General features: G+C 32.9%; 7 protein-coding genes across 9 annotated transcripts; 3 read left to right on the forward strand and 4 right to left on the reverse strand.

The window, feature by feature from the left end:
• Positions 1-1,268: 1,268 nt before the first annotated feature.
• Positions 1,269-35,038, reverse strand: LOC124366657 (zinc finger RNA-binding protein). Its single transcript, XM_046823259.1, has 19 exons — positions 35,032-35,038; positions 33,554-33,714; positions 32,895-33,069; positions 30,710-30,957; positions 30,280-30,453; positions 29,860-30,043; positions 26,901-27,044; positions 24,773-24,850; positions 22,623-22,764; positions 21,424-21,625; positions 18,658-18,868; positions 15,141-15,372; positions 13,542-13,725; positions 11,580-11,730; positions 8,066-8,163; positions 6,623-6,718; positions 4,911-5,120; positions 4,028-4,181; positions 1,269-1,838 (listed from the first exon to the last, which is right to left on the reverse strand). Exons 1-19 carry the CDS (start codon positions 35,036-35,038, stop codon positions 1,771-1,773), a joined length of 2,919 nt encoding a protein of 972 aa, XP_046679215.1. The 3' UTR covers positions 1,269-1,770.
• A 2,957-nt stretch (positions 35,039-37,995) lies between these two features.
• LOC124365730 (tyrosine-protein phosphatase non-receptor type 9-like) lies at positions 37,996-212,303 on the reverse strand. The gene is given in 11 exon segments (XM_046821714.1): positions 37,996-38,188; positions 38,191-38,255; positions 43,467-43,674; positions 44,224-44,453; positions 47,308-47,468; positions 48,636-48,834; positions 59,327-59,453; positions 60,190-60,336; positions 62,236-62,370; positions 211,018-211,158; positions 212,209-212,303. Coding segments are annotated over 10 exon segments (1,503 nt in total). The 5' UTR covers positions 211,084-211,158; positions 212,209-212,303; the 3' UTR covers positions 37,996-38,023.
• Positions 84,552-95,351, reverse strand: LOC124365733. Its single transcript, XM_046821719.1, has 3 exons — positions 94,974-95,351; positions 92,538-92,710; positions 84,552-85,059 (listed from the first exon to the last, which is right to left on the reverse strand). Exons 1-3 carry the CDS (start codon positions 94,988-94,990, stop codon positions 84,806-84,808), a joined length of 444 nt encoding a protein of 147 aa, XP_046677675.1. The 5' UTR covers positions 94,991-95,351; the 3' UTR covers positions 84,552-84,805.
• Positions 96,008-117,932, forward strand: LOC124365731 (leucine-rich repeat-containing protein 28-like). The gene is made up of 6 exons (XM_046821715.1): positions 96,008-96,269; positions 99,489-99,702; positions 105,190-105,332; positions 106,138-106,313; positions 111,070-111,259; positions 117,605-117,932. Exons 1-5 carry the CDS (start codon positions 96,123-96,125, stop codon positions 111,203-111,205), a joined length of 816 nt encoding a protein of 271 aa, XP_046677671.1. The 5' UTR covers positions 96,008-96,122; the 3' UTR covers positions 111,206-111,259; positions 117,605-117,932.
• Positions 123,765-161,228, forward strand: LOC124365732 (tyrosine-protein phosphatase non-receptor type 9-like). Of its 2 annotated transcripts, none has more exons than XM_046821718.1 (4): positions 123,765-123,855; positions 154,302-154,535; positions 159,557-159,646; positions 160,692-161,211. In XM_046821718.1, the coding sequence occupies exons 1-4, from the start codon at positions 123,823-123,825 to the stop codon at positions 160,836-160,838; spliced, it is 504 nt and encodes a 167-aa protein (XP_046677674.1). In that variant the 5' UTR covers positions 123,765-123,822; the 3' UTR covers positions 160,839-161,211. The 2 variants fall into 2 exon arrangements, with proteins under 2 accessions (XP_046677674.1, XP_046677672.1); XM_046821716.1 differs by lacking the exon at positions 123,765-123,855 and adding an exon at positions 133,054-133,184 and having other exon boundaries at positions 160,692-161,228.
• A 36,000-nt stretch (positions 212,304-248,303) lies between the features above and the next one.
• LOC124365734 (leucine-rich repeat-containing protein 28-like) lies at positions 248,304-264,875 on the reverse strand. Of its 2 annotated transcripts, none has more exons than XM_046821720.1 (6): positions 264,459-264,825; positions 260,971-261,184; positions 257,365-257,507; positions 256,384-256,559; positions 251,616-251,804; positions 248,304-248,631 (listed from the first exon to the last, which is right to left on the reverse strand). In XM_046821720.1, the coding sequence occupies exons 1-6, from the start codon at positions 264,603-264,605 to the stop codon at positions 248,358-248,360; spliced, it is 1,143 nt and encodes a 380-aa protein (XP_046677676.1). In that variant the 5' UTR covers positions 264,606-264,825; the 3' UTR covers positions 248,304-248,357. The 2 variants fall into 2 exon arrangements, with proteins under 2 accessions (XP_046677676.1, XP_046677677.1); XM_046821721.1 differs by having other exon boundaries at positions 248,488-248,631; positions 251,609-251,804; positions 264,459-264,875.
• Positions 264,876-265,384: 509 nt separating this feature from the next.
• LOC124365735 lies at positions 265,385-284,465 on the forward strand. Its single transcript, XM_046821722.1, has 6 exons — positions 265,385-265,752; positions 268,030-268,202; positions 275,087-275,338; positions 277,255-277,308; positions 279,707-281,621; positions 283,827-284,465. Exons 1-6 carry the CDS (start codon positions 265,736-265,738, stop codon positions 284,041-284,043), a joined length of 2,628 nt encoding a protein of 875 aa, XP_046677678.1. The 5' UTR covers positions 265,385-265,735; the 3' UTR covers positions 284,044-284,465.
• The last annotated feature ends 3,893 nt before the right edge of the window (positions 284,466-288,358 follow it).

Genomic DNA, 288,358 nt, shown 5'->3' on the forward strand with positions numbered 1-288,358 from the left:
AACGTTATGCATAAACCATTAAAAAAAATTAATACAAAATTCTTTTTAAGTGTGGTACTGCACCTAATAAGTGTGACAATATAATAATTAGAAACTGATATAGCCAATTTGTTAATTTATCTAGTTTCGTAAAATATATAATGGTATCCAGATAAAAAAAAAAATCACAAATAGTACACAAAAGGCTAAATTTGTTACTATGGCTACGATTATATAAATATAGGGTAAATTAATAACAAATTTCTAAATCTTTTAAAAGTGGCAAGACACGTCTAGATTTGTTCCTATGGGTACAATAATTAAAATAATAAATGTTTATATGGAAATATTTGAATGATTATATTAATGTTGCAATAAATAAATACTAGTTTTGATCTATTGCTGAAATATTGGCTTACTTTGGGGTTCCCAAAAGCATAAAGGAAAACCTAGATGTCACTGTCAAGGTATAGGTTGTATGAATCTAACAGATTGAAGTTATCTATGTAAAAAATCAGCAAAATGTTAGGACATTGTTGAAATGAGAGCGTAAACAAAGCTACAACAAACTATAAACCAACATAAAAACATACCCATAATATATCAAATATGGTAACTGCCAAACATTTTCACCGCACTGCACAATAGCTTAGATTGACCTACGATTACTAATTACACAACATATCACATCACATGTAGTTAACAATTACAAAAGTTTAAAATTTCCACGTAGACCATGTTTTGAGATGAAAGAAATGCTTTCTATAACACATCCTAAGCTTTGAGATTTTGCTTTAAACTAATTCATTACAATGTTAAAGGATGTATTAAATACTTTGATGGCGTCTGTACGCAACTCGTCTGTACGCAACTGCAACATAAAAACACTTTTTGACTTTTTTTGCTTTCCATATTACAAGGTATGTTTCAAGACAGCAATCTGCTTTGTTTGTTAAAAATTCAGAAGAGTTTCATCTCAAATCTTTTGCCACTGTTCATATAACCCATCTTTCTCATGTAGGCAGGTGTACAATTATAAAACCAAAATAATCTATATCTATCTGTGTTTTATAATCTATATTATAAAACCGTTTGAACTTCAGAAATATGTGAAACAAAACCAGCTGTGCAATCCCCTTTTGTATAAAAACAGTGAGTGTAGGTGTAAGACACCTATAATAGATTTCTTATGGATTTGTTTGGGAGTGATGGAATCATCATTTGGGGTTCAAAGGGCTAAATCTGGAAAGAATTAATATTTCGGGGAGTCTTCCAATAAAAATCACATCTAATTCATATTAATTTATTCAGAAATTATACAAGTTTTACAAATTAACAAATAGGAATATTATCTGTGAGTGATAATAAAACTAAATTAATACTCCTCACTAAATAACATTAACTTAATCTAAAAGAAAAACAGGTCTAGTAAACATAAAACACAAAATTTGCAAAATCTTTAAAAAAAGCAAGTCGGAAGTGAAATTGTTTAACCTATCAGTTTATTCACTTCAATGTAAAATAATTTAATTTGATCATAACCTACTTAATATTATAGTATGTAGTAGGTGGCCCAGAGGAGACCATGTTGTCTAGGAAGCAGTATTTATTGAAAGTGCTGTTGACTTCATCAAAATAAAACTAATTGCAATACTGCACACTGAAAATATACAATAACATTGATTGACTAATCTGTATTATCCTTATAAACATTGAAGAGTTTAACACTAGCTGGGTGGACTGACACTGATTCTTAGTTAATATTGATAAAGTTTACTCCAAATATCAGAATTACTTCTTATCCGTCTCCATTTTTACAACAGCGTCACCATCCTTCTTGTCCTTCTTTCCATCTCCAGCTGTAATAAATCATTTATTTCATTAGTATTTGGCAGAGATAACAGACTCATACTTAGAAAATGATCTTTCTCATTCCATAAAATTCTATAACATTTAACCCTTTGCGATTGGAAGACCATAAATGTGGCCTCGACTTATTTCTAGCTCAGTTCGAATTTAGCCTCAAGTGGTTATCTTCTCAGCTCGCCAAGCCATGCAGTGGCCAGCTGTGTTCTACATCACCACTAGGAACTTGCGTAACTATGTACATCACACTCTTACTCACATTAAAAAATCAGTATTTGAACGTCAGTTCTTTAAATTACACTCTCAAATAATTTACAAAGTTTATTAACTTCAATTTAAGGTTGAAATTTTACCAATAGGTTATTTATTTATTATTTGCTTTCAAGCAAACCAAGTAATATGCAATTTAAGTTATAGGTTAATCTGTTTTAAAAGTAATTTTATTTGTAGATTAAAAATGTAATCTGTGTCAATGAGGTCTCCAGTATCAACAGAATACTATCTCGTTTCCATATTTTGAGCTTCGTCTCCACCGAATGCACTAGGGTAAAAAATCATTCTGAACGATGTGTACTACAGTATGTGCTGCAAATGGAGAAATATTAATTTAGTTCATTATTTGGCCTAGAGGTCACAGCACTTTCCAGCCACAACTATACATGGATTGAATTTAAAACTTGTGCAATATAGTGGGCTACGCTTAGTGGCCTGACAAACTGAGGGACAGGACATGGTCATTTATAACCGACCTGAGGCAGAGAACATCCCATAACCACGGATGTGGCCAGAATTAATTTTTCTGTTCATAAACACAAAGACCCTTCTTACAATTATAAATTCAAGTTGTTCAAAGTAAGCCCAGAAATGCTTCTCATGTTAACAATTAAAATCTTTTGGACTCAAATCATAGACTTTTAGGTGTTATTGAAATGGTAAAATGTATCAATGGCATCTCTAGCAATTTGTATTGGTATATCTAATTAATTACATAATAAATGCCCCGCACAAAAACAAAATGTTATCAATTATACATAGTTACAATATAAGCAAATTTTATCACAGAAAATTAATCAAATTAATTTTACAACTATAATTAGGCTATAGTATATTAAATATGTCAACCATAGATTAAATATTAAATATCAGTGCAGTCAACCATAGATTGCATCATCAACCACACAATACATTTGTGTCTCAATAAATACCAATTTAGAGACAACACTAATATTATAGATCTTTAATCATGGTCTCAAGGATACAATGTAATGGATAGACCAGCTCCAATTCAAAAGGTTATTAAAATAATTTTTTGCTATGTTACTAAAAACCTTTATTTATGAGATTTACAGCTTATCCTTCACTTTCTATCAGGTGGCCACTCAGAATAAATAATGGGATTTCAAACAACTCTGTAATGAATATAACCTGCATAAGGTGTTAAAATCCAAACAAAAACACTATTTTTACCACATTTTGAATTGTTGAGCATGTCAATCCTGACAACGGAACTCACAAAATACGTTATTTTCAACCAATCACAGCTATTTGACGGTATTTGATTGGTAAACTGTCTTAATTTGCAGTAGGAAAATGTTTCTTCTAGGATGTCTGCAATTTTAATTGGGGGGGGGGGGGGGGTTCTTTTATTTACAATAAATGTTTCTGTAAGCCAATACAAAACTAGAGGTAGTTTATAAAGCAGTATCTAATTCAAGTGTTGCTAATATATAAATGAAGCTTCATGAAAAGTATCAAGTGTACAGGTAAATTAGTTTTCGAGACAGGATGACTGATAGAAACAAAATTTCTCCAACTCTTCTAATAATACTGTTAAAACAAGTAAAATTTAGACAATCTATAAATCAACTTGACTATAAGAAAGTTTTGAATGTGGAATATTTTAATTTTAACCCATGCTAGTTTATACTATTATTTTCCATGGATTGTTTCCTTTAAAAGACAAATTTATTAACCAATATAATATCTTCGTTACATATTAGTTGAAAACAACTCAGAACTTCACACAGAAAAGTTTTGAAAAGTAGGCCCCAAAATGACACAAGAATTATATGGTCTTATCAAAATAAATTGAATCATTAACAATTGAAATTTTGTTCCTATATATTGTAACATCCCTGTGTGGCAGAAAACAGTGAAAATCATCTAAATGGCCACTGCTCACCTTCAGAATCATTACCTTCCCCGTTGCTATTGTCACGTCTCCGCTTGCGGCCGAACCGGTAGTTGTTGTACTTTGGTATGAACTTGGTCTGCGGCAGCATCTCCATGCCTAGCACCTTGTGGATTTGGCGGAACGCAAACAATCGCAAGGCATGCTGTAATAAAACACAGACAGTACTTAGTCTAGAGAAAATCAGTAATTTTTAACATAAATAAGATAACTCTCATCTTTGAAAATTATGTTTACTAAAATTGCGCTTTGCAACCAAGTACTACTTTTATTTAGTGATGTAAGACATAATAACTATATTTGCATTTCATCTTTTATTACTTGATATAACTCATTGTGCATAAATTTATTGGGGATGGGTCAATACCAATATTCTGTACCTGAATACCACAATAATCAGAATACTGCAGCTCTTTTCACAGCAGTCCAATACTAATATTTTCAAAATATTTGATTACAAAATAAATAATGCAATTATTTTATTAAAATATTATTATTTACATTATGTTATTTTGCAAAGCATAACTGGAATTTTCCTAAAGAGACCCAATGATAGGAGTTATAATTTCTAGCATATCAGGTAAACTATCTTAGCTAAAGAGCTAATAACCTATAGCTTAAAAAATGAATATAAAGCCATAGATAAGCTCTTATTTGGGTTGTAAACCTTTAAAGCTAAATTCAATTTTACTCCAGAATCCCAAAACTTCATTTTCACCAAATATATACAAATACAATTTCCTGCCCAAGACAGAGACAAATTTCAAAATTTGAAATTCTATATAAACAGTTACGTCATTATTTTATTGGTTTTGATATTCAACATTAATTTATAGACTAACTTTACCAAATTCTACACTAACTGTATACACACCTGAGCACTGGCCGTGAGATCCTCTCTTTGCTGTGGTGTTAGACCTGCGCTGGCATCAACAGGCTCCTTCTCGCACGGGTCCAGTAGTCCAGGTCCATGTGGAAGCAACACTCCTGACGACAACGCCTCTAAGATTCTGCGCAGCGCCTCACCAGGTGGCATGGGACCACCGGCAGAACTCACCACCTTCTCGGTGAGGAGCTCCATTGCCTATAGTAGAGAGAAGAGGCAAATTAGAACACACACTGGATACATATTTCAACATTTACACACAGTAAAGACTAAATACTTCTCATACTCACTGGTCTTATTAAACATCTTTATGTATTTAAAAGTAAAAAACAACCACATAGCTTATTTTTTATTGAAATTGTTTATTATTGTATTGAACACATTCAATATATTGTGATCTAGACCAGCACTGCAGCCAGTGCATGAGTCTATGGCAGAGTTTATGGTTGTGCTAAGTTTCTAGATTTTAGATCATTCTGGCTGTACTGAGATTCCTACTGGGTGGCACATTGTAATGTGGATACTAGTTTTCCTACATTTATGTTATTTTATCAGACAACCATGTCCAATACTGTGACACTAGCACCTACAGACCTACAATTATTTTTCTTCTTTAATGTCTTGGGAGGGTTAAATATCCTATAAAAATTGAAAAATATGCTCTTAAAAAAATAGAAAACTAGAACATCTTTAATCTGAACTAATGGGTTCTAAGTAATCTGAATTAAATAAACCCATTTAAGGAGTACATAATTTGTTATACAGCCTTTATACAAAAACTGAGAGTAAAATGTATTTTAAATTTATTAAATGGAAAAGTAACATAATCAAGTTGTAAGTTACATAAATAAAGTAAAAAGTTTTTGCAAACTACATTCTTCAGTGATGGGTATTAGGACCAACAGCAGCCAACAGAAAACAAAATTGTGAAAGTACTTAATGTATTAAATCCTACACATGTACAAGGAATCTTGCCAAACCCAAATATAAACCGTGCCATAGATCCATGGATATGTGCCTGTGAAAGAGGAGGTGAGAGAAGAAAACGAGTCCAAGATCGAATTAGGTTGTTAAGACCAAACAGTTTTGGATGAATTTCAAGATTTGTCCTGATTGAGGGTAAAATTTGCCTTGACAATTTTTCGTGCATGAGACAACACCAAGCAAATATTGAGTTTTTAGTTCTGAAGTATTGTTTGCTCCAATAACCAGAGCAGATTTGTAGTGGGAGTTATTTTGACACCCTATTTAAACCCTGGAAGACAGAAGTTTATTATATTATTCAATATTGTCAAGATAACCAAGTATCTTCAGCAAGTAGGTTTACTGATCTTAAGTAATCCAAATCTGATTACGTAAATACTAGTTAAGTATGTTAGGCTACTCTAAAATGATTCTAATTGAAAATAAGCATCATTTTCAGGCAATGCACCCACTCACTTGGATCAAGCATGCCAAAAAGTATTATCTTTCTGTTCGGTTATTTTCATTTTTGGTTATATTTATTCAATAAAGTTTAATTTCAAAACTTTTGGGGTTGGTACATTTTTGATAACCAAACGTTAATCATGCATTTAACAATAGACCTAAAAATAGAATTTTTCTTTACTTTTAAAGTAAATTCTAAGAAATCATAAAAAATTTGTCTATATTTCGAGTGTCACACACACTCTATCGCTGGTTCAAGTAGTTCTACTCACCCAGGGGTTGAGGGGTGCCCAGGTGGGGTTCCTGCGGCAGAGATCCCTAAGGATCCTGATGATCATGACACAACTCTGGAGTCCCGTAGCCCTAGCCTAAACAACAAACACCTTTAATACTTATACTCCCTACTGTTTACCATACTAAACATCCATACAAAAAAAAAAACAAATGGAAAAATTAAATTTTTAAACATTTAATTTGGAAAACATGGCTTTTCTTTAATATAACTTTCCAGCCTTGTAGAATAAAGTAATTTAAAATTAACGTCAAAATTAAAATTGAGAACAGAATTCTAAATAAAATACTTGAAGTACTCATACTTCCCTTAGTATAAACATTCAAATTTAACGAAGAAAATGTTAAAATAAAACAAAATTTACCTTATTTATAGCTTAACCTAACTAGACAGTAGTGTCTAAATATCTTCACTTTTACTGACAATGAAAAAAGCCCTTATTATTTCATAGGAATATTTTGTCAAATAAAAAAGCCAAACTAAAAACCCAGCGAATTCACATACAAAGTTAAAAGTTATAAACAAAGTTTGTTCTTTCAGTTATATTTAAAACTAGTAAGATAGCAATGGGTGGTTAGGCATTCATGTATAAATTATCCTTATTTATCTTCATTTACAGGTCAAGAGGTACATGAGTGTTAGGATTTTCAAAAGTTTAAAATTGTTTTACAGCAAATTTGTTTAGTGATCAGATCAAAGTAGACTAAATAAAGTACAGATTTTTCATGTGATACTAAAAGATAACTAAAAAAAGTTCAAAATACCCAAATTTTCTAAAACAGAAGCACCTTAAAAAAATTTGAAGTGTGCAGAGATTTTTGATAGATTATTATTTGTATAGTGTACATATCTTCTAGAGTATGGAACAGCTGATGATTCAATAGGAAACAAGATGCTTTGTATTATGCTTTACATGTGAAAAAGTGTTTAAACACGTTCATACCGTGTTTATATTATTATCTATTATTTAACGTAACTTAAAACAAAACGAATGGGTGAACTGTTACAGAATTTGCCAGGTGTAGAAAAAGATGGGACTACAGCGCATGATATATTCTGGATTTGTGATGCCAGAACAGTAAGCAAAGGCAAAATATGTAATAGATTTAGGTGAAAATCTAGAATAAATTTGTTCAAAGATACTCTACTGTATTGTATTTGTAATATATATTTTATTCTTATGCAACAAAGTACAAAAACATTGTTTAGTTGAATTAAACTAGTTTTGAGGTGCTCGGTCCCATTCACTTCAAATAAACAGACTGTACTTTATAATGTCAATGTTTGAACTGGCTAAACTACTTGTGTACAATTAATTTTTGTTGTCAACTCTCAAGTGAGTAGAAATAAGAAGGGCTTGACGGGAGTGGCACTACTAAGGCAAGGCTGCAAAGTGTAACTGTAAGAAATAAGTGATGCCAACCTGGAACCATTTGGCATGCCTGAGAGCAGCCAACGCGTCCAAACATTTCTGCTTGCTGAGTACATCGGGCGGGTCCTTAGCGGGCGCTGACACACCATCTGCAGACAAGGGTGTTTGACCATGAAGCAAGTGAATTGCGTTCAAACATTTGCGTTCCAACGCCATTCAGCTGTGAGGCTACGCCATTTCACTGCCACTCTGTGACTATGTGGGTGGGCCTAACCTTCCTATTACTCATCGTTCACCACATTCATTTAGTAATAATAAAAACAAAAACAAAAAATGTACTATTTTCTATTTCGAGTAAAAAGTTTGAATAGCATGATTTGGAAATATTGATAAAAAAAATCTTACAAAATAACTTAATAACACTAGCCATTTGCTTTCCACATCTTACCATCTCAAGAGTTGTCAACATAAAGGTTCTGGCATATAAAAATTAACACAAGTGGATTGTCTAATACAATTATTCATGTCATACTGGCCATGCTTAATCAATTAGGATCCTAACGTAGGTAGGTTTCACCCACAGGTATGCTGATTTCATATCTTACAAAAACCATGAAAAAACAAAAATAAACAATTGTATTCCAAAGACATTAACACTCTACGGAATGGAAATTTGAACAATTTTATAAACACAAAATTTTCCTACCACCTGCACTCAATGGGTTCGCCTCACACACTTATGGTCAAAAATCCTTGGTTTCTCAACCAAACCAGACCCTGATTGGAACACCTGGAATCTCAAGAGTTGCAAGAGTAAGTTACAAGTTATTAGTGAAAATGGCAAGTTACAAGGGTTCCTTCTCTGAATCTGGTGAGGCCAATTCTTCTTCGTTCCTCCATGGGCCAAACACTCTTCATCTTGAGCCTGACAAACTATAATCTGCAATTAACTGTAAAGGTTGTTCGGCCCTTGGACGATTTAACTCTATCGTTTCAGGGTTTTCTGTTTTCTTTGTATTATGATTCGACAGATTTTTTTTAGTTTAGTATAGATTGTAAACACTCTACACAAATCCAATACTAGGTTCTCATCATAACCCATCTCGCTTAAACACCACTAAACTTAACTCCTTCAAAAAAATTTTTAGCTCATGTCAAATATGTTTTATTTTCGTAATTTTATGCAGTTTTATGTTCTATTAAAGATACAATTTTAAATACATTAAAAATAATTATGTTTTACTAGGGATGAGTTGATACAAAAAAATTGATTAAGATACTGATAACGATACTAAAATTGTGGTCCCAATTCCCGATTTTGAATTCGATAGCGAATCCTGTATTCCTTGTAATATGCAAAATGGTTTAGCTTTGTTACTGCTAAAGCCCGTTAGGCCTTTTAAACCACACTTAACCATGATAAAAAAATTGAAAGATATGAACATACATATATGTCACACAAATATAAACAAATAGAAATTAGCGATCACCTATTTGTTTTCCGCACAGCAATTCCCAAACAGACATAGGAAATAGGAATGCAAGATAAATATTATTTACAAAATTATGATAATTTCTCATAAACAAAATGAGATAAAAATGAGCGATCAGTAATTTGCTTACTACTGCTTAGACGTCATCCACAATAGACACAGCAGACTCAAAGTAATGTACGAACATAAGTATAGAGAATGTGAACTAAAATCAAAGTATTATTTATAAAACAATAATTATTAATCATTTATCTATGCCTTTCATAAACAAGATAAAACAAAAACAAGTTTTACGAGTCAGTGATTTGCGTAATGCTGAAAGAGATCCGCAGTATTTACAATTGTTAATACCACTAAGGGTGTCCAATAGTATCATAATCAACACATCCCTAGTTTACCTTATATTATGGTGATTGTCTCTTTTAATCGCAAAATTTTTGCCCGTAATTTTGCCTGTAATTGTAAACAGCTAACTACAAAGGTTATATACAATGTAGCAGACTTTCATAAGACAAAGAACCACTTCAGAGATTAAATGGTTGATAAATTTTTAATCAATACATAAAATTAATAATAAATAATAATTACAACGTAAAAGAACTTAACCAAGTTGAAGAATTCTCAAGCGAAATAAAACGTAATATAATAAAATATTGTCTACATAAAAAAAACCTCCTCTGCCAACTGTGCTACATGTGAGTTAGCATTATGACATGATTTATGAAAATAAAATTACATTTTATCATATTTATAAAAGCCAACAATATTAATAACTGGCCATTAAAAACACAAAAAATGTATTTGTCAGAAAAGTAAGTAAAATCTTTATTGCTGAACATTTTGTTTCATTAATATAGTTTTGAAATAGTATAAAAATATTAAAGTAGAAAAAATTACTAATATGTGAATAGTGTTTATAATTTACAATTTAGAATACACAATTTTGTCTCTATCATTTAGCCCGACTTCACAGTTAATTTATTATTAAAGAATAACATAATTAGTAAAGATTTGATTCATCAAAACATGGATCACAATTTCTCAAAGGTTAAATTATTTTTATTCAATGAACTGTCTCATGTAGTGGTCTCAGCACTTAATGTACAAACTGATCTACCTTATCATATAGCAATCTTCTCAAAAGGGGTGAAATAGTTATTTAAGAACTCTTACAACATGGGTAAGTTCATTAGCATTTCCCCACCAAACCTTCAAACAAATAAGGTCTAAAACCAACCTAACCTAAGGTGTATTCATTTGAACAGTTTTACTGGTTACACAACCAAATGAATTAATACTTATTACTTTTGCAGAGCAGTACTTCCAGCTTTCCTAAGTGCCGTGAGATAAATGATGTGAAAATTAATAATGAAGATAATACAGAAGGTGTATATCAGCAGAATAATGCTGCAAAATACATTAAAATCATTTTACAAAGAAAACAATGAAGACCGTGAAAAGTATTAATTTTAGCCTACATGTACACTAGACGATATTCACTTGGCTTTATATCCTTTAGGAAATAAAAACTGCATATTCGATCTTGTTACTAATTTGTCTTAAAGTCCTTTAATAAGAATTAATTCTTGTTTTCTTTAATCCTACAGAATATTTTGGAATCTGAACAGAAACTTTTTATACCTAAAAACAATTACAGTTTGAATTGAAAACTAGTGTGAATTAAATCAAACCCTGTTGAGTTGTTAGTAAATCAGCAGTTTGATTGAGAATAACAACATACTGATCATATTTTAATTTTATAAAGCCAGAAATCACAGTTTACATATAAATTGCAAGGATAAGCATTGTAATCGGATATTAGAGCTCTTTAAAACACTAAACTTAGAAACCAATAGTTCAAAGGCAATTACAAAATCTTGGTTATATTCATTATGACCGATAGCTAACACAAGTTTTTGAGATGGAGATTGTAACATCAGTTAAATTTGTTCAAGGTCAACACAAAATAGTACAAAACCAATCCATTTGTTCAGTACACAAGTAGATAGAATAGTTGCCAGTGAAATCGCCTAGTGTGACGACTAAGCAGAGTGTCACTGAATGACACTTACCTCCGGTGGACTCTAACAGGACAGGTTCCCTCATTAGTGGAGAGGTAAGAGACACAGTCACCACGATCTTGGGCTCGGTCGAGGCACTTACAGTCACAGCGCCTTGGTCAGCCTTCATCTCCACAGTGTATGAGTCCTCGGGAGCCACAGCCTGCAGCAGCACATAACATTCCATTAGATGACAAGGCTTTGATAGATATTTTTAATATTCAGTATTTGTAAAAAATCTAAGGTGTTTCATATTTTTTTTATACAAAGACAAGAGGAAGATCAAGAAAGTTGTGTCTTTTTCCCTCACAACTCGTATGGCCAGTACAGATGGCTGCGCTATTTTCATTGACAGCTTGGTGGCCATATTTGTTGGTTGCCTCCCCAGATCAGAAGAATTTTTCAATATCATCTGCATTATTTGCATAGTAATTTAAAATGTTTAAAGAAGAAACGAGAACTAATTTAAAATTGATTTTCAATGAATCTTTCTAATACAAAGATAAACATACATTTGTGAAACTTAACTCTTATATGTATATTGTTAAAAAATATATAAAATATTATAAAGTAGGCATTTACTATTACGTAAAACTCAGACATGAACAATTTTACATTTTTTTAATGAATAAAACTCTAAAAAGTACACACCTATGTGTAGTCAAGAGTAGTTAGCACACGTCTTCTAGTACAATTTTGTACGTTTCTGTCACTTTAGGCCCACTATGCGTCATTCGTCTTAACCTTTCCAGCGTTATTGACACGGATCCGCGGAGGGCCACTACAAGCTCAAAACGTTATTACCGTGGATCTGCGTTTTTGCTTTCTTTATTTTCTTACTGCTATGTTAGTTGAATATTTTGCTGCTAGATGGTTCTAGTAGTCATGCGACATGCAGACGGGTTGCCCTGCCTCGAATTCTGTTACAATGGGAGTGGCAGTTGCTTCTAATTGGCCTAACACTGTCTAGCGGGCGTGGCCCGCGCCTTTCACAAAGTCATTGACGGGAGCTCCCGTCAAGGTATCTAGCCAGTTAGTTAGTGAGAAGTGTCCGGTACACGCATATGTATTTCGGTTATCGCTAATTTTCTGTTGTGTCCTATTCTTTTTAAAGTAAATTATTCATATTATATACAGTAGTTTCCAGTATTAATTTAGTGGTTTTTACCATTATTTGTGTGAATGGCGAATCCAAACGATTCGTAATTTGAAGATTTGGTAATTCTGAGCAATTTACTTGGTCAACCCCAAACTTTTTCATATTTTACTACGGTCATAAGGATGTTATCAGAAAGCAAGAAACATAATTCCCGCAAGGCTGTCCAACAGGTTGCCGAGCGATAAGAAGGTTCAAAGTCCACGCGATAACAGTGGTTTGCGGGAGACGCGCGGAATGTCAGTTGTGACAGCCCGCCACCAAATAAACACTCTTTGTCTACTTTTGTATTTTTATAATTTTATTGATTTGTAATATAGTATATGTTTATCTATAAAACTGTGTTTCATTCCCATACTTACTGAATAAATGATAAAAATATTAGTGACAACTACACTGCTATTCTACGATATTCTCAAAAGTTTAAAAATTAGCCTAGGAAATCCAAAAAGGGCTAAACAAATTTTATTTACCGTTAAATAACTCTATTTTGACATACAGAAACGAAAATAAATTTAACTTTACACATTGGAAATTTATGGACGTATTATATCTTGGCCAGTACGAGCAGAGATAACATTACAGCAAAAATTAATCGACGCTTCCGACAAAATGGCAGCGACCATACAAGCTCCAAGGACAAAATATAAATACTGCCTTTGAGTGCATAGGGTTAAACATTATACCTCAGTTCTCAGAATAGTTCAATACAAACTTCCAACTAATTTAGTTTTGTTTACTAAATAAATAAAAAGATTAGTTAGTTGGACTTCCAACACATACAGTTTGCACATGTGTGGCTGTAATGCTGTGATTACCTTGAGCTGTTGAGGAAGGTTGGCAGCCACCTTGCCGAGTAGTGTCCGGGTAGGTTTCTCAGTACAGAGCACCACAAGCCGCACCTGGGAGTCACCGCTGAGTAACAAGCCCTTGGCCAGCACTCCCACCCTCATCACTCCCTTCAATACCCTCCCATCTTCCTTCTCCTTCTGGAACGAGAACCTGCACACAACACAACATCTAACAATGCAGTCCTGTTTTGATAAACATTTATATCTAGCGTATTAGAGCTAGTAATAATGTATAACCTATTTAATTAAATTATTAGATTTTAAACTATTAATGTCGTTTTATTTATAGACTATATTTTTAAATGTATCATTGTTATATCATTCTGTTGTAATTTTTGAGACTGTTTCACTTTTTGCATTTTTTTTTGTTATATTCCTGTTATTTATTTAATATAATAAAATATTTGCTTTTTAGCATAACTGATTTGGCTTGGTTATGTGTCGAATCTGTGTCACAGGTTTTGTAAATTTGATAACAATAAATAAACTTGTTGTTATTAAACACTGGTAATTTTTTCTTGTATGTTCCAAGATCAAAGATTTGTCTTCAAATATATACATTACTAGCGGACCCCGGCGCGCTTCGCTGCGCATTTCAATAAGTTTCCCGCGGCTTCGCACGCAATTTCCCGTTGAAAACAGTACACTATATTCACTTATTCATTTTCTATCACATTCTAAACATTGCTGAGATAATTGATAGTCGTTCCTTCGTGAGCTTCTTGGGCGCATTATGAAGGTATGTACCACATTCCTGATACTTCTGTCAAAAAAAAAACAACTAAGGTTGATTTTAAAACATTCTTTATATTTGTAGCCAACGTAAGATAGTAATTATGATATCTGCATTGCTCTTCTGATCAAGCATGAGCATGGTTTATATTAAATAAATATTGCAGTTAAAGGTGAATTTTTACGTCAAATTTGAATTGTATTATCTGGATAGTAAAGTCTATGTTTAACAGTGATTGCAGAAACAGTTTAAACAAAATTTGTCGTTTCTCTTAAGCTTACTCTATGCTTTAAAACTATAAGTGTAGTAATTAAATTATATATAAATATATTTTTTGTCGCATTATATATGTTTACAAAGAACAGCTGATTAAAAATTTGAAAAGACTCTTTCACTTAATAACATATGTTTGCTGCAATGCATTTCTTACGGGTATTTCTGTAACCAGTGGGGCGGAATCCTGAATCGGGAAAGGGATAAAAAAGTATCCTATAACCTTCTACAGATCAAGACGAACAAATTAAAAAAAAAATTAGGCGAATCCGTCCAGCCGTTTGTGAGTGATGCTGTTACACACGAACAGTTTCATTTTTATATAATAGATCAAAAAGCAAGTTATCATTCTGAGCATATTTTTCATCCCTATAAACCAAATAATGTTTAGACACTTAACGAGTTATGTAAGAACAAGTAGAATAATTTTCTGCAAAAGTAATCGTGGTTGTTTCCAAAACAGAGTTGTTTTTGTCTTATTTGATTATGTATTGTGACAAATAATAGTTATTAAAAATAGAGTTTAGTTTGTAAGGAATACAAAAATCGTTTACACTCACAGACTGCCATCACGGCCGTCCTCCTTCTTAGGCGGATCTTCTTTCTTTACCGATGCCGGTGGTGTGGTGGGTTCCTTCTTGATGGTAGGGGGTGTGGGGGTCGGACCTCTGACAGGGGTCTGGCCAGGCCTGGGTGGGGCCCCTGGCCTTACTCCTTGAGTAGGGGTAGGGGGCCTCACCACTGCACCTGGTTTGTTACCTGCTGCTGCAACCCCAGCAGGTTTCACTGCGCCTGTAAATGACTCTTAATAACCAAGGTGGTATAACACTTCATAACTGTTTTAATGGTTGAAATATGGTTTTAATGCACATAAATAACTAAACACGTGACTTCATTGTTTCAGTAACAGATTTTCAGAAAAAGCTAACTAATACCAGAAGTTTTAAACAACCTACATTAAAATTTTCATAGATCAACAATAAAGATTGAGTTGACTAACTCAATGTAAGTACGTTCGTCTCTTTCCATTCCTTGGTAGAGAAAAATCAGAGTGATCACAACAAACTTAGGAAATACGACTGGACATTTCGTCCAGCAATCCAAAATCTTTTTTGCAAATACCACCATAAACAATGTATAATCCATTGGTATGGATCACACTGTTAAACAGAAACTGCCAATAACATAAATCTGCCTGTTCAGGCGAGTAAATAAAAACCAGACAATTACCATCTTGACAAGATAGACAAAATTTCTTTGTTTGAAGGTTATTTTTGATGATAGAAGGATTGTGAAGGAAACAGGATTTTCCCGGACATTTGCCATTGTTCAGTGAAACAAGAAATCAGTAACACTACGTTTTGAGATCTGCAATCTGATCTCTTCTTCAGGTAAATGACTAACCTAATACATAATTACAAACTAGGTTAAAATAAAAAAATCATACCAAAGCATTGAGACACGCCTGTCAGGAATCACAACCACCATGTTGTTTGTCAACTTCACTAACTAAAAACATGCACTTCATAAAAAACTATACACAACACCAATCATTAAAACTGAGCTACAGAATACAGGTCACAATACGTCTACTTTCGTCTACTAACCATCTACAACTGTCCAGAGGGTGAGTTTTTTATTAAGTGCATGTTATTAGTTAGTTAAGTTGACAGGTTGTGATTCCTGACTTAGGCGTGCCACAACGCTTTGGTATGATTTGTTTATTTTAACCTAGTTTGTAATTATGTATTAGGGGTAGTCATTTATCTGAAGAAGAGATCAGATTGCAGATCTCAAAACGTAGTGTTACTGATTTCTTGTTTCACTGAACGATGGCAAATGTCCGGAAAAATCCTGTTTCTTTCACAGACATAATTTACACAACTGATGAAGAAACAGTTGGGCCTACAACTTCTTTACTCCAGAAATGTCTGAATTTTTCCCTTGGCTCCAAAGATAATTGTATTGGAAGAAATAATTTACTAGGCAGAAACTGTTGTTAAAAGAATTTGTACTCATGTGGAAGTAGAAGAGATGAAGCAGGATGTTACAACTGATCCATTTAAGTTAAACCTATCCAAAGATTAAAATAAATGCCCTGTATGCTTAAAAAAAAAAAACTATTCTAAAATAATTATACAAGTGAAGAGGCAATGTGACAGTAGCTATGAGGACAATTATAAGGAAAAAATAAAAAAAACATGCTTAAACCAGGGTGTTCACAAAAGGGTGCCACAAACTTACGTGGGTGATAATACACATAATTGAAACAAAAGTCACATTTAACCGCTAGCTGCCATTTTGTATTTTTATACAAAAATTTAATTCTATAGCTCAGTCTAAAATGGAGAAATAAAACATTTACACATACATTAGTCAGTGAACACATTAAGCATACAAAATGCCATTTAGAAAAATTGGCCATAGTGGGACACAGCTGCACAATGAAACATGCATAGAATAAATTTAAAAAAAATTGTTTCTGTGAGGAATATTTTGACACTGTGGAAACTGAAAAATTTAGATGTTAGTTTAATAATAACTGATACATCATACTATAATTTTATTCATAAACCTGAATGTATATTTCAATACATATATAAGTACTTAGAATAAATAAGACTAACTTAAATAATCTTACTATGAAAACAATGAATCTTAGAAAATAACTCCTTTATACCTAATTCCAGTCTTGTAACTAGAATTGGAAAAAAATCATCATATAAATTACATAAGGAGTATCATGAATTAACTCAAAAATAAAGCACCCTGTTTGCTAAGTAGATACACTAGACTATTGATTATCAAAGTACTGTCCAGAACAAAACTGTAAACAAATTCATTACTGGAATGCCTAAAAAGCTTCCTCTGTAAAATGATTTGTTGTTGATGTATGCCAAGCGTATAACTGACAAGCTATCGTGCAGCAAGCAGCAAAATATTGGCAAAATCCAAGTATAACTTGAAATTTATAACATTATTTTAATGAACATACATACAGAACTTTTAGAAGTACAGTGAACTTTAACCTTGGCCTCTCTTATCTTCCTTGCCTTGTGCCTGTCCTGAATTCCTCTTTTAATTCTTGCTCACAAGAGACCAAGCTCTAGAAAATGAGCAACTTAAGTACACCTCTGCCGTACTTTTTTGCATTTAATAAAGGAAACACTGTGGTATTATTTACAAAATACTAATTATCTTAATACAATGAGTGAATTACTATTAGTAATGCGTAGAAGCAGATTTATATCCGAAGATTCTGAATCAAAAATCAATCGACAGGATTCAACAATTGAATCTTTGCAGATCCACCACCTCATCAATTATATGCAACTTTTGTGGATTCTTTCCTTACATCCCACAATAAGATAAGCACGTGAGGCTCAATAAATTGCTTGACAACACAAATAGCTGAAACCACCTCTTAATGACATCATCCAATGATGAAGTTGGAGATCCTGATGGTACTTTGGAAAAGAGTAGAACAGAACAATCCGTTCACCTTTTCCAGAATCGTTAAAAAGTACAAACTTTCAAGTGTGACAATATCTTCCAAAAAAATCTTGGACTCAACAAGATTACCCAATTCAACTTGAAATCATGGATCAGCACAGCATGTTAAAACATTTATATTTTTTCCCTTAATGTAATAAGGGAAAGCAGTTACTACGGCAAGATTTTAGTTGTTCCCAGTTTTACTCACATGAATCTGGAGCATGAATGAGTCTGGCAAATGTGAAGCAGTACTATACTTTGGTAGGATTTTCATTTTTATTCACTTCAAACTAAGTAATTGCTTGAAAATTAGCATAACAGCTAAGTACTACTTTTAAACCATCTCTACTTTATTACTTGATCTTGTGATTATCACAGAACAGTTGAGAATAAAACTGTAAACAAACTTGTTACTGGAAAGCCTAAAGGTTTCCTTTGTAAGACGATTTGTTGTTGATGTATGCCAAGCGTATAACTGACAAGCTATCGTGCAGCAAGCAGCAAAATATTGGCAAAATACGAAAATAACTTAAAATTTAATTTACAAAAAAAAATTACAAATTAAACACAAGACAAACTAACCTGCAGCAATAGTGCTTTTCTTCTCTGCATCGGAAAGTAAGTGGTCAGAGACAAACTTGAGAGCTTTCTCAGTGTGTGATACTATTTTCTGCACAGCTTGCAGCTCTGCTTCCTTAGGGTAGATGGCAGCATGTCTGGCAATGATGTGTTTGTCATCAAAGCTCTCTGGTCGTCGCATCACTCCCTGTGGAGGTCCAGGTGGGAAAAAATTCTGGAAATTATAACATCATCATTCGACGAATGATAAACATGTCCTCTTAAATTCAACTCAGAAATATATATTTGAACTTTCCTGGGAATTATCACATTAAATTACCCAACTAATAGTATATTTGACGAAACAACTCAAACTTATCATTAACCCTTTGAATGCCACAAGGCAAAAAATTTAGTACAAAAGAAATGCACTAGCAACTATATTGCAAGTCATATGCGAAAAATGCCAGGGAATAATAAGAAGTATTACCGGGCTTCCGGAAAAAGAATATATTTTTTTTATTTTTCATACTATTTTTATGAAAGAGGTATCAAAATGTTTGTAAAAAATTGTATTACAATAAAATGTTACAAAACAAATGAAACAACATAAAATAATATTAGTTTTGGCATGTCAAAACCAAAAAATGTATAAAGCAATTTTTATTTTTTAGTTTTTATTTTTTTTTGACAAATTAATAAGAAACAATTTTACTATGGGAAGAATTTTTTTAATATTCTTTATAACATTGTTAATGTGAAAAAAAATAATGGTTGACTTTTTTATATAATTACTATAGTTACATAACAATGCTTGAAATTATGTACATAATGAAAAAATCATTTTTCAGTACCAGTAACACAACACTAAAACAAAAATAATTAATGCATTACTTACATTTATCCTTTGGTTCTAAAGTATATCTAATATATGGTCTTCATATTTTCCAAAAAAATATGTACACACACACACACACACACACACACACACACACACACACACACACACACACACACACACACACGCTCGCGTGCGCATGCGCACGCACGGGAGATATCAATTTAAAAAAAATCATTTTAGAGATCCTAACCTCAAAACGATGTATACACAACCATGTGACCGAACGTATTATTTTAGATATTACGCATACTATACGTAGCGAGTTGTTTACGCGCCAACGATGTTACGCGCCCGGTTGATCACCGCCAGCTGTTGTTGCTTCTATTATTCTGTGTTTTTTTATCTTCACTAATATAAAGTATTATGTGAACTATTATTTATCTATTGCAGGATAGTTAACAAATAAAACAATATTGGTCGTGAAAAGAATTCATGAAAAATAAAGCGTTAAAAATTACGATAACAGACGGCGACGACGGATCGTCGCCTGGCACTTTTCGCACAGTAAGTCGGCGACGATCTATCGTCGCCGTGGCACTTTTAGCAAGGGTTTTTGGCGACGATGTATCGTCGCCGTGGCACGCAAAGGGTTAAATCATTTTTGTCATGGCAGTTTTAATTATCCCTCTATAACATAAAGACATCCCTGTGACAAAAAAGACTTATTTAGTGAGACATAAACTCAGCCATTTTGGAGTTAACAATTTTCAATGTAAAGAAAGTCAACGTAATATTAATATTTTTAAATGAATTTAAATTACTGGATAACTTATCTGATGCTAATAATAGAATTTTAGATCTGATCCCTTTTTTGGTTTCTTGTCAATACAATCAATCACTCCCAAAAACTCATTGCTCTTGTGAAATTTATAAATGTTGTTATCAATTTAAATAGTTTTTGTCTACTTGTAATTTTAATCCTTTATCATAGCATTAACTTCAATGCTTTTTCTTCAACAAAAAAGTTCACAAACTGCCACTAAAAACTCTATCCATAATTACAGTTTGAGGACTTTAGCTGCGCCCGTGACCTTGAGTGCGTGGTGATAGATGGGAGGGGTAGCATTATGCGCTCAGTCCCGAAAACATTTCCTGTGACTCACGGGTAAAACCCTCCTTTCAGGTATCGTATTGGCCCAAATAACTCATCACACTCGCTAAAATCAGTCTGTTTTGTGACAGTGCTGATTGTGGTGGAATTAAATAATAAGAGAATACCAAATAATAGCAATAATAGGACCTATCCTTGTTTTTCAGTTGTTAAAGTGTGTATAACGTATTTTTGAAAATAACGTATTTGTCAATACTAATCTGCAAATCGAAATCATGAGTTTAAAGTTGTTAAAGAGATTGTTGCACCTTCATCTCAGCAGCTAGCACGTAAACGCAACCCACCACACAGATAGCGTTTATTTTTTGAAAGGGTAGTATTTGGGCCCTACGAGCACAGCTAAATTCCTCCAAGTATACTTGTCAAGAAACAAAAAAACTTGGTATTAACTCACCACAAAACAAACAATTAGAAAACAGTTAATATTATTGCATCCATCAAAACTCAACCTTGCCTTATTTGAAAACTGTTGCCGACTATAGAAATTTCTGGGAGAGCTTAAAAATGTCTTTCTGAAAGAATACTAAGGAGGAATATAAAGAGGATCAAAATACGTAGACTAGTATGATTATTTCAATTTTAACTGCAAATAGTGATTTCTGTTTAGATTAAATAATTATGTAACTATACAAATAGTGTGTAGACTAATATTATCTCAACGAATTGCCAAGTTAATTATTGGCAATAAGCAATTAAGTATTGAGCACACATGCTTACAAAAGCCTACTTTTATAAGACTCCCAAACCTAATTTAGACAAGCAGCAATGATATACTCACAGATGGTGGTGGGGGCATCATGGGAGGTCCGGGAGGACCGAAGGGGTGACCAGGAGGCGGAGGAGGGGGTGGCATACCCCTTGGATGAGGCACAGACCTCCTGTACCACTCGTAATAGTCCATTTCTTCCTCGTACCTCCTCCTCTCTTCCCAGTACATTCGCTCTTCTGCCTCCATCATCCTGTCAGTCCAGAAGTTAGCCCTATAAAACACATCTGGTGATAAAATCAGAGCCATTTTTGACATTGAGTAACTAAATTGCGTAAAACTAAATAATACTACAAAAACAAGTCCATATCCTCTACCTTCTGTTTATAACAATATCACTTACAGTTACTAAGATAGGCTTCAAAAATATATTCCATTTATATAAAAATGTTTGTATATATTTGAAAAAATAAAAACATATTTATTTACAATTATAAAAAATGTGAGATGTTTTGAAAAGGGTGTCAAAAACTTCTGCAGCTGACAGTACTAATCATTTCAAAAAATGTCCTCTAAACATGAGTCATGAAATGTTTCATTTAGCCGCTGGCCGCCATTATGTACTTTTAATTAAAAAATTTATCTCTAGAACTAATACAGCTACAGATACCAAATTTTGCATGATAATAAAGAAAAGATGCCTATTTTACGAGGTGAAGTTAGAGATAAGAAGCCCTCTCTAAAACTTAACCTGGGGACCAACGGCTGGGCAGGCAGGCTGCTTGTAAGGACAGTATCGCTTAGCGGTCACCAATCCTAGCAGCAGCCACGCTCGACAAAACAAGAAGAGAAATAAGAGATTTACTTCAATACTAAAAAATGGCGTCTATCAAAAATGTTTGAGTGAAATGACAAAAAACCAGTATTATAAAAAAATTACAAGATACCAACTATCTTGCAGTTTTTGTTAAAACTCCAATGGTACTTTTTTCAACAAAATCCGTCAACGTGTATGTGACCATTTTAAAGCTATGCTTGGTTGAACCAGGAGTAGGACAAATATCATAACAGCTAATGCCTTTTAACTGGCAAAATGTTTGTAGCTCTAATTCCATGCAGTAATTTGTATCTCATCTTACGGAAAAGTAATTTCTCTCCAATTTCTTAAAATTCTCATCATATTTACTTCAATACCTACAACAAGAACTAAAACTAAACAAAGAAACAATTAACTACTATTTTAAATACTGAAGTATGAATGATGAATTTACCTTTCTTCCTCTCGTTTCCTCATCATGGCTAATCTGGCACGAAGTCTGTCCTCGTGAATTTTCCGATTACGATTATTATTCTTGATATCTACAACCAGCTCTGGATTCACTTTCTTCTTAAACTGCAATCTATGTCGGCGACCTGAAACCAGAATCGTTTCACTACTAGGAACAACAAATAGATATAATACTCACAGGAATTTAATACCTATTATAAATTTGATGTATTCTAAACATCGGGCTTGTTCAAAAGTTCCCTTTGGAGGTGTATTAAAGTTGTTTAGGAGTCATTGTTTTATCTGGTAGATTTGAAATTGCACTCTTAGCTTAATCATTCAACGTGGAAGTTTCTTTGAACTGAACTATTGTTTGCTACAGAGATTTTTTTGTACTAACAATAGTAGAAAAGCATTTTAAAAGGTATATACATGATCATTACTTTAAAAACTATTCAAGAAAACTTAAAAAAAAAAAACTAACTCGAAGTAGAAATAACTAAGTTTTGTTTTTCATGTAGTATGGGAGGTGTTGACCTTCGCATGCACAGTACAGCTGCATGGTGTCAGTCATGAGCAATGTTTATGGCACAACAGAAGGAACAGTGTGTTCAGTTGTATGCAGAATTGAAATCGATAGTTACTGTGCAGCACTGGTTCTGAGTTACACATTGAGGTCAAAATTCGCTACATGACAAAAACAATTCGTCGCTTATTCAACCAGTTTCGTTACACAGGAAATGTGCTAAAAGAACATTCAACTGGCCGGCCATAAAGAAATGATGACAAGATTTACATTTCACACAAGTGGTGTTGTTAATGTCACTATTGTCGGATATGAGTTTACAATGTAGATTTTGACAGACGTTCAAAATCCCGGCATTCTTTTTTGGAGACATGGTATACAGTATAATAACCTGTAATTATTAACAAATAAAATTTAACATTAATACGAATGTAAAGTTAAGTTTCTTTATTGAGTTAATATTTGGTCAGAAATAGAATATTGTAATAGTAGTCCTTGAAGCAAATCTCAATACAAATTAAATCCTAAAACATTATAAATGTAGTACTTTAATAAAATGTGAAAAACTTACATAACACAATGTATAACTTGTTGGACATCATGCACTCTTGAATATCATATTCTTTATGGACTTATTGCTTGAAAAATATCATCTACAGTCTATTCGAGTGTTTAAAGAGTGATGACCTGTCCACAGTAAACTACTGGTGTTATGACCTATGCCTATCAGGGAGATAAACCTAGGAAAATCCAAGTAGATCTCACGAGTTCACAGAATATTGACAAGCTAAGTTCACAAGTAGCACTAGCGATTTGTTGTTTGTCAACAACTGCAAGAAAATATACAGGAACTGACGTTTAGAGCTAAATGTGAGAGGTGATACTGCATATAGACCAAGAAATATTGTAATGAAGATCGGACACTCATGGCTCTGACACCAGGCACGCCTAGAGATACTACATGACTTCACATTACAGCGCATTTTTTGAGAATAAACCCTCATATATATAGGCTGTAAGATGCAAAAACTACTTCCAGAGATGATCTTGGAGCAAAACCTAAAGAACGCTCTAAGTGAATGACTTATACTCATATTGCTCCATCCATTGTATCACTGGGCGAATTCTATCAATGAAGGAATACTTAATCTTAAATAAAACAAAATCAACAGCAATAAATTCTAATTGTTCCTTTTGTTTTGCTTTTCAAATGGCGCTGTGTAACGGGTACAACGGTTATCGCAAGATAACTGGATCAAACAACGTTGAGTGTGGCTGCTGGTTGGATGTGACTGCTGAGCAATCCTGTCCTTACAAGCAGCCTACCTGCCCGGCCATTGGTAGAGGGCTTCTTAACCCTAACTTCGCCTGGTAAAATCAGACATCTTGACTTTACTTTTTAACATCATTACTTTTTTAGGATTCTGTAAATAAAAAATTACTTGAATTCTAACTCATTGACAAGGATGGCAAAACTCCTGCACGAGGTTGATGAAGGGCTTATGAAAATCTATATGTTGAAGGATTAAATTTCATTGTATGTTTGTAAAACACAAGTTGATTTCACAAGTTTATAATTACTATTATAGGTCTACTTATTTTTTATTTAAAAATTCAATCATATTTACCTTTCATGTGCATTTCTTTGGCATTAGGATCATTGAATCGGCACTCACACAATTTGCAGTTGAATGTCACCACTTTTCCTAGAACATAAAAATGACCTATGTAAGTAATCTTTATTAATTAATTATTGAATTAAACAATATAGCATTTAAGATTGACAACAAAATTTAGTAAATAAAGTTAGAAAGTTCAGATTCTTATCTATTAGTGTGATCACTTCCATGCAAGTCTGAAATCAATTGTCTGTCTATTCGATACGGACAACTAGTTTTTAAATTACTTTCATAAATATCCAAAAAACCGTACTTGTACATGAATACTGAGGAATCACTGTTAATTTTCTCTCTGCTATGTGGCACTACTGATTTATTATTTTACTCAACTTTAATAGAATAATAATCATATTTTATCGTATTTACACGTCATCTGCGGTTTGAAATATTAAAAATTTGATATCATCTGAATTGGATCGATACTATGTCGGTAAAAAAATGACGCAAGTAGCTTTTAAGTTAGCATGATAGACTTGGAAAAACAGACGTACATATTGCTTAGATACAGGCTAGAAAATACCCCAGTTATTGTTATTGCTTCATCAAAGCCGAGTCCGCTATATTTAGACTACAACACTACTGACTATTGCCTGTTATCGCTTCTGATTGCTAGTATTCCAGAAGGCAATTATAATTATATATAAGAAAATACAGTGGAACTTGGATAATTCGAATCTCAAGGGACCAATAAAAAAATTCGAATTATACAAAAAATTCGAATTAAAAAAGTTAAGAATTAAATAATGGCACTTCACATCTTTGCTGAAAACCTTTATGAAATAAACATGAATGGTTGTAAATGTATGTTTTTCTGTGCATTCCTACCAAGCAAAGTATGGTAAAATAGTACAGAATTGAATCATGAATTATCTAAAAAATACACAATTGCATTATTTGTTTTTGATAAAAGAAAATAAGTTGAATGGTGATAAGGAACATTATACAGTACACTATTCAATTTTTTCGAAATAAGTCGGAAATCTTCACTTGTTTTCTAAAGTTAAGTCTTTCGGAAGTGACAGAAGATTCTGCCATATTCAATGAATTGAAAATAGACTCACTTATTAATTTTTACTTTCAAAAATACGTCTAAGTTCCATGATGTGGTGTGCTTCTTCGGCCGCACTCGGAACGTTTATTTCCGCCCCAACTGATGACTCGCCGTCTTCGTCACCCGATGCCATGTCGCCATCTTGTTTATTGTTGAGCACTTAAGCGACGATCTCCGCGTCTGTTATCTCACCACATACTGCAACATCTTCATCCACGTTGACAAAATCTTCAAACGAGATGGCAGGGTCAGTAATGACGTCCTCCCAGCCGTCAACTGAAGGTACCGCTTCCGCTATAATGTCGTTGGCTCTTTCGCAGCCGTCCTCATTTTTTTACGAAAACCAGCTTTTTTAAAGCAATGTTTGATCGTTTTCGGGCGTTACTTTGTCCCAAGCTTTCTTGCACATGCGAGAGGCTTGAAGAATGTCTAACTTGATTTTTTAGGGCGTCGCTATCTTCAGTCAGTATGTACTCAACCAATAAACGTCTGTAAAACTGTTTTAGATTTTTTATGATCCCCTGGTCCATAGGCTGGACAACCGAAGTCACGTCTACAAAACAATAGGCGCGGAAGGATAGGGCCGAGCCGACCGGCCGGACGGGAGGGTGGCTAGATCTGTGTCCAATGGCCTTGCGATTAGAAAGAGTGCAGAGTCTTTTCGTTGGTTCGAATAAAAAGTTCGAATTATCCAAAATAAACTTCGAATTAACCACAATATTTTTGCATTACTTATATAGAAAATGCTAGGGACCAATATAAATATTCGAATTAAAGAAGATTTCGAATTATAGAAGTTCGAATTAGCCAGGTTCCACTGTATATATATATATAAACAGCAGGTGGTTTGATGTGGTGCACCTTTACTGTTTTCCTACTAAAGCACAAATTATTCCTTGAATGCTGGAGCAAACAACTTAAACAAGTGTCATTGTCTTCAACAAAATGGACTAAAGAGTCCTGACAATTTTTAGCATCATTAAATTTCTTTCGCTCTTCAACAATTCAAATGTACAATCCACTTACCGTCCTCATTTGTGATCTCCTCTATGTATTCCTGTCCGACAGGTGTCACCTCAGGCTCTGGCAACATCTCCACATCTGAAGTCTCTGACTTTTCCTCCTTGACGTCTGCCGCACCCTCAACCTTCACTGTCCCCAATGACCCGGCTGAAATCATCAGTTAGTCACTTATCTTCCTACATTTCAGTTATCAACTAATTTTACATCTAAAGAGGACCCACCTTGTGAAATTTAATTGTTCTTCAATAAACAGGTTTACAGGAAACACTAATTTCACGATTAAGTTTTCTTCAGTTCAATCACGCTACATTAAATTATTACAACTTGAGTCATACAGTTCACAATATATTAAAGCACCTATATGTTTGTGATCGCAAAACCAGAAAAGGATAAAACGGATTGACTTGAAACCTCTACACAATAATGCACATCTATCAGTGTTTTATATATTTTTAAAAAGACAAAGATTAAAAGAATTTAGAAATAGAACATTCTAAGCGTTTCATGAGGTAGTGGTGTACTAGAAATAACAATGAGATGCGTAATACCCAACTTTTACTAAAGATGGTGTCAATGATGAATTCAAACAATTCAGTGCTTTCTGGTTATTACTTAAACATTGATATAAATTTAATTTAATTAACAAATTTGTGAATGTGTACAGGTAAGTTACATCAGACTGGATTGCTTTGAAATTGTGGCACTGCATATTAACAATAGTTGAAGAACACTAACATGACTCATTGTGGCATTCACTCCAAACTACAGTTTGAGGATTTTCGTGCAATAATCTAGTTTTATATATAACCAAGTTTCATTTGTCCCTTAATTTTTTTCTGCTACTTTCCAATAGTAAAACACAACTGCCTGATGATTTTTGAGATTCTTGGACCAAATATACTCGCACATAATACAACAACTATATGAGTATGATCAGTTACAAGATTTGTGGCTCATTTAATAAAAGATGCAAGTTACTAGTTTCATACATGTCTGAGTTTCATACATGTCTGTAAAATGCGTATACATTTATTGGGCAATCACTTGCTGAACATATCCCTTTTATAAACAGTAGTAGTTTTTAAATGTAAAAATTAGGAAAGTTTATGACGGAACCTCATTGTGCCTCATCCTCAACACTTCAGAACAGAAATGGAATAATCGCAAGGTTGACTGAAATTTGGAAATCAATAGCTGATAATTATAAACAATTTTAACTAGTACCAAAATTGTAGCAAGAGTTTTCAAAATTTGTTATACATAGTATTTATTGTATTAAATTGTTTATAATATTATTAGTACATTTTATTAATAATAGCAACTATATATATTAGTTTACCATGCAGCTAAAAAAGCTAGATATAGTAGAAAAATAGGATGAAGTAGAAATTGTCCACAACCGCATTAATAAATACTTTTTCTAGACTGGGCCTAAAATGAAACTAACTATGAGGCACTGTGCATTTTTTAAATTATTATTTCTGTTGTATTTTAATATTAAATTAACAAAGAAAGAAGCATTAACACAATAATAACACTAGAGAGGGGTTATCTTGATTATATAACATTCTTTATTAAATCAAGAAGATAGATTTTTTAACTGATGTAACAAAATTAACTTACAACTTAGTTGTTGTTAATAGAACAGGCTTAAAAACAAACCGTGATTATTTAAGCCTACACTTACATTTTGTATTTTTTCCCTTGCTCAACAAGATTGGACACATTTTTAGAACTTTTTACATCTTTAAAAGGATGAAAAGTTCACTACAACATTTTAATCTGTTAGTTTCTGCACTCTTATCAAAGCAAAAGGAAGCAAGGAAAACAGCATCAAACTACAGTTTGCTCACTAGTTTCAAACTACTAGTTTTTGCTCTACTGATAGCATGACAGAAAAGAACAAGGACTGGGAGACACAGAACGGTAGTTTATGAACGCCTACCCTCGCAAGCGGGTGTGCAGTTCCTCAACAGACTGCCCAATTCAATTAAACATGCCCCAACGCCTAAGGCGTTAAAAGACTCGCCTCAAACGCTTCTTGGTGTCTCAGGCATTCTATAATGCGGGTAAGTTTTTGGCATTTGACTGGGAGACCGCCCAATTAGAAGACTGACTCTGCTGTGCCAAGTGGGCTGCATTGGCGGCGAAGAATGAAAGAGGCGTGATTGTAAAATTGTAAGTATGAATGTGTATTGTGTGTATGAATGCTTGGAATTTTAGAAACCCCGTATTGACGTTTGCCATACAATGTATATACAATGTCGCTGCAATAAAAAGATTTTGATTTTGATTTGATTTTGAAGGTATTTAACAGTTACTACAATTTAACAGATCACTGTATTTTTATCTTTCTTTTGGAATATGATATGATTACTTAAAATATATATATATATATATGTATATTTTTTCCAAGTAGGACTAAACTGAAATCTTATTAATTATTCCTAACAGTAGTAATATTTAATTATAATTGGGACATTAAAAGTATTGTTACATCACTGACAACTTGTGAATACAAATGCATTGAATGATAAAGCAGCAACAATAACAGAATTGACTACGAGGATAAGCTGGTAATACACCATTACAGAATTTGTTAAATATACTGCAAGTTTTAATCCAACACCACAAATTACTTGCGTTTATTGGCCCGTTAATTATGCTCAACAAACAATATCTACGAGCAAAAAAACCCCCTTTCTGTAAACGCTGTATTGTACTTTAATATATCTATTGCTCAAAACACAAATTAAAAACTGCACCATAGTATCCATTGTGGTTTGTCCAGCATTCAAAGAAATTAAAAAAGTGATTGGAAATTCAAACACAAAATTTTATATTGTAAGCAAAGACCGTGTTAGATTAAGAAAATAATTTTGAACCAGTTTTTGCTGAATTGCAATGTAGGATTCAGACGGTGCAGTTTTACGGGCACATTAGAGAAAGAGTCGCAACTCACATGCTACAAAATTAATTTTAGATGTGGATATGTCAGTTTTCTTGACACCTGCGCCAGAGGATGTAGTGGTAGTGGCGGTGGTGGCTGTTTTGGAGGCCGTGGTTCCAGTAGTCGCTGCCTTGGCCAGTCCTGTCGGATTTGTCTGTGGGATCGGTTTCCCTAATTTGGTGTGCAGTTTTACTACCTGAAAGACAAAACATTATATTCAATTATGCTAATTTGAGAAATGTAGTCTCAACAAGATTTTTCAACAGTTGAAACTACTTGTTGACAATTTGAAACCCAGTTCTCTGAATCTGATGTATTTATACTATAGGCCTACATATACGTGAATTGGTTCTGAGCAATTGTATGGCAATAGCTAGTAGGTTAAGATACTTAAAACTATAATGATCAAATAGAGTAAAAATAAAGTGAGACCTTTTGGTGCTTAGCGCCTCGCAGGTGAGCATTGTACGCATCTGTGCCTGTGCAAGTGATGTCACACAGCTCACATCGCAATGAGGTGCCACCTCTAGGAGGCGCTGGACCACTGCCTGCCAGACTGCTTTCCTTCTTTTTGTGCTTCTGGCCCTCCAGATGTTCCCGGTAAGTCTGTAAAAGTAGACATTTATTTCTGTACTGCAGTTGAAGTTTCAATAAACATTTTAAGTTTTCTACTTGTTAAGACATTCCTTTATTAAAACTATCAATAACGAACTCGGTAACCATATTATACCAATTTACTCAATATTCAAAAGCCTCAAATAATTTGCTTGATAGAAATATATATATATATATATATATATATAACAAAATGTTTACTTTTTAGCCATTTAAATATTTTTAGTGACTTTGTAATTAGACGTACCTGGGGGCCAGCACAGCTGATCTTGCAGGTCTCGCAATAGTGAAGCTGCTGTGGCTTGGCAGGTCCCTTGGGCCTGTTCAGCTTGAACCCAAAACCCAAAGGCTTCTTAAAATTCTGCCACGTGTTGGTGGCCGCCTTCTGTGGCCCGACAGTGGACACTGTAGTGGTGTTGGGCTGGCTCTGTTGGGCCACGTACATCGTGGCAGCACTATACAGAGCAGCGTCGTAACCTGAGTACGTGGTTGTTGCTATTAAACAGACACATCCATAATATAACTAATTAGTTACTAACTCAACTAGTTGTGCATCATTTGTAAACTAACACTTTATTTAATCTTCTTTTGGTGAAATTACTCCACCTTTTTAGCACTAATGGGCTAAATTACAACTGCCACTGCACCATGGGAGAATACATATTCGCATTTAAAATTTGTAAACACAGAGTTGGTAAAATAATAATTTTATTAATTGATTTAACCTTAGCATTGCAGCCAAGCTAGATGGAGTCCGGTTTTTGTGCATGTAGTAAGCATTTTTTAAACAATCCGTAACAAATATTAAAGCTGTTTAATAAATACATTGTAGCAGATAATTTTTTCTCATGATATATAGTTTTAGAAACAGTCACCATAATTAATAAATTTTATGTTTTTACTATGTTTTGTCATAAGAATAATAAGAACTGGAATTTTTTTTCAACAAAATATGTAGAATATCATGCAGAAAAAGACTTAGTTAGTTTTTCAATAGAAATAAAATAAGAATTTCTTCAATATGTTAAAAAAACGCACAAGTGACAAAAATTGTAATTTCTGCATATAGTGACATTTGGCAATGGTGTCAGACACGTCATATAAGTCCCGCAATTTTAAAAAAATGATGTATTTGGTAGTTTCTTCAGACTGCTGGTGGGAGCTTTCAAAATTATATTTTTACATAGTGTTTACCAAACTCGTTACATTACAGATAAAGACCTATAATGTACATCGATATGTAGTTTAGATTGTCTGAATACATTGGTATGAATATCATCCAGACATCTTGCCAATAAATAGTACTTTTATAAAAAAATGCTTAAGCACTTCAATGGTGCACTTCACATACACTGCTAGAGTTAAAGTTTTTTTTTATTTTGATGCGAATGGAATATTTTATGTTTTGTATAACACATAAAAATTACAAATTGAAAATGTAATTAAATTCATTTTTGTGTTAACACAGAAAATATGTTAACCCTAGAAAAGTCAACTGACCTAACCGCGAAGAAAAGTGCGCTAGACAATATAAATGTTGATTTGTATTTTACGAATAAAAAGTATTATTACCAGTCACAGGCCTTAAAAATTATACATCAATCGGAAGCCTATGGATTGTTTTTAATGTTTACTGTTCTTTAACTTTCATAAATCCTGTTTCTAGTTGCCAACCTATGTGATTTTCTTAGATATGAATTTGTTGTTAAACTTCTGTGCAGTACAGATTGTAATTTGAAAGGAAATAATTTTGTTCTTTATTCAGAAGATAATTAAGTCAATTTGTGGAAAGTTTTAATAATACATCGCTGATTACAATACTTCAGAATGGGTGATCCTTGTAGATCATATATTAAATAATAAATCTCCCAACTGATATTGGATATGAGGAACAAACATAAGCTTTGAATCTCATTCAGTGAATTAGTGTTTAGTCAGTAGTTTTTGCAAGGAATGAGTTAACGGTTCCCAGTATTCCTGACTTAATGTAACTAGAGTTACCAATCGCTTTCTTTCAGCCACATAGCACTGCATATCTATCTATATACATAGTATAAATTTATAGAACATGGATTTACTATAATAAAATGTAAGTACATAATACATTATTCCAAAGTTAACCAATTTTCATCTAGTGCGCCTAGGACGTCTACAGAAATTTCATGAGGGATTTAAATCTCTAATTTTCCAGATTAAACATTAGTTTGCAACTTTTCAAAACAATTATTGCGATATCCAATAATATCTCTTTTTTGTATAACTAACCTAGATAAAATTAAATTGTAAGTACGAATCTAAAGTAAATAAACTACAAAGAAAATCAAGAATAGTTTACTTCATTTTCATCTACTATAGCTTTGCCAAATGGCTTTGAAAATGTTTAAAATAGAAGGAAATGTTTCATTTATGAGTGAGATCTTCCTTGGACTAACCAGGCTTGGGTTTGGCCGCAGGTTGACTCGGGGTAGAAGTGGGGGTGGAGTAACTCTGGCTGTAGTTGCCAGACACTGATACGTTGCTCGTCTGTGAGCTGTACGTCTGGCCCACGTAAGATCCTGTGTTGGTGTTGCTGTTGGTGCTTTGTTGTGGGTGGAATGTCTTCTTCACCTGTCATTGCACAACACATTATCACTAACAATATTCAATTTTGTTTCAAGGGATGAACAATAATAATATACTGCCTAAGTGCATAATTTATTTATTAAATGGTTTAAACTATTTTTTAATCAGAGTGCGGTTTGTAAATTAAAATTTTACTAATTTTTAATACAAATAAAAATCTCTTAAAGATAACATATTTATGTTGTAATGCTGTGAACTCAAAGAGCATTATTATAAGGGAAAGGTAGTATGTTACACGACACGAAAAACAATTAAAAAGAAAACAAGGCAAGTATTGCAAAGGACTGGGGTAACTATTACGTTTGTCTTGTGTACGAGTTCCTATATCAAGTAAGTTAATATATTACCAAGATCAAGATAAATCACCAATGAATGTAAAAGATAAGAATGGTCTAGGATTTGAAGACTTGCACAGAAATTGTAGACACACATTCTTTAATCTTAATTGTGAGTTACAATGGTTACTAACCTGAGACTGTTGTGACGGATAGGTTGAGCTGTAGGAGGGGACAATGGGTGTTGTGGCCGTCAGTATCTTGACTGGTGTAGCCTGCGTACCCGGGCGAGTTGTCTGTGTTGTATACGTCGCACTGTACGCTGGCTTGGGTCCAGCCGGTGTCGCACCGATCACTGCACATCAGAACAGAACAATTTATAAAAACTTTACGTACTTGACTTAACCAGGCTAGTTCCAACATCCTGTAGTAAGTGTGAACATTTTAAACATGAATCATATACATCAAAAAGAAAAAATTATTTGTTAAGTTTTATTTTACACAATGATGTCTCTTAAATGCAACTCAAGAACATTTTTTGCATTATACTGATGATCCAGTTTTCAGAAAGGTGGGATATCAGCGTTCTACAATCGATTGGGATATTGTCAGCAAACTGAAGGCAAACACTTTGAACATTTGTTATAACTGTTTTGGTAAGTGATTTGAAGTAAAAGAAGTAAAATAAAAGATTAAGTGTCTCAGTTTTCTCTAACAACCAGAATGTTTGCATTTGAAAAATTCTGTATTTTATAATCTTTGAGTGTCCGCCATTTTGTAATGCGTCGACTGTTTTACGTCAGATTTTCGCCAAAATGTTTCTAATTAAAAGAGCTTTAATTTGATGTACGACTCGACCTATGCTTCTATTTAAGAATTTTCACCAACCCCTAGCGGGATATCCCCCTTAAGCAGGATATCATGGTGAAATACATAAAATAATAGTTTTATATGAGCAAAAGCTTGATGTAAATTTTGGTTCTTATATTGTAATTAGTTCAAAAGTTATTAGACCGTCCCGGGACTTTTCAGCACCCCTGTATATATAGGAGAATTGCTGTATGGGGAATCTCTAAAAGTAGAGACGTTGCTTGATTGCTGGTGATTCTGATTAAAGTAATCTCCATGGTGGATCATACCCCTCTTCAAGTCACCCCAAAACAATATTTAGCGATTAAAATCAAGCTAAAGAAAGGGTATCGGACAACTAAAAAAAAAGTATTATTGAAGGTAGTACTAAAACAAGTTGCTAATAATATTAAAAGACCTTCTTAATTTCTAGTATTTGGGTGAAAGTGGGGATGAATATCCATTTGATGAGGAGGATGTTGGTGGAGATTTACGAGAACAATGCAACAAAGAAGCACAGCGAACAGGAACTAAATGATATATGTTACTTTTTATTTTGATACTAGTTTCACAATTAGTGTACCTGACACAGTAATAAGTCGTCAATAGGTACTTTGAGCTGTTATATATTTTAGTGAAATGAAGTATTATTTTTTTTAAAAGTACAATTAAGTTAAATATTTTAGTAATCGTAGAAATCAGTTGAAAATGAAAAATTTTCTCTCTTTAAAGAGAACAAATTATTTCCCTCTCAATCTCCTTCTTCCAAAATATATGATATACAACATGGGTGCTTAAGACCATATGGTTAACTACTTTTTACGGTTCATGGCAGATATAACTAAAGAGTATTTTCTATTGTTTAATCACTCCGATCTGAGATAAAGCTATAATTACAGCACAGTGTCTATTGTGCAGTTATTACGTTTTAATCACTTCACTGCATCTTATTCAAGCCTAATACTTTTGAGTAAAAAAAATCATACTTCAGACATTAAAATGATATTAAAAGTAAATTGTTAAAAAAAAAAACTATTAAGATAACTCATGATTGTGGCATTTTAATTGAATCCATTTATAGGTGGTTCAGTGCAAAAAAATTATACAAGTTTGTTAAATCTTTTAGTAAACAAAAACTCCTTTACATCTAGTGAAAGAAATAAAACTTTCCTTCCTTGAAAAAATTATACCAATACAAATGTTTATAGATATATATCCCTACTTGTCCATAAAAAAGCTATAAAACGTATTTAAATAAGATATGTATTAACATTGTTTTGTGTTAATTATTTATTCATTGCTTAATTTGCAATATTAGTTAATTTGTTTAATTATAGAAAAATATATAATTTCACAGAACCCCCACCCCCCCCCCCCCCCACCCCCCCCCCCCCCCACCCCCCCCCCCCCCCACCCCCCCCCCCCCCCACCCCCCCCCCCCCCCACCCCCCCCCCCCCCAGACAAAACTCAAACCACATGGAACCACAATTAATCAATCTGTTATCGAGTAGAAAAATAACTCAAGTACGAATACTTAAGTTCCAAACTTCTGTACTTTGTTTAGTTTACTGTACCTTCTGTCTAATATGAATTATTAGCAATTGTTTATTGTTAGAAGCTTATTCACTATAAATATTTCCTTTTGCTGTTGTTGACATTTATGGATGATACAAAAGTTACAATTTGAAAAAACCACTTTAAATAAACGGATTGTATCAATAAGTATTGGTATAGTATTAATACTAACAATGCAATATTATTAGGTTTTCTTCGGCTATTCACCAAAACTAACAAAGTTTTCAAAACAATTGTGTGTTTACGTTTTAAAAGCTATTGTTCCGCATGTACATATTACACTTTGATATAAAATGTATGGTAAACCAACATCCTACCGAAAGTTAAATAGTTTAATAACAAACACCTATGAGAACAACTTCTGATTTGATTCATTTAAAAAATAGCCTCGCTGTAATTTGATACACAATAAGGCTTCTCAAAGAGCATCAATTTATAAGAACTGAATTGATTTTATTTAATCTACAGGAACTTGCAGTTAGTAACTTTTCCAGCAATGCAATACTGCCGAAACTGTTAAATTTTTTAAGAAAGTTCAAAAATGACCATTGGAACAGAGCACACAGCAAGAGAGGACTTATGAAAATATTAGTTTTGACCAAGATTATTTAGAAGAGCATAAGTATAAGTTAATTCCAACGATACAGCAACATAGATTGACACTCAAACTTCTCACATTTATGAAATATAAAAATATGTACTGGCAAACAAAATTATCCAAAATCAATAATTGTTCTACAACAAATCAACTTTGGTCTGATCTCTAGTTACTGAACTATCGTTAACAATAGTTTTCGTCAGACATTAGAATCACCAATTGCATCGTGTTTTGTATAAAAAGAACTAACTGTAAAATAGAGTATCTACATCTCTACTACGGAAGGAATAAAACATATAAAATCTAATAAAACCATCATCAAACATTTAAGGAAACTAATTGGTTCTGATATAATTATAAAATGCATTTTACAAACTAGCCAAGATGTCGGATTTTCAATTGATCGGGTTAATACAAAATCTATGTAAACATGAATATACTAGTATGTAAAGGGCGTTTTAAACTAAAATACATATAAAATCCAAGGAACATGTGATTCTATTCGTAAAAAATGAAAATACAAATTAAAGCTGAAAAATTATTAATATATGACAAGCATCATTTTGTTCCTTAACCCTATTAATATATTATTCTTTATAAATTAGTTAAAAACAAACAATAAATAAAACATATCACATATAATATGAGACAATACACTGTACAGTTTATTAGTTTACTGGCGATAAATTTGTCAGATTAGAGAACAGTTTGTGTTTTTTACTGACTTCGACCAACGCACACAACACTAGAAAAGTTCAGGGTCTTCCACTAACGTACGCTCAATACGACTATCTGGGACTTACATAAAGTACAAAATGATTTTTAAGCCCATCACGGATCCTTCTGCCATATAAGTGGTAAATCAATGATTTGCCACTTATAAGGTTTTATCATTTTCAAATAAAAGGAAAATGTCACTAAATTTGATACTCCATTGAATTACTAGGAGTTGCCGTAAGTAGTAGAGTTTTCACTTGTTGACCATAAAAATTAACATGATTTGTCATCTAGTAGAAACTCGGTGTATGAATTTTAAGTTGATCTCACATTAACATGACAAGATTAATTCAGTTTTAATTGAAACTGTAGATTCACTCTGGCTACACAAAGTGGTAATTACCTCAAAAAATACTTCACTCGGATGTGATCTACTAATTTTAGTGTTATTAATGACAAACACTAAAAAATATCTCAAGGGTTACGAGTTTAGTTAAGGTCAAATTTTAATACTCTTTAATGTTCCGATGAATCTGAAAATTTTTATTAATTTAGCTTCTTATCAACATCATTCAATCATGCTAATGAGATGTTAAGTGGCAGAGAAGACTTAGTCCTAATTTCGAGTTTATAATAAATATATTTTTCATTTGTTTTAACCAGCTGATTGCAAGACCAAGACAGATATCTACAGTCATCATACACATCAAAAGTAGATTTGAGGAGTCCAATAAGATATCAATAAGACGCACTTTATATTAACTCTTAAGTGTTCTTAATCTGGCCCGATTACCATTTAGTACTTTACGTACGGTCCCATCATCATAATGAAACAAATTTTTAAAGGAATATTTTATCGACAGAACAGTTTTAGACACTGTGTGCAGGTCGGGAGGGCAGTGTAGAGCGCGATATGGCAAGTCTCTACTCCGAGTCCTCGCTGGGACCGTTGTCAAAACCTGCCAGATCGGGTGCGGGTATCAGTCCCTTACTCAGAGCGTACTCTATGAGGGCCATGTGGCAGAAGATGTACTGATCTGGCATCTGGATTGAGAAGGCACGCTGGGACCGGATCCGTTCCACTGTTTCCCCTCACATCCACCGTTTCCCGTCTCCTCCAGTCGTGAGATGGAGATGTCCAGTGTACAGAACGTTCCTGGTCGGACAGATTGAAACATATTGAAATCAACAACATACTCATCATGATTTTAAATTATACTCGCTACAATAAAAATATACTTTTGTACTGTTTCTTTATTTTTATGTATATTTGACACAACCCTTATCCTCATTACTGGCTATCAATATTTTTCCGAAGGTTTTGGAACGAAATTCTTGGTGAAATGATAACCTAAATAGCACATGTAGTAATAGCTTCTTTATTAAACTCGTATCTGACCATCTGCCAATAGCAAGAACCTCTCGCACTTTGTCTGTAAGTAAAATAAATATTTTTCGTATCATAAATTAGCCCTTTCACATGAGACTTCTATTTCAATGTATTATAATACATTATATACATAGTATAATTGTACATAAATTACCTATTATTTGCCAGATTTCAAAAAATTAAACTTGTGGTGTCCAAACGAGACCACGTTGTAGTAAACGTAATATTTGTCTCCACAAATGTCTAATCTGTCATGAATGTGTGTTAGATCCTTCTCACTTCGAGTTCACCACAATTCTTTTGGACTACAAACTGTTTGAGATCTGATGTCTAAAATTAGTGTCGAGCTAAGTCCACCAATTATGTGGTTCGTCAGTCAACATCTTCATTTAAGGAAAGTCAATTTTAGCATGACAATTAAGTTTCTTAAGAAATATTTTAAACCATTTAATGTTCATTTTTTATTCTACTTTGGCAGCAAGGTGACAAGGTTATATTTTTATTAAGGCCAAGAAGTATTGCGTGTAAGTTTTCTTGTCACAATTAACTTGCATGTAAATATTGCTATTTTTAGTATTATTACTATGACTGCAGATATGTTTAGTCCATTATGTACACTATGTGAAAAAGAACTTGCGATGGAATTCCTCTACATATATATATCTAAAGCAAAAGTGATAGTTTTAAAACTTTTGTGACTTCAAATTTTTAACAATTTAATTTAATAATTTTTTTCAAATAATTCTGAGATTTGAAAATAGCATTCTCAAAAACATTACACCTGTACCTATTTTACCTATTTTTTAATAAAATTTGGTCTTAATGGATTCACTATAGTTTCTGTGTTATAAAGTTTCAAAATTGCAATTTGGTGGAATATTTTTTATTGCTTATTCTTTCAAAAATAGATTGTGACTTTGCAGCAGATACAACCCTGTGATAGATATTTTTTCATTTTCTGTAATATTTAAGGTTTGTTTCAGAAGGATTTGTGAACTTTTTGGGTAGTTTCTTTAATGTTTTATTTGATATTATAATACCAGGCATTATCCAAAATTTGTCTTTTAGAGAGTCAGATCTATTGTTTTACTTTTGATAATAGACGAGAATTGTTAAAATATTACAAAAAATACATTAAAAATGTAATGAATTTTTCTGTAAGAAAACTAAATGTGTTCAGAACTATATCTCCAGTCCTCTTTACATAAATAGTAGTTTAAAAAAAATCAGCATTTTTGTACTTGAATTTTTTTTGATTTGGTATAGTTCTGTGTCGACTGAGAAAGAGGTAGCAGTGTCCGCAACGATTAACTAAGCACTAAGCATAGTGGTCTGACATGCCGGTGCCGAATACTTCACACGACACCCTGCTGGATGGCAGACTGGATGGAACACTAAGTCATTAAATTTGTGGTAGATTGTGGTAGTCATCCTAGTTGAAGAGTTTACTATCTCTGTCATATCATAACTTGCAAACAGATAAGATAACAACAAGAACATTTCATGATTACCCTCAAGCCAGTTCACATTCATACCTCCTAAAACTATGGTATTTCCCTAAGAACACTTTATATTTTTCACAGCCTTTTAGGAAAGCGCTCAAATTTGAGTTTAGAGAACGATATGTACCAATAATGATAAACGTGCCCTTTTTTTTTCCAGTGTTACTTTTAATACTCTCTACTTTAAAATCCCTTTCAGCACTTAACCTTGAAATAAAAGTGGGACTGAATTTCTTGCCAATATTAAGACACAGTTGTTTCTAAAAGAATAGAATATATTTTATTGCGTAGACAATATATATTACATTGTATTGCAATAGTCAATAATACCAATTTTTTACAGTATTTATCTTAAAAACTAAATCCATTCACTCGACTTTCCATACAGTTGCACGCAGGCTCACATTCATACACATACAAAAAAAAAAAAAAAAAAACAAAATTCTAATTCGTGGGATTAACCCCCAGGATTGCAACACCGCCGCGAATATCAATCCCAAGTGTGCTCCATGAACTCGCCAACTGAGTAAAAAGCACAAGACACCAGGTAGTGTTTTAATTGGGTTTTTAATTTTTTTGGATTTGTTTCTAAACTTAGTATTTCAGGGAGATTATTAATGAATTTGAATCCCAGCTTGAGAAGGGAGGCGTTCAAATGCTGCTGTTCTATGCTGTCAGGCTCGAAAGTGCCCCCGAGCTCTTGTCTCGTATTTGTGTATATCACTGCCCTGCGTCAATATACACTGAAATTGACAGTAAAATGAAGTCTCTAAAAATATATAAGCTGGGCAGAGTTAGCAAGTTGAGCTCCCTGAAGGCACTTCGACATGACTCTCTGTTGTTCAATTTTGCGATGATTCGAACAGCTTTTTTTTGCAGTCTGAATACTTTTTCCAAGTTTTATATGGCACAACTGCCCCACAGAGAAATTCCGTACGACAGGTATGGAAATATTAATCCATAGTAAGACATCAGACGTACAAAACTTTGATAAATTTCGAAGGACAAAAATTCAGTTGCCAATTTAGCGCATACACTTTCAATGTGAACTTTCCAGGTCAACCCTTTATCTAGGTGTATTCCTAGATATTTAGCAGAATCAGTTTCTTCCAGAACAATGTTATCCATCATTACTGTTGGGGTTTCATTAAGTATTCAACCCACATACATAGAAGTTGATGTAATTTGTCTTTTCATGATTAGTTTTGAGATTATTTACCAGAAAATTTTGAATGCAAGAATTAAGATCAATGAAGGTTTGAATCTCCAAAGAAGTCAGAGAATCAGCCCGGAAACAGAGAGTCGTGTCATCTGCGTATTGAATGATTTTCCCATAAAAGATAGTCGGCAATTGTGTGAAGCAAACATATATCCCTGTATAATAAAAGAAACAATTTTGTAAGATTGTAGGCCATGTTCTGTCAACACCGTCATATCAGGGTTCTCCAAATGTGGTACTGGACTTGAAGAGAACCATGATTTTTTTTATCTTTTTTAACAAAAAGATTCTTATTTTTCACAAAATTTCTTAGGTTACATTGTCTTTATTGAGAAGTCTTTCTAAAAAAAAAGGCTGTTTGCCACTGATAACTTCCGTGATTCCATTTTCACTACCACCGCTCTGCTTTAACATGTTAACCACACCACCACGATCAGTCATCAGCATCTCTGTCGTCAACACCATATTGAGCGGAGTACCATCAAGGATGTCAGGGTTGTCATACGTTGAATTCAAGGAGATCGGAGATCTTGGCTTCTTGACTGGGCCCAGTTGTCCTTACTCCTGCGTCTTGCTCAGAACGTGCTTTCAACATCTTCCTCCCTTTAGACCGGTTGGTGTTTTGTTCTGAGTTTGATCTATTTGCTCTTTTTAGGTGCATTTGATTGCATTAACTTTTGCATACATGTGTTAATTTGGTCCTAAATTGTTTTTATCTATTCTGGAGTGTACAATTGAGTTGATAAAGAATGGTGGTTACAATCTTCCTCTAACTAATTTTGTTATAGTGTAGTCCATATGGTTTGTAAAATCCCTTTGACGAAGTATTTTGTTAACATCCACGTGTTATGTTGAATTGTGTCTTTGTATATTGGACTAATGTGGAAATGTGCTTATTAATTTTTACTATAGCTTTATTTAATCTCTCACTGTCAAAATGGAAAGGTACAGAAAACATGATAGCATTTGTTTTTTCTGCAATTGACTTTTATTACTTCTGTTGAAGTACGCTCAAAAGAGTTATTCAAACTGTCTACCTGTGTTAGAATTTCAGGGTCATTATGTTTAAGGGAGATTCCCGTTACCGACATCCATTGTACGTTCACACTGCTATAATCTGTCTACCAGGTAAGACTGGGAATACTTCACTAATTCATCGTCTGTCTGTGTAGACTGATCGCGCATTGATGGATTGTGAAAGAGTAATGAGACTCCAGGTCAAAAGAGATTTGAGACATCACTGTCGGAATCCCAACACGAGACATATGAGTTAGCATTGTTTTCGGATGGTCTCCAGTATGCTTACTATTGATGACAGTTATCTCCGCTTTATCACTATTATCACATGCAAATAGATGACGTGCATGTTCTACCCAAGATATGTCTTCACCATTCAGCACCCATGGCTCCATGGTTTGCCGGTTTTGGTTGCTTCAATATTAAAATTCATTATGTAAAATGAAATAATTTTTTGTACATTAAAATTGACTTTTCCTCTACATATAAGCAAATAAATCCGTCAAAGCACAACGCTAGTTAGACATCAAAGATCTCAATTAAACATTAAGAACAGAACGATACATACTCCGTCATTAAGGATCTGTTGAAAATATATAATTGTGTACAAAAATGTTCATCTAACATTTGTAAGAGTTGCCTTTAAGTGTTCAACAGTAAGGATCTGCGTTATCTACATGGTTGATAAGCCCCTGATAACAGCGCCTCTGTAGCAGACAAATAGAATCAGTTAAAGTTGATTCTCCTAATTCCGTGGTTTATTGAGACAGTTGGCAATTACTTGCACTAATATGTTGCGCAACGGAATAAGGAGTTGAATGAGGATTATTGACGATAACCTGTACTAGTGTTCTAACCTAAGTTATTGACAGCTAATTTTATTCCTTTTAGTTAAAAGAAACTCACATTTATCTTCCAGCAAACACTATTTTATAACAAAAGTTATATAATTTAGAATAAAGTTTAGTTAGGACTCAATAGATACACCGAACTGCAATAGAAGTATATAGATACATATAGCAATACTGCACTATTTTTTTCTCGTTAAGCTCACACACAAAATACCCATGACTTACACCAGCAGTCAGGTTAGCCATCCCTGATATATTTGTCAGTCTAAACATTACAACTTCTCTTTATTCAAATTACTTGCTTTTCAATATTTACACTGTAAGACTCACATTTAGAATCACTTGACTAAAACATTACAACTAATATATCTAATAGGAGGGGAATTACCAGTGCGTCCAATGCCAGCACTGCAGTGGACGACAATGGGTGGGCCACGTGGATGACCCGCCCAGGTGTCGCCCAGTGCTGCCAACATGGCAGCCTGACTGAGCCGCACACGCTGGAGGAAGTCCAACATCGCCAAGGCAGACAGTGGCACACCGTAGTCTGGCCATGATGTGAACTGGTAGTGGCTTACCTCTCGGCTCTCATCCGTCTGTGATCACATACTCAGAAAATTAGACATAAGAAACTAAAGAGAAATTATACAACAACAAAAAAAGAGATAGGTAGTGGCACACCGTAGTCTGGCCATGTTGTAACTTGGTAGTAGTTTTCACTTGTAATTCACCTGGTAATAGCTTTTATTCACATTAAACTAGCTAAAAAGGTATTGGGATTAGAAATTCAAGAATCATAAATTGAATTTTTTTAGTCATGAGAATTGTATTTACAGTTAAAAAATAAAACTTTTAGTTGAATTCCAGCACTTCTTACTGAAGCAATGAACAAGTATAATAAGATCTAAGTGGTATTTGGCATCTGAAGTCTATAAATATATCTAGTCTATTTTTGAAAGTTTTTACCTCATATATTATATATTGAAGGTTTATTATTAAATCTAATTTCAAACATTGATTACATATAACGTTGTGTTAATAACATTTTCAGTTTTAAATGGAAATAATTAATAGGCTATAAATTTTGTAATTGAAAGTCTGACAAAAGAACAAAGTGCTATAGCTTAGAGTAGCACAGAACGTACCACAGTGTTGTGCAGAAGCAGCGAACTGATGACATAGTCAGGGTGTTGCTCGACCGCCTGTGTGGTGACAACAAACAATCCGTGGGTTTGCGTGCCGCCTTCCGTCTCGGCCCAGTACTGTGCACATTTAACGCGGCCACGCTCCACCGCACGTGTCGTCATGACCACCACCAGCGTCTGCTGCTCCCACACCATGCGCCAGAAATCACCTGTCGTCCTTGGCAGCGGCCCTGAAAAAAAAAAATCAAACCCATTCATAAAGATCTCAGAATACTGCAATGTCTAAAAGTAATTGTGAATAATTGGTCATTATTTATAATGTTTGGCTATTCTGCATAAGTACCAAATTCACAAACCAAAGTTATAAATACTTTACTTTATCGGCCATTATAGATAATAGCTAACGCGATTTAGCTAAGTAGTATTAAATAGTCCTAGGAAAATGATCACATAACCAGACAAATTTGAAGAACAGGTAACTCAAGTTGGTCAAAGTAACAATATCAGGACGGTGGAAGAAGTTATGTGACTAAAAGGCCATGTGAAGTGACCTAACCTAACTATGACTGAATAAAGGAAGAAATAAAGCATGATTAATCACTTTGACCAAAATCACTATCTATTATACATACTGACTGAATATTGATTATAATTACTGAATTAAATACTCTCACTGTAAAGTATATACTATTTTGGTTTTAGTACGCTTTAGGAATGAATTTGTGATTGTTAAATTCTAATATGGAAAAGAACTTGAAAGATACAAGAATATTGACTTAACCCTTTGAGTGCCACGGGTATTTTCCGAAGGCATATGCATAAAGTGCCACGCTGTTTTTCGCATATTTGTAAGCTTTTGGGAAAAAGGCTGTTGTAAAATAACTATCAAACAGATTTCCATCATTTTGTTGTTGTTTTTTTTTTCTTATTAAATGCAGAATATGATACATATCGTTACAAATAAAATTTGATTTATAAAAATATAAAAATTTTAGTATTTATAAAAAAAAGTTTTTTTACTTTTGTATAAAAAGTTAAGTTTTGATCTAATTTGTGTGTATACGGTATTTATAAGATTTTTTAATCTTTATATACCATTATAAAGGCCATATGATTCTAAATAAAACCCATGTGTAATATCTTATTCTAGAATTTTAAAAACATGGCATTATATGTATTTAAAAAATGCTGCCCGGTACTGACATTTTATAAACTGTACTTCATTTGTCAGAGTTTACAAATTACTTAGTAATGATGAAGTTTTCCCAATAAATCTAATAAAACATTAATACAACATAAATAAATATGATTAGTAAGATTTAGAAACAAATACTTGCTAACATATTTACATAAAAGTTTACATTTACTAAATAATAACCCTAATAATATTTACACTGAAAATTCACGTTTTTCGCTTGAACACAAATCAAATCATACATTACTTTTGTAAATAAATACAGTAAAATACTGTATAAGTTACTATTTTATTTTGTATTTACTCAAATGCTTGGTTATCGGCACATAAACAACAAGAAAGGCCGTTACGCAACACGGTACTCGTCCGCTACGTCGCGTGACTGGAAGACAGCATCATCGTACAGGTACTTATCACAGCCCACTATTTTTGGACGAGTTTTCCCTATCAGAGATAAAAATAAACTTCATTATATGTTCCTTCTTCCATAATGAATCGACAAATACTCGATGAGTCATATTTCCTATCTCCAAATAGACACACGAATGACCTGACATTTTCGAATAATGAAACGTTGTTCTTATAGTTTTAATTTAATTGATTGTCGTAATAACTTGTAAATTCCAAAATAGGTTAAATAAAGTCAGTTGTTTTTAATACTGTAATTTATTTTGTCCCCGATAAGGAAAACTCGTCCAAAAATAGTGGCTTCTTGATAAGTACCCAAACAACGTAAGTTTCACAGATAAAATAGTAGAGAAAGAACATAAAACTCGTATTTATTGATAGTTTTGAACCTATTGAATACAGCCGTCTGATTATTTGGCCAAAATAATCTTGTACTATATAAAATATTATCAAAATACGAAACGTCAAAATTGGCGACGCTGGCACTTTATGCACTTTTCGTACCGTCAAAATTAGCGATGCTGTGGCACTCAAAGGGTTAAATCTGTACTATTGAAAATCAAACAAAGTAATTCAAACTTACTGTATAAATATTGAAAATTACAATTTTGCAACATATTATTTTAGAAAATGAAAACTTTATGAATGCCCTAAAAAATTTATAATATAAATATTATAACATATTTTTATATAATATAAATTTATAAAGCCACAAAAGAATCACCTTAATGATGTATTAAATGAAAAAATAAATTAAATAAAAATATTCTATTTGATGGAATTAAATCTCTCCATGGTGTTGAAAGTTCAGAAAATAGACATAGCTCTTCAAGGTCAAGTGTTATCAAGTGCAACAGTGTAATGAATGCTGACAGCATTTTATTCAATGTCCATCAAGATAAACACAATACAATGTATGTGTATTTACCATTATTAGTATATCACCTGTATATTTTCAGACATGGATTAAAAACGTATCATCACTAAATTTGATCACCATTATAATAATACCATATCTCTATTAGATTACAAATGTTTTATTTATTAAAAATAATAAATAAAACCCAACACATCGGTAAACATTAAAAAGTAATGAAATATGTTAGTAGTTCGGAAAGCAAGAATGATCCAATCGGGAGAATCGTTTAACTGATCACACATTTGTGGTTGGGGCTATATCTTGCAATGGCAGTAAAACCGTGAAGTACCATGTCGGTTACGCACGGTGACACGTAACAAACCACGTAAATAACTAATGGCACACAACAGGAGCACATCTCAGTCATCAGTCAACACCCAGTTAGTTCACTTGCCAGTCAGTTTTCATTAAACAGTCAGTCAGCACCCAGGTACTTCGCAGGCTCAGATCTTATAATTTGAATCAGCAATTGATCTTGAACCTCTCCATCTCCTCAACATGAAAAGTCGTTATTGATAGTGTCAGTCACAGTGTTAATAATTAGAGAAACAGTTTAGATCACCTTGTGTGGAAATGAAGGCATTTTTCTGGCGGTAGCCGTCGACGAAGTTGGCGTTGATGTAGTCCGTGGTGGGGTCACCGTCCAGCTGAGAGAGGAGTACTCGACTGTGGTCATAGCACAACACGTCCGTGTACCTGTTCTTGGGCAGGTTTGGTCTCAGCCTGTCACATTACATACAACACTTAAAATCATGATTCATATGCTCTCTTATCCACTTACATTAATCCATCAAAATTAATAGCAAAAACACAAGGGTTGCATTTTATTTAATGATTAACATTTTTACGACGTTGGTATACCAAAATATGGTTAGTCCAACAGAAACGATTAACTAGTCTTAAAGTCAACTACAAATATTTGTGAACCGACTTTGTCAGGTTTCAAAGTTTAAATGTCCTCAACAACTACTACCATCTCTGATTGACTAATATTACTCTATAGCTGAGCCACTTTGAAAGCAACCTGCGCAAAGATTTCTTGCACATAAGGAGAGGAAGGAGAAGGAGCTCGACCACGCCTACCACCACCCCCTCTTTCACTTCTCGATCTATTTCCTTTACAAGACACAAGTGGGAACCGAGTGCTTTGTTTCCCTGCGTTGGTGTTTTGGAGCATCACGCTATGTTTTGTTATTCTCGTTGTTATGGAATAACAAATACTATTATTTATGTTAAAAATAGTCTATTGCATCTATTTAATATGTTAGTATAATTAAGAAGTATTATTATATAACCAGGTAGAAGTAACAGCTGTTGTTATTATTACTGGGTTTGTAAAACAGCTGTCATGTAACACATACCCTACTAGTGGTAAAGTGACAACTGAGGGAGTGGTTGGTAAGGAATGTGGAGAGGGAAATGACTCTGTGCTTCTTCTCCCTCTCCACATCTCTCTCTCTCTCTCTCTCACCTCCCCCCCCCAGCACTGTTCACTTAACAGGTCGCTTTCAAAGCGGCTCATCTACAGTTGTGCAAGTATTGAGTTTTAAATTGCTATTTGAGAATAAAAAAAAGTTAAAGGAAGAAAAGTTTTCATTTACAAGCGCTACTGAAGGTTTGATACCAAAACTGGTGTCATACACATATTGGTCAATCCAAACATATATGTGACGGTTAAGATCATATACATACCAAAGGAAAATAAGACGTCCAAGGACTGAACCCTGAGTATTGGTTGTAGTTTTTGCAGAATTAGTTTTATGCATTTTGAATGTGTCTATATAACAATATATAAGCTAAGAAACAAAATAATGTCACACGTGAAATAGTTGTATACTTCTTTGGTAATGTAAATACTGTCCCTAGAGTGAGAGGGCTCGAGTGTCACACCTGGCGTGGTTGAAGGAGCCGTCAGGCGGCCTAGCCTTGATCTCACTGTACTCTGCTACCAGCCCACTGCGGCCTTTGGTCTGTACTGCGGCAACTAGCTGTTCCACAGACAGGCCCTGTGTCGTGTCACAGTGTAGCGAGTCGTCGTCCGAAAACCCGCTGCTGGCACTGCTCGGCGGGGGAAGTGGTGATGCAGCACCTGCAGCACATTCCACTTGTTTTGTCAATTGTGAATACATGAGTGATGGAGTTTGTGCTACCCACTATTGCTAAATTGATACAGATAAATCAAAACCATGTTACAGCCCCCTCTCACGCATCTAGCTTAAATTGTAATAAAGAAATGAAAATTCAAATACAGAATTTCCAGCTTTTGTTAACTAATGCGAGTTTTGACTTGATGCTAGAAACTTTTTTCGTGAATTTCAAAATAATGCTAGCTGTCAATACTTTTACATGGAAATTCCCACCCTTTCCATGTGACACATTATTTTAAAGCATACCAAATATCTCATTGGGTTTCTAAGATTTGGGATTCAATTAGCATATTAGTTTTAAGTCTGAGTAATAAATGTCAACTGGATAAAGTTTTGGCATATGTTGAGACAAAAGGATAGAACAAATGATAACCACGGATAGGTGTAACCAACTTTGGAGCCAAAAAAGCACAGCTTCCTGAACAAAACGGTGTTCTAACACAACAACAACTGATGCCTTTGTGGTTGGATGGATTTTAACCAAATTTGTATAAACACTCTTCTATGGAATGGTCTAGTACGTTATTTACACCGATTGGACATAAGATGGTGAAGCTTTGGGTTCCAAAACCAAAAACACCTTGAGGTTGGATACAATTTTAACAAAATTTGCATGAATTTTATATGTGATGGATATTAACCAGGATAATTTTTCAACCCTTTGCAACAAGGAGGAGGAAATCTAGGATCAAAATCATATTTTACATCAATTAGTCTTATTGTACCATGTGGTTCGATTCATTTTAATAAATCTTTTTATGAAAAAAAATGTTTACTTAAGATATTTTTTCTTTAACCTTTGGGCCAAAACCTCTAGAGCCAAGAGGGATTCCACATATAAACCTTTCTATACACTTAATACTAGTTTTAAAGGCAGGAGCCTTCCATAAGTCAAAATCTACTGGCTTTTATAGCTGATAGGTCAGAGCTCTAGAGTCCTAGCAAGTTATAAGGTCTCAGTGGGCGAGAATTATCAGTGCTTGAGAACTCTCTGAGCGCAGAAGAGGCTAGAAGCTTCCCAAAACTGAAGGCTTCCAGAGATTGGGAACTCCCAAAAGCTACAAACTACTAGAGAATGAGAGCTTCTAGAGTATAAGATCTCTCAGAGTCCAGGAGCTTCCAAAGATCATAAGTGGCCAGAGATCAAGAAGTTCCACAGATTGGGAATTCCCAAAAGCTACAAACTACCAGAGAATGGGAACTCCTAGAATAGAAGATCTCTCAAGAGACTAGGAGCTCCCAAAGAGCATAAGTGGCCAGAGATCAAGAAGTTCCAGAGACTGAGAACTCCTAAAAGCTACAAAATACTAGAAAGTGGGAGCTCCTAGCATCCAGGAGCTCCCAAGAACACAAGTTGCCAGAGACCGGGAGCTCCCAAGAGCCACCTGCCAGAGAATGGGAGTCCCAAGACGCTAAGATTTCTCAGGGTCCGGGAGCTCCCAAAAGCCGGTAGTTCAGGGCATTTTAATGGTAGAGAAGATACATTCTAACAACTTTCAGTGATAAAAAATATCTGGTCCTTGTTTGTAAAACGCTCAATGAAATAAACTGAATAACCTTAGATATAAAATTAAGATATAAATTTTTCCAATTTCTGTCTAAGAAATACTGAAGAAATATTGATATTACTCATGAAGAAATATTTATATTGATATACGTAACAAAAACATTTAGCACAAAAGTGTTCAAATAAAACTTTACTTTATAAAATAAAACGTAATTTAAAGATATACTTACGTATGCAATTACACAGAGCTCCTATTCAATGAATAATTCAAATTTTGAAATTACAAACCAAATTGACTTCCCAGATTTACTCATAATTTATGTTTATTTAAACATATTTATCATTTACCTACTGAATTCTCAATATTATTATTTTATTTTTTGGTTTCAATTGATTTTTATTATGGCCAAGCGAGATGAATGTAATTTTCAAGGTAACAAATACATTGATTAATCAATTGACTTATTACAAAAACATGTGTATTACAATGAACCCAAAAATCACAACATCCGTACCCATTCACTGTTGATACAATCTCTTCACTTAATGATCTAGTCCAAAAAATTTAAAATAACTACAAATAAATAATTAAAATTTTCTCATGCTACATAGTATTCATGGCAACCAATTAAATCTAAATATTGTTTCATCGTAACGAAACAAACTTGAACTATACTAAAAAAATACATTCTCCTAATAAAGTTGAGGACTACATTTAACACTTTTACCGTATCACCGGTCTGTGAGACTGGAGGGGTATTTCATGTTTCTGAAATTGGCACTACTGGTGTTTGGTTGCTCCCTCCACGCTCAGTAGCTGTCAACCGGTCTCTCCTGAGCCGTTTTTGATTGGTTTTAGTTTGTCTAGGGTGTTTGACCTTGAATCAGTCCAGTTATTTTGTGAGCGCTACGGTCTACTGTACCGGACGATACGGTTACTGTAACTATTCTACCGGTCTGTCATACCGGGTGATACGGTTAAAGTGTGAATAGTTATTACGTGTTTGTATATATTAGTTTTTGTGTTTTATTATAACTTGTTATAATTATGAGTGACTCGGAAATTTTAAGAGTGAACGATGGAAGATTTAACGAGTGACTTTTACAACTCCTACATAACGTTGAAGGGGATGATAGTGACGATGAACCTGTTGACGATTCGGATGAAGATCCAAACTATGTAGTGTCTGATAACGAACTAAATCAAAGTGAAAGTGATGATAGGTAGTTTTGCTGTTGATGAACCCCAACTGGAAGATGAAGATGACATCCACTATAGTGTCAAAAATTATTTGGTTCAGGAATCTGAAGATGACTTTTATGGGGGAAAGATGGTAGCGTATGGTGCAGAAAGGAGCCACCCAAGCAGCGCAGAACACCTCAACATAACATTTTGAGGGGACCATTACCCGGGCCTACTGCAAGAGCAAGAGCCTTAGGTAACAATCCACTCATTACAAGATTTGAATTCATAAAACGACTGACCTTAAAACTTATAAAGCCTCACATGACAAGACGCCTAGAAATTCAAAATTAGCCAAGAGACATTAGACGTGTCATCACGGAGTATGTTGGAGAAACAGAAGCTGCAAATCCTAATGAATGTTCCTAGTGACAAACTGGAAAAACGAAAGACATGTTCCAAGTGCCCAGCTGCTAAGGAAAGAAAAACCAATTACAAATGTATCAAATGCAGACAACCCATCTGTTTGGAGTGCAGCAGAAAGTTGTGTGCATTTCATGTGTTCAGAATATCTAAAATCTGTGGATACTTTTTTTGTATTTACTTATGCCTTTTTTAAGTTTTAATTGCTTTGGTAAAAATGTATGTGTATTTCTTATACTATTGTAAATAGAGCTTTATACTATACCAGTATTCTACAATATTATTTTCCATCCTAAATTTCCCAAATTATTAAATTTTAAAATTTTTTGTAATTATAAAAATTTAAAAAATATTAATTGTAGTTTTGTTATCAACAGGGAATAATTGTAAATATATTTTGTGTTTAAATCTGAACTAAAAAACAAGAATAGCCCAAAAACAGCAAAAAACCTCCCTCAGGTCTGTGAGACCGGATGATACTGTAAGTGATTGTAATTTCATGATACGGTAAAAGTGTTAACACAATATTTTATAAATGCTATACATGTAATATAGTTGGCGTCAAATTGCAATACTTCTATGTATAGACCAGCTGTTAAGAACAACTAACTACACAGTTTATTGTTGAGTGAGCACTGTATTATTGTTTGACTTATTTCAGTTATTTTTAGCATTATACTTTATAATATGTTTATATTTCTTTATTTCAATGTTAGCGTATTTAGGTTGATTTCTACTGGTAACCCTATAATGTTCAATTCTTGAAAAACGTACAAATGAAAAAATCCATATTTTATTTATTTCCTGAGACAAATTAATGAAATTTGGTATAGTTGCTCACTTTTAACTGCAAATTAGTATACAATGATCATGTAAGTGCTTACTATTTTTTATATGCACCTCTCATAAATAATGTCATATAGTGTATGAAAAGTCTTAAGCATGCCATTTTTAGTACAACATATTGCAAAAGAATAATTTATTTTATACACTCACTACTGTAAAATTTAAACTATTTCATACTGATCTAAAAGAAATTTAAATCTTGAAAGCAAAACATATACACAACATAACATAACACAATAGTGCTGGAATGTTAGCATATAAAACAGTAGTAAAAATAGAAATAATTTGCAAAAGAAAAAGGCTGGGATCGAAAAGGTTAACCACATGCAAAAGGAACTTTTACTATGAAAGTAGAATATTAATGACTGATTATGATAATGCGCTAATAGATGACATTTCTAGTAAGCTTCAGCAAGGCCAGATCAACACAGAGGCACAAGGAACTGCCACACTATGGCCAACGGTAATTAGTAGGTGAGATTTTGATAACCAGAACATGTTTAAAGTGTCATAAAAATATGAACTCTAGTAGACATGTATTATGTTACTATGTTGCCATTGTTAGAAGAAAAATTCCCTGTTCTGAAGCAACATTTGTTCTGGTTTATTTTCATATTTTATTAGCTAGTTAGCAACTGAAGTATCAGAATATAGACTGAACTCTTCTACTAACAATGTTATCTGGTAAGATAAAAATATTATGATATTTGTAACAAGGCTCAACAGTACATGAGACACCGCAATGCTCAGCCTCTTGTTAAAATATAGACCTGATTTAAAAAAATAATATAAGTACACTGCCATCTAATTGTATAACCATTTGCCTTTACACGTTAAGAGTATTCCTGTGAAAAATTTTATATTAAGTTTTTAACGGTTTATTTGTTTTTCCTCTACTGACGAATACTTAGCTTAGGCTAAAGTTTGTTCTTTTGATATCGGATTCTGCATGTATAATTTGTGTAACTGTTAATTTTAAACCTGTAATAGTTGGTGTGTTTTTTAAGAATACCCCTTAGACTTGTTCTGTGACGTGTTCTGTACGATTTATTATTGTCAGTTGAATAAACGAATTCTGATTCTGAATATAAAATAGAATAGATTTTATACAGCAATAATAAAATATAGAGGGTAGCAAGTAATAATGATGTAACAGTTTTTAGATATGATTTCCACTTTTAAAGGTTATTTAAAAGAAATGTTTCAATCCAGAATTACAATTACGTTTAAGAGAATTCTCCGTACTTAAACGGTCAAAAAAATGCTAGTATTTTTTTTTGTTACTATGTATGTGTTTTAGTTGACAAAAATAGAAAAAATCATAAGCTGTACTTAATATGTTTTTAATTCGCTGTATCAACCATAAGTAATTGATATAATCAGGCAGAATAACACAAGTCTTGGGCATTTATTTGTACAAACGTTGTAAGAAGCAATTAATATTATTTATTAGGTGACCATATTCTGAGAGGAAAAACTACTAATAAAATATTGAAAATATCTAACCAAAATTACTTAATCAATTATATGTTATTTGGTTGAATAGCATACATTTATTTGTTTCAACTGAAGAAAAAGACAAGATAAGAAATATTGAGACAAATTGAATTAAAAAAATAATGTCATATTGGAGAGAAACAGTTTTATACAAAAAATAATCTAATATTGTAGTATTACTTGATCTCAATACAAGCCTCATCAATTTTTAAGTCATTATACTGAAAAAAAAATTAAAAATTAAAAAACGTAGACACAAAAAAATTAACCTACTTTCAAAGGACTCGACAGAATGTAATGAAAGTCTAATTAAACAATCCAAGAAAATAACTTCAAAACGTGTTCACTAATGTGATGAGTTTAAAGTTTGTAAGTGGCAATGAAAGATTTGTTACTATGTTACATATGTTAATATGTCACATTATTATTTTACTCTTTGTACAAATTTGTGATTTGCAATTTTCTCTTTGCTATTATGGTTACCCATATAAGCAATGTAAAAGTGATAGAACTCAATTTTACCTTTTATTTTTACCTTTTGACCCCAACAAAATCAATATATTTCTTCACGGACCAAGAGAAACTTATGCACTCAGTTACACATCTCTAAGATCTTTCTATCTAGTGTTTTCACAGACAACATGACATAAAGAAGGCACACTGTCAAGTCCATAATAGGACAAAAATGGATGAAAAGTGTACAGTTAAATCGACAGTTAATTATTATAAGTTGAACAACTATTATTTAAATATTAATGATTTCGTACAACAGAAACAATAAAACATTACACAATTTAACAGAACAAAACAATCCTTGACAACTAAACTGTTCAATAAAATTAGATAATAGCACAACTTACAGCAAGTTTTCAGCAAATACACATTGAAATGAAAATTTCTTGTGTGGTAATAAACATAACCAAGGTTCAACAGAACCAAACTCAATAATACGAGATAAAAACAGCGAGACATAGGATTGCATCACCGCATTACTCTGCTGGGAATGAATAGACAATGTTGATAATGACAATTAAATTATTGACACAATCATTTCATCAGCTGTTGTTAATGTAACAGCTCAGCCTCACTTTGAGCTTTAAAATCAGATCAGAATAATTTAACTGAATTCTCTCAAAGAACTTCAACTTATTTTTAAACTAAAACCACTAACTATTAAAAAATGTATTATAAAACAAAAAATTAAGAAAATGTTTATTGTATTAAAACTTACTATTATTACATTAATGTTAAGAAAGGCAAAATTAAAGCGTTTTTATGCGAGTGGTTTCCCACTGGAAAATCACTTACATTAGTTTTTTCTAAATAAATGTTGCATTTGTAAAATTACAATTACAATATTGCAATTTAAAATGACAATTTATTGTGATTCATGTTGAAAACTATTATGATTATGGTTATTTAAGTATCTAAAGAATTTCATGTAATACAAGCAAAAGAAATAACATTTTTGTGCAGTTACCAAGTCTAATTTAGTCCTGCCACAAAACTTTAGAAAACTGTTGTCTGGTGACACTATAAAAAGTTCAATTCTTGATAAAGAAAAACAATTTCTACCATGATAAAAATGAAAATACTATAATTTGATGATACGAGTATTTTTAAACAGTTTGAAGAAAAGTCGAAGAAGTTACACCTTTCTAAAACGGAAAATTATAATTACCAGTTCAAGTGTTCAAAAGTGGATCACAAACGATATGAACTCAATAAAAAAGCAAGATTAAATTGTGTTCAACATTAGCCAACAGTATAGAGAAAAATGCTAAGATTTAGAAAAAACTGTGAGTGACATTACTGTAAACGTGGCTTAATGTAATAACACCTTTTAAGTTTCATATTTCATATGTAGATGATGATAAATTGGTTAAAAGATATTCAATGCCTCCAGGTGAGTTCACTAAGGTAAATTATGCTAAAAAATAAATTATTTGGTCAGCACAACATTCAGAGAGTGAAACAAACATTCTATGATTTGAAGCTTTTGTATCAAACATCAAAATTTTTAAAATTAAAAACCACACAAATGGTACGTACCAAGAACTTTAGAACATTTCTCAACTTTCATATGAAAAATAGCACTTGAAAAATATTTCCCCAAAACAACACATACTACTTTGTACAACTAAAATTGCACACATACACAAACAATTATTTAATTATTCCAAAAAAGCTGTAAAGATAACACTACTTTTTCTGTAAACATACATTTCACTTTTTTTGTAGGCCTTAATTTAAACTCATCAAATTCCTAAACACAGTTTATAAAATACACAGGCTATCACTGAGTTCTGACTAAGTGAACACAAATTGAAAAAAATGTATTTAGTAACAAAAAACTGTTAAGTACAATAGAAAATAATCAACAAATCTTATATTTAAATGTAATTTAATTAAAAAAAAGAAAGAAATTGACTTAAGAGTCTATATTTTTCAAGTTCACACGAGAAATAGCACTTTGAAAAAATTATTCTTTTATAAAAAATAATATAAATTGAAAGAGTAAATTAAACTAAATACAAAAATAAAAAGTTTTAATTCAATTTTTTTAAACTGTAAAAGTTACGTAGTTTTTAGAAAACCATTTTCACTTTTTGTGTTGTTTTACAATAAATTTTAAACTAAATATCTAATTAATTTAAAAAATTGCTATAAATATTTTTTTTGTAATTTGGTTCATACAAATTGTTAATAGGCCTATACTAACAACTTTATGATACGTAAAACATTATCGCGGTAGAATTAGTACTGTGTACATCCGTATGTTGGCATTCTTCAGTAATTTTCACAATGTACGTATATGGCACTAATAGGTTTAATTAAAATACAAGATGTTTTCTAGCCGCCATAAATATTTATTATTAGTTATACCATACAGTAGTGTAAAAGAAAATTAGATGACACTATATCTTTTTAAAATAGCGAAGCACTTATTTTTATGTTACAAGTTTGTAACTAATGTAAAATATATTTTGATAGTGAAGACTGAATTGCACAAAAAAATTAAAATTATTATAAAATTATATATTTGCCCTTCTGATGTCAGTTACTCAAAATAATTACAATTCCATCAAAACTACATCTAAACATCTGATTTTTGAATTTTCTATCAACCTTGACAATAAAGCTTTGTGTTTTAAAATGATAAGTTATAAACGTAAGCAACAATTTTGGCATATAAAAATTACCTAGATCATAATCTGCTACTTTGAGGACCTTTTTCGAAAACAAGTCCCAAAATGATTTTTTCTTCTTTGTTGGACTGTGTTGTGCCTTGCCTTTGAAGCTTGAAAGAGCATTGTGGTCCACTTTACTCATAAATTACACCACCATTTCGATCACTGTTTAAACTTCAGTAACGGTAACACATCAGAAATGGAGGGAGACGATAACACCGTAACTACAGGTTTACTTTGTTTGGTTGTTAAATTGTATTTTGTACACTGAAAGCGGAAACCTCAGTTTTCAAGTTAATTAACTCTAGTGCACAGTCAACTTTATGGAGATCCAAAAGATACGCATATCACCATATGATTAAAAATTATCTTATGACACGCTGGCATGATGAATATATAAGCTAGCTGAAGTGTTAGTATTAATTTTCAAAATTATATATTACAGAATACCAATAAGATCTGGTTACATAGCTGTAGTATGGTTTCACATTTAGTACACTCCTAGACACAACTAAACCGTCTATACTTCACGCCAAACGACAGACACGGTAATACAAACGTTCCAATGCCACCTGAACACATAACAGAACACGACAATAACAGCAAACTGATAAGGTCGAAATTTGCTCATGAATAGTAGAGAGGGAGTGAGTGTACAGATAAGATATCTCTTATCACCTGTATATTTTGTAATATTTATTACCAACGCAACTTTTCACTTCAAGATAAATTCCAATCAGGTCCGTTAATGAATCAACATATGGTGCTTATGGAGACAAACTAGCTGATTAATAGGACACTAGACTAATGGCAGTTATCTGTAGTTTACTACACGTTTTTATGACTAATATAAAATAATCTGTCAGAAGAGCTGACATGGTAAGTCGAATGCCTCTCAAACATAAAACAATATACACGTAATAAGCCATATGAGCTCCCACTGTGAATTGGAACAGCTATTCAAAAGGTGATCAAATGAATTCATCATTTGCACGGTACCTGTATTTTGTTCAGAGCTAATTGCACAAATTCCTATGCCATTTCAATACACTGTGGTTGTATTTAGACAGATGGTAACTAGTGTGAGTCTCTCAAATGTGCTGCAACGGTTAGAATGTCTCAACCATTTGAACACACTTTAATTGCAAATTAAATCTTAGAAACTGAAATGAGCGTTGTCTTTGGTTACATGGTAAACACTTATCATGCCAAACAATTACCTACTCACAATGACTCATTGTTAACCTCCAATTATTGCAGTATTGTTAAATTTTCAGTTTACCTGCTATACATTTCACTCTTACTTAATAGTAAATAATTCTTCATGTAACAAGCTATTTTTATATTTCTTAAAATTTTGTCTTATCTAATACGGTTTTCATGAAATTTTGGATAACATTTGTTAAACGGCCACCATTTTAACACTAGTAAAGATATTTTATTTAAAGTGTTACATCTAAAATAGATGAATAGTCATGCAAAATTACAATCCACTAGCTTATAAATATTCATGCCAAATTACAATCCACTAGCTTATGGAACTTTTGAGCTAGGTGGTTTTACATAAAAAACACAGACAGACATACAGACTGAAAACTAAGCATTTTAGAACATATTTCTAGGAACTGGGTTGTTAAATGTCAAAAAATTATTTAAAATAATAAAAATTCACAAAAAGTTTTTTCCGTCTTCAGAAAAGGTAATTAAAAGGTTGTAACTAGATTAAAATAAAATTAGAAATATCAATTAACAAAAAAAAACCAATGACACCATCCATTTTCTAGTACCTGAATCGTTGGCCCCACGTTGCCAAATCTCCGCAGTGTTGTTAGTCCGTGCTGTTATCTCCAACTCCTCCTCATCCTCTTCTGAAGCGGCCGGTGATGCTCCCGCCTTGACATCCCCACACTCCCCCTGCCACACAATACAATTTACAGAGCTATCCCACAATTATTGTCTGTACTTTTACTAGAATTTCTTTAGCAAACGTTTTGATTTTCTCTAACTATTTTGGGCGTGGAGGAATATTAGACCTGTGATAAAAATATTTTACAAGTTTTATGAGTAAACAACTTTGACAACAGTCTCCTCTCTGTTTGCACTGATGCATTTTAAGTTATAAAAAAATGTTAAGTGGTTAAACAATGTTTTTCTGCCTCTCATAGAGTTATAACGAAGTATATACTTATGAAATATAAACAAATTATCTGTCAACATCAAAAGTTTAAGAAGTACCATGCATTTCAATATTCTTATCCAACTTACCACATACACACAGGTCTTACGATATTATATGTTCTGAAAATCTTGCGAACCATTGCAAGCATTTATGAAATGATTTCAGTCCTGGTTAGGTCTTTTAAATAATAAGACTGAAATACATAAATTTCATAGTGGAATAAAAAACTGGCTTAATTCAATTAGGTTTATGATTACTACTACTACTACTACTACTACTACTGACAGAACCATTCTTTAGCCTATTTCTGAAAGGGAGGTAATGTGAGGTACCAAAATCACAGACTAAATTGTATGCTAAGTTAAATGTCAGTTAAGTAAAATCAGCAAATTACAGAATCATTTTCTTTTAAATTTAGATTTTTAAGAAAGTGGTTACATGTCTGTACCAAATTTAACTAGGTAGACTCACCAGTTGTGTGTCGCCGTCCGTCAGGCCGTTGCGTTGTTGCACGTTGGCCATCGACTTAAGGCAGTGTAGCAGCCACACATGGTGCGTTACCGCCACAGTGCCGCCGAGCCAGGTGGGCAGAGCTTGCCGCGGCACGTGTGAACTCAGCTGGAAATAATGATTTCATTCAAGAAGTGTTTCGTTAGGTTTACAAGTTTATTACAGAACAACCTAACCTCCTAACCTAACCTAACCTAACCTAACATAATCTAACATAAAACCTTCTTACGATTACTTTAAAAGATACATAAATTTTCAAAATATATAACAGCGAAAAATTATTCCACATGAAACACACTTGTGTAATGTAAACCAGCGTTTTGAGCAGTACCCTGGGAAAGTTCATATTAATTTATCCTCAGAGGGGTGTATATTATAAATTCACATTCCGGATTATCCAGATCTGTATAACAGAGTGGGAGGAGTCCAATGTTTTTAAGAATAACCCATTTTTGTTGAATTTCCAATGTGATTTGTTTTCCATACAGGAATGTTTAGTGATTAAAGTAATGTGTACAATATAAAATCTAACATTCAATTTTGTTGCAGACCTACAAAAAGTTGTTAATTTAGATGATGGAAATGACTGGCTTCAGACCAACAATGGCATTAGTGCGATGACAACGCAGAAACTTTAATTTTATTATCAACATGTTTTTCAGCAGTAAAGGATGACAGTGATGAGTGAAAACAATTCTGATAATTAACAACAGAAGATATCTCGACTCATTCTGATACCACGGTACAACTAAACCAGGTGATAGTTTATTTGAGCGAAAATCTGACATTTCGTCAGCGGGAATGATGGTCTTGAAATAGGTGTCATTGTACTTTCCTGAACCATTGTACCAAAGTTAAACAAAAGAAGTTGACTGATTGTTTTACAAAATTGTAAACGTTCTATTATATTGGTTTTCCCTACAATTAATCTCCGTAAAATTAAATAATAAATTGGAGCTCTTTACATTTATAACAAATTCTGCATTTTGTAATAAGTAATCCGTTATCTATTCTGTTTTTTCTGTATTTCTGGTACATCTAGATCCCTTCCAATTTTAATTAAACTGAATAAATAAAGCCATATTGAAATATTTAAATTATTATTCAGTTTCTTTACTGCCAAAGTTGTTTAAAATATTTATTAATATAAATTAATTAATTTTAATAACTCATGATTAATTAGCATACTTCCAAAAAATGATTATAACGTGGGTTTGAAACGAACATTTTGGTTTTAGAGCTAGACAAAGTACAGTGAAATTTCTAATTTTATTGTAAACATTGCAAGAAGCTTAAATTACTCTGACAGGTCAGGTTTTCAATTATCTGCCCAAAGTGTGAATTAATACTTTAATTAAGTTTTTCATCATATTACTGTCATTGAAAAAATCCATTTTCAAAGCTTTTTAGATACACCGTTACAATTTATAAAATCACACTTGCTAACCCATCAACGAACTATATTGATAAAAGATAGCATAACAAGCACACACAAAATATTTAGGTCCAAACTAAAAGATTTATTTGCTAAATCTGTGAGTTTATTCCTTGGAAGACTTAGAAGAGAATTTTAAAACTTAAAGCAAGATCCACAACAGAATAAATAGTTACTATGATTTGGCAATTAATATATTTAATTGTATGTTTGTAAATAATTAAAACGTTTATCTCATATCTTAGCTGAAAACACATTCAAAAATATAGATTCAAGAACATTTTCCATATCCAAATTACTTCTATAAAGTGAATAAAAATTTTTGAATTACATTGAATTAAAAAGAGTAAGTAATTATAAGTTATATCCTGACTGATTGTTTGGCAAATCTTCTCTTTCCTTTTATACATATTTCTGATTTACCCTTTTTTCTAAACTGCTTTACTTTTCTTTTCTGCTTGAAGTTGATTTATATCAAGTTAGCGGTACATTTCTATTTCTTGCATACTAATTTCAATATTTATAAACAGGATAGGAAATTTAAAAACAAGGAAAGAGGATTAATTTTGTACCTGTGGAACACTGACAGTGTAAACTCTGTCTCTGAGCTTCTCTCGCACAAACAGTCTCAGGATCTTGAAGGGTGCTTTGAACCAAAGCGGCGCAGTTACTATCAGCACCTTCTTCAGCTTGGCTGGATATCCTCCCTGTAACACAACATTGACACTGTTACCTCACTCTAATACTATCAGTAGACACTCTCTGAGGTTATTTCACAAAAGCAGTCTCAGGATCTTGAAGGGTGCTTTGAACCACTGTGGTGAAGTCACTACCAGCACCTTTTTCAGTTTGACTGGGTATCCTCCTTGCAACATAACACTGAAAGTGTTACCTCCCTCTGATACCATCAGTTGACACTTTCTGGGGTCATTTCACACAAACAGTCTTAGGATTTTAAAGTTTGCCTTGAACCAGAGACGCACTGTCACTATTAACACCTTCTGCTTGGTTGGGTACCCAGTCTCACAATGGAACACAACACTCATAGTGTTACTTTACTCTACTAGGATCAGAAGAAACTCTCTGAAATTCTCTTGCACAACCAGTCTCAGAAACTTGAAGGGTGCCTTGAACTACAGAAGTGCTGTGTACTATAAGTAATTTCTTAAGCTTGACTGGGTATTCTCTTGCAACACAACACTCATAGTGTTACTTTACTCTACTAGGATCAAAAGAAACTCTCTGAAATTCTATCACACAAGCAGACTCAGGATCTTGAAGGATACCTTGAACTACAGCAACTGATCAGGGGATACAGGAGGCATTTGACTTCTGTTATAAACATTTATATACAAAGTTTAGCCTGGTGAAACCTGAATATCTTGTTTTAGGTGCTATGTATTCTGTACTACAAATTTGGTTACTATTAATTATTATTATTCAGCAAGATTTACTAAGAAAATATTTATCTTGCTAGTAATAAGCTAAATCTCTTTTATATCCCTCACGTTCATTCATCATTTACATTTTAACACATAAAACACCAATTAAAGCATTTCCTCCAATTTAAAAGCAATACAAGACTCATGAGAGTCCACTGTTAGTCATTAGTCAATTAAAATGTCATCAAATTCTTTCTAGGATTTATCCACAAATAATAGTTTAAAAATTATTAATATTAGTATTTGGCGGTTTGAAAAACTTTGCGTCTATGACATAGAATGTTTGAGAAGCACAAATAAGCAACTAAATGCAATGTTTTGATGAAGGAAACGTAATACAAAAGTATTATAATAATATAAAGTAGAATAAGTTAATAATTATACAAATGTTTTAAGTACATTAAAGTAATTCGGATTGTTACAGAACATTAATTACTTGAAATACAGTTTTAATCGTTACACTTGCAACCTTTGGCAGTGTTGTACGTTGAAAAAATTTCATCATTTTTCTGTGTAATTGTGTTGTAACAGCATGATCTTATAGACATTCATCCATACTCGACACATCTCTCTTATATTTAAAATAAAGACGCTTTATACATTCAACTAGTCACAATGTAACATTTGTAAAGAATTCTAAATTGGATTTTTGTATAACACTGAAATTTTCAACCATATACATGTTTTGGATCTAAAGGCTAAATTTATATATAGTAATTTGGACTTTGTTCTACTCTAAATACCTTGACTTAATATAAATAACAATTCAAATGTTTATATGAACTTTTAATTCAATTCAAATAACTTCAAAATTTCAATAAATTGTGTGTGTATTCATTGATGTCTTATAATTTACCAAATCAGTCCCGAGATAAAATGTTAATTAGTAACTAATTATAAAAATAATATCTTTTTATACACAAATAGTGAAATAGCTCATTATATCATGTACTTACTTATAAGCCTACATAGATGGTACAAGAACGGTAAGACTTGTATATAAATGACACTACCAACTTTGAGCAGCTAGATTTAAAATTGTATTCAAACGTTTTCATAAATATTGCACCAAGAACGATAACAATAATACTTTTGAGACTATTTAATGAACATTAAATTCACCCCACTGCAGAGAAAAGGTCTGAATTAACATCACAGATAAATATTACATTGTGATAAACACTAAGTACCAAAACCTAAGTAATTGAGAATCTATGAAAAAAATTTAAGATTCCTGAGAAATTTGTAATCACTAATAATTAAGTTTGCAATGGTGAGTTGCAAATAAATAAGCCAATGAATTATTCATGATAAAATGAATTTTATTAAACTGCTGTATTCTTTCAGTGGTTTTATTTTATTAAGATAAATCCCCTTAATTAATGTAATAATTAAGGTTCAGAAGAGCACAGCTGCGTAAGGCGTTTCCAAGGCCGCTGTTGAATAAAGCTAGATGAAAAGACTCCCAACAAATTTCTTCCACTTCATTAAGAACAAAAGTTGTCAGGGAAACAAACCGCCTGACTTGGTATACAAAGTTCTCTCAAAGTACACTCATTAATAATTGACCATTGTTCTTGAAAAACTTCCAAGCTTCGGCAGACAAAGTATAGATTAGCCAAATCGAGTGGAAAGTCAACTTTTGACCCGTTTCATACGGTGCTGACTTATTTTGTAGTAAGAGTGTATTAAATTATCCCACTATAAAATATTTTTTCTTTATATAGCCTTGAAGTGTAATGCCAATTTCAGATTTTGTCCAACTGACATATGTAAAATCTTTTTTAATAAAAGGATAGGGTGATCCTCTTTAAACCTTATAATGTCCTTCCTCATGGACCACTGCTCTGTGCGAGGATAATAATAATAATAATAGCTTTATTGCTGTAGACAATTACAATATTGTATGGCGCGCATCATATCAATTAAAATATATACGAATATAAGTAAACGTAACAAAACAATAGAAATAACAAACAAGTACCCTTAAAAATAAAAAAATCAATTGTTTAATGCTTATAATAATTATAAGAATTAGAATTATTCTAAACAAAGAATGCAAAAAGTTTGTAAGTCAAAAAGCTAAAGTGCTACACATAATGGCACCCCCAACCCAACAGAATTGATTAATCCTCATGATCTGCAAACTCGCCAACAGAGTAGTAGGCTCCTTGCACCAGTAGGTGCCTTAGCTTCCTCTTAAACAGTGGTTTCCCATTTTCTACACAGGATCTTATCAGGGAGAGAATTGGTACAGTACGAGATTGATGGTACTGATAAAGAGTGCTACATGACAGGGAGGATTGTCTTATTTACTTGTAAGAAGGATAAAAAAAAGTAAAAAATATCTGTGTGTTTGAGGATAGATACATAATTTATACAACTTAATGTGGAAATATTCACAGTATGATTTACTAGAGTTTACTGAAAATTCCGGACCTACAAATAAAATAAAATCAAGACCAGTTAAAAAAGAAACACAGCAGATGGTACTAGTCTGTGAAATGTATAGATGCTTTTAATAAAACATCAAAGTATGCGTTACTGAAACGTAAAAGTTTTTAATTGCTCATGTATTGAAAAAGATTGTTATTTTAAATCCATTTTATATAACATTTCTGAAGAAAATATGTGTGATTTTTCATACGGTTGTTAATTGTTGTACATATTTAGCAGTGTATTAGCTTCTCAGTACTGTGTGAGCGAACTGAGAATGACTACATTCTTATTATTGAATAAAATTGGCTAACATGGTTTTACAAGAGATATGACTTGTAATTATTATTCTTATATTACGTCATACGTGATAGAATCAGTTAGGAGTTATGGAAGTTATCTTAGGCACTTATATTCTGGTTATGTTATTGTAAACATCTCAATGTTTTACCTAACACCTTCTCCAATAAGCTTACAATATATAAAAAAATGTATAAATACAAGTGTTGTAAAAAATTAAATACAAACGTAATCCTTTAAAAACAAGTAGTCATTGTTTTGAATACTTAAAATATATTGAAATACTTGTTGATTAATGAAGTTGTTTTACATTTTGATTTATAAAAAAAATGTTGGTGAAGAAATTTCAACACATTTAACCCTCCAGCTGGTATGAAACGAATTTTCGTCACCAAAGGTCTGTCCGATTTGGCAAGGACGAATATTCGTCGCCAAAGTAGACATGTACAGTTATTGAAATTTTAGGCAATTAAGTTCATAAAAATTGATTTTTATTTTATATATTCTGGAAGAGTATAAGTGTAGTACCAATTTACTGTTCTTACTTCGATTATTGTCTTCTTTGTTTACCGTAAAACATCGTTCTCTATGGACAGCTGACGTGAAACTCTAAACAAGTGCCGGGTTTTGTGTTTGAGGTTACGAAACCAATAGTATTTTGTGGAAATTTTATTTTATAGTGTATTACTGTTATTATTGTTTTTTTAGCTTTCTTAGGTTATAGTTTTAGTTGTTCAGTATAGGTGAAAACTTTAGAGACCGATCAAATGATCTTAGAGAGCTCGTAGGGCGGGATCTAGTGACACTGAGTGAAAAATGAAACTTTGTATATATTGTACATATGTAAATAATGTAAGATTACAATTTATTATTTTATTTTATTTTTGTTTTATATGTCATACTTATATAAGTATAAATGCAGTCATGAGATTATGTTTACCCACGAACAATAATATTTATTTGGAAATCTACGCATTTTTGAATATAAGTAAATACGCATGCTTTTTCATACAAAGCCCTGTAACACGTACGTTTTGAGGTAAAAGTTACAATAATTATATATTTTTGGATTCGGACAAAATTTTGAATAAGTTATACATTTACAGTTTTGATGTAAAACTTATTGCTAAGCAGTTACACAACGGATTATTTACAAAAATAATGTCGAAAAAAACATTTTCCTTACATTTTGTAAAAAAAAAACAAAAATATGTTTCCATAGAAACAATAAGATATTGTTATTATAATGCTCCATATAGTTGTGAATACATTGACATAATATAATAGTTTATATTATTGGAGTAACAGTTACGAAATGTGATATATTATAAGAAACGTCTGCGAGGCTGTTAAAATAGAGCCGCCAGTACAGAGTGACACCATTGCCAGTTCTAGGGTTAAGAACATAAGTTGTTTTAAATTGCTTAAACATTGTAAAATGTACAAAATAATCATTGTATACAAACTTTAATAGCCTTCTTTATAGAAAATGATTATTAGAAATAAATTATAAGCAGAAACCCCACGTTTTTCACACTTACGAACAAAAATTGCCAGCATGGCAAAAGATAAAGATGCGTTTGGTGTTTGGTAAGGTATAAACACAGAATAGTTAGTAGTGCAATAGTTGAGTGCACACCAGCTTTTTGAAGCAGGGCTGGCAAGCTGCCCCGCACCGTGGGACAAGTTGTGCCAAACTGCAGCACTGAAAATACCCACATTAATGTCCCAGTAATCAAGTCACAAACACTGGATGCAATCCCTGTCACTTGTAATGAACTGTATTTAAACCTGTAATGAATTTAAATAAATGGAGCCCAATGACTTGGAGACCAAATATTTTCTTATACAGATAAATACAAGATACAAACAAGGGGAGTTTCTGCCAGTGTCTGTTTTGGAGTGTATTGCTCCATTATCATCTGTTTGCTGTCCATACGGTTGAGTTAATCATATCCATATCATAACACATTTTGGCTCGTAACGTGTTCATATTAAACAAATTACTCTTTCACATATACTTAAATTTACTCATTTATTTTGCTTACTCTTTTTGACATAATTATAGACAACTCATGCCTATGTACAAGCTATACTGCCTATGCACGCACTTCTTCTAATATAAGTTTTGTCAATAACAATAATTCACATTAAATAGCATTAAGTTTTTTTGTTAATAATTATTCTGCTATTCAGGGTGGTGATGAATCGAACAAATCAGAGCTCATTATAATCAGTACAGCCATTCTTAAATAAATAAATAAAATAACTGGTGTAAATAGCCCGATTACGTTTAAGGTATACCTGTAGATTAATTCCAAAATGCAGTGTATAATATTTATACAATCTGTTAATTATATACTTATTTTCTCGCCAGCCCATGTATTACTATGTAATAAAAATAGCATATATGTAAACTAGTTCGTTTAAAAAATTATATTCATTGACACACTCCAACAAGCCTAAAGTCACTAATAATTTTGGAGGTGAACTATGGTGCACCTAAATTATAAGTACATGGGATACACACAAAAAATAAGCATGTATAAATTGTATACACATAGGAATGAGAGAATGTTACAAATCAATCAGTTCTAGTCACTCTCTTCCATCGCAAAAGTTTTTACAAGTACAGTAATCGCAAAGAGTTTTGCCAATTTCTATTGAACTTCCAACAGTCCACTGGAGCGCTCAGTGTATTAGCTAAAGGTATTGATTGCCCTCACATCAAAGAAAGGTCACTCCGGCTAACAACCTGACCTTTCACACCTTGTTACCCTTCAGCCCTCTGACAGCTGAGATCCCTGAACAGCGTTCCACGCTGAATTGTGGTGCAGATTTATAGTTTTTGTAATAATGTAAAAAAATTTTAGTTGATGTTTACTTCATACAAACAAATTTAATAGTAGTTGTAATATGTGTTGTGAAGTGCTTGATAACTTATACAATATTGTTAAAAAACTAATCTGACTAGCTTTACTCCTCCAAAAACTAAGCATTGATTTCATTTTCTATACTATTGCTGTCAGACTTTTTTCATCCTCAAATATACTTTGTGAATAATGTTTCATTTCGTTTTATTCAGTTATCAATCAATTCCTAAAACATTATGAAACGATGTGTATAAAAGACTTGAGAACCTGAAACATCCAGAGTACACATTTTGGTATGAATATAGATGGTATACTGAGTGACCAGCTAGAATTGAGTGTTTATTAGTAACTGAAACTAGTGAAAAACCAATGGCACCCCAGCTGGTCCTACAGGAATTCCAGAATCATCTACTTTGTTAGATTGCTCAGTTGTTTGGTAATTGCCAAATTACATCTTATATCATACAAAGGTGATCGGAACAACTTAAACATTGCTTAATGTCGTCCCACAAATTCTATCTTTAACAGCTGACCTAAAAAAAAGAGCCAATTTAAACTCAATATCATAATTTTCATTTACTTTTCATAATTTCAAAGAGTTACGGTCAATACTTAGACGGATGTGATATTCTGGATAAAAATAGTGGAAACACGTTAACTTAATTTAAAACAGAAAATTAGGTATAAGTGTTGACATTTTATAATTTAACTGTAATGGTAAAATTAAGTAAAATTCTTACCCCATTTCAAATTACCCTTACTTGAAAATACAGTACCTATAGTATCAATCATATAATTTTGCCATTCCTTACATGAAATGAAAATAAAATAACGAAATTAAAATAATGGGGGGAAGACTCATGTCCGACAACGTCGCAAATGTAGGTGGTAAGTTAGTTCTTCACGTCCTGAACGAAACAGAAAGGTGGCCAAGGGGTCCATGTACAGCTGTCACTGTTTGTATTGATCTGGACTGTTGCCATGGTGACGTCTCGCTGCGCCACGGCTACAATTGTTGGCAAAGTTTCCTTGCTCCACTAACCGAGTTTCTTGGATCTGCTGTTCATCCCGCTCAATTATTGATTACCTTACATCATTTTTATTTTGAAAGTGCTGTCAGAATATCTACCAATGAAATTGTTCAAAAACTGTTCATTACATTAAATTAAATATTTCTTAAAAATTATATTACTGATATAATTATACTATTGATAAATTATCGCAGGAAGACCTGGACAGCTTAAACTGTAAACTGCTGGGGCAATAGTTGATATTTCTGGGGTGCACAAAATGCTCAAGTGCCTCGGAATAAAAGCCACCTTTTAAAAGGAGAAAAAGTATGACTAAATTATTTTTTATTAATCCAACCAAAAGTTAATTGTACCATTCTAAAATTTTATAATCAAGTCCAAGCTCACTCTTTGCAAATAAATATTTTTTGTTATAAGGAATAGCCAAGAGTATTCTTTGATCTCCACTGCAACAGAAAGTTAATATACCTGTATGTCTGTTTTGCTGGATTATATTTCTTTGGTGAAAACATCAACCTTGTAGAGGAAAATGTTATAATTCACCAACCTTTGACTTTTGGTCTAGAAGTAAAACTTTATTAAACGTACCTGTACTTTATTGCATACCAATACTTGACTTGATTTGTATTATACTTTATTTAAAATTTCTCTGAACTCTGAAATTCTTAATTGGCTGAGCATTAGCAAAGCATATTACTCGTGGGCAACAAAAAATGTATTTATGTCTGTCCATCTGCCTGTCTGTCTACACAAACAAAGGTTGTTTCTCAAAAACAAACTTTAAACTTTAGAAAACTTTAGACTTAACTTTTACATGAAGTTGCATGAGTTCAATGATGTTGCATGCCACTCCAAGAGAATTAGGAAGAGTGTTAGCAAATATTTTAAAATTAGTCTTATGAGTAGCTGTGATGACAATGAGAACACAGCAGAATAAATACTTTTATAAACAAACTAAGTACATTCATATGAGCTTTTAGCTTGTGACATATTAACACGTATATAGATTATTCATACAATAAAGTGCCTTCTCTGCCCCAATTAAACTTTTATTAATTAAACAATAAGAAACCTAACTCGATGAGTAAAAATGTGAATATATCTTAATTTTGACTCATAATTTTGTGTCTGTACACTCAACTGTCACGAGAGGATGAGACCTAACCTCACACAAAATCCCTCAAGTTCATGTTCATTCTGTGACGGCTTGAATATGTGTTTTAGGGTATGTCTATGTAGGGCGAGGCAAACCACCCTTCCATTATGTATAGCGGTTGAAATAAAGAAACTTACATTCATTTTAATGAAAATCTCCATAGTTCAACTCCAAGAAAATAATTTTTAACATTGAAAAATACACTAAAATTGCACTTTTGGAATATAGGGGTAATTTTTAAAAGACTTAAATGTCAAGTTAGGCAGAGCCGTACATAATTTTAAAGGTCATTTTGAAAACAAGTTTTAATTCATTTTATTTCTTGTATAAAGAGGGTGGTCCAAAACTTGTACGGTTTTACTTTTTCTTACTGTTACCTCATTAAAAATTGTAGCAAATCCAAATTTATCGAACACTATCAAAGAGGTACTCTTACTAATAATAATATGTGACAGTTGTCACTTTTACAGGACATTCCCAATTTTTTTAAATAGTTCAAATTAAGGATATTTCAACATGAAAAACCTACAAAATTCAAATAGCAAGGTATTACTTTCGTTCAATAGCTCTCTTATCTATTACATTTATTGTTGTATTTCAAGTTTGGCTTAATCTTGGCTGGTTGGAAAATGACAATAAAAATACTAATTTTCACAATGTTGTTTTCAAAACGACCAGTGAATATAAAATTTGACATATATAGAGACCTTTAAAATGAGGTATAACTTGACTTACAAGTAGATTATAAAATCTTTCAAAAATGACCCCTAATACCTCAAAAGTTCCATTTTGGGGTAGTAAAATATATTATTTTCACAATTTTTTTGGGGTTGAAATATACCGGGTTTTGTTAAAGCGAAAAAAGTAGGTTTCTCACTTCAGCCACTAAACATTACGGACAGTTAGTCTGCCTCATTCTATGGACTTCCTTGTCACAACACACAATAGTATATAGCAAAACAATTAATGTAGTTTTTATTATATAAATCACATACTGCTGATAAACGTTTTGCTATTTAGCATTGATTTACTCAAATTCGCTAAAAATCTTTCCTGGCTATGTTCTCTTGTTCTCTGTCCAGACTCTCACACAATCTATCGAAATCAAACACAACTATTGCAAAATTCTAAAGAAAACAGTTCCCACCAATCTTTACTGTATCATACACAGTAAAGTGTGTGTGTGATTTCTTATCTTTTTAATGTATTTATATTTTTTTATTGTATGTCTAAATTGACCTACACATTTCTAGCTGTTACTAATCAGGAAAAGAACTTTAATACCAACTGACTGTATCAAACAAAAAGTACAGTAATAGTACCTGAACTATTTATTGATTTTCTATGGAATTTTATAGTATATTTCACAAAATGCTTTTATGAAAATTAAATTTATTACGTACTAGATGTTTCCCGTGGTTTCGCACGCTTTTCGTAAGCTTTGCCCGTGTATGAGCATTTCTGGTTCACGTGAATTATACATTCAAAGCCGATGTGGAGTTTGCCTTGATATCACGATAAAGAAAATCTGTCAAAGGTGCATTGTACACGTACATGAATGTACTATATTATAAAGTTGTCTAACAGTTAACCTTTAAGTTCAACCAGAAATTAAAAAATGAAGACAAATATACATAATAACTTAGCGCCTTCAAATAACGTTTGGCTATTTAATATACGTAACTGTCTTGTAATTGCAGTTTATAATGTGCAGGCACTTTGAAAACTTTTATATTTTGCAGTGCCACCTGGTGGTGAGTTCCATCAATGGGCATAGCATATCAACTTTCTCCGTGAAAAAATACATATACATACAAAATTTTCATAATGATCAGTCAAATAGTTTACCATTCAATAAAGGACACACAGACAAACATTCATATGTTTTTGTAACAAAATTTGCTATTTCTCTTAAGCTTACTCATGCTTTCAAACTATAAATGTAAAGAAATTTAAAATGGTAATTAAATGATATAAACATATATTTCTTTTGTTGCATTATATATGTTTACAAAGAACAGCTGATTAAATTTGAACAGGCTCTTTCACTTAATAACATATGTTTGCTGCAATGCATTTTTTATGGGTATCTCCGTAACTTTTAGAGACAAGTGGGGCGGAATCCTGTGAACTTTTATGATATTTTAATATTTATTATCCTATTCCCGACAAAGACAATTCCAAACACACAAAAATCATCAAAATCGGGCCAACCGTTCTCGAGTTATAAATAGTGTAACTAACACAACTTCTTTTATATATATAAATAAGATGTTTTCTCCAAAAATTACTTGATTCATTGGCTGAGTGTTAGCGAAGCATATCACTCAAGGGGATGGAATTTTTATTTTTGTCTGTCTGAATGAAGCTTTATCTCTACATAAGCAATATCCAGTTAGATGATTGTGCATGTCACTCCAAGAGATTGGGTTGACCATTAGTGCACATTTTTATATCAGTCTTATAGGTGATGACAAAAAAATTGCATAACAAATAAATGTTTAAGCAATCTGACTACAGCCATATGTCATTATAACATATTACATAGTAACATGTGTAGCCTAATGAAATGAGCTTGAAGTTTTTTTTTAATTAAAACAATTTTTTAGAGTGTGTTAGATTATTTTCTGCTTTGTATTCTTGATGGAAGTGAGTAGGTTTTAATGGAAGACATTTTTCATACTTCCACATTTAATTTATTTAAAAAGCGCTTTCGCCGGTAAGGCATCATCAGTTATATATTGTTTACAGAAAAAGCAATATCTAACTATTTTTTCTGTAAACAATAACTAACTGATGATGCCTTAACCGGCGAAAGCGCTTTTTAAATCAATTAAATGTGGAAGTATGAAAAATGTCTTTTCCATTGTGTTAGATTAGTTTCCTGAAGAAGAAATCAGATTGCAGATCTTGAAACGTAGTGTACTGATTTTTTTTATCACTGAACAATGGCAAATGTCCGGAAAAGTCCTGTTTCCTTCACATGGTATTTTCTATTTGCATACTCCCACTCTTATCCTTCCAGCTACACAGCATTCATTTTTAAACTTACATCACGCTTTCTTACATCACTGACCTACATCCTACCCATTACAAATCTAATGCAATATAGTATTGTAATATACTATATGTTTATATAATATGATATAAAAATATATGATATTATAAAAACATAGGCTCATCATATTAAATAATGTGAAGGTTTCACTTGTGTGTTGGACACAGTGCATTCATTTAAATAATTTCAATTATATTAATTATAACTCTGAGCAAAATAACCATAAACATTAACATTTTCAAAAATATGTTCCAAATATTACGGCCTTGTGTATTAAAAATTAAATACATCTGTGTATTTTTTACACAACATTAAAAATCAACGCCTTATAAATGTTGCTAAATTTTATAGAAATAATTTTTTATGTCAAATTGAGTATAAATGGTGATAATTTATTTAAGACTATGAAGGGTACAATATTATTTTAAAACAAATAAAAACAAATATGTCTAACACATTTACAAATTAAACACACGTGCATAAAAATTGGAAGATCCACGTAGCCTTTGAGGGCTAGTGATCAGACAAGCCTTGTCGGGCAAACAATATAAAAGGGAATTTGTTTAAAATAAAATCTAAATCATCTCACAATAATTTATTACAAATACTATTATTGTACGTAAAACTTAAATGGGCAATAATTTATGAAGGGTGCAAGGAGGAAGAAAGAAAAACCCAAACTTAGTCCAAAAAAATCGATTTACAGATTATGATGCCATTCGAGTAGTCTGTGGTCCATATTTTAAACATGCCAAAAGCTGCTGGAGAATAACTAACTGAGTTACAAGGGGGGGGGGGGATTACAGCCATTTAAAATGTTGTACGCAGGGGGAAAAAACTAACTCAGTCCATCTGTGGTTCAGGGGGGAAACTGCAACGTGAGTCCACAGTCAGCCTGACCTTAGCGCATGCGCAAACAATCCATTACTCTGTGGTTCGCTTGTGCAGACTAAACAAACACTCCCTTATTGTCTCTGTTTGTGTTAGTTTGTACTGTTGAAGGAAGTTTTAGGTATTAGTGTTTATTGGTAGCTGGTATTTGATATTTAGCGTTGGTATATTGTGTTTAGATGCCCAATTCACTGGAAAAATGATTGGGGGGGGGACGGTGAGCTGCCAAAGTGAAAGTTGATGAGGAAGCCATAGGGTAAGTGAAGTAAAAACTACGAAAAACGAAAAATAATGGGAGAGTTAGGGTTGTAGCCAAAAAGCTACGGCTTGCTCATATGAAAGGGTGAGATTGCCGTTGTAAACGATACGAAATGTTCTTCAACAAGTTACCAACCAGAAGAGAGACAATTCCTTAATTAATCAAATTCAAATGACATAGGGCGTGAAGGAGGTACCAATGGCTCAAAACAGTACTTGGGTGGACTAATTGCGTTGCATCCTGTTTGCTCGGAGGAGACCTCGTGCTAGACGAAACCAAGCTAGATTGAACGAAGGTTCTTTTTTCATACATGTTAGAGTTGTGAGAGATGAGTCTGCGTGAGATCCCTGTTTGTTTTAAGGACTTACAGATTCTCTTTTTGGTGTTAATGTTAATCCTTTTAGGCTACACAGAAGCAAGCAGTCAATAATGACCACTGTAAATCTCCCGTAGATAACAGAGGAAACCCCCCAATTTTAATCGGACATCGTAACGTTCCCAGGTGGGGGGGGGTGGGGTGGAGGCCTAGTGGGGTGGGGTGGGGGGGGTGGCGGTAGGGGTGGTGGGCGGGCAGAGGGGGCGTTGGGGGGTCGCTGGGGGGTAGGGGCGGGGTGAGGTGGGGGGGGGGGGGGGGTGGAGGTGGTGGGCGGGGGGGTCTTGGGTGTGCGAGGGTTGGGGCGGGGGGGAGGGGTCGGGGGTAGGGGCGGGTGGGGGAGGGGGGGGCGGGACCGGAGGGGTGGGGGGGTTGAGGGTGTGTGTGAGCGTGGGTGAGGGGGGGGGGGTGGGGCTGACCGTGCTCAGGGGGGCGGTGGGGGTGAGTTGGCGGGGGGGGAGGGGGGGAGAGGTAGGTAGTGGGGGGTGCGGGGTGTGGGGGGGCTACACGCGAAGCTATGATGAGCTTTTTTTGTCCTTTAAAAGGTAGACGGGTCATTTACAGCCTTTCATGACAGTACCCAAAAAGTGTACTTACCTGAAATATTTAAATGTCAGGAGCTTCTGTCAATGTTTTTAAATAAGAACCCAGGCATACTGGAGGAAATTTCATTACGAGGACATTTCTGACACACCTTTGTCACTGAGTTCAATATGGGTTTGGATACCCAAAGAAAACTGATACCACATGTTGTTTTTGTGACGAAAATAATTGCAAAGGGTTTGTTAGGAATTTGAAAAGGAAAGATTGGCTGCAGTGTCAGTTGAAGAAAAAGAATCCTATTGAAGAAAAGAAAATAACTGGAGGAAGAGCAAAAACGTGGCATATACTAAGGCAGATTGGTTTTACAAGTTTGAAACGTAAAGCCAAAAAAATCCATGCAAAACTACGCAATGAGTGGAGGCTATTGCGATTGATTTCGGGAAGAATCTCCGACCCAACATCTCCACTAGTGAAAGTTTATTTTAGGTCGACAGTTTGACTTTGTACATCGTCAATGTACACATCTTGTCACACTGGGGAATCCAGCATGTAACTATGACGAGACTGTTGGTAAGAAGGGATCTGATGATGTTGCCTCTTTTTTGTACGATTTTGTCCAAAATTACCTGTCAATGGAAGTGAAAACCCTCTCATCTTAGCTGATTTCATGCGGAGGTCAAAAATAAGAACCACACTGTAAAGAAGATGTTGCACTACCTACAAACATGATGAGAAACGGTTTGACAAAAGTTATAGTGACTTTCCCAGTAAGGGGAGGACATCCTTTATTGGTAAAATGACAAAAATATGGGGATTAATCCCTAAAAACAGCCAAAAGCTGAAACACCTGACGGTTGGAGATCTGTGTTGGAGATCGCTCGAGTAAAACCCATCACCCTTCCATCAGTGGTTTATTGCCAAACAGAAAATGTTCAAAATATGGGGGGAGAGTTTTTGGCATCCAAAGACTACAAAAATAGTTTCTCTTTGCCGTCAGACCGGTAAAATCAACCTGAGATTTTTCCAAGATAAATGTCTCAGCTGTAGAATATGGAACGGATACTATGGGGCGTTTTTTCACATCATCATAAAGAAGAATGTTAGAGAGAAAGAATAAAGAGAAGAAAAAACAAAGAAAAAAAGAGAACTTGCCTAGGCCTGAGCATATGGCTGAGCCTGAACAAATCCTACCATGCACCTTAGCACTGTCAAAGGAAAAAGTGCAACGATCCTAAAAAGTCCTTCTAAAGTTTTTGCGAAGAAGAAGGTTCAAAAGGAAAATTACATGAACCTTTTTGTGGGAAATGAAACAAGCGATTGAGGTTCCAGCCGTTGATGTAGCCGTCATGAGACTGCAGAAGCTAACTTTTAGGTACGTTTTGAAATCTATATCTTATTCAACTGGTTTTACTATTTTTTCCAATAAACTTTCAACGTTAGCAGTGATAATGAAATAGTTATGTTCCTACTAAACATTCTAACACAAAATTATTTGTGGAAAAATAACATAACCTAACGATACTTTGTCTTTTCAAATATTGAATTATTCACTCTTTTCTTTTTGTTAGTATTTACAGTTGTGAGGATTAAAACTATATCCTATTAGTTGGATATTATTTGGTTTTTTCATTGTGTTCTTAGGGAGAAGGAAAACCTCAAGTGAAAATGTAACCAAAGTGGAGGTAACCAAAAAGTGTGTGGAGCTAACTAAAAGGAAAGGACGTTGGACCATATCCAATGAAAATGACAGACTTTCACAGTTTTCAAATATTTACGTTTTATTAAGTTTTGTGTTTTGTCCTTTTTCAAATCAAAATGTGATAATAAACCAGAATAGAAGTTAAAAAAATATTGACTAGTTTGTTTCTTTTTTACAGGGGAAAACCCAATTGAGTCCATCGTGTGCAGGGGGAAAAACCAACTAAGTCCATGGCGTTGTTACCGGGGACCCAATTTTTAAAAATAAACTAATTGTTGCAATGGGCTATTTTTTTTATTATTTTATAAAAAAAACAGTTATACTAAACCTAGATTCCAGTTGTTTAAGGTCAAAAGTTATGTACTTTTTTTACAGATCCGTTTGAAACTTTGTTTTTGCCTCTCCTGAAAAATTTTAGTTTTGTGACTAAGTTGGTTTTTCTCTGCACCTTCATTATTATATCGCGTGGAAAATTATTAAAACGCAACGAAGTGTCCATACTATAGCGCGGCGAGTAGCGTCTGTAGCGTTTGCGTAACGTAACCGCGGAAGTACGAAACTGTTGTACAATACAAATACTAAAATAAAATGATCAACTTCGTGTAATTCACCAAAAGCAAGGTATAATCTTAGTTACTAAAAATAGTAACTACACAAGCAGTAATCTACATTGACGTTATCAATTCCAGGGGTACGTGTTCGGAAACTTTGCCAAATCTAACAGGATTTCAGATGTTAAAACGTCATTGCCGTTGGAATAACAGTTTGATTTTCAATTAAATTAATACACCAATTTTAACCAACCAAACAAATTACCAATGTCAGAAACATATTGGGTTATACTAAACTGCGAAGTTTGCTAGTAAGCCAAGTCAGACAATCTACGTGCATTGCTTTTAACATTTTATAAACTGCAAGGCATTGTTAATAAGAAGTTATTGAATTATAAGTATTAATTTTATAATCTTCTCCTTCACATCTAAACGACTTAATTAATTTTGCATCGCTGTTTGTTTTCTTTCGTTTGTTTCAACACCTCCGTGTAATCCAAAAACGTTAAGAATTTTTCTAAAGAACGTAAACCAAAATTGTCCGTATAGCTAGCACAAAAACTAAATTGCATACAACAATGATAATTAGATCAAGCTCATTACTTGAGTACTCCCTTTGGAGACTATCTACATCAATAAAAAAACTGTTTCAAAATTTGGGAACCACATATTAATTAATATTTTAGTGTATAAACAAACAAAATAAAACACTGTATAGTTTATTCAGAGTTACAAAAATACAACCGTGCACACTACTCATGCTTCTTTTACATAGACGAGCATATAAAAAAATCAAAATATATAAAAACCTTCTCAGACGTTATATTGTTTTTAAATTTACAAGTCATTGTCAAGTTGCATTGTATAGGTCGGACAGAAAGAAAACACAAATTCCTGCAAATTGATAAAATCAATAATTCAAACACTTTCTGAGAAAATTATTATTGGCCTAACGATTTTATATATTTTTTTCAAACGATAAAAATTTAAATATTATCATCAATCGTGCATCCATGCATGAACAAAGTCATTCTTTATTTAAATTTAACTGGCATTGCTTTTAACACGTAATTATTAAACTGCTGCCATTAAATGAACCGAACTGATTTGAGCGAAAGACAACCTTGCGATAAACGCTGCTTAATGATACTAGGAACTACCACAACCAAAATCACACAAATTGACGTACATGGACAGAAGCGTAATCATGGTAGTACGGTCGGAACGTGCAGTCGTCGAGTTTAACACTCGGCCGAGAAAAACTCGCTAGCAGAGGACGTCGACGTCGAGGTGGCCACAGTACAGAAGGACACGCTATGGCGTCGGCACCGGGACGCTACGCGCAGGCGTCGCGAGCCAATCAATGCGTCGCGTAGTTTCGGGTAGGGTCGTCGCCTATCGGTCCTTTGATGATCAACAGAACACGTTCGAGACAAACAATCGGCAGAGCGATGACTACAATCGATGTCGCAAGGGAAAGTTCGAATCGACCACTTTTGACATCGCCAACTAAATTAGAAAGCGACGAAAAGATATACCAAAAGGGAAGAAAAGTGAAAGGATAGGAGCTGAAAAAATTAAAAATAAACTACCTACTCATTGAAACAGCCGAACTCCGCATTTTTAGATTCCGCGTTAAGTGATCGTGCACGATGTCTTCTATCTGGAATCTTCTTATACATCAAACTTAAATCAACCAGCGTGTTAGGTTAGGTAAATACATATATACAACATTTATTTAAGAAAAAACGTTCTTAAATAACCGATCTAAAACGACCGATGGACCAATGGCCACCGCGTCGAGTACGGCACGCAACTTAAAATCGGTAAACTCTAGAAAATAAATCTATAAACTCACTCACGAAGAACACAATATTATTTGACTTAAAATCTTGACATTTCCTCCCACATTTGACCATTAATGGAACAAAAATGGGGACAACGAAGTTTGCTGATGTACGGATGGAGTTGTATAATAAGGAACGCGTAACAAAAACGGCCCGAGAGTGCAACCCTGATGCATCCCACGTTACTATTTATACGCGCCCCTCCACCCTACCTATGTGCTTTATTATACCGTCAGGAAATTACTTTCTAAATATAATTCTTTCCGAGACGATCTGGCAGATGATTAGAGTTTCCCGCTATAACATCAGATAAAGAGCATTGCAAGCGTTAGCAATGATCGCAGCGTCATCGATTCAACTGGCATTAAAAAATTGAACGTGGAATTACAATTCCCAAACCATTCAAGGAACCAAATCCAAAGTGCTGTTAATAGAAAACAATATTGTTTCCGATTAAAGTGGGATTTAAAATGTTTTCTCTGAAATTGAACTTGGAATTACAATTCCAAAACAAGTCAAAGAACCACGCCAAAGTACCGTTAATAGACAGTAATGTTGTTCATCATGTTATCTGCAGCAAACTTCTTAAGGTAGCAGTAGTCACTGACTAGTGATTAGGTCGTAATGAAGATATCACTGTAATAGACAACAATGAGCTATTGTATAGTTTACGGGCTATAAACCCCTGTTTTCATTTTTAGTACTGTTGTTAAACAAGAAGAGTTACAATTTAGCGTTGTTATTATTACACTGAAAATGGCAGTTACATAAAGCTTCCCATGCAATTTACTTCTGAAAAACATGGACACCAGGGGCAAATTATTTTTAAATTACATTCTATACACTTCTGAGATACGTGATAGTTACTGAAAGATAATCCAATCTCCTGACCCATTTTAGATTTAATTTTAGTGAACAGTGCTTTAGAGCTCTGATGTCAGAAAGTGAAACAGTTTTTATAAGTACCTACGAAATAACTCGGATTACTTGCCAATATTTTATGAAATTTGATTGAATAGCTCTATTCCAGTAACAAATTGAAATATTTTAGGTATGGATGAATCCTATAGTCGAAGTACTTAGCTTTTCAGTACTAATAACCTTTTTACTAGAAACGAAAGTACTGAAAGTAGCATCAAAAAGTAAGCATATTTGAGGTACATATTATTTTATGTTTTGCACGTATATGAGTACTTCTTTTTTCAAAAACATTCTGATGCTTTGGCTCAGTTTGCCTTATTGCCCTGATCTACAGAATATATACATAACTTGGCGCCACAGTTGAGTTTGTCTTGTTTTCTTGATCAACAAAATAGATATGCATAAGCAGGTATAAAAAGCCTACTTGTATCATAAAACCTCCACTTTTTACTTCCAGTCTAAGATATTTTTTGTACCACAGAATGATGATAAGAAGGTTGTTACTTTTTGGCTTACTCTATGTTTTCAAGACTATAAATGTAAAGCCATAGAATGGTACTTGAGTGGATTCGGCACTCCCGTCAAAAACATTATATAAACTTTTTTCCATATTATTATTCTCTGTTTAGTTCTGAACAAGAATAATGTAAGAAAATGTTTGTTTCAGACATATTTCAGCAGGTTATTGGCAATTTTATAAAAGTTCTGCACAGTTTGATTTCTACAGGCTTCTTTTAAATATTGCTGTACTACAGATATTATGTCATGTTCCCACACAACCAGATTTCTAGGTGGATCCCCATTAGCATTTTTATATGAAATCTTTCTGACATTATGTTAATGCATATATATATATATTAATATGTTATCTACTATGTTAAAATCTATAGGGTCTATCTAAAGTTATAAATGGTGGAAATTTAATAAAAAAAAACACAACTTCTGAATAATTTTTATATCCAAACAAAAAGCATAACTTAAAAAACATTAGATAAAAAAAAATTAAAATTACAATGTGCTCTAAAAATATTTGACATTTGTGAATTTCATACATAAAATCTACGAACACTTTTGGGATTGTTAAATACACCCAGCATGTACATTGGTGGGAAATTTGTTTTTAAGCATTCAATACTTCTACTTTTGGAGAAAGAATATCATTAGTGTTTGTATTGCTCAAATGCTATTTTTTCTTGTTGGAGTTTTTTCATGTGCCTGCAAGTTAACCTCCTTGATTAAAAAAAAATGGCATTTAGTAAAACAGTGATCAAACATTAAATTCTGTGTTCATGCTTATGGAAATGAGATGATGAAGAGGGAGCAAATTTATGAGAGGCACAAATGTTTTCGTGAAGGTCACGTAAACATTGAAGATGTGCAAGCAGTGATGAAAACATTGAGCAAATACTGGCAAGTTGTACAAGCAAACAGGAGACTAAAAATTACCAAAAATTGCATAACCCTACGTGACCCTCAAAACAAAATGTTAAGATAGTTCTCTGAATGGAAATCGAAAAACACCTCTAAGGAAAGAAAAATTTCACCTGGAGACATGAGGTTGTTTTTTTGACTACAAAGGCTTAATTCACTATGGGCTCATTCCAGAGGGACAAACAGTGACCAAAGAACTACAGTATATGTAGAAATTCTTACATGCTTAAGAGATACCATCATAAGGAAATGTCATGAAAAATGGACAGGAAACAATTGGATTTTGCTTTATAACAATGTCCCTGCACATCAGTCTTTGTTAGTGCTTAATTATCTAGCAAAGAACAGTGTTACCACAGTAGAATATCCACCCTACTAACTTTGCTCCGCTTACGTTCTTGAGATGATCATGTCCAAGGGGCGCCTGATTTATTCTGATTATACTGCACAATTTGTGGTTCATTACATGAAGCAGTCTTGCAGCAATAAAGGTCACCTAATTTTTTTTAAAAGGTCTCAAGAGCTGATGTGGGACTGTCCCCCCCCCCCCCCCACCCCCCCCCCCCCCCACCCCCCCCCCCCCCCACCCCCCCCCCCCCCCACCCCCCCCCCCCCCCACCCCCCCCCCCCCCCACCCCATTTCTTAAAGTTCCTTTTAGGATGTTCTGCCACACATAAGTAATTTGTTTTCAGTGTGTTATACTTTATTGTTGTTTTTATAAAGAATTTAGATCACTTCAGTGTTGAAATAAGCATTATTTTGACAAATTTCATGGAACTTATTTACAAAATAAGAATAAATTCTATTCTACGTTAAATAGCAAAAAAAAAAAAAAAAAAGATTAGGTGATTCTACTGGCATACAAATATTATTTGTGATATGAAACTATAAGGCATGCCTACTACTTCAGTTGAGTTTGAATTACAATTTTGGTGATAAATACAAATCATAAATACACCGAGCGTTGGCCAGTGGCAGTGCGGCCAAGTCACAACTTCTACTAACAACTTATGAAGAAGCCACAAGTAGAGGTTAGTGGTGGCAGAAAGTAATTTAACTGAATTGAATGCTCAGGAGAAAATTAACACATAGACAATAATATGAAGGGATAATAACCAGAAGGGAAGAAAACAATCAATGCTAAGTAGATATTTAAAACAAAGGAAGTTGAAACTAAGAAAGTTCAATTTGTCCCAAGAGTTTATCAATAGACAGTTAAAAAAAATGAAAAATCAAAGTGGGATGTTAAATTTAATAACTTAGCTACATGCTTTTAATCATGTGTTGTAACTCTTTATTATTATTACTATTATCATGTGCAAATACTCTGAATTGTTTACAATGTTGTAGGTTTATTAAAAAGTGTGTTATAAGAATGTTTATAAGTTTTACTAATATAATTTTACAGTTATGAACATGTACATAAGTGTATACTCAAGAATCATTTCATTTCCTACATTATAAAATAATAATACGAAAATGACATTGGTTTCAAGAAATTAATCCTCAAAGTAGTTTTTGTTGTTTGTAATTTGAAACTCAGCTGCTAATGATCAGAGTGCAACTCAGATTCCCAACTTAATCTGTTACTGTTATTTAAGTTTACTTAATATTACCTTCAGTCGGTACAGCTAGAAATTCAATACTGTTTGTTTGTTTTGTTTCTTCTGTGAGCTCATTAAAATGAAGAAATCATGTCATATCAGACAATGTTACAGGAAAATAAATGTTTACCATACAACTACTGATTGTGACAGGAAGCCTTTTGTTGAGACCTTACCACACAAGATTAGAGAGAAGGTCTGAATCTAACATAAATAAAGATAACTGACAACTGTTACAAGGACTGGACATTGGACCCAGCCAAGCATGTAGCTGTCAAAACTGTGTTACCACATTTCAAAAAATTATGTTAGTTTGTTATTGTTATTTGCTGTGGGGATAAAAAAAAAAACAAATACTTATTTGGGTCAGAGATACAGTAAGCATTTTGAGTATTCCTCAGCATGTTTATGCTTTAAACACATTCATTCCCAGAGCTTAAACATATTGACTTTCTCTGAGCAATTCATAACTAGACCGTTGTGCCACTTGGGAGCAAAAGCCTTAAAGAATAAGATCTGGCTTTCATGTTGTCAACTAACCAACCCTAACAGGGAGCCTGTAGAAGTAAATTTTATAAGAATAACCCACACATGCTTCCAGGGACATCATTTTTCTATTTAAATTAGTTAGATTGTAAGAGAAAACAATTTCTATTGTAAAAAAATACAGCATGGAAGTTTGTATTGTGTATGGAATCGGGAAGAGAACGTAAACAAGGTTACTTACTATCGGTGGCCATGTATGCCAGATTGGAGACAAGTACTGCAGAAGTGGCAAAGAATAGGAACCAACGGAAAGAAGGAGTCGAACATCTCTTCCCGTCCGGCCTCTACAACTCTGGTGGGGACTGAGGGCTCAGTCCCACTGGTACCGGCTGCCCCCACCTCCTCCTGGCTGACTTGCACCACTGGAGTCTCAGGTTTGGATACCAGTTGACTTGCAGCCTCTGGAGCATCTGGTTCTCCATCTGGTTCTATGCCTTTATAGATAAATAAAGTTCACTTGAGTTGCGTGTTTATACAAACTACTTTAGCAGAACGATTCACTGTTTTTGTATTTGTATTTATTTGAATTATCCTGTAAAAATACCAGGAATCGCAAGACAAAGCATTAGGGTTTTGAAATTAAAATATAATTAAATTACACCCTTGAGCATTAATTATATACTGCCCCCATAAGTTTAAAAGGCCCTAACTCCAAAATTTTTTAAATTGACTTTTTTTGTTGTTTTCGATTTACTGGGATAAAATACGTCTTTTTATGACATAAAAAGGCCCTAAATTCAACTCCATGGTCACTATTACTACAATTTATATTGGCCCTAACTCCGAAATATCGTGGTTTTTGACATAAGATGGCCCTATGTAACAATTAAATGTTTAAAACACCCTAAGTGCATAGGCAGTTGCAATTAGGGCCTTTAGACTTATGGTTCCATAGTCCACCCGAGAGCATCATGGAACTTGGGGCCTTCTCTCATAAGACTAAGTAGGAGATTTCCTGGAATTAGGGCCTTCTTTCATCAAACATAGCAGCATGACTAGGCTAGAGTTTTTGTTGTTGCAGCTGCTCTCACTTAGTAACTCAACAACCTATCAAGTTATTGTGTCATGAACGTGTGTTTTGGTTATAATTAGTTATTCGGTTTCAGTGTTTTAAATTATATTGTGTCAGATAGCCTGATTTTCTTTCTACTGCACTTCAGGTAATTTATTTTTTAAGTTATAATTGTAAAAGTTGATTTGCAAAAATGGAACATTGCTACAGACAGAAACCTAACCTCAAAATTTACAAATCGATACCTTAATGGCCGGTAAAATAATATAAAACTCGTATACTAAAATGTCCTCAAGGGGTGCTTTTAATGCTGTCAATGCTGACCAAAACAAAAAAACGATACAGTTGTTCCTAGCATTAAAAAGTGTCCTCTAAACAATGCTTCATCCAAAGTAGAAAAAGAAAATAAATGTAGTTCCCCAAAAGCGGTAACCTCGGAGGCCCTTGAATCCTTAAATGGTAATGAAAATATCGGAACCTAAAAGTACACTGGGATTTGTGGTTCCTTTCAACTATGAAGAGCAACCCTTAAGTATCACTGTTTCCTCAAGAAGAGAAAATAGATGAAGATATCGTCTCTTTACGTTATCCCAATGAGCTGATTGGGCCTGATAATTCGCTGGAAGTTCTTGAACCTGTGAAGTTTGAAGAGCTCCTTCTACCCCAAGATCAAGTTACTTCAAGTTATTGGGTTCCATCATCAGAAAAAAGAGCAAGAGATCTTGAATGTGTCCCAAAAATGTCAACTTTGGAGGCTGTTGTTCCCGTAAATGTCAATGATCTACCAGACCCTGAAAATACACTGATACTTCTCGTTCCTTTAAACTCGTTCCTTATCAAACATCATATTGAGAGTTACAATCCCAGTATCTCTCACTATAGAAGGGAGCATGCTCCAAATCGGCGGTATCTCCTCCCAAACGACGTGACCATTCAAAGAATGTATAATGATTTTATGGAATGTGAAAAGTCATGTGACTGTTCTTACGATTTATATAGAAAGGTCATAAATGAGCTTCATATATCTTTTACAAAACTTGGCCACGAGGAATGTGGCACATGCTTCAAGTTCAAAGAACATGACAATGATCACAACCAAAAAGAATTGTCTCAAGACTGTGACGTTTGTATGAACTGGAAATGTCATATTGATAAGGCCGAGAAATCTAGAGATCTTTACAAGGAGCATGAAAAGCAACAGTCTTCTTCTGATGATACCTTATATTTTTGTGCTGATCTACAAAAAGTTATCATGCTGCCAAGGATGGACAACTTCAAGGAGGTCGTTTTTACAAGAAGAATGGTAGCATTCAATGAAAGTTTTGTACCTCTTGGGACCAAATCAAAAACTAGGCTTCTACCAGTCTTATGGCACGAGGCAATAAGTGGAAGAAAAAAAGAAGACATCTTAAATGCATTTTATTCCTTTTTCTATCATTTCAGGGATATCAAGCATATTTGTATTTGGCCTGGACAATTGTGCGGGACAAAACAAAAATTGGGCTCTGTTCACCTTCCTTGTTTATCTTGTAAATTACTGCCCCGAGATTTCCGTTGATAAAATTGATGTTTTCTACTTTGAACCGTTTATGGCTGCTGACTCCTTCCACCATCAAGTTGAGTTTAGCTATGAAACACAGTGGAAAGGTCTACGATTTCCAGGACTTTGTTAAATGTGTTGAAAAAGCTAATGTAGGAAAGGTAGACCATCAAAGAACTTGGTGAAAGTGACTTGTATAAATGGAAAGACTGTTCTTCTAAACAAAAGCTTAAGTGTCGAGAAAATGTGCCTTATCTCAAAGATGTTGTGAAAGTAACTGCTGACAGAGGTAAAAGTACGCTTTTGTACTCTATGAAAATATGAAGAATCTCCTTCAAAAGAGTTGAACTTTATTCAATCCAAATATATCAAAAAGTTTCCTATGCCAGAAAAAAATAAATAAAGTTCGGGGTTTCAATAAAACCAAAAAGAAAGACATTATTGAAAAACTGTGTCCCCTTATGCCATGCAAACGGTCGGGGGGTTTGGACAAGTCTTCCAGAGTCAGGACAACGAGACTTGATTGACTGTGATGAGGTAAAAACTAATTTCCAAAAGTTAATGCCAAAAGTTAAAGTAGATAGTGATCAATTCTATAAATGGCAGAAGTGTTTTTGTTTTCAATTAATCTTATTATTATTATTACTGTTTAAAGTGTTTAAGTGGGGACTTATTTATCACCAGTATCTCTTAACTGTGTAATAGGTCTACAATTTAAACTATTCTAATGACTTTGTGCCAGAAAAACATTGTTTGTGCGTAGATTACTTCTAATTCTTTTTATTTAAGTCATGTATAAAACACAATGTATATTTAGTTTTTTTCTAGTAGTAGGCCGGCCGCCTACAATTTAACACTTTTTCTCATTTTAAGTAACTTATTTTGTTTGTAAATTGTTGAAATATTTGTATGTACTTGTTAACTTTACTGTTTTAAATTGATTAATGTCACCAAATATAACGTGATAGGTTTCTTGTTTCTATTAATTAGCTTACAAATTAAAATTGATCATTGATTAAAGGAATATATTGTTTTTAACAAGCTTTTAAATTTAAAAATAAACTTTTACTTGATAAATATTTTGTTTGTACTTGTTCAATTTGTTTTATGTGAGTAAAATTCTAAAAAATAACATTACATGTTGGTTTGTTTTCTTAAACTGCAGTTTTAACACTAAAGAAACATTTAAAAATATGATTATGCCAATTAGGTGTAGCAACTAAACAAGTCCACTTTGACGATGAAAAGCCCTAACTCCCGTAGAAGGAGTTAGGGCTTTTCAAGGGTGCGCCTCAGACCAAACAAACTGTGACATAAAAAGCCCCCAACTCCACTTTTTCTATTAAAAAAAAATTTCACATCAACATAAATATTTTGTAGGTCTATCAATAACATTTTAGCATAAACCTTTTTTTTAAAGTGCTAAAATGTTAATGCAGGTAAAAAAAATTAGTAATCCTCATTTCCTGAAAAGTTTTGTTTCTTGGAGTTAGGGCTTTTATTCTTATGGGGCAGTATAGTATTAACAAAGGAGTTGATAACGGCAAAAATCTGATTTCCTACTATAACACGTTCAAGCCTGGTAATATTTTCAAGCCACAGAGGTATAACAGACATTCTTTTAAACCATCTAAATATTTTTCTCTTTTTAAATACATCTTACTTATTGGTGTGAAATATGTTTATTTAGTTTATATAAGAATCCCAAAATTACTTTGGTTTACAAAACTTCTTCTCAAATTATTGTTTTTTTATCAATATTTTAAGCTACTAAGCGCAACCAAGTGATCTCATAAGCCAATTTCAAATTTCTATAATTTTGTGAGATAAAACAGTACACATCAGGAGATTGCTGGACTGGTCTCTATGTGTGTGCTGTGTTCTCTACTACTTTCACCTTTATTGACTTATTTGATAATCAAGAATCTTTAGTCATCATAACATCATTAAATGCATTGACATCGTCACCAAGGCTTCAATAGAATATTAGCTCACAATACATTAAATTAAATGTTAATTCAAGTGAAAACCTGACTGGCTGAGATGAAATAATAGTATGGTATCTTATGTCTAACTAAGCATGGGCAATCAACAATACATACATGTATTAATAGATTCCACAGAAAATAAATTGGTAAAATATTCAATAATAAATAAATGAATAGTACAATAACAGACAATTAAAACAGTTAAACATTTATGGAGGCTACAATACAGATAGGTTTAAAATTAAAAAGAAACATCTATCACAGACAGTGCCAGGTATTCATCTATACCATAAAAAGGTCTAGTTAACAGCCATCTACAGGGTGTTTGAAAAGTATTAAATCACTCGACCCATGCTTCAATTTAAGATTTCCATGTTTTCCTCTGTGGGCCGTCCCCCCATGGTTGGCATGTCATGGTAATAGCAAGGGAAAATAGTTTTACATAGCCATATGACACTGTGCAAAGTTTATAGATGTTATCTCCTATGGTCTTTAAAATATTAAGCCGTACCCATACTTTTCAAACACCCTGTATACATCACTGATATGAATTTACTAAGACTAATGTTATGACTGGAAAGAGGTAGTTTATTAAACAAATGGATACCGATAAAAGAATACATAGATTATGATTTACTAAATCTACAGTAGGGCTGATTTAAATATAAACTGCCTCTAGTAGGATATTGCTGAATGTCATTTCTAAGAGAAAAGTCACCAAGATTCTGTTTCACTTTAATCAGACATGAATAAATATAAAGGTTGATAACTGTTAGAATACCTTCCTCCGCAAAAATAGGTTTACATGTAGTTAAGGAGGAGACACTAGCCAAAATTCTAATAGCCTTTTTCTGTAATAGTAATACTTTTTGAATATCATGACTGTTACCCCATAGGATGATTCCATACAATATGGTGCTATGATAAAATGCATAATATGCAGATTTAAGATAACCTTTGGGAACAAGTTTCTTTAGGTGGTGCAGCAAAAAAAATTACTCTTGACAGCTTACAACAGACACTGAACATGGGGTTGCCATGTCAACTTAGAATCTAAAGTTATACCCAACAGTCTTAGACAGGACTTTAAATTTAAATTATACTTCGTTAACGTAGGATTTTTACAAAGAGAAAAGAAAATATTTTGTGAAGTTATCAATTAGTAACAGACCATTAGATGAAAACCAGTGGTTAGCTTGGTATAGGACATGAGTCATCTCTACAAACAAGGTATCTATATTGTTATTTGTACAATAAAACGAGCAGTCATCTGAGAAAACTACTGAACCGCAATCCATATTGGTAGGCAAATCATTTATTGAAAGTGGCTATATTGTTACATTCATCCGAGTACAAACTAGACCCTAATCTTCTTATATTCCACACAAATTTATGTATTCTTTAAACAAATAAATGTGTATGAAATGAAATGAAACTTGGCTTTATTAGAGGTGAAATCATTTCTTCCACACTTAACCTCAATACAATTCATCGTATTAAAGAAACGTAAAGAAAATATACTATTGTTATTTATATGACAAAAAACACAAACCTCCCAGCTTCAGTCCACATTAGATTTAGTTCGTGGGACTCTACTGTAGTACTGCAGTATATATGTCAATCAATAAAATGACATTAGTTGGCATCGTTCCGAGAAATATCACTATAGAAAACTAGCATTCTTTATTATTACCTACATACATAAAACAAGTCACCATTTATAACTCAAGAATGGTTGTGCCCATTAGACTGATCTCTAGTTTGTTGGATTCGTCTTCACCAACCTCGAATAGCAGAAAAACTATTAAAATATAACATTTTGTGGTAAAAAAAATCAGGCAAATAAAAAAAGAAAGTTTTATATAATAGTATAAATTGAAAGAGCCTGTTAAATGTATTTAACTGTTCTATGTCAACATTGTTTTTATGTTAGTACAACCATATTGTTAAATTAATTTAACCAATATGTTCAATTTGTTTACATTTACAGTCTTGAAAGCATAGAGGAAGCTTGATAGCAACAACACTTCTTATTCCTGCCTATTCTGCAATCACTCTTGAGCACAGGTTAAGAAAACATTCAGATAAGAAAATTAAAAGTTTCAGTAAAAGTAGTCTGAAATGTGTGTATTTAAATTTTTTTGTATCATAAAACACAAAAAGTCAGAAGATATTTTGAAGCTGCTGTTTATTCACTTTTGTATTGTTTGCTATTTGCTGAGAACTTTACTATGGGCTGTGTCTTGTTACAGTGAATCAACCCTAAATCAGTTATTTATTGTTTGATTAAAATATTTCTGGTGTCATTAGATCTGTGATAAAACTCTCTAAAAAAGTTTATTCCTGTAACTCTTGAGAAAACTTGCTGGTTTTTTAAAAATAATCAAAGTTAAAATGTTTTGATGAATGTCATTTTGAAAATATTTAATGATAATATCATGAAATGTCCATTAACTGGACTTGTTATCAAACATTTGAGCCAAATTTGGTATAATTTATTATTTGTTAAGATATTAATTTTTTTTATAAAAACACATACAGACAGATAGGAAACGAACCATATTCATATGGTGAAATGTGTTTGTCTTGACCTGACCAATAACGTGGTAACCCTTTGTCCAGAGACTTACGGGACACTCTGTACATATGTCGACTGAAAAATTAAATTGATCAGCAATTTGAAATCAGCCAAAACAGAAATCAGCCAACTCATTAGTAGTATATGAGGTGCGGACTCGCATTATGTAATGGTTCCTCAACTGTAAACCATAACAGAGTTCTCACTCTACATATAAAGCTATCCGAATCCTAGTCGACCTAGAACCAAGGTGCCTTCCAACATGTACTGATTGTTTTACATTGGTGTCTGGGGTAGACTAATTTTATTGTCTTATTTTAGTGTTAATTGTACAATGGAAATATGCTACACAAAAATAGATGGTTAGCTTTGTTTGCATGATGATGATACGGACATGGATAGCGTAAATGACTTAGGGATCAATATATAAAAAATTTGAAACAATACACTACAAATAAAAAAAAGTATATACCTAACCTCTACAAATCTGTCTCTGTTTCAAAGCAAAAAGAAACATTCAGCAAAAAAATGTAATTTTATGTATATAAAAGGAAACATTAGGAATTAAGTGAAGGCCTTAGAAAATCAGGAACTATTCCTGAATTTTATGTATCATTGGACTCCAAATTAATATACAAAATAACTTTTATAATATGTAACTTATTGCAGCTCTGATTTTGATGAATACACTAGTAAAGAAGTTTGTCTGTAATCTTATTTTCTACTGCATATATTAATTTTTAAGAATATACACTGTACTATGATGTAAAAATATTCTGACATATCCTACTAACCATGTTCCGGAATTTCATCCTCAGCCTCAATTACTTCCACACTCTCCCCGTCACTACTCGGGACATCTGGGTTGTTGATATCCAGCTGATCAACAAAGTTCCACCCATCGGACAGGTCAGAGTCACTGCTGCCTCCGTTACTTTCTGTCCGCTTCCGCTTTTCTCCTACGCCACTGTACAAGCATAATCCATTACTTAGGTTAACCCACTGCACTAATGACAATTTTATTTTTCAAGTACTTGTAAACAATTCTGTTTCTGTAAAAAGTAGTATTTGAGAGTAAGAGCGGTTATTGCCTTTAAAAACACCAACTTTAAAACCATGCAGTTGTAAAAAAAAATTAGTTTCACGTACATCAATTAACAAATACCACTTATTAAATATGAAGCCAAAAGATTCATATAACGTGTATTTCAAAATAAATGAAGAGGTCAGGAGGTACATTCCTATATCACGACCACCTCTGAATTAACAAAATATCAAAAGAAATAGTTTATAACAACTGTCCAATCTGTATACTCCACAAAATATTCTGTTAAATGTGTAAAATATTTCTTATGATATTTTATTACGAAATTAATGGCACACTGTACATATATGTATAAGAAAATTTATACCTTGAAAAATGAAAAACAACATGAATACTATGTATAAGTTTTATTTAATTGGTAACCATAATGAGAGGCATTAGACACCATTTTTCTGAAAGTAGGTGGTGAAGAGGGGGCATTACAATCAAGTTTTGTTTGAAGGAGAAATTTGTTAGTTTTCTTTAAAAGTAATTAAGCAGATCTGGTGAGACCAGTACAAGCTTATGGACAGACAGGCCATGGACTTGGTCTGCTGTGCAGGTCTGAGGCAGATTTAGGACTTAACAGCTGATTCCAATGTCTGCTTTGTAGAAATGTCAACACGTCCTTCTCTCTCCTGTTTGAAGCGTTTTTATAAAGAAATCTTCTATTTTCTTTTGTTTTCTTTTGACAGTGAAGTCTTGCAGCTATATCTCTCCAATGTTTCATTTTCAGACTGTTTATTGAGCTTATAGTCATTATTTTTGCTTTAAAGGCAATTTATTTTTGTAAACACAAATAATTTTCGACCATTCTAACTTAATCCAATAGATTTTGTTCATTTGCTGCTGCTGGTGCCTGTTCGGAACGCTTGAACCGACAGACCATCGAGAGCGATGTTTGCAACGATCTTGCTTGGTCCACTCACGTCCTTAAGTGCAAGAGGAAGCCGTAGTAAATTAAATATTGTTTTAATATATTGGACCATTTACCATCAGCTTTTGCATATGAGCTTTGGGCCCACAATGGCAGGTTTATCAATGAATAATTGAACTTTCAAAATTGCAATTTATTAGTAAAACACCAAAACCGGTACATTTTATCACTGTTACAGAACAAAACTTGGTTATTGCTTGTAAATATTTGCTTTATATGTCTAGGCGAGAAATAAACAAGCTTAAGTTTAATTTAACTCCCATAATTTTAACTTTATTAATTAGTTTGTGGTTAACGTTCAAACTCGGGTATCTATTCTTTTTTATCCGAGATTAGGCAGACGTTTTCCAACCAGACAGTTTGTCGACCAGTGGCACAGCACAGTGTCTATCTAATATTATATATATATATATATATACAGTATATATATGAAATTAAATGTAATGAGAAAATATACGATCTTAGTATCATTGAAAAACTAAATTTGTATCACTGTAAACGTTTTTGTCCCAATTTTTCCGAGAGCTTTTCTTAACGGTGTCACATTTTCTACGCTTGTTTCGCAAAATGCGACAAATGCATTCTCAGCTTAAACCCTGCCACCAATAGTCATTACTTATCGTTGATACATAAATTTTGCAAGATGATCAACAATGCAGTCAGTTCTGAGACCAGTTTTAAGGATTTCTTAATAGGTCTCCAATTAGAGTAGGTCACTAACCTACTCACTACATAAACGAAACAAAAAACTGACAGTGACCTCACTATCATACTCAATATCCAATGAAATAAAAACAGCAGGCAATGATTTATTATAAATTTCTATAGGTCAATGTTGTATTCGATTGTATCAATATAATCGATAATCATGATTCGATTGTGGCGGTTCCTGATTATTATACTGCAGCCTTACTTAAAGATATAAAAGTAGCTAGGCCTATAATGAAATTTAATTGAAATACCTATAACATATTCCAGGACATTTTCTGGTTATTAAGCTATTGTTTAATTGTTATATGAATAATGATGATTCAGTTATGGTGTTAGCTGCTTTATACTGCAGCCCTGATACTTAAGTATGGATTTGAGTCTCATAATTTCTTAAGTACATTATGACATTAGACTATAGTGTCATAATGCAGGAGCAAAGAACTAGGCTATGCAATTTTAAAACAAATGTTTATTTTACCAGTGATTGATTTTACTCACCTTTCTCCGGCTTCCATCTTCAATAAGCTTTATTTCACAATACGTACTTAGTTATAAAAAAGAAAAGTTGTAAACATTTTAAGGAATGTCAATGTATATAAAATTAACGCATAATAAAACCTTCTCTTTTAAACAAAAATTTAGGTTAACAACAAAGTCAGTGTTCCGAAACGACCGCAGTGTTGTTGTCTTGTCTTCAACTCGAACCCCGAACAAGTCTTTCTTTGTTGTCTGAGTCTCACCAGCTAATGACTGCCGCTGTCACTCGTCCTTTATCTGCTCCAGCTAACAACTGGCTGTTGAAACGAAAACACAATTTTCTAATACTGCGATTGAATAAACACAAACAATTGATCCAGTCAGCTGATTGTAGTTGGTATGTTGGTATTGTTGCATAATCGAAGTTAGAAGTGTATTCAATGTTGTGTAACTGAATTAATTCGCATTAAATTTATATTTCAATAAGACATTAATAAAAAATTAACCTTCATATCGTAATAAAATGTATGAATGTATTAAATTTTATTATCTTAAAACAAATAGAATATACAATGAATATAAATATCCCAGAATGTATAAATCCTTCAACGAATTACTTAATTTCTCATCATTACTAAGTTAGTTATGAATTATTATTATTATAAACAGTTTAAAAAATGTAATTTAATTTGTACAATTAAATGAATATATTTCGATCTTTGGGAATGATCCCCTTTATTTTTAACAAATATTTTAAAATAGTATTATCATGTTGGCAACAGTGATACCATTCAACAGACCGTCTGAAAAAAAAACTTATAAACAAAGTCTTCTTGCACAATTCCATTTACCCGCGACTTTCAAACAACATTTGATCCTTGAGGTTTTTAAGCGTCTATTATTTTGGTTGATTTAATGAACATTCTACCAGTTTAAAAGCAGTTCACCAGCAATAATGTACTATTATAGTTCTAATGTCGAACTCTAGCCAGATCAGAGTGTTTGGATAACTATAGAAATTGCGTTTTAAACTTTTGGCCATGGAAGTGAGCCAACGCACACTCTATTTTAAGATTTGCAGCGTTAGTAAAATGAATAGAATAGATTGGACGTTTGAGAGCTCTGTGCTCAGGACCTTAGTCAAGATGTTTCGTTTGTGAATCCACTTCTATGTGTACAGACGTGGAGGAAGAGGTTAAGTCCAAGTATATTTTACACTGGAGTTACAGACATTACACAACCTTACCTGAGGAGCTACAGAAGCATGGCAATCATGTTGAGGAGATTTATCTACGAGAGAACCACATATTACTCTTAGTAAGTTCTTTGTTTAAATATAATGATTTAATTGAATAAATTAGTAACATTTTTTGCATTTGTATACATTTTTATAGCAAAACTATGTATATAATAAGTCTTTACATTTGATTTAATGCAAAAATTGTGAACAATCTTCATTCTTCGTAAGCAACAGGATTTATCCAAACTATGAATTTTCATAAAATTGATTCCATAAGGCATATACCATTTTTCTCAGTAGAGTTTTTAGTGCCCTAGAATTATGAATGACGTTTGTTCACAACTTTCAGTAGAATATCAAACCTCAACTAAGCCTCAGAAACTGGTCGCATGATGATAAATATCCTTAAAGATTTAAAAAAGCATGAACAGTGAAGATCAATAAAAACATGACAGTGGATGGTAAAATGTGTGATATGGTGTTTTTTCAAATTATCCATGTATTGATGCTTTAAATGAAGAACAAATTTAAAACTACAACCTTTCATAAGGTCATATATCAAAATGTACTTAATGTACTTAAGGGTACAAAACATTGTTGAATTAACTGTACTACATAATAATCTGACAACCAATATTCCAACTTTAAAAATTCAATTAATCTATATTTTAACATTTTAATACACTTTCTGTATTTATTTAATCCTTTCATAACAAAGGAAACTTCTTTAATGGAGTGGAGTAAAATTGTTGAAAGAAGGAAAATAATATTAACACATTAATCAACATTGATTTGGTATTGAAAATAATGAACTTGGTATTTAAATTTATTTAGTAAAATAAACCATTTGTTTGTGTATATCTGTAAACAGGCTACAATTTTTAAATCAGGACTTATATTATTGTTTGACTACAAAGAAGTCATTTGTAATAAAAGCTCCAAATGGAGATTGCAATACTAATGCATTAGAAATAAATAAACCAAAAGTTTACAATTAATTTGTACAAGCCTTTATTATAAAACATTAACTCATTAAGATTGGTATCAGTTACACAGATGGCTTTGATTGAAAATGTTTAATTATTAATATTAAAAAATACCATGATTGTATCTATCCTGGAGACTGTTTTGTGATCATGATGCTATATTTATTATAACTGGAGATTAGTGATAGACTGACATGAGAGTTTTTATGCTCAAAAATTCAGAGGAAAGATCTAATTTAAATAATAGTTTTCCTTATACAAAAAAATCAAGTTTTAAATCATAAGAAAACCTAATTTTATTATAAATATGTTGGAGTCGTGAAAACATATAATCATGCTATATCATAAAATAATCACAACTACTAGTTTCAAAATGGTTATATCAAACTTTGACAAGTTATTAGACCAGCATGAACTAATGACATGAAAAGATTGGTCTATGGATAAGTTATAAAAATATATGCAATGATATTCAATTCCCAGTTCAACGTGCTTTCAAAAATGTCTGCTTAAATAATAAAACAACTATCACCATTACCATATAGTTAACTTGTAAGAATTTTCATTTACTTATTTGTCTTATTCTCTATTGTCACTAAATAGAAGTTCTTGTAAATTTTTTGAAATTTTAAATGTAAAAAATCATAAAATATTTACGGCATATAGTCTATGTGTGGTTTGTGAAATGCTTATGGTATTGTTTTTAACCTTTATTAAAATTGGAATTTTCAAAAGTTTTCTTAAGCATGTTAAAAGTTAAGTAATATTTATAAAAGAAAATCCAGTGATCCTACAAATCATAATCTAATAAATAATTTGGTGATATTGAGCAGTCTTTGAAAAAATGTTCCTATTGTGTTACTGTATTACCAAAAAAGAACAAGATTTGTCAAACTTCCAATGATGATTTAAAAAACAAAACTCAATATTTGATAGAGCAAAAATTGAGTACAATTTATAACAGTATATTAGAAAAACACCAATCATCATTGGAATTGTCTTGAATCTTAAGAGCTTTTGATTGTGTTGACTACACAATTCTTGAAAAAATAAATTACTCTGTAGAATTATGGTATTTGTGGACTGTCTCATATGGCTAGATTTTTTTATTACCGAAAAACCTTGAAGAATTGATTGAGTTACAATGTAAATGTATCAGATCCAGTAAAAAACAACTTTACAGTTTCATTTCATTTATTGCATCACGCTGATTTAAAAATGTTAACAATAGCTCAGTAATCATGACTTATCAGTTCAATACATCTACATTGTTAAAAATCTAATGCTACAGTAAACTTGAATAAAATACATTTCGTGTTGAAACTAAATAATAGTAAAATTGAAAATTAAATATTACGCATTTAAGAATTCATCCCAAAAAATGCCCAACTCAAGGGCTTTAGGGAAAGTTTAAACTTATTTAAACTCTTTAAAAGAATCAATTTGTTTTATTTTAAAGGGTTGGCCATTGAAAAATTTTAGAAAAGAATACTGAGCCCCTTTGTTTGTGAATGTTTAGGTGATGTATAGGATATTGCAACATAGTTTGCTTAAGGCGATAGAATTTTTGTAAACTATACAACTATCAAGAAAATTAGGATATCTTTCAAAAAAATTAAAAACTTCAAAAATATAAATACATGGAAATATCAAAAGTTTATGAGTTACAAAAGAGTTGTACAAGATCATAATTAGTCTTTTACTGTTTCTAATTTCTAATTTAGGTTAGTTGATACATTTTATAACATTTTCAGAATTTATTTTCAACACAGCCTAAGTATAAATGACTGTGTATTTATCATTGTTTAATTAATAACAAAGTTAATTCTTTAAACATTAAATTAAACTTTAATCTAATTTATGGATATTTATTTAAGTGCCAATTTTCTTCTCAGCCCAAATGTTTGTCACTCCTTCTACAAATTTCACAATTGCATTGTTTTTGGATGTTGTATTGTGTGTTTCATTTCTCAGCATTAAACTTGATTAAGAGTACATATCACCTATTTTATTTTGGTCTGTTTTAAGGAATCGGAAAAAGTATTCCTTGAATTGAGACCAAATAGAAGAAGTGCAATCTAACACAGTTTTTACACAAAGTAGTTGCTCCTGTAACTTCATATTCCAGACAAAATTGTACTATTTTTTTTCCTTTTCCATTCATAAAAAACAAGGGCTTGTTCTCCAAAGTTCGCGATTCTCAATGCAAGCTTCAATCTACACATTTGAAAACAAAATTCTCAAAACATTTTTTATTTTTGTAATTACTGGAAAAATTTCCGTAGCTATTGTGTTAACTTTATGTTGCAGCCCAAGTGGTTGACAAGTCTTGTCAACCTGACACACCTGTACCTGGCTGGAAATGATTTGGAGGAGTTTCCTGATGATGTGAACAAGCTTGCCAACCTCTGCTACCTGGAGCTGAGCCGTAACAGGCTCAAGTCACTACCTCCCTCCATCGTTCGACTTCGACGCCTCAGTCACCTCATCGTTGATTTTAATATCCTACAGATCCTTCCTAACGGTAATTGGCCTACCAGAGATTCTACTAATTGATCACTAAATTCAAGGATGGTTTTATGCATGTTAAAAACTAACTATAAAATTGGAGGCTGAAAGAAATGTGGGTCAAGTCCAAAGAATAAAGTACAAGCATAACGTCTATAGTTTTATTTTTATGTATCAATTTATTCAAACTCTCTAAATAGCAGGGCTTAATAAACATGAATCAAGTGTACTATTCAAATTACAAAAGAAAGCAATTAGCTACTTCATTTTTATTTAAAAAAATATGTTATATGAAGGGGTCAGAAGCCAAGGGGTACAAGTGACTCTTTTTGAGTTTTGAGAAAACAAGGTTTAAAGTTTAAGTTATATAATCAAATCCAGGGACAAATATGTTCAGTAATTTTAGCACATTATTTTTTACTGGTATTTCAAAATGCTAAAAAAACCTTTTTTTATATTGGTTTGAATTTCCCTCTTTATGATATGGGCTACTATCTGATAAGAGGTGCCACTTGTATCCCTTGGCTTCCAAGTGGAGTTAGGAAAAAAATTAAGAACACTGGCTTTTATGTCAAATAAAACCCACATTTTATTACAAAACCTCCTATCTTAAATATTTAGTCATAATCACTGTCAAAAAAGTTTTCTAATTCAATGTTGTCTTCTTCATGATGAGGGTTTTCCTTACAAGGTTGATCTTCTCTTGATTGGGCCTGTCTTGTTAAAGTATTCCCTTGGTAGTCTAGAGATCTGTAAATTCTGTGGTGAACCGGAGGTACACATTGCAGCAGATTAAGAAGATCCTTGTACTTAGATGCCTTTATTTTCTTTTTGTTTGTTTTTGGAGGCAAAGGTGGCAGTTGGGTAGGAATCCTTCCTGGGTTCTTAGCGATCATGCTATATTCTGGAAACGGTAAGTCTTTATTGAAAGTAGTTTTGTAGAACAAAGTCCAAGGATGATTTTTTCTAAATTGTAACCACTGCATCTTACTGATACCCTGTACAGATTTAACATAGAACTTGTGAATGGCTTCCATGGAAACAAAATCTTCATCTGACATCTTTTTTACCATGAACTTTTTACTTGCTCCGGCAATAATCTCCATCCAATCGTCAGGAACATAAACGCCCCTCTTCGTGTTCCTCTTCATATTTTCAATCTTCTCAAAGTCCCTGTCACAGTGGTTGTAAGAGTGCCCAGTAAGCAGAATCTTCAAATCAATGGTCTCAATGTTAGTTGTATTAACAACGTGAAACCAGAACTTTACTGTGATGTGACTCTTGTTCTGGCCCCCACAATTGTCGCTAAAATCTGTCAATTGGGTTACAGTTGGAGGAAATGATTTTATATACTGCAACAAACAAGAGACAATTTCTTCGCACCCTCTAGAAGCTTGTGCTTCATGCCACATGAACATGAACGCATTACCTGTTCAAACGCATGGACGTTGAAATTATAGGTCCAAAGTTGACAAGAGTAGTAAATTCTAATACAAGTTAGTAATTGCGGTTGGCAACATTTTTTGGAGGTCAAAACATATCGCAACATGGGTTGGGTCATCTTTTACCTCCTTTTTCGCATGTTCCATTTCAGTTTTAGCAGTCTCAGCTTGATGGAGGTGAAATTTTTTAGATGTAGTAGCAACTACCTTTGCTTCTTCATCTCCGTGTTCGATGGTGTTTTGCATCTTATCACACGTATTGCAAGTGTCTGTGTGTGGTCGATGGAAAGTAAGGTTGGAACAAGTGTTGAAAATGTGTCTGTAATAAGATACAGTAGTAGGTTCCATGCCCCGATCTTCACAGAAAAGCTTGTAACATTCATACATCTTTTTTATGTTAAGGTTTCTGTCAAGATATTTCCTGTTTGGATATTGATGTCGAGAATAGTGACTGGAGTATCTTGGAAACATTGCAATATGCTCCTTGACCAAGTCAGTTTTTTCCTGCACAATTTGTTGGTAGGAACTTTACACCCTCTTTTGTCTCGAGGTGGAATACCTGTTTCAGATATGTGTTTCTTAGAAGCAACATTAGTAATTCGCTTTTTGAACAATACAGTAAACAGAACACATTCCTGAACAAAATCTCTGTAGCCGTTAGAGGTCAAGGGATACAAGTGCTTGTACCCCTTGGCCTCTAACTAAAACAGCTGATGCTGAAAGTAGTTTTTCATTTTGCCACTAGATCTCAGCATTTAACAGAGTTTTACTTATACCTGTTGGCCACAAACATTTTTAATACACTCAGGATATGGCTTCTGCAGTTAACTCAGAAAAAACCATAAAGTCACTTGTACCCCTTGGCTTCTGACCCCTTCATATATACTTTAAAAAAAAAACTAAATAGAAAAAAAGAATTTTTCTTTTAAGTTGAAAATTTTGGGACAATCTTGTCTCCTATTGACTACACTGCTTATACAACCAGAGCTGCTTGTGTCAGAGTATTGTATTCCAGAATCAAGACTAAGGTGAACTACAAGGGGGTAAGATCGTATACCATTCAGAATAGGCATACCATTTTTTTACATAGACAATACAAAGTTATAAGTGGTTGTTTAAATTTTGTTATTAATGATGGATTATTTGAAAGGATAGTAGGATTTTGGACATTTTCCATCATTATATGTTACAAAAATAGAATACAGCATTTCTAGGATTGGTTATCATATCTGGCTATTGATTCTGTTTTTATTTTTATAACAAAGTTTTATGAATACCACAAAGTATACTGCCATATCAATCTAGAATTGCACTCTCTTACCTTCATTAAGACGACCAAAGAAGATGTTTCTTTTTTTCTCTTTAACAGGAAATGGAAATTTCCTGAATTTCAATATGAACAACAAAGTGTAAAAATAAATGTCTCTCATTATACTGTTACATGTTATTTTTCTACTAAAATGTTACAAAACAGAGATTTTCTATTTACATAATGTCTTTATACCTATTTTGATATACATACTGTTTTTTATACATTTGAAATTATGAATCAAGTATCAAGGTGTAAAAATGTGAAGACAACACTATATAAAAATCTCTTTGTATTCATACAACTAATTAATGCTGATTTGTCATTTGACACGAGTGCTTGTTTAAATTACTTGTAATTTTTAAGTAAGCGTTCGATTTCAGCCTAGACAATGATCATACAAGTGTAACTCTTTCTCGAATTAGAACTAACCCTGTGTATATTTTTAAAACATCTCAAAAGATATAAACCAGACAGTTTAGAAGCTCTTAAAAGACGTGGGTGGAGTTTTAAAGCCATACCAGTTGTATTATTTGAGTCTGTGCTTCCCAATTGTTCTTGGCAGCAACCCAAGTTTCTGGGATATTAACGGCAGCACGCTGACAAAACTAAAGTTAACGTCAAAACTTGACAAGGTTTAGAGTGTTCTCTTTAAATAATTCAAGGATTATAAATAACTTGAAAAACCCCAAGGTCATTACGTAACAAAGCTACATAAAAAATTATAGTTGAAAAGATTGTTGCAGGAATACAAAGAAATAGTTGATGCGGTTTTAAATATTTCACAAAATGCAACGAATAATTTTATTGAGAAAGGATGAAATTTTCTCACATAAATCCTGGCACTTAAATAAAGAATGTAAAGATTGTCAGGATGGAGTTTCCTAGTGGAGTTTCTCTTAAAATTTAAATTTAAAATTGTCAGTTAGATTGTTTTAAACATTGTTTTAAAGCATGCGTACAGAATGTTTATGGCTTTGTTAAATATTAGTACATTTTACAGAGTAGATATCAAAATAAAGATTCTGTACAAGCTTTTCCAAAACTACATACCGGTAATTTAGGTGTGGCCATATAGTGGCCAAAGTTATGAAATGTAAATTACAAATATTTTCCAGTTAGTTAAGCTAAGAATTCAGCAATAAAATAGGCAAATTTTAAAATGACAGTAAGTTTATATTCAAATTAAATTTAGATATGCCCTCAGAAAATTTGATATGAAAATAACAGTTTATTTTCTATACATAGGCGCTTATTTACAATTATAAGTATAGATATTCAAAGACCCTCCACAAATATATCTTGAATTTTAAATTTTAATTGGTAAATAAGGAAAATTAGTGTCATTAAAATTTTATGAACTTGGGATCTTATGTTGTAGTTATTAATGGAATCAATTCAAATTTAATATTACATTTTTCCTTGTTTTTGTTTGTTGAAACTGGTACTTTTACATTACTATTAGAGATTGATTATTAATTTATTTTAGGTAATAATGTTAGTTTTGTATAACAAGCATAAATAAAACAGTAAATGAACTTATTTATACTACTAGCAGGGATCACTTTTGACTGGTTTATACACTCCAGTTGAACCTACATTAGATAAAGCAAAAACCAATGTGTCACTTAAATCTAGGCAATTTTATGGATATCCGGGAGCGGCACATCACTAACAAACTTTTTGTTGCGGATATTGGGGTGCAAGGGTAGATTGATAGGTTTAGCTAATCTGCTTGAGGGATGACTGTTGGAGTTGGTGGGGTTCTCTAGGTATTAAAAGCGGTTGCTACCCTAGACATGAGAGCCTGCCAAGGACGTAGCCAGCGAAGGGGTTCAAGGGGTCAGGATCCCCCCCAAATTTTCAGTTACCTTTTTAGTAAACGATTATTATTAATTAATAATTCAGTATTACTAACATGCGCTGCTGAAAGCTCATTCACAACCAAGAAACGGGTCAAGAACTTTTTAAGAAACACAATGGGGCCTTACTCTCTGTCCACTATGGAAAAATATCAGTTGTCTGGACCCCCCCCCCCAACATTTTTTCTTGACTACGTTCTTGGGGCCCTCCACTCTGCCCGCTTTGACTAGAGAGGCTGGTACGGAGCTGGCCTTCCCTTCTTCCAAGGAGACATGACTAAGATTAATGCCCAAAATCCTTCCTCATGGAACTTAAGACAATAAGTAGTCCCAATCCCCAACCATCCAGAATATTCTGTCACTCCAGCAGCAGCGCAAAGATCTTTTTAGGACTACATGCAATTTTTCATTTTCTTGTTCTAAGAGAACAAAAAAACTTATTTCTATACATAATACATGCAATATAAAATTAGAAGCCAACAAACATAACAGGAAATAATTAATGTCAATTTAAAAAACAAAGAAAGAAAAACAACTGCATATGCTGATCAAGTCTACTTTTGATATATTGCAGAGCTGGGCAACATGAAGGCCTTATACATGCTGCATGTCAATGACCACGTTCTGCGCAGCCTGCCTGATTCAGTCTGTCAGTGTGTACATCTTGTGGATCTGTGCTTTCACAACAGTACATGCTAATCAACTCTACTATTAATGTATGACATGTTGCAGAGCTGGGCAACATGAAGGCTTTGTACATGCTGCATGTCAATGACAACGTTCTGCGCAGCCTACCTGAGTCAGTCTGTCAGTGTGTACATCTTGTGGATCTGTGCTTTCACAACAGTACATGCTAATGAACTCTACTATTTATGTATGACATGTTGCAGAGCTGGGCAACATGAAGGCCTTGTACATGCTGCATGTCAATGACAACGTTCTGCGCAGCCTGCCTGAGTCAGTCTGTCAGTGTGTCAGTCTTGCGGAGCTGTGCCTTCACAACAATCGGCTAACCAGCCTTCCTCAGCCGATTGTGAGTATAGGATTCTTGTTTTTCTTCAGTTAGTATGAACTTGGAGAATACTAGATGCTACATATTTCAAGTGTAAAAGAGTTGTGGAAGAGATAGTGCAAGTTGAAATCAGTCTAAGCGGAAGAATATTTTTAGCAGTTCACCTCAGACTGTACCATCTTTATTTATTATTCTCCTTGTTAAGTTCCATGAACAAATCTGATAGCTTTAGTGAATATTTGCAGAGTGTAAAGCTAAATGGATAAACAACTAAATGCATATAACTACTATGATAATTTACCTTATCTCTATAATCACAGCCTACTGCATATTGTAGTGTTATATTATGTACATTGGTACAACAATCTTAATTTACTACCTATTTAATAATGTTATTGATATATTGTTCATAAGGTTTTGTAATGTAATATTGGTGCATTAACGTTTCTTCTATTATCAAAGCAAATACAATTCCTTGAACTTGCTTAAATTACTTCTTTCTGTAAATGTTGGTACCAGAAAATAATATTACTAGAATAAAATTCTAGTATTTTTGTATAAAATAAATATATAATTAATCTTCTTGCATATTATTTGTTAAATACGCATATATATTTGTTGTATTTTGTATACACAAAATATTGAATTTTTCATTAGTGATTTCCTCAATCTATCCAAACTCAGTTTTTACCACCTAATTCCTCCCTATGACTTATCCGTAATACAGTTTAGCAGAGACATGGTGTTTCAGTTGTTACACAGACTTCTTTCCAAAGCTTTGTTGACAATGCTAATTTTCAATGACAAGTAAAACATTTTTCTAAAGGTATACCTGCCAAACCTAGAGACGTTGTCTGTGCATGGCAACAACCTCCTGTACCTACCCAGCATACGGTTTGTCTGCAACTGTCACCTGACGTTCTACAACAACCCCCACCTCAACTATCTGAGCTACCATCTGACGTACGGGCATGACGGGGACATGCACCACCTCATGTCTGGGTGAGAAAATATCAGATTTGCTGAGTTTTCTGAATACAAAAATTACCAAACTGGTTTTTATTTTATGAAAACTAAAAACATAACAAGTCATTTGTGGAAATTATCTAAAACAAAGTTCCTATCACCTTATTTCTCAATTCTCTAGTGGTTAACCCTCCATCAGGCGCTTAAAATTAGAAACACCATCAGGCGCTCACGGAGGTTTCCTCCAGGTTAGCGAAAAATGGATATCATAGTCGTTTAAAAAACTGTTTTTATTTGTTTAAATATTCATACTGATTTAATTACAATGTAATATATTCATTTTTAGAAATTAAATAAAAATTACTCTCTTATGTAATGAATTTTCCAAATAAGAAATTAAAAATCTTAAAAAGTGTTATCGTATAATAACAACATGATTAATTTTAAGGAATAATGCAATTAATTGTAAAAATGTTTAAGCTACTGTAATAATATATGGAAATTAACTTAGTTTTTAACTTCTTACAAAAACAACTTACTTCAAATTCTTGAGATATTATACAATTGTAATGTCAGTTATTACTCTGAAATCAACATTTATTCTTTACTAAAACTTTTTTTACCCTCTAAACAAGGTTTCAAAACATTTTCCTTCTGGTTCTTATAACGACAATGTTCACTCCATAAACAGTACTGAAATGTTCCCTAGCACACTGGTACTGTACTGACAAGTCTCTCGTCTTCATTCTCCATTTCACAAAATTCAAATAAAATATATTGTAAAACTTAAAAAGAAACTATCACAGTTCACACATTTAGGCGCACACGGATTATTACTCCATAAAAACTAAACACAATAAGGCGCTAACGGATATTTCGTCCAAGCACTACAAACACATCGGGCGCTCACGGAGGAATCGTCCAGTCTCGCACGGAAGTAGACCTCATACTGACAGATTTTGACAAAGATAAGCGCGAGGCTATTGTTTCGCTTCCCCAAAAGATGCTCGTGAAGTACACTGCGGGAAACGACTGTCAACATCAGAAAAGTAGTACTATTTCAAATAATAAAAAACACACGGAGGAAAACTCCGTTTAGCGCCCGATGTAGGGTTAAAATTAATTCTTTTAATGGTTTTCTCAGAATTTATTAAGAAGGTTTAGAGGTTAAAATTTATGAAAGTTGTGTTTGTGTTGTATCACTTGTAAACATAAAGTAGTTTATGGTATAAATCAGAGTTTCTCAACCTGAGGGGTGCGCCTTTATGGTGAGCCGTAGAAGATTTTCAAGAGAGGTCTCATTGTATTAGAATAATAGGAAAGTGTTGGTGACCACTACTTCCAAGCAATTTTCATAATGCTTACATGTCAGTTTGTTTATTGTGATTCTTGACGTTTTCATGGTTTGTTAGTAGTGTACCTACTGCAGTTTTTTTGACCAGTAAACATGAAAAGTGGGACAGACATGTTTGTTGTAGCAGGCCTAAAAATGGCCAAAACAAAATATAATACTGTAGTGTGTGATTGTATTCAATATGGATTAATTTTCATTGACAAAGCTATTGTTATTTATCTCAGTGCGTGATTTGCAATGTTGGTTTGAGAAATGATGCCATGCGGCCTAGATGTTTTTGGCCAGGACGAAACCGTATCCTACTGAAAGTTTTTGAATGGAAAAGAGTAGGTGTTAAAGATATATCTGCCGCTGTAATTAATTAACGAATTTAAAGATCTTGTTTCACGGCAATCGGTATAACTTAAAAATTAAATTGGGCACTATTTTCCAGATATTAAAACAGAGAGTTGCAAATTTAAGTTGGCAGGAGATTCATTTAAAATCGATGTAGATATACTTGCTGACCACATTCAGGAACAGGCAATCGACATAAAATGTGATTCTCAAGTATTGGCGGGATTCCAAAACAAGGGTGTTGAAGACTTTTGGTTGAGTTATATTCCTGTTTACTCACAAGCTGCTTATATTCCTGTTTACTCACAAGTTGCTTTAAAAGTTGCAAAGTTGATGATGCAATTTTCATCCACATACCTCTGTGAGTCTGGATTTTCATTCACAACTGGGATTGGGAGTCTGGGATTGGTTTATCTAAAGTAAACATTTTGAGTAATACTACACTTTGGAAGGTACCTGTGATGTACTTTGTCATAGTTACAACCGTATATTTAATTGTAAAAAAAAAACCGGTTCCAACCTTCTTACTAAGTTGATATAGTAGCATCATTAACTACCTTAATTAAAAAAAAATACTTTTTTAGTTCTGTGTTTCATTGATTTAATTAAAAATTCTTACTAGCATCAATAAGTGTAAGCAACTTCTTCTATGTTAAAAACTATTTGAGGTAATATTAAACGTTTTGTCAAAAGTGTATCAAATAATTAATTTTAAAACGTGCAAGTATAACCTATACCCTAAGCTACGAATTGAAATGTTACTACTTGTGTAGAGGGGAGGTGTAACTAAATGTCAGTGTACTAAGAGACGCACAAAACCTGAAAGGTTGAGAACCCCTGGTACACAGAACAACATGGCATATAATTATCACTTAAGAACGGTTTTAATCACAATCTAACACATAGTTTCTCATTGTCCTTCCATGCTTAGTAAATTTAAAAGTATTGTGGATGAAAAACTGAATTTTTATTTTTACGGCAAAAAATCTGCACACAATAACCAACCACACATTACTTTGTTTTTTATTGCTACCAGAGCTATTGTGACATGTACTCTTTAGTTCAGATGATAATAATTAATTGTCCGTTTATAAAGTGCATGTTTTGAATATAGTGAGCATAAGTTGATACACAGCATGTCTGTTGTGATTTCTGATTTAGATGTCATGACACTTTGTTATGAGTTTTGTTTATTTTAATCTAAATTGTAAATTGTAGTTTTCTGATAAGTTAAGTAACCCCACCTGAGGAAGAGATCACATTGTAGATCTTGATTCTTTGTAATGTTACTGATTTTTGATAATTTAGGGGGTTGTTCCTGTGCTTGTATTGTGATGGAGGGGTTGGATGGTGGCGTGTGTCTGTATGCTGATGATTCAAATGTTTTGTTTTCTGGTCAGAAGCTTGAGAATATTGAAATTTCATCATATATTGGTCTAAGTAGGATTAAGGATTTTTTTTACAAAAATAATCTTTTATTAAATTCAGATAAATCTAATTATATTTCTTTTTCTACAAAGCAATCAAATTTAAACTGTGAGATTTTTCTAGACAATGACAGACTTTAACAAGTAGACCACACAAAGTTTTTAGGACTTATAATAGATAAAAATTTAGCTTGGATAAACATGTAGATCATGTTACTAAGAAGATGTCTACTGGTCTATATGCATTGCGACAAATGGCAAAAAATTAGTAATTTACATACACTTAAATTAATATATTTCTCTTTGATCCATTCACATTTAGCTTACGAAATAAGCATTTATGGAGCAACAACAACAAGCAATTTAGATAGGCTTTTGGTCCTACAAAAAAAATCTTTGAGAATCATGAAAAAATTTAAGATATACAGATTCTGTTAAACATATTTTTTATGAACTTGGAATTCTGACACTATATGGTTTTATACATATTTGAATCAATAATTTATGTAAAACAGTTTTTTGATCCGATACTACAAACCAATAAACATACATATAATACCCGTTTTAATAGACATGTTGATGAACACAATCTTGAATTTCACAAAAAGAAAACATATTACAGAGGTGTTAGATATCTACATAATTTACCAGCAAAATTTATAATGGAAACAAATCTGTTAAAATTTAAAAAAGAAGTCAAAGATTATTTAACTAATTTGTCTCTATATTCTTTTGAGGAATATTTCAATACAAAAACCAATTAATTCATTTAAAGAAGAATTGAAGATAAATTGTTAAGATGTTACGATTGTATTTTTTTTTTTACTTATATTTTAAAATTAATATTAGTATTTAGTTTTATTGTAGTGACGCTATTCTTTGTACCTTGTACATATTACAGAATAAAGTAGTTTGACTATGACTATAATGTGAAATTTACATAATGATGAATCTATCTATACAAGAGCATTTTATTGACAAAGATTTCAACAGTTTATAGACCACATACGGTTAGAATTTATTATACATGTGAACACAATTTTAGTACACAATGATATTAACTGTGATAATACAAGGGATAAAAATTAAGTAGTTTTTCATAATCATAAGTTAGAACTTTATAAGGAAGAAACTACCATACAATGAAGATTTTTTTATTTGATTAAAAAAGAAATTAGATATCGAATTCATAATTGTTTAAGGCTATCATTAAAAGTTTTCTTGCTTAAAATTGCCTTTTATACTTAAGACATTTTTTATAATTTAAGACAATTAAATTGAAGTTACTCAACTTTAACAATGTTTCGGCTCCAAGAGTTTAATCCTAGCTAGCCAGTCTGGTGAAATTGTGAAACTATTTAGTGTAACTCAGTGTAAAAATACAAATAAATATTATTTACGTATATTGAATTAAATGTCAGTTGGTGAATGTAGTGAATAATGTTCTCACCAGATTTGTTTTTTTATTGGAAAATAGTATAAAACTGGTAAGGTTTGACTAACTGGTTTACAATTACAATGCAGGTTATTACTGGTTTACTGGTGGTACAATTCGTTGAACAAACTTGATCTGGAAATATCCTAGAATTTCATCAAATTCCAATCAAGTGTGGATTTTTCAATGAAAATTTGATAAAATGTTCTTGAGGGGATTAAATTTCCGTGTCTATTGCAGGTGTGGTAGTGGTATTGAGGACATCTCGGATTTCACCAACCTTGTGCTGACAATACCTCAACACCAGCGGCTCATTGTGCTCCCTAGTGGGCTTCATCACGTGTTCTCGCGTCCTGGTGTCCCTTCCCTGTTTTGAGCTGAGTCTACGTGCTACGTACCCGCTCATGTACAAGATTGAGGAACGCAACAGGTTAAAAGTAATAATATACAGAACTTAAGCCAACCAACCGGCTATAGTAGAAGAGACGTAAATATTTTGCAACAAGATTAAATGTCCTTTCAAGGACATAACCAGGGGGGAAGTCAAAGGGGTCTGGAACTCCCCAAACTTTAATTATTTTTTTATATCAAACGTTTATTATTATGTAAATAATTCAGTATTACTGACGTACTGCTGAAAGATCGTTCTTAACATTGAAAAGGGTCAAGAACTTTTTAAGGAACAAAATGGGGAATAAGCAGTTGACTTACTCTCTGTCCACTACAGGAAAATATCAATCGTCTGGACCCCATCCCAAATTTTTTCTAGCTACGTTCTTGTGTCCTTTACAATCGTCTTATTCTTTAAAATTATTTGTTGTAAGCATACTTAAACAAAAGATTCAAGGAGAGTAGACTGTGTATTCCATAAAAAAACAAATGAGTTTAAGTAAGTCATTCCAAACTTTTCTCTCAAAACCTATTACTGTTATCAGTGTCACATCCAAGATTCACTGGGCTGGTAATGGTAAGCAATGGGTCTCTAGAGCCCCATACCAGGTTTCAAGAAAGAGATGGTTGGGTCTCCAGAGTGCTATATCGGGTTTTAAGAAAGATTGAACCTAGATACATACCATTGGTGTATAGTTTTTGTTGGAGTCTATAGAGCCCCATATAAGGTTTTAAAAAAGAGTGAGTGGGTCTCTAGAGCCTCATATTAGGTTTTAAGAAAGAGTGGGTGGGTCTTTAGAGCTCCATACTGGGTTTTAAGAAAGAGTGGGTGGGTCTTTAGAGCTCCATACTGAGTTTTTTAAGAAAGAGTGGGTGGGTCTTTAGAGCTCCATACTGAGTTTTAAGAAAGTTGAGTCTCTAGTCCCTGATACAAGGTTTTAAGAATGAGTGGGTGGGTCTCTAGAACCCAACATTAGTGTAAACATGTTAAGAGCAGCTGTGGAGAAACAAATACCATGAATAACAAAAAAATAAAAACTAAATGGTTTGAATGTATTTTTCCTGTATCTCTAAAATACATCTCCTAATAGTTCTATGAAATAAAACAAGATTTTAGAGTGCTTGAATCCCATATTGTTATAATGGGATTACAATTAAGATGACTACCAGTACAACCAGCTCTTAATTAGAACAGCTCTTGAGACCGTTATAATATATTTCTTTAGGGTAAGGAAAGGAATAGACTGATAGACCAACCTCTTTTTATGATATTATGTAGACCATATTATATTCGGACATGTAGGGCATTTTAAAAGTGTGAGCCAAAACTTGGAGAGAAATTGCTAAATATATTAGGCTGAACAGAAAAGTATCCTTTTTTTTATTATAATACATTATATCTTACTTTCTTTATCATATATCTGAGTTGATATATGAAATTTCATATTCCAAGAACTGAATAAATTATAGTGTTTTCAATTTGCTTGCATATTTGTCTGATTGTAACAAAATGTTTAATATTTATAAAAATGTAAACTTTGTGCTCTTGACAAATGTACAAAACTAGATATATGATTATATTTGGCTCTGTTTACTGTACAGCTATTATCATATGAACATTATCTAGTATAGTTACTTTCTAGCTTTAAGAAAACATAGATACTCTAAAATAAACTCCTAGATCTGGTTCCAATAAGAATTTCATAATTTGAGTCCTCCAAGAATAAGAAGAATCTGTTCATAAATATTTAGTTCGCAACTGGCGTAAAAACTGTTCATAAAGTCAAACCAAGTTTATAAAAGTACAGTTCTGTTTATAAAGAAAAAAGCGATGTAGTACTAGGTAATAATAAGTCTTTTAGAGGTCCAGAGGATGTTCCCCAATTCAGGAACATACAACATTCGTCTATGGTATAAGATGTCTTTTCCAACAATCATAAGGTAATGCACTACCTAGTATGTCAGCCTTTCGGCCTTCGGGCAGAAGGTAGAAGAACTTGGTCTCCAAGAGAAGAGATTTTTTTCGAACCGAAGTTCAAAGCTTGTTAGGCATCTTTGCTTGCAATTACCTCTTTGTTGCTGTTGTAGAGCACTAGCACTAGTATCCTCCTCTATGATGTATAGACAAGACAAACCACTCTTGTAACCAAGGACATAGCCAGCAAAGGGGGTTCAAGGGGTCCCGACATCCCCCAAATTTTTAATTTTTTCAATTACTTTTTTATTATATGATTATATATATATATATCGTATGGGGGACAAAGGCAGCTATCCATAAATAAATAAATTAAAAATTACAATTATTAAAAAGTACGTAAGAACAAAGTTCTTGAGTCATAAATTAAAAATAATATTAAAATCTCCCGTCACAAAGCTAAATCCAAATTACTGAGCCAGTTTAGAGATCCATCCTCTAAACCACTCAGACCAGCCAGACCACCAGAAAACAATCGCAAAGGGCAGTCGTTTACAATGTGCTCAATTGTCTGAGAGTTTGCGCCACAATCACACGTCTGGTCGTCAGTAATACCCCACTTGAATTTCCAGTGATTGCTTCTCCCAACCCCAGTTCGAAAACGATTCAATAAAACCCATTCCTTTCGAGGAATTTCCAAGCCACCCGCTGCTTTCGTAGGATCGGATATCAAGAACTTGTTCCGTCCATCGAATGATTCCCAGGATGACGCCCAGTTAGCATTAGGCGTAAAGTTCTCCTCTATCAACTGGGATGCTGTTCGTAGTGATGGCTTGCGTGATTTGAGCCGGCTATCTTGCTGAGGAAGGTCGCGCGTAACGGGCAATTCGGGATTGGACACGATCTTATTGAACTCTCTCAGAAGAGCCTCTTTGCGTCTAATCTCAGGTGGTGCTATATTGCTCAGCACTGGGAGCCAAGGTGTTGGTGTTGCCATGAGAGTTCCAGTAATTGTCCTCATGGCCCTATTAAGAACGACATCGACCTCTCGCACATGTGCACTATTAAGCCACACAGGAGCACAATATTCAGCAGCGGAGTACACAAGGGACAAAGAAGTGGTACGCAGTACTTTAGCGTTAGCTCCCCAAGTTGATCCAGCAAGATGCTGTACTATATTAGCCCTTGTTTTCAGCTTTGCTGCTGTCTTTTGAAGGTGACTTTTAAAAGTGAGAGATCGGTCTAAGGTAACTCCCAGATACTGCGGATGTTCATTATGTTTCAATTTGACACCATCAAGAGTTATATTTAACTTGTAGTTCGCCAGTCTGTTATTTAGGTGGAAACATGATACTTCAGTTTTATTAGGATTTGGATTTAGCTTCCAGGCTCTAAAATAATCTGCGAGGACTGAAAGATCATCAGTGAGTGCCTGTTCTGTTTTCTTTATGTCATTATGTTGGTAGGCTAAGGCAATATCATCCGCATAAATAAACTTTCTGGATAACGTTGTTGGGATGTCGGCAGAGTACACGTTGAACAACAAAGGAGCAAGTACTGAGCCCTGTGGAAGGCCGTTTTTAAGTTGCCTGAAAGAACTTTCCTCACGGCCAAGGCATACTTTTATAAGCCTGTCGCTAATCATTGAATTAAGAAGCCGCAGAAGGAAAGGGCAAGGAATTAGATTATAGAGCTTTACTAAAAGGCCTTTTCTCCAGACAGTGTCGTAAGCTGCAGTAAGGTCTATAAAGGCTGTAAAGGTTTTTGCTCTCTTTTCAAAACCATTCTCAATAAAAGTTGTTAGCGCAAGCACCTGGTCGCAGCAGTTACGACCAGGTCTAAAGCCAGCTTGATCTATAGGAATGCTGGCATTGAGAATGGGAAATATTCTATTATAGATCAACCTCTCCAGTAGCTTATAACACACACTCAACAGGGCTATGGGCCTATAGCTCTCAATACGCTCTGGGTCTTTGTTGGGCTTCAAAACTGCGATTATTTTAGATCTTTTAAATGCTGCAGGCAGGTTACCTGTAGCCAGTATTTCGTTGAACACTGTAAGAAGCCAGTATTTAACTTTGATTCCTGAGTACTTTAGGAATTCTGGGAAGACATTATCGATACCGGCTGCCTTCCCAACTGACAGAGCGGAGATGGCCACTTCAATTTCATCAAGTTCAAATGCTCTCGATATTTCCAACGGAGCTTGCCGACTGCTTTTAAATTCGTTTAACTTGTAGTTAACCAGCTTGTCAGATGGGTGGCGAACTGACTTGGACAAAGCAACAATACGCTTTGCTATTGCACAGGGTTTCGGATGTGACAAAGAACTGTTCGTCGAAGGCTTGCCGGTGGAGAGCTTTCTCAAGAGGGACCAAGCTTTACGGCTACTATGGGTGAAGTTAAGATTTTCCATTGTGTGTACCCACTTTTCTCTTCTTGCTTTGTCAAGAGATTGTAGCAGCCGATCAGCTGTTTCTGTGTTCCCGGTGTCATTGAACTCACTGTAAAGGTCCTCACATTCTTGACTCCAACCTGGCACATAGCTCTTTCGAAATCCTCGTGGAATGCACAGTTTAGCAGTAGCCAGGACTAGCTTTGTGAACCGGTCATAGTTTCTTATCGTGGGAGGGATGAACCTGATGCCATCATCAAGTCTAGATGTAAAGGCTTTCCAATCAGCTTTGTTAAAATTCCAGCGAGGCCGAGGGAAGGATCTTACAAGAGGAATCTTGATTCCGACTGAAATAAGCACAGGCCTATGCTGAGAATGAGGAAAGGCACCAAGAACTTTCCTCCCAACTGCTAAAGGCTTAAGAGAGCGGGCACAAGAGCAAAAACATAGGTCTGGAGTATAACCACGACGCCAGCGGGCTGAATAAAAAGTGTGGGCGTCTTTGGCATCATGTATTAATATTAAGTTGTTATTTTCAGCCCAACTAGTTAAACTCGTACCATTGTCGTCATCCGATGAGTATCCCCACGAGCTGTGATGACTGTTAAAGTCCCCAATGTAAAGGACGGGGTGTCCAAATATGGGAAGTACTGTGTCAGACCATTGTCTATTAGGTGGTTTGTAGACATTTACTATAGTTGTTTCTGACACTTTCACCACCAGTACAAAAATATCGTCATCACAGCTCTTGTAAATCGGGGACACATCATCGATGCCCTGCCTAACATAAGTTGCCACTCCGTATTTTCTGTGGCCAATGGCTTCTACAAGTGTATATCCAGGGATATTGCCTCTTGCACAGGTGTTAGAATTCTCAATGTGAGTCTCCTGGAGTGCTAGGACATCAACGTTGTTTTTTATCATAATTTTGCTTAGGCACTCACATTTAGATCTGCTCAGACCCTCGGCGTTAAAATAACATATATTTAAAAGAGAGCCAATATTTAAAAAATCAGTATTAGTTTGGCCCTGAGAAGGACCGTTTGTTTGGTCTTCGATAGCTGCCATAACTGGGAGATCACAAGAGTGACGGTCCAGCTACCAAAAATTGCTGTTCGTTTAGCGTTACCCAGGGAGCACGTGTAGCAAGCTACGGACGCGAACATATACGAACATATAAACATTATAACATTATAATATTATAACGAACATTATAACATATAGCGAACAATAAATCATAAATAATAATTATATGATTATTATTATTTAAATATTTCAATATTACTGACATGTACTAAAAGATCGTTCTCAATAAAGAAACGGGTCAAAAACTGTTTAAGGAACAAAATTGGGTCTTACTCTGTGTCCACTATGGGAAAATATCAGTTGTCTGGACCCCCCAAAAACTTTTTCCTCGCTACATTCTTGCTTGTAACTTCAATTATTTAAATTTCTGATGACAGCTGTCCCTGAAGTTTAGTTCTGTAAGCACTCCAGTTTTCTTTTGGTGGACAAGTATATGCTACAGTTTCTTTGTTAATGGGTTGTATAGATATCAAAGACTGTATGCAGGTGTAATACATAGAGTGCATCATGACAAGCAATGTTTACTGTGCTGGCAATACTGTACCTATTGATTTGATCTTCAATAAAGACTGCTACTTATTTAAGCCATATGCTGTCAATATGAGGGGCCCATGCAAGTCTGCCATTAGTGGTTATTCCATGGATATGGTTATCTGAAAATTTGACCTCTTAGGATGCTTTTTTGCCTGGAAGTCTTCCAACGTGATCTCTTTGGCTGCAAAGCACTATTTGTTGGGTCCTACTTATTTTAGAACAAGGCTATAACTATGGGTATAGAAGAGTTACGGTTTTATTGAATATAGCAGGTTTTATTGAATACAGCAACTTACTTCGAATGTAAGATCTATCATAATTCTTTTGTCAATCCAAGGTTACAGATTATGATCATGTAAAATTAGATGCTGAAGATAATTAATATTTTTTATACTTGCTTATAAAAGTTAACATTGAGTTACCCATTTTTAATTATGTTATTGTCATTATTACAGGTACAGTGATAAGGATAGTTTAGAAAAGCTCCCATTAAAACTGCAGGAGATCTTGTATAACGGGCCGACCAGCAATTGTGCCGAGTGCAACCGAAACATCTTCAACGAGTCGTTCCTGTCAGTGTCTCTTAGAGGTTTGATCTCCGAGCATCGCAAGCTGTTTGCCGTCATGTTCCTCTGTTCCGCTCGCTGTCTCAGTCACTACACCCAGCGTGTCTGCGGGGCCACCGCAGAGAGGGTGCAGTGGTACCAACTCTCCGCTCATTCTTTGTGATCTTATTTACATGTTTGTTACCTTTTTATACAATAAAACCAATGAAAATATCAATGTGTTATTGTTTATTATTTCATACTAGGCAATAGGTATTTTGTTTTTGGTAAAGATTTTGAAACTGAGGTGAGCCTACATTTATTTTTTAGTTGTCCATTTTTGAATTTTACTAAACAATCTTTTCAATGTACAGTACTGCACGTGATCTTAATAAAAATGTACTATAGTGTAAATATATTCTGTATTTCAACTGTTTGCACTGTAATTTTTTTATTTTAAGGCTCTATTGTTCATCTTTATGATAAGAATTGACTACTATATTATGTAATTTAAACGTGTTTAACAATTGAGCTCCAATAATCCGGTTTTTTTTACTAATCTGGAACGATATCTAGTGTTATTATACAAGTGTACATTATTATAATATATACACAAAGAATGTGCAGGGGAGCTATATATTGAACATCAACTATCCAGATATTTACGTAACTGCAAGGTTCAGGAGCTGGTGCTCAGTGTAGGTACGATATATGGTGTTATTATACAGGTATACACTATTATAATATAATATACACAAAGAATGTGCAGGGGAGCTACATATTGAACATCAACTATCGAGATATTTACGTAACTGCGAGGTTCAGGAGCTGGTGCTCAGCGTAGGTACGATATATGGTGTTATTATACAGGTATACACTATTATAATATAATATACACAAAGAATGTGCAGGGGAGCTACATATTGAACATCAACTATCCAGATATTTACGTAACTGCGAGGTTCAGGAGCTGGTGCTCAGTTTAGGTACGATATCTGGTGTTATTATACAGGTATACACTATTATAATATAATGTACACACAAAGGATGTGCAGGAGAGCTAAACCTTGAACATCAACTATCGAGGTATTTACGTAACTGCGAGTTTCAGGAGCTGGTGCTCAGTGTAGGTACGATATATGGTGTTATTATACAGGTATACACTAGTATAATATAATATATACACAATGGATGTGCAGGAGAGCTACATATTGAACATCAACTATCGAGATATTTACGTAACTGCAAGGTTCAGGAGCTGGTGCTCAGTGTAGGTACGATATATGGTGTTATTATACAGGTATACACTAGTATAATATAATATATACACAAAGGATGTGCAGGAGAGCTAAACCTTGAACATCAACTATCGAGATATTTACGTTATTGCGAGGTTCAGGAGCTGGTGATCAGCGTAGGTACGATATATGGTGTAATTATACAGGTAGGCCTATACACTATTATAATATAATATATACACAAAGGATGTGCAGGAGAGCTACATCTTGAACATCAACTATCGAGATATTTACGTAACTGCGAGGTTCAGGAGTTGGTGATCAGCGTAGGTACGATATATGGTGTAATTATACAAGTATACACTAGTATAATATTATATATATATATATATATATATATATATATATATATATACAAAGGATGTGCAGGAGAGGTACATCTCATCTTGAACATTAACTATCGAGATATTTACGTAACTGCGAGGTTCAGGAGTTGGTGATCAGCGTAGGTACGATATATGGTGTTATTATACAGGTATACACTATTATAATATAATATACACAAAGAATGTGCAGGGGAGCTACATATTGAACATCAACTATCCAGATATTTACGTAACTGCGAGGTTCAGGAGCTGGTGCTCAGTTTAGGTACGATATCTGGTGTTATTATACAGGTATACACTATTATAATATAATGTACACACAAAGGATGTGCAGGAGAGCTACATCTTGAACATCAACTATCGAGATATTTACGTAACTGCTAGTTTTCAGGAGTTGGTGATCAGCGTAGTACGATATATGGTTTGTAATTATACAGGTATACACTAGTATAATATTATATATATACAAAGGATGTGCAGGAGAGCTACATCTCATCTTGAACATCAACTATCGAGATATTTACGTAACTGCGAGGTTCAGGAGTTGGTGATCAGCGTAGGTACGATATATGGTGTAATTATACAGGTATACAATATTATAATATAATATATACACAAAGGATATGCAGGAGAGCTACATCTCATCTTGAACATCAACTATCGAGATATTTACGTTACTGCGAGGTTCAGGAGCTGGTGACCAGCGTAGGTACGATATATGGTGTAATTATACAGGTATACACTATTATAATATAATATATACACAATGGATGTGCAGGAGAGCTACCTACATCTTGAACACCAACTACAGAGATTATTTAGGTTTACCAATTTAAAAAAACTGTAAATAGTTTTAATAGTCCTACAAGCAGAGATGACAAACTAACTCTACGAAACAATCATATTACGTAACGCGTAATACACATGCATTGAACTAAGCCTTTATGTGACATTTGTTTAAGCCCATCCTATTAATAGACTTGTAATATCCAAATTATTATAATTTTGAATTTTAAATTAAATCCTAATGTCCCTATATGGTCGATTGTGGATCTATCCCCTGAGTCCCATCATCCATCCTTTTGTCTGTCATGTGGCAACCCTGGATCAATTCCAAAATTCTGTACACTTTGCTAACATAACATTTACCACCTCTGCATCTACAGCTATTAGGACTCGGCCCAGTTACATTAATTACATGACAACTCACTCAAATATGTTATTTTTCAATTTATCTCAACCGATGGCAACAAATAAGTCTAACTAGTTGAGACTTACAAGTAAGAAGAACCAGAGTTTTCTTGCTGGTCACATATCCCATTGCATGACCTGGTGTTAAGTTTACTATACCTACAACACTGTACTATAACAAATTCATATTTACTTCTATTTTTTTTAATTATCGGTGGGTTACATTTTACTTAAGCAAAATTCATAGATACATATACTTAATAGAATTACTACGTATGGTACAATACACAGAACAAATTAACTTACAGGGTTTAGGGTTTTTGACGTGACAACGTCTTAAATTAGGTTGCGGCTCGGAGTCACTCATGAAAAAGTGTAACGCCCGGTAACGTTACGATGCCCGACCAGTGAGTCCGCCGCACGGGATCCGCACGGGATAAAGCAGATAACTGTGCGTCCGCCGCACGGGATAAAGCAGATAACTATGTTTATTCGTGAAAATGTGGAGTGCTTAGATTCGTCATTTACAACAACTACAACAATAAAGGTAAATAATTGTACACTGATATTTCATTATCGTAAACTATGATTGATTGATTAATTGTTAGATTGACACAAAAGTTGAGAAACTGAGTTTATAGGTTATGTCATACTATTGACAAATGTTGATAGTGTTAAGTAAATTATTAGTTTAAATCACTCTGCAATCAATCGTAATTCAGTCGATTGAGAAGAAACAGCGCGTATTGCTAGTCAAACATTTAAAATACAGTAACAAATTATAACCTCTAACCTGTCATAACAGTGCGACCAAACAAACGAACTAAACCTACCAATCACCACGCGCGGAGTTAGAATTTAACAACTGTGTTTAGCAAGAATTTCAAATTCCAATTTTAGTAAATGTTTTATTCAACTTTACCATTTACAATAACAAATTTTAATTAATTTCAAATTATGTACAATGTTTTAGTAAACAAAATATATTTCTATAGTTAAAATTTGTGCAATTCTTATTTTCATTTAATTCCTTGTTCCTATTGTGCAATTTAATAATATTCATATCAATAAATATTCTACCGAGAAAAAGACGTTGTCACGTAAAATCTTCGCCCGTAAAATTGACTTTACAGGCAACCATAATTTTTTTTTTAAACCACCTTATTGATATTACTGTCGATAATAAGTTAATACTTAAAACTATATCAAAGCAAGCAAAAATGTCTATGAATAAAATTACTGGTACCTACAACTGTGACACTTGATGACACTTCATTTTAACAAAGATGAGCTGCAATTAATTTAGAGGTGAGGCGGTATTTCAGTAATCAAAACTTTGTGACATTTATTTGTCTCCAGTATTTGTAACGGATACAGCGATACAATAATACTGATGACAGATACTTTGTATCCAGTACTCTATATGGTTACAAGATACAGATATTTTCTCTTACAGCTCAGTTTACTAGTTCTTAAGTACTCATATCCACACTGATATTAAAATACTGATTTATAGTTGCAGCAATTCAGTGTGTTTTATATATCTATATTACGTATTACGCTCAAACTCTTTAACGTTCAAAATGATTACTCTTTATAAATTTCAGTTCAATCGAATACTTCTGTGTAGTTACAATAATCCAGTGTGTCATATATTTTATGTTGAATATCTATAGACCTACAATATATTGTGTTGCAACTTGTAGTGTAAAATATAGTTAGATGTTTAATAATGTATTTTATTTCATGCGAGAGCTCTGACGGCCGACACCACCTTTTTGACGTTAGTATATTAAAATTCAGCATACAGAGCATCTGTGTACAAAATTTCATTGCGGGCACTTGTTTGGTTTAGTCTCAGGAATGACTTTTATTCGAAAACGCCCGTCTAACGATGCATTTAATTTAGACGATAGGACCTCTGACGACCGACACCACCCTTTTGACGTTGGTATATTAAAATTTAGGTTATTGCGCTCCTGTGTACAAAGTTTCACTGCGGGCACTTGTTTGGTTTAGTCTCAGGAGTAACTTTTATACGAGAACGCCCGTTTAACGTTGCATTTAATTTAGACGATAGGACCTCTGACGGCCGACACCACCTTTTTGACGTTAGTTTATGTAAATTAAGGTTATGGAGCACCTGTGTACAAATTTTCATTGCGGGCACTTGTTTGGTTTAGTCTCAGGAATGACTTTTATTCGAAAACGCCCGTCTAACGATGCATTTAATTTAGACGATAGGACCTCTGACGACCGACACCACCTTTTTGACGTTGGTATATTAAAATTTAGGTTATTGCGCTCTTGTATACAAAGTTTCACTGCGGGCACTTGTTTGGTTTAGTCTCATGAGTGACTTTTATACGAGAACGTCCGTCTAACGGTGCATTTAATTTAGACGATAAGACGTCTGACAGCCGACACCACCTATTTGACGTTGGTATATCAAAATACAGGTTATTGAGCACCTGTGTACAAAGTTTAATTGCGGGCACTTGTTTGGTTTATTGTTATTAATTTAATTGTGTTCCCACTTGTTATTTCCTTTTTGTTGCCTATGCTAAGTTAATGGTGTTACTAATTAATTTACTTCATGTATGTCGCTTTTTGTGATATGAGCTATGTATTGTACTGAAAATTTTAGTTAGTACGTAGTTTGTTGTTGTTGATTTCTATAGGTATTATTTAACTTTAATTTATTGCATGCTTATTGCAGTGAGTCAGCTACCAATATTGTAAAAATTTGATGTACGTTCGTTGGAAATAAAGGAAAGAGTTGTTCTCCCCTTACTTGGACTGGGATTCTTCCTGTTTTGGACGATAGTTTTTCCAATAGACAAAAATAAAACACATTTCCTCATAAAATTGTCCATTGAACTATAGAAGCCATTACATCAGAGTGGTAGTCGGCAAACTCAATATTAATGAGCAGACCTTCTAAAAGCAATAATTTTAAATTCCTTACATTTAATTAGAATTTCTCACTACTGCTGTTAGTTTTTAAATTCTTAAGTGCATTACGTCTTTTGAATTATACCATTTCTTAGTTCTAAAGTTAATTCAAAAGGATAGTAAAGAAATTAACATTTTACGATAATTAGGATATATGAAACATATGTATTTATCAAACAGAAAAGTAGGCCATCAATAATTAATATCTTCTGGTGGAAATAAAGAGCTACATTATTTTATACCATATAGACTTATTTGACATTCTTTTTATTATTTTAGTTTTGTTATTATGGTGGCTATTCTGTGCAATACAGACGGGACAGACAAGCAAGACAACAGTTTCTGTTGTCTGTTTAAAATGGCGGCTGCTCTGTCTGCTGAGCAAGAGCAGGTAAGATAACATTTAAACCAAAACATACGTTAGTTACGTAATAAAATTTAAATTCCAGTAATGTTCACTCGACAAGTACTCAGCCAATAACAAGTAATTATAAAATTACTTAATTTATATTGATATACAATAAAGATGGGAGTAGCCTACTACGTCCTGTTTTCTAGAAAAATCACTTTAAATATAAATAATTTCATATTAATTATATTCCATATACAACAATTTTATATTTATATCAGCTAACTTTTTAGTGTGAAAAATAACTTGATGACTGTGTATTTACAAGTTGTTGTCAGAGGTTTGTTTTTTGACATTTGATTCCTAACCTAACACTGAATAATAGGATTTCTACATTTTGACAATGTTTATGGTCATTAACAATTGGAAAGACTGATAATGGGTGATTCAAAATGAACAATTTTTTAAATCAACAACTAGGTTATCAATTTGTATTAATGAATTAAGGAAGTATTGAATGTCATGAAATAAAACCAAACTTTTATATTTGCGTGTTTTACTATGTAAACATTGATTATCAAAATTGTACAATACAATAGAAGCCATTCAGATATCTTAGTATACATTATCACTTATTAAAACCAGGGTCAACAATTGTTTCAGATTTATGCAGAAAGCATACGGTTTTGTACCAATATTCCCTATTGTGGTTATCTGTTAACCAGATCACAAATTTAATCTCCTTCATGTCACAGGTACAAATACTCAGACAGTTGAAGGGTAGAGTATGATATTAGACCCTGTCCTGTATTATATTCGTTGATACTTTATAGCCTACATCGAATATGTGAACTATCACTCAATATCAATGTAGCCTATATAAAATAATAAATAAAGTCATGCATTTGAAATAAAAAAAAAAAACAATATTAATATAACCCTATATTTTAAGTAATTAAAGGAATCGTATCCATGAAACAAACAATTACAGTAGGTACTAGCAAAAATAATATTTATAATAAAAAAAACTATAAAAACAAAATAAACATACTGAAACAAATTAAAACATTGTTTATTGTCAACGCTATTTTGGTTAGTTTTTTTAAAGTTAGCTATAATTTTTAAATTTATATTGTCACTAGGCAAATCCTGGTCTCTTAGGACAGGATGTAGTTGGTAAACATTAACATTACCATTGACTTATCAAATATTGTGTTTAAAATCTTTAAATGGTTTTACGCTGGTAAAGATGATTAAAGTAAAATATTCTGATTAATTAAATCAATCGGTAGGTTATATCAATGGGTGTAATTATGCAATTTATTTTAAAAACTGTCATTTTATCTTACTATACACCAGTTGAACTTTGTTTTGGGGCATTGAACCCTATAAGTGCTACAAATTACGACGCATTAAAACGTCAAAGCAATAAGTGAGTGAGCTCAGTTGAAATGAAATTATAAGTGAACTATCTGCTTACTTTAAGACATCTATAGTGCCAGCCTAGTCAGGATGGTTGGTGGTCTAAGATGCTCCTCTCGGATGCGAAAGTTGGCCTTGAAGTCACTGGTTCGATTCCCACCCCTGACTAGGGATTTTTAAGGTCCACGGTGACTTATGAGAGTCACTGGTCTGTTAAAGTTGGGGCACCTTAAATAAACGGTTGTTTTGTGTGGAATTTGCACGAATCAGTGTATTCTTATATAAGTTTAATAGACTAAAAACAGCCATTTTTGTCTTTCCAAATAAAAAACTTAAATTTGTTATTTTATGTTTTACAAGACATTTACTATTAAATTATAAGCATGATAATAGCTTTACCTAGCGATTTTGGATAAGTAACTAGCAGTTAATAGAAACTGAAAAGTAAAACAAATGTAGCCAAAATTCTTTCAGACCATTTTTTTGAAAGTCTGTACAGGTGTCATGTGAAAATCTCTAGATACAATTTCACATTTTTTTAGTGTAAGTATTAAATGAGTGAGCTAAAAATAAAAAATTCTACATAAATGATTTTTGGATAACTAAATAAAACATTTTGGTGGGGTTACTATTCAAGATAGAAAAATATTTTCAATATAAAATATGTAAGAACTTAGTAATAATAATATTTTTCTGTTTTTTTCTGATTTTATAAATTGTTTAAAGGTACGCTTATACGCTAGTTTTAGATTTAAAATATTTTTCTTTATCAACTCAGAATAAAAACTGTACGTTTTACTTTGTACATGTTTTGAATAACTATGTATGTATTATTATAAAATAATTAATGTTTCATATTAAGCAGTGTACGGTAATTATTTTAAAGAACAAAATTTTAATTAATCTTAGTAAATGTTTCATATTAAGCAGTGTAATTATTTTAAAGAACAAAATTTTTTTAATCTTGGTAAATAAGGCTTTGATTTAACGTAATCTCATACACTATACTTTACTCAAATCAAAAAATGGCCTTCAATTATTTCTAAATAAAGTAAATTAAAATATAATTAAATATATAAATAATAAATAATTAAATATTGTCCTGTTCATTTAATTTTAGTGTCATTATGCAATGGATTTGAAATATGTCCATGAATTTAATGTTTCTGACCATTAATTAATAATTCATTCAATACAAATTCGATAATCAAGTTATTGAAAAATAAAATTGATTAAGTTTTGTCTATACATAAATTATTAAAGAGTACCAAAGTCTGCCTTAACAATTTACAATTTTTGTGTTTGATAGCTTAATATGTAATATTACGAAAAATAACGATTACAGCAGTAGTAAACAAAACGGCCAAACTAGGCTATGAAATTAAGATACAGTACAAAAATATCTTAATAAACTTCAGTAGGGTAGGCTGGAAATAATAAACGATTGCTAGATTGTCAAATTCTTTTATTATTAACCATTATTGAAATCTGCATAAAAATAATACAATGAAGTATGAGACGATGTTGTCATATTGTTGCTGACCATCAGCTGTTCCTCCTGTTTGTTTGAGCTGATGATGATTGTTTATTGCATAGATGTGGAGTATAACATTAGCAAATAGAGTATAGCTGGGCCCAGGTAGTTTTACAACCACACTCACGCAGGCCTAACTCATACAATGCAGTACGGTACATTAGTACTTTGCTAAATAAACACATATTTTTATTATTCGTAATTTTATCTTAAAGCGATTAGTGTATTGAAATTGTAAACGTCATATTGAGAACGATGATACTAAACATCAGATAATACACTGAGAATACATTGTCTTGAAGTATTGTATAGTCATGAGTCTTAAAGTGTTAATAAATAATTCAGTCAGTGACAATAGGCGACTAATGAAAATCGCGAGGTGACGGTCTAGCCTCCAACCCTCTGCGTTCTCGAGGGATGCGTGTATTTGAGTCGACTAGCTGGCCCTTCAATCATATACCTTATTTAATAATACTACAGTATTAGTAGCATTCCATACATGTAAAATTGTAATATCCCATGCACGACCAAACAAAATATATGCATACTCGGTCCGAGAAGCCTATTTCATTCATAAAGTATCTGCTTTCGGCCCTTGTAACCTTCTTCTGCTCCCAGTTGTTCCCAGTGACCTAGTACTGTTTGCATTGTTTCCTTGATGAAGAAAATATAATACACACATAGATGTGGAAAGTATTCCTCAGTCAAAAAGCGTCTTCTTCCATTCATTTTAATCTACGTACTTCCAGTTTTAAAATATTTCTGGAGCAATATAGTATGAAAAGTGAATGAAAGCATGAAAGTCTACTTCAGACCTAGAGCGATTACTTTCACCCATTGCAATCTACTTCCGATGTATGGTATTTCCGGTACTAGTATTTGTTGAGGGCATAATAAACGTGTGTGAAGCGAGGAGTTAAATATATAGCTCCTTTAGGGACGTTGGGAAGTTGGAAAAATAAAAATTAGTTCTTCTACAGGCCCCAACCACATTTTAACTCGAATGGTGTTTAATCTTTAAGAAAAATCTTTTAATTGTCTTTTGAGAGCATAAGACATAAGTATTTAAATTTCATCATTCTAAGCAATCTGGAAATTAAAAACAAATGTAGTTTTTCTAGATGTAACTTGATTTAAACCAGCTATGGGTCTTAAATGAAAATGCTTTTGTTTTTATACTTATATTACAAGAAATATGTGTGTGTGTGTGAGTGAAATTTCACATTTCCAGGACAGCGGAAAATAAAAAAACTAAATAGTTATAATCTATTTCAGCTCTATTTAATTATTCTAAAGCATCGAGAAGATTAATAACAAACCATAAATCTTCTAGAAGTTGCAATCCCATATCATCCCCTATTGTTGTTTCATCAATACGAAAATGGTTTAGTTTTTCAGTCGTGATGCTGGTCTTTAAAATATATACCTGAGGTTATTTCTGACTATCTAAATTTTGTTTATGTAGCTTTTATCTAGATGGCAGTAATACTTGTGAAAAATTGCCAGTCTCTGCTTGGTCCTGTTTTAAGAATTTAAAGGTATTAAAAATAAGTATTTTTATAGCTATTTTTGTAACACTAAAGTTGAGCAACTGTAACAAAGATTGTCTTATCCTTTTAAAACCTTCTATCGGAAATAATACATTTTAAACCAGAGTCTGTCAAGCGGTATAAAATTCAATTTAATAGATCCAAGCAAGACATTTTCCCCCCACCATTTTGTTGTACGTTACATATATTGTTGTACTTCTCTTCAGTTGTCGTTTCTCTTTTTTTTGTGATCATAATTTTGAGTCAAAATAGCCTTATGTGTTAAAAATATTGGGCCCTTATCATGACTACATTCCGTTTTCACATATTTTTAATGGTTTCAATATGACTTATTTAAATAACTTGATCTAAGTTACAGCTAATGTTACAATTACCGTTTTAGATAGACTTATTGGTTGGACAAGGTTGTTTCATAAGGTCTCTGAAAATATCTCGCAACTTCTTTTGAAATTATCTTAATAATTAAAACTGATCGTGTAGTTTTAAACTGAGTTATGTTGGATGACCATAGTTTGTTCATTAAGTAAAGTGATGTCTTATTTTACTAGACGAAGTTAGAACTAAGAAGCCATCTCTAACACTTGACTCGGGGACCAGCGGCTTAAAGGTGGCTTCCGAACCACCGCCAATGGCCGGGCAGGCGGATTGCTTGCAAGGACATGATCGCTCAGCGGTCACCCATCCAAGCAGCAGCCACGCTCGGCGTTGCTTGATTCGGTTATCTCGCGATAACAACCGTACCCGCTACAATGCGCCATTGGCAACATATAAACATAAACATTCTATTTGTTGGTAATTAAAACTAGTGTCACGTAGAAAAATAACGAGAAGTACATTAGTCTTCTAACTACCCAATAGTATTTGAAATAATCTATTATTAGGTAACTTTTTCTGTTTTCCCAATATCATGCTACAATACATATGCTATATTGGGTGAACACTTTAATTTTCAATATGTTGGTATTTAAATAACTCAAATAACATACTGTAGGTCCTTTTTACCATTTTCAGTGTTTTTAAGTTTGAAAATGATTAAACATATTTTGACTCAAATCCAAAAATAAGAGCTCTGACTATCCCAAATATTTTTTTTTATGCAGGACAAAATTGTAAAAATGTAGACCGTTCAGGAAAATCTACGTATCATCTTCCTCTTACAATTCTGTACCGATTAGATGATAAGCTTGACATGTTTAAATAACCATAAAGTCCACTTTGCGAATTTTGGAAATATCTACTATACTAAACTTAAGTTGTTACTGAACCACAATAAAGAGGAAAACAATGTTTAGTTTAGTGGCATAGAAATTATAGAATATAATTTTAAAATACAGTATTTGTTACGTTCAATTAACCAAGAGACTAAATGATGTTTTAGTTAAAGCTTCTGTACATTTTCCATAAGTAGGTAGGACATATGAGGGCTCTAACTGCAAAAAGTCACACTCTCCACTTTTTTAAAATTTTACGAAAATAGCAAAAAAACTGCTACTTGCATTATAAATAAAGTAAAACCTTGGTAACCATTATATGTTCTTAGAGTTGGCATTCCATCGAATTAGATTTACAACATTTTTTGTATATTAAAAGCACTCTAACATAGTGAAAAATGCCTTTAAACTTTGGAGAATGTGAGTTTTTGTATTCTCAAACTGGAGAATGTTAGTTTTGCAAATAATCCGATATGGAGATTGTTACTTTTGACACCAAACATTGTAGGCTTTCAAAGACAAAAAAATAGTAATAAATTAATATGCTTAGACATAATTACTGGGGATTTATAAGGTACGGTATTAAAACTCATAAAATGAAGAAATCAGAGAACCAAAGTTTTATTGCCTATTCATTTAGGACTTCTGTACAGTATTTTAAATTTGGTAACAAGGCATCTCTTCGGCTCGTTGGCAACCTTCCTCATCGTCACCAATTACTTCGACTTCAGGGTCATCTAATACATGTCTAAAAAAACTCCAGGGATTCATTCTGTCGCCATTCATTTCCATAATGTTTTAGTAGAAGAGTGTTTACATCAGCCTTTTTTTTCTTCCTTTCCAACACTGTTACCTTTAACAATAGTCACTGGTCTTATGTTGTTAAGGCTTCTCCTCTTTTTTTACTATACTTCTTGCTGCTTGTTCAGGATTTGCTTTTTAGGCGATAGGTACATTCTCCTTGTACCAAAACCGTTTCATTGTTACCATTACTCTCCTTAGTAAAGTAGACCCGCCTACAAGACTGGATACCAAAATGCCATGTACTTGTCTTGCGTATGTGTTGCTCCCACCTCAGATTTCCAATCAAGGTTCACAGTATCAACGCCAAGTTTTTTCACTGTAGCAAAATTTCCTATGATGTCAATGTACTCCTGTGGGCTTACAATTACTTTCACATCGCTTTTATCTCCTTCTCGACATTGCCAAACACCCTATCTGGGGGGATAAAACTATGACCTGTCATTGGGAAAACTAACTGTACCTCCTTGATGTTATCAGGTGCATTGACAAACCATGAGCACACCATAGTGATTAAAATTGAATTTTTATTTTGACCCCCACACCCGTCGCTAATAAGTCGAACAGTCATGTAGGGGGTCAGATCAATAGAATTCAAAGTGTCATATAAACAGGATGAAATCTCATTGGATCCCTTAGAAAACTCATTTCTCTGTCCACGTTGTAAGCTGTTACATTATCTTTGTCAAGTTTGGATTTTGAATGGCCCTTTACAACACAAAAATTAATTTAAATATAGCTGACGGTGTGTAGTAGGAGGACTGATCCGGAAGTTTAGGTAGAGTTTGATTTTTTTGGCAATCGAAAGATAATATTAGGAGATCTTCACGGTCTTCTTGTAACAAACCGTAAATGCTTGTGATCGTAGCTTGTGGAACCCGTTTCTCAACAAGAAGCATGTTTCGCTCGGCATCACTCTTTGTCGACTTTATTTTTTTCTGCCAATTCTAGGCAAGTTAGAAACATACGTCCACCCTAGGTGATCCGAATCCCAAGTTGTATTTTCTATTAAAAATATATCTAAAATAACTGTCTTTCACTTTAAGGTGATCTTCCGCATTGGTCTGATACATTCGCCAGAGCTTCTTTATATTTAGTTCTGCAGGCAAATATTTTCCGGCCACTTCTGTTTGTACAGTAATGAGTTTCACTGCACTTTAAACTATTAATAAACGTCATAATACTTTCTTTTTTAGCCACAAATCTGTTACCAGTAGTGTCACCGCCTCTCCTCTCCTTCGGCATTTCATGTTTGTAAATAAAACCGGTCAGCAATTTTTATTAATTCTAAATCTGGAAATATTTAAGGCCCTCAGAAAAGTACCCAAACACACCGGAACCATTTTCTTCTCACGGTTTGTTATGAAATATTTTGCTCTAGCTTGTTTTTTAATATTTTTTTGGTTTTTGGTCTTCTTCGCTTTATCACGTTCATTGTTATATGCTTTAGAACAAAGTTGTCTTGGTATATTTTTATCATGTTCCTTATAAAAAGCAGAATGAAATCTTCTTATGTCCTGGGCTGTCAATGATCGGCAAAGTAGGGCGCCTTTGGTGTGGTTACACGTAGGAAAATCCGGAAAACCCTTCGGAGCATATCTGAAAACAAAAAAAAAAATAAAAATAATATGCTGATTCTAACATTTTATTTCAGCAATTATTTCTATTTTCTTGTCTCAGAGAACCACAATGATATATTAGCATTTCGTGTCAAAAGTAACAAAGGCCTAAGTCCTATTTGCTAAAATTGCATACGCCTAGAGAATGACAAGCATCCAAAAAGCTATGCCTCAGACCGGGTACGTAAGTTAAATATAGTTAAATAAGTAAATATTTATGCAATAAAAAGTTTTTTATTTCTTAATTAACCCGGGTCTTTGAAACATGGCAAATAGGTTATGAACATAGAGGTTATGTATGAAGGTTTTGGTTACCTTTTCTTTTTTGCCTGGGCTCTTTTCCAGTGGTTTGGTGCTCGAACCTTCTTCCTGGGTGTTTCTCCTTTACTTTTATCACTTGGTCTTACACTAATATCCATTTTTAAGCTATTTAACGCATAAAACAGAAACAGTACACCACTACACTGACTTCCTACTTACAAAACATTAGCAAAACAGAACGATACAGGGTGCAGTGTCACGTGACTCAAACAAGCCTTCCTATTGGCTGAAATGGAGAATGTGAATTTTGCATTCAAAGACTTTGGAGAATGTGAGTTTGAAAACAAACGTAATTTTCACCGTTAAAATAAAGTGGGATACTGTTAGTTTTGCTTTAAAAACTCTTAGATCAATATGTGCAAAGCTATGAATATAATTAGAATATACCCAAAAGTCAATTTCGAAAAAAATTGGGAGAATGTGACTTTTGCAGTTAGAGCCCTCATATACTTGGGCAAAACGTTCCGTAAATGAAAACCACATTACTTTTGAATAATTGTTTATTGGTAATACTGTATCGTATATCACTGGTTAAAATTGGTTGAAACACCATAAATAATACGCCATGACTGTGTCGGTCGTTTGTTGCTCGTGAATCCTCTGAGCCTACCACACCTGTTAACAAATTTAATTAAGTTATTCAGCACAGAAGCTGTTGCTGGCCGCCTGGGAACAGATTAATGGGAACGTTTTGAAAGGCAGAAGGTCACAGAAATTCTATTAGACCATTGTGATTGATATGTGGGGCTCGTAGTCGTATATCCGCCGCTGCCCGTCGCGTGTGTGAGTGTGAGTGTGAGTGTGGGTTGTCGGATTGTCCGCCTCGCTCTTCCACGGCATCGGCATGGGTAGTTTGCATTGCTGGCCCACCGTGCTTCGCGGGGACTCCTTACTTCTCCTCCAACTTTTGGACGTAAGTCCGTAATATTACGTAACTGTCTGGAACAGTTTGTGTGTGAAGACGTTTTGCCATAGAAAGACTCAGGTGTGAACCTGTCTGTACCACTACATGGTATATGTACTATGTGATAATGAGAGTTAATTAGTTGAGTATAATTCTAAAACAAAATAAACAACTACAAACAAATGTCGATATTCTTACGGGTTGCTTTAGATAATAAATTCTAATTGAAGATCGATTGCAATATTGATTATATATATGTTTAATTAAAAGTTTAATATTTTAAAAATAAAAAAATAAAAACCACTAAAAAATTGTCTATTTAAATATGGGCAAATGTGGCATAAACACTAATGACCTACAAAATTGTCGAACATAATTTGTATTGGTAATGAATAGTATTAATAGAAATGTAAGTAGTGGAAATACACGTTTTATATAACATTCACCAATTGGTTATTATAAGCATTTAGTTTGGGCTTGCCCTATATGACCAGTAGAATTATGGTGTGTAAATATGAATATAGAAATGGAGCTTTAATACATGTTGGAAGTTAAACTACTTTGTGTTAAATCATGTCGTTTTAAACCCATCGTTTTTACGCCAATAATTCGCTTTCACTCGGCCCTAACATGATTAGTTCTCTCTTTTCATAAGATTGCAGAATATAGAATAAAAAGGTTATTGAACAATTAGTAAACTTTTGGGACGGAACTTATTCAAGGGCAATATGAGTTCATCTGTTTCGCAGTAAATCTCGTATGAGTAAATTTGACAAAACTTACACTCTGTTTTTGCAGTGTCAAATGTCACTTAATACGACGAAATTTTAAACGTAAAGATTACTGGGTGAGCAATTCAGTGAGACACAAACCCACGTAGAGTTATAAAACAACGGAACTTTGTTTGCTTCCCAAACAATAAAAAAAATAAAAATAAAATAATAAATAAATAAATAATAATGATAAATAATATAAATGAGGGCTATTCAGAAAATAGGTTACGTTTCGCTCTGTAGCTACTAGGGGTGGGACCATCGCTGCCATTTTGATGTCAGGGCGTTTCTTCGTTCAGTGGCTATTTAGCCGTGAGAGGTTTCTGTCGCCCCTTGTTGTTTTACAATAGTAGTTTATAATGTGTGATGCAATTAAAAATCCCGCGATTTGTGAAGTGCGGTCGGTAATACGGGTTTTGTTGGCTAAGCACAATAAACCAGTAGAGATATCGTCAACTGTGAAGTTCATGGGAACGATGCGATTATTGACGGTGGAGTGCGTCAGTGGTGCATTACGTTTAAAAATGACCGAACTAATATTCTTGATGACGAACGGAGTGGACGGCCAAACATTGTGACCGTGAAATTGTCTCTAAAAGTCGACGAGAAGATTAAAGAAGACCTCCGATTCACAATAACACAGCTCTCACTTAGTTTTCCTCAAATTTCAAGGAGTTTGTTACACGAAATTGTTACGCAGAACTTAGGTTACCATGCATTTTGTGCAATATGGGTACGACAACGCCCGACCACAGACGGAAAATTAGGTCCGAGAAGTCCTTCCACATCCATCTTACAGTCCGGAACTTGAACCCAGCGACTACCTCTGTTTCTAGGAATGAAGACCTGGTTTGCGACGCACCGCTTTGATGACGAAGTGGAACTGCGGTAGGGTGTAACTTATCTCGTTGAAGTCTCAGGTGGCAGAATTTTATAACGCTGGAATTTCAACATTAGTTCGCCGCTATTATAAGTGCTTGAATTTGCATGGTGACTATGTTGAAAAATAGTATTTAGTGTCAACTTTCAAATGTATCTAATACAATTTTTTTCTTGTACTTAGTTTTGTTTGTAACAAACGTAATATACTTTCTGGATAGCCCTCGTAGCTACTGTCACTGTTTATTTGGGTTGATGCATGAGTTGTTCAGTGACATACGAAACCACGTAGTGTTGTGAAATAACTGTTCAAATCGCTTTGTATGGTTACCGACTCCGAGTTTTTGAATTGACGCGCGAGTAGTTCAGTGAGATACAAAACCACGTAGTGTTGCAAAACAACGGAAGTCGGGTCACTTCCTATACTGATGTTGGGGTTATTAAATATTTGATCCGCCGGATGTATGTAATCTAATTTTACATCTGCGGTGTCCATGATCTATCTCACTGCGGTGGCTTACGTCTACTGGGCAATAAAGTCGAAAATTTTAAAAATGTCTTGAGTCTTACACTCTGCGCGCTGCATTTGAGCAAAATTCGTCCGTGGTTAAGCTGTAGGTCTATGACCACAAGAATAATGCGTGCGTGCGTGCGTCTTTCTAGAGAAATACTTTTTGCATGAACGTTATTTTCTCTTCCTAATAAACGGTCTGAAACAAAAAATAATATCACAAGTCATAGGTCTATCTATACAACTATTGGGAGATTTGAACCAGTCCCAGTCGTTGTTGGACTTTTTCACATCTCTTGTGGTCGTAGTAATATAAGATACAACTATCCTTGTCGGAGCATAACATCAGATGTGGCGGGAGGCCCTGTTGTACACAACCGACGTTAGGAAATACTCTGTGACTCACGTACACTTCGCGGAACACGGAGGAGGGACCCGGGTCAGGTGCTAGAGTCAGACTTACTGGCAACATCACGTGGAGGAACTTTACCTGGAAGTCGGCCTAGAACCTTCCGCAGTTCTACGTCAGCTCTATTAATAATTAGGTCCAAGGCGGATGTGGAACTTTCGTTGCCCCCGTGCTATCGCAAATTATCGTATATCGGATTGTACTTTTTATTGTAAGTACAACGATTTGCGGTAAGCTATTGTACCAAAGGGGAGTATGTCGACTCATTTAACCTAATGTTAATTTGTCATATTTCGGTTTCGTCAATACTTAAAACTAAGATAAAAATACCTTTATGATTTTGTAAAAAGAATGTATATACGTTTTGAATAAAAATAAGCTAAAGAAACTTAAATGTTTTAAATTATGAATTGTATAATACAGTACATTAATACTGCGTAATACAGAGTTTTATTATCCAGTAAATGTAGGTATATCATGCAAAGTAGAGTGTCAGGAATATGTGGTGAAAATTTCAAGGAAATGCAGTAAAGTTGAAATTTTGAAGTTTTCACGAAATTAAGCCAAAAGGGAAACATCGTCAATCTAGTCCCATAAAGCTCTTCTTCATCCCATGTCTTCCAGCTTCCTCTTCTTTGTTCTTGCTGCTACTCTGGTATTTTTGGTCACCTCCTCCAGCTATCTTATCGGCTTTTATTTGCCGCATTTTATCAATTGCTTCTTTCCCAAGTACTCAGTTTGGATCAGCCTCACCAAAGAGTTCTTGCAGCACCTTTGTTCCATCTAAGTAACCATAGTTGTAAGTTACTATAGAATACCAAACCCCTATTTTGAGTATTTCAAGTGAAAAAAAAACACTCGTTTTGGTGTCCTGACAGAGCATTATTGAAAGAATCATTTGGACTTTGAGTCTTTCCTTGCAGGCATTTCGGGAGTAGAGTCGTGATTGAAAACTGAACTCAGGCTTAGTTGTTTACATAACAGCAAAAGGAAGTGAAGAGCAGTATAGCCGAAATAAAATATGGGACAACATTTCAAAAGTTATATTAGTATAAGAATAAAAAATGGAAAACCCAACAATGCGCCATATGACGGAAATTTGATTTGAGTGGTCTAGTAAATTAAATATATATGTACATAATATTTTTGCCCATGCAAAAGATTGTTTTACAGTACAAATTATTTACAAATATTTTGTATTTGTTAAGCAAATTGTCCAAATAGAAAGTACACGTTAACATTGTAAATGTAAATCAATAATAAATTAGTTTATTTAAATTGCATAAAAGTTTTAGTGTACATTACTGAGAATTTTATTCAGTAATTAAATCAAGGAGGCATTATTACAATTCCGTATGTACCAAAACTGTCAACAATAGTTAGTCTGTTCAAAATAATGTAATAGAATCTAATATTTTATGTAAAAATATTCATAAAATAAGGAACAAAAATATATAAAATAAAAAAATACATTTTATTAATTTGACGTCAGATTTCCTTTAGACTATAGTCATAAAAAATATTCTATAATATTTAAACCTAAGTTGTGACCAGGAAGTTGAGCTGGTATGAGGAAAAGTTAATAAAAAACAGGAAGTGGCTTAATTTTACACAGATGTTCCTTGCATAATATCTGATACTATGACCACTATTGATTTCCAGTCACTGTTATAATGTTATTATATTTGCAAAAATAACCAATGCATATATTTATAAACAGTAATAAGCTATCGTTGATAAATATACAAATCATTGTTTTGGTGTTCCTCAAACTCTTTGGTTTTTCAAATGAAGACTTTATGCAGTGTGTTAAAAAAATCCAGCACGGGCGTGATAATTCCCGAACAATTACAGGTAAAGCAATAAAACTTGGTACATCATTACTGCACTTATAAATGTACATTTTGAAGTTTAGTGTTTGTTGTAGTTAAAATTGGTTAGCAGAAAGCATTTTATTAGTTTATATTAGATAATGAAAGTTAGTGAGAATGTAAGATGGTTTGGTGTAGGAGGAATTGTGGGCATGCTCTGCTCAGTGTTACTGTGTAACATCGACAGATCTGTCGTAAGAAGTGCTATCCAGTTGCGTAAGACCCTGGTAATATCTTTTTGGACGTTTTATGATCTCTATTTATGGCAGGGATCTACAGTTCAACGTTGATTCAAATCTACTGAGAGATTAAGTAGACTATTCATATTTGGTGATTCAACGTCTATATAGGATTTTACTAGGAAACTGTAAGTTCTCACGTGTGACAAACTTAGTTGGATGTAATTCCCATCTTTATATTCTTCCGAACACCGAAGTATCTAACCTCCTGTGGTTTACAGTACAGTATTCATTGTAAAAGTTTTTAATTTTTTTCATTAATTCACTAATATTAGCCAAATATAGAAATTACATTTTTCTCCAGAACTTTTGAGTGTAGTATTACAATACTACTTCCTCCATAGACTTGGTGGCTATCCTACTTGAAACACAGTATCCACATACTTGATCTGTGTTATAGTATCCTTGTGTAGTTGCATCATCTCGCGTGGTGTATCGTTTGCCATCGGCCTTTCTGCAGAAGAAATACCGCCCGTAAGAGCTCACCAAGTCAACGACAAAGTTAGTTCTAAGAAAACCTCTGGGTGCTAGGAACAGAGCAGCCCTGACATGAGCTGTGTAGGTATCTGTATGCTATAGTATCCTTGTGTAGTTGCATCATCTCGCATGGTGTGTCGTTTGTGTTCGGCCTTTCTGGAGAACAAATACCGCAGTAAGAGCTCACCAAGTCAGTGACAAAGTTAGTTATAAGGAAACCTCTGGGCGCTAGGAACAGAGCAGCCCTGACATATGAGCTGTGTAGGTATCTGTATGCTATAGTATCCTTGTGTAGTTGCATCATCTCGCGTGGTGTGTCGTTTGTGTTCGGCCTTTCTGGAGAACAAATACCGCAGTAAGAGCTCACCAAGTCAGCGACAAAGTTAGTTCTAAGGACATCAGGATATATTTTTAAAAACGTTTTACTTACCAGGTGCCTAAAAACTGCATTATTAGAAAGTCCAAACCTTATGTCTACTATTTGTACGTGATATATGTAGGTTTAGAAATACGGTGTGGCACCCCCCCCCCCTAAGCCCACATTAATGGCCAGGTTCATATCCGATGGGTACTTTCCCTACCTCAGATCACGACCCAGATCGTCTTAACTTTTCCGACCATATGCATGTCCAAGATCGCGCTGGACAATATGGCACGTGATCTGTAGTCGGGAAAGTACCGATCGGAAATGCCCTTGGCCATTAGAGCAAGTTTCGCTGACGCCTTGGATGGCAACCCGCACTACCTAAATTCAAGATCAGATCACGTGAGTTAACTTTGTTTATATTTACAATATGTACGGACGTATTTACCTACTAATGGCCTAATGGCAACTAGTAAATAGGGACAGCGTGACCACCTTCTCGCAGACATTGCTTTCTTTTTGTAGGTAGAAAACAAGAACCGATCGTCATAATAACATGTTAGTCAAATAGGCATAGTAAGTCAAACAAAGTTTGGTTTTTCTAATAATGTAGGTTTTTAGGACCCTGCTAAGAAACTCTCTTAAAAAAAGAATGGCTACCGAATAATACCAAAGTACCGAAAATTAGTCAATTTGTTGTTACTGCATTATGTATTTAATATGAGTTAAATTTGTTTATAGGGAGTTTTGATAGTAGGCTCTGTACCGTCCAAAGTTATTTCATATTCTGGTTTTCATCTTATTTTTTTATCGTCACAATTTATTGCAACGAAGTGTTTCTCCAAATTCCACGATTGTGAACTAACAATGAAATCAGGACAGTGACGCCTATGCTCGTTAGTTGACGGGGCTCCATAGTCGAGACCATTGTCATTGAATACTATCTGTGACCATTAATCTTTTCCGACTTCCGACATTACAATCAATATTGACAAATGGTCTCGGACCACTGCGCCGCATCGCACGTCTTTCTGGATGACTTGGTGACTGAAGGACCTGTGTACCTTGTCTCAGTGACTTTGTTGCGGTATAGAGGGCATTTAATCTTCGAATGTGGTCATTTATACACTTCAGCTGTGTCCTTCATCGCCTTATAATTTTAATGTTTTCCCAATTTGTAAAGTCTGTTACGTAACCGGTATCAACTATAATTTACTATAGCGGTTCACACGGTGGAGACATCGCATGACTGAGGATGGTTATCCAGCAATACCGAAATATCTCAAGGTTTTAATTGGCGTTAGCAGTTTTTGCACGGAAATCCTAGATGGTGGCCGATTTTATATGATAGGCCGAGCGTTGGTGAAGCCCATCACTTGAGGGGCTGAAAAATTGAATTTCTGTGTCTATCTGTCTATCTAGCTGAGTATATCCCTGATATTTTGCCTGAAGATTCATTTCTGTATGGGGAACACTGAGTTCAATGGTGTGCATGTCACCTCATGGGATTTGGCTGAGCGTTAGCGAACAGTTTTACGTTAGTACTATGAGTAACCGTGATGGCAAGGATAAAATCATAGAATAAACGAATTTTTAAAAAAGACGAGTACAATAATATGATATTTAAACATGTGCCAACAAGGTAAGCCTTTCGTTACATTCTACCAGGCTTTTTAATGAATCTCTATGCGGTGTGTTCCAAATTTAATGTACACAGAAGGGATCTTGGAAACTGTAAGAGATACAGCAAAGATTAAAATGGACAAAGATGTGCATAGTGACAAGGCTAACACATTAATGTGGTCAAGGTGTTTTTATTGGTTGAGTCGTTCACTCGTTGCACTCAAAAAACTGTTTTGGATCAAGATGTTCAAATTGTCACCGCCCTGTTATTGGTACCTATATTGAAATATTTTTTGTAGTTTTTACATATTATTATGAAAAAGTATTACAGCTAACCAAAGCAGGAGGTGCAGGGTTAAAATGGGATTGGAACTTCTAAAGAAATATGTTATTGTTTTTATACCTTCCCGCTGTCCTAGAAAAAGGTTAAATTTTATACACATGAGTGTGTATAATCTACGAGTAGCGGATATATCTACGAGGTCAGAAGTAGGTGCCGATGATTCAGCGACGACTTTCCAGATCTATGTATTTATATATTTTCTTGATCGGGTAACAATAAAAATGCTATTAAGAACACGCCTTTTCACTGAAGAAGACTTTTTAAACATGTGTGTTAGTATCATTTTGTTCATTCATAGCCAACTGATATTGTCTTAGATCGGACGTCAATTGCGATAACCTGAAGTAAACGCTTTTTGGCCAAATTACACTTTTTATATCTAGATATGTTTATATTTCCTTCATCGGGGTAACAATGCAAATGCATCTACAGCACCAGAAATACATTAAATCGGAAGTAGATTACAATGGCCGGAAGTAGTCGCTTTTTGACTGAAGTATATCGACTGACCTTTGGGATCAACCTATGTATATATTTTCTTGATCGGGCGCAGTACTGTAAGTGCGAATTTGGGGCACCGGGAATAATTTAGTCAAGAAGAAGAATACAAAGTTCAAAGGTAGAAAATGTTTAACTACAGCAGCCTTCGCAGGTCGAGGTACGTAAATATTTTTTGATCGTGGAACCAAGCAGTTTACCCTGGCATGTGAAATGTGATAGGTCCGAACCAGGTGTGCTTCTTCACGCGCTAAACCTGAAGTTAGAGCCCGTGCAAATTTTGTTTTGCTTTTGAACCTTTTAAACAAAATGTGCATTAAAATAATATATACTTTAAACATTTCTACTTCGGATTCAAAAATATTTTTATAGCACTCTTATCATATTACATCATAAGATCATCATCATTAAGGATTTAGTATTTTTCCACTCAGTTTAAATAGGTTAAGTATTCACATTGCTGTTTTAACTTTAAAACTTAAAAGTCCAATTATTCTGACATTGATGAGGCGATTGGCATATATTCGATTGATCATCACTTAATTTCAGGAGTCTCTATTATGACATTTAATTAGGTCTTGGACGTATCTATTATTCAATTGGAAATTGCTTGCTAAAACGCCGATAACTGCTAGTTAAGGTATAAATTTGAAATGTTGTATGTAGTTTGTTTTCACCTGGATATCTCAAGAATGAATTTACCTATAAACTTAAGTTTTGTATGTAATGTAATTTCTACATTGACCAAGTTGTTCTACATAGTGTTTCATGGTGGGCAGGTCCCTCTAGGAATTTAGATGAGCCTTTAAAAAAGCGATTTTGAATTCGATGATGGAACATTATGCATGAAAATCGCTGGATCGTTCCGTATGTTTGCCTGTGGGATGTAAAATTGTTTTTGTCTGATTTGTCTGTCCGCCGGACCTCTTCCCTCAGGGATCAATATTAGGGCCAGTTCCCTTCCTTATTTATGTCAACAAGTTGCGTACATCAATCCAAAACGGAAAAGTAAACAATATGCTGATGACACAACTCTCTGTATCAAATCGAAATCTAAAAATGATCTTGAAGTGGAATCATTTTATTGAATTAAATTCATGCATAGAATATTTCTCAAGATTCAATTTAAAAACAGAATAAAACAGCTCAAAATCAAATTCAATACATTTTTTCCTTTGACATCATCAAGAAGAAGAGTACCGTCCTGCGGTAATGATGGACGATGTTTTCCTGGAAGAGGTCCTTATCCGGCAAGTTCCTTGGAATGTACCTTGGTCGAGGGCTGACAGGGGGCTTTCACATTTACAGCATCTGCTCAAAGGTTGCTTCTGGCATTTATGTTTTGCGTAACCTTGCAACATTTTGTTCTATTGATGTAAAAATAGCCTACTTTGGCCTGTTACATCCACATTTGTCTTACGGCTTGGGATTGTAGGGCAGCTGTTCTAAATACAAACTAGAAAGAGTAGTTAAAACTCAAAAGAAATCTGTCTCAATCCTTTCCAAATTGAATTTTAGAGAATCGTGCATAGATGCCTTCACGGAGCTTGGATTGTTAACTTTACCCTTTCTCTATAGCCTATTCTCGACATAGCCCTATACTGTCGACTCAAATGCGAGTTGGTCCAAGGCAGTGACGTCCACACAATATGAGACTAGAGGCAGGAATAACTGTCGGATCGTACAATAGGACGACGACATTTGAAACTTGTAAAGAAGTTGCCTGAGGGAAGTAAACATCTCAGTGATTATAAACTATTCAAATCTGGATTAAAACACCTTCTGATGTCAAAAGCGTTTTACTGCGTTGAAAAGTTCATATTTGAATCACTGGGTTGAAAATGATTAAAAACTATTAAAAAAAAAACGATAAAAACTCTAGTTCTGTTATACATTTCTATAGTTAAATCAATGCAAGATGTCTATAGTAATGAATGTGAATGGTGCATGCATGCAATCTTGTAATTGTTGACGCAATAAAGATAGGTTATTGTTATTATCTTGAGAATGAAATGATAATCTTGGAACTTCAGTGAAGCCTGTTACGCGACACGTGGTATGGCGTACTCTTAATAGCTTTTTTAAAGATTGAGCCGAAATTCGATACGGAGGCGCCTAGCTAGTTTTTTCATACACAGGACGGATTTTTTTGTGCCGTTTATAGAGAAGGAGCCTCTTGTTTTACACTTCCCGAGGAGACAGAACCAGCCCCTCTTTGCAAACGGAAGCGGAAGTCCAGAATCACAGGTGTGGCCATCCCTTCAAGGCGCGTCAACCCTCATCGCTTCCCACAACTCCAGGCTTTACTGGATCCCTTTCAGCTTCAGGAAGCAATCCAGTTGCGAACTGTATGGTTTAATTTGAAGATCCGGTCGGTATTGTGGGAAAGGTGGGATTATTCAGTGTCCATCTTAAAATTTGACTTGTACCGCATGTAGAAAGAATCTGATCGTGGATCAAGAGTAGGCTATAGACGCCCTAGTTTGAAAGTTAGCCACACACTATTTAGTTAGTATAGCTTCACTAAGGAGAGTTTCATAAACATTTAGCTATTTTCTTTCTGCAATTAAAGCTCCATGACGATCACCAATGCCAAAATTTTTGAGCTAGATGTTATTTAATAACATGTGTTTTTATACAACTATAAATAATTAAAAAATACAAAATAGTAAAAAGTAGATGTCCTGACTGACTAATTCCCAACGCTAAAAAACCATGAAAGATATAGACATGAAATTTGGTATGTAGCTTTATCTTGTGCCGTAGAGGCACAATAAGAAAGCATTTTCTCTCGATGTCAGGGCTCCGCCCCACTGGCCTCTACAGTTGCGAAGTTCCCCGTAAGAAATGCATTGCAAACATATGTTATTAATTCAAAGAACCTGTTAAATATAATAAACTGTTATAATTATGTAAACATAGTAAAATGACAGCACAGTTGTAATTTAACTACAATTTTAAATTTGTTTTTATAAGTCTTGAAATAATAGAGTAAGCTCCATAGTAAAACACTCCTCGTTTCAATTTCTTTCTGAGATCGCTGATGACACAGATTTATTAAACGATACTTTGAATTTTACATTTCATCAAATATTGTCACAGTGAACTTTATTGAACTCCTTGATATTCACTGTAATGCAGATATCAGAGACAAAGTTACTGTTATAAAACCCAGACTCGCTTATGTGTATATCTTATTGATTAAGGCAACAAAACAAACTCAACTGTGGCACCAGAAATACCTCAGACGAAAGTAAATTAAAATGGCCATTAGTTAGCATTTATTGACATATTTTCTTGACCGGCCCAAGAAGGCAAACTTAACTTTTGTGTCAAAAAATTACAGTACTTTCAAATCAGAAGTGTCTATATCTAACGCGCAAAGACTAAAATAAAAGCCATTCATAATTTAACTGAATATCTGAAGTTGTTAACCATGAACACTAACATAATTCGATTCTAAAATGTGCATACTTCTAAACTTTATATACTGCAGTACTACGTATACCACTATAATTTATTACTGATGAAAGCTAAGGATTTGAAATTCTCTACAGTGGCCTAAAATAGATCAATTTTTACTGAAATCGTTGAAACTATTCAATTAAAAATCATGGATTGTTGGAGAGAAAATTCGAGTTATTGACTGATACTTATGAAAACTGTTTCCCTATTTCGGGGCCCCAAAACGCTCTTCTTTAAACATACGTATAAAATGGATCAGGAGATTAAAATACCTTTCGGTAACCTTCAGTTATCTTTGGAGTGTTTTAATACACCCATGGTGTCTCTGTTTTTAAATACTAAATTGCATGCAAAGCCGCGGGTAACTGCTAGTATTGTATAAAATGTTGTCTTAATCGGATAGCAGTTTTATTTTTTAAATTTAGAATTGTCAAAGTTGCAGTTTTGTAGCAAGCGCTGAAAACTGTACCCTTTTTCGTTGTTATTCATATTGGCATAAGAACTGTAAGTTATTGTTTGTAAATAATTTGCTTTTTATGTTAAACACGGCAATAAACAAGCTAAATTTTATTGTAACCTCCGTTATTGCAGGTATACTAGTTAGTTTTTGGTTAACTTTTATACTCGGGTAGCTATACCTTTTGATTCGAGAGTAGGAAACTTTGGGCGCGATGCAGGATTCGAACCCGAAACCCCCCAATGGCGTGTCGCAAGATGCTCAACATCGCTGAGCAGTGCCGTAAAAATTAAAATGAAAGTAAATACAGTAAAATATAGCTGACGGGTTTGTGCATATATGTGTATTGTTTTAGTTTTGGGAAAATAAATATAAAATCTTTGAAAACAAAATAGGTTGATTGGTAAATTTCTACAATTTGTTTAAACACAGAAACCAAATATAAATAAATAATAATAATACATAAAATCAAGTAGCTGGTCAGTGTAACAGACAAATAATACATAAATAAACAGTTTATAGCTTATAGCTTGCTCTCACTACAAAAAAACCTAAAAAGTCAACAGACTGACTTCCGCAACGTCTGCTCGAGACTACAAACAAACCTAAAAAGTCAGACTGACTCTGACTTCCGCAACAGACTGACTTACGTCTGCTCGAGACTACAAACAAACCTAAAAAGTCAACAGACTGCTTTCCGCGACGTCTGCTAGAGACTACAAACAAAACTACAACCAAAAGAAAGACGTATATCAGATTTTTATACAGTATAAAGTGATTATTAGAAAGTAATTAGACAATGTAAAGAATAAAAAACAGTTTTGAAAAATACATTAAGTACAATCTTATCCACTAAAGTCATAAATAATTTTTCAAAAAATGTATAAACAAATATATTAAAATGATTGAAAATTTAATTAATGTATTATATAAAATTACATACAAATATCAGAAAAATCACATACGTACTTATACGTGAATACGTTAGAACATCCACCCGTTCTAAAAAAAAACATTCACACGCACACACTACTATGAAAATACTCGTAGTAGTTTTTACAGAATCAGGTTAAAAATTGTGCAATAATGATGTAAATAATGTAATAAATGGTTGCATAAAACTTAAATTAGTGCACTCGTTAAAGAGCGATATCAGGGTTTGTAAATAGCCAGGATTTTAGCAAGGAGCAGAATTTTTTAAAGTTACTACCCGATTTGATTTCATCAGTCATTTGATTAAATCATTTTGGGCCTATGTATTGAATGGATTGTCTATAGAGTTATTTATGAACTTTGGGTAACCTGAAGGTTCTACTTTCGCTAATTCTAGTTTTATACGTCAGCTTACTTGTACCTAAATTTTCGCTTCTAATATAAAAAATTCTGAAAACTGTATAGACTACGTATAGATGTTCTATGGGCAAGATTTTCAATTGCACGTATAATGGAAAAAACATATTCATTGTGATTGAGCTGAATGAAGTTTTAAATGGTCCAATAGGAAAAGTTGCAAGTTGTAAAACACATGAGTATATTGCGTCGCGTTTGTTTAGAAAGTTTTGTTTCTGTTTCTTTCGCGTATTACAGCAACAATGTGACGCGCGGCGCGTGTGAACAGGACCGCGTCCGCTCCACTTTCAAGCCCATTTTCCGTGTTCCTCTGCGTCACTGCTGATGGCCCATTCATTATCTTTCTCGTCAATACCATCCGGTCGGTGCAGCAGGACATCGGGTCCGGTGTCGTCCGTTCGTGTCCTTGCTGCTACACTGCGCCTAGCGACGGCCCTTAGTCCATTAAGAGGAGGAATCGTTCTCTCCATAAATAATTGGCTGAGCGTCAGCGAAGCGTATCACTCGTGGAGGTGGAAAAATGTAACGTCTGTCTGTCTGTCTGTCCGCACGATATCTCGAAACCGAACTGACCTACAGTACGTGTATGGAGTTTAATTTCAGGAGGAAAACGCAAATATTTTTACATTATGGGTAACCATGACGGCAAGGAGGAAATAGCAGAATAAATAAATCTGTGAACGAACTCTGTATACTCATAAGAGATTTTAACATGCGACATATTAACACAGGTAACCTAGTTGTCACAACACATCCAACATTATTTTATGTTGATTGGTGTGTTGGCTTTTATTATTTAAACACTGATATTAAACCCAGTATAAAATATCTCGAGGTATATGTCATCTGTAGATTTAAAAATTTGTCTGAAACTTCATTTTTACGTACTTCCCACCTTGTTATTATGGAGTTAAACATGTTCTTGAACATTCTGTGGGGGTTATTTAATATTTATACTTAGGCTTAAAAAGTAAGAAGCCCTTTATTTCTAATAGTTATTACAAAACAGTATGGTTACATGCATGTACATTATAAACCACACTATGTATAAAAAGGTTTGGTGTAATTATGGACAATTTTTGTAAACGGAAAGTTTATGAAAGTGTGCCACAAACTTCTGTGGCTGTGATGAATGAGTATTCATCATTTCAAACAAAAAGTCCTGTGAACATTGGTCGAGAAATGTTTTGTTTAGCCGCTAGCCGTCATTTTGTTTGTTTTTTTTTTATAATTATTATCTCTAGAACTAGTAAAGCTATAGATACAAACATTGCTCATAATAAAAAAGTGATACAAAAATAATTGTGTGATTTGCTTTAATATTGATAAAATGGGGCGTGCTGAAAATTGTACAGTTAAATAACAAAAACTAATATTATTATAAACAAAATTACAAGGGACCAATTATGTAGCAATTTCCATTACAATTCCAACGGTACTTTTTTCAACGAAATCCGTCAACGCATAAGTGGACACGACCACTTTAAAGGTACGCACCCTTTTCTGAACACCTGTATAATAGTCTAAAGGAATATACTCTGAGAGTGTTGACTTCGCCTGGCACTGCGTCGAAGGACATTGTTTACACAATTGAATTCTTGAGATATTTCGGCTTCGCTATGTACAGCCATCTTAAGTCAACATAATGTTAAACCGAAACTGCCAATAATAAGCATTCGTCTATACAGATGAGTTGAAACTGACTGAGCTTTATCGTGATTGGCAGGAGCTTAACAATCAACGATACCCTAACTACCTTGATGTCTTCTGTATCATAAACTTCTAGATTTTCGACAATTTCACGCTGACTACTTTAGAGTACAGTATTTTCTTTTTTTTAATTATAAGGTTTTCCTTATTATCCTTGAATAATAATAGTAGTAGTTAGTGCATTTTGTCAAATTTTTTCCGTAATTTGTGTACTTCATATTCAAAATGGACATTCTGGCTGTCTCAGATCAGACAATTCGGTCACCCCGAACAATTGAAACCTCGATTTAAAAAATCGCAATCATTGAGTCAGGTCATATCTATCTATTGGAGTGTTTTTGTTCCACAGGGATGACAGTAAATCTGAATAGTATAAATTGTCTCTGCAATTTTACGTTTGATATGTCAGAATAGTTTACTGGACAGCATTATTTATTTTTATTTGATTAGACTTACGTCTTTATTAAAGAACTAGCTGTTTCCCGCGGCTTCGCACGCTTTTCGTAAGTTTTGCCCGCGTATGAGCATTTCTGGTTGAAGTAAATTATATTTCCAACCCCGATGTAGATTTTACCTTGATGTCACGATCAAGAAAATATGTCAAAGATGTATTGTACATGCATAATGTATTTTATTACAAAGTGGTCTACCACTCAACCTTTAAGTTCAACCAAAAATTTAGTTTAGACAATTATACATCATAACTTAGCGCCTTCAAATAGTGTTTCACTGTTTAATATACGTATCTATCTCGTAATTGCAGGTTATAATGTGCAGGCGCTTTGAAAACTTTTCTTCATTTTATTCGTTTATATTCACGACATAAGCGAATAATTCAGATAATAACTATCCTATCTTCTAAGTTAGACTAAATTACGGATACATGTGAAATTTGATTGAAATTGGTTCAGTCGTTTTGGAGTTTATTGGCAACATACATCGTGACTCAAGATTTTTATATATATAAGATAATCCTTGCAATACTTCTTATTATGTAGTAAATTGTTTAATGCAATATAGACGAATTTAATTTACAAATAAATATGGATTCTAAACGAACTGAAAGACTTTTGATTGCTTAAGTGAAATGACCTGGAAATGTTCAGAGAGGTCTTATCTCAAAGAGATATTTCGTTGTTTTGATTGCAGTACCCGCAAACAAAATGAGTGTATTGAATACAAATGGAATACAAAATCTATATTCGAAATCTGTAAGTAATTACCGTAAGTTTAATCTACAAATTCGATAGGTTGTTGAATTCGTTGGTGATTAAGTGGAAGTAGCTCTTTATTGTGTTCACACTTGTTTCGATTACAATTTGAATACCGGTTACTACAAGTAAATGTCATGTGGTCAGAGCTCATCACTGATTTTTTGCTAGTTTTAGCGTGTGGTTAAAAATGCAGGTTGTGCAATAGAGTCTTTTTGTTTTATTGCTATAACTGTAGGCCCCCTAATACCCCGTCTAACGCGTCCAGGTACTCATTCAAAACTAGGTAGTGTGAATTGACATACAGAGTTGTACTTAATAAAATAGTTTAACTGAAAATATTATACATCTCTTCGCTGCTCCTTAGATACTCAACATTTGTTGTTTAATTTTAATAAAAATTACGTAGGTAATTGGCTGAGCGTTAGTGAAACATATCAGACGAAGGGCTAAGAAAACTTCGTTTCTGTGTATCTGTCAGCACGATATTAACTGCCTAAAGAACTGGTATATAGACTTGCAATGTTGCACGAAGTTTCGTTTATACAAAGTTAAAAAAAGATTAATGTTTAATTAAATGAACACATGCAAAAAATAAGACATAACTTGCAATATATGTTTATTACATGAACGTTTTTCGTAATTTTTAAAACTTCGTGTTTGTTTGTTAATGGCCTATTTTTCTCTTACATCATTCTCCTCAAAATTAAATTCTGTATAAATTTTGGTTAAAAAAGGTTTGCGTCTTTCTTATTATCCATTTAATGAAGTTAGTGTACTTCAAATCTAAACAAAGCATGTTTTTTCGAGACCGAATTTTAACATTTTGTCTGATATCTCCGGTATGCATGGCCTTTAAGGTCTGGGACATATTTATTCAGTTTTTCAGTTCATTTTACATGAAATCCGATAAATTTAACACCCAGCCGCTTAACAGCCGATGTAGATCAGTTTCACTTTAGTTCAGTCCTTTTCCAGAAAATCTACTGGTGGTATCTGTCGCTCAAGTAAAACCATTCGTTTTGAAATTCCTCGACTTGGTAACCATTCACCGGACAGAGACATTGACATTGACACGCGCAGTCCTGAATGGATGGCGGATAGCGTGGCGCGGCATCAGGCGAGGAGATGACGTCACTATCACTATCAGCACCTAGACTGGAGGAGTGATAAGCGGAAGTGTACCGCCCGGCCCGCCGGAAGTGCCCCCCCCCCATCCACCCGAGCGCCCGCCGCTCTGGCAGACCGCCTGCCAGCAACGCGAGCGACAAGCGCTTCATTAATAATCGAGACGGAAACAGCGGCGAGAGTGGGTTTCTATGTCGCTATTTCTACGTGTGCACGAAATTATTGCCGGAGTACGACAATAATCTGTACGCACATTGTGCGCCAAGAAACAGACGCAATTTGTCAGAAAGGTACGCGCAGTCTGCTACTGAATTCGCGTGTTTACTCGACTAAACGGCCGAAGGAGTTAAATAGGTCAGGGTCGTATGTCACGGGTAGCGTTTCCGTCATCACTTCGTAAACGCTCTACGTCTCTTACATTTTTATTTTGAGCTCGGTTCTCGGCGTTTTTAGCTTATTAAAGGAAACGAAAGTGGTTTTTCCAGATGCTGGATTTTAAACCTGATAATAAAGCGGCATCCTTTCTGTCCTAATACTACTGTTTTGTGTCATTTCAATATAGGCTACAGTCTGCCAATTGGCTATTTTTGAACTTAGTTTTAAACTCCACTGTTTTAAAACTGATGATAGTAACGATTACTATATTTATTAATACTGCTATTTAATTAATGTCTTGAAAAATCTGCTGTTATAATCTTGCACTATGAAATGTTTTCAATTATAAATTTTAAAGTAAAAACACACTTGCATCTGCACGTCTCTTTTAACAAATTTAATATATTAATTCATGTACATCTGGGAATAATAATTTAAAAGTATTATGACAAGAGTTCAGTATATATATTCTATACATTTATTCACATTCAAGGATGAAATAATACAATCTCCCTTAACTTAATTCCGATTGGAATCGTTAGTGAAGTTCATTTCTGTCTGTCCCACAATATCTTGATATAGCTAACCTACTCCTGATGGCACTTTTTGCATAAGGTTATTTCTATACAGAATGTCCCAGAACTCTCTGGACAAAGGTATATGTTGCTGCTCAGGTCAAGACAAACATATTTCACGATATGAACCTGTTGCTTAATTTCCTATCTGTCATCTGTGTGTGTGTGTGTGTGTGTTTTATTAAAACATTAATGTATCTAAAACCAATAAATTAAATTATATTGTTAATTATATTGTAATTTATGATGTTTATGATAACAAGGCCAGTTACTAAAAATATCAAATTATCTTTAGTAATTTCAAAATGTCGGCCATAAGAACTTTTCAACTTTGAATATCTTGAAAATCAGCAGGTTTTCTCAAGAACTACAATAATAACAGTTTTTTTAGAGGATATTATCACAATTATAATGGCACCAAGATTATTTAAAAGGAACAATAAATTATTTAGAGCAGATTTAATGTGACAAGACATGGCCCCAAATGAGGAGCTGCTGTTAATTAGTTTTTGTATTGTTGGCTATTCGCTGAGAACCTCAATGGGGCCATGTCTTGTCACAGTAAATGTGCTCTAAATCAGTTCTTTAATATTCGATTTAAATAATGTTGGCGTCATTAGATTTGTGATAATACTCTTTAAAAATTGTTATTCATATAATTGTTGAGAAAAACTGCTGGTTTTTAAGATTTTCAAAGTTTAAAAGTTTTAATGGTCGCAAATTTTAAAATAGTAAAGATAATTTCATGATAATTAAAAAAAAATTTGTCTAGTTATCATATAAACATTTGAACCAAATGTGGTATAATTAAACTTATTAGTTATTTTAAGATAATTTTTTACCTAAAAAGACACATACAGACAGACATATGGGAAACTAAGCATCAAAGACCCATGTCCATATGGTGAAATATGTTTATCTTGACCTGGAGCAATAATATGGTACAGTTTTGTCCAGATAGTTACAGGACACCCTACATAAGCAACATTAAGTTTGATGGCGTTACTTGTCATTATGTGGGGTTCGGCTGAGCGTTAGTAAACATTTTTACATTTGTATTACGGGTAACCATGATGGCAACGAGGTAGAATAAATAGATTTGTAAACAAACTTAGAACAAATATGGGGCTATTTTAAAATGTGGTTTAGTGACACATGTAGCTTAATGAAATAAGTAATAGGCTTGAAATTATGCATGCAACCTCAGCCAACTTGACACACAGCGTGGGCGTGGTGTACTCCCACCTTGTTTAATACTGTCAATAAAGTCTAAAACTGTAGAGGCTAAACCAGTGACTACTCAAAGTTTGTTTATAGATATTACTCCATTTCAAACATTTTTCCAAAATGGTGAGTCAGGGGAATATTTCGGCATTTTAAAATAGATATTAAAGTTATGTACTGTGTAAAGTAATATCAGTTGAGTATCCCCTATTTTATGTAGGAGAAAAAAAAACAGATTATTAAAAATGTTGTATCGTTGTTTGACTGCTCCCTTCTTTAACTCCCCCCTCCAAATTTTGGAAAAGGAATAAAGTTTAAAAAAATAATTGAAATCGAACTTCAAGTAATGTAATAAACTACAACTACAACTTTAACTGTTGAGGAGTGAGTGCTTTACTTTATTTACACCCAGCATATCTCAATAGCAGCATTGGAAGGGGTAAGCTTTGTAATGTCAGTGCCCACTTCGTTATAAAGCTCAAGCCACATTGTGTGAGCAAGATGAATCCTTCGCTGTGTTTGTCTGTCAGTTTTTGAATACTTTCTCTGAGAATATGAACCAACTGGTTTTACAAATTAATTGTAACTTTCAACTGCTGTAATATTAATACAACAAATACCTGATAAAACCTCACTTATGCTAACAGCACTGTTTACATTGAAACAATCTGGTAAAATGGCAATCAATGTCCGTCCACCTTTTGGTGTATCAGATAAAAATAAATAAGAAGTGTCATATTAACTATAGTCCTGTCCTATAGTCTCTTTTTGTTTATTAAGGGAAAAATTATGTATTTAAATTGAATCAGGGTGTAAATTTTAAACTTACAAAATGTTTATGTTATAGAAGATTTGTTTTGACAAAAATCTTGTGAAAATTATCATATCAGGTTAGAAAATGATAGCCATACACATCTTCAAACTGTAATGACAAAAAATTGGAATACTCGATTGAAAGTGTATAATAGTGAAATTTGGGTTAGTCTTAGATCAGCATTTTGATACAAATTTATTTCACTTGCTAAATAATAACTAAGTATTAATGGATTTACTGAGTGCCATACCTCACTTAAAATATACTTATGAAATTATTAATCTTGTTTAACCCCTGTTTAATAATCAGGTGATTGTTACATTTAAAAATTGAGATTACTAGCTCATTGACCTTTTTATTTTTTATATATTCTTCATAAGGCAAATCACATTTAGTTACGTACTTGTTTTTTATGTCAATAAGTAATGTTTTAGCAACCCCTAGTTTTTAAAATTTTAGACCTCAAACCTTTACTACATCTTTTTAATTGTTTTGGTTTCTTGTAATATTTATTTATAGCTTATATGATACAGTACTTACAAAATCTTAGTTCTTAATTTTCTTGTTAATCACTTTGCCTCATATTTTTAAATCCCCCTCCCCCCCCCTCTCTCTCTCTCTCTCTCTCTCTCTCTCCCTCTCCCTCCCTCTCCCTCTCTCCCCCTCCCTCCCCCCTCTCTCCCCCCCTCTCTCTCTCTCTCTCTCTCTCTCTCGTAAAATCAACCAAAACAAAGGTTGATCTGTGTAGATTTCTAGTGAGCATACATTGAAGGTCCACTTCTATTAAATTTTTGTCATTTGATATCTGATTGTTATTTTTTGTGTTGCAGGCCACCAAGAACTTCATAGAGGTTGTGAACCGTATGCGTCGGCGGCGAAGTGGTGGGCTGGTATCGTGGGGTACAGCGGTGAAGTTCCTGGCAGCGCGTAAGTTTGACGTGGCACGAGCCGTGGCACTGTACGAGCAGCACGAGGCGACTCGTCAGCGCGAGGGCCTCGTACACTTTGACCCCACGCAGGAACCATTGAAAAGCGAACTGGACACCGGCAAGTTCACGATTCTGGTGAGAATCCACTCAATATTTACAGGGCAAACTGCTGCAAGATGTTAGATGTTAGAGTTACAGGATTAGGAGGCCCGGCATTTCGTGTGTACCTTGTTGAATAATGCACAGCTATCGGATAGAAAATTCCTTCTCAGAACGTACGAGGGTCGTCCATAAAGTAACCGCCGTTTGGGCGTGGCGCGATAAGTAGTGGGGGTAGCGCCGCCATTCTCACATCGGTGTGCGCAGCCGTTCAGTACGCTTCTAGCTGTGCAAGGGAGAGCATCGTGCGATCGCGCGTTCATTTGTTACAACGCAAAAACATGAGCGCCGTGATAGAAAATCCCGCCAAGTGTGAAGTTCGTGGTGTAATAAGTTCTGTGATCGAAAAGTTACACAGCAGCTAAAATTCATCGTGAATTGAGTGCGGTGTATGGCCCAAACACTATGAGTCCGTCAATGGGTTCGTTTTTTAAAAAATGGAAGAACGAACGTTCACAATGAAGACCGGAGTGGTAGGCCATCTCTCGTCAGTGATGACTTGGTGAACAAAGTGGATGAGAAAATTCGCAAGAACCGTCGCTTCACAATCTCGGAACTTTCGGATCATTTTCCTGAAACCTTTTACTGTAAAACCTTAAAATGGCTACGACGAGCGATTCAAAACAAGCGTCATGGTCTTCTGACATCTGGTGTTGTGTTTGTCCATGACAACCCCCTGTCTTCATACAGCTCAAAGAACAACAGAACTTTTGGAAAAGTTCAAATGGGACGTTTTTGACCCACCCCCCCTACAGCCCGGACCTGGCTCCCAGTGATTTCTATCTTTTCCCGTACATGAAGCGGTGGCTTGCATCTCAGAGGTCTGCGAGTGATGAAGAGCTTCAAAACGCTGTGAAAGGTTGGCTACGTTCTCAGGCGGCAGATTTTTTTTAAAGACGGAATTTCAAAAACTGTTAAAAGATATGATAAGTGCTTGAATTTGTATGGTGAATATGTAGAAAAAGTAGAGAAAAGCTGTAGTTTTAACATTTACATAATACACTTTTTGTATCTCAACTGGTTTATTTTTTATTTCAAAACGGAGGTTACTTTGTGGACGACCCTCGTAAATATGGTCTTAAAATTTGCCTTGAAAAAGTTTTGTTCAGCCTTCAACTTGCAAATTTACCAGACTGCTTGGACGGCGTACTTGAGAACAGGCTACATAAGGCCGTCCTTGAGAAAAACAGGAAAACAGGAGTTCCGCTTCAGCAATTTCAATGATTGCCCATGACCTTTGTTCGTGGATTCACGGAAAACCGAAAATGATTATCTAAAGGGATTGTAGGAATGTGGCGTGTAAAGATTGTGTCACCAATGCACACAGCCGGTGATTATGACAACCTTGTTCACATTTCTGTGTGTAGACTCAACTTGCAGTCGTGTGCCATTGCACAATTTAGGAGAAATGTGATGTCGTTGTATATTCATGATTAGTGAAGGTGATTCCAGGCACTAACACACGTGTTAGAGGTGCAACCGTGTGCTCTTGGTGTGTCATTGTCTCGACGTCGTCAGGTGTCTGTCCAACCATCCCCATGTGGGAATTGGATGAACAGGAATGAGTCAGAATTATAGAATTATGGGTACCAGCACCTTTCTTCTCCTGTCCAGTAACATTTTCCCCATTTTCTTGTTGAGATTGCTCTGAAAGTATGAAATATTATTTATATCATTTTCAAATACATACAAAGTTGAAAACCTGTTTGTGCAATTCTTTATAAACTACAATTTCAAAATTAATTTTGGAATCACAGAAGTTTCTCTTGTCATACTCATACACACATAAAATACACTGCACAAATATACCACATGTGGATGAGCATACATGTAGAGTGACATTATACTAATGTACACACGTATGTATGGAATTATAACTTTTCCCTCACATCATGAGAAGAAACGAGTCAGCATTGTCAGTTTCCAATAACAACTTTTTAGTGAGCTTTACAAATCCGTATCACATATTACACTTATTATCTGTAAGGGTCATACATTATGAAATCTAGCTCTAAATGACTGTTATTCTTAGATTTAGATTTTGCGTATTTTACTGCAACTTTATAGATGTGTCAATTTTTGGTACATTAATCTTAGTTCTTTTTCATGTAACACGTTGTTAGTAATCAGCTTACCCTCATAAAATTGGTTCTAAAAATATGAAAACAACAATTGCAACAAATGTAATGTTAAATTTAAAAAAAAACATAGTTTACATTAATATTTTATTTTATGTTATAAACTTTGTAACAATTTGGTCAAAATCATGGTAACAGTAATTGTGTGTCCCACAATAAAACCATTTATATAAATTCAAAAATATATCTAAGTGTTTTGTATAAAAACATGCAAATGGTATATAGATTTTAAAATAAATTTAATAAATTAATTACATGTAGTGTAATTATTGTAATTTTAATGGGGAAGTAATGTAAAAAGTGTCCTTCCAGCTCAGTTGGAAGAAGTACAATATGTAGATTTATTGACAGAAAAGAAACATTAATAATTTACTTTTTATGATGTTAACATATAATCAATATCCCAAAACCCATTTGATATACAAAAAATTGTCAGTTTCAAAAAGCTTAGGATGTGTTATAAACATTCCTATAAATGACTGATAATTCTTTAGAAGCGTTAACAGTCGCTCTATTGGAACGAAGTAGTGTATTGAGCTGGCTAATGAACTAGGTCAAAATATTTGTAAGATCGATTTTTATGTAAGCTTGAATTTGTTTGGGCTGTTAAAATTTGCACAAGCCGAGTTATTCAAAGATATGTATTCTATATATTGTATAAACTTGAAAATGAGAAGTGCTTTTGGGCTCTGGAGATCACATTGGATTAGATTATATAGAAACTTTCCATAAGTACTGTCATGAGTACAATTGCAATAGCCTGTTTTGAAAACAAAACAACATAATTCAATTTATAATATTGTGAGATGTATTTATAATAAAAAACATGTTTAAATTGTCTGAATAATTGTCGGTGCAAGTTTAAAAAGACATTGTAAAATATTCTATTAGCACGTTTTTAACTAGCTCTAAACATCTGAAATTAAAATCGTTTGAGGTAAATACAAAATAATATTTTTCAAACTGATAGTATAAGCTGCACTCTTGCCAAAAATGTAAAACATCTTGGAATATTGCATATGAGTTTTAAAATAGCATCTTGCATTTTATTTAATAACTATTTTCGTGATATCAAGAAATTTTCAGTGTGGTGGTTATCTTATCATCTGACAGCCTTGGTAGTAACCAACCTTGATAGCAGAGCACTGACTGAGACATGGGACATGTCCTGACCACGGATGAGGTCCCAGGAACTGATTGGCTGACAATTTTTTCCGTCTAACATTAATTTCCTGTGACAAGTCCTTGAGTTGAGCATGACGGTGAACTGACTGAACACGGCCACAGCAGTACCTTCGCTTAACCAAGCATTACTTTTGATCTCGAACAGTGTGCAGAGCTCGCAATAAATAATATTATTTAAATTTTAGAATGACTGCTGCAACTTAGATTTATGTTTATCTTGTCTGTTTACTGTATATGTTAAATTATTATACTTTAAAGTATACTTTGATAAAAAAATACTCCGTAACAAACCATTTTTATTTTCTAAGCATGCAAAAAAGTTCTTTAAAATTAAGTGTTTTCTTAAAAAATATTAAATTACAGAAGATATTGGTCGCTTTAGGCAACAGGCATATGCTAACAATGAAGCTTTATTAACGAAGTGTATTTGAATATAGAAATCATTGCACTGTATTAAAGACAATAACTTTAAAGTCTAAATTCATTAAAACATTTTTTTAATAAGGTGATTTACTGCACAATAGCAGGTGTACAGAGTATAGAATGTAGAAAATATATATCTCAGTATTGTAGGGGGATGTATCTCATTATGCGTCCTGGGGGGTACATCTCTAATCTTGGTAGACCTAGTAGTTACCAATCAACAAACAAAAATAAATTACTCAAACCTTGAAGTGAAAGTGAGATTTCAGTGACTAATCAACGTCACCTATATTCATTATTCATGCAAGTGACTAATGCTAGTCTGAGATTACACAATTCGATTGTTCTTTGTATGTTCATTCGTACCACTCGCACCTTTATTTGTATTCATTGGTTTAACTTCATGAGAATTATAGTAGTTGATAAATTATTAGGTGTTTTGCTCAAAACGAAAACATGTCATCTTGTAGAGTTCTGTTATTCTGTTACTTCTATCAAAGCCATGTACAGTAAGGATTACCACAAGGCTCAATCTTAGGCCCAGTATCATAATTTTTCATGAACTCTTTGGGATCGGCATTAAATTCATATGATTTGCCTCTTATGTCACTTGGCCACGGCGGTGACCATGGCTGTTCTCTCAGATTGTTGATTTATGAACACGTCTTGTTCCTCAACTTGGCAAGCCACATGTTGCGGTCCTCACCGTTTTGCGGTCCAGCTTGTCAGATCACTATGTGTGGCCCACTATATTGCGCAGTTATAAAATTAAATCCTTATCCAGTTGTGGCTGGAAAGTGCTGCAATCTCTGGATCAAATAACTAACTAAATTAATATTTTCCTAATTGCAGCACTGTGTAGTACCGTGATGACGACACACGTTATTAAATGTATTTTAAAATATTATTATGGGTTCAAATAATAAAGTTTATGTATTTAAATTAAACAAAAGAACATGTAATATAATATGTATAAATATGTATTAACAACGTTGAAGCTGCATGTAGAGCCAATGAGCAGGATTAATTTTTAACTGAATTGTAATTTAGCCTTTGTATAATTCTTAACGCCTTTTCTAATATTGTTATATAATTATAAATTGTTAATTATTGTTTATTCAGACATGTACAGAGCCATTGATGATCCCACTTGGACATTGTAATGTTCATGATTAGACAGATCTTACAAATACCTGATAGTGTAAAGTCTCAACGTGATCAGTAGACTCACAACGTTGTTATTCTGTGCAGCCGACCAGAGACGAATCAGGAGCAGCAATTGCAGTGTTCACAGCCAGGATACATTCTCCCCAGCTATCCTCGCACCAGACCACACTTCAGGTAACTTGTTCTTAACGTACTTCAAAGAGTGTTTTTGGTGAGACTAACTCGGGCTGAAGGTATATTCTGGAATGTAATTAGAAAAGGTACCTATAATTTTTTGGGGCTACTATCAATACAAATAAGGATGTTATTATGGTGGTGAATGTTGCTTTTGTCATCAGAGGTATTATGTTCAATTTCATCCATTTCAATGGACCTTCTGGATTATCCTAATAATTCAAAATAATTCCACCAAGCCGAATAAGTGCACTTCTCACAAAGGGGGATTTTATTCCAAAGTTTTAGATGGAAAACAATACTTTTTACAAAGTGAGAGCTTATTTTAAAATTTGCACTGACCTTATAATTGATTAAATCAGTCTCATATTCTGTTTATGCTGTTAGTTTTACAAATTATACTTTCTGACTCAAATGTGATTTGTATCCATCCAAACTTGCTGTGCTTCCTCCCATTACTAAATATCTTGTTAGCTTTTAAGTGAAATGAGCAACCTAGCCTAAATTAAATATTTTTGGAAAGATTATACAGATACATAAAATACTGTATATCTGTTCTGTATTTTATGTGTCTTGCACGGAAAAAAATTGTAACCTGCATGTTTGTTTTCAAAACATGTAATTTTTTTAGTAAATTGTTCCTTTATTCTGATTAATTCAATCAGTACAGAAATCAAAATCTATTATTTGTGGAGAACTCATCTAACCAATCGTATAGTGCCAACATAATGATCTTTTTTGCAAACAAAATTTTTCAAGTTCCCTTCTTGTTCCTGTACTGATATCTACTAGTAGATCGGCTGATGATCTGTAGTATTTTTCTCACCAGAAACTTCCCACAATTTTTCCCCTACCGATGCCAAATTTAATATCTCTATGTTTTGCCCCAAATATTCTCCTACTGATATTGTATTGAAATATGTTTCCACCAATGTGTTCCTTCTCAAATTTCCCTATGGACGTTTTCCACTAATATGTCTCACCTATGTTTCCCTGCCAATGATAATGTTAAGAATAAATGTGAGGGTGTGTGGTCGTGTTGCAGGGCGTGGTGTACCAGCTAGATGTTGCGCTGGAGAGCGTTGACACGCAGCACAGCGGACTAGTCTTCATCTACGACATGTCCAACTCTAAGTACTCCAACTTTGACTACGAGCTCAGTCAGAAGATACTCACCTTGCTCAAGGTATAGTTGAGTCACCAACTGATTTATTGCACTGTTTTGACAAATGATCTCATATAGTTTTGTTGTTGAAATTTTGTTATTTCTGTAATGCAGTGTGAAACTGGCCATTGTTGTGAAGCATAATGGTGCGCCTGGGGCAATCCCAACCAGTGTTAACATGTATAGGGCTTCTACAACACATAATGGTGTGCCCCAATACCCAAAAAGTGTGCACAATGGCAGTGAATAAATTACCTTAGTTTTGATGTATTTAAACTTTTTTTTTAAATCGCCCTTAAACTCAAAATGTTCTAATTGGCAACATCTCTTTATGGTACCTTTTGATGAAGGGTATAAAAAGTAATAATTCAGCTCAAACCGCATCTTACATTGGTTTTCGAAACGTTCAGGATCAACTTTAACAATTGTTTTTAAAATCCGTAAATTTTATTCATAAACATTTTGCTAAATGTAATATAAATATACGAGTAGATCAATTACATTCATCGTTAGAATCACTATTAAAAGAAAATTAGAGGACAGTTGTAATAACAACGCTAAATGATCCCTCCTACTCCTAACAATGTAAAGAAATGTAAAAATTATTCTAAAATTAAATTAATCAGAGAGAGTTTTTTACAATGACTGGATGATGATTAAAAACAAGTTTAGGATAAGACAATTTAATAAGGCTAAATTAATTAACCATTAATATTTTAGTAACAATTTCTTACTGGAAATTCTTTGGAGCTCTGCTTGAAACCCCCTCCAGTGCCAGTAGTACCGCCAGTGGATAATCTCTGCTCACACATTCCTCAACACTGCAGGTATAATCTTCCTGCTCTTTGCAGTAAACACGAAGCAGCAGATCATCCCAATTCAGGGGTCGAGTCATAAATACTTTGCTCTTTAGATGGCCCCACAGAATAAAATCGCATTGAGTGAGTTATATCAGGCAATAGCACTGACTGTTCACAGGCACCAATCCATTTTCCTGAGAGTCAAAGAGAGCTTTATATGTTGACAGCAATATGTGGGGGGTGCACAGTTAGGCGGAAAGATGGAGTTGAAGTTTTCTTCACAACCAATCATCTCAAAAATTCTCAGAACGATAGCATCTTCTAACAGTGCTCGATAATCTGGACCCGTTAAATGGAGAGTTTGAAGATTGGAAATTGCCCGCATAAACATTCATCCTTTAGGGATGTTCTACAATATTCATGCGGGTTTTCTAAACACCAGTACCGGCAGTTGTGTCTATTTAGAGCACTGTTAAAGAAGAAAGTGCATTTGTCTCTAAATCATGCCTTATTGACGTAATCAGGGTCCTGTTCATTCTTTTCAAGTACAAGAGTTATTAATGAAAGTTTTGATATACTGACAGACAGTGCATACTGCAATAATCTTATCATTCTTATCTGATTGAATGCTTATCAGTGTCTGACAGCAATTTAGGTTCATCAGTGTCTTATGTGTCTGTTTGGAAAGATAAATTTTCAAGTCATGGATTTATTGATGATAGAGCATTTTCGGACTATGATTTTTAAGTAGGTTTGTCTCATTAAGAGTGCGCCGAATGTTTTAAAGTTGCTTTTGATTCTGAAGCACTATTTTGTACTATTTTCTTTGGTGGTACTCAGAGTTTTGAAGGGGACGTAATTCGCTTCAAGATGACGAATGTTCAGGAAGACTGCATTCTGCTGTCACTCAAGAAAACATTGATCAGGTGCGCTCTATGATTCAAGAAGACAGACACTGCACTTATTTAATGATAAAGCATCCCTAAGGAATAACAGCAGTGCAAATAATATTGTATGACTTTCTAAATGACAGAAAAACCTATTCTTAATGGGCACTTTATGATTTGACATATGAGCAAAAAGTTAAGCATGTGAGAATCAGCCAGCAGACCTTCCAACTGTTTATTAGTGGTGGTCATTGCATTATTTCCAACATTGTCTCTGGCCATTTTATGACTGTCCAACTTGAGGAGAGTGTTACATATGAATGTTTGAAAACAAGTCATCCCCCACAATGTTGAAGAAACAACGATTGACAGAGAAAGTGAACATTGTTTTCTTCAGAATTACGAGACTGGTGTAGGCTATTAATATTAACTAGAGGGATAAAGGTGTGTCACAGCAAGTTAGTACGCTGAACAATGCTTGCCAGAAGTTCTTCAGGACTTAAAACGTTACTTTTGCATCACGATAATGCCTTTCGCTCACACTGCTGCAAAAACTTTGGGGATATTGGACATAAATGCATAAAAAATAGAGCATCTCACTTTTTTACCTGATCTCACTATGTGCAACTTTTATTCTTCAATCTGCAGAAACATTTGCGTAATAGTTGCTTTTCTTCTGGAGCCAAAATTGATGATAAGAATCATAAATATTTTGAATCCAAATCAAAAATTGGGTGGCTTCAACGAATGGAATATTCAACTTCCAAAGTGCATTGATGCTGAGGAGATTACTTTCAGGGTGGCCACCCGCCCAGGAGTCTGAGAATAAGCTGAGTTTTTATTCATGCACAAGTTGTATTCTATAATACTGTAATAATAAGGATACACACTTTTTTACAATATTCTGCTTAAGTTCATAGGAGACAATGGACAATAGACAATCATCTTTATTTGTACATTCTTCAAGAATTACAATAGCATCAACATTTTACAAAATACATAGTGAGTATGGTTTAAATTTAGTTATTTAGTTTGAGTCAATCTTTCAAATGTGGTTTTTAAGTTTCAAAGTTCCACTGGATCCTCCAGTTTAAGAATTCGTCAATTGTATAAAAGGGGTAGTTCAGTAACCATCTTCTCAGCTCCCTCTTGATGGCATTGCTCTCTTCTTGTGACTTGATGAATTCGGGTAGGATGTTGAAGAGCTTGGCACCCATGTATGATGGCTTCTCCGAATACAATGCGGTTCTATGTGCTGGTAAAGTGAAATTTGCAGCCCGGTAGGTGTTGTATGTGTGCAGGTCTCTTCCTCTTGTCAAGTTGTTATTGTTTGCATACATTATTACTTGTAGTATGTACAGAGATACTACAGTTAATATATTAAGTTCAATGAAAGCTTCTCGACAAGTATCTCTGGGCTGTAAACCTGCAAGAATTCGGATGCACTTTTTTTGTAGAATAAGAGGTCTTTGTGGAGATACGTGTTTTTGCGCAAGTTTTCTTATATATTGCTGTAGTAATTCTGTTACATTGAGTAAAACTTCCAGCCGTGTGTCTTCTTGTTGAGGGTTTCCGGATCTTGGAGAGTCTTTGATGGTAATGGTGATTTTGTTACATCGAGTAAAACTTCCAGCCATATGTCTTCTTCTTTTTGAGGGCAGCCGTGTGTCTTCTTGTGTCTTCGTGTAGAGTCTGATGGTAAAAGTGGCAGCTTCCACCAATTGCCACTTAGGATGAACGTTGAATAGTCACACTGTTTCATGGTAATTACTCCCTGTTTCACCAAAAAATGAAACCATCTCAACTGTATGTTAATTTGGGAGGGAATCAACAGTGATGAAGAATCAACATTAATACAGAAAAAGTGACTAGAGTTCTAAAAGAAACTCTCTTTTTCATATTCATAGGTTTAGTTCATACGTTTAAACAAAAAATGGAATAATAAATAAAATTCTATTCAAGCAATAAGCTAATCTCCCAATTTCATCAATTAATAAAAAGGGGTAAGTGAACAAAAAAATTGAACACAATTTTTCTCTGAATGATTACTTTTTAGTTGAATGTTTTCAGACTCTAGAACAAGCTTAGTGAAGCATACAATTAAAGATAATGAATTAGATTAGATGTTGCTTATTCTCTGGTGACCTAGCCAAAACTTTTATCCCATCCATTTTAATCAAACCAAGAGTGTTTAATACCACATGCTCGAGCCAGGTATCTCAATTCTCTGCACTCTTTATGTTCTTAAGATCTTGTTTCATCCTAATTCTTAGTTTTACTGGTTTTATGAAGCTAACTAACTAACAGAATATTTGGAATATTTTAGAATATTATTAGAGGAAAGAGGAAGGAATAAAATTAGAGTGTTAAGGCTTACAAATCAAGTTTAAGATCTGATTTCACATCTTAAAACATTTTTATCATGTGTTGAAACAGTTTTTCTGCACAAGTTTTACACAGAAAAATATTAATCTTTGGAGTTATCATTACAACTATCCAATATTTTTGTATTCAAAAAAATGTAATGCTTTGCATCCATAAATTAATTTTACAAAATATTTAGATGGAGTTTATAAATAAAAAAATATTAAATTTATACTTGATCCTGAATATTTCAAAAATAAATTAACGTAAAGAGTTTTTATCAAAATTTGTATATTTTTATGCTTTTTTTGAAAAAGTATAACAAAAAGGGGGGGTGGGACCCAATTTAAAAAGTTTTGTTGGGGGAACATTTTTGAAAATTTGAAATACATCAAAAAGTAAATTGTATTTGTCCAGTGGCATTTCCTGAATTTCCATTCTCTAACTTAAATTGTTAAAACATTAACAAGGGAGCGGGCTTTATGTATATGTATTCATTCTGTATGCGTTTATGCAATATAACATGATAACTCCATTAGTTTCAACTTGATCCAAACTAAGCGTGGTACAGAGATAAAAGTTACAGATGCTTTGGATCAGTTTGTAACCTAGCCTCTGCTAATACAAAATTTTTAAATTGGACGTTCGCAATTATTCTAAAAGTTTCACTATTCCACAATTAAGCGCAAAAATGTTGAACGATTGTATTAGGAATAATTCAAATTAGTTTATTTAACTCAGAAGTTAGAGAATTTAAGATGAAAATATGAGTTACTTGTTATGAAGCTTGGAGAGGTACACCATGGAAGAATTGAGATGTGATATAATCAGTTGTATAAATTAAACAAGTTATACAAAAAACTGCTTAATGTTGAAGATGGAGCTTTGTATTGGCTATTCTTAATTTAATCACTACATAGAAAACATAACAACCAATACTAGTAACTTTTTATTTTGTGAGGCCTTGCTATCACAAAAAAGGTATTAGTATAGTTGGTATAGTGATTAAATAAAACTGCTTCATTATTAAAAAATACAATTTAACCCTTTGAGTGCCGCTGCAGTGGCATATTAGACGCGGTAAAACCTTGTAAATTACCGGCATTGATTGGTTTAATGTAATGGCCTGGCATGATCTGTACATGCGTTTTAATCCGACGATATTTAATATAGCTGCATTACCATATAGCTGCATTCAATATGTTTTGATTAATACTAGATTTTTTCTTCCTCATAGGTTTTTGGAATGATAATTAAATACGATGTTGGTTATGGTCTGTCAGCCGATGAATTTGTCAGATGCATATTACCTGTTTGACTAGTAACACTGTTTACTTTCGTTTCGTAATTGTGTTTTAATGTAATAATAAATCATAAAGCAGTATACAATTTACATTTATTAGTGTTATAATATCAATACTTCCTGAATATTTGGATATTTGCGTTGCAACAAGCCTTAGTTTTTTTAATGTTTCCAGTATTGCTGCCAAATCCATAAAAGTTTGACAATAAATATAACATTCTAGATATTAACTACCAACGAAAAAAAAAAACATGTTTTATAACTAAAAATTAAAGAAAAGAAAATATGGTGAGTATGAATAAGCATGTAACAAATCAATACCTTTCTATATGCCTGAAAAATGTTTTTCTCTGAAATACAATTCTATTTGGTGAAAAACAAGACCAATTTCAAGCAAATATAATGATCTATAAAGAAGTTACAAATTATTAAGTAAAACACTGCAAAAATGTGATTTTAGCTGAACAATTTTAGGTATTATACATCTTAAAATTACCGGGACATTTGTAGAAAAATATTCGTTGTTGTAAACAGACATAGGGTTAAACACAATGGAACCTTTGTCATAATGTTGATTATTCAATTCACCCCGTAGAATTGAGTTGTTTGTTGCTTTCCCGTTACAGTGATAGTCCAGTGCACAATGACAGAGGATTGCCCAATCAGTCTCTCAATAACCCCTGGATGGGTTCCCAGTAGCGGTCATTACTGTGAGATTGTGTTTCCCAGAACACTGTGTAATGAGTCCCTACTGGGAACTTTATATCTGAGCATTGCTGTCTGATAATATCATGATCGTTTGATGTTTCTGCTTCTGGTATTTCTAAAAAAACATTTCAGATAATTTCCTTGAATTCTCAGTTTCATCATGTTCAAATACTGTAGTTTTCCTTGTAAAAACACCACTATGATTTGTAAATTTTTGTTCAAATAAAATAATTCGACATTTTACTCTTAATTATGGTGATAAATAGTTTTACAAATTTGAATTCTTTTAAATGTGTGGTACTTGTTATATAATACTTTTTTGGATCTCTGTTAAATACTGGTAGGAGTAAAACCTTTAGGGTAAAAAATAATTTAAAATCTAGAGTATATAAAATAGTTTGTCTAGTCTAGTTTTCATCTAATGTCAGATACTGTTAAACGCGTCATTAGTTAGTAGAAAAGTTTTCAGGGTGCAGCAGTTTCAACTCTAAGGAATTGTTTAACATATTTTAATGTAACATAACATAGATTACACAATTTTCACTCAAGTGTTCATGTTCCTAGGCCTTAGTAATATGTGTTGGGGTCAAATTGTAATTAAAATAATTTTACGTATTATTGCTTTTTTTAATAAATAATATTTTGTTGTGAAAATTGAGCATACATTTTTTCACAAATTAAATATTATTAGCTAGCAACATAAAAAAAATTAATCTTAAAATTGTCTTAAAAAAAGTAAAACATAGTAGAAAATTTTATAAAAGGTTCTTAAAGAGTTGGAACCTTCGTATTATGTACAAAGATACTGAAAAATCATTATAGGCTATTTCTATGATATATAAATAAGTATTTTATAAAAATTGAGTAATTAGCTAGAAGAGAATATTTTGCTGAGTAAGGAAGAATGGAATATTTATGCACCCTCCCACCCATACAAAAGAATTTTCATTTAGGGACAAGGCTAGACTTATAACTCTTGAGTATTTATAGGACCTGTTAAAGGAGTTGTACCTTTTCTTCTTAACTGAAGGTTGTGGATAAAATCTCAGTACAAAAACTAATACAGAGTTACCCTTTGTTAAGCTAAGTGAGTTTTCAAAAATTTTGGATTGTTTCTTTTCTAATGTGACCATGAGACCAGATTTGATTTCAGGCAAGTTTTCAGTAGCTGTAGGTACTAGTGATTTAGGTACTTTAGGTAATTAGGTGATTTTCATCTTAAAATTGGATTATAAAAGAAATTAGGCCCTCTCCACCATAAATCACATTTCACAAGGTCCTGATATAGAATACCTGTCTGTACTGGCAACATCACAACAGTTATCCCTAGAATGAACATGTCGCCTCTGATCAGGAGTAATTTCTTCTGGAATATCCACTACTCTGTTTATGAGAAATGTTTTTAAGTCATGAGGAGCCATCCTAAGCCAGGAATGTACAATACGTGAATCAGAGAATAGTAAGATACCATGAGACGATACTGTATCTATTAGTTCCTTAATGAACATAAAAAGTGGTGAGAGAAGTTGAGCACCATAAAGCAACTCTACTTTTAGTATTTAAGAGTTGAGTTCTTACACCATCATTATGTTCAGTGCGTGGATTCAAATTGGTTGCAGAGCCCTTTTCAGGTGCATCGGAAAACCCAATAATTTGGATCAAGTTTGCAGCGGAGATTGGGATGTGTCTTTAGATTTTAAAATTTGAGATTCGGGAGAGCTAAGATGAAATGACCCTATGTTGCACACACATCAGATGGAAAAGGATCCCAACTTTGCATATGTTTCACATAAAAAGTTTTTGTCTTTATCTACCCTATGAAGGAAGAAAATGAATAGTTATTCTTATTATAAATCGTTAACCTTACATAATTTAGGGTTACTTAATAATAAGCTTACGAAGATGAATGGTATCCACAATTTTGCATTCTAGTTGTAACACTCCCAACTACGCACTTCCCCAATTAGGTTGATGCAGCAGAGCCTCTTTGCATGCAACCAATGATCTTTAATGAATCCAGAGAAGATTGGATTCCTTTCATCACCCGGGATCCTCCGGTACACTCCCGAGCCAGATCTATGTCACCTAAACTAACATACTGTTGTTGATGGAGAGTAAGGAGAGGTGTCTCAAATGACTATTGAAAGTAAGGATATTTCAATGATTTTATAATGCTGACGGAAATTGGTAGTTCCATGAGAACAGTCTTCAAAATTTATTGTTCATAGTTAAAGACATTCTATGACTATGGCAAGTACATGGTCAGAAATATATGTTTCTCAATAGAGTTCTTGGTTAAGATGAGATTGTGAATGTGTGTCTGTAGTCAGTGAGATTGGAATGATTAAATAAAGGAAAGATTTTAATAGGAATTAAGGTTAATAAATGGTTATATATCAGGTATTATAGATTGTGCGGTAAAATAGAAACAATCTTTAGTACTCTCAGGCAGTGGCGTAGCTACCTTGGGTGGCACCCATTGTGCAAGTTGGTGGTGTCACCCCATCGAAAGTAAAAAGCAATAAATTTTATTTGATAAAGGTCATGGGTCATTTATTATTTATAATATCGCCAACAAAAACACAACACACTTCACGAAACAAATGAGAAATGTTGCAACTAAAACATCAAAGATCACGAGTATGGGACGGAGAATCCCCCACGACAGCGTCAGGCTCTTTTGCGGGAATCCCCGAATTATACAAAGAGCTGAGCTAGTGCTAGTGGAGGAATCCCCGAAAAAGAAATTTTTGTGCTAGTGATTTATTTTGTTTGTTTTTACATTGTTCTTAAAGTTGAGAGACCGGGTGGGTGTCACCTCAAAAAGGTGACACTCGGTGCGGCCCAACCCCGCCGCCCCCCTTTGCTATGCCACTGTTCTCAGGTCATTTGCAGGAAAGTTCACTCTTGAATTTTTTGAAGTTTTTACAGGGTTTCCAGATGGTTGCAGGATAATCTGTTAAGAAATTTATTATAACTCTGAATCAACACATGTGAATTTGTTAGAAACCACTAATATGCTCATATGAATTTAAACCCTTTAGGTTTCATGATTTGAAGTTTTTAAATGTTTGAAAGTATTATTTTAACATGTTAACCAATAAAGATAAACATCACATCAGTGTTATACAAATTAACCTTCAAAAATAAGAATATCTTCAATTTAATATTTTAGGATGACATTCATATACAAAATTACTGTTTTTATGGTTGTGCCAGACAGGATATTTTATTTGGTAACACTTACCAGGCATTTAATGTCTTTATGCAGCGAGAGTAAATGCTAATAGACTGTTTAACCCTTTGGCTGTTTTGCAACAATATATCTTTATTTGCTTTTTTCCAAAAATTTTTTTTGCAGTTTTTCACTATAGAATAATTATTTTTCTGTAACATTATTTTTTCGTTAAAATAGCGTATCTATACACGAAAGGTTAGAGAATTAAATTCTCTTCACAATGACAATAACGATTTACACTTTCCTATATGTTTCCATACAGGATTGTAAAAATTTGCAGTAATTTGGATGGCTTTGCGCGGGCCATCCTTTTTTATAAGTTTGACATATTTTACCCAAATGACTCCAAATTTTAAGCTCTTGTTCATGATTATATATATTTTTTAAGTATTCAATTATCAGTGTAATAAATAAAGAAGATATGTTTTATAACTACAAACTAAAAAAAGCAAATATATTATAACTATGAATAACCATGTTTTTACATCAATTTTTAATAAGCATTTGAAAAGTAGTATATACTTTTTTATATGCTTGATTTTTTTCCTCTTTAGTACAATTCTATTTGCTGAGGAACAAAACCATTTTCTACCAGATATTATGATGTATAAAAGTTACAAAAAAAAATCAATCTGAGCTGAACAGTTTTGGGTATTACACATGTTTAAAAACTGGACATTTTTTGAAAACTTTTTTTATTGTGAACAACCAGAGCGTTAATATAATGGGCCTTATTAAAAATCTAAAATTCTCTTGCTAACTTCATAGTGGTAGCAAAATATGTAAACATTTTTTTCTGACGAATGTAATATTTTATTTATTGAATTACTGATAAAAAAACTTTCAGTAGAGAAAATTGTTTTGAGCCCTTAAAAATACATACTTTTATTAAAACTAAACAGTTAAAATCAATTTTTATATCGTGTTAGAACTGGACCATAATTTAACAGGAATAACACAAGTTTTAATTGAAACAAAATAATGTTATTCAAAAGGTTGATCAATTCACCCCATAGAATTGAGTTGTTTGTTGCTTTCCCGTTACAATGATAGTCCAGTGCACAATGACAGAGGATTGCCCAATCAGTCTCTCAATAACCCCTGGATGGGTTCCCAGTAGCGGTCATTACTGTGAGATTGTGTTTCCCAGAACACTGTGTAATGAGTCCCTACTGGGAACTTTATATCTGGGCATTGCTGTCTGATAATATCGTAATAGTTTGATATTTCTGCTTCTGATATTTCTCATAAAACATTTCGGCTCATTTCCCTGAAACGTAATTCCCAATTTAGATAAATATTTTGCAGTTATCATCATGTTGAAATACTGGGAGTAGTTGTTTTCCTTGTAGAGATAACATTTGTACATTTTCTTTCAAATGAGATGAGAAGCGTTAAATCAATGTTGGGACCAGTTTTACACATTAAACACAACCATTAAAACCTCTGACTTTGTTTCTTGATTTTATTTATGCAGTTAATTATGTTCAATTCTTCCTCTATATGTGACAACATCGTTGCTATGTCTAAATAATATTGTGTTCCCACAATTTCTAATTAAAATTATATATCATATTATTGCATTTTCGGTATTATTGAAAATAATTCTATTTGTACCAAAATTGAGCATATATTTTTTCAGGAATTACATATTATTGGCTAGCAACAGTTTTTTTTAAAGAACCCAAAAACCTTTCTGGAAGAAAGTAAAACATAGTAGAAAATTCTATAAAAGTTTCTTTAAGAGTGGCATTATTGTTTTATAAACGTTCATATTATGTACAAAAATACTGACAAATCATTATACACTATTTGTATGATAATAAAGAAGTAGCAGTATTTTATATAAATAATTTAACTAACTTCATTCTAATATATATGTGAGAGAAATAAACAAAGATGATAAAAAGTACTGAAGTATCTAAATTTCTGTATGGTATACGAGGACTATTTTACAAGTAACCGCATTTGTGTACAGTACTGTTATTATTGGGGTTAGTGCCCTCTCTCTCCTACATTGACGCACGCACGTAGCCGACCAGTTAGCATCATTCATACATAAAAATCCATATAATGAAAAGGTTGTACAAGTGCTCGATTACTTTTTATAGTTTTTGCAAAATATGTGCTGCAGTCGAGTTTCCCGCCAAATGCAAAGTGTATGCTGTAATTACATTTTTTAGAGCAAAACAATATTCAACGGTAGTTATTCATTGGGTACTTTGTGCTGTTTATGGGCCAAACATTGTGGGTAGAAGGAGTGTAGGTGGATGGATTTGTTTGTTTAAAAGTTAATGAACAAACAAACATCCACGATGAAGAAAGGAGTGGCATGTCATCAGTGGTGAGTGATGAATTTGTTGTCAAAGTCAACAAAACAGTTAGAGAAGATCAACGTTTCATATGCTCTGGGCATTTGAATAAATTTCCACCAAATTCCAGACTACTGGCTTGACTTTCAGCGTTTTGATGACGATAAATCTTCGCAATTACGTATAGAAGTAAAGAAAATATGTACTTTTCAAATATATAATAAAATATGTTAATCTGATTGAGTGATTTTTTTAAAATAACCAAACGGCTGTTACTTGTGAAATAACACTCATAGTCATTTAAAAATGCTTAAACATTCAAATATGTCATTTAGTTGATGAAGAATTAAAAATTGATCTAATTTAACTTAGTATAATTAAAGGGAAACATTTTTGAATTACCTTTATGCAGTGAATTACAGTGTAATTATTCTATTTCAAAACAAGCAATCGTATTGACTATCTTCTCATTAATGTAGTGTTCTATTATTGCAATTTTCCTAGTAAGTAACTATTAAAATAAATAGTTTGAAAAATATTTATAATGTTAACCTCTTAATATTTATGAAAAATATCAGTGAAAGTGCATTCAAATTGAAAATAGCCTTAGGTGAGGGTAAAACAAGCTGATAAATCGTTGCATCCTCACACATCCCCAAAGACTAACTCTTCTAGTACCAGAAATCTAAGGCAGCTTGAGAAGAACATCAGAAAGTATCAAACAAGCTGAGAAACTTTGAATACTCACGCATCCCCAAAGACTAACCCTTGTAGTACTGGGAGTCTATGTCAGTTTTCACAGGAACATTAAAAAGTGTCAAAATATAAGCTGAGAAGCGTTGTATAAAAATTTTGACACCATTCTGTGCTTGAAGCTCATGAATAAAGTTATCTGTATCTGTATCTGTATTCCCACAAATCCCCCAAAACTAACCCTTATTGTACCGGGGATGTATGTCAGCTTAAGAGGAAAGCCCCACTTGGTTTGAGTGGCTACAGGAGTAAAGAGAGTACATCATAATTTTAATAATAAATAATATAAATACTTTTAATTTTATAATAATTTGTTAATTAACATTAATTATAATTAATGGGAAACTCTTCAACAATTTTAAAATAACTATTGAAGTACAGTATAGACAAAATGTTTTATAATTTTTTATTGATTTGAGTAATTTTAACATTTTGTTAAAACTTATTTGCATTAAATTTTTTTATTTATCAGATAAGATATCGGAACTGATACTTTACAGTAAGTTTTTCTCAACAATTAATGAATCATTGTTGAATTCATTGTAGCCCCTTCAAATTCATAATATGCAAAATGCATACAACAGTGTATTGTAAAGTACTTTGGACATTGAAGGCACCCAAGAAAGTAATTCAGTTAATGTAATTACGTTAGAACTCAGTTTCACATATAGCAGTATAAAACTTACAAATTATAAGCAAGTAGTACATTTTATCGAATCTTTTCATTTTGTAAAAAAATAATGTATAATTATTAAATCTCAAAATTCAGCAGTTTTAAATTAAAACGGATTATAATTTATGTCAAAATGTATGAAAGTGGCAGTGCTTGCATTTCTAAAATATAATCAATTAATATATGTAACAGAACTAATAATTTTAACTGTTTTATAAATCTGTTATGTAACATATAACTGATCAAACTTTGTGAAAATTGTTATTCTTTTTATTAAAATACACAATCTGTCAGGTTTTTTAATTGTGACTAAAAATCTTAAGTGATTTTTATGGATTATTATATAAGTAAAATGGTTGTGTAATATTAAAAAATTATTTTGATGTTTTCATTTGAAATACAAGGACATATCCAGCAAGGGGATCCAAGGGACCCATACCCCCAAATTTTCAATTTTTTTCAATTACTTTTTTAGTAAATGATTATTATTATTTAAATAATTCAGTATTACTGAAATGTACTGGTGAATGGTTTTTCTCAAGAAAGAAATGGGTCAAAAACTTTGGAAGGAAAAAAATGGGGCCTTACTCTCTGTCTACTACGGGAAAATATTAGTTGTCTGGACCCCCCTGCCCAAATTTTGTCTTGGTTACGTTATTGTTGAAACATACAAATTAACTTATTTGTTATGTTTTAAAGTTACTCATTTGCTTCTCATCTGCTCCCTCTCATATGTTTTTATTTAGTTATTTATTGTAAATTTGAGAACTAAATCAACTTTATAAAATGTTTTACAAGTATATCTATAAATATTTTTGCATTAATAGTATCTATTGTTTTTATTTATGCATCAGTTTTGAAATCTATACCTGATGAAATGTAAGATTACACATTTATAATGGATCTCTTAATTTGAAAATGTTTTCAAGATCGTAGTAGTAAAAGAATTTATTTCATTTCTAAGTGTTAAGGTTGAAAGTTTTAATCAATACAGACAGAAATAAGAAGCCTGATTTTGTGTATATTTCTCTAGTAAATCCATTTTAATGTTTTCTGTGGTTACAAATCAATTAAAGAGGCTAGTTAAAGATATCCACAATGAGACTGTTAGTGTGTGTAGAGAGGCGGTAGGTAGGATGCTGTGTCTTTGTTTGCGGCACACTTAATCCCTGAGTAATTAACTACTGTAGTAGCTTTGTTGTCTCCGTGTAGCTTAGTGTAGCTCTACTTATGCAGTTCAATGGCTGTGTAGAGCTTCACCGCTAATCTTTTAATAAATTATTATTATTAAAGCTCGCCTTATTGAAATATTAATATGCAAGATGTGTTATTTTTCACCGTTTCAAACCTAATTTTTGTGTGTCTGACAGTATGATACAATTTCAACAACCATTCAGTTGAACAACTGGTTCATAGGTATTCGGACATTTGCTATCGTTATATGTTACAAAATGTATAACACAACATTTCAAGAACTGAAAGTTTGTTAATAACGATGGAAGGTTTGAAGAAAGGATAATAGGAATTGGGAATATTTTTTCCATCATTATATGTTACAAAATGTATAACACACATTTCAATAACTGAAAGTTTGTTAATATTGATGGAAGGTTTGAAGAAAGGAAAATAGGAATTGGAATATTTTCCATCATTATATGTTACAAAATGTATAACACAACATTTCAAGAACTGAAAGTTTGTTAATAACAGACGGAAGGTTTGAAGAAAGGATAATAGGAATTGGAATATTTTCCATCATTATATGTTACAAAATGTATAACACATTTCAAGAACTGAAAGTTTGTTAATAACGATGGAAGTTTGAAGAAAGGATAATAGGAATTGGAAAAATTTTCCATCATTATATGTTACAAAATGTATAACACAACATTTCAAGAACTGAAAGTTTGTTAATAACGACGGAAGGTTTGAAGAAAGGATAATAGGAATTGGAAAATTTTCCATCATTATATGTTACAAAATGTATAACACATTTCAAGAACTGAAAGTTTGTTAATATTGATGGAAGGTTTGAAGAAAGGATAATAGGAATTGGAATATTTTCCATCATTATATGTTACAAAATGTGTGTAACACAACATTTGGAGGACTGAAAGTTTGTTACTGACGATGGAAGGTTTGAAGGAAGGATAATAGGAATTTTGACATTTGCCATTGTTATATCTTACAAAATTTATAACACAACATTGCGAGGATTGAAATTTATCCTCTTCATCAGGTAAGGCTATAATTAGTTCATGAAAAAGGAATTTTTCTTTTTATATGCTAACTAATTATAAGCTCAACTGATGAAGAAGATTTCAATCTTTCGAAATGTTGTGTTATACATTTTGTAACATAACAATGGTAAATGTTCGAATTCCTTTTATCCTTTCTTCAAACCTTCTATCGTCATTAGCAAACTTTAAAACAAAAATCTGATTCATGCTTTTACCAAAAATAATTCTGAAAATATACAACAGTGTAGCATATTTATTAATCTTAACTACATTTAGATTTAGGATCTTACAAAGTTTTACCAATCCAAACAAATAGTGTTTTATTCTAATATAAAGGAACAGTAATGAAGGTGAAAAAGAGTCGAGGGGTAGGAGAGGTAATGAGCTGGAAGCCATGCAAGTAGGCCACTGCTGATGGAATAGAAATGATTACTTATTCAACAGCGGTGGCTGAATCTGTCTTGACCTGACCTTTGATCCATTTTCTTACATTCAAGAGTTGGCTGTGATAAACAACTCAAGTTAGTCCTATAAGAACCAAGTTTTTAAATTTTCAGCTAATCTTCTACCAAGTATACCAGCAACATACCTTATTACAAAAATACAACTTAAAAACACCCAAAATTATAAAATATGTATAATTTTGTAATTGAGCGTTTTAGTATTCTTTTTAGTTCGAAGTTTATTTGTTAAATGCCCCCCCCCCCCCCACCCCCCCCCCCCCCCACCCCCCCCCCCCCCCACCCCCCCCCCCCCCCACCCCCCCCCCCCCCCACCCCCCCCCCCCCCCACCCCCATTCTTTCTAGGATTTTATCCACAAATAATAGTTTAAAAATTATTAATATTAGTATTTGGCGGTTTGAAAAACTTTGCGTCTATGACATAGAATGTTTGAGAAGCACAAATAAGCAACTAAATGCAATGTTTTGATGAAGGAAACGTAATACAAAAGTATTATAATAATATAAAGTAGAATAAGTTAATAATTATACAAATGTTTTAAGTACATTAAAGTAATTCGGATTGTTACAGAACATTAATTACTTGAAATACAGTTTTAATCGTTACACTTGCAACCTTTGGCAGTGTTGTACGTTGAAAAAATTTCATCATTTTTCTGTGTAATTGTGTTGTAACAGCATGATCTTATAGACATTCATCCATACTCGACACGTCTCTCTTATATTTAAAATAAAGACGCTTTATACATTCAACTAGTCACAATGTAACATTTGTAAAGAATTCTAAAATTGGATTGTTGTATAACACTGAAATTTTCAACCATATACATGTTTTTGGATCTAAAGGCTAAATTTATATATAGTAATTTGGACTTTGTTCTACTCTAAATACCTTGACTTAATATAAATAACAATTCAAATGTTTATATGAACTTTTAATTCAATTTCAACAAATAACTTCAAAATTTCAATAAATTGTGTGTGTATTCATTGATGCCTTATAATTTACCAAATCAGTCCTGAGATAAAATGTTAATTAGTAACTAATTATAAAAATAATATCTTTTTATACACAAATAATGAAATAGCTCATTATATCATGTACTTACTTATAATCCTACATAGATGGTACAAGAACGGTAAGACTTGTATATGAATGGCACTACCAACTTTGAGCAGCTAGATTTAAAATTGCATTCAAAACGTTTTCATAAATATTGCACCAAGAATGATAACAATAATATCTTTTGAGACTATTTAATGAACATTAAATTCACCCCACTGCAGAGAAAAGGTTTGAATTAACATCACAGATAAATACTACATTGTGATAAACACTAAGTAGCAAAACCTAAGTAATTGAGAATCTATGAAAAAAATTTAAGATTCCTGAGAAATTTGTAATCACTAATAATTAAGTTTGCAATGGTGAGTTGCAAATAAATAAGCCAATGAATTATTCATGATAAAATGAATTTTATTAAACTGCTGTATTCTTTCAGTGGTTTTATTTTATTAAGATAAATCCCCTTAATTAATGTAATAATTAAGGTTCAGAAGAGCACAGCTGCGTAAGGCGTTTCCAAGGCCGCTGTTGAATAAAGCTAGATGAAAAGACTCCCAACAAATTTCTTCCACTTCATTAAGAACAAAAGTTGTCAGGGAAACAAACCGCCTGACTTGGTATACAAAGTTCTCTCAAAGTACACTCATTAATAATTGACCATTGTTCTTGAAAAACTTCCAAGCTTCGGCAGACAAAGTATAGATTAGCCAAATCGAGTGGAAAGTCAACTTTTTGACCCGTTTCATACGGTGCTGACTTATTTTGTAGTAAGAGTGTATTAAATTATCCCACTATAAAATATTTTTTCTTTATATAGCTTTGAAGTGTAATGCCAATTTCAGATTTTGTCCAACTGACATATGTAAAATCTTTTTTAATAAAAGGATAGGGTGATCCTCTTTAAACCTTATAATGTCCTTCCTCATGGACCACTGCTCTGTGCGAGGATAATAATAATAATAATAATAATAGCTTTATTGCTGTAGACAATTACAATATTGTATGGCGCACATCATATCAATTAAAATATATACGAGTATAAGTAAACGTAACAAAACAATAGAAATAACAAACAAGTACCCTTAAAAATAAAAAAATCAATTGTTTAATGCTTATAAATAATTTATAAGAATTAGAATTAATCTAAACAAAGAATGCAAGAAGTTTATAAGGCAAAAAGCTAAAGTGCTACACATAATGGCACCCCCAACCCAACAGAATTGATTAATCCTCATGATCCGCAAACTCGCCAACAGAGTAGTAGGCTCCTTGCACCAGTAGGTGCCTTAGCTTCCTCTTAAACAGTGGTTTCCCATTTTCTACACAGGATCTTATCAGGGAGAGAATTGGTACAGTACGAGATTGATGGTACTGATAAAGAGTGCTACATGACAGGGAGGATTGTCTTATTTACTTGTAAGAAGGATAAAAAAAAGTAAAAAATATCTGTGTGTTTGAGGATAGATACATAATTTATACAACTTAATGTGGAAATATTCACAGTATGATTTACTTGAGTTTACTGAAAATTCCGGACCTACAAATAAAGTAAAATCAAGACCAGTTAAAAAAGAAACACAGCAGATGGTACTAGTCTGTGAAATGTATAGATGCTTTTAATAAAACATCAAAGTATGCGTTACTGAAACGTAAACGTAAAAGTTTTTAATTGCTCATGTATTGAAAAAGATTGTTATTTTAAATCCATTTTATATAACATTTCTGAAGAAAATATGTGTGATTTTTCATACGGTTGTTAATTGTTGTACATATTTAGCAGTGTATTAGCTTCTCAGTACTGTGTGTGAGCGAACTGAGAATGACTACATTCTTATTATTGAATAAAATTGGCTAACATGGTTTTACAAGAGATATGACTTGTAATTATTATTCTTATATTACGTTATATGTGATAGAATCAGTTAGGAGTTATGGAAGTTATCTTAGGCACTTATATTCTGGTTATGTTATTGTAAACATCTCAATGTTTTACCTAACACCTTCTCTAATAAGCTTACAATATATAAAAAATGTATAAATACAAGTGTTGTAAAAAATTAAATACAAACGTAATCCTTTAAAAACAAGTAGTCATTATTTTGAATACTTAAAATATATTGAAATACTTGTTGATTAATTATCGAAGTTATTTTACATTTTTATTTATAAAAAAAAATGTTGGTGAAGAAATTTCAACACATTTAAGAACATAAGTTGTTTTAAATTGCTTAAACATTGTAAAATGTACAAAATAATCATTGTATACAAACTTTAATAGCCTTCTTTATAGAAAATGATTATTAGAAATAAATTATAAGCAGAAACCCCACGTTTTTCACACTTACGAACAAAAATTGCCAGCATGACAAAAGATAAAGATGCGTTTGGTGTTTGGTAAGGTATAAACACAGAATAGTTAGTAGTGCAATAGTTGAGTGCACACCAGCTTTTTGAAGCAGGGCTGGCAAGCTGCCCCGCACCGTGGGACAAGTTGTGCCAAACTGCAGCACTGAAAATACCCACATTAATGTCCCAGTAATCAAGTCACAAACACTGGATGCAATCCCTGTCACTTGTAATGAACTGTATTTAAACCTGTAATGAATTTAAATAAATGGAGCCCAATGACTTGGAGACCAAATATTTTCTTATACAGATAAATACAAGATACAAACAAGGGGAGTTTCTGCCAGTGTCTGTTTTGGAGTGTATTGCTCCATTATCATCTGTTTGCTGTCCATACGGTTGAGTTAATCATATCCATATCATAATAAATTTTGGCTCGTAACGTGTTCATATTAAACAAATTACTCTTTCACATATACTTAAATTTACTCATTTATTTTGCTTACTCTTTTTGACATAATTATAGACAACTCATGCCTATGTACAAGCTATACTGGCTATGCACGCACTTCTTCTAATATAAGTTTTGTCAATAACAATAATTCACATTAAATAGCATTAAGTTTTTTTGTTAATAATTATTCTGCTATTCAGGGTGGTGATGAATCGAACAAATCAGAGCTCATTATAATCAGTACAGCCATTCTTAAATAAATAAATAAATAAAATAACTGGTGTAAATAGCCTGATTACGTTTAAGGTATACCTGTAGATTAATTCCAAAATGCAGTGTATAATATTTATACAATCTGTTAATTATATACTTATTTTCTCGCCAGCCCATGTATTACTATGTAATAAAAATAGCATATATGTAAACTAGTTCGTTTAAAAAAATTATATTCATTGACACACTCCAACAAGCCTAAAGTCACTAATAATTTTGGAGGTGAACTATGGTGCACCTAAATTATAAGTACATGGGATACACACAAAAAATAAGCATGTATAAATTGTATACACATAGGAATGAGAGAATGTTACAAATCAATCAGTTCTAGTCACTCTCTTCCATCGCAAAAGTTTTTACAAGTACAGTAATCGCAAAGAGTTTTGCCAATTTCTATTGAACTTCCAACAGTCCACTGGAGCGCTCAGTGTATTAGCTAAAGGTATTGATTGCCCTCACATCAAAGAAAGGTCACTCCGGCTAACAACCTGACCTTTCACACCTTGTTACCCTTCAGCCCTCTGACAGCTGAGATCCCTGAACAGCGTTCCACGCTGAATTGTGGTGCAGATTTATAGTTTTTGTAATAATGTAAAAAAATTTTAGTAGATGTTTACTTCATACAAACAAATTTAATAGTAGTTGTAATATGTGTTGTGAAGTGCTTGATAATTTATACAATATTGTTAAAAAACTAATCTGACTAGCTTTACTCCTCCAAAAACTAAGCATTGATTTCATTTTCTATACTATTGCTGTCAGACTTTTTTCATCCTCAAATATACTTTGTGAATAATGTTTCATTTCATTTTATTCAGTTATCAATCAATTCCTAAAACATTATGAAACGATGTGTATAAAAGACTTGAGACCTGAAACATCCGAGTACACATTTTGGTATGAATATAGATGGTATACTGAGTGAGCAGCTAGAATTGAGTGTTTATTAGTAACTGAAACTAGTGAAAAAACCAATGGCACCCCAGCTGGTCCTACAGGAATTCCAACATCATCTACTTTGTTAGATTGCTCAGTTGTTTGACAATTGCCAAATTACATCTTATATCATACAAAGGTGATCGGAACAACTTAAACATTGCTTAATGTCGTCCCACAAATTCTATCTTTAACAGCTGACCTAAAAAAAGAGCCAATTTAAACTCAATATCATAATTTTCATTTACTTTTCATAATTTCAAAGAGTTACGGTCAATACTTAGACGGATGTGATATTCTGGATAAAAATAGTGGAAACACATTAACTTAATTTAAAAACAGAAAATTAGGTATAAGTGTTGACATTTTATAATTTAACTGTAATGGTAAAATTAAGTAAAATTCTTACCCCATTTCAAATTACCCTTACTTGAAAATACAGTACCTATAGTATCAATCATATAATTTCGCCATTCCTTACATGAAATGAAAATAAAATAACGAAATTAAAATAATGGGGGGAAGACTCATGTCCGACAACGTCGCAAATGTAGGTGGTAAGTTAGTTCTTCACGTCCTGAACGAAACAGAAAGGTGGCCAAGGGGTCCATGTACAGCTGTCACTGTTTGTATTGATCTGGACTGTTGCCATGGTGACGTCTCGCTGCGCCACGGCTACAATTGTTGGCAAAGTTTCCTTGCTCCACTAACCGAGTTTCTTGGATCTGCTGTTCATCCCGCTCAATTATTGATTGCCTTACATCATTTTTATTTTGAAAGTGCTGTCAGAATATCTACCAATGAAATTGTTCAAAAACTGTTCTTTACATTAAATTAAATATTTCTTAAAAATTATATTACTGATATAATTATACTATTGATAAATTATCGCAGGAAGACCTGGACAGCTTAAACTGTAAACTGCTGGGGCAATAGTTGATATTTCTGGGGTGCGCAAAAGGCTCAAGTGCCTCGAAATAAAAGCCACCTTTTAAAAGGAGAAAAAATATGACTAAATTATTTTTATTAATCCAACCAAAAGTTAATTGTACCATTCTAAAATTTTATAATCAAGTCCAAGCTCACTCTTTGCAAATAAATATTTTTTTGTTATAAGGAATAGCCAAGAGTATTCTTTGATCTCCACTGCAACAGAAAGTTAATATACCTGTATGTCTGTTTTGCTGGATTATATTTCTTTGGTGAAAACATCAACCTTGTAGAGGAAAATGTTATAATTCACCAACCTTTGACTTTTGGTCTAGAAGTAAAACTTTATTAAACGTACCTGTACTTTATTGCATACCAATACTTGACTTGATTTGTATTATACTTTATTTAAAATTTCTCTGAACTCTGAAATTCTTAATTGGCTGAGCATTAGCAAAGCATATTACTCGTGGGCAACAAAAAATGTATTTATGTCTGTCCATCTGCCTGTCTGTCTGCACAAACAAAGGTTGTTTCTCAAAAACAAACTTTAAACTTTAGAAAACTTTAGACTTAACTTTTACATGAAGTTGCATGAGTTCAATGATGTTGCATGCCACTACTCCAAGAGAATTAGGATGAGTGTTAGCAAATATTTTAAAATTAGTCTTATGAGTAGCTGTGATGACAATGAGAACACAGCAGAATAAATACTTTTATAAACAAACTAAGTACATTCATATGAGCTTTTAGCTTGTGACATATTAACACGTATATAGATTATTCATACAATAAAGTGCCTTCTCTGCCCCAATTAAACTTTTATTAATTAAACAATAAGAAACCTAACTCGATGAGTAAAAATGTGAATATATCTTAATTTTGACTCATAATTTTGTGTCTGTACACTCAACTGTCACGAGAGGATGAGACCTAACCTCACACAAAATCCCTCAAGTTCATGTTCATTCTGTGACGGCTTGAATATGTGTTTTAGGGTATGTCTATGTAGGGCGAGGCAAACCACCCTTCCATTATGTATAGCGGTTGAAATAAAGAAACTTACATTCATTTTAATGAAAATCTCCATAGTTCAACTCCAAGAAAATAATTTTTAACATTGAAAAATACACTAAAATTGCACTTTTGGAATATAGGGGTAATTTTTAAAAGACTTAAATGTCAAGTTAGGCAGAGCCGTACATAATTTTAAAGGTCATTTTGAAAACAAGTTTTAATTCATTTTATTTCTTGTATAAAGAGGGTGGTCCAAAACTTGTACGGTTTTACTTTTTCTTACTGTTACCTCATTAAAAATTGTAGCAAATCCAAATTTATCGAACACTATCAAAGAGGTACTCTTACTAATAATAATATGTGACAGTTGTCACTTTACAGGACATTCCCAATTTTTTTAAATAGTTCAAATTAAGGATATTTCAACATGAAAAACCTACAAAATTCAAATAGCAAGGTATTACTTTCGTTCAATAGCTCTCTTATCTATTACATTTATTGTTGTATTTCAAGTTTGGCTTAATCTTGGCTGGTTGGAAAATGACAATAAAAATACTAATTTTCACAATGTTGTTTTCAAAACGACCAGTGAATATAAAATTTGACATATATAGAGACCTTTAAAATGAGGTATAACTTGACTTACAAGTAGATTATAAAATCTTTCAAAAATGACCCCTAATACCTCAAAAGTTCCATTTTGGGGTATTTTTGGGTAGTAAAATATATTATTTTCACAATTTTTTTTGGGGTTGAAATATACCGGGTTTTGTTAAAGCGAAAAAAGTAGGTTTCTCACTTCAGCCACTAAACATTACGGACAGTTAGTCTGCCTCATTCTATGGACTTCCTTGTCACAACACACAATAGTATATAGCAAAACAATTAATGTAGTTTTTATTTGATATTACATACTGCTGATAAACGTTTTGCTATTTAGCATTGATTTACTCAAATTCGCTAAAAATCTTTCCTGGCTATGTTCTCTTGTTCCCTGTCCAGACTCTCACACAATCTATCGAAATCAAACACAACTATTGCAAAATTCTAAAGAAAACAGTTCCCACCAATCTTTACTGTATCATACACAGTAAAGTGTGTGTGTGATTTCTTATCTTTTTAATGTATTTATATTTTTTTATTGTATGTCTAAATAGACCTACACATTTCTAGCTGTTACTAATCAGGAAAAGAACTTTAATACTGACTGTATCAAACAAAAAGTACAGTAATAGTACCTGAACTATTTATTGATTTTCTATAGAATTTTATGGTATATTTCACAAAATGCTTTTATGAAAATTAAATTTATTACGTACTAGCTGTTTCCCGTGGTTTCGCACGCTTTTCGTAAGCTTTGCCCGTGTATGAGCATTTCTGGTTCACGTGAATTATACATTCAAAGCCGATGTGGAGTTTGCCTTGATATCACGATAAAGAAAATCTGTCAAAGGTGCATTGTACACGTACATGAATGTACTATATTATAAAGTTGTCTAACAGTCAACCTTTAAGTTCAACCAGAAATTAAAAAATGAAGACAAATATACATCATAACTTAGCGCCTTCAAATAACGTTTGGCTATTTAATATACGTAACTGTCTTGTAATTGCAGTTTATAATGTGCAGGCACTTTGAAAACTTTTATATTTTGCAGTGCCACCTGGTGGTGAGTTCCATCAATGGGCATAGCATATCAACTTTCTCCGTGGAAAAATACATATACATACAAAATTTTCATAATCAGTCAAATAGTTTACCATTCAATAAAGGACACACAGACAAACATTCATATGTTTTTGTAACAAAATTTGCTGTTTCTCTTAAGCTTACTCATGCTTTCAAACTATAAATGTAAAGAAATTTAAAATGGTAATTAAATGATATAAACATATATTTCTTTTGTTGCATTATATATGTTTACAAAGAACAGCTGATTAAATTTGAACAGGCTCTTTCACTTAATAACATATGTTTGCTGCAATGCATTTTTTATGGGTATCTCCGTAACTTTTAGAGACAAGTGGGGCGGAATCCTGTGAACTTTTATGATATTTTAATATTTATTATCCTATTCCCGACAAAGACAATTCCAAACACACAAAAATCATCAAAATCGGGCCAACCGTTCTCGAGTTATAAATAGTGTAACTAACACGACTTCTTTTATATATATAAATAAGATGTTTTCTCCAAAAATTACTTGATTCATTGGCTGAGTGTTAGCGAAGCATATCACTCAAGGGGATGGAATTTTTATTTTTGTCTGTCTGAATGAAGCTTTATCTCTACATAAGCAATATCCAGTTAGATGATTGTGCATGTCACTCCAAGAGATTGGGTTGACCATTAGTGCACATTTTTATATCAGTCTTATAGGTGATGACAAAAAAATTGCATAACAAATAAATGTTTAAGCAATCTGACTACAGCCATATGTCATTATAACATATTACATAGTAACATGTGTAGCCTAATGAAATGAGCTTGAAGTTTTTTTTTAATTAAAACAATTTTTTAGAGTGTGTTAGATTATTTTCTGCTTTGTATTCTTGATGGAAGTGAGTAGGTTTTAATGGAAGACATTTTTCATACTTCCACATTTAATTTATTTAAAAAGCGCTTTCGCCGGTAAGGCATCATCAGTTATATATTGTTTACAGAAAAAGCAATATCTAACTATTTTTCTGTAAACAATATCTAACTGATGATGCCTTAACCGGCGAAAGCGCTTTTTAAATCAATTAAATGTGGAAGTATGAAAAATGTCTTTTCCATTGTGTTAGATTAGTTTCCTGAAGAAGAAATCAGATTGCAGATCTTGAAACGTAGTGTACTGATTTTTTTTATCACTGAACAATGGCAAATGTCCGGAAAAGTCCTGTTTCCTTCACATGGTATTTTCTATTTGCATACTCCCACTCTTATCCTTCCAGCTACACAGCATTCATTTTTAAACTTACATCACGCTTTCTTACATCACTGACCTACATCCTACCCATTACAAATCTAATGCAATATAGTATTGTAATATACTATATGTTTATATAATATGATATAAAAATATATGATATTATAAAAACATAGGCTCATCATATTAAATAATGTGAAGGTTTCACTTGTGTGTTGGACACAGTGCATTCATTTAAATAATTTCAATTATATTAATTATAACTCTGAGCAAAATAACCATAAACATTAACATTTTCAAAAATATGTTCCAAATATTACGGCCTTGTGTATTAAAAATTAAATACATCTGTGTATTTTTTACACAACATTAAAAATCAACGCCTTATAAATGTTGCTAAATTTTATAGAAATAATTTTTTATGTCAAATTGAGTATAAATGGTGATAATTTATTTAAGACTATGAAGGGTACAATATTATTTTAAAACAAATAAAAAAAAATATGTCTAACACATTTACAAATTAAACACACGTGCATAAAAATTGGAAGATCCACGTAGCCTTTGAGGGCTAGTGATCAGACAAGCCTTGTCGGGCAAACAATATAAAAGGGAATTTTTTTAAAATAAAATCTAAATCATCTCACAATAATTTATTACAAATACTATTATTGTACGTAAAATGGGCATTAATATATTATATCGCGTGGAAAATTATTAAAACGCAACGAAGTGTCCATACTATAGCGCGGCGAGTAGCGTCTGTAGCGTTTGCGTAACGTAACCGCGGAAGTACGAAACTGTTGTACAAGCTCCTAAATACTTGAATGAAATCATCAACTTCGTGTAATTCACCAAAAGCAAGGTACAATCTTAGTTACTAAAAATAGTAACTACACAAGCAGTAATCTACATTGACGTTATCAATTCCAGGGGTACGTGTTCGGAAACTTTGCCAAATCTAACAGGATTTCAGATGTTAAAACGTCATTGCCGTTGGAATAACAGTTTGATTTTCAATTAAATTAATACACCAATTTTAACCAACCAAACAAATTACCAATGTCAGAAACATATTGGGTTATACTAAACTGCGAAGTTTGCTAGTAAGCCAAGTCAGACAATCTACGTGCATTGCTTTTAACATTTTATAAACTGCAAGGCATTGTTAATAAGAAGTTATTGAATTATAAGTATTAATTTTATAATCTTCTCCTTCACATCTAAACGACTTAATTAATTTTGCATCGCTGTTTGTTTTCTTTCGTTTGTTTCAACACCTCCGTGTAATCCAAAAACGTTAAGAATTTTTCTAAAGAACGTAAACCAAAATTGTCCGTATAGCTAGCACAAAAAACTAAATTGCATACAACAATGATAATTAGATCAAGCTCATTACTTGAGTACTCCCTTTGGAGACTATCTACATCAATAAAAAAACTGTTTCAAAATTTGGGAACCACATATTAATTAATATTTTAGTGTATAAACAAACAAAATAAAACACTGTATAGTTTATTCAGAGTTACAAAAATACAACCGTGCACACTACTCATGCTTCTTTTACATAGACGAGCATATAAAAAAATCAAATATAAAAACCTTCTCAGACGTTATATTGTTTTAAATTTACAAGTCATTGTCAAGTTGCATTGTATAGGTCGGACAGAAAGAAAACACAAATTCCTGCAAATTGATAAAATCAATAATTCAACACTTTCTGAGAAAATTATTATTGGCCTAACGATTTTATATTTTTTTCAAACGATAAAAATTTAAAATATTATCATCAATCGTGCATCCATGCATGAACAAAGTCATTCTTTATTTAAATTTAACTGGCATTGCTTTTAACACGTAATTATTAAACTGCTGCCATTAAATGAACCGAACTGATTTGAGCGAAAGACAACCTTGCGATAAACGCTGCTTAATGATACTAGGAACTACCACAACCAAAATCACACAAATTGACGTACATGGACAGAAGCGTAATCATGGTAGTACGGTCGGAACGTGCAGTCGTCGAGTTTAACACTCGGCCGAGAAAAACTCGCTAGCAGAGGACGTCGACGTCGAGGTGGCCACAGTACAGAAGGACACGCTATGGCGTCGGCACCGGGACGCTACGCGCAGGCGTCGCGAGCCAATCAATGCGTCGCGTAGTTTCGGGTAGGGTCGTCGCCTATCGGTCCTTTGATGATCAACAGAACACGTTCGAGACAAACAATCGGCAGAGCGATGACTACAATCGATGTCGCAAGGGAAAGTTCGAATCGACCACTTTTGACATCGCCAACTAAATTAGAAAGCGACGAAAAGATATACCAAAAGGGAAGAAAAGTGAAAGGATAGGAGCTGAAAAAATTAAAAATAAACTACCTACTCATTGAAACAGCCGAACTCCGCATTTTTAGATTCCGCGTTAAGTGATCGTGCACGATGTCTTCTATCTGGAATCTTCTTATACATCAAACTTAAATCAACCAGCGTGTTAGGTTAGGTAAATACATATATACAACATTTATTTAAGAAAAAACGTTCTTAAATAACCGATCTAAAAACGACCGATGGACCAATGGCCACCGCGTCGAGTACGGCACGCAACTTAAAATCGGTAAACTCTAGAAAATAAATCTATAAACTCACTCACGAAGAACACAATATTATTTGACTTAAAATCTTGACATTTCCTCCCACATTTGACCATTAATGGAACAAAAATGGGGACAACGAAGTTTGCTGATGTACGGATGGAGTTGTATAATAAGGACGCGTAACAAAAACGGCCCGAGAGTGCAACCCTGATGCATCCCACGTTACTATTTATACGCGCCCCTCCACCCTACCTATGTGCTTTATTATACCGTCAGGAAATTACTTTCTAAATATAATTCTTTCCGAGACGATCTGGCAGATGATTAGAGTTTCCCGCTATAACATCAGATAAAGAGCATTGCAAGCGTTAGCAATGATCGCAGCGTCATCGATTCAACTGGCATTAAAAAATTGAACGTGGAATTACAATTCCCAAACCATTCAAGGAACCAAATCCAAAGTGCTGTTAATAGAAAACAATATTGTTTCCGATTAAAGTGGGATTTAAAATGTTTTCTCTGAAATTGAACTTGGAATTACAATTCCAAAACAAGTCAAAGAACCACGCCAAAGTACCGTTAATAGACAGTAATGTTGTTCATCATGTTATCTGCAGCAAACTTCTTAAGGTAGCAGTAGTCACTGACTAGTGATTAGGTCGTAATGAAGATATCACTGTAATAGACAACAATGAGCTATTGTATAGTTTACGGGCTATAAACCCCTGTTTTCATTTTTAGTACTGTTGTTAAACAAGAAGAGTTACAATTTAGTGTCGTTATTTTTACACTGAAAATGGCAGTTACATGCAGCTTCCCATGCAATTTACTTCTGAAAAACATGGACACCATGTGCAAATTATTGTTTAAATTACATTCTATATACTTCTGAGATACGTGATAGTTACTGAAAGATAATCCAATCTCCTGACCCATTTTAGATTTAATTTTAGTGAACAGTGCTTTAGAGCTCTGATGTCAGAAAGTGAAACAGTTTTTATAAGTACCTACGAAATAACTCGGATTACTTGCCAATATTTTATGAAATTTGATTGAATAGCTCTATTCCAGTAACAAATTGAAATATTTTAGGCATGGATGAATCCTATAGTCGAAGTACTTAGCTTTTCAGTACTAATAACCTTTTTACTAGAAACGAAAGTACTAAAAGTAGCATCAAAAAGTAAGCATATTTGAGGTACATATTATTTTATGTTTTGCACGTATATGAGTACTTCTTTTTTCAAAAACATTCTGATGCTTTGGCTCAGTTTGCCTTATTGCCCTGATCTACAGAATATATACATAACTTGGCGCCACAGTTGAGTTTGTCTTGTTTTCTTGATCAACAAAATAGATATGCATAAGCAGGTATAAAAAGCCTACTTGTATCATAAAACCTCCACTTTTTACTTCCAGTCTAAGATATTTTTTGTACCACAGGATGATGATAAGAAGGTTGTTACTTTTTAGCTTACTCTATGTTTTCAAGACTATAAATGTAAAGCCATAGAATGGTACTTGAGTGGATTCGGCACTCCCGTCAAAAACATTATACAAACTTTTTTCCATATTATTATTCTCTGTTTAGTTCTGAACAAGAATAATGTAAGAAAATGTTTGTTTCAGACATATTTCAGCAGGTTATTGGCAATTTTATTAAGTTCTGCACAGTTTTGATTTCTACAGGCTTCTTTTAAAATATATTGCTGTACTACAGATATTATGTCATGTTTCCACACAACCAGATAAATCTAGGTGGATCCCTATGGTCATAATTTGCATTTTTATATGAAATCTTTCTGACATTATGTTAATGCATATATATAATATGTTATCTACGATTTGAATGAATAATGTTAAAATCTATAGGGTCTATCTAAGTTATAAATGGTGGAAATTTAATAAAAACTACACAACTTCTGAATAATTTTTATATCCAAACAAAAAGCATAACTTAAAAAACATTTTAGATAAAAAAAATTAAAATTACAATGTGCTCTAAAAAATATTTGACATTTGTGAATTTCATACATAAAATCTACAAAACTTTTGGGATTGTTTCAGATGATGCAATGTCCGCAGAGCCAAAGAAAATAAAATTAAAACATTCCACAAAATGTATAAATAGACTAAAATATAATCTTAAAAAAAGGAAATACGTATGTATTATGAAGTATTACATTGACTTATGTGAGAACTATGCAATAAACATATTACAAGGAACTAGCCATCATATTTTCTTTCTGGGAAATTATCCACGTCTTCCTCCAATTATGGTTCCCAAAAGCTCATAAATAAACTTTTTATTTATAAACAAAAATAAGTGTTACTGCTTTCAGTTTTTTGCTAAAAGTAAATCTTTAACATTTTACTGTTTGCAAATTTATTAACTTTTTCATACTCAGCCAATTACGAGGTAGAGTCAAAAATTTCCTGAAATACACCCCAGCATGTACGCTGGTGGGAAATTTGTTTTCGAGCATTCAATACTTCTACTTTTGGAGACAGAATATCATTAGTGTTTGTATTGCTCAAATGCTATTTTTTCTTGTGGAGTTTTTTCATGTGCCTGCAAGTTAACCTCCTCGATTAAAAAAAATGGCATTTAGTAAACAGTGATCAAACATTAAATTCTGTGTTCATGCTTATGGAAATGAGATGATGAAGAGGGAGCAAATTTATGAGTGGCACAAATGTTTTCGTGAAGGTCACGTAAACATTGAAGATGTGCAAGCAGTGATGAAAACATTGAGCAAATACGGCAAGTTGTACAAGCAAACAGGAGACTAACAATTACCAAAATTGCATAACCCTACGTGACCCTCAAACAAAATGTTAGTTCTCTGAATGGAAATCGAAAACACCTCTAAGGAAAGAAAAATTTCACCTGGAGACATGAGGTGTTTTTTGACTACAAAGGCTTAATTCACTATGGGCTCATTCCAGAGGGACAAACAGTGACCAAAGAACTACTATATGTAGAAATTCTTACATGCTTAAGAGATACCATCATAAGGAAATGTCATGAAAAAATGGACAGGAAACAATTGGATTTTGCTTTATAACAATGTCCCTGCACATCAGTCTTTGTTAGTGCTTAATTATCTAGCAAAGAACAGTGTTACCACAGTAGAATATCCACCCTACTAACTTTGCTCCGCTTACGTTCTTGAGATGATCATGTCCAAGGTGCGCCTGATTTATTCTGATTATACTGCACAATTTGTGGTTCATTACATGAAGCAGTCTTGCAGCAATAAAGGTCACCTAATTTTTTTAAAAGGTCTCAAGAGCTGATGTGGGACTGTACCACATTGCTACACTGATGCTGAAGCAATCCAACACTGTACGCTATGAAATATCGTCATCACTGTCTTCTGCTTTAACTTCAGTCGTCAACCAAGTAAACGTGACCAAACGTGACCGTTGGTGGTCAAACCAGACAACCATCTCTGATTGGAAGAGTGGACGGCCGCTTGGTCAAAAACTGCATTTAACTTAGAGAAAGCACAAGTTCAAATCCTGTCTGTGACCACAGCACTATTTGTCAGTACCATCGACCTTGTTCTGTAATCACTCTCCCCCTTATTCTACATGATAATATCCTCACACAGACCAGTGGCCCATGGGGACAAGCAGAATAAGGCTTAAAAAGGATTTGGCTTCTCCTTAAAAAAAAAAGATTTCAGACCACATACTCCAAAGCGTGAAGAGTGACCACTGCACGAGTGATCAAATGTGGATTCCAGAACAGCTGTTTTCAAGCACAATGCTCATCACCCTCATTGGAGATGAGATACATAACAAAAACCTCAGTGACATTAATGAAAATTTCAATTAGTGAGAAATTCAAGACAGCAAGTTTTTTTTACTGAGAGTATGAAACCAAAATTTAGTGGCTATCTAGTTCTGAATAACACATTACATTTGATAATAAGTAACAGTTGAGGAAATTACATGTCAGAACTTGATTCTAAATAATGTTTGGATATTTGGTATTAAGATTATTGCATTCATTGTATGTTAAAAATTAATTGTAAATAATGGTACTATTTTCATCTGGGATGAATGATACTTTGATATTAAGGTTTATAATTATATCCAGTTAGAAGGTTATTTTTACATTGTATGGTATTAAATATCTAATAAACAGATCATGTTTATATGTTTAAAACGTGAACCAATGAACTTGTTGGGAAAGCGCTCTTACACTACTAAATCGGTTCTTAGTTTACATGGTTGGTATCATGACCACCTGTTTTTTTGCTCAAACTGCGTCAAATTTATTGACAATTTTAAATTTTACAATATTTAAATTTAACATCTGTTGACTTAAGTTGGCTTTCCGTTGCAAGGCCAAAATATTTACACAATAAAAAGGTTTTACACTATGTTACAAGACATTCCAAAGAGGTGTAAACTGGAAAACTTATATGACAAATATTGTACATATTATCAGACATAACTATGTATATATCGTATGATAAGAAAACCCCATTCGTACTACAAGACTTACATGTCCGATCAGGAGAGAAGAACCGACTGAACAGCCAACTCAGTTTGGCTCTAGACTCATTCTATAATTAGAGTGTACAGCGAGAGTGTAGCCTTAGCCAAGTACATTAGACGGAACAATAACCTGGCAACTTAGAACATTGTGCGTTCAACATCACCGGCCCTCTTGTAAACACTGGGCCTGACAATAACATTAAACATCGGAGGAAAAATTACATATACGGTTAATTTGATTTATTCAAAGTTGTAAATGTTAGCAGATTTTATAAAAATGTATCTAAAATTTGACTAACAATAAAACCCAAAACCCAATAATATGTACTTGCTTGTAATGTTTCTTTGCCTATTCAACATTTTTTAACATTACCATAATATTTAATACTATATTTTGTATTTGATCTTATCTAACTCTTACACCAATACATGGATTGGAATAACAACACATACTCGTAGAAACAATTACAAAATTATTTTACATTAAAATTACGTATTACAGTATAGCAAGTGTCAAATTTACTTACACGTGGAGGTGGAGGAGAGTTTACTTTAACATAGGTAAATGTTTGTAACTGAAATTTAAAATAAGTAATTATAACTTCTTGGTCGATTTGTCCTCGGCTGTGCTCGGTAAAAGCGGAGATCTCAAGTGATTGAATGTGGTGACAAAAATAAATAAGAACGAGCACTTTAGTTAGCATGCACCTTGATCCAATCCACCGAAATGAACTTCATGAACAAAATTTGCAAGAAATACTAAAATTTGAAATGTCAATGAGAAAAATGGCACTGTAGGAAAAATTTGAGATTATATTATCAAGTGAGGCTAAAATTATTGTCTAATTCAGAGGTCATAATTGCAACATCCAAGCACTGTAATAACATTTCAAGTTAGTTCAGGTTTGAATTAACCAAATTTATAAAACACTCCGCTTGATCGAATTTACAATGCTTGGTCACATTATGGTGATGGTGGTGCCTATCAGATCTCGTCAAGTTAATGTCTTCACCACAAAAATCAGCTAAGAGATATTTAGTGACAGTGAGGAAAGGAGGAAATTTGAATTTTTGGTCTATTTTTGAACATTTTTAATACATGCTTTTACCAAAGGAGAGAGAAGTGTCTAGAACAAGGAACAAGAAGTTGATAGAGTTTGAAAATGCAGCCTTGAAGCTTAATTAAGTCCTAAGCTTAATTCCTGAACACTTTCTTGTTATAATTGCAAACCCAAACAATTTTCTATAGAAAATATTTCCTTTTAACTTGACTCCGCTGCATGCTGAAGATCATGCAAGATTTCATCAAAATGTTAACCACTAAATGGATCCTGACATGAAATCCTTTAACATGAATGTTGACCCCACGTAGAGCTCGTGGGAATTTGGTTCTATAGCTGAGACAAGGCCAATTTGTTTAGCAATACCACCACGCTTTAAACTCAGCTACGTATAAAAAAATAAAATGTGCAGCATGAGGATTGTTGATGTTTATAAAGTTACAATTATATAATGAACATTATATTGTTTACAATTCAAGACATTTGTTAGTTTTACTTTGCTCTATTTAGATAATAAATTATGAAAATTAAGATGTTTTAAACAAAACATTAGAACAACTCTGCTGCAATGTTCTTCAGAAGATGAAACAAAATTCACTGGTCTTTTAAATATATTAAGTACAATTTATTTATAGATGTCTATAACAGCCAATGAAAACATTATTGCTCTAGTCTCCCTCCTCCCAACAAAACTAGCAAATATGCTACATATGCTCCAATGCAGTTTTGAAACATAACAAACAAAATTAGCCTTTTAAGTTTGTTGGACAGATGTCATTAAAACTAATGAAAAGCAACTAATTAAACTGAAAAAATAATTATTTGCAGAGATTTAGATAAAAACTACTGGAATTTTCACTTCAACTTCTGACATTCAATCAATAAAATGTATATTATTCTTCATTAAATCTTTGAATTTCCTTTGAAATGTCTGTTGGTCGTTGAAGGATTATAACTGACCTGGAGATCTTAGACCAATGAATGATAAACTAAACATTTCAATTACCTTTATTTGTTACTCAATAGTTGAAAAAGTCTGATTGTAAAGATGTTATTTCTATACCAGTACTTCCAAGTCTCTTAGGTTTTTCAGTAATATTATTATTCATTTAACAAATAAACTTCGAACTAAAAAAGAATACTAAAACGCTCAATAACAAAATTATACATATTTTATAATTTTTTATGTTTTTAAGTTGTATTTTCGTAATAAGATGTGTTGCTGGTATACTTGGTAGAAGATTAGCTGAAAATTTAAAAACTTGTTCTTATAGGACTAACTTGAGTTGTTTATCACAGCCAACTCTTGAATGTAAGAAATGGATCAAAGGTCAGGTCAAGACAGATTCAGCCACCGCTGTTGAATAAGTAATCATTTCTATTCCATCAGCAGTGGCCTACTTGCATGGCTTCCAGCTCATTACCTCTCCTACCCCTCGACTCTTTTTCACCTTCATTACTGTTCCTTTATATTAGAATAAAACACTATTTGTTTGGATTGGTAAAACTTTGTAAGATCCTAAATCTAAATGTAGTTAAGATTAATAAATATGCTACACTGTTGTATATTTTCAGAATTATTTTTGGTAAAAGCATGAATCAGATTTTTGTTTAAAGTTTGCTAATGACGATAGAAGGTTTGAAGAAAGGATAAAAGGAATTCGAACATTTACCATTGTTATATGTTACAAAATGTATAACACAACATTTCGAAGATTGAAATCTTCTTCATCAGTTGAGCATATAATTAGTTAGCATATAAAAAGAAAAATTCTTTTTTCATGAACTAATTATAGCCTTACCTGATGAAGAGGATAAATTTCAATCCTCGAAATGTTGTATTATAAATTTTGTAACATATAACGATGGCAAATGTCCGAATACCTATGAACCAGTTGTTCAACTGAATGGTTGTTGAAATTGTATCATACTGTTAGATACACAAAAATTAGGTTTGAAACGGTGAAAAATAACACATCTTGCATATTAATATTTCAATTAGGCGAGCTTTAATAATAATAATTATTAAAAGATTAGCGGTGAAGCTCTACACAGCCATTGAACTGCATAAGTAGAGCTACACTAAGCTACACGGAGACAACAAAGCTACTACAGTAGTTAATTACTCAGGGATTAAGTGTGCCGCAAACAAAGACACAGCATCCTACCGCCTCTCTACACAGACTAACGTCTCATTGTGGATATCTTTAACTAGCCTCTTTAATTGATTTGTAACCACAGAAAACATTAAAATGGATTTACTAGAGAAATATACACAAAATCAGGCTTCTTATTTCTGTCTGTATTGATTAAAACTTTCAACCTTAACACTTAGAAATGAAATAAATTCTTTTACTACTACGATCTTGAAAACATTTTCAAATTAAGAGATCCATTATAAGTGTGTAATCTTACATTTCATCAGGTATAGATTTTAAAACTGATGCTTAAATAAAAACAATAGATACTATTCAATGCTAAAAAAATTTATAGATATACTTGTAAAACATTTTATAAAGTTGTTTTAGTTCTCAAATTTACAATAAATAACTAAATAAAAACATACAACAGAGGGAGCAGATAAGCAAATGAGTAACTTTAAAACATAACAAATAAGTTAATTTGTATGTTTCAACAATAACGTAACCAAGACAAAATTTGGGCAGGGGGGGTCCAGACAACTAATATTTTCCCGTAGTAGACAGAGAGTAAGGCCCCATTTTTTTCCTTCAAAGTTTTTGACCCATTTCTTTCTTGAGAAAAACCATTCACCAGTACATTTCAGTAATACTGAATTATTTAAATAATAATAATCGTTTACTAAAAAAGTAATTGAAAAAATTGAAAATTTGGGGGTATGGGTCCCTTGGATCCCCTTGCTGGATATGTCCTTGTATTTCAAATGAAACATCAAAATAATTTTTTAATATTACACAACCATTTTTACTTCAATAATAATCCATAAAAATCACAAGATTTTTAGGCACATTATAAAAATCTGACAGATTGTGTATTTTAATGAAAAGAATAACAATTTTCACAAAGTTTGATCAGTTATATGTTACATAACAGATTTTTAAAAAGTTTAAATTATTAGTTCTGTTACATATATTAATTGATTATATTTTAGAAATGCATCAATTACCACTTTCATACATTTTGACATAAATTATAATCCGTTTTAATTTACACTGCAACTAGTTAAATGCTGAATTTTGAGATTTAATAATTAATTTTTATTTTTTTTCAAAATGAAAAGATTTGTTAAAATGTACTACTTGCTTATAATTTGTAAGTTTTATACTGCTATATGTGAAACTGAGTTCTAACGTAATTACATTAACTGAATTACTTTCTTGGGTGCCTTCAATGTACAAAGTACATTACAATACACTGTTGTATGCATTTTGCATATTATGAATTTGAAGGGGCTGCAATGAATTCAACAATGATTCATTAATTGTTGAGAAAAACTTACTGTAAAGTATCAGTTCCGATATCTTATCTGATAAATAAAAAAATTTAATGCAAATAAGTTTTTAAAAAATTTTTAAATTACTCAAATCAATAAAAAATTATAAAACATTTTGTCTATACTGTACTTAATAGTTGTTTTAAAATTGTTGAAGAGTTTCCCATTAATTATAATTAAGGTTAATTAACAAATTATTATACAATTAATTAATAGTATTTATATTATTTATTATTAAAATTATGATGTACTCTCTTTACTCCTGTGGCCACTCAAACCAAGTGGGGCTTTCCTCTTAAGCTGACATACATCCCCGGTACAATAAGGGTTAGTTTTGGAGGATTTGTGGGAATACAGATACAGATACAGATAACTTTATTCATGAGCTTCAAGCACAGAATGGTGTCAAAATTTTTATACAACGCTTCTCAGCTTATATTTTGACACTTTTTAATGTTCCTGTCAAACTGACATAGACTCCCAGTACTACAAGGGTTAGTCTTTGGGGATACGTGAGTATTCAAAGTTTCTCAGCTTGTTTGACACTTTCTGATGTTCTTCTCAAGCTGCCTTAGATTTCTGGTACTAGAAGAGTTAGTCTTTGGGGATGTGTGAGGATGCAACGATTTATCAGCTTGTTTTACCCTCACCTAAGGCTATTTTCAATTTGAATGCACTTTCACTGATATTTTTCATAAATATTAAGAGGTTAACATTATAAATATTTTTCAAACTATTTATTTTAATAATTACTTACTAGGAAAATTGCAATAATAGAACATTACATTAATGAGAAGATAGTCAATACGATTGCTTGTTTTGAAAGAGAATAATTACACTGTAATTCACTGCATAAAGGTAATTCAAAAATGTTTCCCTTTAATTATACCGAGTTAAATTAGATCAATTTTTAATTCTTCATCAACTACATGACATATTTGAATGTTTAAGCATTTTTAAATGACTATGAGTGTTATTTCACAAGTAACAGCTGTTTGGTTATTTTTAAAAAATCACTCAATCAGATTAACATATTTTATTATATATTTGAAAAGTACATATTTTCTTTACTTCTATACGTAATTGCGAAGATTTATCGTCATCAAAACGCTGAAAGTCAAGCCAGTAGTCTGGAATTTGGTGGAAATTTATTCAAATGCCCAGAGCATATGAAACGTTGATCTTCTCTAACTGTTTCATTGACTTTGTCAACAAATTCATCACTCACCACTGATGACATGCCACTCCTTTCTTCATCGTGGATGTTTGTTTGTTCATTAACTTTTAAACAAACAAATCCATCCACCTACACTCCTTCTACCCACAATGTTTGGCCCATATAAACAGTACAAAAGACCCAATGAATAACTACCGTTGAATATTGTTTTGCTCTAAAAAAATCTAATTACAGCATACACTTTGCATTTGGCGGGAAACTCGACTGCAGCACATATTTTGCAAAAACTATACAAAATAATCGAGCACTTATACAACCTTTTCATTATATGGCTTTTTATGTATGAATGATGCTAACTGGTCGGCTACGTGCGTGCATCAATGTAGGAGAGAGAGAGCGCTAACCCCAACAATACCAGTATTATACACGAATGCGGTTACTTGTAAAATAATCCTCGTATATCATACAGAAATTTAGATACTTCAGTACTTTTCATCATGTTTGTTTATTTCTCTCACACATATATTAGAATGAAGTTAGTTAAATTAATTATATAAAATACTGCTACTTATTCGTCACTTTATTATCATACAAATAGTGTATAATGATTTGTCAGTATTTTTGTACATAATATGAACGTTTTATAAAACAATAATGCCACTCTTAAAGAAACTTTTATAGAATTTTCCTACTATGTTTTACTTTCTTCCAGAAAGGTTTTTAGGGTTCTTTAAAAAAAAACTGTTGCTAGCCAATAATATGTAATTCCTGAAAAAAATATATGCTCAATTTTGGTATAAATAGAATTATTTTCCAACAATACCGAAAATGCAATAATATGATATATAATTTTAATTAGAAACTGTGGGAACACCATATTATTTAGACATAGCAACGATGTTGTCACAGATAGAGGAAGAATTGAACATGATTAACGGCATAAATAAAATCAAGAAACAAAGTCAGAGGTTTTAATGGTTGTGTTTTAATGTGTAAAACTGGTCCCAACATTGATTTAACACTTCTCATCTCATTTGAAAGAAAATGTGCAAGTGTTATCTCTACAAGGAAAACAACTACTCCCAGTATTTCAACATGATGATAACTGCAAAATATTTATCTAAATTGGGAATTACATTTCAGGGAAATGAGCCGAAATGTTTTATGAGAAATATCAGAAGCAGAAATATCAAACTATTACGATATTATCAGACAGCAATGCCCAGATATAAAGTTCCCAGTAGGGACTCATTACACAGTGTTCTGGGAAACACAATCTCACAGTAATGACCGCTACTGGGAACCCATCCAGGGGTTATTGAGAGACTGATTGGGCAATCCTCTGTCATTGTGCACTGGACTATCATTGTAACGGGAAAGCAACAAACAACTCAATTCTATGGGCTGAATTGATCAACCTTTTGAATAACATTATTTTGTTTCAATTAAAACTTGTGTTATTCCTGTTAAATTATGGTCTAGTTCTAACACGATATAAAAATTGATTTTAACTGTTTAGTTTTAATAAAAGTATGTATTTTTAAGGGCTCAAAACAATTTTCTCTACTGAAAGTTTTTTATCAGTAATTCAATAAATAAAATATTACATTCGTCAGAAAAAAATGTTTACATATTTTGCTACCACTATGAAGTTAGCAAGAGAATTTTAGATTTTTAATAAGGCCCATTATATTAACGCTCTGGTTGTTCACAACAAAAAAAGAGTTTCCAAAAAATGCCCAGTTTTTAAACATGTGTAATACCCAAAACTGTTCAGCTCAAATTGATTTTTTGTAACTAACACTTATACATCATAATATCTGCTAGAAAATGGTTTTGTTCCTCAGCAAATAGAATTGTACTAAAGAGGAAAAAAATCAAGCATATAAAAAAGTATATACCGGTACTTTTCAAATGCTTTTTTAAAAAATTGTGTAAAAACATGGTTATTCATATTTATAATACGGTATTTGCTTTTTTTAGTTTGTAGTTATAAAACATATCTTCTTTATTTATTACACTGATAATTGAATACTTAAAAAATATATATAATCATGAACAAGAGCTTAAAATTTGGAGTAATTTGGGTAAAATATGTCAAACTTATAAAAAAGGATGGCCCGCGCAAAGCCATCCAAATTACTGCAAAATTTTTACAATCCTGTATGGAAACATATAGGAAAGTGTAAATCGTTATTGTCATTGTGAAGAGAATTTAATTCTCTAACCTTTCGTGTATAGATACGCTATTTTAACGAAAAAATAATGTTACAAAAAAATAATTATTCTATAGTGAAAAACTGCAAAAAAATTTTTGGAAAAAAAAAGCAAATAAAGATATATTGTTGCAAAACAGCCAAAGGGTTAAACAGTCTATTAGCATTTACTCTCGCTGCATAAAGACATTAAATGCCTGGTAAGTGTTACCAAATAAAATATCCTGTCTGGCACAACCATAAAAACAGTAATTGTGTGTATGAATGTCATCCTAAAATATTAAAGTTGAAGATATTCTTATTTTTGAAGGTTAATTTGTATAACACTGATGTGATGTTTATCTTTATTGGTTAACATGTTAAAATAATACTTTCAAACATTTAAAAACTTCAAATCATGAAACCTAAAGGTTTTAAATTCCTATGAGCATATTAGTGGTTTCCAACAAATTCACATGTGTTGATTCAGAGTTATAATAAATTTCTTAACAGATTATCCTGCAACCACCTGGAAACCCTGTAAAAACTTTACAAAAATTCAAGAGTGAACTTTCCTGCAAATGACCTGAGAACAGTGGCATAGCAAAGGGGGGCGGCGGGGTTGGGCCGCACCAAGTGTCACCTTTTTGGGGTGACACCCACCCGGTCTCTCAACTTTAAGAACAATGTAACAAAGAAACAAAATAAATCACTAGCACAAAAATTTCTTTTTCGGGGATTCCTCCACTAGCACTAGCTTAGCTCTTTGTATAATTCGGGGATTCCCGCAAAAGAGCCTGACGCTGTCGTGGGGGATTCTCCGTCCCATACTCGTGATCTTTGATGTTTTAGTTGCAACATTTCTCATTTGTTTCGTGAAGTGTGTTGTGTTTTGTTGGCGATATTATAAATAATAAATGACCCATGACCTTTATCAAATAAAATTTATTGCTTTTTACTTTTGATGGGGTGACACCACCAACTTGCACAATGGGTGCCACCCAAGGTAGCTACGCCACTGCCTGAGAGTACTAAAGATTGTTTCTATTTTACCGCACAATCTATAATACCTGATATATAACCATTTATTAACCTTAATTCCTATTAAAATCTTTTCTTTATTTAATCATTCCAATCTCACTGACTACAGGCACACATTCACAATCTCATCTTAACCAAGAACTCTATTGAGAAACATATATTTCTGACCATGTACTTGCCATAGTCATAGAATGTCTTTAACTATGAACAATAAATTTTGAAGACTGTTCTCATGGAACTACCAATTTCCGTCAGCATTATAAAATCATTGAAATATCCTTACTTTCAATAGTCATTTGAGACACCTCTCCTTACTCTCCATCAACAACAGTATGTTAGTTTAGGTGACATAGATCTGGCTCGGGAGTGTACCGGAGGATCCCGGGTGATGAAAGGAATCCAATCTTCTCTGGATTCATTAAAGATCATTGCATGCAAAGAGGCTCTGCTGCATCAACCTAATCAGGGATGTGCGTAGTTGGGAGTGTTTACAACTAGAATGCAAAATTGTGGATACCATTCATCTTCATAAGCTTATTATTAAGTAACCCTAAATTATGTAAGGTTAACGATTTATAATAAGAATAACTATTCATTTTCTTCCTTCATAGGGTAGATAAAGACAAAAATTTTTTATGTAAAACATATGCAAAGTTGGGATCCTTTTCCATCTAATGTGTGTGCAACATAGGGTCATTTCATCTTAGCTCTCCCGAATCTCAAATTTTAAAATCTAAAGACACATCCCAATCTCCGCTGCAAACTTGATCCAAATTATTGGGTTTTCCGATGCACCTGAAAAGGGCTCTGCAACCAATTTGAATCCACGCACTGAACATAATGATGGTGTAAGAACTCAACTCTTAAAAACTAAAAGTAGAGTTGCTTTATGGTGCTCAACTTCTCTCACCACTTTTTATGTTCATCAAGGAACTAATAGATACAGTATCATCTCATGGTATCTTACTATTCTCTGATTCACGTATTGTACATTCCTGGCTTAGGATGGCTCCTCATGACTTAAAAACATTTCTCATAAACAGAGTAGTGGATATTCCAGAAGAAATTACTCCTGATCAGAGGCGACATGTTCATTCTAGGGATAACTGTTGTGATGTTGCCAGTACAGACAGGTATTCTATATCAGGACCTTGTGAAATGTGGTTTATGGTGGAAAGGTCCTAATTTCTTTTATAATCCAATTTTAAGATGAAAATCACCTAATTACCTAAAGTACCTAAATCACTAGTACCTAAAGCTACTGAAAACTTGCCTGAAATCAAATCTGGTCTCATGGTCACATTAGAAAAGAAACAATCCAAAATTTTTGAAAACTCACTTAGCTTAACAAAGGGTAACTCTGTATTAGTTTTTGTACTGAGATTTATCCACAACCTTCAGTTAAGAAGAAAAGGTACAACTCCTTTAACAGGTCCTATAAATACTCAAGAGTTATAAGTCTAGCCTTGTCCCTAAATGAAAATTCTTTTGTATGGGTGGGAGGGTGCATAAATATTCCATTCTTCCTTACTCAGCAAAATATTCTCTTCTAGCTAATTACTCAATTTTTATAAAATACTTATTTATATATCATAGAAATAGCCTATAATGATTTTTTCAGTATCTTTGTACATAATACGAAGGTTCCAACTCTTTAAGAACCTTTTATAAAATTTTCTACTATGTTTTACTTTTTTTTAAGACAATTTTAAGATTAATTTTTTTATGTTGCTAGCTAATAATATTTAATTTGTGAAAAAATGTATGCTCAATTTTCACAACAAAATATTATTTATTAAAAAAAGCAATAATACGTAAAATTATTTTAATTACAATTTGACCCCAACACATATTACTAAGGCCTAGGAACATGAACACTTGAGTGAAAATTGTGTAATCTATGTTATGTTACATTAAAATATGTTAAACAATTCCTTAGAGTTGAAACTGCTGCACCCTGAGAACTTTTCTACCAACTAATGACGCGTTTAACAGTATCTGACATTAGATGAAAACTAGACTAGACAAACTATTTTGATATACTCTAGATTTTTAAATTATTTTTTACCCTAAAGGTTTTACTCCTACCAGTATTTAACAGAGATCCAAAAAAGTATTATATAACAAGTACCACACATTTAAAAGAATTCAAATTTGTAAAACTATTTATCACCATAATTAAGAGTAAAATGTCGAATTATTTTATTTGAACAAAAATTTACAAATCATAGTGGTGTTTTTACAAGGAAAACTGCAGTATTTGAACATGATGAAACTGAGAATTCAAGGAAATTATCTGAAATGTTTTTTTTAGAAATACCAGAAGCAGAAACATCAAACGATCATGATATTATCAGACAGCAATGCTCAGATATAAAGTTCAGTAGGGACTCATTACACAGTGTTCTGGGAAACACAATCTCACAGTAATGACCGCTACTGGGAACCCATCCAGGGGTTATTGAGAGACTGATTGGGCAATCCTCTGTCATTGTGCACTGGACTATCACTGTAACGGGAAAGCAACAAACAACTCAATTCTATGGGGTGAATTGAATAATCAACATTATGACAAAGGTTCCATTGTGTTTAACCCTATGTCTGTTTACAACAACGAATATTTTTCTACAAATGTCCCGGTAATTTTAAGATGTATAATACCTAAAATTGTTCAGCTAAAATCACATTTTTGCAGTGTTTTACTTAATAATTTGTAACTTTCTTTATAGATCATTATATTTGCTTGAAATTGGTCTTGTTTTTCACCAAATAGAATTGTATTTCAGAGAAAAACATTTTTTCAGGCATATAGAAAGGTATTGATTTGTTACATGCTTATTCATACTCACCATATTTTCTTTTCTTTAATTTTTAGTTATAAAACATGTTTTTTTTTTTTCGTTAGTAGTTAATATCTAGAATGTTATATTTATTGTCAAACTTTTATGGATTTGGCAGCAATACTGGAAACATTAAAAAAACTAAGGCTTGTTGCAACGCAAATATCCAAATATTCAGGAAGTATTGATATTATAACACTAATAAATGTAAATTGTATACTGCTTTATGATTTATTATTACATTAAAACACAATTACGAAACGAAGTAAACAGTGTTACTAGTCAAACAGGTGATTCGCATCTGACAAATTCATCGGCTGATAGACCATAACCAACATCGTATTTAATTATCATTCCAAAAAACATATGAGGAAGAAAAAATCCTAGTATTAATCAAAACATATTGAATGCAGCTATATGGTAATGCAGCTATATTAAATATCGTCGGATTATAACGCATGTACAGATCATGCCAGGCCATTACATTAAACCAATCAATGCCAGTAATTTACAAGGTTTTACCGCGTCTAATATGCCACTGCAGCGGCACTCAAAGGGTTAAATTATATTTTTTAATAATGAAGCAGTTTTATTTAATCACTATACCAACTATACTAAGACCTTTTTTGTGATAGCAAGGCCTCACAAAATAAAAAGTTACTAGTATTGGTTGTTATGTTTTCTATGTAGTGATTAAATTAAGAATAGCCAATACAAAGCTCCATCTTCAACATTAAGCAGTTTTTTGTATAACTTGTTTAATTTATACAACTGATTATATCACATCTCAATTCTTCCATGGTGTACCTCTCCAAGCTTCATAACAAGTAACTCATATTTTCATCTTAAATTCTCTAACTTCTGAGTTAAATAAACTAATTTGAATTATTCCTAATACAATCGTTCAACATTTTTTGCGCTTAATTGTGGAATAGTGAAACTTTTAGAATAATTGCGAACGTCCAATTTAAAAATTTTGTATTAGCAGAGGCTAGGTTACAAACTGATCCAAAGCATCTGTAACTTTTATCTCTGTACCACGCTTAGTTTGGATCAAGTTGAAACTAATGGAGTTATCATGTTATATTGCATAAACGCATACAGAATGAATACATATACATAAAGCCCACTCCCTTGTTAATGTTTTAACAATTTAAGTTAGAGAATGGAAATTCAGGAAATGCCACTGGACAAATACAATTTACTTTTTGATGTATTTCAAATTTTCAAAAATGTTCCCCCAACAAAACTTTTTAAATTGGGTCCCACCCCCCCTTTTTGTTATACTTTTTCAAAAAAAGCATAAAAATATACAAATTTTGATAAAAACTCTTTACGTTAATTTATTTTTGAAATATTCAGGATCAAGTATAAATTTAATATTTTTTTATTTATAAACTCCATCTAAATATTTTGTAAAATTAATTTATGGATGCAAAGCATTACATTTTTTTGAATACAAAAATATTGGATAGTTGTAATGATAACTCCAAAGATTAATATTTTTCTGTGTAAAACTTGTGCAGAAAAACTGTTTCAACACATGATAAAAATGTTTTAAGATGTGAAATCAGATCTTAAACTTGATTTGTAAGCCTTAACACTCTAATTTTATTCCTTCCTCTTTCCTCTAATAATATTCTAAAATATTCCAAATATTCTGTTAGTTAGTTAGCTTCATAAAACCAGTAAAACTAAGAATTAGGATGAAACAAGATCTTAAGAACATAAAGAGTGCAGAGAATTGAGATACCTGGCTCGAGCATGTGGTATTAAACACTCTTGGTTTGATTAAAATGGATGGGATAAAAGTTTTGGCTAGGTCACCAGAGAATAAGCAACATCTAATCTAATTCATTATCTTTAATTGTATGCTTCACTAAGCTTGTTCTAGAGTCTGAAAAACATTCAACTAAAAAGTAATCATTCAGAGAAAAATTGTGTTCAATTTTTTTGTTCACTTACCCCTTTTTATTAATTGATGCAATTGGGAGATTAGCTTATTGATTGAATAGAATTTTATTTATTATTCCATTTTTTGTTTAAAACGTATGAACTAAACCTATGAATATGAAAAAGAGTTCTTTTAGAACTCTAGTCACTTTTTCTGTATTAATGTTGATTCTTCATCACTGTTGATTCCCTCCCAAATTAACATACAGTTGAGATGGTTTCATTTTTTGGTGAAACAGGGAGTAATTACCATGAAACAGTGTGACTATTCAACGTTCATCCTAAGTGGCAATTGGTGGAAGCTGCCACTTTTACCATCAGACTCTACAAGAAGACACACACGGCTGCCCTCAAAAAGAAGAAGACATATGGCTGGAAGTTTTACTCGATGTAACAAAATCACCATTACCATCAAAGACTCTCCAAGATCCGGGAAACCCTCAACAAGAAGACACACGGCTGGAAGTTTTACTCAATGTAACAGAATTACTACAGCAATATATAAGAAAACTTGCGCAAAAACACGTATCTCCACAAAGACCTCTTATTCTACAAAAAAAGTGCATCCGAATTCTTGCAGGTTTACAGCCCAGAGATACTTGTCGAGAAGCTTTCATTGAACTTAATATATTAACTGTAGTATCTCTGTACATACTACAAGTAATAATGTATGCAAACAATAACAACTTGACAAGAGGAAGAGACCTGCACACATACAACAACACCTACCGGGCTGCAAATTTCACTTTACCAGCACATAGAACCGCATTGTATTCGGAGAAGCCATCATACATGGGTGCCAAGCTCTTCAACATCCTACCCGAATTCATCAAGTCACAAGAAGAGAGCAATGCCATCAAGAGGGAGCTGAGAAGATGGTTACTGAACTACCCCTTTTATACAATTGACGAATTCTTAAACTGGAGGATCCAGTGGAACTTTGAAACTTAAAAACCACATTTGAAAGATTGACTCAAACTAAATAACTAAATTTAAACCATACTCACTATGTATTTTGTAAAATGTTGATGCTATTGTAATTCTTGAAGAATGTACAAATAAAGATGATTGTCTATTGTCCATTGTCTCCTATGAACTTAAGCAGAATATTGTAAAAAAGTGTGTATCCTTATTATTACAGTATTATAGAATACAACTTGTGCATGAATAAAAACTCAGCTTATTCTCAGACTCCTGGGCGGGTGGCACCCTGAAAGTAATCTCCTCAGCATCAATGCACTTTGGAAGTTGAATATTCCATTCGTTGAAGCCACCCAATTTTTGATTTGGATTCAAAATATTTATGATTCTTATCATCAATTTTGGCTCCAGAAGAAAAGCAACTATTACGCAAATGTTTCTGCAGATTGAAGAATAAAAGTTGCACATAGTGAGATCAGGTAAAAAAGTGAGATGCTCTATTTTTTATGCATTTATGTCCAATATCCCCAAAGTTTTTGCAGCAGTGTGAGCGAAAGGCATTATCGTGATGCAAAAGTAACGTTTTAAGTCCTGAAGAACTTCTGGCAAGCATTGTTCAGCGTACTAACTTGCTGTGACACACCTTTATCCCTCTAGTTAATATTAATAGCCTACACCAGTCTCGTAATTCTGAAGAAAACAATGTTCACTTTCTCTGTCAATCGTTGTTTCTTCAACATTGTGGGGGATGACTTGTTTTCAAACATTCATATGTAACACTCTCCTCAAGTTGGACAGTCATAAAATGGCCAGAGACAATGTTGGAAATAATGCAATGACCACCACTAATAAACAGTTGGAAGGTCTGCTGGCTGATTCTCACATGCTTAACTTTTTGCTCATATGTCAAATCATAAAGTGCCCATTAAGAATAGGTTTTTCTGTCATTTAGAAAGTCATACAATATTATTTGCACTGCTGTTATTCCTTAGGGATGCTTTATCATTAAATAAGTGCAGTGTCTGTCTTCTTGAATCATAGAGCGCACCTGATCAATGTTTTCTTGAGTGACAGCAGAATGCAGTCTTCCTGGACATTCGTCATCTTGAAGCGAATTACGTCCCCTTCAAAACTCTGAGTACCACCAAAGAAAATAGTACAAAATAGTGCTTCAGAATCAAAAGCAACTTTAAAACATTCGGCGCACTCTTAATGAGACAAACCTACTTAAAAAATCATAGTCGAAAATGCTCTATCATCAATAAATCCATGACTTGAAAATTTATCTTTCCAAACAGACACATAAGACACTGATGAAACCTAAATTGCTGTCAGACACTGATAAGCATTCAATCAGATAAGAATGATAAGATTATTGCAGTATGCACTGTCTGTCAGTATATCGAAAACTTTTAATAATAACTCTTGTACTTGAAAAGATGAAACAGGACCCTGATTACGTCAATAAGGCATGATTTAGAGACAAATGCACTTTCTTCTTTAACAGTGCTCTAAATAGACACAACTGCCGGTACTGGTGTTTAGAAAACCTGCATGAATATTGTAGAAACATCCTAAAGGATGAATGTTTATGCGGGCAATTTCCAATCTTCAAACTCTCCATTTAACGGGTCCAGATTATCGAGCACTGTTAGAAGATGCTATCGTTCTGAGAATTTTTGAGATGATTGGTTTGTGAAGAAAAACTTCAACCCCATCTTTCAGCTTAACTGTGCACCCCCACATATTACTGTCAACATATAAAAGCTCTCTTTGACTCTCAGGAAAATGGATTGGTGCCTGTGAACAGTCAGTGCTATTGCCTGATATAACCCCAATGCGATTTTTTTATTCTGTGGGGCCATCTAAAGAGCAAAGTATTTATGACTCGACCCCTGAATTGGGATGATCTGCTGCTTCGTGTTTACTGCAAAGAGCAGGAAGATTATACCTGCAGTGTTGAGGAATGTGTGAGCAGAGATTATCCACTGGCGGTACTACTGGCACTGGAGGGGGTTTCAAGCAGAGCTCCAAAGAATTTCCAGTAAGAAATTGTTACTAAAATATTAATGGTTAATTAATTTAGCCTTATTAAATTGTCTTATCCTAAACTTGTTTTTAATCATCATCCAGTCATTGTAAAAAACTCCCTCTAATTAATTTAATTTTAGAATAATTTTTACATTTCTTTACATTGTTAGGAGTAGGAGGGATCATTTAGCGTTGTTATTACAACTGTCCTCTAATTTTCTTTTAATAGTGATTCTAACGATGAATGTAATTGATCTACTCGTATATTTATATTACATTTAGCAAAATGTTTATGAATAAAATTTACGGATTTTAAAAACAATTGTTAAAGTTGATCCTGAACGTTTCGAAAACCAATGTAAGATGCGGTTTGAGCTGAATTATTACTTTTTATACCCTTCATCAAAAGGTACCATAAAGAGATGTTGCCCATTAGAACATTTTGAGTTTAAGGGCGATTTTAAAAAAAAGTTTAAATACATCAAAACTAAGGTAATTTATTCACTGCCATTGTGCACACTTTTTGGGTAATGGGGCACAACCATTATGTGTTGTAGAAGCCCTATACATGTTAACACTGGTTGGGATTGCCCCAGGCGCACCATTATGCTTCACAACAATGGCCAGTTTCACACTGCATTACAGAAATAACAAAACTTCAACAACAAAAAACTATATGAGATCATTTGTCAAAACAGTGCAATAAATCAGTTGGTGACTCAACTATACCTTGAGCAAGGTGAGTATCTTCTGACTGAGCTCGTAGTCAAAGTTGGAGTACTTAGAGTTGGACATGTCGTAGATGAAGACTAGTCCGCTGTGCTGCGTGTCAACGCTCTCCAGCGCAACATCTAGCTGGTACACCACGCCCTGCAACACGACCACACACCCTCACATTTATTCTTAACATTATCATTGGCAGGGAAACATAGGTGAGACATATTAGTGGAAAACGTCCATAGGGAAATTTGAGAAGGAACACATTGGTGGAAACATATTTCAATACAATATCAGTAGGAGAATATTTGGGGCAAAACATAGAGATATTAAATTTGGCATCGGTGGGGAAAAATTGTGGGAAGTTTCTGGTGAGTAAAATACTACAGATCATCAGCCGATCTACTAGTAGATATCAGTACAGGAACAAGAAGGGAACTTGAAAAATTTTGTTTGCAAAAAAGATCATTATGTTGGCACTAAACGATTGGTTAGATGAGTTCTCCACAAATAATAGATTTTGATTTCTGTACTGATTGAATTAATCAGAATAAAGGAACAATTTACTAAAAAAATTACATGTTTTGAAAACAAACATGCAGGTTACAATTTTTTTCCGTGCAAGACACATAAAATACAAAACAGATATATCTGTATTTTATGTATCTGTATAATCTTTCCAAAAAAATATTTAATTTAGGCTAGGTTGCTCATTTCACTTAAAAGCTAACAAGATATTTAGTAATGGGAGGAAGCACAGCAAGTTTGGATGGATACAAATCACATTTGAGTCAGAAAGTATAATTTGTAAAAACTAACAGCATAAACAGAATATCAGACTGACTTAATCAATTATAAGGTCAGTGCAAATTTTAAAATAAGCTCTCACTTTGTAAAAAGTATTGTTTTCCATCTAAAACTTTGGAATAAAATCCCCCTTTGTGAGAAGTGCACTTATTCGGCTTGGTGGAAATTATTTTGAATTATTAGGATAATCCAGAAGGTCCATTGAAATGGATGAAATTGAACATAATACCTCTGATGACAAAAGCAACATTCACCACCATAATAACATCCTTATTTGTATTGATAGTAGCCCCAAAAAATTATAGGTACCTTTTCTAATTACATTCCAGAATATACCTTCAGCCCGAGTTAGTCTCACCAAAAACACTCTTTGAAGTACGTTTAAGAACAAGTTACCTGAAGTGTGGTCTGGTGCGAGGATAGCTGGGGAGAATGTATCCTGGCTGTGAACACTGCAATTGCTGCTCCTGATTCGTCTCTGGTCGGCTGCACAGAATAAAACAACGTTGTGAGTCTACTGATCACGTTGAGACTTTACACTATCAGGTATTTGTAAGATCTGTCTAATCATGAACATTACAATGTCCAAGTGGGATCATCAATGGCTCTGTACATGTCTGAATAAACAATAATTAACAATTTATAATTATATAACAATATTAGAAAAGGCGTTAAGAATTATACAAAGGCTAAATTACAATTCAGTTAAAAAATTAATCCTGCTCATTGGCTCTACATGCAGCTTCAACGTTGTTATTTACAATTTATACATTATTATATTTACATTTTCTTTTGTTTAATTTAACAAAAATTTTTTTTTAAAAAATTTTTAAAAATTTTTTTTGGGGGTTTACTCTCAATGGAATAAAAAAAAATTTTTTTTATTTTTCCAGATTCGCATTTAAAAATTTTTAAGGATTTTTTTTTAAAATGGCAAATGTGGGCAAAAGGGGAGGCTGGCCCAAAAATGAGGACCCCAAATGTTTCCCCTTGGGAAAAAGGGTTTAAAATCCAATCTAGAGGAAACCATGGTACCCCTCCAATGAATAAAAAAATTTTGAATTTGCCAAAAGAGTTTTAAAAAATTTTGTTCTGGGAAGATTAGTTTGGGGAACCTTTCAATGGTTTGTGAGAAAAAATAAAAATTACAAATACTTTTTTTTAGAAAAACCCAAAATTTTTAAAAAATTTTTTTTCATGAGTTAAAAAAAGGGGAAAAAAAAAAAGGGGCAGTGGGGGAAAAAAATAAAAGAAAAAGATTGTTAATCCCCAAAATTATACTTGTTTAATAATTATTTTGGTTGTTTTAAACTTTTAACTTCAAGGTTTGAGTTTTTAGGGATTGGAAACCCCATCTAAAATTAAACCCCCCCCCCATTGTCATTTAAAACGAAAAATTTTTTTTATTTTTTTAACTTAAAAGTTTTTAAAACCCTTTTATTTAAAAATTTTTTAAAAATTTTAAAACTTTTGTTATTGTTTTTAATAAGGCAATATTTCTTATTAAAAAAAATTTTTTAAAAACATTAATTGCCTTTGCCTAAAAAAAATTTTTGAATTTTTTTTTTTTTAAAAAAATTTTTTTAAAAAACTTTTTCAAAAAAAAAAAATTTTGTTCAGATTTTTTTAAAAATTTTTTAAATATTATTTTTCATTATTTAAAAAAGGAAAAAAATAAAAAAGGGGGCGAATTTTAAATTTTTTTTATTTAGCAGCTCCCAAGTTTTGGTCAAAGAATTTGGGTTTTGGAAAAATGCGGGCCCTTTTAATTGTCTTTTCAACCCAAAACGCACGGAATTTAAGTTGGGAAAAAAATTTTCCCTTTAAAACCAACCTATCTGGTCAGGAATTTATTTATCAGGTTGCTTAAATTTTAAAAAATTTAGATGTCCCCCCTGAAAATTTTTTTTTTAGAAAATTTATTAAAAAAATAAAATTTTTTTTAAAATCATTAAATTCCCAAAAGGGGTTTTTTCTTTTAAAAAGGGCATTATATTCAGTTTTAAAAAATTTTTTTTTTTTTAAACATTTTTTTTTTTTTTTTAAATATTAAAAAAATTTTGTTTTTTTTAAAAAAATTTTTTTTAAATTTACCGGGGGAAAATTTTTAAAATTTTTTTTTTTTTATTTAAAACACCAAATTTAAAAAAATTTTTTTTTTAAAACAAAATTTATTACGGGAAAATGCTTGGGGGATTAGACCCTTTTTTTCCTTAATTTTTTCCTATTTTAAAAAACTCCATCTACTCTTAAATATTCCTTTGTTTTAAGTTTAAAAATTTAAAAATCATTTGGAGGGTTTAAAACCCAAAGGGGGGAAAATTTTTTTGTTTTTTGGGTTAAAAAAAAATTTTGTTTTTTTAGGGTTTTTTTCAAATTTTTTTTTTTTTTATTTTTAATTTATGAAGGAAAAATTAAATTCCCTTTTTAAATCTAAATTTAAAAGGTTAAAAAAATTTTTTAATTAATTAAAGTTAAAAAAAAGGGGGGGGTTTTTTTTTATTTTATTGGGAAAAATTTTTTTTGTTAAAATATTACTTGTTAAAAAGGGATACAAAAAAATTTAAAACTTTTTTTTTAAAATTTAAAATTTTTGGGAAAAATTTTTTTTTTTTTGAATTATGAATTTAAAGGGAAAAAAAAAAGTGTTTAAAATTAATTACCCTTTTTTAAAAAAGTAAATTAAAACCCTTTAAAATTAAAATAAAAAAAATTTTTTATATTAAAAAATTAAAAATAATAAAATTTAAATTTGGTTTTAAAAAAAAATTTTAAATGAAATTTTTTTTAAAATGGGTTTTTTGAGTAGGCCCGGATTTCCCCCCAATTGTTTCATAAATATTATGGAAAATTTTTTTTAACTAAAACCAATGTGTTGGCCCCGATTTATTTTAATTTAAAAAAAAAATTAAAACAAAAAAAATTTTGGAAAAAATTTAAAACCCCCCCAAAAAACAACTTATTTAAAAAAGATTAAAATATTTTACCAGATTAACAGAAAAAATTTTTTATAAGGAAAACGTTCAAAATTATCGCTTTTTGTTTTTAAAAAACCCAATTTTGAAAGAAAAAAAAAAAAGGGTTTTTTGGGTTTGTAATTTTAAAACATAAAATTTAAAAATTTTTTAAATTTTTTTTTTTGTCTAAACCAAATTTTTTATTCCCAAAAGGGGGAAAAAACCCTTTTCTTTTTCCCCTTAAAAACAATTTACACACATTAATTAATTTATTTAAAATTTTTTTTTAAAAACCAGGTTTTTTAAAAAAAAATTGAATATTTTTTAAAAAAATGGGTTTTTGTCCAAATTTTGTTTCCTGTTTTAAAAGTTCAAAGTTTTTTTAAAAAAAAAAATTTAAATAAAATTTTTTTTAAAAATTTAAACCTTTTTAAAGGGGTTTTCAAAAGAACCTTTTTGATAAAAATTTTTAAAAAAGTTAATAAAAAAAACTAAATTAATTTTCCCAAAAAAAAAAACTTATAAATTTCAAAAAATTCCCAAAACTTTAAAAATTTTAAAAAAAAAAAACTTTAGAAAATTTCCCAAAATAGACCCTTCAAAATTTTAAATTTTAATTATCGGATTTTAAAAAAAAGTTTTTTTGGAAAGAAATCACTGCTCCGTGTAAAGGGGGTTTTTCCTTCCCTTTTTTAAAAAAAACCCTTTTTGTTACAGGGGGTTTTTTGAAAAAATTTTTTTTTTTTCAAAAGAAAATTTTGATTTCCTTAATTTTAAATTTTTTTTAAAATTAAAAAGTTTTTTAATTTTTGGATTTTAAAAAAAATTTTTTCAATTTCCCCTTCAACAAGAAAAGGGGGAAAGGGTGGGGAAAAAGGGGGCCCCAAATTTATTTTTCTTTTTTACAAACCCAAGGGGAAAGGTTTGGAAAAAAACCCCACCCGAAAAAACCCGGGAACCACCCCCAAAATTTTAACCGGGAAACACCTTCCAAAATTAAAAACACGCTCAAATTTCTTAAATTTTTGGGGACACGATGCCCTTTTCACACAAAAGGAAAAAGGTTTTCAAACACCGGGGTGGATTGGGACCTTTTCCCCCTCCAACCCTTTAATAATTTATTTTTGGTTTTGGAAAAAACAAGGCTGGGCATTTTAAAAGGGTCGGGGAATCCGTTTTTCCCGTTTTTTAAACCTTTGGGTTTTTTTAATAGGTCCCACTGGAAATTTTTAATTGGGGTGCAAAACCTTTTTGGGGAAATTTTGCCCAAAGAGGGGTCCCAAGTCCTCGTTTTGTTAAAAATAAAAAAATTGGAAACAAAAATTTTAGTTTTTAAAAAAACTTTTCCCCTTTTTCAATTTCACCAAAAATTCGCAAAAATATTTTTTTTTTTTGAAATTCCTCTTTAAAAAAAAACCCTAATAAAATTTTCAGGTTTTGAAGGGCTTCAAACCAGCCCCCAGATCAACCCCGTTAGGGGGAAAAAAAAAAAAAAAACGGGAGGAGGGGTTTTAAAAGGGGGGGTGGTAAAAAGAAAATTTTTAAATTTTAAAAATTCTGTTTTCTTTGGGTTTAAAAAAGGGGGCAACAAAAAAAAAAAATTTTGAAGCCAAAATTTTTTAATGGGGGTTTCATTTTAATTTTAATAAAAAAAGGTTTAAAAAGATGGGGAAATTAAAAAAAGGTTTTGGCGAATTTTTATTTTTCCCATAAAAACGGGGGGCCCCATTTTCTTTGTTTTAAAGTTGCTTCCCTTTTTAAAAAAAACCCATTGAGGAATAATTTTCCAAAGCCCAATTGTAAATTTTTTCTTTTTACTTTTTATCCCCCTTTTTTCCCCCCTTACATTGGGGGATTTTCTATACCTCTGTTTTGGTTTCAAGAAGGGGTGCAACCCCTTTCAACTAAAGGGAATTAAAACCCCCCGCCCCCTTAATGGGGTCCCCAAAACAGGCCCCCCAAAAGGCTTTTTTTATCGATTTTTGGGGAAGGAATTTTTTTTTTTACGGATTTTCAAGGTAAACAAAGGGGGTTTTTTTTAAAAAATTTTTTGGAAACCCTGAAAATAATTTTAAAAAGTTTTCTTCCAGGTTTTCAAAATTTTTCGTTCCAAAGGACGGGTTGGGGGGCTGGCTGGTTTTTCTGGGCCTGCCCCTCAAAATTACCCCTTCCCGGCTTACGTGAAGAACCCCCCCCCTTCCCCCCCATACGGTTTAAAAAATCTTGAATTCTTTCCCAAAAAAAAAAAATTTCAAATGGAAAAAAATTTAAAGAAGGGCCTTTTAAAATTTTTATAAAATTAAAAATTTTTTTTTTTTTTTGGGAAAAAAAAAAAAAGAAAAAAAAGGGGGAAAAAGGGGGGGGAAAAGGGGGGGGAAGAGAAAGGGGAAAAAAAAAGGGGGGGGGGGGGGGTTAAAATTAGGAAAATGATTAAAAAGAAAAATTTAAAACAAAAATTTTTTTTAAATACATCTTGTTTTAAAAAAAAAAAAGAAAAAAAATTTTAAAAAAATTTTTTAAAAAATTTGGGTCTAAAATTTTAAAATAGGGGGGGGAAAATTTTTTTATTTTTAAAAAAATTTTTCTAAATTGGTTTTCCTTATGGAAAAATTTAAAAAAAAAAAAAGGTAATGGTTTTCCAATTTTTAAAAACCAAAAAATATTTTTTATAAGGGGTTTTAAATTTTAAAAGATATTTTTGTAGGTAGGATTAAACCATTAAATTAATTTTTAGCTGTTTTTTGTTTAAAAAGTGGTCTTTAAAAAAATTTATTTAAAAATTTCAATGGTTTAATTTTTTTTCATTAATTTAAGATTTTAGGGGAAATTTTTTTAATATTTTTAAAATTTTAAAATTTTTGCAAAAAAACTTTTTAAACTTTTTTAATTTTTTAAAAAAAACCCCCCCTTTTAAAATTTAAAATTTAAAATTTTTCCCCTTTAAAAACAAAAAAGAAAAAAAAATTTTAAAAATTTTTTTTTTTTTAAAAAAAAGGGGAGGATTTTTGCCTTTTCCAATTGCAATTAAAAAAACCGAGCATAATTTTGGGGGTTTTTCGGGATTTGTTTATAAATTTTAAATTTGGGTTTAAATTTAAATTTTTAAAAGTTGGTTATTTTAAGGAAAGGGTTTAAAAACTGACAGAAAAAAAGAAAGGTTATTTGCCCCAATTTTTCTTTTTTAAAAAAATGGGGATAAAAAAACTTCCCCCTTATCTTATTAAAATTTTTTTAAATAAATTAAAATATTTTAAAATTTTTTATTTAAAAACAAATTTAAAAGATTTCAAATTTTTTTTAATTTTTTTTTAAAATTTGGGGGGGAATTTTTTAAAAAAAGGGAGAATTTGGGAAAAAATATTGAAAAAAATTTTTAAAAAAAATTTAGTAATCAGGTTTGCCCACGTTTTTAATTTATTGTTTTAAAAGGGGGATAAACCCCCCGTGTGGTTAATTGGGTAGGTTTTTAATTTTTGGCTTTTTATTATTTCAACTAAAGTGTACTAAAAATTTTTTAAAAAAAAATTTTTTTCAGTTTTTTTAAAATTTTTTTTTATTTTTGAAACATTTTTGTAATTAAAAATTTAAAAATTTAACGTAAACCCCCCCAAAAGAAATAAAGCCCTCAAATAATTTTGTTTTTATTGCCCCTTTAAATATTAAAAAATTAAAAACCAAATTGGCCAAAATAAAAAACCCCCATAAATGGGCGGTTTGTTTTTTATGTTTATTTTTGGCTTTTTTGGAAAAATTTGTACTTAAAAAAAAAAGGTTTTAAAAACCCTTTTTAAATTTTTTTGTAAAAGGGAAAAAATTTTTAAAAAATTTTCTGAAATACTTTTTCTATTTTAATTTGGATTTAAAAAAAAGAATTCTTTTAAAAAAAGCGTTTTTTCCAAAAATTTCAATTTTGGGTATTTAAAAAAAATTCCCCCATTTTTTAAACAATATTTTGAAATTTTGGAATTTTTTGGGAAAAAATGGGCCCCTTTTTCTCATTAAAACCCTTTTCAGGGGTCTCTTTGGGGCCTGGGGGGTTTTTGGGGGGGTCGCTTTTTTTTTCCGTTTTAAAAAAACTTTCCCTTTTTGGGGGATATTTTTTTTATTCTTGGAAAAAATGCCCCTCGTATTCAAATTGAAAAGTTTATGGCCCCCTTTAAAAAAAAATTGAGGAATTTTTTTTAAAAATTTTTTTTTTCGACAAACAATAATTTCAAAAAAAAATTGGTTTTTTTTTTTTTATTTTTTAAAAAAAAACCCCATACAAAGGGAAATTAAGAAATTATATTCGAAATTTTTGGCTTTTCCCCAGATAAACAATTTTGTCCGAACAATTTTTAAAAATTTTTTTCAAAAATCATGGATTTTAGACCAAAAAAAAAAATGAATTTCAATCTTGGAATAAAAAAGGGATTTTAATTTTATTTAAATTTTTAAAAAATTTTAAAAAATTTTCAAATTTTAAATTTTTTTTTAAAATTTTAATTTAAAAATAATTTTTTAATTTGTTAATAAAGACGTGCAATTTTTTCTTTTTTTTTTATAAATTTTAAAAATTTAAGGGAAAAAAGAGTTTTTAGACTTTTAAAAAAGGGTTTTTTAAAATTTTGAATTACTACTATTTTTTAAAAAATTTTAAAACAAAATTAAAAAACCAAGGAGGGCTGTTTAAAAATTAAAAAAACAAAAATTATTTGGAAGAAAATCTCTTTTTATAGGTTTTTAGCTTGGAAAAAAAATTTGCCTTTATAAACAAAAACCCAAAAAACCGGGCCCAAAATAAAAAAAAGGGGAACTTTAAAGTGATGACGGAAAAATCTGACCTCCCCCCCTTTTTAATTTCGGGTTTAAAAAAAACCCAAAATTATTCAACTCCTACCTTTTAAAAATTTTTTTTCAAATTTTAAGATTTTTCTTTTTAAAAATTTTTTTTTTTTGGAATTAAAAAAATAGAAAATCTCGGGTTTCCTTCGAATTTAAACGCTTTCCTGGGGGGGTCTGCCCCGGCGGGGGGCCAAAAAAAAATTCCCGGGGGGGGGCCCCCCTTCCCTTTTAAATCCCCAGTTATTTTATAGGGGTAGTCATCTTTTGGGGCCCACCCATCCCATCCCCAATGGGGGCAATTCCAATGGTTCTGTCATGGGCAAAAAAAAAAAAATTGGTTTTCTTGAGCGAAATAACCAGGTTTATTTTCGGGGGACGGGAATGTGGGTTTTTAAGGCCGGGTGCCGGGGGGGGAAAATTTTGGATTTTTTTTAAAAATGAAAAAAAATAATAAAATATCCCCCCTTTAAGAAACTTTTTTAAAAAAAAAAAAATATGAAAAATAGGTATTAAAAATCTTTTTTTAGTTTTTAAAAACAATAATTTTTAAAAGGGTTAAAAATTAAAACCCTTTTTTTAAAAAACTTTATAAAAAATTTTTTTCTTTTAGGGAAAAATAAAAAAGGTTTTTTTTAAATAGGAATTAAAAAAAAAGAACAAAAAAAAGAACCAAAAAAAAAAAATTTTTTCATGGAATCTTTTTTTTTTTGGGTTATTTTTGAACTAAATTTTTTTTAATTTTTTAAAAAAATTTTGTAAAATTGCCGCTATATACCGGGTTTTTAAATTATTTTTGTACGTGAAGAAAAAAATTTCTTAGCCCCTTGTTATTGTTTATAATAAATTAGTAAATTTTTTTAAATAAAAAAAACAAAAATTTATATAAAAACAAAAAAACATTTTTTTTAAAATTTTTTTTCAATTCATATTTTAATTTGGGCCGGGTCCAATTTTAAAAAAAAATTTTTTCAATAAAAATGACCATTAAAAGGGTTTTTTTTAAAAGTAAAAATTAAAAATCGGAGAGTTGCCACTAAACCCTTTTGTTAAACTTTCAAATTTAACAAACTTTCCAAATTTTAGGGGCTTTTAATAACAGAAATTTAAAATTTTGAATTTTAAAAAAATTTTTTTTACAATATAATTTTTTAACCCCGATTCAAAATTTTTTTTTTGGGGGGAAAAAAAAAACCCAAAAATTTTTTAATAAGACCCCTTAATTTAGGTTTTTTAAAATCAAAAATTTTTTTTTAAACCAATTTTTTAATTAAAATGTTATTTGTTAAACAATTTTCCCCAAAAAAAAATTGCAGGATATTCTTTAATAAAGAGTTGTCAATTTAAATAAAATTTTTTTTCTTCGTAAAAATTTTTAAAAAAAAAAAATTTGGGTTTTCTTTGAATTACCTCCCGTGGAAAAAACCTCAAAATGTTTGCGCCAGAGGGTTTTTTAAAAAAAAGGTTTCTTGTTGGGGCCAATTTATGGAGGGAACCAAAAATTTCCTTTTAATTTTGCCCTTTCGGAAAAAAAAAAAGAACAACAACTTTTTTATTTTGGATAAAAAAAAAAAATAATAAAAAAAATACGTACCAAAGACAAAATTGTGAAAACAGGTTTTGTCGGAAAAACCGGGTTATTGTTGTTTTAAATCGCCAAACAAAACCCAAAATTTTAAAAAAAGATAACAAAGTTTTATTGGGTTTTTTGGTTTAAATTATTTGGGGTTAAAAGGGGGGCCCCCAAAATTGAATTCAATTTTGCCTTGACCAAATCCCAAAATCCCCAAAAATTTTTTTTTTTAGGGTTTTACGGGGGAAAAGGGGCGACCTTTTAAAGGGGTTTTCCCCGGGTTTTGGGGAATTAAAAAATTTATTGGAATTTAATGGAAATTTTTTTAATGGTTTAAAATTTTTTATAAAATTAATTTTGTTTTTTAAAATTTTTCAACCCATTTTTTAAAAAAACTAAATTTTTTTTTTTTTCATTTTTTTTTTATGAAAATTTTTACTTGTTTATGTTTAAAAAAATTAATTTTAAAAAAAAAAAAACGGGGGCTGGGTAAAAAAATTTTCACCCAAGTTAAGGGATTTTTTTTAAAAGATGAATTTTTATACACAAAATTTTCACATTTAAAAAATTTCCTTTTTAAAAAATTTTTCCTAATTAAAAACCCCTTTTTTTATTTTTTTATTTTTCATTTTCCAATTTTTTAAAAAACTTTAGAAAAAACTTTCACTTTTGGTAATTAAATTTTAACCCCCCCCGAAAGTTTGAACTTTTAAATTAAAAAAGGTGGGAGAGTAAAAATGGTTTAGAAAATTTTTAAATTTACAATTTTTACTTGAATTTTTTTTTATTTAATTATGTTTAAATAAAAGAAAAAACCCCAAACAAAAAAAATTTTTAAAATTTTAAAATATTCCTTTTTTTTTCCCTTTAAAAAGGTTTTAAATTTTACCTTATTTATTTTTTTTCCCCGCCGTTTGGGTTTCCCAAAAAAAAATTTTGGGGGTTTCTTAAAATCCTACCGACAGGTCTTCGGTTTAGATATGTCGGGAAAAGAAACCTACATTTTTTCCCCAAAGAGGATACCTTGGGTCCTTTTTTAAAAAGATTTTTAAAACTTAACCCCTTGGGGAAAATTACACAAGAAAAGAAAGGCGCCCCCCAAATTTTCCCCGCCATTTATTAAAAAAAATAATAAGGGGTTCCATTAGCAAAAAAAAATCTTGAAAATGGGGGGGGGCTTTGTTTTGGGGCACATTTTTTGGGGTTTTAAACCCCCAAAAAACGAAACAAAATTTTAAACGGGAAAAAATTTTTTATTGTTTTAAAAAGCTTTTCCATTGGATTTTTAAAATTTAAAACCCAAAAAACCCCAAATTGTTTTTTATTATTTTCAAGAAAATTTTTCCCCCTAGTTAAGATTAACAGTTTTTAAAATTTTTTTTAAATTTAAAAAGGAAAAATTTTAAAAAAAAGAATATAAAAAGAATTTGCAAATTGAATTTAATTAGAAAATTCATTTCTTTTAAAATAAAACCCTTTTAAAAATGGCCCAAAATTTTTAAAAAAATATGAAAATAAAAAGGGGTGTAATTTTTAAAAAATTTTTCCTTGCTAAAAATTGGGGGATTTTAAACCCCAATTTTTTAATACTTTTAAATTTTTGCAAAAATTTATTTTTTTTTTCTATTATTTAAATTTTTAACGATTCTGTTTTAAAAATAACTGTTTTTTGGTTTTAAGTTTTTTTAAAGGGGGGGATTTAAATTGCATTTTTGAAAGTAATTTTTTGTATTTAAATTTTTTTAATCAAAAAAATTTTAAAATTTTAAATTTTTTTGGGTTAAAAAAATTTTTAAAAAAATTTTTTAAAATTAAATTGTTTTTTTATTTTCAAAAATGTTTTTTATTTTTACATTGTTAAAAACTTTAAAAATTTTTATTATAAAATTGCTTGTTTTTTTTAAATTTTTTTTGGGGGCCGGGGGACGGCGGAATCGGGATTTTTATTTTGTTTTAGCCCCCTTCAATGTCTTTACTTTTTTTGGGTTTTTTGGCCCGGGGTTGGGAAAAACAGTCGTTCTTTTTTTTTTTTGTTTTTTATTGGAGGGTTTAAACATTGTTATTTTTTTTTTTTAGTAAAAATTTTTATCAGTTTATTTTTAAAATTTATTTTTAATTTAAAAAATTTTTTTTTTTTATTTTTATTTTTTTTTTTTTGGCTTCTTTTTAAAAAAAAATTTTAAATCAATTTTTTTTTTTTTAAATTTTAAAATTTTTTTTCCAAAAAAACAAAAATTCCCCCCAAAAATTTTTATTTCTTTTTTTAAATTTTAGGCTCTAGCGGGAGTTTTTTAAAACGGTTTGGGTTTTTGGGAATTCGCGCTTAAGTTTCCCCCCGGGGGATCCTTGTTCCCAAAAAAACCCGTTCCCGAAAAACGGGGGGAAAAAAAGGGGATTCCGTTTTTGACAAAAAAAAATTTTTTAAAACCAAAACCCTTTTTTTTTTTTCAATTAAAAACAAAAAGATACCGGACGTTTCCCAAAAAAATTTTTTTAAATTTAAAAAAAAAAATAAAACTTACCATTTAAGAAAAATTTTTCATTATTTTCAGTTCCCGGGCTTCTAATTTGATTGAAAAAAGGGGGAAATTGGGGTTTTAAAAACTAGGTAATGAATTTGAAATATTTTAACTTTTACCATTTTAATTTTTTTTAAAGAAAACGTTTTGGGGGCCCCAAAAAAAAAATTTTTAAAGTTTTTAAACCGAATTTTTTTTCCAAAATTCCTTTTTTAAAATTTTAAAAGCTTAAAGAATTAAAACATTTGGGGTTAGGAAAAAAATTAAATCAAAGTTTTTTTTTAAACCGTTTTGGTTTGAGTTTTAAAATTTCAAAATTAAATTTAAGAACCCTTTTTTTTTTATTTTTTGGTTTAAAAATTTCAAAAGATCAAATTCAATGGAAATTTTTTAGATTTTTTTAAATTTTTAGATTTCGATTTGATACAGAGAGTTGTGTCATCAGCATATTGTTTACTTTTCCGTTTTGGATTGATGTACGCAACTTGTTGACATAAATAAGGAAGGGAACTGGCCCTAATATTGATCCCTGAGGGAAGATGTCCGGCGGACAGACAAATCAGACAAAAACAATTTTACATCCCACAGGCAAACATACGGAACGATCCAGCGATTTTCATGCATAATGTTCCATCATCGAATTCAAAATCGCTTTTTTAAAGGCTCATCTAAATTCCTAGAGGGACCTGCCCACCATGAAACACTATGTAGAACAACTTGGTCAATGTAGAAATTACATTACATACAAAACTTAAGTTTATAGGTAAATTCATTCTTGAGATATCCATGTGAAATCTGACTACATACAACATTTCAAATTTATACCTTAACTAGCAGTTATCGGCGTTTTAGCAAGCAATTTCCAATTGAATAATAGATACGTCCAAGACCTATTTAAATGTCATAATAGAGACTCCTGAAATTAAGTGATGATCAATCGAATATATGCCAATCGCCACATCAATGTCAGAATAATTGGACTTTAAGTTTTAAAGTTAAAACAGCAATGTGAATACTTAAACCTATTTTAGACCTGAATGGAGATATACTAAATCATTAATGATGAAGATCTTATGGTGTAATATGATAAGAGTGCTATAAAAATATTTTTGAATCCGAAGTAGAAATGTTTAAAGTATATATTATTTTAATGCACATTTTGTTTAAAAGGTTTCAAAAGCAAAACAAAATTTGCACGGGCTCTAACTTCAGGTTTAGCGCGTGAAGAAGCACACCTGGTTCGGACCTATCACATTTCACATGCCAGGGTAAACTGCTTGGTTCCACGATCAAAAAATATTTACGTACCTCGACCTGCGAAGGCTGCTGTAGTTAAACATTTTCTACCTTTGAACTTTGTATTCTTCTTCTTGACTAAATTATTCCCGGTGCCCCAAAATTGGCACTTACAGTACTGCGCCGATCAAGAAAATATATACATAGGTTGATCTCAAAGGTCAGTCGATATACTTCAGTCAAAAAGCGACTACTTCCGGCCATTGTAATCTACTTCCGATTTAATGTATTTCTGGTGCTGAAGATGCATTTGCATTGTTACCCCGATGAAGGAAATATAAACATATCTAGATATAAAAAGTGTAATTTGGCCAAAAAGCGTTTACTTCAGGTTATCGCAATTGACGTCCGATCTAAGACAATATCAGTTGGCTATGAATGAACAAAATGATACTAACACACACATGTTTAAAAAGTCTTCTTCAGTGAAAAGGCGTCTTCTTAATAGCGATTTTATTGTTACCCCGACCAAGAAAATATATAAATACATAGATCTGGAAAGTCGTCGCTGAATCATCGGCACTACTTCTGACCTTGTAGATATATCCGCTACTCGTAGATTATACACACTCATGTGTATAAAATTTAACCTTTTTCTAGGACAGCGGGAAGGTAAAAAACAAAAACCCATTTCTTTAGAAGTTCCAATCCTATATAACCCTGCACCTCCTGTTTGGTTAGCTGTAATACTTTTTCATAATAATATGTAAAAACTACAAAAAATATTTCAATATAGGTACTAACAACAGGGCGGTGACAATTTGAACATCTTGATCCAAAACAGTTTTTTGAGTGCAACGAGTGAACGACTCAACCAATAAAAACACCTTGACCACATTAATGTGTTAGCCTTGTCACTACGCACATCTTTGTCCATTTTAATCTTTGCTGTATCTCTTACAGTTTCCAAGATCCCTTCCGTGTTTGGAACGCACCGCATAGAGATTCATTAAAAAGCCTGGTAGAATGTAACGAAAGGCTTGCCTTGTTGGCACATGTTTAAATATCATATTATTGTACTCGTCTTTTTTTAAATTCGTTTATTCTATGATTTTATCCTTGCCATCACGGTTACTCATAGTACTAACGTAAAACTGTTCGCTAACGCTCAGCCAAATCCCATGAGGTGACATGCACACCATTGAACTCAGTGTTCCCCATACAGAAATGAATCTTCAGGCAAAATATCAGGGATATACTCAGCTAGATAGACAGATAGACACAGAAATTCAATTTTTCAGCCCCTTCAAGTGATAGACTTCACCAACGCTCGGCCTATCAAATAAAATCGGCCACCATCTAGGATTTCCGTGCAAAAACTGCTAACGCCAATTAAAACCTTGAGATATTTCGGTATTGCTGGATAACCATCCTCAGTCATGCGATGTCTCCACCGTGTGAACCGCTATAGTAAATTATAGTTGATACCGGTTACGTAACAGACTTTACAAATTGGGAAAACATTAAAATTATAAGGCGATGAAGGACACAGCTGAAGTGTATAAATGACCACATTCGAAGATTAAATGCCCTCTATACCGCTACAAAGTCACTGAGACAAGGTACACAGGTCCTTCAGTCACCAAGTCATCCAGAAAGACGTGCGATGCGGCGCAGTGGTCCGAGACCATTTGTCAATATTGATTGTAATGTCGGAAGTCGGAAAAGATTAATGGTCACAGATAGTATTCAATGACAATGGTCTCGACTATGGAGCCCCGTCAACTAACGAGCATAGGCGTCACTGTCCTGATTTCATTGTTAGTTCACAATCGTGGAATTTGGAGAAACACTTCGTTGCAATAAATTGTGACGATAAAAAAATAAGATGAAAAACCAGAATATGAAATAACTTTGGACGGTACAGAGCCTACTATCAAAACTCCCTATAAACAAATTTAACTCATATTAAATACATAATGCAGTAGTAACAACAAATTGACTAATTTTCGGTACTTTGGTATTATTCGGTAGCCATTCTTTTTTTAAGAGAGTTTCTTAGCAGGGTCCTAAAAACCTACATTATTAGAAAAACCAAACTTTGTTTGACTTACTATGCCTATTTGACTAACATGTTATTATGACGATCGGTTCTTGTTTTCTACCTACAAAAAGAAAGCAATGTCTGCGAGAAGGTGGTCACGCTATCCCTATTTACTAGTTGCCATTAGGCCATTAGTAGGTAAATACGTCCGTACATATTGTAAATATAAACAAAGTTAACTCACGTGATCTGATCTTGAATTTAGGTAGTGCGGGTTGCCATCCAAGGCGTCAGCGAAGCTTGCTCTAATGGCCAAGGGCATTTCCGATCGGTACTTTCCCGACTACAGATCACGTGCCATATTGTCCAGCGCGATCTTGGACATGCATATGGTCGGAAAAGTTAAGACGATCTGGGACGTGATCTGAGGTAGGGAAAGTACCCATCGGATATGAACCTGGCCATTAATGTGGGCTTAGGGGGGGGGGGGGTGCCACACCGTATTTCTAAACCTACATATATCACGTACAAATAGTAGACATAAGGTTTGGACTTTCTAATAATGCAGTTTTTAGGCACCTGGTAAGTAAAACGTTTTTAAAAATATATCCTGATGTCCTTAGAACTAACTTTGTCGCTGACTTGGTGAGCTCTTACTGCGGTATTTCATCTGCAGAAAGGCCGATGGCAAACGACACACCACGGGAGATGATGCAACAACACAAGGATACTATAGCATACAGATACCTACACAGCTCATGTCAGGGCTGCTCTGTTCCTAGCGCCCAAGAGGTTTCCTTAGAACTAACTTTGTCGTTGACTTGGTGAGCTCTTATACTGCGGTATTTCTTCTGCAGAAAGGCCGATGAACAAACGATACACCACGCGAGATGATGCAACTACACAACGATACTATAGCATACAGAAACCCACACAGCTCATATGTCAGGGCTGCTCTGTTCCTAGCGCCCAGAGGTTTCCTTATATAACTAACTTTGTCGTTGACTTGGTGAGCTCTTACTGCGGTATTTCTTCTGCAGAAAGGCCGATGACAAACGATACACCACGCGAGATGATGCAACTACACAACGATACTATAGCATACAGAAACCCACACAGCTCATGTCAGGGCTGCTCTGTTCCTAGCGCCCAGAGGTTTCACCTTATAACTAACTTTGTCACTGACTATGGTGAGCTCTTACTGCGGTATTTGTTCTTCAGAAAGGCCGATGACAAACGATACACCACGCGAGATGATGCAACTACACAACGATACTATAGCATACAGAAACCCATACAGACTCATATGTCAGGGCTGCTCTGTTCCTAGCGCCCAGAGGTTTCCTTAGAACTAACTTGTCGTTGACTTGGTGAGCTCTTACTGCGGTATTTCTTCTGCAGAAAGGCCGATGACAAACGATACACCACGCGAGATGATGCAACTAAACACAACGATACTATAGCATACAGAAACCCACACAGCTCATGTCAGGGCTGCTCTGTTCCTAGCGCCCAGAGGTTTTCCTTATAACTAACTTTGTCACTGACTTGGTGAGCTCTTACTGCGGTATTTGTTCTTCAGAAAGGCCGATGACAAACGATACACCACGCGAGATGATGCAACTACACAACGATACTATAGCATACAGAAACCCATACAGCTCATATGTCAGGGCTGCTCTGTTCCTAGCGTCCCAGAGGTTTCCTTAGAACTAACTTTGTCGTTGACTTGGTGAGCTCTTACTGCGGTATTTCTTCTGCAGAAAGGCCGATGACAAACGATACACCACGCGAGATGATGCAACTACACAACGATACTATAGCATACAGAAAACCCACACAGCTCATATGTCAGGGCTGCTCTGTTCCTAGCGCCCAGAGGTTTCCTTAGAACTAACTTTGTCGTTGACTTGGTGAGCTCTTACTGCGGATATTTCTTCTGCAGAAAGGCCGATGACCAAACGATACACCACGCGAGATGATGCAACTACACAACGATACTATAGCATACAGAAACCCACACAGGCTCATGTCAGGGGGCTGCTCTGTTCCTAGCGCCCAGAGGTTTCCTTATAACTAAACTTTGTCACTGACTTGGTGAGCTCTTACTGCGGTATTTGTTCTTCAGAAAGGCCGATGACAAACGATACACCACGCGAGATGATGCAACTACACAACGATACTATAGCATACAGAAACCCATACAGCTCATATGTCAGGGCTGCTCTGTTCCTAGCGCCCAGAGGTTTCCTTATAACTAACTTTGTCACTGACTTGGTGAGCTCTTACTGCGGTATTTCTTCTGCAGAAAGGCCGATGACAAAACGATACACCACGCGAGATGATGCAACTACACAACGATACTATAGCATACAGAAACCCACACAGCTCATATGTCAGGGCTGCTCTGTTCCTAGCGCCCAGAGGTTTCCTTATAACTAACTTTGTCACTGACTTGGTGAGCTCTTACTGCGGTATTCTTCTGCAGAAAGGCCGATGGCAAAACGACACACCCACGGGAGATGATGCAACTACACAACGATTACTATAGCATACAGAAACCCACACAGCTCATATGTCAGGGCTGCTCTGTTCCTAGCGCCCAGAGGTTTCCTTATAACTAACTTTGTCACTGACTTTGGTGAGCTCTTACTGCGGTATTTCATCTGCCGGAAAGATGCCGATGGCAAACGACACACCACGGGAGATGATGCAACAACACAAGGATACTATAGCATACAGATACCTACACAGCTCATATGTCAGGGCTGCTCTGTTCCTAGCGCCCAGAGGTTTCCTTAGAACTAACTTTGTCGTTGACTTGGTGAGCTCTTACTGCGGTATTTCTTCTGCAGAAAGGCCGATGACAAACGATACACCACGCGAGATTGATGCAACTACACAAGGATACTATAGCATACAGATACATACACAGCTCATATGTCAGGGCTGCTCTGTTCCTAGCGCCCAGAGGTTTCCTTATAACTAACTTTGTCACTGACTTGGTGATGCTCTTACTGCGGTATTTCTTCTGCAGAAAGGCCGATGACAAACGATACACCACGCGAGATGATGCAACTACACAACGATACTATAGCATACAGAAACCCACACACACAGCTCATATGTCAGGGCTGCTCTGTTCCTAGCGCCCAGAGGTTTCCTTATAACTACCTTTGTCACTGACTTGGTGAGCTCTTACTGCGGTATTTTCTTCTGCAGAAAGGCCGATGGCAAAACGACACACCACGGGAGATGATGCAACTACACAACGATACTATAGCATACAGAAACCCATACAGCTCATATGTCAGGGCTGCTCTGTTCCTAGCGCCCAGAGGTTTCCTTATCTAACTTTGTCACTGACTTGGTGAGCTCTTACTGCGGTATTTCATCTGCAGAAAGGCCGATGGCAAACGACACACCACGGGAGATGATGCAACAACACAAGGATACTATAGCATACAGATACCCTACACAGCTCATGTCAGGGCTGCTCTGTTCCTAGCGCCCAGAGGTTTCCTTAGAACTAACTTTGGTCGTTGACTTGGTGAGCTCTTACTGCGGTATTTCTTCTCTGCAGAAAGGCCGATGACAAACGATACACCACGCGAGATGATGCAACTACACACAACGATACTATAGCATACAGAAACCCACACAGCTCATATGTCAGGGCTGCTCTGTTCCTAGCGCCCAGAGGTTTCCTTATAACTAACTTTGTCACTGACTTGGTGAGCTCTTACTGCGGTATTTCTTCTGCAGAAAGGCCGATGGCAAACGACACACCACGGGAGATGATGCAACAACACAAGGATACTATAGCATACAGATACCTACACAGCTCATGTCAGGGCTGCTCTGTTCCTAGCGCCCAGAGGTTTCCTTAGAACTAACTTTGTCGTTGACTTGGTGAGCTCTTACTGCGGTATTTCTTCTGCAGAAAGGCCGATGACAAACGATACACCACGCGAGATGATGCAACTACACAAGGATACTATAACACAGATCAAGTATGTGGATACTGTGTTTCAAGTAGGATAGCCACCAAGTCTATGGAGGAAGTAGTATTGTAATACTACACTCAAAAGTTCTGGAGAAAAATGTAATTTCTATATTTGGCTAATTTATTTGTGAATTAATGAAAAAATTAAAAACGTTTACAATGAATACTGTACTGTAAACTACAGGATGTTAGATACTTCGGTGTTCGGAAGAATATAAAGATGGGAATTACATCCAACTAAGTTTGTCACACGTGAGAACTTACAGTTCCTAGTAAAATCCTATAAAGACGTTGAATCACCAAATATAAATAGTCTACTTAATCTCTCAGTAGATTTGAATCAACGTTGAACTGTAGATCCCTGCCATAAATAGAGATCATAAAACGTCCAAAAAGATATTACCAGGGTCTTACGCAACTGGATAGCACTTCTTACGACAGATCTGTCGATGTTACACAGTAACACTTGAGCAGAGCATGTCCACAATTCCTCCTACACCAAACCATCTTACATTCACACTAACTTTCATTATCTAATATAAACTAATAAAATGCTTTCTGCTAACCAATTTTAACTACAACAAACACTAAACTTCAAAATGTACATTTATAAGTGCAGTAATGATGTACCAAGATTTATTGCTTTACCTGTAATTGTTCGGGAATTATCACGCCCGTGCTGGATTTTTTTAACACACTGCATAAAGTCTTTATTTTAAAAAACCAAAGAGTTTGAGGAACACCAAAACAATGATTTGCATATTTATCAACGATAGCTTATTACTGTTTATAAATATATGCATTGGTTATTTTTGCAAATATAATAACATTATAACAGTGACTGGAAATCAATAGTGGTCATAGTATCAGATATTATGCAAGGAACATCTGTGTAAAATTAAGCCACTTCCTGTTTTTTATTAACTTTTCCTCATACCAGCTCAACTTCCTGGTCACAACTTAGGTTTAAATATTACTAGAATATTTTTTTATGACTATAGTCTAAAGGAAATCTGACGTCAAATTAATAAAATGTATTTTTTTATTTTATATATTTTTGTTCCTTATTTTATGAATATTTTTACATAAAATATTAGATTCTATTACATTATTTTCAACAGACTAACTATTATTGACAGTTTTGGTACATACGAAATTGTAATAATGCCCCCTTGATTTAATTAATGAATAAAATTCTCAGTAATGTACACTAAAATTTTATGCAATTTAAATAAACTAATTTATTATTGATTTACATTTACAATGTTAACGTACTTTCTATTTGGACAATTTGCTTAACAAATACAAAATATTTGTAAATAGTTTGTACTGTAAAACAATCTTTTGCATGGGCAAAAATATTATGTACATATATATTTAATTTACTAGACCACTCAAATCAAATTTCCGTCATATGGCGCATTGTTGGGTTTTCCATTTTTTATTCTTATACTAATATAACTTTTGAAATGTTGTCCCATATTTTATTTCGGCTATACTGCTCTTCACTCCCTTTTGCTGTTATGTAAACAACTAAGCCTGAGTTCAGTTTTCAATCACGACTCTACTCCAGACATGTCTGCAAGGAAAGACTCAAAGTCCAAATTATTCTTTCAATAATGCTCTGCCAGGACACCAAAACGAGTGTTTTTTTCACTTGAAATACTCAAAATAGGGGTTTGGTATTCTATAGTAACTTACAACTATGGTTACTTAGATGGAACAAAGGTGCTGCAAGAACTCTTTGGTGAGGCTGATCCAAACTGATTACTTGGGATAGAAGCAATTGATAAAATGCGGCAAATAAAAGCCGATAAGATAGCTGGAGGAGGTGACCAAAAATACCAGAGTAGCAGCAAGGACAAAGAAGAGGAAGCTGGAAGACATGGGATGAAGAAGAGCTTTATGGGACTAGATTGATGCTGTTTCCCTTTTGGCTTAATTTCGTGAAAACTTCAAAATTTCAACTTTAATGCATTTCCTTGAAATTTTCACCACATATTCCTGACACTCTACTTTGCATGATATACCTACATTTACTGGATAATAACACTCTGTATTACGCAGTATTAATGTACTGTATTATACAATTCATAATTTAAAACATTTAAGTTTCTTTAGCTTATTTTTATTCAAAATGTATATGCATTCTTTTTACAAAATCATAAACGTATTCAAACTTAGTTTTAAGTATTGACGAAACCGAAATATGACAAATTAACATTAGGTTAAATGAGTGGACAGACTCCCCTTTGGTACAATAGCTTACCGCAAATCGTTGTACTTACAATAAAAAGTACAATCCGATATACGATAATTTGCGATAGCACGGGGGCAACGAAAGTTCCACATCCGCCTTGGACCTAATTATTAATAGAGCTGACGTAGAACTGCGGAAGGTTCTAGGCCGACTTCCAGGTAAAGTTCCTCCACGTGATGTTGCCAGTAAGTCTGACTCTAGCACCTGACCCGGGTCCCTCCTCCGTGTTCCGCGAAGTGTACGTGAGTCACAGAGTATTTCCTAACGTCAGTTGTGTACAACAGGGCCTCCCGCCACATCTGATGTTATGCTCCGACAAGGATAGTTGTATCTTATATTACTACGACCACAAGAGATGTGAAAAAGTCCAACAACGACTGGGACTGGTTCAACTCTCCCCATAGTTGTATAGATAGACCTATGACTTGCGATATTATTTTTTTTTTTTTCAGACCGTTTATTAGGAAGAGAAAATAACGTTCAATAAAGTATTTCTCTAGAAAGACGCACGCACGCATTATTCTTGTGGTCATAGACCTACAGCTTAACCACGGACGAATTTTGCTCAAATGCAGCGCGCAGAGTGTAAGACTCAAGACATTTTTAAAATTTTCGACTTTATTGCCCAGTAGACGTAAGCCACCGCAGTGAGATAGATCATGGACACCGCAGATGTAAAATTAGATTACATACATCCGGCGGATCAAATATTTAATAACCCCAACATCAGTATAGGAAGTGACCCGACTTCCGTTGTTTTGCTACACTACGTGGTTTTGTATCTCACTGATCTACTCGTGCGTCAATTCAAAAACTCGGAGTCGGTAACTATACAAAGCGATTTGAATAGTTATTTCACAACACTACGTGGTTTCGTATGTCACTGAACTACTCATGCATCAACCCAAATAAACAGTGACGGTAGCTACGAGGGCTATGCAGAAAGTATATTACGTTTTGATATAAACACAAAACTAAGAACAAGAAAAAAATTGTATTAGATACATTTGAAAGTGACACTAAATACTATTTTTCAACATAGTCACCATGCAAATTCAAGCACTTATAATAACGGCGAACTAATGTTGAAATTCCAGCGTTATAAAATTCTGCTACCTGAGACTTCAACGAGATAAGTTACTCCCTACCGCAGTTCCACTTCGTCATCAAAGCGGTGCGTCGCAAACCAGGTCTTCATTCCTAGAAACAGAGGTAGTCGCTGGGTTCAAGTTCCGGACTGTAAGATGAATGTGGAAGGACTTCTCGGACCTAATTTTCCGTCTGTGGTCGGGCGTTGTCTTACCCATATTGCACAAAATGCATGGTAACCTAAGTTCTGCGTAACAATTTCGTGTAACAAAATCCTTGAAATTTGAGGAAAACTAAGTGAGAGCTGTGTTATTGTGAATCGGAGGTCTTCTTTAATCTTCTCGTCGACTTTTAGAGACAATTTCACGGTCACAATGTTTGGCCGTCCACTCCGTTCGTCATCAAGAATATTAGTTCGGTCATTTTTAAACGTAATGCACCACTGACGCACTCCACCGTCAATAATCGCATCGTTCCCATGAACTTCACAGTTGACGATATCTCTATTGGTTTATTGTGCTTAGCCAACAAAACCCGTATTACCGACCGCACTTCACAAATCGCGGGGATTTTTAATTGCGTCACACATTATAAACTACTATTGTAAAACAACAAGGGGCGACAGAAATCTCTCACGGCTAAATAGCCACTGAACGAAGAAACGCCCTGACATCAAAATGGCAGCGATGGTCCCACCCCTAGTAGCTACAGAGCGAAACGTAACCTATTTTCTGAATAGCCCTCATTTATATTATTTATCATTATTATTTATTTATTTATTATTTTATTTTTATTTTTTTTATTGATTGGGAAGCAAACAAAGTTCCGTTGTTTTATAACTCTACGTGGGTTTGTGTCTCACTGAATTGCTCACCCAGTAATCTTTACGTTTAAAATTTCGTCGTATTAAGTGACATTTGACACTGCAAAAACAGAGTGTAAGTTTTGTTAAATTTACTCATACGAGATTTACTGCGAAACCGATGAACTCATATTGCCCTTGAATAAGTTCCGTCCCAAAAGTTTACTAATTGTTCAATAACCTTTTTATTCTATATTCTGCAATCTTATGAAAAGAGAGAACTAATCATGTTAGGGCCGAGTGAAAGAGAAATATTGGCGTAAAAACGATGGGTTTAAACGACATGATTTAACACAAAGTAGTTTAACTTCCAACATGTATCAAAGCTCCATTTCTACATTCATATTTACACACCATAATTCTACTGGTCATATAGGGCAAGCCCAAACTAAATGCTTATAATAACCAATTGGTGAATGTTATATAAAACGTGTATTTCCACTACTTACATTTCTATTAATACTATTCATTACCAATACAAATTATGTTCGACAATTTTGTAGGTCATTAGTGTTTATGCCACATTTGCCCATATTTAAATAGACAATTTTTTAGTGTTTTTTATTTTTAAAATATTAAACTTTTAATTAAACATATATATAATCAATATTGCAATCGATCTTCAATTAGAATTTATTATCTAAAGCAACCCGTAAGAATATCGACATTTGTTTGTAGTTGTTTATTTTGTTTTAGAATTATACTCAACTAATTAACTCTCATTATCACATAGTACATATACCATGTAGTGGTACAGACAGGTTCACACCTGAGTCTTTCTATGGCAAAACGTCTTCACACACAAACTGTTCCAGACAGTTACGTAATATTACGGACTTACGTCCAAAAGTTGGAGGAGAAGTAAGGAGTCCCCGCGAAGCACGGTGGGCCAGCAATGCAAACTACCCATGCCGATGCCGTGGAAGAGCGAGGCGGACAATCCGACAACCCACACTCACACTCACACTCACACACGCGACGGGCAGCGGCGGATATACGACTACGAGCCCCACATATCAATCACAATGGTCTAATAGAATTTCTGTGACCTTCTGCCTTTCAAAACGTTCCCATTAATCTGTTCCCAGGCGGCCAGCAACAGCTTCTGTGCTGAATAACTTAATTAAATTTGTTAACAGGTGTGGTAGGCTCAGAGGATTCACGAGCAACAAACGACCGACACAGTCATGGCGTATTATTTATGGTGTTTCAACCAATTTTAACCAATGATATACGATACAGTATTACCAATAAACAATTATTCAAAAGTAATGCGGTTTTCATTTACGGAACGTTTTGACCAAGTATATGTCCTTCCTACTTATGGAAAATGTACAGAAGCTTTAACTAAAACATCATTTAGTCTCTTGGTTAATTGAACGTAACAAATACTGTATTTTAAAATTATATTCTATAATTTCTATGCCACTAAACTAAACATTGTTTTCCTCTTTATTGTGGTTCAGTAACAACTTAAGTTTAGTATAGTAGATATTTCCAAAATTCGCAAAGTGGACTTTATGGTTATTTAAACATGTCAAGCTTATCATCTAATCGGTACAGAATTGTAAGAGGAAGATGATACGTAGATTTTCCTGAACGGTCTACATTTTTACAATTTTGTCCTGCATAAAAAAAAATATTTGGGATAGTCAGAGCTCTTATTTTTGGATTTGAGTCAAAATATGTTTAATCATTTTCAAACTTAAAAACACTGAAAATGGTAAAAAGGACCTACAGTATGTTATTTGAGTTATTTAAATACCAACATATTGAAAATTAAAGTGTTCACCCAATATAGCATATGTATTGTAGCATGATATTGGGAAAACAGAAAAAGTTACCTAATAATAGATTATTTCAAATACTATTGGGTAGTTAGAAGACTAATGTACTTCTCGTTATTTTTCTACGTGACACTAGTTTTAATTACCAACAAATAGAATGTTTATGTTTATATGTTGCCAATGGCGCATTGTAGCGGGTACGGTTGTTATCGCGAGATAACCGAATCAAGCAACGCCGAGCGTGGCTGCTGCTTGGATGGGTGACCGCTGAGCGATCATGACGTCCTTGCAAGCAATCCGCCTGACCGGCCATTGGCGGTGGTTCGGAAGCCACCTTTAAGCCGCTGGTCCCCGAGTCAAGTGTTAGAGATGGCTTCTTAGTTCTAACTCCGTCTAGTAAAATAAGACATCACTTTACTTAATGAACAAACTATGGTCATCCAACATAACTCAGTTTAATGCTACACGATCAGTTTTAATTATTAAGATAATTTCAAAAGAAGTTGCGAGATATTTTCAGAGACCTTATGAAACAACCTTGTCCAACCAATAAGTCTATCTAAAACGGTAATTGTAACATTAGCTGTAACTTAGATCAAGTTATTTAAATAAGTCATATTGAAACCATTAAAAATATGTGAAAACGGAATGTAGTCATGATAAGGGCCCAATATTTTTAACACATAAGGCTATTTTGACTCAAAATTATGATCACAAAAAAAAAGAGAAACGACAACTGAAGAGAAGTACAACAATATATGTAACGTACAACAAAATGGTGGGGGAAAATGTCTTGCTTGGATCTATTAAATTGAATTTTATACCGCTTGACAGACTCTGGTTTAAAATGTATTATTTCCGATAGAAGGTTTTAAAAGGATAAGACAATCTTTGTTACAGTTGCTCAACTTTAGTGTTACAAAAATAGCTATAAAAATACTTATTTTTAATACCTTTAAATTCTTAAAACAGGACCAAGCAGAGACTGGCAATTTTTCACAAGTATTACTGCCATCTAGATAAAAGCTACATAAACAAAATTTAGATAGTCAGAAATAACCTCAGGTATATATTTTAAAGACCAGCATCACGACTGAAAAACCAAACCATTTTCATATTGATGAAACAACAATAGGGGATGATATGGGATTGCAACTTCTAGAAGATTTATGGTTTGTTATTAATCTTCTCGATGCTTTAGAATAATTAAATAGAGCTGAAATAGATTATAACTATTTAGTTTTTTTATTTTCCGCTGTCCTGGAAATGTGAAATTTCACTCACACACACACATATTTCTTGTAATATAAGTATAAAAACAAAAGCATTTTCATTTAAGACCCATAGCTGGTTTAAATCAAGTTACATCTAGAAAAACTACATTTGTTTTTAATTTCCAGATTGCTTAGAATGATGAAATTTAAATACTTATGTCTTATGCTCTCAAAAGACAATTAAAAGATTTTTCTTAAAGATTAAACACCATTCGAGTTAAAATGTGGTTGGGGCCTGTAGAAGAACTAATTTTTATTTTTCCAACTTCCCAACGTCCCTAAAGGAGCTATATATTTAACTCCTCGCTTCACACACGTTTATTATGCCCTCAACAAATACTAGTACCGGAAATACCATACATCGGAAGTAGATTGCAATGGGTGAAAGTAATCGCTCTAGGTCTGAAGTAGACTTTCATGCTTTCATTCACTTTTCATACTATATTGCTCCAGAAATATTTTAAAACTGGAAGTACGTAGATTAAAATGAATGGAAGAAGACGCTTTTTGACTGAGGAATACTTTCCACATCTATGTGTGTATTATATTTTCTTCATCAAGGAAACAATGCAAACAGTACTAGGTCACTGGGAACAACTGGGAGCAGAAGAAGGTTACAAGGGCCGAAAGCAGATACTTTATGAATGAAATAGGCTTCTCGGACCGAGTATGCATATATTTTGTTTGGTCGTGCATGGGATATTACAATTTTACATGTATGGAATGCTACTAATACTGTAGTATTATTAAATAAGGTATATGATTGAAGGGCCAGTTAGTTGACTCAAATACACGCATCCCTCGAGAACGCAGAGGGTTGGAGGCTAGACCGTCACCTCGCGATTTTCATTAGTCGCCTATTGTCACTGACTGAATTATTTATTAACACTTTAAGACTCATGACTATACAGTACTTCAAGACAATGTATTCTCAGTGTATTATCTGATTTTTAGTATCATCGTTCTCAATATGACGTTTACAATTTCAATACACTAATCGCTTTAAGATAAAATTACGAATAATAAAAATATGTGTTTATTTAGCAAAGTACTAATGTACCGTACTGCATTGTATGAGTTAGGCCTGCGTGAGTGTGGTTGTAAAACTACCTGGGCCCAGCTATAAGTTACTCTATTTGCTAATGTTATACTCCACATCTATGCAATAAACAATCATCATCAGCTCAAACAAACGGGAGGAACAGCTGATGGTCAGCAACAATATGGCAACATCGTCTCATACTTCATTGTATTATTTTTATGCAGATTTCAATAATGGTTAATAATAAAAGAATTTGACAATCTAGCAATCGTTTATTATTTCCAGCCTACCCTACTGAAGTTTATTAAGATATTTTTGTACTGTATCTTAATTTCATAGCCTAGTTTGGCCATTTTGTTTACTACTGCTGTAATCGTTATTTTTCGTAATATTACATATTAAGCTATCAAACACAAAAATTGTAAATTGTTAAGGCAGACTTTGGTACTCTTTAATAATTTATGTATAGACAAAACTTAATCAATTTTATTTTTCAATAACTTGATTATCGAATTTGTATTGAATGAATTATTAATTAATGGTCAGAAACATTAAATTCATGGACATATTTCAAATCCATTGCATAATGACACTAAAATTAAATGAACAGGACAATATTTAATTATTTATTATTTATATATTTAATTATATTTTAATTTACTTTATTTAGAAATAATTGAAGGCCATTTTTTGATTTGAGTAAAGTATAGTGTATGAGATTACGTTAAATCAAAGCCTTATTTACCAAGATTAAAAAAATTTTGTTCTTTAAAATAATTACACTGCTTAATATGAAACATTTACTAAGATTAATTAAAATTTTGTTCTTTAAAATAATTACCGTACACTGCTTAATATGAAACATTAATTATTTTATAATAATACATACATAGTTATTCAAAACATGTACAAAGTAAAACGTACAGTTTTTATTCTGAGTTGATAAAGAAAAATATTTTAAATCTAAAACTAGCGTATAAGCGTACCTTTAAACAATTTATAAAATCAGAAAAAAACAGAAAAATATTATTATTACTAAGTTCTTACATATTTTATATTGAAAATATTTTTCTATCTTGAATAGTAACCCCACCAAAATGTTTTATTTAGTTATCCAAAAATCATTTATGTAGAATTTTTTATTTTTAGCTCACTCATTTAATACTTACACTAAAAAAATGTGAAACTGTATCTAGAGATTTTCACATGACACCTGTACAGACTTTCAAAAAAATGGTCTGAAAGAATTTTGGCTACATTTGTTTTACTTTTCAGTTTCTATTAACTGCTAGTTACTTATCCAAAATCGCTAGGTAAAGCTATTATCATGCTTATAATTTAATAGTAAATGTCTTGTAAAACATAAAATAACAAATTTAAGTTTTTTATTTGGAAAGACAAAAATGGCTGTTTTTAGTCTATTAAACTTATATAAGAATACACTGATTCGTGCAAATTCCACACAAAACAACCGTTTATTTAAGGTGCCCCAACTTTAACAGACCAGTGACTCTCATAAGTCACCGTGGACCTTAAAAATCCCTAGTCAGGGGTGGGAATCGAACCAGTGACTTCAAGGCCAACTTTCGCATCCGAGAGAAGCATCTTAGACCACCAACCATCCTGACTAGGCTGGCACTATAGATGTCTTAAAGTAAGCAGATAGTTCACTTATAATTTCATTTCAACTGAGCTCACTCACTTATTGCTTTGACGTTTTAATGCGTCGTAATTTGTAGCACTTATAGGGTTCAATGCCCCAAAACAAAGTTCAACTGGTGTATAGTAAGATAAAATGACAGTTTTTAAAATAAATTGCATAATTACACCCATTGATATAACCTACCGATTGATTTAATTAATCAGAATATTTTACTTTAATCATCTTTACCAGCGTAAAACCATTTAAAGATTTTAAACACAATATTTGATAAGTCAATGGTAATGTTAATGTTTACCAACTACATCCTGTCCTAAGAGACCAGGATTTGCCTAGTGACAATATAAATTTAAAAATTATAGCTAACTTTAAAAAAACTAACCAAAATAGCGTTGACAATAAACAATGTTTTAATTTGTTTCAGTATGTTTATTTTGTTTTTATAGTTTTTTTTATTATAAATATTATTTTTGCTAGTACCTACTGTAATTGTTTGTTTCATGGATACGATTCCTAATTACTTAAAATATAGGGTTATATTATTGTTTTTTTTTTTATTTCAAATGCATGACTTTATTTATTATTTTATATAGGCTACATTGATATTGAGTGATAGTTCACATATTCGATGTAGGCTATAAAGTATCAACGAATATAATACAGGACAGGGTCTAATATCATACTCTACCCTTCAACTGTCTGAGTATTTGTACCTGTGACATGAAGGAGATTAAATTTGTGATCTGGTTAACAGATAACCACAATAGGGAATATTGGTACAAAACCGTATGCTTTCTGCATAAATCTGAAACAATTGTTGACCCTGGTTTTAATAAGTTATAATGTATACTAAGATATCTGAATGGCTTCTATTGTATTGTACAATTTTGATAATCAATGTTTACATAGTAAAACACGCAAATATAAAAGTTTGGTTTTATTTCATGACATTCAATACTTCCGTAATTCATTAATACAAATTGATAACCTAGTTGTTGATTTAAAAAATTGTTCATTTTGAATCACCCATTATCAGTCTTTCCAATTGTTAATGACCATAAACATTGTCAAAATGTAGAAATCCTATTATTCAGTGTTAGGTTAGGAATCAAATGTCAAAAAACAAACCTCTGACAACAACTTGTAAATACACAGTCATCAAGTTATTTTTCACACTAAAAAGTTAGCTGATATAAATATAAAATTGTTGTATATGGAATATAATTAATATGAAATTATTTATATTTAAAGTGATTTTTCTAGAAAACAGGACGTAGTAGGCTACTCCCATCTTTATTGTATATCAATATAAATTAAGTAATTTTATAATTACTTGTTATTGGCTGAGTACTTGTCGAGTGAACATTACTGGAATTTAAATTTTATTACGTAACTAACGTATGTTTTGGTTTAAATGTTATCTTACCTGCTCTTGCTCAGCAGACAGAGCAGCCGCCATTTTAAACAGACAACAGAAACTGTTGTCTTGCTTGTCTGTCCCGTCTGTATTGCACAGAATAGCCACCATAATAACAAAACTAAAATAATAAAAAGAATGTCAAATAAGTCTATATGGTATAAAATAATGTAGCTCTTTATTTCCACCAGAAGATATTAATTATTGATGGCCTACTTTTCTGTTTGATAAATACATATGTTTCATATATCCTAATTATCGTAAAATGTTAATTTCTTTACTATCCTTTTGAATTAACTTTAGAACTAAGAAATGGTATAATTCAAAAGACGTAATGCACTTAAGAATTTAAAAACTAACAGCAGTAGTGAGAAATTCTAATTAAATGTAAGGAATTTAAAATTATTGCTTTTAGAAGGTCTGCTCATTAATATTGAGTTTGCCGACTACCACTCTGATGTAATGGCTTCTATAGTTCAATGGACAATTTTATGAGGAAATGTGTTTTATTTTTGTCTATTGGAAAAACTATCGTCCAAAACAGGAAGAATCCCAGTCCAAGTAAGGGGAGAACAACTCTTTCCTTTATTTCCAACGAACGTAAATCAAATTTTTACAATATTGGTAGCTGACTCACTGCAATAAGCATGCAATAAATTAAAGTTAAATAAAACCTATAGAAATCAACAACAACAAACTACGTACTAACTAAAATTTTCAGTACAATACATAGCTCATATCACAAAAAGCGACATACATGAAGTAAATTAATTAGTAACACCATTAACTTAGCATAGGCAACAAAAAGGAAATAACAAGTGGGAACACAATTAAATTAATAACAATAAACCAAACAAGTGCCCGCAATTAAACTTTGTACACAGGTGCTCAATAACCTGTATTTTGATATACCAACGTCAAATAGGTGGTGTCGGCTGTCAGACGTCTTATCGTCTAAATTAAATGCACCGTTAGACGGACGTTCTCGTATAAAAGTCACTCCTGAGACTAAACCAAACAAGTGCCCGCAGTGAAACTTTGTATACAAGAGCGCAATAACCTAAATTTTAATATACCAACGTCAAAAAGGTGGTGTCGGCTGTCAGAGGTCCTATCGTCTAAATTAAATGCACCGTTAGACGGACGTTTTCGTATAAAAGTCACTCCTGAGACTAAACCAAACAAGTGCCCGCAATGAAATTTTGTACACAGAGCTCTGTATGCTAAATTTTAATATACTAACGTCAAAAAGGTGGTGTCGGCCGTCAGAGGTCCTATCGTCTAAATTAAATGCATCGTTAGACGGGCGTTTTCGAATAAAAGTCATTCCTGAGACTAAACCAAACAAGTGCCCGCAATGAAAATTGTACACAGGTGCTCCATAACCTTAATTTACATAAACTAACGTCAAAAAGGTGGTGTCGGCCGTCAGAGGTCCTATCGTCTAAATTAAATGCAACGTTAAACGGGCGTTCTCGTATAAAAGTTACTCCTGAGACTAAACCAAACAAGTGCCCGCAGTGAAACTTTGTACACAGGAGCGCAATAACCTAAATTTTAATATACCAACGTCAAAAAGGTGGTGTCGGTCGTCAGAGGTCCTATGGTCTAAATTAAATGCATCGTTAGACGGGCGTTTTCGAATAAAAGTCATTCCTGAGACTAAACCAAACAAGTGCCGCAATGAAATTTTGTACACAGATGCTCTGTATGCTGAATTTTAATATACTAACGTCAAAAAGGTGGTGTCGGCCGTCAGAGCTCTCGCATGAAATAAAATATATTATTAAATATCTAACTATATTTTACACTACAAGTTGCAACACAATATATTGTAGGTCTATAGATATTCAACATAAAATATATGACACACTGGATTATTGTAACTACACAGAAGTATTCGATTAAACTGAAATTTATAAAGAGACAAATAAATGTCACAAAGTTTTGATTACTGAAATACCGCCTCACCTCTAAATTAATTGCAGCTCATCTTTGTTAAAATGAAGTGTCATCAAGTGTCACAGTTGTAGGTACCAGTAATTTTATTCATAGACATTTGCTTGCTTTGATATAGTTTTAAGTATTAACTTATTATCGACAGTAATATCAATAAGGTGGTTTAAAAAACCCTAAACCCTGTAATTTGTTCTGTGTATTGTACCATACGTAGTAATTCTATTAAGTATATGTATCTATGAATTTTGCTTAAGTAAAATTTAACCCACCGATAATTAAAAAAATAGAAGTAAATATGAATTTGTTATAGTACAGTGTTGTAGGTATAGTAAACTTAACACCAGGTCATGCAATGGGGTATGTGACCAGCAAGAAAACTCTGGTTCTTCTTACTTGTAAGTCTCAACTAGTTAGACTTATTTGTTGCCATCGGTTGAGATAAATTGAAAAATAACATATTTGAGTGAGTTGTCATGTAATTAATGTAACTGGGCCGAGTCCTAATAGCTGTAGAAGCAGAGGTGGTAAATGTTATGTTAGCAAAGTGTACAGAATTTTGGAATTGATCCAGGGTTGCCACATGACAGACAAAAGGATGGATGATGGGACTCAGGGGATAGATCCACAATCGACCATATAGGGACATTAGGATTTAATTTAAAATTCAAAATTATAATAATTTGGATATTACAAGTCTATTAATAGGATGGGCTTAAACAAATGTCACATAAAGGCTTAGTTCAATGCACCATATATCGTACCTACGCTGATCACCAGCTCCTGAAACTCGCAGTTACGTAAGTATCTCGATAGTTGATGTTCAAGATGTAGCTCTCCTGCACATCCTTTGTGTATATATATTACATTATATTAGTGTATACCTGTATAATAACAGCAGATATCGTACCTAAACTGAGCACCAGCTCCTGAACCTCGCAGTTACGTAAATATCTTGATAGTTGATGTTCAAGATGTAGGGAGCTCTCCTGCACATTCTTTGTGTATATTATATTATAATAGTGTATACCTGTATAATAACACCATATATCGTACCTAAACTGATCACCAGCTCCTGAACCTCGCAGTTAACGTAAATATCTCGATAGTTGATGTTCAAGATGAGATGTAGCTCTCCTGCACATCCTTTGTATATATTATATTATACTAGTGTATACCTGTATAATTACACCATATATCGTACCTACGCTGATCACCAACTCCTGAACCTCGCAGTTACGTAAATATCTCGATAGTTGATGTTCAAGATGAGATGTAGCTCTCCTGCACATCCTTTGTGTATATATTATATTATATTATACTAGTGTATAGGCCTACCTGTATAATTACACCATATATCGTACCTACGCTGATCACCAACTCCTGAACCTCGCAGTTACGTAAATATCTCGATAGTTGATGTTCAAGATGTAGCTCTCCTGCACATCCTTTGTGTATATATTATATTATAATAGTGTATAGGCCTACTTGTTTAATTACACCATATATCGTACCTACGCTGATCACCAACTCCTGAACCTCGCAATAACGTAAATATCTCGATAGTTGATGTTCAAGATGTAGCTCTCCTGCACATCCTTTGTGTATATATTATATTATACTAGTGTATACCTGTATAATAACACCATATATCGTACCTACGCTGATCACCAGCTCCTGAAACTCGCAGTTACGTAAATATCTCGATAGTTGATGTTCAAGATGTAGCTCTCCTGCACATCCTTTGTGTATATATTACATTATACTAGTGTATACCTGTATAATAACACCATATATCGTACCTAAACTGAGCACCAGCTCCTGAACCTCGCAGTTACGTAAATATCTCGATAGTTGATGTTCAAGATGTAGCTCTCCTGCACATCCTTTGTGTATATATTACATTATACTAGTGTATACCTGTATAATAACACCATATATCGTACCTACGCTGAGCACCAGCTCCTGAACCTCGCAGTTACGTAAATATCTCGATAGTTGATGTTCAAGGTGTAGCTCTCCTGCACATCCTTTGTGTATATTATATTATACTAGTGTATACCTGTATAATAACACCATATATCGTACCTACGCTGATCACCAGCTCCTGAACCTCGCAGTTACGTAAATATCTCGATAGTTGATGTTCAATATGTAGCTCTCCTGCACATCCTTTGTGTATATATTATATTATACTAGTGAATACCTGTATAATAACACCATATATCGTACCTACGCTGATCACCAGCTCCTGAACCTCGCAATAACGTAAATATCTCGATAGTTGATGTTCAAGGTTTAGCTCTCCTGCACATCCTTTGTGTATATATTATATTATAATAGTGTATAGGCCTACTTGTTTAATAACACCATATATCGTACCTACGCTGATCACCAGCTCCTGAAACTCGCAGTTACGTAAATATCTCGATAGTTGATGTTCAAGATGTAGCTCTCCTGCACATCCTTTGTGTATATATTACATTATATTAGTGTATACCTGTATAATAACACCATATATCGTACCTACACTGAGCACCAGCTCCTGAAACTCGCAGTTACGTAAATATCTCGATAGTTGATGTTCAATATGTAGCTCCCCTGCACATTCTTTGTGTATATTATATTATAATAGTGTATACCTGTATAATAACACCATATATCGTACCTACACTGAGCACCAGCTCCTGAACCTTGCAGTTACGTAAATATCTCGATAGTTGATGTTCAATATGTAGCTCTCCTGCACATCCTTTGTGTATATTATATTATAATAGTGTATACCTGTATAATAACACCATATATCGTACCTACACTGAGCACCAGCTCCTGAAACCTCGCAGTTACGTAAATATCTCGATAGTTGATGTTCAATATGTAGCTCTCCTGCACATCCTTTGTGTATATATTACATTATATTAGTGTATACCTGTATAATAACACCAGATATCGTACCTACACTGAGCACCAGCTCCTGAAACCTTGCAGTTACGTAAATATCTCGATAGTTGATGTTCAAGATGTAGCTCTCCTGCACATCCTTTGTGTATATATTACATTATATTAGTGTATACCTGTATAATAACACCAGATATCGTACCTAAACTGAGCACCAGCTCCTGAACCTCGCAGTTACGTAAATATCTCGATAGTTGATGTTCAATATGTAGCTCTCCTGCACATCCTTTGTGTATATATTATATTATAATAGTGTATACCTGTATAATAACACCATATATCGTACCTACACTGAGCACCAGCTCCTGAACCTCGCAGTTACGTAAATATCTCGATAGTTGATGTTCAATATGTAGCTCCCCTGCACATTCTTTGTGTATATTATATTATAATAGTGTATACCTGTATAATAACACCATATATCGTACCTACACTGAGCACCAGCTCCTGAACCTCGCAGTTACGTAAATATCTCGATAGTTGATGTTCAATATGTAGCTCCCCTGCACATTCTTTGTGTATATTATATTATAATAGTGTATACCTGTATAATAACACCATATATCGTACCTACACTGAGCACCAGCTCCTGAACCTCGCAGTTACGTAAATATCTGGATAGTTGATGTTCAATATATAGCTCCCCTGCACATTCTTTGTGTATATATTATAATAATGTACACTTGTATAATAACACTAGATATCGTTCCAGATTAGTAAAAAAACCGGATTATTGGAGCTCAATTGTTAAACACGTTTAAATTACATTAATATAGTAGTCAATTCTTACCATAAAGATGAACAATAGAGCCTTAAAAAAAAAATTACAGTGCAACAGTTGAAATACAGAATATATTTACACTATAGTACATTTTTATTAAGATCACGTGCAGTACTGTACATTGAAAAGATTGTTTAGTAAAATTCAAAAATGGACAACTAAAAAATAAATGTAGGCTCACCTCAGTTTCAAAATCTTTACCAAAACAAAATACCTATTGCCTAGTATGAAATAATAAACAATAACACATTGATATTTTCATTGGTTTTATTGTATAAAAAGGTAACAAACATGTAAATAAGATCACAAAGAATGAGCGGAGAGTTGGTACCACTGCACCCTCTCTGCGGTGGCCCCGCAGACACGCTGGGTGTAGTGACTGAGACAGCGAGCGGAACAGAGGAACATGACGGCAAACAGCTTGCGATGCTCGGAGATCAAACCTCTAAGAGACACTGACAGGAACGACTCGTTGAAGATGTTTCGGTTGCACTCGGCACAATTGCTGGTCGGCCCGTTATACAAGATCTCCTGCAGTTTTAATGGGAGCTTTTCTAAACTATCCTTATCACTGTACCTGTAATAATGACAATAACATAATTAAAACTGGGTAGTACAATGTATATCAAATTAATTTTTATAAGCAAGTATAAAAAATATTAAATGATCATAATCCATAACCTTGGATTGACAAAGGAATCAAGATAGATCTTACATTTGAGGTAAGTTGCTCATATTCAATAAAACCATAACACCCTTCTATATAATGCTGCCACAGTTATAGCCTTGTAAAAGAAGTAGGATCCGACAAATAGTGCTTTTCAGACAAAGAGATCACGTTGGAAGACTTCCAGGCATAAAAGCATGTTAAGAGGTCAAATTCTCAGGTAACCATATCCAAGGAATAACCACTAATGGCAGACTTGCATGGGCCCCTCATATTGACAGCATATGGCTTAAATAAGTAGCAGTCTTTATAAGAGGATCAAATCAATAGGTATTGCCAGCACAGTAAACATTGCTTGTCATGATGCACTCTATGTATTACACCTGCATACAGTATTTGATATCTATACAGCCCATTAATAATGAGCCTGTAGCATGGAACTAAACTTGAGGGACAGCTGTCATCAGAAATTTAAATAACTGAGGTTACAAGCAAGAACGTAGTGAGAAAACAATTTTTGGGGGGTCCAGGCAACTGATATTTTTCCGTAGTGGACAGAGAGTAAGGTCTCCCATTTTGTTCCTTAAAAAGTTCTTGACCTGTTTCTTTGTTGAGAACGATCTTTCAGTACATGTCAGTAATACTGAATTATTTATTTAAATAATAATAATAATCGTTTACTAAAAAGTAATTTTTAAAAATCTAAAATTTGGGGGTGGTCCGGACCGGACCCCCTTTGAACCCTCTAGCCAGCTTTGTTCTTCATTACAAGAGTGGATTGTCTGTACATTATAGAGGTGGATACTAGTGCTAGTGCTATAAAACAGCAGCAAAGAGGTAATGGCAGGCACAGATGTCCGGACCTGCTTTGAAATTTGGTTCGAAAAAGCCTATGTACATAGAGACCAAGTTCTTCTACCTTCTGCCAGAAGTTCGAAAGGCAAAGACATATTAGATAACGCATTACCATATGATTGCTTGAAAGTCAATCTTACACCATAGAAGAATTACTTTATGAACAGTTTTTACGCCAATTGCGAACTCAATATTTATAAAAAAATTCTTCTTATTCTTGGAGGAATCAATTTTTGAAATTCTATTGGAACCAGAGGAACCAGATCTAGGAGGTTTATTTTACAGTATCCCTGTTTTCTTAAAGCTGAAAAGTAACTATACTAGATAATTTACGTATTATAATAGCTGTAAAGTAGATAGAACCAGACAATCACCTATCTACTTTTGTAAATTTTTCAAGAGCATAAAGTTCACATTTTTATAAATATAACAGTTTTTTTAATAATCAGACAAATATACAAGCTAATTATTGAAAACGCTATAATTTATTCAGTTCTTGGATTAAGAAATTTCATATATCAACTCAGATATAAAATAAACAAAATGAGATGTAATGTGTTATAATGAAAGAAGATATGTTTCTGTTTAGCTTAATATATTTAACAATTTCTCCAAGTTTTGGCTCACACTTTCAAAATGCCCTACATGTCCGAATATAATATGGTCTACATAATATCATAAAAAGAGGTTGCTCTATCAGTCTATTCCTTTCCTTACCCTAAAGAAATATATTATAATGGTCTCAAGAGCTGTTCTAATATAAGAGCTGGAGCTGGTTGTACTGGTAGTCATCTTAATTGTAATCCCATTATAACAATATTAAACTTCAAGCACTCTAAAATCTTGTTTTATTTCATAAAACTATTAGGAGATGTATTTTAGAGATACAGGAAAAATCCATTCAAACCATTTAGTTTTTATTTTTTTATTATTCAAGGTATTTGTTTCTCCACAGCTACTTTTAACATGTTTACACTGATGTTGGGTTCTAGAGACCCACCCACTCTTTCTTATAACCCGGTATGGGAGGGCTCAAGAGACCCACCCACTCTTTCTTATAACCCGGTATGGAAGGGACTCAAGAGACCCACCCACTTTCTTAAAACTCAGTATGGGGCTCTAAGAGACCCACCCACTCTTTCTTAAAACCTTGTATGAGGCTCTAGATACCCACAACTTTCTTAAAACCTTCAGTATGGAGCTCTAAAGACTCCAACAAAAACTATACACAATGGTATGTATCTAGGTTCACTCTTTCTTAAAACCCAGTATGGGGCTCAAGAGACCCACCCACTCTTTCTTAAAACCTAATATGAGGCTCTAGAGACCCACTCACTCTTTCTTAAAACCTTATATGGGGCTCTATAAACTCCAACAAAAACTATACACCAGTGGTATGTATCTAGGTTCACTCTTTCTTAAAACCCGGTATAGCACTCTGGAGACCCAACCATCTCTTTCTTAAAACCTGGTATGGGGCTCTAGAGACCCATTGCTTACCATTACCAGCCCAGTGAATCTTGGATGTGCCACTGATAACAGTAATAGGTTTTGAGAGAAAAGTTTGGAATGACTTACTTAAACTCATTTGATCTTTTATGGAATACACAGTCTACTCTCCAGGAATCTTTTGTTTAAGTGTGCTTACAACAAATAATTTTAAAGAATAAGACGATTGTAAAGGACACAAGAACGTAGCTAGAAAAAATTTGGGAGGGGGGTCCAGACGATTGATATTTTCCTGTAGTGGACAGAGAGTAAGTCAACTGCTTATTCCCCATTTTGTTCCTTAAAAAGTTCTTGACCCTTTTCAATGTTAAGAACGATCTTTCAGCAGTACGTCAGTAATACTGAATTATTTACATAATAATAAACGTTTGATATAAAAAAATAATTAAAGTTTGGGGAGTTCCAGACCCCTTTGACTTCCCCCCCTGGTTATGTCCTTGAAAGGACATTTAATCTTGTTGCAAAATATTTACGTCTCTTCTACTATAGCCGGTTGGTTGGCTTAAGTTCTGTATATTATTACTTTTAACCTGTTGCGTTCCTCAATCTTGTACATGAGCGGGTACGTAGCACGTAGACTCAGCTCAAACAGGGAAGGGACACCAGGACGCGAGAACACGTGATGAAGCCCACTAGGGAGCACAATGAGCCGCTGGTGTTGAGGTATTGTCAGCACAAGGTTGGTGAAATCCGAGATGTCCTCAATACCACTACCACACCTGCAATAGACACGGAAATTTAATCCCCTCAAGAACATTTTATCAAATTTTCATTGAAAAATCCACACTTGATTGGAATTTGATGAAATTCTAGGATATTTCCAGATCAAGTTTGTTCAACGAATTGTACCACCAGTAAACCAGTAATAACCTGCATTGTAATTGTAAACCAGTTAGTCAAACCTTACCAGTTTTATACTATTTTCCAATAAAAAAACAAATCTGGTGAGAACTATATCATTCACTACATTCACCAACTGACATTTAATTCAATATAAATAATATTTATTTGTATTTTTACACTGAGTTACACTAAATAGTGTCACAATTTCACCAGACTGGCTAGCTAGGATTAAACTCTTGGAGCCGAAAAATTGTTAAAGTTGAGTAACTTCAATTTAATTGTCTTAAATTATAAAAATCGTCTTAAGTATAAAAGGCAATTTTAAGCAAGAAAACTTTTAATGATAGCCTTAAACAATTACGAATTTGATATCTAATTTCTTTTTTAATCAAATAAAAAAATCTTCATTGTATGGTAGTTTCTTCCTTATAAAGTTCTAACTTATGATTATGAAAAACTACTTAATTTTTATCCCTTGTATTATCACAGTTAATATCATTGTGTGCTAAAATTGTGTTTACATATTGTATAATAAATTCTAACCGTATGTGGTCTATAAACTGTTGAAATCTTTGTCAATAAAATGCCCTTGTATAGATAGATTCATCATTATGTAAATTTCACATTGCTCTTAAAGTCCTTTTTTGACTAAAACCAAATGATAAGTTTTTCTCAGTACATAGTTTTTAGTTCAACACACTTAAAGCTACTAATAGACACAATAATAGTTACACCACCATTAGCTAGGATCAGTTATAAAGAGGCTGATGAAAGTCATCTCCGTTCCAAATCTGTATGACCTTGATGTTCTCAAAAGCAAATTCCTGGGTCAGTCATAAAACCAAATTTACAGCAATCAGAGTTGGGATATCGATCATATTTTAAGTAAAATTAACTATGGGACCCATGATCTAAAAAAATGAATACAACTTATGTAATCTAAGGTATTAAAAAGTGTATTTCATGCCCATGTTCAGTCACATGTATCTTATGGAAAATGTGTGGGAGGGACATCTAATAAAAAACTGAATAAACTCGTTAAAAGTTTATCAGTTAATCAGTTCCTCACTCTTCTTACTATATATATTTTAAGATAACGGTTATCTATTATGTCAATGTTATAATCATAATTTTTAAACAGCTTATCTGTTAAACATATTTCTATTATACTTTATTCCTTGTAAACCATGTACTGTCTTAACAGACCCTAACTGTTGACAAGACTTTTGACCTAATGGCATTGTAATCATCTCAAACTGAAATAAAACAAACTCTTTGTCTCTGACTCAAAACACACGTACTTAGGAAATATTTTACAGGGATAATTTTTTTCATTGTATCTGAAATCCAACAACGTATAAAGTTTAAGTAAATTGAGGGAAAATTAGTAGTGTAAAGCCGCTGAGAATTAGCTTGAGTAACTAAAGAGCGAGCTTGCTGCCTTCACTAAAGAAGAGCCTAAAATCTTAATTAATAAGCAGGAAAATTCAGCAGAAACAAAGCACAACATTTCTTGATTTAGTAATAGATAAAAAACCTCAGCTGAGACCTGCATATAGGAAAATACTAAATAAAATCTGTTGTGGAGTTTTGCTTTAAAAATTGTCATTTTTGCAATATTAAGACCATGAAAACAATATATTTCTCCCTGATACAGTCACATATATCCTATGGTATTGATGTCTATGAGGCTACTACTAAAACAAAACTAGACAAAATTTTAATAGCACAAAAAAAGCAATTTGTATTATGTTAAAACTTAAGTGGGATGACTTTGTGAGGGATGCTTTTGTTGATCTTGGCGTCATGACCATTTATGGTTTGTATTTTTATGAAACAATATTACATTTCAGGGCAACCCAAGAATCAGCTATGAAAGTCAACAAATCATCATCATCATTATAACACTCGAAATCGGTCCCTGTTTATAACACACTGACCAAATTTTGAATTTTATTTAAAAAACCAACCTATATTGGACAATATTTTTGTTTAATTACCAAACAATATTAAAAAAAGAAAATAATGTAAATACTTTTAAAAATAAACTAAAAAGATACCTTATGAGTCACTTTTTTATAGCACTGATGAATTTCTATGTGTACAGTTAAATTAAGATGTGTGCTTAGTCCTGTGTCAATGCCTTGTCTAGCATAAAAAAATAGTCATATCTAATTATGTACATTAATAATTAGTTTATACTGACACTATTCTTGTTCAAATGTATAAAAATGGAATAAAGGTATTTTGAATTGAATTGAATACAATATGTTGGTTATTATTCACTGATTTACTTATTGAACGGCTTAACATGTCATTGAATTTCTAATAAATGTTCTAAAGAGAGTTATTCTTTTTTTATCTCAAGGGAAAGATATGGGTGCCTCCGCAAATAGCCCTAAAAGAACCTCCCTTTCTTATGTTTATGATTTTAAAAATCAGTAACATTACAAAGAATCAAGATCTACAATGTGATCTCTTCCTCAGGTGGGGTTACTTAACTTATCAGAAAACTACAATTTAGATTAAAATAAACAAAACTCATAACAAAGTGTCGTGACATCTAAATCAGAAATCACAACAGACATGCTGTGTATCAACTTATGCTCACTATATATAAAACATGCACTTTATAAACGGACAATTAATTATTATCACCTGAACTAAAGAGTACATGTCACAATAGCTCTGGTAGCAATAAAAACAAAGTAATGTGTGGTTGGTTATTGTGTGCAGATTTTTTGCCGTAAAAATAAAAATTCAGTTTTTCATCCACAATACTTTTAAATTTACTAAGCATGGAAGGACAATAAGAAACTATGTGTTAGATTGGGATTAAAACCGTTCTTAAGTGATAATTCTACGGCATCTTGTTCTGTGTACCAGGGGTTCTCAACCTTTCAGGTTTTGTGCTTCTCTTAGTACACTGACATTTAGTTACACCTCCCCTCTACACAAGTAGTAAAATTTCAATTCGTAGTTTAGGGTATAGGTTATACTTGCACGTTTTAAAATTAATTATTTGATACACTTTTGACAAAACGTTTAATATTACCTCAAATAGTTTTTAACATAGAGGCAGTTGCTTACACTTATTGATGCTAGTAAGTATTTTTAAATAAATCAATGAAACACAGAACTAAAAAAGTATTTTTTTTAAATTAAGGTAGTTAATGATGCTACTATATCAACTTAGTAAGAAGGTTGGAACCGGTTTTTTTTTACAATTAAATATACGGTTGTAACTATGACAAAGTACATCACAGGTACCTTCCAAAGTGTAGTATTACTCAAAATGTTTAACTTTAGATAAACCAATGTTGAATGAAAATCCAGACTCACAGAGGTATGTGGATGAAAATTGCATCATCAACTTTGCAACTTTTAAAGCAACTTGTGAGTAAACAGGAATATAAGCAACTTGTGAGTAAACAGGAATATAAGCAGCTTGTGAGTAAACAGGAATATAACTCAACCAAAAGTCTTCAACACCCTTGTTTTGGAATCCCGCCAATACTTGAGAATCACATTTTATGTCGATTGCCTGTTCCTGAATGTGGTCAGCAAGTACATCTACATCGATTTTAAATGAATCTCCTGTCAACTTAAATTCCCAACTCTTTGTTCTAACATCTGTAAAATAGTGCCCAATTTAATTTTTAAGTTATACCAATTGCGGTGAAACAAGATCTTTAAATTCATTAATTAATTACAGTGGCAGATTATATCTTTAACACCTACTCTTATCCATTCAAAAACTTTCAGTAGGATACAGTTTCGTCCTGGCCAAAAACATCTAGGCCGCATGGCATCATTTCTCAAACCAACATTGCAAATAACGCACTGAGATAAATAACAATAGCTTTGTCAATGAAAATTAATCCATATTTAATACAATCACACACTACAGTATTATATTTTGTTTTGGCCATTTTTAGGCCTGCTACAACAACATACATGTCTGTCCCACTTTTCATGTTTACTGGTCAAAAAAACTCAAGTACACTACTAACAAACCATGAAAACGTGAAGAGTCACAATAAACAAACTGACATGTAAGCATTATGAAAATTGCTTGGAAGTCATGGTCCCCAACACTTTCCTATTATTCTAATACAATGAGACCTCTCTTGAAAATCTTCTACGGCTCACCATAAAGGCGCACCCCTCAGGTTGAGAAACTCTGATTTATACCATAAACTACTTTATGTTTACAAGTGATACAACACAAACACAACTTTCATAAATTTTAACCTCTAAACCTTCTTAATAAATTCTGAGAAAACCATTAAAAGAATTAATTTTAACCACTAGATAATTGAGAAATAAGGTGATAGAAACTTTGTTTTAGATAATTTCCACAAATGACTTGTTATGTTTTTAGTTTTCATAAAATAAAAACCAGTTTGGTAATTTTTGTATTCAGAAAACTCAGCAAATCTGATATTTTCTCACCCAGACATGAGGTGGTGCATGTCCCCGTCATGCCCGTACGTCAGATGGTAGCTCAGATAGTTGAGGTGGGGGTTGTTGTAGAACGTCAGGTGACAGTTGCAGACAAACCGTATGCTGGGGAGGTACAGGAGGTTGTTGCCATGCACAGACAACGTCTCTAGGTTTGGCAGGTATACCTTTAGAACAATTTTTTACTTGTCATTGAAAATTAGCATTGTCAACAAAGCTTTGGAAAGAAGTCTGTGTAACAACTGAAACACCATGTCTCTGCTAAACTGTATTACGGATAAGTCATAGGGAGGAATTAGGTGGTAAAAACTGAGTTTGGATAGATTGAGGAAATCACTAATGAAAAATTCAATATTTTGTGTATACAAAATACAACAAATATATATGCGTATTTAATAAATAATATGCAAGAAGATTAATTATATATTTATTTTATACAAAAATACTAGAATTTCATTCTAATAATATTATTTTCTGGTACCAACATTTACAGAAAGAAGTAATTTAAGCAAGTTCAAGGAATTGTATTTGCTTTGATAATAGAAGAAACGTTAATGCACCAATATTTCATTACAAAACCTTATGAACAATATATCAATAACATTATTAAATAGGTAGTAAATTAAGATTGTTGTACCAATGTACATAATATAACACTACAATATGCAGTAGGCTGTGATTATAGAGATAAGGTAAATTATCGTAGTAGTTATATGCATTCAGTTGTTTATCCATTTAGCTTTACACTCTGCAAATATTCACTAAAGCTATCAGATCTGTTAATGGAACTTAACAAGCAGAATAATAAATAAAGATGGTACAGTCTGAGGTGAACTGCTAAAAAAATTCTTCCGCTTAGACTGATTTCAACTTGCACTATCTCTTCCACAACTCTTTTACACTTGAAATATGTAGCATCTAGTATTCTCCAAGTTCATACTAACTGAAGAAAAACAAGAATCCTATACTCACAATCGGCTGAGGAAGGCTGGTTAGCCGATTGTTGTGAAGGCACAGCTCCGCAAGACTGACACACTGACAGACTGACTCAGGCAGGCTGCGCAGAACGTTGTCATTGACATGCAGCATGTACAAAGCCTTCATGTTGCCCAGCTCTGCAACATGTCATACATTAATAGTAGAGTTGATTAGCATGTACTGTTGTGAAAGCACAGATCCACAAGATGTACACACTGACAGACTGAATCAGGCAGGCTGCGCAGAACATTGTCATTGACATGCAGCATGTACAAAGCCTTCATGTTGCCCAGCTCTGCAACATGTCATACATAAATAGTAGAGTTGATTAGCATATACTGTTGTGAAAGCACAAATCCACAAGATGTACACACTGACAGACTGAATCAGGCAGGCTGCGCAGAACGTGGTCATTGACATGCAGCATGTACAAGGCCTTCATGTTGCCCAGCTCTGCAATATGTCAAAAGTAGACTTGATCAGCATATGCAGTTGTTTTTCTTTCTTTGTTTTTAAAATTCTTTTAAATTTACATTAATTATTTCCTGTTAATATGTTTGTTGGCTTCTAATTTTATATTGCATGTATTATGTATAGAAATAAGTTTTTTTTGTTCTCTTAGAACAAGAAAATGAGAAATTGCATGTAGTCCTAAAAAGATCTTTGCGCTGCTGCTGGAGTGACAGGAATTCTGGATGGTTGGGGGTTGGGGCTACTTATTGTCTTGAGTTCCATGAGGAAGGATTTTGGGCATTAATCTTAGTCATGTCTCCTTGGAAGAAGGGAAGGCCAGCTCCGTATCAGTCTCTCTAGTCAAAGCGGGCAGAGATAGCAGGTCCCAAGAACGTAGTCAAGAAAAAATGTTGGGGGGGGGGGTCCAGACAACTGTATTTTCCCATAGTGGACAGAGAGTAAAGCCCCATTGTGTTTCTTAAAAAGTTCTTGACCTGTTTCTTTGTTGTGAATGAGCTTTCAGCAGCGCATGTTAGTAATACTGAATTATTAAATAATAATAATCGTTTACTAAAAAGGTAACTGAAAATTTGGGGGGATCCTGGCCCCTTGAACCCCTTCGCTGGCTACGTCCTTGGCAGGCTCTCATGTCTAGGCTAGCAACAGCCTTTAACACCTAGAGAACCCCAACCAACTCCAACAGTCATCCCTCACAGCAGACTAGACCTATCAATCCACTCTTGCACCCCAATATCCGGAACAAAAAGTTTGTTAGTGATGTGCCGCTCCTGGACATCCATAAAATTGCCCAGATTTAAGTGACACATTGGTTTTTGCTTTATCTAATGTAGGTTCAACTGGAGTGTATAAACCAGTCAAAAGTGAACCCTGCTGGTAGTATAAATAAGTTCATTTACTGTTTTATTTATGCTTGTTATACAAAACTAACATTATTACCTAAAAGTAAATTAATAATCAATCTCTAATAGTAATGTAAAAGTACCAGTTTCAACAAACAAAAACAAGGAAAAATGTAATACTAAATTTGAATTGATTCCATTAATAACTACAACATAAGATCCCAAGTCATAAAATTTTAATGAAAATAATTTTCCTTATTTACCAATTAAAATTTAAAATTCAAGATATATTTGTGGAGGGTCTTTGAATATCTATACTTATAATTGTAAATAAGCACCTATGTATAGAAAATAAACTGTTATTTTCATATCAAATTTTCTGAGGGCATATCCAAATTTAATTTGAATATAAACTTACTGTCATTTTAAAATTTGCCTATTTTATTGCTGAATTCTTAGCTTAACTAACTGGAAAATATTTGTAATTTACATTTTCGTAACTTTGGCCACTATATGGCCACACCTAAATTATGTAGTTTTGGAAAAGCTTGTACAGAATCTTTATTTTGATATCTACTCTGTAAAATGTACTAATATTTAACAAAGCCATAAACATTCTGTACGCATGCTTATAACAATGTTTAAACAATCTAACTGACAATTTTAAATTTAAATTTTAAGAGAAACTCCACTAGGAAACTCCATCCTGACAATCTTTACATTCTTTATTTAAGTACCAGGATTTATGTGAGAAAATTTCATCCTTTCTCAATAAAATTATTCGTTGCATTGTGTGAAATATTTAAAACCGCAACAACTATTTCTTTGTATTCCTGCAACAATCTTTTCAACAATCATTTTTTATGTAGCTTTGTTACGTAATGACCTTGGGGTTTTTCAAGTTATTTATAATCCTTGAATTATTTAAAGAGAACACTCTAAACCTTGTCAAGTTTTGACGTTAACTTTAGTTTTGTCAGCGTGCTGCCGTTAATATCCCAGAAACTTGGGTTGCTGCCAAGAACAATTGGGAAGCACAGACTCAAATAATACAACTGGTATGGCTTTAAAACTCCACCCACGTCTTTTAAGAGCTTCTAAACTGTCTGGTTTATATCTTTTGAGATGTTTTAAAAATATACACAGGGTTAATTCTAATTCGAGAAAGAGTTACACTTGTATGATCATTGTCTAGGCTGAAATCGAACGCTTACTTAAAAATTACAAGTAATTTAAACAAGCACTTGTGTCAAATGACAAATCAGCATTAATTAGTTGTATGAATACAAAGAGATTTTTAGTATAGGGTTGTCTTCACATTTTTACACCTTGATACTTGATTCATAATTTCAAATGTATAAAAAACAGTATGTATATCAAAATAGGTATAAAGACATTATGTAAATAGGAAATCTCTGTTTTGTAACATTTTAGTAGAAAAATAACATGTAACAGTATAATGAGAGACATTTATTTTTACACTTTGTTGTTCATATTGAAATTCAGGAAATTTCCATTTCCTGTTAAAGAGAAAAAAGAAACATCTTCTTTGGTCATCTTAATGAAGGTAAGAGAGTGCAATTCTAGATTGACATGGCAGTATACTTTGTTGGTATTCATAAAACTTTGTTATAAAAATAAAAACAGAATCAATAGCCAGATATGATAACCAATCCTAGAAATGTTGTATTCTATTTTTGTAACATATAATGATGGAAAATGTCCAAAATCCTACTCTCCTTTAAAATAATCCATCATTAATAACAAAATTTAAACAACCACTTATAACTTTGTATTGTCTATGTAAAAAAATGGTATGCCTATTCTGAATGGTATACGATCTTACCCCCTTGTAGTTCACCTTATTCTTGATTCTGAAATACAATACTCTGACACAAGCAGCTCTGGTTGTATAAGCAGTGTAGTCAATAGGAGACAAGATTGTCCCAAAATTTTCAACTTAAAAGCAAAATTCTTTTTCTCTATTTAGTTTTTTTTAAATATATATAACATATTTTTTAAATAAAAATGAACTAGCTAATTGCTTTCTTTTGTAATTTGAATAGTACACTTGATTCACATTTTAATATACATTTAAGCCTTGCTATTTAGAGAGTTTGAATAAATTAATACATAAAAATAAAACTATAGACATTATGCTTGTACTTTATTCTTTGGACTTGACCCACATTTCTTTCAGCCTCCAATTTTATAGTTAGTTTTAACATGCATAAAACCATCCTTGAATTTAGTGATCAGTTAGTAGAATCTCTGGTGGGTCAATTACCGTTAGGAAGGATCTGTAGGATATTAAAATCAACGATGAGGTGACTGAGGCGTCGAAGTCGAACAATGGAGGGAGGTAGCGACTTGAGCCTGTTACGGCTCAGCTCCAGGTAGCAGAGGTTGGCAAGCTTGTTCACATCATCAGGAAACTCCTCCAAATCATTTCCAGCCAGGTACAGGTGTGTCAGGTTGGCAAGACTTGTCAACCACTTGGGCTGCAACATAAAGTTAACACAATTGCTACAGAAATTTTTCCAGTACCTAATTATAAAAATAAAAACATGTTTCGAAAACTTTTTTTTATCAGATGTGTAGAGTGAAGCTTGTATTGAGAATCGTGAACTTTGGAGAACAAGCCTTTGTTTTTTATGAGAAGTGAAAAAGGAAAACAATCGTACAATTTTGTCTGGAATTTGAAGTTACAGGAGCAACAACTTTTTGTAAAACTGTGTAAGCTTGCATTTATTTTGTTTCATCTCAATTCAAGGAATACTTGTTCCTATTCCAAAATGCAGACCAAAATAAAATAGGTGATGTGTACTATTAATCAAGTTTAATGCTGAGAAATGGAACAAACAATACAACATCCATAAACAAAACAATTGTGCAATATGTGGGAGAAGTGACAAACATTTTGGGCTGAGAAGAAAATTGGTCCTTAAATAAATATCCATAAATTAGATTAAAGTTTAATTTAATGTTTTAAGAATTAACTTTGTTAGTAATTAAACGATGATAAAACACACAGTCTTTTAAAATTAGGCTTAATGCTGTGTTGAAAATAAATGTTGGTAAAAAATTTCATAAAATGTATCAACTAACCCAAATTAGACATTAAAAACAATAAAAGACTAATTATGGTTGAATCTTGTACAACTCTTTTGTAACTCATAAAATTTTGATATTTCCATGTATTTATATTTTTGAAGTTTTTAATTTTTTTTTAAAGATATCCTAATTTTCTTGATAGTTGTATAGTTTACAAAAATTCTATCGCCTTAAGCAAACTATATTGCAATATCCTGTACATCACCTAAACATTCACAAACAAAGGGGCTCAATATTCTTTTCTAAAATTTTTCAATGGCCAACCCTTTCAAATAAAACAAATTGATTCTTTTAAAGAGTTTAAATAAGTTTAAACTTTCCCTAAAGCCCTTGAGTTGGGCATTTTTTTGGGATGAATTCTTAAATGCGTAATATTTAATTTTCAATTTTACTATTATTTAGTTTTCAACACGAAATGTATTTTATTCAAGTTTACTGTAGCATTAGATTTTTAACAATGTAGATGTATTGAACTGATAAGTCATGATTACTGAGCTATTGTTAACATTTTAAATCAGCGTGATGCAATAAATGAAATGAAACTGTAAAAGTTGTTTTACTGGATCTGATACATTTACATTGTAACTCAATCAATTCTTCAAGGTTTTTTCGGTAATAAAGAAATCTAGCCATATGAGACAGTCCACAAATACCATAATTCTACAGAGTAATTTATTTTTTCAAGAATTGTGTAGTCAACACAATCAAAAGCTCTTAAGATTCAAGAAAATTCCAATGATGGATTGGTGTTTTTCTAATATACTGTTATAAATTCTACTCAATTAAAGTACTCTATCAAATATTGAGTTTCGTTTTTTAAATCATCATTGGAAGTTTGACAAATCTTGTTCTTTTTAGGTAATACAGTAACACAATAGGAACACTTTTTCAAAGACTGCTCAATATCACCAAATTATTTATTAGATTATGATTTGTAGGATCACTGGATTTTCTTTTTTAAAATATTACTTGACTTTAACAAGCTTAAGAAAACTTTTGAAATTTCCAATTTTAAATTTTAATAAAGGTTAAACAATACCATGAGCATTATTTAACAAACCACACATAGGCTATATGCCATAAATATTTTATGACATTTTACATTTAAAATTTAAAAACATTTACAAGAACTTCTATTTAGTGACAATAGAGAATAAGACAAATAAGTAAATGAAAATTCTTACAAGTTAACTATATGGTAATGGTGATAGTTGTTTTATTATTTAAGCAGACATTTTTGAAAGCATGTTGAACTGGGAATTGAATATCATTGCATATATTTTTATAACTTATCCATAGACCATAGACCAATCTTTTCATGTCATTAGTTCATGCTGGTCTAATAACTTGTCAAAGATTGATATAACCATTTTGAAACTAGTAGTTGTGATTATTTTATGATATAGCATGATTATATTTTTTCATGACTCCAACATATCTATAATAAAATTAGGTTTTCTTATGATTTTAAACTTGATTTTTTTGTATAAGGAAAACTATTATATTTAAATTAGATGTTTCCTCTGAATTTTTTAGTCTAAAAACGCTCATGTCTGTCTATCACTAATCTTCAGTTATCATAAATCATAATACAGTGATCATGATCACAAAACACAGTCTCCAGGATAGATACAATCATGGTATTTTTTAATATTAATAATTAAACATTTTCAATCAAAGCCATCTGTGTAACTGATACCAATGTTAATGAGTTAATGTTTTATAATAAAGGCTTATACAAATTAATTGTAAACTTTTGGTTTATTTATTTCTAATACATTAGTATTGCAATCTCCATTTAGAGCTTTTATTACAAATGACTTCTTGGTAGTCAAACAATAATATAAGTCCTGATTTAAAAATTGTAGCCTGTTACAGATATACACAAACAAATGGTTTATTTTACTAAATAAATTTAAATACCAAGTTCATTATTTTCAATACCAAATCAATGTTGATTAATGTGTTAATATTATTTTCCTTCTTTCAAAAATTTTACTCCACTCCATTAAAGAAGTTTCCTTTGTTATGAAAGGATTAAATAAATACAGAAAGTTTATTAAAATGTTAAATATAGATTAATTGAATTTTTAAAGTTGGAATATTGGTTGTCAGATTATTATGTAGTACAGTTAATTCAACAATGTTTTGTACCTTTAAGTACATTAAGTACATTTTGATATATGACCTTATGAAAGGTTGTAGTTTTAAATTTGTTCTTCATTTAAAGCATCAATACATGGATAATTTGAAAAAACACCATATCACACATTTTACCATCCACTGTCATGTTTTTATTGATCTTCACTGTTCATGCTTTTTTAAATCTTTAAGGATATTTATCATCATGCGACCAGTTTTTGAGGCTTAGTTGAGGTTTGATATTCTACTGAAAGTTGTGAACAAATGTCATTCATAATTCTAGGGCACTAAAAACTCTACTGAGAAAAATGGTATATACCTTATGGAATCAATTTTATGAAAATTCATAGTTTGGATAAATCCTGTTGCTTACAAAGAATGAAGATTGTTCACAATTTTTGCTTTAAATCAAATGTAAAGACTTATTATATACATAGTTTTGCTATGAAAATGTATACAAATGCAAAAAATGTTACTAATTTATTCAATTAAATCATTATATTTAAAAACAGAACTTACTAAGAGTAATATGTGGTTCTCTCGTAGATAAATCTCCTCAACATGATTGCCATGCTTCTGTAGCTCCTCAGGTAAGGTTGTGTAATGTCTGTAACTCCAGTGTAAAATATACTTGGACTTAACCTCTTCCTCCACGTCTGTACACATAGAAGTGGATTCACAAACGAAACATCTTGACTAAGGTCCTGAGCACAGAGCTCTCAAACGTCCAATCTATTCTATTCATTTTACTAACGCTGCAAATCTTAAAATAGAGTGTGCGTTGGCTCACTTCCATGGCCAAAAGTTTAAAACGCAATTTCTATAGTTATCCAAACACTCTGATCTGGCTAGAGTTCGACATTAGAACTATAATAGTACGTTATTGCTGGTGAACTGCTTTTAAACTGGTAGAATGTTCATTAAATCAACCAAAATAATAGACGCTCAAAAACCTCGAGGATCAAATGTTGTTTGAAAGTCGCGGGTAAATGGAATTGTGCAAGAAGACTTTGTTTATAAGTTTTTTTTCAGACGGTCTGTTGAATGGTATCACTGTTGCCAACATGATAATACTATTTTAAAATATTTGTTAAAAATAAAGGGGATCATTCCCAAAGATCGAAATATATTCATTTAATTGTACAAATTAAATTACATTTTTAAACTGTTTATAATAATAATAATTCATAACTAACTTAGTAATGATGAGAAATTAAGTAATTCGTTGAAGGATTTATACATTCTGGGATATTTATATTCATTGTATATTCTATTTGTTTTAAGATAATAAAATTTAATACATTCATACATTTTATTACGATATGAAGGTTAATTTTTTATTAATGTCTTATTGAAATATAAATTTAAAGCGAATTAATTCAGTTACACAACATTGAATCCACTTCTAACTTCGATTATGCAACAATACCAACATACCAACTACAATCAGCTGACTGGATCAATTGTTTGTGTTTATTCAATCGCAGTATTAGAAAATTGTGTTTTCGTTTCAACAGCCAGTTGTTAGCTGGAGCAGATAAAGGACGAGTGACAGCGGCAGTCATTAGCTGGTGAGACTCAGACAACAAAGAAAGACTTGTTCGGGGTTCGAGTTGAAGACAAGACAACAACACTGCGGTCGTTTCGGAACACTGACTTTGTTGTTAACCTAAATTTTTGTTTAAAGGAGAAGGTTTTATTATGCGTTAATTTTATATACATTGACATTCCTTAAAATGTTTACAACTTTTCTTTTTTATAACTAAGTACGTATTGTGAAATAAAGCTTATTGAAGATGGAAGCTGGAGAAAGGTGAGTAAAATCAATCACTGGTAAAATAAACATTTGTTTTAAATTGCATAGCCTAGTTCTTTGCTCCTGCATTATGACACTATAGTCTAATGTCATAATATACTTAAGAAATTATGAGACTCAAATCCATACAAGTATCAGGGCTGCAGTATAAAGCAGCTAACACCATAACTGAATCATCATTATTCATATAACAATTAAACAATAGCTTAATAACCAGAAAATGTCCTGGAATATGTTATAGGTATTTCAATTAAATTTCATTATAGGCCTAGCTACTTTTATATCTTTAAGTAAGGCTGCAGTATAATAATCAGGAACCGCCACAATCGAATCATGATTATCGATTATATTGATACAATCGAATACAACATTGACCTATAGAAATTTATAATTAATCATTGCCTGCTGTTTTTATTTCATTGGATATTGAGTATGATAGTGAGGTCATTGTCAGTTTTTGTTTCGTTTATGTAGTGAGTAGGTTAGTGACCTACTCTAATTGGAGACCTATTAAGAAATCCTTAAAACTGGTCTCAGAACTGACTGCATTGTTGATCATCTTGCAAAATTTATGTATCAACGATAAGTAATGACTATTGGTGGCAGGGTTTAAGCTGTGACTGCATTTGTCGCATTTTGCGAAACAAGCGTAGAAAATGTGACACCGTTAAGAAAAGCTCTCGGAAAATTGGGACGAAAACGTTTACAGTGATACAAATTTAGTTTTTCAATGATACTAAGATCGTATATTTTCTCATTACATTTAATTTCATATATATATACTATATATATATATATATATATATATATATATTATATTAGATAGACACTGTGCTGTGCCACTGGTCGACAAACTGTCTGGTTGGAAAACGTCTGCCTAATCTCGGATCAAAAAGAATAGATTATACCCGAGTTTGAACGTTAACCACAAACTAATTAATAAAGTTAAAATTATGGGAGTTAAATTAAACTTAAGCTTGTTTATTTCTCGCCTAGACATATAAAGCAAATATTTACAAGCAATAACCAAGTTTTGTTCTGTAACAGTGATAAAAGGTACCGGTTTTGGTGTTTTACTAATAAATTGCAATTTTGAAAGTTCAATTATTCATTGATAAACCTGCCATTGTGGGCCCAAAGCTCATATGCAAAAGCTGATGGTAAATGGTCCAATATATTAAAACAATATTTAATTTACTACGGCTTCCTCTTGCACTTAAGGACGTGAGTGGACCAAGCAAGATCGTTGCAACATCGCTCTCGATGGTCTGTCGGTTCAAGCGTTCCGAACAGGCACCAGCAGCAGCAAATGAACAAAATCTATTGGATTAAGTTAGAATGGTGTCGAAAATTATTTGTGTTTACAAAAATAAATTGCCTTTAAAGCAAAAATAATGACTATAAGCTCAATAAACAGTCTGCAAATGAAACAATGGAGAGATATAGCTGCAAGACTTCACTGTCAAAAGAAAACAAAAGAAAATAGAAGATTTCTTTATAAAAACGCTTCAAACAGGAGAGAGAAGAAGGACATGTTGACATTTCTACAAAGCAGACATTGGAATCAGCTGTTAAGTCCTAAATCTGCCTCAGACCTGCACAGCAGACCAAGTCCATGGCCTGTCTGTCCATAAGCTTGTACTGGTCTCACCAGATCTGCTTAATTACTTTTAAAGAAAACTAACAAATTTCTCCTTCAAACAAAACTTGATTGTAATGCCCCCTCTTCACCACCTACTTTCAGAAAAATGGAGTCTAATGCCTCTCATTATGGTTACCAATTAAATAAAACTGATACATAGTATTCATGTTGTTTTTCATTTTTCAAGGTATAATTTCTTATACATATATGTACAGTGTGCCATTAATTTCGTAATAAAATATCATAAGAAATATTTTACACATTTAACAGAATATTTTGTGGAGTATACAGATTGGACAGTTGTTATAAACTATTTCTTTTGATATTTTGTTAATTCAGAGGTGGTCCTGATATAGGAATGTACCTCCTGACCTCTTCATTTATTTTGAAATACACGTTATATGAATCTTTTGGCTTCATATTTAATAAGTGGTATTTGTTAATTGATGTACGTGAAACTATTTTTTTTTTTTACAACTGCATGGTTTTAAAGTTGGTGTTTTTAAAGGCAATAACCGCTCTTACTCTCAAATACTACTTTTTACAGAAACAGAATTGTTTACAAGTACTTGAAAAATAAAATTGTCATTAGTGCAGTGGGTTAACCTAAGTAATGGATTATGCTTGTACAGTGGCGTAGGAGAAAAGCGGAAGCGGACAGAAAGTAACGGAGGCAGCAGTGACTCTGACCTGTCCGATGGGTGGAACTTTGTTGATCAGCTGGATATCAACAACCCAGATGTCCCGAGTAGTGACGGGGAGAGTGTGGAAGTAATTGAGGCTGAGGATGAAATTCCGGAACGTGGTTAGTAGGATATGTCAGAATATTTTTACATCATAGTACAGTGTATATTCTTAAAAATTAATATATGCAGTAGACAATAAGATTACAGACAAACTTCTTTACTAGTGTATTCATCAAAATCAGAGCTGCAATAAGTTACATATTATAAAAGTTATTTTGTATATTAATTTGGAGTCCAATGATACATAAAATTCAGGAATGGTTCCTGATTTTCTAAGGCCTTCACTTAATTCCTAATGTTTCCTTTTATATACATAAAATTACATTTTTTTGCTGAATGTTTCTTTTTGCTTTGAAACAGAGACAGATTTGTAGAGGTTAGGTATATACTTTTTTTTATTTGTAGTGTATTGTTTCAAATTTTTTATATATTGATCCCTAAGTCATTTTCGCTATCCATGTCCGTATCATCATCATGCAAACAAAGCTAACCATCTATTTTTGTGTAGGATATTTCCATTGTACAATTAACACTAAAATAAGACAATAAAATTAGTCTACCCCAGACACCAATGTAAAACAATCAGTACATGTTGGAAGGCACCTTGGTTCTAGGTCGACTAGGATTCGGATAGCTTTATATGTAGAGTGAGAACTCTGTTATGGTTTACAGTTGAGGAACCATTACATAATGCGAGTCCGCACCTCATATACTACTAATGAGTAGTGCACTGTTTTGGCTGATTTCAAATTGCTGATCAATTTAATTTGTCAGTCGACATATGTACAGAGTGTCCCGTAAGTCTCTGGACAAAGGGTTACCACGTTATTGGTCAGGTCAAGACAAACACATTTCACCATATGAATATGGTTCGTTTCCTATCTGTCTGTATGTGTTTTTATAAAAAAAATTAATATCTTAAAAAATAATAAATTATACCAAATTTGGCTCAAATGTTTGATAACAAGTCCAGTTAATGGACATTTCATGATATTATCTTTAAATATTTTCAAAATGGCATTCATCAAAACATTTTAACTTTGATTATTTTTAAAAAACCAGCAAGTTTTCTCAAGAGTTACAAGAATAAACTTTTTTTAGAGAGTTTTATCACAGATCTAATGACACCAGAATTATTTTAATCAAACAATAAATAACTGATTTAGGGTTGATTCACTGTAACAAGACACAGCCCATAGTAAAGTTCTCAGCAAATAGCAAACAATACAAAAGTGAATAAACAGCAGCTTCAAAATATCTTCTGACTTTTTGTGTTTTATGATACAAAAAAATTTAAATACACACATTTCAGACTACTTTTACTGAAACTTTTAATTTTCTTATCTGAATGTTTTCTTAACCTGTGCTCAAGAGTGATTGCAGAATAGGTAGGAATAAGAAGTGTTGTTACTATCAAGCTTACTCTATGCTTTCAAGACTGTAAATGTAAACAAATTGAACATAGTGGTTAAATTAATTTAACAATATGGTTGTACTAACATAAAACAATGTTGACATAGAACAGTTAAATACATTTAACAGGCTCTTTCAATTTATACTATTATACAAAACTTTCTTTCTTTTTTTATTTCCCTGATTTTTTTACCACAAAATGTTTATTTTAACCCTTTCACTGCCAACATCCTGTTTTTAAGGACATTGTAAAACTATACCTAAACTGCCAACGACCTTAAAACCGGACGTCGGTAATCTACGCCTAAACTGCCAGCGTCCTTTTTTTCCGGACATTTGTAAAATAATTAATTAATAAATATAGAAGTTCACATAATTGTCTTTTATTTGTGTTTACTGTGTTCAGAATGAAAGCACAGAATACGTAAACACATGTTGTAAATAATATTCTATTAACAGATGATTTACATCAGCTGGTATAGTTGGCATTTGTGCCGCTAGTAGCGCTGAGTGCAAACATCAGCATGGTCACCGAGTGAGCTTTGGTTATCGTGTTTGTATACATTTGAATCAGAGTAATTAATGTGGTTTATTTGTTGTTTACGAGTGTAATGTGATAATATATTGAATATGAAGAGGTCTCGATCTCCCGTAAGTGAGGGAACTATCAGAAATATTATTGAAGAAGACTATTTGAGTGACAGTTTTGTCAGTGACATTTCCAACCTCGGCCATTCTTCAGACAGCATTCTGATGTTGATGATACGGATGTAGACCCCGATTTCGATCCCAATGAAAGCTGGAACATCATCAGGTAATCGTGGACTAGGGCTAACCCCATAATTTCAGTCGGTATATTTCTGATTCCGATTCTGATGGCAGTGACAATGACGTCCCAATTAGAAATAGGCAACATATGCAATCTAGGCCTAGGCTACCCGCTCATCCTATTGGCCTAAATGAGTCAGAAATGCCCCCTAATGAAGAAATAAACACTTCTAGTGAATCAGAGGATGAAATGGGATGGATTGAGGTTTACGGAAGCTAATGATCATTTGCATAGACCAGACCAAATTTTTAGTTTTTCATGAACTTCCAGGCCCAAAACAAACATTGCCCTGAAAAAGACTCACCCCCATGCTCTTATTTCAAACTGTTTTTTCACGGCTTCTCTAATTGAACATAATAGTTCAGTACACTAATAAGTATGCCAGAGAATTTATTGAAGCTAACCGTGACAAGCTAAAAAAAGGCACAGCCGAGCACAAGTCTGGAGATCAGTCACTCCGTCAGAAATATATGCCTTTTATTATCGTTTTGATAAATATGGGAATTAAAAACATGCCTAGTATTGAGTCCTAATTGGTGGACCTCTCAAAGTCAAATCATTCCCTGGTTCTCCCGTATGTTCACCAGAAACCGCTTTCAGGCAATTTTGCAATTTTTCCACCTTGTTGACACAAGAAACCTGCCAAAACCAAATGAAAATGGATATGATCCCTGTACTAGGTTCAAACCTTTAGTCAATCACATGAATCGTGTTTCAAAACTTCACTTCACACCTGGTCAAAATATATCAGTGGATGAGAGTATGATTGCCACAAAATCCCATTCACAACCTTTTACAATACATGCCCAAGAAACACCATCGCTGGGGTGTGAAGTTGTGGATGCTGTTGCGAAGCAGCATCACACTACTGTGTTAGGTTTATTTGTTTACCAGAGAGCTGAAGGTGAATACAAGAGTTTGATAACCAGGAGAGGTTTGGGGTTTTTCAGTTGTAGACACTCTCATGAAAAAAGCTAATCTTTATGAAAAAGGTTACCACATTTATATAAATAACTTTTTTTCGTCTACTAAACTGGCAAAATATTTATACAAGAAAAGGTACATATGTAACAGGTACACTACGTCACAACCGAAAAGGCATTCCTGAACAAATGAAGACAAAATTTTCAGTTGGTGAAACTAAGTACATGAGGAGAAATCCTCTGATTCTACTGGTTACCGTGAAAAAAAGAGCTAAAAAAAGCAGGTATTACTACTATCAACCAGTGGCAAAGCTGAGTTCCGTAACAAATCCAAGAGAAGAGGTAACAAAGTACATATTTCTACAAAGCCTTTCCATTATAAGAGCATATAACTCATTTATGGGAGGAGTTGATGGTGCAGACCAGATGCTGTACCAGTACCAGGATGACCGAAAAGAAAAAAAATATGAAGTTCTGGATGAAAGTAGCCTCAACTTGTTTGGTAGAATGATGCTCAATGCATACTTACTGTATAAAGTAAGTAAACACACAAAGCCTTTAAGCCATTTAGATTTTATAGCATCAGTTTTTGTAGAGGAAATGGGCAGGGAGTGGATACAAGATCAGGAAAGCAGACATGGACCCAGACTCGGCCCTAATCCGAGAGGTACTCTCCAACCAACCGAGGTGGTGGTGATGCAGATTCAAGCAAGTTTTTTTTGAAAAAAATTGAAGACAATAAAGAAAAAACTGCTGTGTGTGTAGTGCTGCCAGTACAAAGGCGGGTGGTAAGAGGAAAAAGTCTACGTACCAGTGTACAAAGTGCAAGAAGGGATTGCACACTAAGTGCTTCCCATTTCACTCGTGCTAAATTTGCTAACATGGATTCTTTTTATAAATATGACAAGAATGATTGTAAATAGCCTAAGAAAATATTCTAAGAACTATTTTTAAGTTGAAAAGAATAATAAAACAGTTTAGAATAGTTGAATAAGACAATAACTTGGTGAAGCAGTTGTTACAGTGTGGTTTTTCAGATTGCCTTTAAATTTTGTGAGTTTGTAATAAGTCATAAAAACACTCATAAAAACTATAATTTTAAAGATATTTACATAATTTCTTTTTTAATTTGCTTAAAATAGTATTGAGCTTCAAAAATAAAACACTAATTTATATTGAATGAAGTTTACAAAATATAATCTCAAGTCAAACTAAAAAAAAAAAAAAAAAAAAATTTATATATTGTGTTTCAAAAATATTATAAGTTCTTGAATTGTACATTTAGATATTGTATTAAATACTACATTTCTTGAGGAAAAAAAAACAAAGCATTATTTAGCTTTCAATGACTATAAATAGCCAAAGCATATGAATTTTTATGTGAAAACATTGCAAAATGTCCAAAATTGGCCTGGCAGTTTGGGTACATGCCCATGATGAACAGCCTGGCAGGTTGGGCGCATGTAGTAACAAAATTGTCTGGCAGTAAAAGGGTTAATAGTTTTTCTGCTATTCGAGGTTGGTGAAGACGAATCCAACAAACTAGAGATCAGTCTAATGGGCACAACCATTCTTGAGTTATAAATGGTGACTTGTTTTATGTATGTAGGTAATAATAAAGAATGCTAGTTTTCTATAGTGATATTTCTCGGAACGATGCCAACTAATGTCATTTTATTGATTGACATATATACTGCAGTACTACAGTAGAGTCCCACGAACTAAATCTAATGTGGACTGAAGCTGGGAGGTTTGTGTTTTTTGTCATATAAATAACAATAGCATATTTTCTTTACGTTTCTTTAATACGATGAATTGTATTGAGGTTAAGTGTGGAAGAAATGACTTCACCTCTAATAAAGCCAAGTTTCATTTCATTTCATACACATTTATTTGTTTAAAGAATACATAAATTTGTGTGGAATATAAGAAGATTAGGGTCTAGTTTGTACTTGGATGAATGTAACAATATAGCCACTTTCAATAAATGATTTGCCTACCAATATGGATTGCGGTTCAGTAGTTTTCTCAGATGACTGCACGTTTTATTGTACAAATAACAATATAGATACCTTGTTTGTAGAGATGACTCATGTCCTATACCAAGCTAACCACTGGTTTTCATCTAATGGTCTGTTACTAATTGATAACTTCACAAAATATTTTCTTTTCTCTTTGTAAAAATCTTACGTTAACGAAGTATAATTTAAATTTAAAGTCCTGTGTAAGACTGTTGGGTATAACTTTAGATTCTAAGTTGACTTGGCAACCCCATGTTCAGTGTCTGTTGTAGGCTGTCAAGAGTAATTTTTTTTGCTGCACCACCTAAAGAAACTTGTTCCCAAAGGTTATCTTAAATCTGCATATTATGCATTTTATCATAGCACCATATTGTATGGAATCATCCTATGGGGTAACAGTCATGATATTCAAAAAGTATTACTATTACAGAAAAAGGCTATTAGAATTTTGGCTAGTGTCTCCTCCTTAACTACATGTAAACCTATTTTTGCGGAGGAAGGTATTCTAACAGTTATCAACCTTTATATTTATTCATGTCTGATTAAAGTGAAACAGAATCTTGGTGACTTTTCTCTTAGAAATGACATTCATCAATATCCTACTAGAGGCAGTTTATATTTAAATCAGCCCTACTGTAGATTTAGTAAATCATAATCTATGTATTCTTTTATCGGTATCCATTTGTTTAATAAACTACCTCTTTCCAGTCATAACATTAGTCTTAGTAAATTCATATCAGTGATGTATAGATGGCTGTTAACTAGACCTTTTTATAGTATAGATGAATACCTGGCACTGTCTGTGATAGATGTTTCTTTTTAATTTTAAACCTATCTGTATTGTAGCCTCCATAAATGTTTAACTGTTTTAATTGTCTGTTATTGTACTATTCATTTATTTATTATTGAATATTTTACCAATTTATTCCAATTTTATGAATTTATTTTCTGTGGAATCTATTAATACATGTATGTATTGTTGATTGCCCATGCTTAGTTAGACATAAGATACCATACTATTATTTCATCTCAGCCAGTCAGGTTTTCACTTGAATTAACATTTAATTTAATGTATTGTGAGCTAATATTCTATTGAAGCCTTGGTGACGATGTCAATGCATTTAATGATGTTATGATGACTAAAGATTCTTGATTATCAAATAAGTCAATAAAGGTGAAAGTAGTAGAGAACACAGCACACACATAGAGACCAGTCCAGCAATCTCCTGATGTGTACTGTTTTATCTCACAAAATTATAGAAATTTGAAATTGGCTTATGAGATCACTTGGTTGCGCTTAGTAGCTTAAAATATTGATAAAAAACAATAATTTGAGAAGAAGTTTTGTAAACCAAAGTAATTTTGGGATTCTTATATAACTAAATAAACATATTTCACACCAATAAGTAAGATGTATTTAAAAAGAGAAAAATATTTAGATGGTTTAAAAGAATGTCTGTTATACCTCTGTGGCTTGAAAATATTACCAGGCTTGAACGTGTTATAGTAGGAAATCAGATTTTTGCCGTTATCAACTCCTTTGTTAATACTATATAATTAATGCTCAAGGGTGTAATTTAATTATATTTTAATTTCAAAACCCTAATGCTTTGTCTTGCGATTCCTGGTATTTTTACAGGATAATTCAAATAAATTAAATTTTAGGTCTCCCAATACAAATACAAAAACAGTGAATCGTTCTGCTAAAGTAGTTTGTATAAACACGCAACTCAAGTGAACTTTATTTATCTATAAAGGCATAGAACCAGATGGAGAACCAGATGCTCCAGAGGCTGCAAGTCAACTGGTATCCAAACCTGAGACTCCAGTGGTGCAAGTCAGCCAGGAGGAGGTGGGGGCAGCCGGTACCAGTGGGACTGAGCACTCAGCCCCCACCAGAGTTGTAGAGGCCGGACGGGAAGAGATGTTCGATTCCTCTTTCCGTTGGTTCCTATTCTTTGCCACTTCTGCAGTACTTGTCTCCAATCTGGCCTACATGGCCACCGATAGTAAGTAACCTTGTTTACGTTCTCTTCCCGATTCCATACACAATACAAACTTCCATGCTGTATTTTTTTACAATAGAAATTGTTTTCTCTTACAATCTAACTAATTTAAATAGAAAAATGATGTCCCTGGAAGCATGTTTGGGTTATTCTTATAAATTTTACTTCTACAGGCTCCCTTCATGCCCCTACAGGCTTTTTTTTCATGTTGGTTAGTTGACAACATGAAAGCCAGATCTTATTCTTTAAGGCTTTTGCTCCCAAGTGGCACAACGGTCTAGTTATGAATTGCTCAGAGAAGTCAATATGTTTAAGCTCTGGGAATGAATGTGTTAAAGCATAAACATGCTGAGGAATACTCAAAATGCTTACTGTATCTCTGACCCAAATAAGTATTTGTTTTTTTTTATCCCACAGCAAATAACAATAACAACTAACATAATTTTTGAAATGGTAACAGTTTTGACAGCTACATGCTTGGCTGGGTCCAATGTCCAGTCCTTGTAACAGTTGTCAGTTATCTTTATTTATGTTAGATTCAGACCTTCGTCTCTAATCTTGTGTGGTAAGGTCTCAACAAAAGGCTTCCTGTCACAATCAGTAGTTGTATGGTAAACATTTATTTTCCTGTAACATTGTCTGATATGACATGATTTCTTCATTTTAATCAGCTCACAGAAGAAACAAACAAACAAACAGTATTGAATTTCTAGCTGTACCGACTGAAGGTAATATTAAGTAAACTTAAATAACAGTAACAGATTAAGTTGGGAATCTGAGTTGCACTCTGATCATTAGCAGCTGAATTTCAAATTACAAACAACAAAAACTACTTTGAGGATTAATTTCTTGGAAACCAATGTCGTTTTCGTATTATTATTTTATAATTTAGGAAATGAAATGATTCTTGAGTATACACTTATGTACATGTTCATAACTGTAAAATTATATTAGTAAAACTTATAAACATTCTTATAACGTACTTTTTAATAAATCTATAACATTGTAAACAATTCAGAGTATTTGCACATGATAATAATAATAAAGAGTTACAACACATGATAAAGCATGTAGCTAAGTTATTAAATTTAACATCCCACTTTGATTTTTAATTTATCTATCAAATAAAAATTGTAAGCTTAAAATTTGGATATACTTTTTCATTTTTTTTAACTGTCTATTGATAAACTCTTGGGACAAATTGAACTTTCTTAGTTTCAACTTCCTTTGTTTTAAATATCTACTTAGCATTGATTGTTTTCGTCCCTTCTGGTTATTATCCCTTCATATTATTGTCTATGTGTTAATTTTCTCCTGAGCATTCAATTCAGTTAAATTACTTTCTGCCACCACTAACCTCTACTTGTGGCTTCTTCATAAGTTATTAGTAGAAGTTGTGACTTGGCTGTACTGCCACTGGCCAACGCTCGGTGTATTTATGATTTATATTTATCACCAAAATTTTAATTCAACTCAACTCAAGTAGTAGGCATGCCTTATAGTTTCATACCATAAAAAAAATATTTGTATGCTCAGTAGAATCACCTAATCTTTTTTTTTTTTTTTTTTTTTTTTTTTCTATTTAACGTTGAATAGAATTTATTCTTATTTTGTAAATATTTTTTTACATCTAATTTTACATGAAATTTGTCAAAATAATGCTTATTTCAACACTGAAGTGATCTAAATTCTTTATAAAAACAACAATAAAGTATAACACACTGAAAACAAATTACTTATGTATGGCAGAACATCCTGAAAGGAACTTTAAGAAATAATACTGCAGTGAATCGCTGTATACAGCGTCTGTCCTAACCATCAGTGTGTGTATGTTTGAAAATATTCTTTTGTAATACTTTTTATGACACACATGTCACTCAGTGACTTGGAAAAATTCTAAAACAATTTGTGTGTTGCAGATGCTCTTGACTGGAAAATGGAAATGAATGTTGAAACTCCAGCTTTTCTTAGAGGTAGTATAATATGTTTAATACTTTTTAGCGTTGAATATCCCGAGTTAAGTATTAATTTTTGTTTGTAAAGGAAAGTATTGATTTTTTTCAATGTTAGACGTCGTAAGGTTTGAAATTTGATTTATAGGAACTCTATTTTGGAACAAAATCTGGTCATGTCAAATAAATCATTAAAAAATATTGCAGTTGTTGAAGTTTAAAACAATCTTTGAAAAAAAAAAACGCAATAATAAATAAACCAAGACAAATCAACAAGTTTTTAATGTTTAAGAAATTAAAAATATTGTTTCACTTGTAATGTTTATTGTTTGTTTAAAATGAATTCTATAATCCTTTGAGAAGGAGTAATTATAAGGGTGTGTACCGGATAAGTTCTCAAAAAGTCATGGATTTTAATGAGGGATCACGGAAATCACTGTAAAGTCTCGGATTGTGACTTTGTCATATCTCTTTGTTCTGGTTAATGACGTGTCGAGAGTGTCCCCATGTCCTTTACTTCAAACTCCGAGCCACTCTTAGAGAGGGAAAAGAAAGGCGGTGCTCTTTGGAAAATTGTCAACCGTCAGATCCGATTGCACTATCATAGATACGATCCTTTATTCACATATTGCTAATATTTGTAGAAATAATCTAGACCTTAGTGATTAGAAGTCTGGTAAAGATAGATGGGTGAATGTGCTGTACCTCATTGTTCAGTCGCTAACAAATAAAGTAAATGAATCAGTAGTAGGTTTGGATGTAGGTAATAAAATGTTTGGATTATTGAAAACTGGCTCTTTAAGTATGAAGTAAATTCATATGTGCCTAATGGTTTTAAATTAGCATCAGTATATTGTAGAGATGAGTCGTATGGGGGTACCCTGTTTTTGATATTAAGATCATATTCAATTTGAAATAATGGATGTCTTGCATCTGACCTTTCCCAGACTTCTTGAAGCTGCTTCTATACTTAAATAGTTACAGTGTAATATTTATATGTCCTTGTATAGAGAACCAGATATTAATGGTAACATTATTACTTTCTTGTATCTTTGTTACATTTTATTTGTAATTGGAAGCCTAAGAGTAAGGTCGTTTTGGAAGCGGATGTTAATATTGATTTTTCTTTTAAGTCAATGATGCTAAACTGTTTACAACAGTTGATCAACTTACTCAAATCTTTTAATTTGTATCATGTAAATAATCAAAAGTATTATTGACAATATTGTTAAGAATTGAGATAAAAACTTTTTTTATGTATTGTTTTTAGAATTATCAGATTTCGGACCACAAGATGATTCAGTTAAATTTCTGTGTCCCATATATAACCTTTACAGTGAAACAGATCTCCTTTAGCAGAGTAAAAGAAAATAATTTAAACTTGTATGTTCAACACTTTTGATTGGTATAGCCTTTTTGAAATTACAGACACTAATACTGCTTTTGAATACTCCATAAATAATCTTGTGTATTTATACAATTACTTCTGTCCAATGATTCAAAAGTACAGTATTTTGCAAAAGAAAAAGAAAACTTACAAAGAAAATAAATTGTTTGATGAGTGCCTCCACAAAATAAGTAATATTACTGTATTAATACTTGACAATACCAGCGTATAGGGTAAATAAAGCTTTAAGAAACTGCTATAATTTGTATAGAGAGAAAATCAAAGAAGCCAAAATAAAATGTAATGATGAATTTATTAATAATGCCAATGATAATATCTGTAAGGTTATAAAATTAGAAACAAGAAATTATTTTAGGGCTAATAATAGTCTGCTATCGATAGCTCCAGATCAGTTTGTAAGTTGATATTGGTTGAGATATGTTTTTTAAATATTAGACCAAAAGTAATAATAGAATGTCACAGTGTATTCCTCATTAATGCTAAAAGTTTAACCAAAGTTAAAACTTAAAACCATCCAAGTGTGAAGATATACTTGGCTTATTCAAAAAATAAATAACTGACATGCAGGTGGTTGGAGTTAGAAAAAGGGCTCTTCCCTCCCTCCCCCTGCCCCAGAGTGAAGGTCGTTCATAAATAATTCCTTAGCAACCGCAATAAGCACGGAGAGCGTACCAAGCATGTCAAAGGCCCTTTATGAACTAAAAAAAACTCTCCAAGAGTTATAATATTTATAGTTATAAAGTTATAAAAGTTATATAGTTATAGTTTTTATACTTATAATATTTGATAAAACTGTATTTGGCGTTTTGGTCAAAATCTACCATTCTAATATATCCATGTACGGCGTGGGGAGGGTTAATTTATCCAGAGATGTACAACGTTTATATCTCTTTACACTATATTTTTATACATTATTTTAATATGTATTTTTTGTAAGTGATTTTGTCCATTCTGTAAAGAAAATAAGAATAAAAACTATTGTGATTCTGAAAATGGATATTCATGTTTCAGATTTGCCGATTACTCAAAAGCTTCAGGATAGTCTTCCGCCTTCAATGACGTGGGCAGATAAGTATGATGTGACTGTAGACACCTTAGATGAGTTGTATGCCAATGAGGAGCAGGCCGATAAGGGAATGGCGAGAACATCTGATAACCCGTTGGATGATATAATTCAGTTTAATGAAAATTCCAAAGGGGTGTGGAAAAAGCAATCATTAAAAATTGACAATCATCAAGTCAGAAAATATTTTGAAGTTTTAAATGAAATTACAGGCTCTGCTGAGATGCACAATAAATTTGCTCAAGCGTTGTTAATTTTGGATGCACTTCATGTCGGCTTGAAAGATCTGGAAGATGTTGTTACTGAAAATTCAGAACTACACAGAGTTTTGAGAAAACAGAAGGATACTTTGTTCAATGCTCTCAATGAAGTAGAATTGGGGGTTTCAAGATCTATGGAGAAGTTGGCCACCAATGTTCTAAATAAGGTGAAAAAACTGGAGAGGAGATTCGAAAACCAATGGTGTAAACTAGAGAAGACTGGTTACAAAGAGGAATTGAAAGGATTATTTTATGAGTGTCAAGAAAATGAAGAGAAGGCGTTTGAAAAAGATCCAAAAAATACCAATGACGTGGAAAAAAGAAAAGATAAACCTATCTTTAATGAAAAAAACAATAAAAATTCTAATGAAAAGGACAGCAAACATTTTAATGAGAGGAAGGATGGACAAAAGCAAACAGTTGTTGAAGGTTATCAGTATGAAGTAGACAAGGACAGCACTGGAAAGGTTTATAGCAAACAAACCGGTGAAGGCAGAAAAAATGGTGACTACTATAAATTGTTGAAAAGTGAGAAGAACATTGATGTCAAACAATTAAATAAACAGAAACATAAAAGATTTAACAGTGCGGATATTCAATATATTTATGGTGATTCAAGTGATGGAAATGAAGGTGAATTTTACAGGGAAAAAAACAAACATTTCAATAGTGGTAAAGGAGAGTATTTCAGCGAAATGAATCAGAAGAATGAAAAAACAAAAACAGAGTCGATCAAATATGGCGATAAACCATCAAGTAAATTTTCTCACAGAATGAAAGATGGAAACCCAACCAGTGACAAATTTAGAAATGAAGCTCCTGAGTCAAAAAGTGAAAGTTTACCAGATAAAGCAACATTTGAATTCGTCACTAGATTTTTGAAGGAGAGCTGTAAAAATGGTTTGGTCAGTGACTATCAATCTTTAAAAAATAAACTCAATGAAAAAGTTAATATTCCATCAGAACTGTTCAGTAAAATGCATGATAAATACTGCAAAAATGTTGATAATAGTTTAAAACAGAACAAACCAACAACTGATAACTTTCAACGTGACGTACCTCAAGCAAAACGTGAGACGTTCACTGTGGATAAGTCAGCAGTGGATATTGTTACCAAGTACTTGAAAGATAACTGTGGGAAAAGTCAAAGTAGCAACAACAAAATGGCACCAGATACCTATCACACCTTAAAAGATGTCGTCAATGAAAAAGTAAAGATCCCACCAGAAACATTTGATAAGATGTATGAGAGGTACTGTAAATTTAGTGATAAAGGTTTCAAATGGGATAGAAATTTCAAGAATGATCAGGTGAAAGGTGACTTTGCTGGCAAAGATAAAGAAAGGCATTCTAAAAGAGCGACCCCTGTGATTAAAGATCGCAAAAAATATGCCGAAAGTGTTGTTGAGATTACAATTATTGATGAATCTGAAAAGAAAGACAAAAGAGAACCAAATGATGCAGGAAAAGACAAAGTTATTTTGCCAACCAACAAGCCTCGTCAATGGACGTTTGCATATAAAAGCACATCCATAACAAATAAAACGAACAAAAATGGAGACTGGTTCATTAAGTCAGGGGAATCAAGGTCTAAAACCAGATGGTAAGTTTAAATTTACATTTAATCATATTATCCTAACATAACGTGGAATTGCCTGTTAAATTTTAGGTTGAAAAATATGCATAGAAAGATTACACTTGTTCGTACTGAATGAAAAGCTGGATTCAATTGACACAGTGGAAAATGAAATCTAAACTTTAAATATTTATACTTGCCATTATTTTCCAATGCTTTATTTCCAAACATATAGTTACAAAATAGTACACAACCTTGGTGCAAAGGGTTGATTCAATATCAATGTTTAGTTTAGCTCCAGTTCACCTTCTTATTGCATTATTCTTATTGCAACATCTGGAATATGATGCTGTCGCAAACTAGACTCCTGGAATCTGGAGTCACGTTCGTCTAAAGAGATTCAAATTAAGTTGGTGACGAACAAGCTCAAAATAAATCCTTTACATCGTTTTGACATCAGAGACAACTAGACTACAAAATATAGTTTAATGTAGATAAAGAGTTATTCTCATTGTCTCATCAGGTGAACTGTGATGTTTTAAATACAATCTCTAAGCATGGTGGAGTAATCGAGTTTTCTACACATATTGTAGCTATTGTGGGAAGGGTTGATTTAATGTGAATGTTGAGTTAACCCTTTTAACCCCGACGTCCGTATAGTGCGGACGTGCACTTTTTATTACTTTACTATTTCACCAAATGCTTTGAAATTTCACAGACTTGTGCACAAAGATGTTTTGCATCGAAATATATTAGTTTGTAATGGTTTGACTTTGTATTTTGTCAGTCTGTGACTGAGCAATTGCAGTTCGTCTCGACTGACTGCTCACGCTTGTTGCAGACAGCTGTATATCACGTGGTTGTGAATATTCCGTTTTCTTCACAGTTTTAGGTTAAAGCAGTGTAAAGTACGGCAGTTAAAGTTTAGTTTATTATCTGTTTGATTTCAAAATGAGTAAAAGACATCGTTCAAAGTCTCCCGTAAGTGAAAATACACTAATTAGTAACCTAGTTGCAAATGGTGTGGATGTGATTAGTGACGACGATTTGAGTGATAGATGTCTTGAAAACATATTGTTTTATCATGAAAATATTGTTTTAAAACTTTTTTAAAATTTAGATTATGAACAGTTTTAGTTATTTTGTCAGAAATAACTTTGGTTTTATGTTTATTTTAAGTACTGTGAATTTCAAAGGTCTTGTTACATTGCCTTGCCCAGAAATGGCAAAAAGAAAAATTTACACGGCTTTACAAAAATTGATGTTACTCCACTTGTAAATAAGGTAGGCCTATAATTTTTGTTTCCTTTTATTAAGGATTAAATATATCATAAAGTAAATGGGTATTTTTGTGTCAAATATTTTTTTATCTGTATGGTTTCCATGATCAAACTTGAATTTTTTTCATTTTTATTTATTTTTTATATATGTATATGTATGTAAAAAAATTACTTTCAAAATAATAATTTTATTTGTATATTTCTGTAAGCTACATGTATAAATAAGTAAAACAAAAAAAGAATTACCTAAATATCTTAAAAAATAACTGAGTTATGAATTTTTTACAAAACCCTTACATTTTGTCTGAAAATGGCTTGGGATTTCTGGCACATCACTTGATTTAATGGCCGGGGTTAAAAGGGTTAAGCTCCAGTTCACCTTTCTCTTAGTGCAGCGTCTGGAATCCGACGCTGTCACAGGCTTAACTCCTGGAATCAGGAGTCATGTTCATTTGGAGAGATCCAAAAAGAGTTGATGACTAAAGTTCAAAGTGAACACTTTTAAGGATCTAACACGATATAAGGATAGTCTGGTAAAACAACACCACAGCAACAGTTTGAAAAGTCAACAATATATTAGGGGGCCCAAAACTTACAATGCCTTGTCACTTGATAACAAATCTTGTAAAACTGAAACCTCTTTCAGAAGGAAATTAAAACATTATTTAATTATTCAGGCATTTTATTCCGTAAATGAACTGGTGAGCGCAATTGCTTCAGAGCTTTAGCTCAACCTCTTTTGATGTTTTAGTTCATCATAATTAACTATGATCAGTAAAATTAATTTTTTTATTTAGCTTCATAACTTAACAATGTTCTATACAATTGTATCTATTTGTCCATGATTTGGCTGAGTAAAGAAATTCAAATGAAAAAAAGTTTATTTATTACAATTAAGTGACTTCATTATAATGAGACCTGTTTTTGTATTCTAATCAGTCTCGTTTTTCAGGTCTCACCACAGGAGTGATTGGTTGTTCGACCGAGCTTCCTACCGTCGAAGCAACCCACATCCTCCAAACTGGTTCGCGGGCAGGCGCAAGAATTGGTTCTTCCGACGGGCTTGGGCACGCCAGCAGTGTCGAGAAAACCCTTACGACAGCTGGTGTGAAAGACCCGAGGAGGAAACGGTCACTGTTCCGAAGAAGACCAGCTCAAATCTCAGTTAGATCTGTTCAACTCAACTTTGTAGAATCTCGAACATGTTCCATTTCGTACTCACCGCAAAAATCTCAAGTTTACATGTTTTTCAGTATTCATTTATTGAAAAGACACTAATTGTTTTGTTTTCTCTAAAGTAAGAAATACTTGTGATTAAAGTATACATAAATCCGTAAAAAGACATTATTTTCAAGTTTACATTAAAAGTGAAATGTATGAATTTTTGTACTATGTGTTTTAACTATGTTGTAGTAAAATTCGGAGTAATTGTATTGTTTGAATTTGGGAGATCTATAACTAAGTCATGATTTTATCTGTAACAACCTATTATATTTTTATTTTGTGTGTGTTATGACCAACACAGGAGTTGTGTTAGATTTTGTTGTTGTAAATTAGTTTTGTTAAGCTTATTAATTAATTTAACCAATTATTTGGCTGTGTTGATGCTATACCTCTGCTTCCTAAAAATGTGAATATTAGAATGTACGAAAACATTTGTAATTATTAATATATATATTACCAGCGATATTTTAAAACCCTATACTAATTTATGTGTTAGTAGCAATTTCATTTTGATCTTCTAAGCGATAATCATTCAAACATCAAATCAATGAAGTTTTACCAGAGGCAGTTCTTAAAAATTTGATGTATTAAAATTCCTTTGTTCTGTTTATGATACAATATAACTTTAACCAAAACAAACTGTATAATAATATAGGGGTAAGATTTTAAGCATTTATTTTCATGTAAAAACTTAGCCAACATATATTTTTTGATAGTTAATAAATGTAAAAAAAAAAACAAAAATACAATAGTTTATAATATAACCACAGGTTAGTTTTGTTGAAATTAACCAATTAAAATATTTCACATTATTATTATTGCAAATTTTATTTTTATAAGATATATCACTAAAATTTATGTCCTGGAATTCAAATACTGCTATAATAAACAATATAATCATGTGTTGGGTTGGATGTTTTGTGATTTTTAGTGTTAAATAATATTAGAAATAAAGATTTTTTAAATTTTCATAAAGTTACTACTAAAATTTTAGAATTTTCTGTACTTTTTTTTGTAGTTCCTTCTTTATATAAAATGTTTATTATACCATTTTGATACCTTTGACACTTCAAACTTTACTTATTAAAATATTGTTACTGTATTAAAATTTAATGTAAAAAAAATCTTTTATTTCTCTTGAAATCTTTGGGTAAAATTTCTCAATTTTTCAGGTACCTATCTAATTTTGAAGTTTATAAATTAAATATGCGTCTTTAAATCATAAAAAGCATTTTTAAATAATATTTCTTTACTAGTTTCATAATCTGCAAAAAATTACTAATTGGAAAAATGTATAATGTTATGGAGTTTCGGTATATTGTGTGCATCTTGTTAAGGAATAGGTGAATCTCAGTGCAAGAAGGCCTAATTGGTCTACCATTTCAGGATCAGAACCAGCCACTTAGAGGATTTGTTGGCTTTCTCACTATGAGATTTGATTTGTTTACATTTTTAAATAGTTATTTATTATCACTCGACTGTCCGCTTATTTTCATTGGAAAATGCATGATTAATTTTAAAACTTTGTAATTAATGGTTTAATGTAATATATACGTTAAGGCTTGTCAACTTTCTAAACAGAACTTTTTAGTACCTGACCATTACCAATGTATACAACAGATGCAATTTTATTAGTATTATGCAACTTTAGTAGGTTTATTGAGTAATCAACTTTAAAAATTTACTATTAAGTGATGCTGAATTAGTGAGAGAAATCTGTAAATAATATATTTGTTTAGAGTCACATATTGGATACCATTTGAATGAAGATTTTAATTAACTAATTCTTTTTTGCATTTTCAAAGTTTTCTGGCTCTGAGCTTTTCTGGTTTCGAATTATTTTCCCTACAGATTATTTTATTCATGGCCTTAAAATTCAATGAATAACATGAAAACAAGCTAATAAGTTGATGTATTTTTGGAATACAATGTGTGGCAGAAAATTAATGAGACTGACTCTTTATTTCAGCTATTTAAATTTGTTTTTATAAAAGGTTTTATCACCTTCAAAGTAGTTTTCCTGGGAAGCTGTAAAGTGGTGGAGGCCTTGTTTCCACTCTCCATAGCAGAGCTGAAAGGCTTCAACTGGTATCACCTTTACTTTTACTTCCTCAGTTTTGCTCTGTTCGATATTTTCAATAGTACTAAGATGATGCTCTTTCAAGTGTTTTTTATCTTAGAAACAAGTCACAGGGACTGATATCAGGTGAATAGGAGGGCTGGGGAATCACAGGATTACCTTTATTGGTCAAAAACTGGTTGGAAGAGGTGGTTGTGTGACAGGAGGGGGCATTGTCATGATGGAGCATCCAACGATCTAAAATATCCAATCTGGCGCGAATTACAATTTTCCTGAGCCGTTATAAAAGACTTGGTTTGTTCTGATTCAGATTCAGATTTTATTCACCGTTAAATAATATCTCGTATTACAATAGGTTTCGTCATTGGTACATAAAAGTACTAAAACTAGGTTAAAATATCTAAACAATCAGAAATTAAAAATTCATCAGTAGTGTAAAAGGCTTTAGAGATAAGCCACTTAGAAATAGAAATTTTAAGCTTATTAATAGGCTGATTCTTAACTAACATTAGTAACTTGTTAAACATCTTTAACTGTTGGTAGCTAAAGCTCTTATGGCTTTTGTCAAGTCTTATTTTAGGCAAGACCAAGTTAGACTTATACCTAGTGTCATATTCATGTATTGAACTCTGACTGTCAAATTTATTTATATTTTCTCTAACATGAATTAAATTATTATAAATATATAGGGAAGCAAGGGTCATAATATTCAAGTTTGCAAAACTGACTCGACAGGAATCATTGTAACCAAGTCCAGCTATAATTCTTACTGCTTTTTTCTGCCATAGAAAGAGTTTTTTTGCAGAACTTGAATTACCCCAAAGTCTTATACCATAAATTAAATGAGTATTAAAAAGGCCAAAAAATGTCTTTAACAGTACATCTAGACTTACAGTAGGTTTTAACTTACGCAACAGGTAGTTTATTCTTGCTAATTTCTTACAAATATTATTTACATGTACATCCCACGTTAATGTGGTGTCAATATGTATACCTAAAAGTTTGACATGTTTGGCAAAGTCACTTTCAATAGACAGATTTTTATTTAAAGAAAAAATTATGTTTTCTGTTTTGCTTTCATTAATAACTAAACTATTAGCTAAAAACCAAGTTTTTGACAATTCAATTGCATTAGATAATTTACCTTTAACCTTATCTGCATTGTTACCCCAACAGAGTAATGTTTTGTCATCAGCGTATAATACAGAAAAGGTAGGTACATTAAAACTAAAATCATGCACAAAGACTAGAAAAAGGAAAGGTCCAAATACTGAGCCCTGAGGTACACCAGCAGAGACATTCTGGAGGCACAAAGTCTGTGAACGATCCCCCTGTTATCAAAAACACAAATAAGCAAGGTCTTGGTTTTTAATTTGATCATGTGAACTGGTCGAGGAGATTTGGGAGTGCCATTCTTTACTTTTTCGTTTAGTCTCAGGATCATACTCCAAAACCCACAATTCATCACAAGTGATCATGTAGCTGAAAAAATGTGGGTCATTTAAATACTGTCAAGAAGATCAAGGCATACATTCTTGCAATTGTTCAATTGTCCGGTGTTTTGGTACCATCTTTGGCACACAACTTTCTCATTCCCAAATCTTGTGTCAGAATCTGATGAAGAGTGAAACGATTAACTGAACTCTACATTTATTAGCCTTAATGTTAGTCGAGGGTCTGATCCCACCAGAGCCTTCAATCGTTCAAGGTTCTTATCAGTTTTCGATGTTGACGGTCTCCCAGAACGAGCTTCATCTACAACAATTTCTCAGCCCTCTAAAAGATGCTTTATGCCACCGAAAAACTTGTGCTCTTGATAATAAATTTTACCCATAAGCTTTTTGCAACTTTGAAAAAGTCAAAAGTCACAGATCCACACAGCCTTTAATGGCACACCATTGCTCCAAACTATGCTGTTTCATTTTCAGAACTTACCACACTAGAAACACTTCACTTATCACGTTCTATCGGTCATGTAGCCACTGGACAAGGTTGAAACTTGTATTGGGTCTTTGGGAGAGATCAAAGTACAAGTTGTGATAAGGAGATTGCAGTGTTGCCAGATCGTCTCAGTGATTCCAGTCTCATTACTTTTCTGCCACGTTCAAGATTTAACAATCTTAATGTTTTTGTAATTTATGTGTTTTAATTCAATTTTAAATTTATGTAAGTTTTGTTTG

The sequence above is a fragment of the Homalodisca vitripennis genome, chromosome 7 (assembly GCF_021130785.1).
Source record: "Homalodisca vitripennis isolate AUS2020 chromosome 7, UT_GWSS_2.1, whole genome shotgun sequence".
NCBI classification, from domain to species: Eukaryota; Metazoa; Arthropoda; class Insecta; order Hemiptera; family Cicadellidae; genus Homalodisca; species Homalodisca vitripennis.

Excerpts from the sequence above, each read along its gene's own strand:
- LOC124366657 (XM_046823259.1), bottom strand. Across the intron at positions 27,045-29,859 it reads TAAAATTAATTTTGTAGCAT|CCGGGTCATTGGGGACAGTG; the intron begins GTGAGTTGCGAC and ends TGATGATTTCAG. Across the intron at positions 13,726-15,140 it reads GACGGCCGTGATGGCAGTCT|GTTCTCGTTCCAGAAGGAGA; the intron begins GTGAGTGTAAAC and ends TGTTGTGTGCAG.
- LOC124365734 (XM_046821720.1), bottom strand. The coding sequence starts at position 264,605 with ATGTGTACAGACGTGGAGGAAGAGGTTAAGTCCAAGTATATTTTACAC. Across the intron at positions 261,185-264,458 it reads AGAACCACATATTACTCTTA|CCCAAGTGGTTGACAAGTCT; the intron begins GTAAGTTCTGTT and ends TTTATGTTGCAG. Across the intron at positions 257,508-260,970 it reads CCTACAGATCCTTCCTAACG|AGCTGGGCAACATGAAGGCT; the intron begins GTAATTGACCCA and ends GACATGTTGCAG.
- LOC124365733 (XM_046821719.1), bottom strand. Across the intron at positions 85,060-92,537 it reads GGATGAAATTCCGGAACATG|GCATAGAACCAGATGGAGAA; the intron begins GTTAGTAGGATA and ends TTATCTATAAAG.
- LOC124365731 (XM_046821715.1), top strand. The coding sequence starts at position 96,123 with ATGTGTACAGACGTGGAGGAAGAGGTTAAGTCCAAGTATATTTTACAC. Across the intron at positions 99,703-105,189 it reads CCTACAGATCCTTCCTAACG|AGCTGGGCAACATGAAGGCC; the intron begins GTAATTGGCCTA and ends GACATGTTGCAG. Across the intron at positions 106,314-111,069 it reads ATGCACCACCTCATGTCTGG|GTGTGGTAGTGGTATTGAGG; the intron begins GTGAGAAAATAT and ends TGTCTATTGCAG.
- LOC124365732 (XM_046821716.1), top strand. The coding sequence starts at position 133,116 with ATGGGTAGTTTGCATTGCTGGCCCACCGTGCTTCGCGGGGACTCCTTA. Across the intron at positions 154,536-159,556 it reads CCGGCAAGTTCACGATTCTG|CCGACCAGAGACGAATCAGG; the intron begins GTGAGAATCCAC and ends TATTCTGTGCAG. Across the intron at positions 159,647-160,691 it reads CGCACCAGACCACACTTCAG|GGCGTGGTGTACCAGCTAGA; the intron begins GTAACTTGTTCT and ends GTCGTGTTGCAG.
- LOC124365735 (XM_046821722.1), top strand. Across the intron at positions 268,203-275,086 it reads GGATGAAATTCCGGAACGTG|GCATAGAACCAGATGGAGAA; the intron begins GTTAGTAGGATA and ends TTATCTATAAAG. Across the intron at positions 275,339-277,254 it reads GGCCTACATGGCCACCGATA|ATGCTCTTGACTGGAAAATG; the intron begins GTAAGTAACCTT and ends TGTGTGTTGCAG.